The following is a 215973-nucleotide window of genomic DNA, read 5'->3' as shown; positions in this document are numbered from 1 at the left end:
GCGTTTGATCGTCTTGAGTGGCATTTTCTGTGGCAGGTTTTGTATCATATGGGCTTTGGACATAACTTTTTATCTATGATTCAAACTTTATATAATGATCCTACTGCAACGGTTTTGACAGGGATCACCTGTTCTAAGCAATTTCCCATATCTAGAGGATCTCGACAGGGTTGTCCTCTTTCGCCTCTGTTGTTTGTTTTATCTCTTGAGCCTCTTGCTCAGGCAGTTCGGCAGTCAGTTAGTCATAACCCTATTGTTATACATAATACCAAACATTTTATATCTTTGTATGCAGACGATATCCTTCTTTTCCTTCATAATGTTTCTCATAGTCTTCCTCACCTTTTAAATATTTTTAAGGACTTTGGTCAGGTTTCAGGATATAAAATCAATTGGGAAAAATTTGTATTATTACCTCTGAATTCTTCTATTGGACAGGCCCCTACCACCGTTGCCACAATGAACATACCAGTTGTTCAGACGTTTAAATATCTAGGAATCTCAATTTTCCCTACAGTGTCAGCCACAGTGACTAATAATTACAATAAAGTACTTGTCGAGGTGGAAAATAGTCTTCAAAAGTGGAGCTCCCCAACTTTGTCTTTTCATTCCCGCATTTCAGTGATTAAAATGAATACTCTCTCTCGAATAAATTTTGTTGGTTCTATGCTTCCTCTGGCACCTCCCAAAGGTTATTGGAAAAAAATTCATTCACTACTTTCTAAATTTATTTGGGCGGGTAAAAGACCCAGAATTAAAATCTCTGTCCTTCAAAGGCCAAAAAAGTCTGGGGGTTTAGGACTCCCAAACTTTCAATTATATCATTGGGCCTTTGTGTTACGCCCTCTTTCCACCTGGTTTGACACGGCATCTTGTGTATCTTGGCGTTCTATTGAGGAAAATATTGTAAAGCCCCACCGATTACAAGATCTTATTTACTCTAATATCTCTATTAAACAATCTAAGGTTAAATTTGGGCCTATTATCACTGAGCTAATTTCCACTTGGAACGCTGCTGAAAAATATTGTAAAATATCTCCAAATTGGTATCTCCAGTCACCCATTTTCTTTAACTCTCGTCTCCAGCTGGGAGGACGCCCTATATACTTTTCTAGTTGGGCAAATAATGGTGTATTTACACTATCTGACATTTTTGGGGCTGAAGGTCTCCGCTCATTCTTAGATGTTAAGAAAATTTTTAATTTACCCGGTTCCTCCTTTTTCTTTTATCTTCAGTTACATACAGCAATGCACACCTATGGGGTTCCTTGGAATGGCACACTAGGTTTACATCCTTTTCACAAGGTTTTGACCGGGGGTAAGGGGTTGGTCTCTATTATTTATGCTGTCTTGTTGCAGGCACCAAATAAACCACTCTCTCTTGATAGAGTTTGGAAGCAGGATTTGCCATCTGATAATAATAATCTGGACTGGCACTTGATCTGGCATAATCTGTCTTTCTCTTCCAGAAACCTTAACCACCGAATGATTCATTACAACTTCATACACAGGTCATATTTCACACCCCGCAGTTTGTTCAGATTTAAAGCTTTGCTCTCTCCTAATTGTACTCTGTGTTTGCAAAAGAGTTTGGGCACTTTTTTTCATATGGTTTGGGAGTGCCCAGGTGTTGTGGCTTTCTGGAAAAATGTTTGTAGTGTATTGTCCACATTATTGTCTCAGGAGATTCCTTACTCGCCTACCCTCTTATTATTGAATGACTCTTCTGGTTTGAACCTACCTGCTAAATCCAAACGCCTTTTTTTGGCTGGACTTACTGTGGCTAAAAGGCTGATAGCATGTAGATGGAAACCCCCTCATTTATTATCCTTAAATAAATGGCTGCTAGATTACATGGATATCGCCATTATGGAACGTTGGGCAGCAAACTTGCACTTGGCCAAACCTGAAAACATCTCATGTTGGGATGATGCCATCTCCACGCTAAAATCTTTATTGTAGTCATCTTTTCTTCTCTCCTGGGGTCCTGTTGGGTGGGGTGGGGGGTTTGGGGGCTGGGGGGGTGGGTGGACGTGGTATTCACTGCATATACTCTGTCTATTTGATTTCATTATGCTTGTTAGTTTTGCCATTGCTACATATTTATTATTTATTTGTTATGCTACACTACCATGTCAATTTCTCTGTTAATCTTGCTATTACTGTTAAATTGATGCTTGCCACATCTGTTTGTTCATTTGCTTGTTTTTTTTTTTAAATGGCTAAATGGAAAAACCAATAAAAAATTGATCACAAAAAAAAGGAAACGTTTGACCTCTGTAATTGCAAACAAAGGCTACTGTACCAAATGTTAACATTGATTTTCTCAGGTGTTCAAATACTTATTTGCAGCTGTATCATACAAATAAATAGTTAAAAAATCATACATTGTGATTTCTGGATTTTTTTTTTTTAAGATTACGTCTCTCACAGTGGACATGCACCTACGATGACAATTTCAGACCCCTCCATGATTTCTAAGTGGGAGAACTTGCAAAATAGCAGGGTGTTCAAATACTTATTTTCCTCACTGTATATATATATATATATATATATTACTGCTGTCAAATTGATTAATTGCATCTAACTTAAAAAAAATTGTTTATATAATGTGTATATATATATTATTGTCATGTCTGTATATATACACGCATACAGTCAGACCAAAATTTATTCAGACACCTTCAACATTTCTCACATTATAGTTTATTCACTATAGTTTAGAAAATGGTAATAAAATATGACAAAAACAATTATCAAATCAGTTGATATTTCACTGGTTTTGGCCATCCATCCTGGCTGTCTCACAAATTAATTGGTTGAATAGCTGTCAGCTGTTAAATTGAAGTACACAATTAGATAATACCAATTTAGGTCAACCAATTACCAAGCAATGCTTAATTTTGTTCAGTCTGTGGTGTAAAAAGTTCGCATTAGCAATTAAAGAAAAAACACTTAAGCAAAATACGGTCAGGTCAAAGTGGCTGAATAAATTTTGGTCCCAAATTTGTTATCAATTTTACTGGTAGTCCACTGTATGAAGAATTTTTGGGTATAATATATCACAGTTTACTTTTGCTATCCTCACTTTATTTACACAAATGAACTATAATGTCCTGCACCCACTAGTAAAAAAATATATCTGGCATCTGAATAATTTTTGACTGTATATATATACATATCCATACAGTATATGGATGTGTATACACACATATACATATATATAATATATACTGTATATAAATATAAGAATATGTATAATACACATATATAAACAAAAAACTTTTATGATAGATATGATTAATCGTGATTAATCGATTTGACAGCACTAATATACACACATATTAAACACTTGCCACAGAACACATTTGAGAGGCATGCAGTGCTGTAGGTGCCAGAATACTAAACTCTGGCTTTAAACGGCTTCACAGGAAATGCATTCCAGATGTTTGCAACTGCAGGAACACAAGTTCCTCCCAAAGGAACTTATTGAGGGTTGATATCACAATATATGGTATCAGTAGATTTAAAGAATACTTACCACATTCACTTTAAATTCTAATGTAATATAAATAATTGGGAAATATATTAAGGAATCATAATAATAGCCGTTCGCAAAGAAAAAAAAATAATTACGATTTTTATTCTGGAACCTCTGTGATCGGGGCAGTCATAAAACTCATGTGATGAGAGTGAGTTTTCGCCAGTTCATAACTAAATTGGAGTCCTGAGATCCTTTTACGTATAACTCAATTTCAGTTCCACCCTCTTGAGGAATGCCGCTGCTACGAGCCAGAAGGAAAACACATCTGAAAACAAAATTAAAATTCCTCCCTAATAATTGAAGAATGTTAAACTCAGTGCAGCTTGACATTATATCTCATAGCAGCTTATTGAGTAAGTCTAACTTGCAAATTGCTTTCTATAATGCTAATGCCAGACCTTATCAAATCCTGTTTGAGAAACACAAATGCAGTGAATATTTTGTCCTTGTTACATGGTTGATATGGTTATCATTTCACCTCAAGGACATGAATGTCTTGATAATGCCTAACTGCACTTATCAGTGTTATGGTCTTGTATATATAATTCGGAGTCCTGAGACTCCGTATTAAAGTATTAACGTATTAAACTCAATTTCAGATCCAACTTCTTGATGAGGAATATATTTACTGTAAAAGAATATACTCTTAGGGGAGATTAAAAAGGGTATCAATATATAAGCTGTATTATCATTACTCCAGTCTTCATCTTCAGTGTCTCATGATCCTTCAGAAATCATTCTAATATGCTGATTTAGTGCTCAAGATTTTATTAAGATATTATTATCAATGTTGAAAAAACATAATATTTTTATGGAATCTGTAATGCTTTTTTCAGGTTTCTTGGTAACACTTTACAATAATCCCTCATTTGTTTACATTAGTTAATGTATTAACTAACATGATCTAACAATGAGGAATACATTTATTACTGTATTTATTCATATTTGTTAATGTCGTTCATTGTTTGTTCATGGTAGCTCACAAAATGTTAACAAATATAACTTTTGATTATAATAATGTATTAGTAAATGCTGAAATAAACATTAAGATTAAAATATGCTGTAGTATTTTTCATTATTTGTTCTTGTTAACTATAAAGTAGTTAAAATGAAACTTTATTGTAAAGTGTTACTGGTTTCTGTGATGAATAGAAAGTACAAAAGCATTCATTAAAAGCACAGCATTTATTTGAAATAGAAATTCTTGCTGAATAAAAAAATATTTCTTTAAAATGAACATTCTTTTACATTTTGGTTGAGCATAATATGCAGTAATATAAAGTTTGGATTTGGATTTGGAAAAAAGAAGAAAAAGCTCAAGAAATAAATCCAAATTTATTGCATGTATGAAGCTAATCAAAATAACATGCTCATTTCACTGACAAAATGTGCTGATGATCTTAAATTATGCAGGAGTTGACTGACGTGCTGCTGTATTTATTGGTCAATTGCATGCTGTGCTACAGTTTCCCAGCATACCTGAGCAGTGCCAGGAACTTCTGTTTCCTATCACAGGACTTTGATGTGCACTTGACCTGCTAAGGGGAAGTGGACTGCACACCATTCTTATAGCCTACAGGTTGGACATTACTGGAAAACCCTAGAAAAGCACTTCCCACCTAAGAGCTGCATGACTGCACATTCCAGTGTTTGTAGTTCATATCCTTGGTTTTGACCATAGAAATTCCCAGAAAGCCAAACCACAGTCTGATGAGGTTATACTGTAAAATGAGCTGTTATACATCCTAAGACACACTAGTGGTCACAGGAAGTGTGGTGACATCCTCCCAGATAATTTACTTTCATTATATGGGTAAAGCACATTCCTCATTATATCTTCTTTTCTATTCCACAGAAGATAATACAGGTTTGAAGTACCGTAAGGGTACTTATGACATAATTTTCATTTTTGGGTGAACTAATCCTATAAGTGCAGGTGTTCTAGAGTTCACTTAAAATAGTTTAAGGTCACCATGAAATCAAAATGGACAATTCTTTTTTATTTTTTTCCAATTGAAAATGGCAGTATTTATTTGTGTTCATCATTATTTTTACCTTAATCTTTAATCAAAATAGCTTCCTCTCTCTCTCTTGAAAAGGCATCTCTTCTCTGATGACATTTAATGGCATGAGGGCGGTGGCAACTGTCACTCACATGACAACCATCCAGTTAATTCCCCATGGACAAAACAAATCCCGCCCTACATTTTGTCTTGTTCGAGAAGCCATTTCACTCGGATATACGTCACAATAAGGAAGAAAAGACTAGCTTCTGTTTCTTTCCCATCAATAAGGAATTTGTTACTTCTGCTATTACAAACTTCACTGTTGCCTGTGATTCATCCAAAAAAATATAAAGGTTGAAACAAGTCACAAGACCCTGACAGTGCTGCACCATGTCTCTGTGTTGTGAATCACACACACATCAAACACCTTTTGCCCACTTTCTTTGTGTTTTGGCAGCTTCATTCAGTTAATGTTGATCCCAGATGAATATCAATGTTCAGTTTCAAAACCAGACCTATAAAAAACATTAAAAATACAGACGATTCAAGCAAGCTCTTTGTTTATGTATCTTTGCAGCAAAAATGTAGTCAGAATTGACTTTTCAGTGACCAGCCCTTAAGCATAACAAGCTGTGATATCCCATGAGGTAATGCTGGCAGCGCACAGCGGACCATTAACTCGACCTGCCCACTCTCAAGTGAATTGGAAAAACACTATTATACTTAAACCAGGGTTTGTTTGTTTGTGTGTGTGTTTTTGTGTAACACACTTGGTGGTTCACTGAAAGGTTCAGAGAAAAACAGTCTAAAAGAATTCTGGAAAAAATGTTTTTTTATATATATTTTTTTAGACTATTGTTTCTGAACTAATAATAATTATTTATTTTTCATTGTTAGACTTTTTTTTTCTCTGAACATCAAAAATGTCCTTTTCTTTGAAAACCCCTAGACCACTGACAATTCCTCATACAATTCTTAAAAAATCCCCCAAAACACAATAAAAACAATTGCAGCTTGTTATCTGTATTTCAACAACAGTATTTAATCGCACTGGCCACTTTGATCAAAACTTTCAAACATGTTGCCCCTTTACTAATGAGATGTATCAGTATTTCAACATGAAATATACCCTGCTGCTTGTCAGTGGTCCGTTTAAGGTGAGGGGAGTTGTGCCGAGCCTGTGCGTGTGTACCTGGAAAGGTCTGGAATGTGGGAGCAGTGGGCATTTTTCACTGCCGTGTTGTTTTTATAGCCCCACACAGGAAGCTCTTTCCAGCAGGGCCTCATTCATGTCTGAAAAACGCTGACTGCTTCCTCCTCTCTCTGGCTGCTGGCCATGAGGCCTGATTACACACACACTCACACACACAGTTGTTAAAGAAGTATGCGAACCTATAAGAAAAGCATGACTTAGCTCTGATTCAATAAGCATCTTTTCACAAATTCAGAAGACAAATATGGCTGAGGTTGTCTTTCATTTTTTATTTTCACTGGACAAAACAGATATGATTTGAGGTCTAGGTTTAACTGCAGTTGACCGCCTCATCTTGTAGTTATCTCCTTCACTTGGGCGTTTTTAAAAATGGTGAAATGAGTTTAAATCAGCTGATACACCAACCATGAGCTACTGTTTAAAAATGTATGACATATTGGTGATCCAGCATTTAAAAAAATAGCAGCAGACAGAGGGAATTTGAGGAACTGTTACTCTGTATTCAGACAAAAAATAAATAAATTAAATTGTGCAGAAAAACACTCATCATATTGAATAACATGGTCATTGAAGATCTTTACTAAATCTATGAAGAAATTATTTTAATTTTTAATCACTTTTCTCAATTTTTGGACATAGTGTTTTATATATATATATATATATATATATATATATAACCCCTCCACCCGTGTCCTACAGGCTAAAGACTACAGCCTCTAGCGTCTGTGCTAGGGTGCCTATTGAGATCAGAGGAGTGAGGTTTACTTGGACAGCGACTACTAGCTGGCCTCCGTTACATATATATATATATATATATATATATATATATATATATATATATATATATATATGACATAGGGTTAGTTCAAGTGGGGAATTTGGTAAAGTAAACATTTGGTAATCTGATTCTCCAATGTGTACATTATTTGTTTAATCACAAGTCCAAGATAATATCACTGTTTTATTGGTGGGATGTCATGTCAAGTGTCATTTGTTTGTCTGAAGTGTTGTAGTGACACTTTGCCCAATCACAGTAAATCGCAGAAATATGAAGTGCAAAAATGTCCAAGGTTACCCTGATTAACCTTATCGATTCCCATCAACCTGAAATCTCTGGAATAAGAAATGAGGTATGGATTCAAGGAAGGTTCAAAATTGCAGTAAAACTTTAATGCTTGCTTAAAGGCTTGTTCATCTCTAGAATAAAGCATGTATTCTTCTTCTTTTTTTTTTTTTCAAAAGAAGAACAACTGCTTATTTCCCCCTAACCGTTAAAAATTGTGCAAACTCATTTACTGTAAGTGTATGTTAAGGGTGTTCTCAACAGTAATGATATCCTCACCCAGAACTGTGAAATTCTGTCTTCAAATGTAACATTTCACATCTATACTACATTTAGACTCAGTTTACTAAGGCCCTATTTGGGTGTATTTGAGAATTAGTTTAGATTGCCGAGAACTGAGTATAGAACATGCTCGAGTCAATCCAAAATTATTCAGGAGAATTGGTTTCCCCTTTGTATTTTTATAAATTAATGTTAATTTCACGTGCATGTGTTAACTGATTGGTCAAACACTGCAAACAGCTAGTACTTCTTACTTAACTGGATTGGTAACACATTTCAATAAGGTCTCATTATTCCCCCTAGTCAATAATTGTATCCCTTAAAACTCATATTCGATCACCAAAAAAAATTTTCTTCATGCCTTAAAATAGATTGAATGTACACCCTTGCCTCATTTAATACATGCGGTTCAATGAATATGCAAATTAGCCCCGCCTCCACTCACTCACACCAGCTCAGAGATCCACTCGTTGACGATCACATGTTGACGTGATTGGTTACATCAGACGTTGGTTAGTTTGTGATGTCAGAAACACCAGCGAACTGCAATTTTGACTCTGTCTTTGGTTCACTGCAGTTTTAAGGAGAAAATACTCAGCAATGGTGTTGACTTATGAATTTGCACATGGTTTGTCTTAAGGGGCATTAAAAACACCACATAGACATATAAACAACATTAAAAGCTTGATTTTCACCACAGGGGGACTTTAAAATTTAATGCATAACTAATATAAACTAACAATGATCAATATATCTCTACAGCATTTATTAACCTTTGTTAATGTTAGTTAATAAAAATGTTCATGTTCATGTTAGTTCACAGTGCACAGACTAATGTTTACAAATACAACTTTTAATGGATTTTAATAATGTATTAGTAAATGTAGAAATTAACAATAACTAAGATTGATAACTGCTGTAGAAGTATTGTTCATTGTTAGTTCATGTTAACTAATGTAGTTAACTAATGTTAACAAATGAAACCGGCTTAAAGTTACCACTGGATTCAGTTACCCTTTGAACTGGCAAGAGTCTTGTTTTGTTTTTTTGTTTTTTTTAAGTTATACTATAAAATATAAATATTAAAGGAAAACCATAAACTTAAAAAAATCTGAACAAAATATTTTTTAAAACAAAAACAGCAACAACATTACTAAAACTTAAACTAAAATTAAAATGAAAACTGATAATATAAAAATAAAAGCTAAATCAAAATATCAATAAATACTATTATAAATAATACTAAAATAGCACTGGTATTCATGTGAAGAGAAAAAAATAAACACAATAAACAAAAAACAGATGCAAACAGGTAATACCTATTTAAATTGTTTTACTTGTCCTCTTTGCGACACAAGGAAATTGGGAACAATAGGAAAACTGGAACAATAAAAAAATGATTTATAACTAAGGTTTAACATGGTTTAACGTGGTAACATGGAACATGGTAACATGTTTTTGAGTTGGTCAACTCAAGTCGACTAAATGTTGAAATGAAGTTTGGACAGAGCATATTGAATGGTCCTTCCCTTTTTTAAATAGCCAATAGGCTTTAGTTACATCACAGACATGATCATGATTTGCTGCTTGTCAGTTGGTTACAGGTGAGTGGGAGGGATATTCTTATTCGAGAGCATTTGATTGGACAAAAATCTGTGCAGTGCAGGATGAGTCATCAATATTTTCCACACATTTTCCTGGACTGTAAATTTCAAATCTGAATACTTGCTAGAATTGACAAATAAACATTTTAAAGTACACCAACAAAGATCAAATCAGATGCTGGTGCTCAGAAATATCTTACCTTAAACACTCATACATTATTGGTATGATTCATCACGGATGACATGAAATCTAAGACTTCAAAGAGTGGTTCCTCTGTTGCTGGGCAGCTCTTCATGATCTGGAGGGCTTAAACTCATTATGTTTCGATCTCTTGGGACCCTCTTTTACAAATAATTAGAGCCAAATGCGAACATGCTCAGCTCATTTTCTTATATAGTGATCTGGACTCATTTACAGCAATTAGCCCTTCCACTAAGAAAAAGTAGGAAAAAGCAATACAGATAATAGTTTCTACACAATGGGGTTCATTAAGAGGGCTAGCCTTTTGTTCTTTGATGTGAGCATATTCACTGAAATGCAATATATAAAAAGATAATTTTACATAATTATAAAGCTATTGTACTATCAAACCTTTTCAATGACTCAATGAAAAGTAGTTTTGAAGTTGATTTGTCATGCATTGACATCTTGTTTGGACTTAATTAAATCACAGAATAAGCAGATAAGCCACTGTCATTTTCTGATGCATATGGGTGTGAATCATCCTGACACTGATATTCTTAACTGAACCGGTTTCACAGTGTCACGTTTGTATAAGGTCAGCACATTGCAGGGTTCACGTTTGGCAGACTCAGTGGATTGTCACCAAGCTTGCATTGTTTGCAATGCAAACCAGTTGCAACAATAGGAACTAATATTCCATCACACTCATGCTGCTTGTGACAGAGAATATTTTACTCTTATTGCATTTATTATTAGGATATAATACTACAATAATAATATATTTTATTCATATTAATAATTGTGTATATATATATATATATATATATATATTATGTATAATGCTATTTTAACCACAAGCACACTCTGAGGTTTTAACCAAATGAGCTCTCAGCATGTATCTGGAAAGTGGTTGAAAAAGCCACTTTTAGCACCTATTAACTGAAATCACAGTAATTAAATACAAGGAATGACGTATCATAGCAATTACATCCCCAGAGGCACATCGCTGTTTTTAATCTTTGTGTGCCTTCTATTAACATCCAAAAGAAGAGTAGCTCTGGTGTACAAGGCAAAAAGTCACAATATCCATCTGAATAAAGAAACTGCACCTGAGTTTGAGGTCTATATTGATATATTGAATTTAAATGCTTTATGAAGTACTAGATCAAAACACTGATCCCATTTTGCCTCCCCAGGAAGAGCTGGATGATGGCTGGATTGTAAAACATGTTCCATTTATTGACAGAACAATTCAGTGTATCGGACAAATGACTCATAAATGAGGAAAAATATACAGTGACAAATTTGCTGAAGGACTGAACCTATTGTAAATAGAGTGGATTCAGTTTCAGCTTGCGGGTTGTTTGAAATCCAACAATACAGAGGGCATAAAAATGCTATAGCATATTTAAAAACTACAATTCATAAATGTAGTGATATGACCACACCACAGCTGCTAAAATTAATTGAATATATTAAATTGGATGCTATATGTAGTTCAAATGTAAGTAACGCAGAGTTTTATTTACCACAAATAAAGAAATCAGTGGCAAGAATCCAGTGGTTTCCTCACATTGCACCATTTAAAGGTGTATGGCATTACTTCTAAGAGGAAGATCCTGAGAGTACAAAAACATTTAGGCTACATAAACATTCAATTACGACACACACACAAATATATAACACGCATAAAGTAAAACATACCCAAAATATACATAATAGTGTCGTTGAAATGTGCACTCCACACCTATATTTTCTCAGTGCTGGAATATATGCCATTATAATATTTCAGAAATTCTAAAATCATTAATAAATATCCTTACGGCATTAAATAGTTTCAGTATACAAAACATAGTAACACGTAATATGTTATCCCATTGAAATGAATTCAGTGTAATAAATTTTTTTTTTTTTACTTTGTTATTTGAGGTAGACACACAAATTACTCTTAAAACACCCAGAATCACTTGTCTTCACAAATGACTGAATAAAATAAAATAAAAAACCTTCTAAAAAAAATGCAATAGAACTTTTTCAAATACTTAGTTTGTCAATGAGGATTAAAAATCATTTCACACAAATTCACACTATTTTCTAAATTCATGTTATCGATGTTGTTGTTAATGATTCATCCATGTATACATCACGAGTTCACACTTACATCAAATTAAACAGAGTAAAGATTATGCGTATTTGGCGTGCTGTCCGGGGGGAGGGCTCCGAGTTCGGAATTTTTTGCCTGAACCCAGAGTACTCCCCTCGGATGTTGTGAGAGTAGTTAGAACTAGAAGTGAGGAGATGGGGTGGTGGAGGGATGCTGTTAAACAGTCGACGAACGGAGGTAAGTCTGCTGTATATACCTCTTAATTTGTTGATTGGGTTGATTAACTGAATGTGCTCCACTCGTTTTTAATTAGCTTTGATTATCTGAATGCGCTCCACAGGTGTTTAATTAGGTTTAATTATCTGAATCTTAAACAAAATGTCATAAATCGACCTTCTGGTGAAAGGACACTTCTCTTTGGTGGCATATGTTGGACTTCTCCAATCATTTAAACCACGTCCCTTTCTTACAACTGACCACAAACTTGTGTTCAGATCTGCTTCCATTTAAGCAACAACAGATACATAATCTGACTGTTTCACACAGAAGCATCTCACAATACAGAAGAATATATCTGTCTCCCAAATTTTCATCTTGATGTTTTCCTCCCTAGTTTTTAGGTTCTTGGGAAAATGCTGTTCATGTACAATATTTGCAAACATCAAGGATGCAAAACCAAACAGTTAATTGAGACTTGTGGGGCCACATAACTAGAAGATGTAGTGTTTCAATCACATTTCAGTCAGTGATTCTCAGAGTACAGTGATGAGTCTTAAGGTCATACCCAGTACTGATTGTTTCGCAGGGTGGGGTTGGTGGTCCTGCAAAGCTGTGAAACTTCAGGCTCCAGGTCTTCAAAAGAGCACAGAGACACAGATTGGCCATAATGGGAGTTTTTACTTCCGGTTTGAAGTCTAGTTATGGCTGAACTTCCAGCGTTTCTTGGAGTGAGAGGAGTGACGGTTACGATGGGGACAGTTGCAGGCCACTGTAGCTGGTCTTGATGGGACGGGTTGTTCGGTTGAGCTGGAGGACCTGATGTACTCTTTAAAGGCTTTGGTTTCTTCCTCCAGTTCCTTCTTAAGAGCAGCACTGACACGACCACAATGATGACCAGAAGCAGAAGAGCAAGAAGGGGCAAAAGGATGATCATTGAATTTGAGGAGGAGCCCGTCTGGGAAACTGACTCTACTTTCACTGGGTTATTATTTATGGGATAAATCTCCTCCACCCCATGGGTTGGTTTCAGGTTAGTCGTACCCATGTCATTGCTGTTTGAAATACCCCAACGGTTGCGACCTTTGAATCTTGACTCGGATTTGGTCACCTGTTGCGTCGTATGCACCGGTGGAGGTGTTGAGGATGGAAACAAACTCATTTCAGCGGTTTGGTTGCGAAAAACAGGTCTGAGTGTGGACATTGGGATCATTGTTGACATCTCCAGAGTGGGAACATGAGGTACGATGCTGAAAGCGAAAATCCCACTGGCAGGTTGGACGTTTTTGGCTTTAAGCATAAATCCGAAAGAGTCATTTACTTCATGGACGCCCGTCAGGTTTGCCTTTAACTCGATGGCCAGTTTCTCCTGCTGTAGTTCACTAAAAGTGAAAAAGCTCACAGATTCGGCTTTCCTTCCCTTGCCGCTGGTCACCCTGACAATCCTGCCATTCTGCGGTAGTGAGGTAATTTCAAACAATGGGTCATTAGCACTCAGTTCAGCCAGTTCAGACACATTTAGCAAATGTGGCTTCAGTTTAATTCGAATTCCGTTTGGAAACGTTGCCCCTTCTGTGTACTTAATGAGAGGTTTCACAGTGATATTAACTACTTGGTTAGTTAGGTTTGCTTCTGTTGTGAAGGCCGTAAACTCAAAGTTATCATGGGACGACTCAAGGTTGACCATGTGATATCTTAGCTTTTCCGCCTGGAGATCATCTTGACTGAAAACAGTGATGTCCTCATTGTCCAGTAGGAGTTTACCGTACTGTGGCGGTACTGTGATTTTATAGTGCACTGTATTGTTTTTACCATTGGTCACTGCTGCGAGGTGTGACCGTGTGAGGGTTACAGAAGTGTGTCCCTGGTCCAGTAGCACCTCTGTGTTGTTAACAAGCGAAACAGTGATCTCTATGACTTCCAGATTGAACAGTTTATATAACGGACGATGATGACCGTCGGTGACGCTGAAGTAGAACGCTCCAGATGAAGGACTGCCATCGTGAACAAAGAACACCTCTCCATTATTGATCTGAGCCTGAGAGAAGGAGTCCACGGACTCATTCAAGTGATCTGCAATGGCTAGGAAACCATTGCTAGGTTTGCTAATCACACTGTATTGGATTTCAGTGGGTGGGTTATCCAGGTCAACCACACTTAAGTTGTTGGGTCCGATAGCCAAGGTGTCCCCCTGGACAACTCTGAGGCTGGGGGCTTTGGTCTTTAGAACAGGTGGTTGATCATTTATGGGGATTATAGTGATGTTGAATGTTTCTGACACGACCTCTGTATCTAGGGGGCGGGATGGTGGTTTGCTCTTTAGGTTGAGATACACATCAAAGTCAAAATGGTCACGGGTGGTCTCGGAGTTGTCGTGATGGTATGTGATTCCATACTTGTTTAGAATGAACTGAGAAAAATTGGGCTTTTCTTTTGTAAGATTTCGTTCCCCAACGACGATGACACCATGCTGTGGAAGAGATGTGACCTGGTACCAAACCTCATAAGAACTGCGCTTGGATTCAGGTTGTTTAGTCATAAGATTGGATGCGTCCAGCATTGATTTGTCAATTAGCACTTTATCTCCTTCAGTTACCTCCGCACCTGAAAAAAAAAAACATTTTCTTTGACAAAAGCCATGACATTTCAGTTTGAATGTCAGATTTAGAGTATACTTGACAATTTCTAGGATATTAATATTTCATTCATAATTTCTATTTAATAATAATAATAATAATAATGTTTCTTGAGCTCCAAATCAGCATATAAGAATGATTTCTAAAGGATCATGTGACACTGAAGACTGGAGTAATGATGCTGAAAAGTCAGTTTTGCTACCATAGGAATAAATTAGATTTTAAAATATATTAAAATAGAAATATAATAGAAAATAGAAAATTTTAACTTGTAATAATATTTCACAATATTGTTTTTTTTACTGTATTCTTGATCAAATAAATGCAGCCTTGGTGAGCTGAGGAGACTTCTTTCAAACACACACACACACACACACACACACACACACACACACACACACACACACACACATATATATATATATATATATATATATATATGTGTGTGTGTGTGTATGTGTATGTTTTTGAAAGAAGTCTATATATATATATATATATATATATATATATATTATAATTTTTTACTGACCCCAGACATTGGGACGGTGGTGTAAATAATTAAATATTCTTTATGCTTTGGGACTCAACTTTATCGACTGTAAACCATTTAATATTAAATGTTTTTGTCAGATTTTCACACTGTACCTTTATTTTTAAGGAGCACGGAACTTTGTTCAGGTCCAACATTTTCGTAAGAAATGTCAATGTCGAAAGTCTGGGTTTCAAGCGTAGCAGGAGGAGATGACACAGTAAAAGAGAACTTATCTAGTGCTGCCCATCCCAAAGAGGTCCCATGACTTTGCTGATATGCTACTTCACTCGCATCCACCTGTAATGATTACAGTTCCATGAGTAGCTAAAACATAAAACATGAAAAATGCCCCCAAAAAATCTTAGACATGACTGTAAAATATTATTTCCTGATATACAGTAACACATTTAATTTTTTTTTCAGCATCAACATTGTGTCTTTTGAAAGTATTAGCACCAAATCCTCTTGTGCCGGTTAACTAGGACATGTTACATTCAGCTTTCAAATATGACAGGCTCTCAGATTATGCTCATAGTTAAAGTAAATTTATAATTCATTGCCTTGCACTCTGATATGCATGGCACTGACATGGGAAAAGAGGTTGGAAACACTCACCATTTGTTGTGTGAACGATAAAATATCTGTTGTGGTCTTGTCTGCCTGCAATTTTACCAGTTTTCCAAATTTCGGGGGATTGATCACAGTAAAATAAATGGTCCGATTTGTGATGCCAGAATCATCATTCGTTATGGCCTGAAGTATGTCGTTTGAAATCAAGAAAAGGGAGCCTAGATGGAAAAAAAAGACAATAAGAATAGCCCCAGAAACTTCCAAAACAACACATTGGTCTGGTACATGCAATAAACAAAACCACGTTGTCTGGTGTATAGTATCTCATGGGCTTTTTAAGATTTATGTTAAACAGAAGTGCATCTGAACCAGGAACTACAACCAAAAACAAATTTGGAAGTTATATTTGCTTCAGAAGTGTAAACACAGTCAAAGATCGAGGGTAGGGAAGTATTTTGAGATCCCGTTTCAGAATACTTATGTTTAAGCACATTAGAGTGACTGAATTCGAACAACTTCGAGCTATATTACAGGAAGGATTTTGCTTAAATAATCTACAAACTCCTTTCATGACCTTAATGGAAGGTCATCCATTCTGTATTTATAGTTTTCTGTTGTGTCTAACCATTTGAAAGAAGCCCTGAACACAAAGGCCATGAGAATAGCTTGACAGGATGTGGCATTGAGAAGCATTTGTGAAGATTGGCTCTAATTTTAACAGAATAATGCATCTATTAGTCAAACTTACTGTTGATTCATTCATTTATAATCAATTATTACTAGTTTTACTAATAGTATTCCAAATTCCTGTCCATGTTAAGATACAAACATGGATTAGGAATAAAGTAATGAAACAAACTGGAAAGTAACATTAAAAGGAAAGGGGAACAAAAGATTAATGAACTTCATGAACAAATAAATTCAGTTCATTAGAAGTTAGGCACACCTCTGTGAAACATTATGTATGAAGCCATTTCAGATGCTACCATTTAGTTCAGTTTTGCTATAGCCATTTATAAAACTGGAAGAAAATGCAGAAGTTGAAAGTGCAGCAGCTGTTATTTTATTAGACAAGGCATTTTTTTTCTAGCTCTGGTATTAAATGTGGCATATGAGTAAGTGTTTCTAAAATGAAGCAAATGACTACAGTCTAATAACTTCAGGGACTTTTACACAGTTTCGTTCAGTGTTCAAAGGCTCTCCACTGAGCTATTTATAGCCCGGGAATTAAAGCCGTTTTGTTATTACATGGTTTGGTTGCACTAGGATTGAGAAACCATAAAACTAAGAAGTCTTAACTGTCTACGAGTGGGTGGAGACAGCGTTGTTGACTTTATACAGAGCGGAAAGGAGGCGTCAATCTGGTGCTCTGACTTGGCATGAGAGGCAGCCAGATGCTGACCTCACTGCTGTGAATAACATGACGTTATTTTACTCTTAACTCCATAAAAAGAGATGGAGAGCCCAATTTGTTCAGGTACTTATACGGTCTGAGATTCCATGCAAAATTAAGAAGTACTACAGAGATCTAAAATACTGTCTCTACAATGATTTTTATTTTTATCCTTAATAAAATCTAATATTTGATATCACAGAAACTATTTCATTATAGATAATCTGTGTGTGACAGAATATACCACATTACCGCTGAAGTTCACCTGATGTTAATCAGCATTACCTGGAAACACCTTAAGAGGTCCAGCCTTCTTTAGAGTAAGAACCAGGGCACGAGCTGTAATACTGAATATCTGTCTGGGAGCAAAGTTCACACCATCATTCACTTGGAAGTTAAAGCCTCCTGCCATTGGGCCTAAGAAGAAAAAAGAGCAAACAACATCATTTCCAGGGATTTAAAAATAGTTCACAATGCACTGCAGCATCAAAGAAACTTTTTAAACTTTTGATGCCATATTCAACAACTCCTTTTATGTGATCTCTTTTATCGTACTGCACAGCTTACTATACTAAGCATGGTGTCTCAAAAATAAAAAATTAACACACACACACACCATATATATATATATATATATATATATATATATATATATATATATATATATATATATATATATATATATATTTAGTATATAAACTCAGACACAATCTTTATTAAAGGTTCCTTCTCAATCTAATTTGATTTATTATCCATAACTGAATCTCTTGGATGAAGTACACCATATCCAAACTGCATGGCAATGTAATTATTCTGTAACAGTTTAACTCGAACCAATTTTCACCTAAAATGGACAAGAACGGGAGGAACAATGCTGTGCTATGATTCAAAGCACATCACTGACATCTAGTGGTTGAAACACAACGACACAGACCTTGTAAAAACAATCTGACAATGTGAAAAATGCTTTAGTTTAAAAATAAATTAAGATTGTTTAATGATATCTCACCACTATGTACAAAAAGCAGTTGTCTCTGGTCAATGTGAGCTTGAGTAAAGTTCATAATGGGCCTGTTAGGGGCAGTCTTCAGAGCCAGGTGACCATTGCTGGGTTGGGTAATGATGTACTCCATCTGCTCAGGGATTGTGTCCTCATCTTCTGCATTCAGATCCTCACTGGTGATTTCTGTGACAGAGTCAACCCACACCTGAGTAAGCAATCAAACAAATAATGAGGCACAGATTAGTGCTTGAAAGACTTGTAGATCATTCAAAAGCTTAGACTGAATGGTAACTGGCATATTGTTAGGGAAATCTAAAGTTAAATTTATTAAATAGAAATTCTGAAACCCCTGAATAACACGTTTCTGCTAAAACTCCTGAGTTTCACACCTTTATTCATATCAAGTCATGGTACACTGATTGAATCTTACTTCATCTAAACGCAGTTTAGGGAAAACAAACTTAACTCAACTAATCTGAATGCAAATCAGATACCAAAGAACAATACAAAACACAGAGATAAGGAGACATCCTGACTCCAGCAGAACAGTATTTTTTGGATTCCCCATTGTTGCCAGATTATCAAGAGTGTAGTGTATAAAGTAGATTAGGATGATCAAGAGAATCAGGATGAATCAATAGTGACACTCTTTCAGCAGATAAAAAAAATAAAAAAAATAGAGGATGCAAAAAAATAATCATTTATTTTTTAGAGCTGTCGGGACGGATTTCTCAGGAAATTGCATGCATACGGCATTCACCCGCATGTGTCACATCATATCTGTACATAGATAAAAGTAGCACTGGCTGTGGGACGCGCAAAGCGGAACGTTTGTTAAATTGATCATGGATCATTCAAAATGGCAAACCTCTGGGAAATCACCAGTTTTAAAAACAAGCAAACAAAAATGTTATTTAGTTGTCCATCTGCTCTGATAAGATATTCTGCATCTATGTGTACACTGATACCTCAAACCACATTCATCCGTGCAGAGGAGCAGCGCCAAAGCGTAACAAAAACCATGTTCTTCCTGTTTTTTTAACCTCTAGAGGGCTAAATGTTACATAGTGTAGCTTTAAAAAAGTTCAAATGAAAGAAAGAATATAAATAATGTACAAGACTAAACAGTTATGACACGTCTAATTTCTCTAAAACCCTGTTGAGAAATTGAATACAAAGCACTGAAATATATAAACCAGATTCTCATCATTTGTAATAAAAATGAGCAAACATGCAATATAAAAGTAGCAGTGGTGAGCCACCTTGTGGGTTTTGTAAATATTTAAATAGTAGTGTTTGAAATCAACAAGCAAAATAATTTAAAATCGTGTCATTTCAATAATTAAAGCTAGAGGAAAACCTCCTGTAAGTACTGTTGTGAGTTTTTCAGCTGACAAATCCCTGAAGTTTAAAAGCACGACACTGAAATGTCTTGAGGAATCTGAAGCATGTGGAGCAGCCCATTTGACTGTCCCTGGTCTGTGATCTGTGACTTAGACTTCTCTTGAAGTTAAAGCCAATGATTTTCATGTCTACAACTAGTAGTCTTATGGGTCTCAGAAACAACTCTGTACTTGTCTCTAATCTTCTTTGACTGATGGAAAACTGTTGGAAAACTGTTTTCCGATGGAAAAATGTATTATTGTTATTGGCAAATTGCTTTTCAGTTTGTATGTAAAATTGTGAAAATAAAATAAATCAAAAAATCAAATCAAATCAAAACAAAGGGAACATCAGAACACAGACAATACAAAATTAAAACAGTACACAAATTTCAACATCTTTTCTCCAGATCCCTGCAGAGTTCTCATATCCCATAAAACATTCTCGGGACTTGAACCTCAGCTAACCTCAGTCATAAAAAGAGTTTATAAATAGTAATCTCACCCTGAGAACCCTGTTGGCTGTAATGGCTGGAGGCTCGTCATTGACGGCTGTGATCTGGACATGCACAGTCCATGGTGCACTGTGTTTTCGCAGGTCTGTGTCATTTGCTGTGACAGTAAAGTGGTCCTCCGAGGTCTCGGTGTTGTCGTGGACATAATAAATAAACTCCTGCTCCACCTGCCATGTAAAAATAACAATATGTATATATACACATTACAAAGAGAAAAAGTGACTTAAATAAATAAATACATAATAATTTAGTAAAAACATTGTAAGTGATTATTTATGCCTTTTCATAATTTGTTTTCCCAATATAATGTTCAAAATTGGAAAAAAATTACCTGCTTCCTTGTAAAGTAAGTTGTGGGAATCCCTGGGAAACGTGAATTCTCAATGCGGCCATGCAGGGGACCCTCTGAGATGTAGTACACAAAATTGAGGCCAGAGAAATGTGGGTTTTTTACTCTGATGATGTCATCTGTGAGAGCTTTAGATGCCCCTTCCTTCAGAGTGATATTGGACACCTCAATGGGTATAAGGCATGGGATGATATCCACAGACATGATGATGTCACTGACCTCTGCGACCCCGTTGCTGGCCTCCATGGTGAATGAATCACTCTCTTGGCCAGGTGCCACCTGTACATACTGAATGTTGCCATCATTAACATCTCGCTGGGAAAAGGTCACTAATGGATCCTCTAGTGTTCCTTGGTACTGATATTTACTCTCAATAAAATGCCGCAAATAGCCATGAGATGGAGCAACTTTGATGGTGAAGGTTATTTCTGAAGGTGAACTAGCCTCATGAGTCACCTGAAGAAAAACAGACATAATATTTTATTTCTGCATGCAACATCCAGCATCGGGGAGCAACTAACTACAAGTAGCGACACTACTAACTTAAATGCATTTTTATTTTCAGCAGATTTTTAAGCTACTTTTTCCAACAATAAGTAGTGAAACAGTCCTGTCTCTGGCTGAATTCGGAATAGCATATTAGCATAGTATTCTAGTATGCTACTCCAAATTTAACCTCTCTCATAGTGTCAGAAATTCAGATTCATTAAAGCCAATCATTCATCCTAAATGGTCCCATAGGTATCAAATAAGTCTTATTCATTCTAGTGAATGAACATAAGAGCCTTCAAACAACTACACAAAAACCTGTTATTGGTAAAAGATATCAATCTATAACAGGATTCCCTTGAAGCAGCAATATATTGCTAAAAATTGCCCAATAAAAGCTCTAACTGATGTGGATATTTACCTTGAGTTTACTGCTCTCAATCTTGACTGGTTTCCCCTCCTCCACCAGCAAGGTTTTATTATGAACGATGATAGGTGGCCTTTGATGGATTTCCAGGTACACCTTTACATGGATTTTAACATCAAGCCGACGGTCCTTTGCTTCCACCAGGAGTGTAAAAACATCAACAAGATTCTTACTGTTGTCATGATGATAAGACAAGTAGTCATTTCTCAGGTCATTCTGGGTGAATGACTCTGTCTTGCTGTCTTTTAAATAAAGACTTCCATGTTTTGGAGCCTCTTGGACTTTGAATATTATTTCATTGTCATTTCGGATGTCAAGATTTGTATCCACACTAAAGTTTGCATTACTAAGTGTCTTGGCTTGCCCTTTCTGAACCAACAGGCCTGTGTTGTTGCCAGTTTTTAAATAAGCATCCTGTGTGCTAATATCCAACAGAGAGGACACATAGTGCTTGCCATCTGACACAAAGAGGGCAAAACGGCCCGAGTTCATCCCATGGTGAATAAACAGCACTCGTTTCTGTTCCAAGTCTTCTTGGCGAAACTGGTACAGCTTATGTGACGTGTCATTCACAAGAACCAAATCCCCCATTGGGATACCACGCCGGGTGTAGACAAGCTGCCCATCACTAAAGTCTGAATCTGCATCATGGTAGCTCAGGTCATCGAGTGTAAGTAATCTCTGTCCATTTCTGACAACATTAAATACTTTGTCTACAATGCGGATGGGTTTCTCATCATTAACCAGCTGTATCGAGATGTTAAAGATGCCTTCCTTGGAACCAATGTCATTATCTCTTATAGGAAGCTTTGTTACTGGGCCTGTGGAGGCTATGAAGGTAAAACTATCAAGAGTTGTTTCACTGTCATCATGAACGTACATAATACGCTCCTCAAGAACGTCCTGATTGGTAAAGGACATAATATTGTCAAAGTCTTTGGTAGAGTTGGACAAGTTGATTCGCATTAGCTTACCATGTTGCGACATCTTTGTGATCGTGTAGTAAATCTCTTTAGTGCTTAGAGTTTCAGCAAACAATTCATCCTTTGTTATGAGTTTACTTTCACCTTCAAGAAGTGACAGCCCATTGTTTGTCAAGAAAATGCTGTTGACATCTGCTTTAATATTGATTTTAAAAATGTGACTAGCAGAATGTGCATGCTTTGAGAATACATGGAAAACAAATTCATCACTGGTGTCCTCGTATGATCGTTCCACAAGTTGGTATTCGACTTTCAGATCTGTGATATCCCTTTGACAAAATGTGGAATTCACATCTAACTTGGCATTATTCACTTCAATTATTCCTCTTTTTGGTAAAGTCAACAATCTAAAACAAAGCTTATCCTCAGACAAGCTTACACCGTGTGCTGTTACATACAGATGCTCAGGGTCAATTACAGCTCTTGTAATTTTGTCCAGCTCTACAGGTTCATTGTTCTCTATTGTGTAGTCTATCCACTTTACCTTTATGGGAAACACCAGTTCTTCGGTAGCTCTGGAGGCCACAGTTACTTTACACTTGAAGTGGTCAGTGCTATTACTTGTTTGAATGGACTGGTGGGTGCTGAGGTACCTCAAACGCTCCTTTTCAAGAACTCTTTGGGAAAACGAACTGGTGATTTTCCACTCTCCACTTGAGTGCATCCTCTGGAGCTCACCAAATCTTGGTGGCTCAATTACATCATAACGAATGTCAACCACCTGCTTCAATGCATTGGTCCAGACGGCCAGTTGGTTGGTGCTTAACAGAAACATCTCTCCTTGAGTCACTTCCAGACCCGTGATATTGGAGATTTTATACTCAAGTCCCACAGCCATGATTCTAAGCACCACTGTGTTACTCAACTTCTCTCCATCACTGACTCTTAACACAATCCTAGAGTTCCTCACACCCGTGTGGATGTAATATATCTTACCATCTACAAGAGCTGAATGGGAGAAAGAAGTTACTGGTGTACCTGCATTGTCTTCATTTTCCAAATATCCTGCATCAGAATTAAGGTTCCCTAACACAGAATAAACAAGGTCTGTGTAATTGCTGTCAATGTCTATGGCCTTCAGAACATCAGTGGTCAGCCTCTTCTTGGAGTTCTCCAGAAGAATAAACAGATTCCCCTCAGGTAGACTCAACTCAGGAGCGTCGTTGGTTGGTGTGACGGTGACATTATACCGGTACAACTTGTGTCCTTTCAGATAACTTGGCACTTCCTTTCTGCTACTGGAGAATACAGAGAACATGAAGTAGTCCTGTGGGTCTTCAGATCCCCCATGAATGTACATCACCCTGCCGTGCCACAAATCCAGCATGCTGAATGTTTGCTCAGCCTGCTCCTGGTCTACATCAAGCCTAAGTTGACCATGCACCGGCTGCTCTTCAATCCTAAAGATGATCTGAGACTGACGAATGCCAAGCTTCTTGAAATCGAGGTTCACTTTAATATGCTTAGAATCCAAGGCTCCCCGACCCCCTTCCGGGACAACAAGGTTCCTAAGCCGTAGAAAATTATGTCCATAGTTTTTGACAAGACCTTTGGCTAGGGTGGACACATCTGTGGGTGGCAGCTGAGTGACAGAGTCAACGAGGGTCATGGGAAGGGTTGTTGGGCTCACTGTGGTGCTTATTTCCAGCTCCTTTTCAGGATCACAACCAACAGAGATGTCTTTGGTTACCACAGCATTGGGAAGACCCATTTTGGCATAATTCATTTTAATGTCTCTGAAGCATCCTTTGAAGGAGCCACCTTTAATACGCTTCCCTGCTACAGAGGAAAGACCGACCTTTCTGACCTCAGAACGTGTGCCGTCATCGATTCCACCAAGGAAAAGGAAACCTTTCAGATGAAAGGCTTTTGATCTGGAGCTAATGATGGACTTTACAGTCTCTCCATCCACTGTGAGTTGTAGGCTTTTTGGAGTGAAAAAGAGCTTAACGTCATGCCATTTGTTGTCATTGATGAAGGTGAGGGAACGTAGTTCTGTTTTACTTCCATCTTTACCGACCACGGCAACAAGGAGACCTTTCTGGATCTCCAGGGCGACAAAATCTCCTTGTCGAGCTGAGCTGTACATGACGATCCCTTCTTCAGCTGACGTGTGGATTGAGCATTCAAAAGCCCACTCATGTTGTGCTGTCCAAGGTGGAAGGGATATGTAAGCCTGTGAGCTAAAAAAACTGATCGGGTCATCCTCATTGGCAAAAAACTGAGGGCTGCATCCTAGGGAAACCTCATAGACATTCTTGAACCCAGAGTAGGGCCTCAGTGATGAAAGGAGATTGTGCTGATTAAATATTACTTCATCGAGGCAACCACGGAAGCCATTGAGATCTCTGGACAAATAAGCCTGATCCAAACCTCCAGTACCACCCACATATAGGCCGTCGTTGATGTGCAGCTCTCGCTCTGGGCCTGGCATTCGCAGACTGGTCTTGGAGTGGTTGTCCACAGTCAGTGTGACATTATAGAACTCATGGAGAAGCCCTGCAGTGTGCCAGGCCAGATCATTTAGCTGGGTTCCACTTTCTGAGAGAAGGACCTGCTCTCCAGAGCCCAGATCCATTCTTACCTGTGAATGAAAAAAAAAAACCCTGTCCTTACACAATCATACATAAAAACACTTTTATTTTTAATAAAATACACTATACACTATAAAATTCACTATACACTAAACCACAAGGTGGTGCTAGCTCTGTGGAAAATGTTAAAGATTTTTTTCTTTTAATTTAATAATAAAAAACTTCACGTTTTCAGCATACTGATTTGATGTTTATTGTTAAAAGTATTTACAAATTAATCTGAATTTCATTTCATTTCAATTTTTTTTATTTTTCATGCTAAGTTAATACATAAAAGTATTTAACAAAGTATTTAACATTAAAGTACACTTAAAATATTTAAAGTAAAAACATTTCCAGACAATATTATGCTAATAATTTCATTTGGTTTCAGTACAGTGACAATATAAATGCCAATTATTTAATTTTGTCAATAACATGTTGGTGTTGTTATAATATCTATAATATTTTTTACACAGTATAAATGGAGAAACAATATAAAGGAATCAAAAAGTTTAACTAAATGTTTACTATAACAGGAGTTATTATCTGAATTGCAAAGAAAATGTGTAAAACTATTTTAATCATTAGCATTTGTCTACAGCTCATTCATTTTACTCTTAACATGAAAAGTCACTGTCCTTACATGAGACAGCTAAGACAAACTTGTCAAGGCTTGCTGAATATTTCTAGCTTTTCCTCAACTGAAAGCAATTATAACCTGTGATGTATTCGAAGAGGGTCACAGTCAAAGGATAGCAAAAGCACAATTTAATGACCTATGATAAATGTGAGAGTTCAAAGATACTTTCAATTACAGGACAATCAGACCTCAAAAAGTTCAGCACAATCTGTTCTGTTGTAGCCCTAAGATATCCTCTACAAAAGGAAAAGGAATTTTACGTGAGTAACACTGAGAGAAATGTAAAAACCAAAATCCATTTCAGAAAATCATGCAAGGCTTTTGAACTGGATTGTGGGAGTTGATTTAATAAGATTCAACTCTAGCAGATCCTCCAGTCATGTATAGTACTTCTCTCACAATGTCAACTAAGCTCACATTCTTCAGCCCTTAAGTCATTGCAATCATCAGATTTGTATTGTATACCTTAAAAAAAGGTGGAAGAGTCTGTGGTGAAGCATATCATAACTAGGCCAGTATAAAATTCACTACTGCATTTCATCTGAAAAGGATGGTGCTGAGTTATTGTCTAATGCTGTCAGTCTTGATAAAAAGCTTTCAGAAATACAATTTTATTATATATATATTTTAAATGTTGCAGCAACTTAACATAATCCGTACAATAGCTCTAATTAGATTATTTTCAAGCCCAAACAGAATTGACATGTTTCCACATGTAGTTTTATTGTGGTAGATGATCTAAACATTGCTGGGGGTGAAATAGCAACATGTGACTCACCTGCAGTCTGCCAGCATTCATCTCCAGCAACAGGAAATCATTCTGCCCTGCAGCCAGGAAAAGCAGGCCACTCAGGCTGGAGGTGCGGAAACGAACGTGCAGTGTGTTACGGCTAGACGTCTCTGTCCCTTTTAACTGCACAAATCCATCACCATAGAATGAAGCTGCAGACAAGAGAACATCACCTATGATGTGCGTTTAGTTTTTTTTGTTGTTGCCCTGAATGCTCCATGATTTCATTCAAATTTTTCTTCAAAATACTGTATATTCGAAACGAAAGTGGAAAAAAGACAAATTACAATCAGTCAAAGCTGCAAATCTCAGTATTTTTTAACCTAAAATGCTTTTTACTGTTTTAAATTCAGTTGTGAGTCCTGTGAGTGCTGTCTGTTTTAATGCATCGACTGCAGTATTAGTCCAGTAATTTTAAGCCAAAATGGGGGTCAACTTTGAACAAATTGCAACAGAAGCAAACTCAACTGATTTTTTCTGAGGACAGTATGTCCTGAGTAAGGAAAAAAAGTCCCGAAGAATCCCATTAGGGGAAAGTTTCGAAAATATAGCCTATTCATACGCCTATTCATTCTTCTTCTTACGTGAACTGGGTAAACATTTTAACCTTTAGATATCACCATGAAAATGACTGAGTTGATTACTTATATCAAGACAAGCAAAAAATGTATTACAAGTTTTTTTTTAATTGTTTGTTAACATGGACAAACGGTGCATAATCTAATTACGTATGTGCTAATTTGCATAAATACCACAACAGATCTAAACATTGGGTATAGCCAGGTGAAAATGTTTTGTTGAATCTTGTTGACATATAACAGTAAAATACTTAATGTTAAGGTCTGAATGGGACCCATTTAGGCTACCCATGAGCATTAATACATAGAGGCAGGAAGAAGTACTTTAGAAACCAGCCTTTATTAATTTTTAAGAGATTGGGTTTGGGGCTGGGTCCGTGGGACTGTTTCTGGGGGACGAGTCTGAGGGAAGAACAGGAGACAATGGTAAGGAGAATGCAGAAGACAAAAGGTAAGTAAAATAAAAAGTGAATCCCCAGAAACAGTCCCACGGACCCAGCCCCAAACCCCATCTCTGCAATAATAACTTGTAATACAATTTTTGTTTGTCTTGATGTAAGTAATCAACTCAGTAATTTTTATGGTGATATCTAAAGGTTAAATTTTTTACCCTATTCACGTAAGAAAAAGAATGAATAGGCTATATTTGGGTCTTTTTCGAAACTTTCCCCTAATGGGATTCTTCTGGACTTTTTTTTTCCTTACTCAGGACATATTGAGGATACAAAATTTGTTCAGCCTTTTTTCATAAAATGACTGGACTATATGTGATAGCTTTTTAAAGTTTTTCACAGATAAAATTGTTGATATAAGGCAGAATATTGTATCTCTAAAATATGATCCATCTATTCTTTCTCTCTGTTTCATCCTTTAAGTATTTTTAGACAGTTTCTTTTAATTCACTTAAAGATATTATTAAGATTTGATTTGATAAGACATTTTTCCGACACATTTTTTTCTGCAGGTTTTTGATGTTGTTGGGCCTAGCATTTTAGCTATAATAAATAAGTCCCTCCTCACATGTATTGTTCCTAAATACCTAAAACATGCAACCGTTAAACCCCTGCTTAAAAACATAATCTTCACTTACTTTCCATTATAGACCTATATAAAATTAATCTTTTATTTCTAAAATCTTAGAGAAAGTTGTTTTGGAACAACTGCATAGTCATTTGGAGTTAAATAGAGTTTTTGAAGAATTCCAATCTGGGTTTAGAAAATATCACAGTACTGAGTCAGCTTTATTAAAAGTTTTTAATGATATTTTACTGTCTGTTGACTCAGGGGATTCTGTGATACTCTTACTCTTAGATTTAAGTGCTGCTTTTGATACTGTGCTGTGGACCACAAAAATTCTTATCTCATGACTTGAACAATGTGTGGGTATTGAAGGTTGCACTCTAAATTGGTTTAAGTCCTATCTGAATGCTAGAACATTTTCTGTTTGTCTTGACGGGTTCTCTTCTGATGTTTCTGTTTTGGATTATGGAGTCCCTCAGGGCTCCATTCTGGCCCCTGCGCTGTTCTCGTTCTATATGCTTCCTTTGGGGACTATTCTTTCTAAACATGGGGTGTCATTTCACTTTTACGCTGTCACTGATGACACCCAAATGTATCTGCCCCTAAAGAAAAATGACAAAAAAGGCCTAAGCCCATTATCAGCATGCTTGTCTAATATAAAGTCCTGGTTTTCCTTAAATCTAAACGAGAGCAAAACTAAGGTTATTGTTTCTGGACCCTCAGGTGTTTCTGTTGCTCCTGAGGGCAACCTGGGAGATTTGGTCCCCTATGTAAAACACTCTGTGAAAAACTTCTGTTACTTTTGATTCTGCTCTTAAATTCAATAAACAGATAGTTAAATCTAGGTTTTTCCAATTAAGATTATTATCTAAGGCTAAGAGTTTCTTAACATTTGCAGAGTTTGAGAGAGTGATCCATTCGTTCATTTCATCTAGACTTGACTGTTGTAATTATCGTTATATTGGAATGAGTCAGTACAATATTAGTAGTCTTCAGGTGGTTCAAAATGCAGACTTTTGACTGGCTACCGGTTTGCTATAGAATTGGTTATAAAATTCTGCTATTTGTTTTTAAAGCTCTGAATGGATTAGCTCCAAAATATCTCTCTGGATCTTTTGAAATGAAATAACTCTGCTAGATCATTAAGGTCATCTCAACAAAGATTGCTGATGGTTCCAAGATCTAGACTTAAGACAATGGGGTGACCGTGCTTTTTCTAATGTTGGTCCAAAATTGTGGAATAGTCTTCCTCTATCCCTAAGACTAGTATCCACTAGATTTTAAATCTCAGTTAAAAACCTCTTCTCACAGGCTTACAACTGCCTGATTTTTAATGTTGAATTTTCTGATTGATGTTTTTTATGTAAACTCCCTTTATCGTTTGTTTTGCAGTCTTTCTTGTTTTTTATTTTATTTTTATTTGTATATTTATTCTGTTGTACAGCACAATGGCTACTGTTGCTTATTTTGTGCTATATCAATCAAAGTTAAATTAATTTGATTTGATTATTCTTTTGTAGTCTTCAAAATCATACAGGTTTGGAACGACATGAGGATGAGCAAATGACAGAATTTTCATTTTTGGGTGAACTGTCCCTTTAAAGTTACTTTTAGATTTTCACATAGACAATAAATAAAAGTGACTGAATGAATAAAAACAGCAACACTTGTCTTTATAGGACAGGCCGGATGGCGCCAGGGAAGCACTGTGATACCCATGTGCATGTGCTGGCATGCTCTGCCCTGACAGCACCGTTCTCAACATAAAAGACTCTGACATGGCCACATTGTCTTAGCCCTGCTGTCCATTGACGGAGGCCTGGACGCAGCTGTTTTCTAACCCAGCCACTCCACATCACCCTTTAATCTACACTAATGTGTTCTACACTCTCATCAACCTCTCTTTGCAAGTGTTACTATAGTATTTACACCCCACAATTTGTATGGGTATGAACACTTCTACTTTGGGACTGAAATGCCATACTGATGTTTAGTGTAATTCTGTGAAACTATGCAAGTTTATTGTGGTGTCATTACTCATTTGTGACACTACAGTTGCAAAAATAAAAATTTCTGTTCCAATGAATATTTATTAGTTTTAAGTCCTTTGTTTACAATGCTCAAGGCACCATGCAAAGTTCAATGAAGCAATGTGATTCACTGAACTTTGCATGGCTGGCACAAGTAGCCGAATACAATTGTGGAAATAAAGATTATATTATGGAATATAAGATTACAATAACTTTTACAATGCAATGATGAATAAAATATGTCAAGCCATACTGAACCATATTGGACTAAAAATGCAAAGGAGCAATATTAAGACAACACATTTGATCAAAAGTACATCTACAATAATGATAAACATACAAAATTGAGGTCAGACTTTGTGGTTAGAGATATACCAACAAACCTGAACTGACAGTAAGAGAGGAGAAAACTAGAATGCCACTATCTTTAGTCTCTTTTTAACGCACAAAGAGGGCTTGAATCTGACATCTTGGAGATTTTATAAGTCTGGACACTGCACTCCAAAATAAGACCACAGAAGACATCAGACAATCTTGATAATTCAGTGCAATTGATATTGTGAAGCTCAACACTAAACAAATGCAACTGATGCAACAATTGGCAAATGACACTATATTCAAATGCACCACAGGAATCAGCACTTAAGTCATTTGCTCTTTGAATAATGCTGGATCGCTGAGTTTTCTTTTTTCTTTTTCTGTTGTCCAAAGCTGTTTTTTTTTTTAACAGTTAGGAAAAACATGACCACTTGAATAAACATCCAAGCTAATAATCTGCATTGCTTTCATAATGCAGAGATTCACTAGCATTAAAGCATGCATTTCATTGTTTTTAATAACAAAAAAAGGCTTTTTTCAGTACCTAGTACTGACATTTGGCAAACTGTGAATATGAAATCTCTTGAGAGCCACAAATCTGTGCAATCATGACTGCTATATTCTGTACACAACAAACTCAAACAGGCAAATCAAACATATGCTTTTAGAGCCACATGCAACTCTATGGAAGAGTCAACTGCTGCCTGCAATCATGCATATTTGAATATATTTCTTTGTATTAACGTCAGTTATTCCACAAAAAGAATATTACAAGACATTCTCATTACACAGAAAGCAGCCATAAGAAATAGTAAGTCTGGTTGTTCAAAAGTCATTGCCATACTGTGCTCTGATGCATATTTGGGGAAAATGAAGGATCGTCCGCTTGGTCTTGGTGAATCCTCCAACTCAAATGTTTTACTCAAAGGTAGGCTAAATGGTGAAATACCGTTCTTACTGGCTTTAAATTAGCCATACTTCAGCAATTTAAACAACTTACCCCCTTGTGCGATTCCGACAAAGATCAAGAGTAGTCCGTTTAAAAGGATCGTTCTCATTTTAACATCAATGCAGTGTTCATTCCGCTTGAAATGGAGAAAGTGTGTGTTTTAAAGTCATTTTGTGGACAAATTCATGGCAGCTCGATAACTCCTCACTTTAAAATCTTTTCCCAAAGTAAACTTGTCTTCTTCGAGCAGTAAGCAAGGAGCACTGGAGGAGAAACTCCGCCTCCGAGTCGTTCAGATATTTGCCCCTCACCCCGCCAGCAGCACCGATAGATTCGCGTACAGAGACCGTATGTTGTACTTGGAAAATTACAGTTATTAACTTATAGAATATAACCATATGCATATGCATATACAACGCGAGGGTTTCGGGGATACATGAGTGTTTCTTGAAATGTTTAAATAATATTAGGCTACAACACTGCTAACAAATTTATGCCCAACATTAGAATCATCATTTCATTTAGCATCATAATTTGACAAAACTACAGCTTAACTGGAAATTAAAAAATATGTATATATTTGTATAGACGCACACACGCACGCACACACACACACACACACACTCTCTCTCTCTCTCTCTCTCTCTCTCTCTCTCTCTCTCTCTCTCTCACACACACACACACACACACACACACAAATTCATATTTTTATAATAGATTTTTATAGGTTTAGATTAAAACCTGAGCTTGACTGAAAATAAAACAAACATTTTTTATAACACACACACACGCAAGCAAGCACGTACGCTATTTTTATACAAACTGCAATACTACTGTAATATCATTTTAATTTTATTAATTTTAAATTCATATATTTATTATGGATTTTCATAGTTTTAAATTAAAGTCTGGTTCTGGGACAAGGGTTAAACAAAATCTTTACATAATGTATTTGAAAAGTAGCAAACAAAGGCAAGGCAGGGGGAAAAGTTTTTAAACCTGTTTTAATGTGACCTTCATAGCCAAAAGAAAACAATATATATATAGTCCTAAAAATTCAGTCAACCATTCACGTTGGTTTATTATGACAGAATGATATTTTGAGATAATGTAATAATATTAAATGTAATTAAACAATAAAATGATAATATAAAAATACATGTTGTGAAGGATAAAACTGTTTGATATATGAATGATTATAATGTACGTGTGTTGATTGGACATCGGTAGGAACATCCTCTTAAATGACAAGCGCTTAAACCAATGAGAGAAACAGATGTTTGTGTTATTTTGATATATTCTATGATATGGGCGTGTAAGCTTTCATACTAATAAACGTTAAAATATATCAATACAATTATTTTCTTTTGATAATTTATAGATAAATGTGGACGTCTTTTTTTATCTAAACGGCAGTTGTGCGTTTGAGTTGACAAGCATATTTGTCCCGCCCACGTGAGCCAACGAGCCAATAAGAAACATTGTATGCTATCTGCGCATGCTAAAGAAAGAAGTAGTCAGGAATTCATGCAGTGAATGCATCCATCTGGGCTTACGGGACACTGTCATCTGCAGGTGATCTGCCTTGACACAATGTACTCTTTGCACCACTAATGTTCTGGTTTCAATACATGTTGAATTATCTTTTACTATGTAGCTAAATCCAAGATACAGTCATTATGTAACAAATGCAATGTCAACCTTGTTTATTTTGATCTGCTTGCGACTTTTCTAATGCATAATCAAGCCTTGCAAATCCTTCTTACGTTTTGAAGAACATTGTAATGGGAAAGTCTTGCTGTAGACAGCTAACACAAGAGATACGTTGTTAGATACTATACATTATGCACAGTGTTATTGTTCTCTTCAATATCAGTAACTCCTTACAAACCTTTACTTTTTTGTCTATTTTAAAAGTAATTGTATTCTGGTGCATTCGTTTGGATAAAGAGAGAAGAGAGCCCACAGACTGTATCTTCATGTAGGAGGCGCTGTTGACATAAAGAATACATACTATCGGGAAAAATACTATCTGGGTAGGTTGCTAATAGATTCTGAAATAGTATCTGATTCTATGCATCTATGTACTGTATATTTACTATAATCAGAGTCCTTTTGCTACTCCAGGCATTAGAACTAACAACCAGCAGCTGGCATAAAAATAATGTAAGTATCATGTTAAAATAATGTCATTCAACATACAAGAATCATACAGTTGTTTGAGGTGATTTAATACTTTTATTGAGCAAGGATACATTAAACGGATCAAAAGTGCCAGTAAAGACTATTACATTGTTAAAACGTTTTGAATGCTAAATGCTAAAAGAAAAATCTATTTCAAATAAACGCTTTGGGGGAAAAAACTGTTCTTTTGAACTTTGTTCATCAAAGAATTCTGAAAAAAATGCATCACCGTTTCCACATATAATTAAGCAGCACAACCGTTTTGAGTATTGATAAGAAATGTTTCTTGAGCAGTAAATGAGCATGAATGATTTCTGAAGTATCATGCGACACTAAAGACTGAAAATGCACTACCATTAAATTACATTTAAAAAAGATATTAAAATAGTTATTCAAAGTGTATAATATTTCACAATATTACTGTTGCTTTTTTGCTGCAATTTTACAGGTTTTTTTGTCAAATAAATGCAGCCTTGTTGAGCATAAGCATTAAAAACGTAACCAGCAGCTGGCATGAAAAAATAATATAATTATCATGTTAAAATAATGTCATACAACATAGAAGAGTCATAAATAGTTCAGGTCAGTAGTACATATTATTAATTTTCATCATTATACTGAATAATTATACCCTAATGTGATGTAATGATGTTGTTATTTCTGTTTCAGGATTGTATTGAAGTGCTATCTCTCTCTTCCATTGGTGGCAGGGGCATTATTAGTGGGCCTTCCTTACAGTATCTCTCTGGTTGCCCAGTGGCTCTATGGCTGGCCCAGTAAACCAGGGTACCAAAAATATTTAGAGGCTGTCAAACCAAGGTGACACAGCATTAACATTTTGATGCTACTCTACTTTAATTATAGGCTTTTTAAATAATGCTGATGTTTCTTGTACTCCACGCAGACGCATATACTGCCTGACAAGAGCCGTGCTTGAAATGCTGAAGTATCTGCAGTATGGCAAACTGTATTTTCAGTGGAAACTGTGGTACAGTAATGACAAAAATAACAAGCACTATGTGAAAGTTAGTTCTATTTTTATATATTCCTGTTAATGTTAAGAAAGGGTGTGGTTTATTTAGCCACAGGGCACACAGTGAGCTATACAGTACAAGTCAAGTCACATTTATTTCTATAGCGCTTTTTACAATACAGATTGTTTAAAAGCAGCTTAACAGAGATAACAGGAAAATAATGCAAAAAAGTTTGTTTCAGAGTGCAGAGGCACAGAGAGAGAACGTTTAAGAAACAAAGCTACTATTAGGTCTACATTTAAGACAGTGATCATTCTTTTAGAGTTTTGTGATGCAACATGAACCGCAATATTAAAATGTTTTGAAAATGTACTTTGTCATGAACTGCTCCGGAGACGCAAAGGCTGTGGATCCAAATGCAGTAGTTTCTTAAAGGAGTAGTTCACTTTAAAATGAAAATTAGCCCATGATTTACTCACCCTCAAGCCATCTTAGGTGTATATGATTTTCTTCTTTCAGACAGATACAATCGGAGTTATATTAATAAACACCCTGACGCTTCTGAGCTTTATAATGGCAGTGCATTGCAACCATCTGATTGAAGCTCAAAAAAGTGCATCCATCCATTATATAAGAAGTTAAGTCGAATCTTAAGTCGAATCCATATGTTCATTTGGCCGGAAGCTACTTATTTTACTTTATAAAGTTTTAAATATGAATATTTTTCTTACACAAACTCATCGTTTTGCTTCAGAAGGCCTTTATTAATTTCTTTTATAATGGATGCACTCTTTTGAGCTTCAATCTGATGGTTGCAATGCACTGCCAAAGCTCAGAGAAGCGTCAGGGTGTTTATTAATATAACTCTGATTGTACTCGTCTGAAAGAAGAAAGTCATATACACCTAGGATGGCTTGAGGGGGAGTAAATCATGGGCTATTTTTCATTTTAAAGCGAACTACTCCTTTAAGGTTAATCCAAAACCACAGGGCAAACAATCCAGATAGCAACAGGGTCCAAGACACAGGCAAACCGGCAGAGGATCGGGACCATAACACAGGAAACCAGAAAAGCACTCAGATATGCCGTGGTGATACAAACAAGACTTCAGAATGAGTGAGTGAAAACACAGAGCCTATAAAAGACAAACACAAACGAGTTAATCACACACAGGTGGAAGTAATGAGACCTAATGAGTCCAGGCAATGTTTTATGGGAAGTGTAGTTAATGATGGGAAAGCAAAGGAGAAGGGAGGATTGCCCTCTAGTGGAAATCAAGGGCACATTTGTTCATTTCTATTTTACTATTTCATTGTTGTTCTGTCCTTTTCTAGGGCATCACCTTTGGTCGTCGAGGGAATAAGTTAGATTTATATTATTCACCAAGCATGGGCCATTCTGATGCTGCTCCTGTACCGGTGGTTGTATTTGTGTATGGAGGAGCCTGGGGTTCAGGAGACCGCTCTATTTACTGCCTGTTAGCCCTACAAATGGCAAAAGAGCTTAATGCCTCTGTAATATGTCCTGATTATTCCATATTCCCAAAGGTAAACCACCTATAAATATTTTTTATTTACTTTTTTAGTGTGGATTTTTTTTTTTAATGTGTGCTGTGTTTTTAGGGAAATGTGTTAAATATGATTCAAGACATTAGTGACAGTTTGCTGTGGGTGAGAGAAAAGGGACATGCGTACAATCTTGATCAGGTAAGTTTCCTGTTCCATGAACTTAACAGAATGTTAAATGTTGTAAAAACTGTTAAAATTGCATCACAAATGCCAATTTAACAGTTCAGCATTACTCAATGCACTTTGTAATATTAACTTTTGAATGTTTAATATTAGCACTTTAATATTTCAAAGTGCTTTCATTGTACGCTACCATTCAAAACTTTGAGGCGTGTTCTTTTATTCAACAAATATGCATTAAATAAATAGAAAGTGGCAAAGACTTTTACATTGTTACAAATAATTCTATTTCGAATAAAAATACTGTTCTTTTGAAATGTCTATTTATCAAGGAATCCTAAAAAATGCATCACGTGTTCCACATTATTATCAAATGATGTTTCTTGAGCAGCAAATCAGCATATTAGAATGATTTTTATGTAATGGCTACTGCAAATTCCACTTTGGCATCACAGGAATAAAGTGTACTTTAAAATATATGAAAATAGAAAACAGTTATCTCAATAAATTGTAACAATATTTCACAATATTACTGTTTTTACTGTATGTTTGTGAGCGCAAGAGATTTCTTTCAAAACTTTTAAATGGTAGTGTATATTTTCTATGCTATTTTGTAATAAAACAGTTTCACCTAGGCTAAATTGATGTAGAAATCTTCATCTAATTCTGAACCTACACTTTTTTTAATGCAGGACAACATAATATTAATAGGTCATTCAGCAGGGGCTCATCTGTGTTCCATTACCACACTGTTTCTGGTGAACAATGTAGAAGAATTGTTCATTGAGACCAACAAACAGAGAGATCTTGTATCTGCCATTAAAGGAATCATAGGTAAATCAATGCTCCAGATTTATTATGTTTCTTATATTATGATTGTTGCTTATTTAGCATAGCGGTTGCCCTGTTAATTTTAGAAAAAAACATGATCAAGTAAAGCAATATTTTTCATTCATGTTGTGTTTTTTGTCTTTGTAATAGGTCTGAGTGGCGTTTACAGTATAATGGATCATTATAAGCATGAGAAAATGCGGGCTGTTGAATATGTGTCAACTATGCACAAAGCTATGGATGGTGTGGAGAACTTTGATTATTACTCACCAACATCATTACTCAAGAAATTGAATAAGGATCAGTTGAAACGGTATGACAGTTATTGCATATTTCTATTTACACATTAACAACTGCTGAAACAGCAATACGTTAATTTGTTTTCTTTCTATCACTATAGTAAATTGGCCAACTTGTTAGATTGCCAATGCAGTTTACCTTAAGTAAAGGTCACGAGTACAGTACAGAAAGATGCAGAATACAGTCAGGGTGTTGAATTAAGCTCTGAGTTATGTTAGCTACTGTGAGGGTCAGAGCAATTACCTGTAAACACTTTATTATTTGCTGTGATTTTCTTGCAGCGTTCCTCCAGTGGGTTTGCTCCATGGAACCAATGACATCATAGTTCCGGCGGAATCATCAGTGATGTTCTCTGAGCTCCTGACTTCTCTTTCTGTCAGTATGTCTCTTTATCTAATACCTAAAATGAACCACACCGAGATGGTCACTGACCTTATGGCTCCAGACAGGCACTTTTACCATTCTGTTTATGGCTGTATTAAACAAGAGTACAGTAAATTTCAGGGTTAGGTTGATTAATATTTTTCATTAGTCATAAAAGTCATAAAATTACTAATATACTTTTCTAATATGCCAAACAGTCATTATCCTTAAGTCATTATATGTTCTTTAGTGTTTAATTGTAAGTTTACATTCAAGTTCTGATGAAGTTTTCCTCTGAAATGTTTAATTTTCCATCAAAATGTGTTCAGTAAGATGAAAATGTTAGCTCTGTGCTTGTTCATTTAAATAAAAAAAATAATCTGTTTAAAAATCTACCTTTTAAGTGTAATTAAATGCAATGAAAAGAGATTGTTCCAGTTAAAACAGGAAGAATTAATGAATAAAGATACAATTATGTTTCGCATTCGAAAATGCAATATGCTTGAAGAAATACTGCATTCTTATACATATATTTTATGTTTACTTGTGTAAATTCTTCTATAATGTTTATTTGAATCATACATAAATGTTTCTCTTTGTGTTCTACTTAGAGAATTAGTCATTTGGTTATTGATCTTCTTTTGTTTGTTTGCCATTCACAGTTGATGCCACATGATCTTAGATTGAATAACGTATGTTTCAGCTGTGCATGCTGTAGAAATGTTATTGATTTATATTTGCTTTTGTCATGACTGATGAAATGTTGTTGCCAAGAACACAATTATGTTCCTAATCGGGTGTTTAGACCAGCATTGAATATTCACCTTATAAGTAAACTGCTCCTTATTGTGGGAGCATATGCTTATGATATCTTAGGAAAGTAAAATGGATGTAACATAAAGTTATAGCACAGTAATAGGATTTATTATTATTGAGAAACGTGTTTGATTAAATATACATGTATTACAAGTGAATATATTTACATATTGATTGCACTGAAACTGTAACATCCACATCAGCATCATGTAAAATTGACATTCCTTTCTTCTTTTACTGCTGTGGCAGTAAAGTGCATTAAACAAAGACTATAAATTCTGACAGATTGGCCTTCGATTATTACCTGACCAGAGTAAATTTAAACGCAGAGCTGCATCGGTGTGGCCAGCAGGAGTCGCCGTTTCCCGTGTAATTAAAGTACTACAGCGAGCACTGGGAGGCAGCGTCTCCCACACCGCTGAGATCTGAAGTAGTGCTGGAGCTGGGACGAGCTCAAGCCTGTGTTGTTTGGGATGTCGAGGATTAAATATGGCCACTAGCTAGCTGATCTAACAGAACCAGTAACCGCGTCAGAAAGCACTGGCATCACCCGTGAAATATGGATGGGAAGAGCGCAAGAGGATCTCTTTAAAGCGCTTCTCACTGACGCTTGAACACATCGGCTGGTCTGGTGAGTTCTCATGGATATGCGGATACACTGGAGACATGCGAAACACATACAGTGGCGCTAGCTTCCTTCCTCCAAAATACAGCTGCCTTTCTTTGCATCTTTCTAGAAATATAAATATGTTATTCGGTTTATATAAATTACATTCAATGCAATCCAGCAGTGTGAAAATGAAGCGCACAGCTCGGCATGTATTGGTTGTGTGTAGCCGGGGCTGGCTAGCTGTGGCTAGGAGAGGAGGACTCCGCTAGCCTGTTAGCTGCTGGCGAATAATCACTCATGTGGAGAAAATTCACAAATACGATCGTTTATTATTGTTTACCTAGAGTTAATCATATGCGTCATTTTTATGACTTATTTTGAGGTTATTTAGGTTATGTTTGGTGATCTGTAATTGTCGTACTGTCACTGAAGATATCGCCTCATCCCGACTGTATTGAATTTTATTTGTGGTTCATGTCAGTTTGTAATATAATAATAATAATAATAATAATATGTTGTTTTCTAGTCTCGTTCATGTGTGTTGCTACTCGCTCATGTAATTCCTATTTTCCTTTTCCTATTTTTACATGATGGCCGTTATTTATTTTTCTTTTCTTTTTCCCCCCCATTTAATTCTAATTAACGTTAGCCTATAGGGTGTCTTGTATATAAAGCGTGTATAACGTAAACATTACCTTTCTGTGTTTTTTATGGCATATGTGGTAAAGTCTGTGTAGTGTTGACTGTCTGAGTGATAACGTACCCCAATTTCCCACACTGGATCAGTTGTCTGTCCGTTTGTCTGTCTATCCATCTAACGTTACACATGGACACTCATGAAGGCTGAAACTAATCCCAGTAAATCATCTTTCAAGTTGTGATTTGGAGGCCATGGTGAATTATTGGGACACAGTGTAATGGTGAAGTGGTGGACAGCTGCATCAGGTAACGTTAGAGGTCATGGACTCATGTGTGGCCTTCATACCTCCAGGCTGCTCATGCCATTTAATTTGTGTTGTGTGTTTTGGTGAGGGTATACAGAACTGTGAATAAGATAAGAGACAGACTATCATTGTGGTTTTATTATATCAACACACACCATCCTTGTATTGTGCAAGTCATTCAACCTGTGATTTTATCCCAGGGCCATCATAATATTGGCTTGGGGCCAAATCAGTCAATCATGACATAATTGCCCCTATTTAGAGGCTATAAACCTAGTTTTCAGTTTTTCTTTACTTTTACTATTAAACCTTGTTTGATTTTGTCACTGTCTTGTAACAAACAATGTAAATTTAAATGTCATTACATGATGGTATTACAGTAGCTAGTGCATCACATTTAAAGGGTTAGTTCACCCAAAAATTAAAATTCTGTCATTAATTTCTCACCCTAATGTCGTTTTAAACCCGTAAGACTTTCGTTCATCTTCAAAACACAAATGAAGATATTTTTAATAAAATCTGTGCCAGATCTGTCCCTCCATTGAACTACCACTTTGATGCTTCAAAAAGTTCATAAAGAGATCGTAAAAACTAATCCATAAGAATTGAGTGATTTAGTCCAATTTTTCTGAAGAGACACAATCACTTTATATGATGTACAGATTTTAAATTTAGGCTTTTATTCACATATAAACATTGATCAGCGAACATAAACAGATGCTCAACCCAAACCTCTTGCAGAAGCTCAAACGTGCTGCGTAACACGAGAATGAACATCATTGGTTCTTGCAGAAGCTCAAACGTGCTGCGTAACACGAGAATGAACCTCATTGGTTCTTGCAGAAGCTCAAACATGCTGCGTAACACGAGAATGAACCTCATTGGTTCTTGCAGAAGCTCAAACATGCTGCGTAACACGAGAATGAACCTCATTGGTTCTTGTAGAAGCTCAAACGTGCTGCGTAACACAAGAATGAACCTCATTGGTTCTTGTAGAAGCTCAAACGTGCTGCGTAACACGAGAATGAACCTCATTGGTTCTTGTAGAAGCTCAAACGTGCTGCGTAACACAAGAATGAACCTCATTGGTTCTTGCACGTCAGACGAACATGCTTGAGCTTCCGTTTACCACAACTGATGTGTGAGTTGATTAATGTTTATATGTGAATAAAAGCCTAAATTCAATCTGTTCATCATATAAAGCGATCATGTCTCTTCAGAAAATTTGGACTAAATCGCTCAATTCATATGGATTAGTTTTGCAATCTCTTTATGAACTTTTTGAAGCTTCAAAGTGGCAATTGCGTAGCTTTCTCTGGATGGACTGAGAGCTCTCAGATTTCATCAAAAATATCTTCATTTTTCCGAAGATGAACTAAAGAATTACTGGTTTGAAACGACATGAGGGTGAGTAATAATTAATGACTGAATTTTCATTTTTGGGTGAACTATCCCTTTAAGATTTAGCCCGAGTCATTTAGTAAACCTAATGTAAAAAACGTGTCTGTGAGTTTACACAGGATGTATAACTAAAGGTATGTTGCTTTATAATGTCTCGTGCAGTGGACTTCCAGGGTATTTGACCATCTTAAGTGAGATTCGCACGCAGGGAGCATTAGTGTTCAGTCTAGCATAAGGAGCCAGTGCACATCAATATCTCTTTACAGGAAATGGAGATGGGAAATGTACCATAACACATACTCAATACTACAAAGTTTGGCTAAAATGAATTTAGTAAAAAGGAGTTAATGCTCTGGATTTCTTTTTTTATCAACCTAATTAACTTCAGGTTTGGTTTCTGTGCAGCTGTTTTCAAGTACAAAACACATTTAAAACAATGTTTAAATGCAATTATTATCATGGCTCACATAACAAAAAGAGCCATTTATTTTCATATTAAAACATTTATTACTAAATGTAGGGACTTTCAGTATTACTAAACATACCAGTAGGAATATTTCTATAGTAACACACACACGTGTGTATGTGAAACTATGATCATTTATTTTTATATTTATTTCCATATGTTATGTTGTTATACCTAAAACTATACCTATAGGTGTCATTCTAAATGAATGTTTTGTCAAGTGAAGTGAGTCGTGCTCGCTGCTCGGTGTGTATTATTGAGCAGTGAATCAGCTCTCAGCGTCACACATTACACATGTGATATTTTACACAATTCAAACTTCAAGCTGTTACTGTTGACCAAATGACATTGTTGGAAACATGACTCGTGTATATGCAAAGAACTTCAGCCGAAGCGTTTTGTGTCATGAATCGGTGCCAGTAAAACCCTTCTACAGATTAAGCGTCACCTCTGTGCTTTTTGAACAAAGCTTCTCTTCATTAATGTCGTTGTGAGCTGCTTTTGATCTTTATGTCCTCAGACTGTTCTTCAGTGCTTTGCTGCAATTATATTTTCTAAGTGCCGTTATTGTTTTCATATCTGCTTGAAAAAAGGCCCCTTACGTAATATTTGGATCTTCAGTGATATCTCATGTTTGCACTGGATCGTAGTTGTTGGATATTTTCGAGTGGTTCAGATTATTTAGGTAATGTTCCAGTGTTCAGCAGTGTGTAGCCTAATTCCTCAAAATCTGATGACTGACTTCCCCTTTTCGAAATATCCAGAGCTAGACTAGAGTCATTACCCTGATCTGTTGATCGATTTTAGTTTTTATTTTACAACGTGATCGTTTCATAACCGCCATCTGCTCTTTAAATGTTATCGATGAATCCCCCTGTACTGCCGATTTGGTATCTCCTGGTATGACACTGGTCACCCCCCCCCATGATGTAGCCACGTGGTAGAGCTGGTGACAGGGAGGATCAGCTGTGCCAGTCCCTGCAGGCTTGGCTCTCTGGTACACACACAGGTCTCCTGGCAGTGCCAGCAAAGAGCGTGAATCGGCACTTGCTCCCACGGCGTCCTCTGCCTTCTCTCGTTTTCCTAGTCGACACGGCACAAATTACAAAGGGTTGTTTTCTCAGCAATCTCTGGATCTAAATTACCTCTGTAACAAGGAGGGATGCTTGCAGAGCACCGGGAGAACAGTAGGTATGGAAAAAAACATGTTTGATCAGTGTGTCTCCATGGCGACAAGGCGTTTGTTTACAGTTTAGAGCCGTGTGTCATGGATTTATTTGCTGCGATGGTGGTCTTGAAATGGCTTCTTACTTTCTGCTGAGGTTTCTGGCAACGCTTCGGTTAGAGAATCACACATTTTTGAATGCCACGTGAAATTCTTGTATAATTAAAGGCTGTTGAAGGTATAACAGATGAGTAGGCAAATGACAGATGGCACAGCTAGTGAAGCGATGGTGGCGTTTCTCCCGAAGGAATGATGGTGTGGAGCAACAAGAGGTTGCTGAGTGTTTCAGATGTAAGAAAGGGTTAGATCTCATTTTTTGAAGAAATAAGCTGCTTGCATCATGCGTTGTTTCATCACTGCTTCATCCTGGCAGTCATTCCTTTCTGAGAATTGTGATTTTTTTTTTTTTTTTTAAGACTTCAAGCACCTGGTTTCTGGCTGCTCATTGCGAATCAGGTCAAGACATGTTTGAAACCAAGGGCTTCATTAGACTCTGACTCAGTCAACACTGTTTACACAGGAAGGGCTCTTGACTTCAAGAGATAGATGTTGATTTGGGTGTGAGGTAACCGGTGATGGTGGTAATATTAAGATCATTATTTTGGACCATGTCACTTCAGCTTGTTACTGTTCACAGTTATTACATCACCAGTTTATGCCATCCTCCCCAGATTTAAACAGTGATTTACTGACTTTTGAGAAGATTTCACCTAAATGGGGATTAAAGGAGGTTTTTGCAGGACAAAAAGTTGTATTATCTTTGTTCATGTGTAAAGATGACCTAAAGGTTTCCGTCTAGATAAGTAGTAGGTTGTCAATCATCAGGTTGGAGTTGGAATGCTAAATTACTGCTACCTAGCCTGCATGATGTCACCTGTGGTGAGATGAATTTCACAGGAGATTCTTACTATACTCCATTTAGAAACAATAACAACATTGCAACTTTATTTTCAGTAAACTTTTTTGCCTTTGTACTGGTTTTGTTGAGTGTTGCATCTCTTATTGTATTGATATTCTTCTTGTATTGAGCACTGCATGTACTTCTTGTTGACTCTTGAGGGTTAGAAGTGCTTGACTTGTATTGCTTAAGTATAATTAAACTAAATATTGGAGGTTGCTTTGGTTCAAAATGAATGTTCTTGCTTGGCATCTTCCAAGAACTTAAAAATGATAAATGTGGTAATTCGTTGCTATTGGTAAATCTGTCCAACAACCTTGTAATAGTACTCTAATGTTTGAAGGTTTGGTTAGTTAGATTTTTTTTGTGAAATAAATAAATACATTTATTTAGAAAGGATGCATTAAACTGATTTATAATGTTACAGATTATTTATTATTAGATTATTGAACTTTCTATTCATCAAAGAATCCTGAAAGAATGTATCACTATTTCCACAAAAATATGAACTTTCTGATAATAAGATAGTTGATAATTAATAATAATAAGAAATGTTACTTGAGCACCAAATCATCATATTAAAATTCATGTGGATCATGAAGATTGAAGTATGTCTGCTGAAAATTTAGCTTTGTCATCCCAGGAATAAATTAGATTTTAAAAAGAAACATTTATTTGAAATTGTAGCTACTAATATTTCACAATATTACTGTTTTCACTGTTTTTGGTGAGCGTAAAGCATTAATATAGTACCAACCCCAAACTTTTGAATCATAGAGTCTATAAATAAGACAGTCAGGCTAGCTTTTTTGTTATTTTGCTTCGTTTATGTTTTTTAATCAGTTAGGCTACTTCACAGAATGGCTGCGCAGAATTAAATCATCTGTTGTTGTATAGACTAGACATTAATTTGTTGATTTCTACATTTTAAGTTATAACTGCTGGCACATTGAAAGAAAAAAACTATAATAACAAATAGGGCTGTTTTCGACTAAGGATTTTCATAGTCGAATATGATTCGTTAGATTTTGCCGTAGTCGACTGATAGTCGAACTTTTTTTTTTTTTTTTTTTTTTTTTTTTAGATAGCAGCTAGATTTTTTCCATTTCAAACAAAAGAGCTAAAAAAAAACTAAAAGAAAAACATGGTGTGTAACAAATACCTTTTATTCATTTAAAGCCAGATGAACAAAACATATCACACATATATCATAACATTTCATAAACATGAGGAGCAATATGAGAGAGAAATTTGGTGATCGTTGTTTAGGTAGCATTAAACCACGTAAAGCTTTTTCACGCCCATGAGAACCGTGTGGAGTCAACTCACAGCCGCTCCGCTGCCCTGCTGAAAATGTGAAGCAGAAACGCTTAATATCAGATAACGTCCATAATAATTGGACTCTGGGTTCGATTTTTTGACCATTTTCAGTGGTTATGAGGAGCAATATGAGAGGGAAATTTGGTAATCATTGTTTAGGTACATTAAACCACGTAAAGCTTTTTTCACGTTAGGACTTAGCCTATATATAAAGCCCATGAGAACCGTGTGGAGTCAACCCACAGCCGCTCCGCAGCCCTGCTGAAAATGTGAAGCAGATTTTTGAATACATTTTTATTTATTTACATTAGTAAGCTACAGGACATCGTCTTTCAAAACATGACCTGCGCGAAAGCGGAAAATATTTTTTTGTACCCAGCCCTTCTGATAATGCGAATGCGTCTCTGTCCCCAGCACATTTCAAACCAAACTGACGCCCATGTATTCGACTATGAGGTTCATAGTCGAATCAGACCTCTCCGAATCGAATCGTCGAATCCTCGACTATTAGAAGTCAGCCCTAATAACAAATTAAGTGGTTGTTGACCAAATATTGTAGGAACTAGGGATGTCAACTTACTAGGGCTGTCAAGCGATTCAAATGTTTTATCTAATTAATTACATAATGTGGTGATTAATTAATCGAATTAATCACGTCAATTTTGGTTGAGAAATTATCCCCAAAAGATAATTTAAAGTCATTATTGTGTTAAATGAGAAAAACATCAAATAGACACACAAAAAAGTAGCTTTATAAAATGTTTTTGTTTTTTTGATTGACAATTATTTTTTTGGGGTTAACTATACTTTTAATGGATTTTTTTATTAATATGGATTTTTTTTTTTTTTTTGTGAAATTATACTCTAAATAAGAAACTAAAACTGCCAGTTACAGGTGGCGATAAATGTCATTGAGTCATTCATTCTTCCGATTTGTTCAAACGGCTGATTCATTCAGAAATTAAGTAAATGGCTCTCTATATGAATGGGTATTTATCTATGTTTCCATCCAAAGTTGTGAATTTAACTTATGTGCAAAATTGGAATAGCGCATAAAACATTTGCGAATAAAGCACTGTTTCCATCCAGTAAGCCAGAGAGAACAAAATCGTCACTTCCTGATCAACTGCCGCTAAATACTCGCGCCTCAGAGCGCGCAGACGAAATGCAATAAAGTTATCTTGCTTTTAGAGGTGGATTCCTGTTGTTTGGGAAAGCAGTTGTGTGTAAGACAGTTCTTCTGGCAGGTAATTATACCGAACCACTATGACGCATTGTAACAAAATTTGCATCATCATTTCAGATGAGCAAAATGTCAAAATAATATGATGCTGTGCAACAAGAACAGTCCAGTGGTTAGTCCAGTTATGCCGTCCCATGTCTTTTTTTGATGCGCATCGGGGAATTGATTCTGTAAATGTGTTTCCATCGTAGTTTATGTGCATGTTTTCTCATCGGATATAAAGTTTGTGCACATTTTTAGAATTTGTTCATCATCTGCTCAACTAGCAGAATACAACGAGCATATTTATTTCAGTTAGAGGCCAAACTATACCAAAGTATTTGTATAAAAAATAGCGACTGACATACATGTAAACCGTATACACATGATGCTTTTGCACCACGTTTTGGTTTGTAACCGTGAAACCTTAGTAAACCATAGTAGATCATATCTTTATTTAGAGCAAGTGGTCTCGAACGAGCCCAGAGCCAACATAAGACAAATGATGTTTCATTAACAAAGTTCGGGAGGAGCACGTTCAAATAATCAATCAATCAACTCGTCATCAAACAATTACCATGTCTACCCTATCAGCGTGAGAGGAAGCATATATTAACTAACTCACCTAACATTCCTTGACAGTTTTCAGCATCCCTCCACCACCCCGACTCCTCACTCTTGGCTTGTTCTTTCACAGCCAGGAATACGGGGGGGAGTACTCTGGGTTCGGGCCGAATACCGAGCCCGGAGCCCTCTCCTCGGACAGCACGCCAAATACGCATTTATTCTATCTGACTTTTTTGTAAGTGTGAACTCGTGAATGCGTAGATTGTGGAGTGACATGCCATGCTGCTTGGCTAAAGCTATAGAACTTCCGCGATCATGACGCCGTCATTTGAAAATTCAACCAATGAAAAAGGCTGAATCCGAAATCACCCTCATTTACTATTCCCTACGTTAGTCCACTGTGTGAATGAAAAGGAGAGAGCGAATTCAGACAGCCGTTGAGCATACATCGATTGTACACTCGTTATTGCAGTGCAATGTGGGATTGAAAAAGTGCACTCAATAACGTCCACTATTAGCCTAGAAATCTAGACGCACCCTAGCGGCAGTAAAATGTATTTTGCAGCCAATGTAGTAGGGCTGCACGATTATGACAAAAATCATAATTGCCGATTATTCCCTTGAAATTGTAATTGCGATTATTAATTACGATTATCACAATTTACATTGGATATATATATATATATATATATATATATATATATATATATATATATATATATATATATATATATATAGACGTATATAGACATATTATTATACATGTTTACTTAAAAATTGTGAACACACACACTGTCCCCCTTTACTTAACATACACATTAATTGTAAGAATATGACTAATAGTAAAGACTACTGAGAAATAAACATTAGGCATAGATGCTAAATCTATTAAATAGCAGTCCCAAACTAGCTTTTGTTAATACAATGTTGATATGAGCCACCAGTCATTTAAAAATATCAAAAATAACACAAAGTGAAAATAAAGTGGCATTTTGGGGTTAATATTGGAACGACAGTTACCATGGTGAATACACAATATTAACAAGAACTGTTAATGAAACATGGAAACTGCTCCTGGTGAACAGAATGAAAATCATACCTGCATGCAAATCCTTCTTAGCTAACACACGACATACCAGTAACATGATTTATTGGTATTTTACTTTTATTTCGTGACTTACTAATTTACAACGTAACAATGTTGCATGCTCGTAGTTTCCTTTGCATTTTATACACAGCGCGCGCCGCCGCATTTGCGCGTGCGATTTAAGAGTGTGCGCTACGAACACAGTAGCCTATAACGGCTGACATGACTGTCACAGGAACGTCCGTTTTTCTGAGGTGAAATTCTTTTTATTTTAATACTTACAAATATGTCACTGCCTGGTAGTTCCTATTGTGCTGGGTTTTCTGAAGTAGTTGTGATTCGCCTCTCATAACATGCTCTCTAAATGCACGCAGAGTGGATTTTTTTTTTTTTTTTGTAATCGCGGCTTTGAACGATTACGTAATCGTGGCATCCATAATCGTAATCGCGATTAGAAATTCGATTAATTGTGCAGCCCTACAATGTAGTCTAGCAACTCTCCGTTGACTTTCGAGCTGGAAAAACCAAACTCAGGTCAGGCCAATCACATCGTGTATAGAGTAGGCGGGGCGGGCTTAACATAATGACGACAGAGTTGCGATGATTCCCTGCTACTTGAAAACAAATAATGGCTGCTGCTGCTGGCGAACAGCGGTCTTTCGAATCGGCTTTGGCCGCGACTCTGGAAGACTTGGAGTTAAGCTTTTCTTTGAGAAAAGAACAAAGAACGGCACTTAAGTCATTCTTAAAAAAGGAAGATGTATTTGTAGTTTTGCCGACCAGATACGGCAAAAGTTTAATCTAGTATCAACTAACGTTAGCTCCGCTGGTTGGCAAACACTCTGGTTGGTTGTAGCGCTATCCTATTGCGTGCAGAGGGAATTTTAAAGACAACCGTTTATCCCGCCCCTCGGATTGAGCCGTGCCAATGGTGAGTTGCCAGACCTAACATCTTGATGTAGTTCTGGCTTGCCAGGCTAGTCCACTATGGTTCTGGACACCACTACAAATGCCCTATTTAAGGGTATAGGAGGCGATTTCGGATTCAGCCTAGATCTCGGGTGTTGTGAGTGAATATAGTGGTATTAGGGATGTGCAGAGACTAATCGGACACTGTTTTACAGCTGGAGCGCGCTTGGATTGGTTTGATCGCTCAGATTGACAGGTCTTGATTTACCATGCGCCATAGAATAGGAGCACACACTGGAAGATAAATTGTTTGGTTTTAATTAATAATTAAAACCAACCATAATGAACCACACTCCTTGGTTAATTTTGTTTAGAAATAAACGGCTAGCCTACCAATCCATTGCAAGGCTTGAAGACATTAATACACTTCAAGTACTGTAAGTACTGCACGCTCAGGTCATTTTTCCTTGTGTGTCTGCTGCACGTGTTTTGCGCATGAGCCGCACGTGCCTCAAAACTACGCACTTAACAATGACCTTGCTTAATCGACCACCGACAAGTTTATTGACATTTTTGACATGATTATTGACAATTAATCAATCGTCGATTAATCGTAGACATCCATAGTAGGAACTCAGAGGTGTATTTGTGTTCAGGAATCCAGTGGGCTGTTTCGAATCGAGACAGCTGACACTGTCGCCTTTTGTAGCCTCTATTCAGTGGGAAATGTTCCCCTCACTTCTGCATTTCCATCACCCATAACTGTGGCAGAGATGTGGGGTTTGTGTTTACGTCACTCAATATTCCCAAGAGTCTTTGAAAGGCTTTGAGGAGGCTGAAGCGGTGCCTTTTTTCTCTCTCCGAACAGTCCTTCGGAGCTTACTTTGCTTTCTCAGACAGTCATTGGAGCTGGCAGCCCTCTAAGAAATGCCATGAAAGACTTAAAGCGTAAAAGGCTTAGCCACATTTTACTGAAGATTTCATGTCCCAGCAACCTTACTCCCCACGGATTATTCATTGAGGAAGGACACATAGACTAAGGTGAATTCAATTTTTTTTTTCATTTTTGAAACACCTGTTAACAATTATAATTCAAGTTACACCTTGTTGCAACCACTGTCTAAGCAAAAAAGCATGTTTTATGTTCAAACACAAAAACAGCGTCTACATTTGTAGTGGCGGACAGTTTATTTCATGATAAATAAAATGAAAGACATGTCAATAAAATGAAGGGCAAAAGGATTGATTTCTTCTTCTTCTTCTTTTGTGAGTCTACTTCCGAAGTGCTGACTTATTTTTTGTTGTTTTTGTTGTAATACAAAAGGGTGAAACTCAAAAAAAAAAAATTACCTTCACAAATGTTCACTTAGCCTTTCAGGGCTTCTGTACTGATATCAGCCATTCAAGCACAACATTTCTGTTTCATCTCTTGATTTCAAAGTTCAAAAACAGTTTTCATATTTGCCATAATTTACCACACATACTGAGTCCCATGCAATTGGCGATTTCATGAATGAGAATGATTACTCAACTAATGCAAGCATTCAAGGCTCATCTATCTTAGTACAATAATTGTTGTTATTTATAATTTAAATTTCTTTTTCCCCATGGATTTATTGCTCTGTTTCGGATATAATGATTTGTACTTTGGGGACGATGTGCTCCCCCAATGTCCATAGACCCGGATAGGATGATGGGGGTGCTTTACAACTGCCATAGATAAGAAAGGTCTGGAATGGTAAAGAACATTTGGTCCTCATTAACACTTGCATGACCTGATGTTTATGTTGTCTTTACCAGTAGGAGGCCAAAGCATTTGTATGTCAATTTTAAGAGCGTTACTGTTATGTCTAGCTGATTTGTGTTTATTATGTCGGATTAAGAAATAATTAATGGTGTCTTGAGCTCAGCATTCTTGCTATTATAACAATCATAATGGTGACTGAAATCTGAGAAACTAGTAAATAAGCTTTGAATGTTTAATGACTAGGAAAAGGAACTGCTCTGTTGTACTTTCTTACTCAGCAGAAATCATAGTACTTGAGGTGTTTATCTTGCAATTGGTTCTGTACCTGAAATTAAGAATGATTGGGTTGCAAAACCACAATTGACTATTGGCCACATGAGAGAAATGCTAAGCAATTTTTGTTTTACACAGGGCACAGGGCTTTTTTAATTACATTTATCTCACCTAAATGTAAGCTCACTCTATGTAGGCTATTTGTGTTTTTACAATGGGTTAATTTTGTTGCGCCTGAGTTTACACACAGCACAATGAAGCTTGATTTCAACCTTGAATTGAATTTACAAAGTAAACAAGATCAAATAAACAAATTACAAGCTGAAGCACGAATAAATAAAATACAAATACAAATGAAATAAAGAGTGCTTTAAGGTTTTTCAGGTAGGCCTAACAGTATTCAGGTACAGGAACAGTACAGAAATTGAATAAATTGAATGTTTCATTAAATATAGATGAATTCTTCTCGCTATCTTTTGTTCTTATATTAACATTAATGACAGACTGCAGCAGGTTTATTACGCTGCTGTCACTTTAAGCGCTAATGCAGGGATTCAATGTACTGATACACGTGTTTTCTTTCTATTTCTTTCTACTATTTACGTTCACTTAAGACATCACCCACTGTGTCTGTGAATACTCGCCAAGATGGGCATTTTGACATAGTTTTGTGCGTTTGACCATTTAAGCACAATAAAAAAGCACTCAGTTTGGTACTCACGAGCTGTTTGAGAGGCGATTTTATGTAGAGCGCACAGAAAACCGCCTCTCAGAAAGCATGTGGGCACTACTAAATGCTTTTAAAATAAAAAAGGCCTTGTATCGCACCGTGAAGCTCGCTTGTACAGACAATGTGGTGATGTGAAGCCATTTTGAAAGTGAAAGAGAAGATGCAGTAGCGTTGAATCACTCTCGCTTTTTGTAAAATTATGTCTCTCAGAAAGTTTTCAAATTACTGATTTGATCTGATAATCTGTGTGGATTAATTTGCTCATTCAACCAGCTAATTGAATAAATGTTTGTGGGAATTTCCCGCCTTAAAAGCGTGAAATCTGCAGTGATTGTATAAATTGATGCACAATACCCGCAATCCTGGGCCATGTGTGGCATTTTAGCAACTTTATAATTGTTCAAGTTTGGTCTGCTTAGATGAATGGAGAGTTTTGGATTTTGAAAACAATTTTACTGAATCACAATGCCATAAAATTTCTTTCTTGTGGTCTGAGCAGACACATTAGAATAATAATAATAACCATTTGTTACATGGAATAATATCCAAAAATTCAGGAGCCTGGATACAGTGCAGGTATTTTTAGTTAGATGGATGCAGTCACTGTTGCTCTGGATCGTCTCATGTTTCCCGCCTTCAAGTGTTGCTGACTTTCTCAGTTGCTGTAGATGTCTGCGGTTGTTCCCGTCTAAGAATCTGCTTCAACTCACAGATGTTAAGCTTTTTGCTGAGGGCATTGCTGAAACATAAATGTTTTATAACAGCACCTAACTGGCTCAAGCAAATGTCTGTCAGATGCGTGTCCTATTTTCCATGTGCTCGCCAGCTTCAGCAGATGATGTGAAGTTATTGTGTGGCTTCTTTGTTTTCCCTAAATTCTGTAACCATTATCCATTTGGATCTGATTCATGACTCACTGTGTGGAGCACAACAAGACATAGGAAGATAACCGTTTGTCAACACTGTTTGTCCAGGAAGCAATGCTTGATCACAGAAAATAAAATACATAAATGATAATAATAATAACTGAAAGAAAACAATTGATACAATTTTTATGAAGTATACCAATAGCCCAGGGGCCTCCTGTCAAGACCTATTTGTGGCAAAAAAAGTGATAAAAATTATCTGTATGTACAGTAGAGGATGGATACCCGACCCGAGCCCGACGGAACCCCGTCGGTACCCGACAGGCCGGGCCGGGTTCAGACAGATATTTACAAATTATGTTCGGATTCGGGTCGGGCTCGGTCACATCAGCGCGATAAAGCATTGAACATTTTAAATTTAAAACAGCTTATTATGTTGGTAGCCAATGTGCCTGATGCTTTCACTTGATGCAAACGTTCGTTTTTGTGATTAAAATACATGTAACATATTACCATAACATCTGTCTTCCTGTGTGCGGAAATTTGTTTATGTAGCCGTGACAACGAAACACGTGCATGCACGCCTGCGTTAAGTGCGCTTGTTGCTCCGTGCGCGCTGATGCACTCATCCTGCTGACATTTCCGAATGCCTTCCTACAGTTGCTTAAAGGGACACTGTGGAGAAATTGTGTTTTTGTCAAACAGCGACCCCTAGAGTCGCTGTGGAATACTTGCACTGTCGTAAATACCCCTCTAACACGTAGGTCTTAGAGAACGAGTGTTTGTTGTCTGTTAACAGCTCTGATAATCGAAAGCTAGCTAGACGTGGAAATTATTGGACTGGTCTAATTATCAGCAATGGATGAATGAACAGCATGTAAAAAAAATTACATACTACAAGCAAGCGCAACAACATACAACATAGAATGCAAACAAGTTTACAAATAAGAGATTTATTTACTGGCCACTTCATGCGTTTTCTCAGATCGGATAGCTATCAGATTTATCAAAACGATTCCATTTACACCTGGTCACAAATGTGTTTTTGCGAAACGGATTTAAATCCGATCTTAAATTCTCGCGCTATATGCAGATTTAATGGAGTGCACGTCACCGAAAGCAACAGATATGAGCTGCATTTTATTGATCATCAGCTAAAATTTCAAAATCAAAGACCGCAATAAGAGAGAGCAGTAACAGCCCTGGTCAGATCATTTTGTTTCTTTTTGTTCAGTTTCGTCTGGAATGCGTCTCAGACCTCCTCCTGAAGTGGTTTGAGCGTCTTGAATGCGTTTCGGAGGGCATTTACACCTGTTTTTTTCACGATCGGATAGCTATCCGATCTGAGAAAACGCATGAAGTGGTCAGGTCTAAACACAACAGCCCCCATGACAAAAACATACGCACGAAAGCCGAAAACAAACGCTGGTTGGCATCTCACGTCCATAGACAGTATATAAACGCTCACGTCCGAATTTGAGGAAGTGGTGGGGGAAGTGACGTATGCCGTAAAGCAGTCGAATTTTGTAGTTCTTTTTGTGCTCTGGTTACTACCCGAACCCCGAAGTTACATAGTGCCAGTAAAAGCGATACAGACCCCGTCAGGCTCTGGCAGACGTGTCATTCAACCTATTGTAAGTCGATGTACCATCACAAGGGTCTTGGAAATATATTATGAAGGTTGAAAAGTTACACGGTGTGGCTTTAATAAAACGGGTTTTCCATACAAACAAACGTACATGTGTCATTAGTATGAGAAAAAAAATGGGATTTTAACTGTCGGACTCGGGTCGGGCTCGGACAAAAAAAATTGTCCCGATCCGCACTTGTACAGTTATATACGAGTCTTGTTGCTTTATACTTAGTTAAGTTTGCCTTTATCACCGTGTCCTTGAAATGAACCCGAATAATATCTTGGATCCAATTTTGTTTGCATGTCCTGCAGTATTTCTGTACCTGCAGCAGAATCTTCACTAGAGGAACTCCGACAGAAGCAGTTCACTGCAAAAAATAAACAGGCTGAATTTGATCTGCAATTTGAAGCTAGCATATCGCGTCACATTAGAAGTGGACTTTTACAGTCGACGATCAATTTCCCTGACATCTTGTTATTTTTCCTCCTCCTCACCCTCCCCTTTTCATTTCCTCCATTTCACTAAACCTCTCTTTTATCTGTGTGTCTGCTCTCTCAGGGCTGGCTTCGGCCTCAAGAAGCCTCTAAAGATGAATATGGTGAAGAGGATCATGGGGAGGCCGCGGCAGGAGGAGTGCAGCCCGCAGGACAACGCGCTGGGACTCATGCACCTGCGCCGCCTCTTCTCCGAGCTCTGCCACCCGCCGCGCCACATGACACAAAAGGAGCAGGAGGAGAAGCTCTACATGATGCTGCCTGTTTTCAACCGGGTGAGAGAGAGAGAGAGAGAGAGAGAGCTGTTTACTTAAAGAGACAGCATCATCACCTAATATGGATCAGGATAATGCGATTTATTCATAAGAGGCAGGCTGAATGTAGTGGGATTCACAAAGATTCAACCTCTCAAGTCAAAATGCATTAAAAGAAGTGACAAGTGTAATAGACATGATTGTATTGCACTGTTAATTCTAAATGTAATTGTATTTATTTATTGTTTTGTTACCATTAAACGTCAGTTTAGAGATTACTTGTCTTGCTAACATTTTCACAGGCCCCAACGTTAAATAAAACTATTATAAATTTAGTTTGTTTTGCGGCGTATCTTTATCAAAAAACAATTAAATTCTTATTTATATTCTAAGATTATTATATTATGTTTTTCATTAAAAATTCTTTCTGAAAAAGAGAATTACAACAAATCATTATTTATAATTGCACTGATAGCTGGAAACTGTAAAGCTATAATGTGACTGACAGCTGTAAATTTCATAATAATTTTTGCTGAAAATCTAAATTTTTACTGTTCGCAAGTTTGTGGTCAGTAAGAATTTTCTGGGGGAGAATTTAATACTTTTATTCAACAACAAGGATGCATCAAATTGATCAAAAGTGATAGTAAAGACTTTTATATTGTTGCAGAATCCTGAAAAAAAACAATCACTAAAATATTTTTTTAATAGTGTTTAAGTACTCTTTTTAACATTCATAATAAGAAGAAATATTTCTTGAGCACCAAATCATCATATTAGAATGATTTCTGAAGGATCGTGTGACACTGGAGTAATGATGCTGAAAATTCAGCTTTGATCACAGGAATAAATTACATTTTGAAATATATTCAAATAGAAAACAGTTATTTTAAATTGTAATATTTCACAATATTACTATTTTTACTGTACTTATGATGTATTTCTGATTGAAATGAATGCAGGATTGGTGAGCATAAGAGACTTAAAATCTTACCAACCTAGTGTACATGTATATGCCATAATCAGTCAACTGTATATTGTTTGAAAGCAAGAACATTAAAACATTTTCTTCTTTTATTTTTAAATCACTATAGAGATTTTGTCCAAAACCTGTCATTAAACCAAATGATCCACACTTTGCTTTTGATGTTAACCAGAAGTGAACCAGCAGTGACTACTTCATTTACAAAGGCTAAGTAGTCGTTATGACGTCAAGTGACTCTCACAGGCTGGAGAAGAGCATGATGGTGCTAATCATCCAGCATTGATTATGCAGAAACAATGTAGATGACCTCATCATTGTGCATGAAAGAGCGCTGAACTGCTGCAGCCTGTATGCATTTTAAGAGCTCTTGTAGAAGTGAGATGAAACATGCTCTCTATTTACAAAGCTGTCATACTTTAAGTGTTATAGACCCATCTGAAACAATGCACATCAGAATTAATACCGCAGTGTCTCTCTAGATTTTGATTTCTTCAAACAGTGAGAGGACTGACATGATAGATTTAAGCATGGCAGTCTTGCGCCTCTTATGAATGTTTGTGGTTTATACTAATTTGATTGGACACTCGGCCTGTGAGCCAAATGCTGAAGGGCAGTTTTCAGAGCTCCTGTGAATGTCTTATCTTTGCTGCAATGAAAGATGAATAACTCTACAAACCGAGCATACGGCTCTTTAGACATCAAGGGAGCAATTGCTGATTAAATCTCAGCTTTAACTCAACAGGTCCACATCTTTGTAGAGGGGAAAAAAAGGACTGCATGAAAAGAAGGTTGTTTGAGCTCTGTAAATGGTGTTTGTGTGTGTGTGTGACAGGTGTTTGGGAACGCTCCACCGAGCTCCATGAATGAGAAGTTTTCAGACCTGCTGCAGTTCACTACGCAAGTGTCCAGATTGATGGTGACTGAGATCAGACGGAGAGCATCTAATAAATCAACAGGTACTTCAACTATCTATTTCCTGATATGTTTTCCACCCGATCCAATCAATTTTCGATGGGTTAAAACAAGTCTCACCCTTTTTTTCTCTCGTTCATGTAATAATAAACACTCAAACTGAGTTATACAAACATTTAAATTGAATATAAAAACTGCCTTATGTGCACTTTTTAATAACAGAATTATGGGTAACACTTTACAATATGGTCTCATTTGTTAACATTAATTAATGCATTAACTAACACAATCTAACAATGAGCAATATATTTTTACAGCATTTATTATCCTTTGTTAACATTAGCTCATTTTAGTTCACTGTGCTTTAACCAATGTTAACAGACACAACTTTTGATCTTAAAAAATTATTAGTAAATGCTGAGATTACCATTAATTAATATTAGTAAATGCTGTTGAACTATTGTTCATTGTTAGTTCATGTTATCTAATGTAGTTAACTAATGAAACCTTATTGCAAAGTTTTGCTGAATTATGTTTCTACTACAATTTGTTGTTGAAATGTAATAACTTAATTTTGGTGCATCACTAGTTTATAACTGCTTTATACTGTACCTGTGCGTTCTTGCTTTAATAGCTGTGTTTATGACTGAGGAAGACTGGGCTTGGTCTCAGAGTCACTCTGCTGTCCACACACTGTGTTGGCAGCTTGTCTTGGCACACAATGTACAGTAATGTTTATTTTTGGTGATGTAATCTGCATATGCTGCATAGATTCACAAAACCCAGACCGAGCATGTCATGAAACGAGTAATTGCTTAAGCGTTTTAGTAGGTTTTATACCATCTATTAAACATCTTGTTTAATGCTTGCTTTTTTTTTTTCAAACTGTAGTCATAGTACTGATGCAACAAAAAGCATAACGTAATAATATTGTATTTATTCTGTATGCCAAATTTATTGTATTTTTAATGACTACGGATTTTACAAAATGATATAATTACGTTTTTGTTGGAGCAGAAAATAATATTCTTCTGAGTAAATCTTGTCCTTTGTGAATTCACTGGGGTGTCACAGTATTGCATCTCAAAATGAGGCTGCAATGGATGAATGAGAAACGAAACCGCCTGCATGTCATCACCTCTAATTGACTCGGCGTCCTTCCCCAGATGAGGCCAGTCACACGCAAGCTGACGTGTGAAAATGGATTTGATCCACTTGCACAGACTGTTAAACGCGTCAGTGATTCTGTTTGTGTGTGTGTGCTCCTCCCACAGAGGCGGCCAGCAGAGCCATTGTCCAGTTTCTGGAGGTAAATCAGAGCGAGGAGGCGAGCCGTGGCTGGATGCTTCTGAACACCATCAACCTTCTGGCCTCCTCAGGACAGGTCTGTATGTTTAATGTGCATCAGATGAAACAATCACAAGATGCATGAAACATGAAAACATATTTGATTAGCACTAGAAAAATATATACAGAGACAGTTTGTTTTTTAAAGAAGTCTGTAATGTTCACCATGGCTACATTTATTTGATCTAAATACAGTAAAAACTGTTATATTGTGAAATATTATTACAATTTAAAATAGCTTTTATTTCTAATTGAAAATATTTCTAAATGTGATTTATACCTGTAATGGCATCATTACTCCAGTCTTCACTGTCACATGATCCTTCAGAAATCATTCTAATATGCTTATTTAGTGCTCAAGAAACAATTCTTATTATCAGTGTTGAGAATTTTTTTTTGGTGGAAACTATGATAATTGTTTTCAGGATTTTTTGATGAATAGAGAGTTCAAAAGAACAGCATTTGTTTTGTTTTTATTCAGCCATTATTTTCCTTTATTCTGGCATTACATGGCTTACCCACCCACATCGCTTGGATTCCAGTGTTCATTTACCCAAATTTTATCTTTCTAGAAAACAAAACTAAATGTTTTCTTAGAACTTTATGTGAATTCTTTTGATAAAATACATCATGAAATATAATCTCACCTGGGTACAGGTGCATTGGAGCTACAATTATCATCAAGCCAATCTGTGCAGGTTAAGAGGTTAAAGGGATAGTTCACCCAGAAATATTTTTTTTTTTTCATCATTTACTCACCCTCATGTTGTTCCAAACCTGTATGAGTTTCTTTCCTCTATTGAACACACACAAAAAATGATATTTTAAAGAATGTTGGTAACCAGACAGTTGACGGTAGCTATTGACTTCCATAGTATTTTTTTCCTACTATGGAAGTCAATGGCTACTGTCAACTGTTTGATTACCAGCATTCTTTATAATATATTTTTTATGTTCAACAGAAGAAAGAAACTCATACAGGTTTGGAACAACAAAACAATGTTTAGTGTATGATACACTAGTATGATGCCAAGTGTTTTAAAATCATGTAGTGTATTCCAGTCTTAAGCAGAACAGTTCATCAGAGTGATCTCCGCCACCTCCTCCAATTCAGCATGATCAATGGGGGTCCAACTAGTGACAATGGAAAACTAGGCATCGGCTTGGTGTGCCACATCCTTCAAAGTTTTCAGCTACCAATTTATTGTTTTGAGGACCCGTCCTTGTCCCTTGGTGTATGAAAAAGATAAACGGCATTGTGTTTGGGAATCAGCCATCCTAGGTTGGGCTTTCAGCACCCAGCACTTGTCCATACTAGAAAAAGGTGTACTTTGTTGAATGTGTGCATGGTAGTTTCACAGCTGAACAAGACCCCTTATCTCAAGTTACACAAGTCTCTGTTCTCAGAGATGGACACTGTCTTTTCCTAGACTGAGAGACTGGAGAACCGTGTGGAGGCCGGAAGGACTAGTTGAAATTTCTTTAAGTATGTTTTTAGTCAATTTTGGACTTGACCAAGAGTAGGAGAGAAGAGGAATACTCACTCTATAGTGAAAGATGGCTTCTCCAACAATGCTTGCACAAGTCTTGCCTTCCAGCTTCCCCACTGCTGGTGTGGCGATGTAAGGATGGTGTCATGGAGGACCCATTTCTCAAGCTGTTGATTGCTCAAGCCTGCACAGCTTGAGGCCATGACTACCAAGTCATGGGTCACTTTATGAAGGCCTGTTTGAAGGGAACTTTGTGAAAAGGTGTGGGCAGTTGCACTCTACATAAATGATCTCCAATTACTAGTTGTTTTTCTCTCCCTGAAGCACTTCCTCTCTGTGCTGAGTGGCCAACGTGTTGCGATCAAACAGACAATATTCCTGTCATGCCATTCATTAGATGAGGAAGGACTGATCCTGCTCTCATCAAAAGCTCTTCAGAAGTATTTCTAGCTTTTGATGTCATTCACCAGATTTCCTGTCCAGGGGAGGTCATTGTGTCAGGGAGATTTGACTAAGTGCCCAAAGGGTGTCTCAGATTTTGGAGCACTTTGGAAATGTCAATGTAGACTTTTTGCATAACAAGGAGAATATATAATATCTGGTGAAGTCTATTCATTAGCAGCTAGTGCTTTTCTATATATTTTGCAGTGCATTGTGGGGGATACAGTATATCCATGTCATGTAGTAGGAAATGGTTTCCGACTATGTGTGCTTACTCTGTAACAAGGGGATGGTTACATCATTGGCAGAGTATCATTACATCAAGGGCTGTCAGTGGATGTCCCATAGTCATTTGTTGTATTGACTGAATGGGAATGTTGTTACTACTGTTCCCACAAGAATGGAAGCCCTTCTAGTTAGATCCTTTATGAAAAGCACTGTGGCAGTACCATGGTACAGCGATGGTCATGATATTCACATGGTACATTTCTATGAAAGACCATGAAATATTTATTTTTCAGGATTCTTTGAATAGAAAGTTCAAAACAACAGTGTTTATTTGAAAGCGAAATATTGCTGAATAAAAGTATAAACTTCAAGGGAAAAAAAAAGGTAGTGTACATGCTATTATAATTAGACATTTATGTTCATGTCTCCTTGTGATTTTAAGGTTATTTTTTTGCAGTGTAAGTTGTTTGTTTTTCTATTTTAATAAGGTAGGATCTCATTAATTGGCTTAAGTTTTGCCAACATTGAGTGTCCATAATCTTTCTCCAGTCTGTTGTTAGCCACAGTTCTAATATTTATTTTGGTTCATAGAATCCTTAAGGGTAATTTACCTCGATAACATTTCAAAAAGAACTTGTGCACAAAAATATGGACTGCAGTAATGTAGATTTCCTGTGGCCTTTCTCTTACTCGCACTGTCTATTTGTACCCTCTTTTTGCTTTACGTGGAATACATAATGAAAACACTTTCTTGTGTTAATGTTGATATCTCATAGCTGCTCTTTGAAGTACATAAAACACATTTCCACCATCTAAATACAGACCTCTCGAAATGCTTATCCAAGTGATTTGGCACAATTTAGGGCTTGTGATAAAACAGAGGATGAGCTTGAATTAATTGCACGATTTTCTTTCCAGGCAGTAGTCTGGTTTTGAGAGGTGAAACATGTTGAAACATGAGGGGTGAAATATGTTTGTATTCCAAGCTGTGAGTTGGAGACAAAAACTGGTGCTCTTGGCAACACCCCCCGCCCCTCGGAAACAACAAAGGTCTTTTCTTTTCTCTCTGTAAGGACGCCCTTCATGCTCTACATTCCCAATGCACCCTCATTTCACCCTCACGGATGCCGTCTCTTGTCTCATCTTTTCCCCCCTATTGCATGGATGCCTGTGAGAAATCCTCCTGCTCTTTCCCTCTTCTATTGGTGTTTTTCTGTCTGACATCATCGTCAATGTACACTGACTTGACTTCACACCGTCTGCTAGCTTAGCTTCAGTGCTGAGGTAAACTACCACAGAGCAAGCTATAGGAGGCATTATTAGTGTAACATCATTTTTCTTCAAAAACTCTTATTTGAATGTAAAAGGCCATTGATTTTACTAAAGAGAAGGTGATTTGTTTTGACTGAGAGAGTGGTTTGGGTTTTTATTTTGTTCACGTAGTATGTTTCCTGGAATGAAAATGCAGAAGTGATGAGTCTCTTCTGTTTTGCTGTCTCATTCTTATGAAAGCAGTGGATGTAATGGAACCTCCATTAAAGTTTGGCACTGCTGGGATTCTTTGGCCTTGTCTTAAGACCCATTCACACCAAGAAAGTTAACTATAATAACTACCCTATTGTTCAAAAGTTTGGCCTCAGTATGATTTTTTTATTCAACATTAAATTGATCCAAAGAGACATTAAAAAAAAAACAATATCTGTTTCAAATAAATGCTGTTCTTGTTAACTTTTTGTTCATTCTGAAAAATATGTATTATGATTTATTTCCATCAAATTATTGACCACAACTGTTTTCAGCATTGACAAAAATGAGAAGTGTTTCTTGAGAACTTTGGAGTGTTAATAATGGCCATTTCTGATCTATTGTGAGGAGACATGTTTTTGTGTGGTAGCCTGTGCACACACTGGTTCAGACTGGATCTGCAATGAAAACAAGTGTTTGGCCTGTACATGAGAGAGAGAATCATTGGCTAGATTGAGCTAAATCCTATAACTTCCTGACTTGCCTTAAAAGCGTCTGATGGGATTTGATCCTCTCACTTCAGTGTTTCATTGGCAATGGTAACAGGATCCTGCTCTGATTAGTGTCAGAGGCGACATGGCAGGGAAAAGTGAAGCTCTGACCCACCTGCAGCATTTCCTTTCAGTCACGTCCACCTGAGCCCCTTTAGAGCAGAGTGAGGATGATGATGTCACTGGCCTACCGTTATATGGTTATCAGGGTTTCACCTGAGACCCAAAACTGTGTAGTGAGATGCAAAACAACAAAAAACAAACAAGACTTATATCCTCTAGCTTTTCATCAATTCACCTAGTTTATAGTGGATTCTTTTTTTGTAATTTGAGTCAAGTTTGGGGTCAGTTAGATCTGTTACCAGAACTGTGAAATATTAAACAGTTTGCCAGTTATTTGCATTAGTCAGTGCTTGAATGGAGAAAAAAACATGATCTGCTCATCATCTGAATTTGAATCCCTCCCCTTCTCTGCTTCTGCAGAAAACTGTGGACTGTATGACCACCATGTCGGTGCCCTCGACGCTGGTCAAATGCCTGTATTTGTTTTTTGACCTGCCCCACATGCCCGAGGTTCCTGCCGCTACCCAGACCGAGCTTCCTCTGGGCGACCGCAGAGCTCTTCTACAGAAAGTCTTTGTCCAGGTCTGTCTGTCTTTAGGAACAGCATTTTCTCCACAAAATACACGCTTTGACACCAACCGTGACTTTCTCTTCTGGTTGTCTTCCTCAGATCTTAGTGAAGCTGTGCAGTTTTGTGTCTCCGGCAGAGGAGCTGGCCCAGAAGGATGATCTACAGCTGCTCTTCAGTGCCATCACCTCCTGGTGTCCCCCCCACAACCTACCCTGGAGGAAGAGCGCGGGAGAGGTGCTCACCACCATCTCCAGATACGGCCTCAGCGTCAATGTCGTCAAGTACATCCACGGTGATGATTTAACTGCCAACTTCTTTCACTGTGGTTCTCTGCCGTTGCTGTGCATGGATGCATAATACTGAGAATGTTTTACTGCTGACATCTTATGAACCCTAGTAACATTTTAACCTTACATAACCATTTAACTGTCACTATTGTGCATTTAGTGTTTTTAGAGGTCAATGTCTAGTGGTTGCATGCGCTCTTGTCAAAAATTGCTTTGCAATTAATTGAGGAGCATTCAAATTTCAGCCCTTAAGAGTCTAATATAAAAAACTTTCTTTCTAATGCCACATTTAAAATATGTGAACGTGGGCTGTTGTTTTTTGACAAAAAGTATTGGTTTACGAAATTCACAACCAACTTGACACTATTTGTTCTTGCAGAGAAAGAGTGCTTGTCGACGTGCATCCAGAACATGCAGCAGTCAGATGACCTCTCTCCTCTGGAGATTGTGGAGATGTTTGCTGGGCTCTCCTGTTTCTTGAAGGACTCCAGTGATGTCTCTCAGATACTGCTGGATGACTTCCGCATGTGTCAGGGCTACACCTTCCTCATAGATCTTATGATCAGGTAATTATTTATTGCACATTTAAATCTTCAGGGTTTAAATGTGAAGGGTAATGTGCGCCCATTGTCTAAAAATAAACCTAGACAGGAAGAACCCAGACCCAGACATTTTACAGTAATGATCAGATGACTGTACATTATCCCTCTTATTACATGGCTCCTTCCCAAATATATCTATATTCCATGTCCATGTACACTACAGTTCAAACTTTTGGGGTCGGTAAGATTTTTTTTATGTTTTTTAAATAAGTCTCTTATAATGAGAGATTCACTGAAGAAGGCTGATTGCCGAATCAATTTATTGATCTATATGTGCTTTGTTGCATAGAAAAAAAAGAAAAGAATAATTCATAAAGAAGACACAAGCGAGTGCGGATCTTTTGTTTTTCATTTGAAAATATGTCTCTTATGCTCACTTTATCTCGCCTTTTCGCCTTTTTTCACCTTTGTTGCCATTGGCTTTTGGCTTGCTTAGTTGGGGAAATAAAATTTTACATTTAATTTAATATTCAACAATAATATTGATCTGCCTGCATTGAAACCATTATATGAGAACTGAACTGAGCTGGACGATGACATCACGGTTTTCTCCAGAGCGGCTATATACTGTATATATAAATGAACTAAATGAATAACTTTTTTACAACAAAATGAAACATTACTGAGCTTACTTAAGCTGGACTGTGATGCTTTTTTCTTCTGAAAACAAACTTTGTTGCATTATTTTCCTGTTATCTCTGTAACGTTTTAAAGTTCTCTTTAAAGTTCCTAAGACCAGTATTTGTTTGAAATGGAAATATATTGTTAAATTATAATTGTCTTCAATGTCTCTTTTGATCAGTTTAATGGTTCCTTGATAAAGACAAGTATTCATAAAAAATAAAATACCATACATTTTTAAACTAGTGTTTTTGAGTTATTATCTTTCTTATAGGTTTACTTAAAGGGTTTGCTTAAAAAGGATAGTTTACCCAGAAAGATTAGTTATTTAAAGGCAATAAGAGGCAGTATAGTCATTTTAATTTCTGATATGTTTGAATAGTGATATTCTCTGATATAATTGCTGTACATCTTAGGTTGGAGCAGGCCAAAGAGGATGAAGCCAAAGATGCTCTAAAGGACCTGGTGAACCTGGTGACCGCTCTGACCACTTACGGTGTCAGTGAGCTGAAGCCAGCTGGTCTCACCACTGGGGCACCCTTCCTGCTTCCAGGTTTTGTGGTTCCACAGCCTTCTGGGAAAGGTTAGCCCTCTGTAAAATAACATCCACTTGACTCTTAACTTATGTCACAGCACAGCTGGGTGTGAAAGTTGGTGATGTGAAATTCCGGGGTATGTTGAACTTCGGCCAGGAAACATTGTGAAATTGAGGAATTTACAGGATTCAGATGGCAAGTGTGCAATGTTGAGGCTTAAGTGGCCTGCATTAGTAAAATACTTTAGAGATTTAGTGTGCTTCTATATTTGCAATCATTCACATTTATGCATCAGCTGGGATTTTTTTCTTGCTTCCAATTCAGGATTTTTATTGTAACCAACAAAGAAATTCAAATGACAATTTCATCTATAATGCACATTTTATTACTGTGATTCTCTAAAAATATATATTTTTTATTTTTATTTATTTTAGATTTTAAGATTTATGGGCATTACGGTCAAACCTTTTTTAAGAACTGGCAGGATGAATTAACCAAGCTGTAATCAATGACTGTCAGAACCAAGAGATTTAAGTGAGAAGATTAGTAGTATATCCTGAAGTGAGAGATTAGCGGTATTCTTCCTCTCTGCATTTTCATATTAACGTCCTCATCTATGTCTGCTTCTGCCTCCCTTCGTTAGCTAGATTGCTCTTTTAGTCACGCAGGGAGAAGAAGGGCCTGTGGTTTCTGAGGGAGAATTAAAACATTAGTGTTCACTGGCTGTAAATGGCATTAATTGGTCAGAAGGAGGCAAACGGCTGACACCTACTGTGTAATCTGGTTAGGTTATTTGTTTGGGTTGTCTTATGCCTCGCCAAGAGCCATTAAATGCTGTAATTAAAATAATGGCGCAAGATAATGTTGTTTATGCACCCAGTCACATCAAGACTTCCTCTTTTCCAACAAGCCAATCACAGAGATAGTTTCTTCCCTACTTTGTAGTTTGGCATTTTCATGCAGCCAGCGTTATCGCTTATTGCAATGAGAGTTCATAAAGGTTGAATGCACAAGAATTTGTTTTTAAGGGTTGGAGGACTGACTTGTGTTGCTCTGTAATCATATGATGGTTGGGTGTTCTTAGTTAATATTGCATACAGTATGTTTTTCTTGAAGCTTAGTTAAAGAGCATAATGATTTCAGAAAGAGCCAATGAAGCAATAAATATCAGTAATTAATTTAGTGCAAAGAGATATCCCAGAAAAATACAGCCAGGACATCCTTCAGCAGTGTTGTAGTTGAGACCAGCTCATTCGAGTCTGAGTCAAGACCGAGACCAGAAGCGGGTTGAGGCAAGTCAAGACTATGAATAAATGGGCTTTGAATCTGAGTACAAGAAAATATTTTTTTGGTCTTGGTCCTCGACTCAAGACCCTATTTTCATGGTCATGGTCTTGGTCTTGTTGTGGATTTGGTCTTGACTTGAACTTGACCCCCTTCTGGTCTCAGTCTCGGACTTGAATGAGCTGGTCTTGACTACAACACTGTTATGAGTGTTATGTGCTACTATATGTTACTGACATCTTGATTACAACATAATTATTTAAAAGTTGTCATGAGTATAGACTTCTGCGGAATCTGCGCACAGATGAAGAGGAAATGAAAATATGTGAGGTTGTCTGTTACTAGCTACGCAAGAGTCCACCAAAGGTCACGGGAGTTTCTACAGTTTCATACTGTCATTAGGATTACTGTATGTGGTGTTAAACTAACAATACAATACTTTTGTTATTTACTATTTACTCATGTTGTTCGAAACCTGTATGACTTTCTTTCTTCTATGAAACAAAACGGGAGTCATTTTGAATAATGTATTCCCATTGTCCATGAACCGTTTACTTAATAGCTTGATTTTTCTTTTCAGGCCACACGGTCAGGAACATCCATGCTTTTTCTGTGCTTCAGAATGCCTTCTTGAAGGCAAAGAGTGGTCGATTAGCACGTATGATCCTTGAAGCCATCGCCAATATCTATGCTGCCGACTACGCCAACTATTTCATCTTAGAGGCGCAGCATGCACTGTCACAGTTTGCAGAGCGAGTAACAAAGCTACCGGAGGTTCAGTCCAAGTACTTTGAGCTGCTGGAGTTTGTTGTCTTCGGGCTTAATTACGTACCATGCAAAGAGCTTTTTAGCGTTAGCGTGCTATTAAAGTCGAGCACTTCTTATGGATGCAGCATCACAGCCACTCGCACTCTTCTCAAGCTTGGGCGCCACCATCCCGTCTTCAGTGATGTCTTCCGTGAAGTTGGACTGCTAGAAGTGCTAGTTAACCTGCTCCACAAATATGCAGCGCTGTTGAAAGACCCAACGCAAGCCCATGTCGAGCAGGGTAACACTTTTGTAAACTACATTTAAATAATTACGAATAACACACACACACATATGCAGTATATGTATGTAGTATAGTATATTATACTATACTACAATACTGTGTGTCATTATATTGAATTACTTTTCATATTTATATTTTAGTTTTTTTCTTTGAGATTTTTAGTTTCAGTTTCAAGTTTTAGTAATTTTGTCATTTCTTTTATTAGTTTCTGTTTAATATTTATATTTTGTTTATTTTTTTAAGTTTTAGTCATTTTAGTACTTAAACTTTTATTTCAGCTAGTTGCCAGAACAACAATTCTGATTTTTATTGAAGTTTTAAGTTTTTCATCTAATATCTAATATTTTATTTTATTTCAGCTTTATTTCAGTTAACACTTTGTATAAGTTTCAGTTTTGTATTTAGTTAACAATTACAGTGCTGATAATGGTTTTAATTCCATTCTTTGTTTACTGCTCCCGCTCACTGTGGTCAGGTGATGCCAAGAACAATGTGGCTGAAGAGCAAAAGCAGCTTGCCTGGCTTGTCATGGAGACACTTACAGTACTCTTGCAAGGCTCGAACACCAATGCAGGTAAATGTGTTGCACAGCTGTTTCCTTGAACGGGATCTCAGTGAAGGATTTACTTTGACTCCTTTTTTCTTTTTTCAAAGTTACATTTTTGGCCTTTCTGAGATAGGAAGGTATAGAGAGAGGGGAATGGAATTGGGCTCCAACTTGCTGGGTTTTGAAAGAGGAAATGGTGAGCAGTAGGCATGGATTTAGAACGACTCAGTAGTTTTGGTGTCATGTCTCTTCCTCTTTAGCTACTTTTGTTCATAATCAGGGCCACACTGCATCTGTCTAGAAAACTCTGCAGATTTACGCAGAATTGCAAAGCCCATGATTTAAGGCCCCGATATAATTAGAGACATTCTTTTTCGTTCTTTAGGGGTAAAACGAAGTTCGAAATACGTGAGCACCGATATACTGTTATTGAACATCTGACGCCACCCACACTGCTGAGAGTGACGGTTAGATGAATATGTAAATATGTGCTGCGCACTTTCCTCTCAATAAAATACACAACAAAATTGAGAACTGCAAGCATTTTTTTTAAATAAAGCATAAAAAAAGCATCTGATCATAGCAATATGGATATGTTTGCACGAGCTCTGCAATTCAGCACTCTAGTAAAATCACGTCACTTTTATATATAGCACTTTATACAATAAATTGCATAAAATCAAGCAGCTTTGCCGTATTTAACATAAAAAACAGTGTCAGTGTCTCGTTTTGTCAGAAATACAACTTCATTTTCTACTATAAAGCAGCTCTCTAGTGTGTTTGTTTTCACTCGTGGGTCACGTCTGATCTCAACGGACTCGTGAGGAGAAATTAACTGGAAAAGATTTCCACTTGAAAGAAGGTGGAGCCTCAGCGCACACCTACCTATTACGTTATCGGAGCGGACTAATGGTAGAATAAAGGTGTTTAGCAGCCGAAGCGAACTTTCCTGAAAAGTTTGGCAAGCTTTTTCGAACTCCCAAAACAAACTCCAAATGAAGTTGTGAATTTTGTTCAAAATGACGTCACATCAGTTCGTTCTTCTATTTCGCTTGAAGTATATCGGGGCCTTTACAGCGTTCTACACAACCCCACACCTTGTGTTTTTGTTAACGTGAGGTTTTTTGTATTATTGTAGTAATGTGTAACTGAAAGTTCATCTCTCTAGAAAGGAAGTCCTCATAAAGAGATTTTTGTACTGTTTTATAATGTAAATACTTTGAAGACAATCACAGTTTTAAGAAAATAAGCTTCCATAAGTTTTGGCAGAAAATTGAGGAGATCGTCCCTTTTTCCTTTAAAATAGTCATTAGGCTTTAGCTGCATCACAGCTGTAAACCATCATTTGCTACTTCCTACTTAGTTGCTGGTGGTATTAGGGGGAGAGTCATTTTCATTCTCCAGAGCATTTGATTGGACAAAAATTTGTGTTGTGCAGGATCATTGGTATTTTTTTTTTTTTTACATTTTGTAAGAAGAAAATATCTACTTTTTTAAATGTGGAAGATCTGCTAGGTACATTTCATAAACGTTTAGCAGTACACTAGCATAGATGTGTCAAAGCTAATAGACATGGACACAAAGCCAAAAAAGAAATGTTTTGCTTTCATGGGGCCTAAAACAGAAATACGAGATTGACATTGCCTTTTTTTTTACTTTCCAGTGAACCTCTTAGGCTTTTATTATAATTGCATTATTGTGCTCCAGTTTTCCCCTTTTTTATGCACTCAGGGACGAGTCAAAATTAATTTTCTTGCTCTCAGGCCCTGCAGTAGTCTCACTCTCGGTGCTGAGTCAGGTCTCTGGTTAAGGAACACTCTTAACTTCAGCTCTGTAATCATTTCTCTTCTGTATCATGACTGCTGATAGTCTCAGAATGCTCTCTCTCTCACAGATGTTCTCATGTTTATTCATTGGTAGCCAATCAGAATGGTTTTGTTGCAGAAAATGACTAAAGTGAGTAATTCCAAACGTGGCACTGCCAGTGAGGTGATCAGTCATTCCTAAATCTCACTACAGCCCGGTCTTGATGTGTCTAATATTTACACAAACAATACATTAAAGATCTTGCCAAGCTATAAAGTTGAATCTGGAACACATTGCTTGTCTCCAAGCTTATATGATACTCAGATGAATTTTTAACAATAAAATCTCAATCTCTCAGGTTTGTTCCGTGAGTTTGGCGGAGCACGGTGCGTGCACAACATTGTGAAGTATCGTCAGTGTCGTGAGCACGCTCTGATGATCATTCAGCAGCTGGTGCTGTCGTCTTCTGGAGATGATGACATGGGCACTCTGCTCGGCCTTATGCACTCCGCACCGTCAACAGAACTACAGCTCAAAACTGACATTCTGCGGGTGAGGCACATTCATAGCTCTGAGAAGAAATAAGGGTGCACATGCAGCCCAAGTTGGTTACAGGTGCAGGTGACAATGGAACAAATGTGGGAAAAAATATCCGCGCATTGAAATTAATGTTGCAAAGTTTTATTGAACAACTGCAGTGTTTTGCCAAATGATCAAAATGTTTCAGTTTGGTAAATAAAATGTTGGTACATTGATATTCTATGTTATATAATATAATATATAAAAGGCATATAGTTTGCATATATTTACTTTTTCTCTACATTCTTAAATCTAACACATGGTATTCACTTAAATCACTTTCTTTAAAAAAAAAAAGAAACAGACTTTTTTTATGTTTTTTTTATTTGATGCACAATTTAGTGTTGAAAACAGTTGTGCTGCCCCTAATATCTTTGTGAAAACCATGGTACAGTATTTTCCGTTTTTAGAAGGTCAAAAAAGAACAGCATTTGCTCAAAATAGTAAAGCCATTACAAAAGATTTCTGTTACTTTCAATCAATTGAATGCATCCTTGCTGAATAAAATATAATTTCTTTGGGGAAAAAAAAGGAAAAGACATTTTTTTTTACTGAACCCAAAATTTTAAATACTTGTATAGTGAGGAGCATCCTTGTTGCACAATTAACTTCCATCCGTATGATTTAAATTTGAATTCACTTGACAAACTTTGTTTCTCATTAGGCTTTGCTGGCTGTGCTGCGCGAGAACCACCGTACACGCACCGTCTTCCGCAAGGTGGGCGGCTTTGTGTACGTGACCTCACTGCTGGTTGCCATGGAGCGTTCTCTCTGTTCTCCACCTGTCAGCGGCTGGGAGAAGGTCAACCAGAACAAAGTCTTCGAACTTCTACACACCGTATTCTGCACTCTAACAGCAGCCATGCGTTACGACCCTGCCAACTCACACTTCTTTCGCACTGAGATCCAGTACGAGAAGCTGGCCGATGCAGTGCGACTTTTGGGATGTTTTTCTGATGCTAAGAAAGCTGGTCCAGCAACTGTCTTTCCTTCAAATGCCCAGCCATTCCAGCGGTTACTGGAGGATGAGATCATACCTGCAGAAAACGTGTGTCCCACACTCAAGCACTGCAGCAAGCTGTTCATCTACCTGTACAAGATGGCCACCGACTCATTTGACAGGTGTGTATAAAAAGAAGTCTTTTCTTGATGGATAGAAAGGGTCAATGTTTTTTGGTGAGATATCAGTAACATGGCTGAACAAAGAAAATGAAATCCATCTTTTCATGGGAGCGGTTCACTTTTATTGAGACATTTTAATAGGACTTTACTTTAGTGAGGATGGGCATCTCGAGTGATTCAGTTGAGTACATTTTACACATAAAAATACTTTTAAAAATTAAGGGCCAGATTTACTAACAGCTTGCGCCAGTGCAAACCCTCTTTTGGCGTTGAAAAACAACTGTCAGGTTTTACTAAATACATGCAGTGAAATATTTGTGCTGAAAATATTCTCGGTTTTCTGAGGCGAGAGACTTTTTATTTCATAACAAGTTACAAAAATAACGTTAGAATAATGACACTGACATATAGCCTGACGACATCTCATCTGACCGCAGATACTGAATCGGGAGAACGTTTTCCTCGGGCACTCGGACAGAAATGTGAATAGCTTTCACGAACGTCTTTCAAAATTCAAAAGTCTCGCATCAGAAAAATGTAGGATTACATTTGTTGTCGTTTCTTTGACTATACATTGCGGCCCACCAGTTGAGAAATACTGCATTAAGTCTCGCTTTGTGAGATCTTTGTCGTTAGTCATGCTATCTGAGTGTAGCTGTGCTTTGGGCTTGTGTTTAGATTTGCATGATCTGTAGTTCTTCTAAGTTCTATGTGCTGTGCCCTGAGCTGTAATTCAACAGGAGCTAACTGCCTCCCTCTCTTGCTCTTTTCTCATTTCTTTGTCTCTCTTAACCTCTGACATTGCCTGGCTGCACACGCTGGGTGTGTGTGGTATGGACCTGCTGTTTGTGTTTGTATGGCTGTGTGAACGTCTGGTCTGTCTTTATGTTGATTGTTTGGTCGTGACTCCGCGTGTCCGTGTGTTTGAATCGTTGTAGTCGTGCCGAGCAGGTGCCCCCCTGCTTGACTCACGAGACCTCGCTGCCCTCTCCTTGGGGCACGCCAGCAATCGCCAGGAAGAGGTACTGCTTTCTGCCGCCTCTTCCTTTTCTCCCTCTCTTTTTCTGTTCTGTGCTTGTCGAGTGACCGGACACATTTTTCCCAGTCCGTTTCCCTCTCTCTTCCTTCCTTTGTTCACTTTCCTCTCACACCTTCCTTGGTTATTTTGTTTCTGTTTTTTTAAAGGGATTGTATTGCCCCAAAATGAAAGTCAGCATTTACTGTCATCATTTACTGTAGGGATGTACTATATATTGGGACCTTATCGGTAATCTGCCGATATAAGATATTTTTAAACCATTCAAACTAACATTCAAAAGTCTTGGATAAGATTAAAAATAGTTTTCTTAGTCTCTTCAGATCAACAAGGCTGCATTTATTTGATCAAAAATACAGTTAAACAGTCATATTGTGAAAGATTATTACAGTTCAAAATAACTCTTTTTCTATTTGAATATATTTTAAAATGTAATTTATTCCTGTGATGACAAAGCTGTATTTTCAGCATCATTACTCCAGTCTTCAGTGTCACATGATCCTTCAGAAATCAGTCTAATATGCTGATTTGGTGCTCAAGAAACAGTAATTATTATCAGTGTTGAATTACTTTTGTAATAATAGTACATTATGCACAATTACAAGTAACTAACCCTAAACATAATCCTATAGTAAGCACATGTAGGCTAGTTAATCAATATTACTTAGTAATATTTTATGTAATTACACTATAACAACGTCAACATTTGAATGGTAGTGTAAATCTGTTGATATAGTTTAATCAATCATGTTCACTATTTTTCATTTTGATTATCTTTAACAACTTCTAGCGCTCACTTAAAGTTAATCTTTAAAAACACTAATAATTTAAGAACGCTGTTCAGTGTAACCTTTAGCAGAGTTTAAAATGAATGTAATTTTTTGATGCCTAAATATAAGTGTTATTATTTTCAATTTATTTAGACAAAAGATTGTGTAGAATTTTAGTATGCATTAATCTGAACAGATATCACATGGAATTGTCAATAAAAAAGAATGACTTAAAGTGATAAAAAGGTATCTCTTCCATGTAATGTTCTCTCTAACAAGCCCCAACAAGCAACAGGAAATTAGCTGATCACATGTATACATGTAGCCCTGCCCACACAGAAATGTCATTGCTCGCTCCTTATAGTTGTCCATTAAACATGTTATAATTGACTGTCATTGTGCTGTGCCAGGCTACATTTTTGTTTTCAGTGTGAACAGGCAAATTGCTTGTCGTAGAAAACTTAGAGCATCACATTGGTTTAGGATACTGTTATTCATCTTCTCCCTCTGATCAGAGTGATTGCCTTCTGCAATTTTCCTCTTACTTTTCCTCTCCTTGATCATCTCCTTGACCATGCTTTCATCTTCCTCTGCACCATCTCATCTGCCGTGTTGAGCTACTTTGCTTACCCATAAAGCTTTGCAGTTTCAAAAATTTCCACTCCTCTGGTTGCACTGACAGCTTTTTTTCAGTCATTTCAGTAAGTTTTGATTCATAAGTAACATTATATCAAAGCTGATATTCTTTAAATGGAATTTCAGTGCTGTATTTAAGAGTAAGTTTAACTATGACCAAAACATCCTTCTTTCAAAAAGCTGTCTAAGCTTTTTCAGCGTTTTAACTTTTAACTGGAAAATGATTTGGCCAAGCCAAAATGTGTAAGTGAATTACTCTTTTCAGACACTGAGACTAAGTAATGAGACTAAGAAGAGACATTAAGTGATCTTTTTCTTTCCCAATAGACATGGCTACCACAACTCATCCAACTCTGCTTCTAGTAAAGCCATAACGGACCTGAAGCTGCACTTGGGGAATCAGTTCCAGCATTCTTCAGACCCTGTAGTCATCCACCCTGGAGCAGTGCTGGCAATGATCGACCTCCTACCCTCCGTTTCTTCTGACACACAGCCCGAGGTATGAGTTTCTTGTGGACATAGGCTCTATCTCAAAACCTAGTGAACTGACACATTGTTTGGTGTCTACATGGGAATGCCTAACGCAAAATCTTAATGTTGGCATGTAGCTAGGAGAGATAAGAATGTGTTGCTGAGCTTGTCAGCATCAAATATGGTCATATACTTTGGTGTATCTATGATGCTACCTCAAAAATGTTTGTATACACTACAGTTCAAAAGTTTACCGTCAGTAAAAAAAAAAAAAAAAAAAAAAAAAAAAAATGTATACTGTAAAAAAAATGTAAAAAAATCTGTTTTTTGAAGGCTGTCTCAATATGCAGCCATATTATAAACTTTAAATGACCAAGTAGTGCTTCCTTGGTTTTGAGATGGAGCCAAGACTTTGTTCACACTTAATCAGTTTAATGATTTGTTACCTAAGCATGATTTTGTTTTTTACCTACAGTAAGTTGTCAAAATCGAGGGATTTTATCAGAATGAAGCGTCTTTTGGGGATTTTGTGTAAAGGCGCATTCCCAGTTAAGCTCTATCGAGAGCATTTTTGTTATGTTTGCCACGATTACCACAGAAACGAATCTAAGCTGCTCCCTGGAGAGGTACAGAGAGTATCTAGAGAGTTACATGCTAACAACTGAAGAATGTGAGGCAACACATCGGCTCAAATTTAAATTATATTCTGTGGTAATCGATAGCAAATGTAGCATGCTAATGACATGAATGAATTTGTATGTAACCTGGAGCAATTCTTATAGGATATCAAATAAATTAAATATTAAGACCATATCGGATACTACTGCTGGGTTCACAATGAGAATCTGATACACTGATGTTTTTGTTGTCCCTGTGATGAGGATTGTCCACAGAACCTACTTGACTAGTGATAGCATTCTATGTTTGGCTTGTGCCACTGCAATGTGAATTAAGTGTACTACTAAGTGTCCTGCAGCTCACTTCACCCTTGCTCTGCTCCTTAGCATGCTCTGGACCTGCAGCTAGCTGTTGCTAACATTCTGCAGCTGTTGGTGCATTCGGAGAGGAACCAGCAGATCCTGTGTGAGGCAGGTCTGCACTCACGCTTGCTTCAGCGCTGTAGCTGCGCTTTGGGAGACGAAGATCACCCACTACACCCACCGCTGCAAAGGATGTTTGAGCGACTGGCCTCCCAGGCCCTACAGCCGATGGTGCTCAGGTGAGTCTAAGTTTGCTCAGAAGATTATTTTTTTTTATGGATTTTTATTGATAATAATAAAATATTATGACAAGTATATTAACATAACATACCGTAACGTAATATAACAGGTTTTTGAGGCCCTCCCTGCTGCTAGTACAGTACAATACAGCGTATACAGTACATTACACAACGGATACAGTGCAGATTAGAGGGCCAGCTCTTTGTCCAGTACATCTCAAGGCCTCAGCAATATTTATTTAAGTGATGAATTTTCATGAATAGGTTCTTAATGGAGCATGTTTCTGCCCCCAGCCTTTTATTGATTAGTCTCCCACATGTGAGCTCTTTTGAACTGATTTTTGTTTATACAAGTACGAATCAGTTAAAGTCTGGCTTGAAGATTCAGTCTGTTCTGATTCAATCTTATCACAGCTTTACGTTTGCATAAAAGGAAAATGATCAAATTTGACGCATCTTAATATTATTCAAAGCTCTCCATGGGTCTCCTCCAAGTCAAACGGATTAGCGATTTCAATTTTCCGCATGGCTGGTCAAATGTGATGAAGGATGCAGACTCGGTTCACTACAAAATAAAAAACAAAACAGCAGTTCACTCCAGCTCACTTGAGGAATCAAACCATGCCTTGTATCTTGGTTTAAATGTCATGCAACAGTCAGCTCTGGAAAAATCCTTCTGCAAATAGATGTAATAATGATAACAATAATAATAATAACAATATTTACTTAAAGCTGCAGCCCGTAACTTTTTTGGGTTAAAAATGATCCAAAATCATTTTTTGAGCAAGTACATAACCAGCCAGTGTTCAAAACTATCTGCTTGCCTTAGCTCGATTCAAAACGGTAAGCTTGTAATAATGTTTTTAATTCCAGTGATACTGGTGGATTTCCGCGGGACATTCGAGCATGTCTTTGCGTCATTACGTCACATCTGTACACATAAAGAAGATGTCCTGGCTAGTAGGCTATATTGCGTGCGAGGATGTTGGAAGTGGAGATTTATAGCCTGTTCTCACAGCACTTGATATAATTAAACTTATCAATTTGATGGCGGATCCAGGTTCAAATGACAATCACCAGTGACAACTGGAGATTTACCCGTTGTAAAATGCAAAAGACTTCGGACTGGCTACAGAAAAAAAGAGACTGCAGCCGGGCCCATGCGAAAACAAGGATAAATATCGGAAGGGCATTAAATGTAGTCACGCAATGCTGATGTTGTTAACATGAACAATTTGAGAACAAAGTTTAATTTGCACGGTTTGACGTGATCGTTAGATTTAATCAGCGCGATTTACTTCAATGCTTTTTTTCCCTTAGTTGGTCAGAACAAAAGTGGATGTTACTTATTTGTTCAGATGACATTTCAACATTGAAAATTCATATGTTGGTCATACTTCCAAAAAGTAGAATCTGTGATTCCGATTTACAGTATATCCACACCGGCGCGGCGACTGACAGCCGCACGTTCTCCTCAAAACATTGGATTTATCCGCGCTGTGCCATGCCGAGGCACAACCCACGTAAAGTTGATAATTCCGCAAAATAACTGCAATTGCAGATTTCGAACAGAGATGGCGACAAAGATGAAAAACTACGGACTATTAATGTATTGTGATTATGCTGGAAGATCAGGCAACTGTTCATTGTGTGGGTTATTGCTGTCGCTGTAAAATGTTTTTATATATTTTCCAGGGAATTTTTACGACTAGGGAATCCTCTGAATTGCGGTGCCTGGGACAAAAAGCTCCTGAAGCAGTACCGGGTCCACAAGCCGAGCTCCCTCAGCTATGAAGCTGAAATGCGAAGTAAGGAGAAAAAAAAGGAATGCATAAAGACTGTTAGAACTGTCAGTGTGCTTTTGTACCATCCCGTAAACAGTTTGTGTCAGTGTTACGTGGTCTTGTCTCTGTGGTTTCTCTGTGGGCCAGTGAAAGGAGGGACATTACTTCAGGCTTCACTGACTGTGGTCTTTGGTTAAATGCCATCAATCACCATCAGAATCAAACAAAACATTCTCCTCTCGGTCTCCTCGACTCTGCCTGCTGAGAGCCGTTCAATTGAACACGGTTTTGCCGGAGATGAGTTCCCAGCTTCCCTAATTACCAGTGAAATTACTTTTCTCCAAGCTCTCCATGTCCAGCGAGTCCTTTTTGAGCTTGCTAATTTAAAGGTTTCCTGCTTGCTTAGTTGATAGTCTCTGAGGAATACTGCTGTGTGTCCAGGGTCCAGTGAAAGCAGATATTTTTGTTGGTTATATCCACAACAGATTATGTCAGAATGAGGTTATTTAAGATAACTCTAATTTAAACAGAATGAAAAGATACCTTTAGCATTCATTTTTTTACCTTTCTGTTTCACTGCTTGAATCTTTAAACAGCAACATTGGGTGAAAGTGAAATGGCATTTATTATGTATGAGAATTCTTGATAAATTGACTGAATATTTTATATAAGGTAATTTCACAAATCGGGTACAAAATAGGGCCTGAAATGAAATAATGTTTTATTTTTCAACTAATGGCTCGTAAAATGAGATAGGTGCTAAACAATTTGAGAATATTGATCATGAACCTCAGGAGGGCAGACTAAAAATTATGAGTGGTTTTAATTTTTATTTTCAGTTTAATTTATGTGAGATTTTTATTTTTTCCCTGTTACCAAAATTTGAGACATTCAGTGTTGGGTAATAATAGCTTACAACCGTGATTTTCTTGTTTTCAATACATAAATACATTTAAATAATTAAGATATTATGTTACATATTATATTTATGTAATAAAAATATATAAAAATATATAAAAATTCAATCGACAAAATCTATTAATAAAAAAGAAACAAACATTTTCACTACAGACATTTAATGTGATGCTTTTCATGCGATGTTAATGTTATATAGTAGTTTATCAAACATATCTAACAAGAAACAGGATTTTTGCCTCCTAATGTTTCTTTAAAAAAATATAAACAGCACATATTGAAGTATAAAGTATAATAATAATAATAATAATAATAATAATAAACTTTATTACAGACTCACAGGTCCAAATAAAAGCAAGACAGTACACACAATACAATAAAAAACTTCAGAGGAGACAACTATACCAATGCTTCCATAACTTGGACTTATACCGTGTAGTGCTAAACTTGATGCTGGTCAATGCCATAATTATGTAATTCTCTGAGTTATTCAGCCGACATATAAATTTGTACATAACATTTCTCAATGTGGCTTGCAGTGTATTAACACCTGCAGCCACAAACATCTCACTGGCACTACACCAGCGTGGTCTTCTCAGCAGAATTCTCAGTGCATCATTGTAAGCTACCTGGAGTTTATGCAAGCTAGCTTTGCTGAAACTAGACCACAAGTATAAAGTCACTTATACTAACAGAAATACAATTGACCATTAACTCATTCTAATTAATAGTGTAAAACTAAGTGAGCAGGAGAGTTTACGGGACCAGCCTAAATGACCATTTGACCTTTTGCACCTCCAGACAGCATGACCCTGTCCATGGAGGGTTTTGGGCCGGATAGCGTGTTCACAATTAATGAGGACAATAGCCAGTACCGGATCAGTCGAAGTCTGGTGCGATCAGCTGAGGGCAGCACCGTGCCCCTCACCCGAGTCAAGTGCCTGGTCTCCATGACGACGCCCCATGACATCCGTCTCCATGGATCGTCCGTCACACCCGCCTTCGTGGAGTTCGACACGTCATTGGAGGGATTCGGGTAAGGCTGTCTGCACTAGTCTAGCCTAGCCTATCTTTTGAAGATAAAGATTGTTTGCACACAGTCACTGTTTGCAGGCATCAGAGATTTATTGGCTTCAGTTCAGAATGCGTTTATCAGATATATGCGTCAGTCAAACATTTATCTGGTGTTGTGCTTTTAAAAGCTTGACCTAGTTTAAAGCTCACAGAAAAACAGAGGCTTGAAATACGCTTACATCTCTGAACGCATCTCAGTTCAAAGCGCAACAAAGAATCCACACTGAGCCTCCATCTGTTTCTGTTTAACATAATCCCATCAGGGTACGTGCTAAAACTGAAAATAACACATCTTTAATATTTCATTTTTTTCATTAATTATGAAAGCGCAGTGATCATCATTTGTCTTATATCCAAATTATTAGCTGCTTAAATGGGAGATTTATGTGTATGAAATAGGTCAACAGTTCTGTTTTTGTACCCAGCAGACATAATAGAGAGACCCACGTGCTTCAAGTAATATTAGTTGTGCACAGATTGAATTTTGTTAGTCTCCCAATGGCCTTTCTATGGCTTGAACAATTGTGCAGCAGTTCTACTGACTTAAATATCACAAATTTCCATTAAACCTGCATTAAATGCACAGGCAAATCAAATGATGTGTCTTTTATGTGTCTTAGTCAGGATCCTCCTGTGTCTTTAAATACTTCCTCCTTCATCTGAATAGGACATGCAGTTTAGAATAATTGAAGATGTAAAAATCACTTGTACCTTGCCCACATTTCATCTTGCGGATGCTGAGAAAACTCTCGCGTACACACACGGTCCCCATCTGCCTTCATGAAAAATTCATGTAAACACGTTCTGTATTGGGCCATGCAGACCAGCCTAATGGTGCTGCCACAGCTGGGATAAGAGCTTTTTTGGTTATGAGGAGGAGGAGGACATTAACCCCCCCTGTGTACACGCATACATAGACTTCTATTGTTTGTATTTTTTTTAATCTTATTTAAATAAATTATTATTATTTAATATATTTTTAATATATATATATATATATATATATATATATGTATTTTTTATTATTATTATTATACATTTTTTGACTTTTTTATTAATATATATATATATATATATATATATATATATATATATATATATAGTTGTACTTTTTTTTACTTTTTTTTTATTACTAAATAATTTTTCCCCAAATAGGGACGTCTCCTAATGTTCTCAAAGGGAAGTTTTATCATATGAACTAAATTAAACCCTTCCTCACTTCCATGGGAGGTGTTCATGTTTCACTGTTTTTGGGTGGATGTTTGTGTTGTTAGTGTGAAATGGGATGTTTCTTTTTTTTTATGCCACCATTTTTTCAATATTAAAATGACATTCAAGGCTTCCTTTGTCAGGGTTAATTAGCCTCCAAAGAGACTCGTTTAGCTGTATTGAGTGACACTTGGTGGTTTTCTGTTTAATTTAATGAATGGCAGAATGTTTAATGAAGTAGGAGTCTTCCATTGGGTCGCACCTATTTTCATAATTTGCTTCTCTGACATTTAGTAATATCTGCTGGTGTTTGAGTCAGTTTTATTCGTGGATGTTTGTAATTTAGTGCTGTTATGATGAGCACACTCTGTCATTGTTACATAAGGCATGACACCCACAAATAAACATCCACATCTCCTCTTTATGCAGAATGTGAAATATTCCCACATTTTATGACTGTTACTGAGAGACGAGAGTGAAATGTGTGAAATGTCTGAGCTGCTGGGATTCCTGATAAATGAAAATTATTTTTTTATTTTCAATCTTCTCTCTCCAGCTGTTTGTTTTTGCCTAGTTTGGCCCCTCACAATGCACCGTCCAGCAATGCCAACACATCTGGAGTCAGTGACGGGGCGGTGGTCAGTGGCATGGGAAACGGTACGTGCTCATAAACACACTGTCCCCCAACCCCCATGATTTGCATAACAGCAGCCAGCAGTTTCCCACCCTTCGGAAATCTTTATTAAAGGGATAGTTCACCCAAAAATGAAAATGTTGACATCATTTACTCACCCTCATGTATGAGTTTCTTTCTTTCGTTGAACACAAAATATGATATTTAGAAGAAAGTTGGTAACCAGACAGTTGACGGTAGCCATTGACTTCCTTAATATTACCAGTATCTATCTATCTGTCTGTCTGTCTGTCTGTTTGTTTGTCTACTACTAAATATTTCTTGAGCACCAACTCAGTGTATTAAAATGATTTCTGAAGGATCATGTGACACTGAAGACTGGAGTAGTAACTGCTGAAATTTTAGCTTTGCCATCAAAGGATTGAATCAGAATAGATCTTATTATTTATTAGAATATATATTTTAAATTGTAATAATATTCCAGATAATATAATAATAAAAACACAATTTGACTTTTTTATTAAATAAATGAAGCCTTAGGTACAGTATTTTAAAATACTGTAAAATCCTCCATTTTAAATCCAACTGTGTTTTTGTTACCTGCTTTAACTGCTCAGCTTTAAATGCATACTAAAATCAGTACTGAAGTCTTAAATGTTTTGAATCACAAGATGTTGCCAATTAGCTATTCTAACTTTTGTTGATATAAAAAGGCCATGGGATGAAATGAAAGGGATAAAAATAGCACCGGTATGTTGCCAATGGACAACGGTGATATATAGTTTATCAGTTGTTATGTGATTGACCAATCAGAATCAAGTATTCCAAACAGCTGCGAATCTAACATTTTTGAGTAGGTTTTTGAGTTTACAGATTTGGGATGGCAAATGATGGCATTGCAAGCTTGACAGAATTTTTGAAGCGTCTTGGCTCATGACAGGCGGGAGGTAGAGGGAACAGGAGCACAGCACTGTGACGGAATTTTAGCAAAGATGGTGGAGTCTAGAGAAAAGAGGCAAACTTGACAGAGCTTGGCAGAAATTGTTTGTGTGCCTTTACTCCTGTTTGAGCACCACCGGCTCACAGCAGCCCTGAGTGGGTGTACAAGTGCCTATGTAGTATTAATGAAGGTGATTCAGGGCTCGCTGCCTCTCCATCTCTCTCACTTCCTCTTTCTTTATTTTACTGTCTCTCTCTTGCTCTCGTTCATCCTCCCAACTCTCTCTCTCTCTCTCTTGAATGTAAATGGATGATTTCAGTATTTATAGATAGACTCCTGCTTCATATCCTCTGACCTATTTTTGGCGATGACATCATCATTTCTTCCTCAGAGAGTTTCATTCAGATCCCCTGCAGTCTAGTTCATTGTTCCTGTCTCTCTTCCAGGGGTTTCCTGGGTTTAGGGTACAAGCCAAAGTGGATTTAGTGTACATTTTCAAGAACCTCTGCTTGATAGATCATTATGCAAAGTCCAGGGAGATTTATTCTGTGAAGATATTGGTCCCAAGACCATATAAAAAGAAAAAAATTTAACTTGAAAATAAATGATTAAAATAAATATGAAAATACAAAACATATATGAAATGGTTTTCAACATTGATCATAATAAGCAATGTTTCTTGAATGCCAAATCAGCATATTAGAATGATTTCTGAAGGATCATGTAATAATGAAGACTGGAGTAATGATGCTGAAAATACAGCTTTGTCATCACAGGAATAAATTGTATATTGAAATGGAAAACATTATTTTAAATTGTAATAATATTTCACAGTATTACTTGTTTTACTGTATTTTTGTCAAAAAATTGCAGCCTTGGTGAGCTTTCAAAACATTAAAAAAAACTACTGGCCCCAAACATTTGAACAGTAGTGCCATTTGTAATGAAAAACAAACAAAAATGTTTTTTTTCGAACGTGGTCTCAGACTTTTGGAAACCCACTGTATACTTTGTCTAATACACACTAATATTAAATATCCTCATTTTCATCTCTCCAGGTGAGCGTTTCTTTCCACCCCCGTCTGGCCTGAGCTACTCGACGTGGTTTTGCGTTGAGCGCTTCAGCACGCCACCCCAGAGTCACCCTGTGCGTCTGATCACGGTGGTGCGACGGGCCACCTCGTCTGAGCAGCACTACGTGTGCCTGGCCATTGTGCTGTCTGCTAAGGACCGATCTCTCATCGTGTCCACCAAGGAAGAGCTGCTTCAGACCTACGGCAAGTGTTTCTTACAACTTCCTCTTTTAGCTCTTTAGTCAGCAAAGTTTTAATGATGTGGAATGTTTGTGAATTAGATGACCATTTCAACCTCTGTTCCTCTACGCAGGTTAAATAAGCTTATTAAAGCATATGTTTAATGCTGTTGTTTGTGAACACATTAAACAAATTATTAAAACATTTAAAATAATCATTTAAAGTCCCCCTGTAGTCAATGATTTTATCCCTTAAAACTCATCTTTGATCACCAAAATGACATATTTAAGCGATTTCAAACCATGATTTTGAGACTGTCTATGGTTCACAAAGAGAAAATACTCAGCAATGGTGTTGACTTATGAATTTGTACATGGTTTGTCTTGGACCATATTAAAAACACATTTTACATAGACATATAAACAACATTAAAAACTTGATTTTCACCACAGGGGGACTTTAAATATTAATTTAGCTTTTGATGTCACCACGCTTTTGCTTTGTAGGCAAACTGTTATCAATTAAGCCATTGTTATGTAGCATTTAAGAGCCTGTTCCTTCTGAAATGCAGAGGAAAAGTTCCTTTGTCTGTGGTTAGTGACGTGACATCATTTCCTCTCTCCCCTCTCAGTGGATGACTTCAGTGAGGAGTCCTCCTTCTATGAGATCCTGCCCTGCTGTGCTCGCTTCCGCTGTGCTGACCTCATCACCGAGGGACAGTGGCACCACCTGGTGTTGGTTATGAGCAAAGGAATGCTGAAAAACAGCATGGCGACTCTCTACATCGATGGCCAGATGGTCAGCACGGTCAAGGTGTGGCCCAGCTCCTGATGTGGACACGTTTGTTTTGTTTTGACTTAAGTAATGGAAAACATTACTGTGGCGTTATTATCTTTTATGCACAAAGGTCATATTTGACATTGCTCAAAACTGGTGTTTTGGCAAACAGATTAACCTAAAAAAATGTTTTCGTTACCTGTTTGTCACACACAAATCATATGCTGGGTCCAAAATTAACACTAAGCAGCATATGGGGGTAAAACGTCAGCTGTTGGCTAGTTACATCAAGAGATTTAAGTCTTAAGGCTGGAATACACTTTTTTTTTTTTTCTGCCTAGATTTTTCCCCGTTTTAAGTCTGGACGAGATTACATCAAAGACAGTTTGCAAATTTGAGTTGACTGATTGTACAGAAATTTGCATAGTGTATGATGGGCACAGGCTTTGATGTTTTAGCTTCAGACTATGAATCCATCCAGTCAGAGTATATTAAACATGTTTGATTTTTTTTTTTTAGTTGATTTTAAAACGCATATTGTAGCAATGAGGCACATCATTCTGTGCTTTTGCTTTCCATCTTCAAACCATGAACCGTTCAAACCACATGAGTGTCTACACTAGGAAAGCAATCAGATCGAATGTGTTTTCGACTACCTCTGGAAGTGATCGAAAGTGGCCAAGCTCAAAACGTTTTAGACCCTGTTTACACCTGTATTTAGCATTATAATGTAAAATATGAAAAAAAAAGAAAGTAAAATAACATTTGAAAAAATAAATAAAATGCCCCGCCCTGCAAACTGATAAGGTCACACTCTCCTCTTTTGTGTCTCTTTGTAGCTGCACTACGTTCACAATGCTCCCGGTGGCTCTGCCTCCACAAACCCACCTGTGATGAGCACGGTGTACAGCTACATCGGCACGCCACCGGCCCAGCGCCAGCTCTCCACTCTGGTCTGGCGACTGGGGCCCACTCACTTTCTGGAGGAGGTGCTGCCTGCGGCCAGTGTGGCTGCCATCTATGAGCTGGGACCCAATTATGTTGGCAGTTTCCAAGCTGTTTACCTGCCATGTAAGTACCTGTTATATCACACTAGGAGGATAACTAGAGACTAAAAAGTAACTAATCTTAAAAGTAGATTTGTATTGTAAATTAATGGGTGTTGTACTGATTAAATATTTTATCTTGCATGTGTTGTTTAGCAAAATGCAGGTATTAGTTGCTTGTTGTGGCTTGATAATAGTGACAGGGTTTCCTCTCATATCTCCAGGTAAAGACTCAAAGACTGAGGCTGTGCCGCCCTGTCCTGTTGCGTTGGTCCCTGAAGAGAAGGTCTCCTTCAGTCTCTTTGCTCACTCTGTATCTAGTCTCACTGTGGCCAAGATACGAAAGGTCTACAACAAACTGGACAGCAAAGCCATCGCCAAACAGGTAAGCAGTCTCACCCTCTTCCTGCTTCTTAATGCTAAAATTATATATATTTTTAATGCAATCATTTTAATAAAAAAAAAAAGTTTTTGTTACGATATTTCTTTCATTTTTTAAACAATAAACAAGCCAATTTTAATTAAATATTAATTAAACATTGATGAATTAATGTAATAAATTAAAACAATTAAATTAATATTTTAAAAGTTCCCATTTTGCATTACATTTAATATTTTGACATTGTCATATGGATAACTTCCTGTTCAAATCAAACTGAACAACCACGAAGTAATCATGACTGTAAGCAATATTGTTTTTTAAAATGTAATTTATTTCTGCAATTTTCAGCATTATTACTCCAGTCTTCAGTGTCACATGATCCTTCAGAAGTCATTATAATATGCTGATTTGGTGCTCAAAAAAATATTTCTTATTATTATTATTATTATTAATGTTGGACACAGTTGTGCTGCTTAATATTTTTGTGGAAACCATTTTTTTTAGGTTTCTTTGATAAATAGAAAGCTAAAAAAAAAAAATTAAACAGAAAAATGTTTCATTTGTCTTCGTTGTCACCTATGGCAATTTAGCAATTTAATGCATCCTTGCTGAATAGAGGATTCATTTCTCCCCCAACTTTTAAAAGGTAGTGTATGGGATGTGTAGTGTATTTTATTTTATTTTTTACATTTGATGCAGAATTCTTCAGGGTAAATGTTTAATGCAGCTTGTACTGTACCTTACTGTTATTGCAAGCTGAAAGCCTAAATCAACAAAAATCTTTAACTCATATACATTATTTACCCCTTGTCCACCCCTTTATTAAAATTAAACTGCTTTTTGTGGAAAACGGCAGACTTAAAGTCATTTTATGGGATCATCTGCTGAGTTCTAGTATTGGCCACTTTTTGGTAGCTGAAAGTTAGCTAAAATATTTATTAAATAAACCTCCAAGGGGTTTCAGAATGTTCCAATTCTGCAGAACTGTAATTATTTGAATTATCACTTTTGGAAAGCTGCTCAGAGTGATATTTTCATCCCCTTTCAGCTTGGGGTTTCCTCTCATGAAAGTGCCACACCAGTCAAGCTCGTCCATAATGCAGTGGGCCATCTCAACGGACCAGCCAGGACCATTGGATCTGCAATCATCGGTTACCTGGGTGAGTGTGTGTGCTGTTTTCACCAGGACAGTGGAGATCTGCTAGGATTTTTTGCAGAATGGACAATGGAAAGGCACAGCACAGCTTCTCCAATAAACCGGCCCTTTCACTCAATGTTCATGTATTTATAGCTGCAATCTTGTTCCATGTAGGTGTTCGCGCCTTCGTAACCAAACCAGTGGCCACCAACCTCCAGTACATCGGTGGAGCAGCTGCCATTCTGGGCCTGGTTGCCATGGCATCAGACGTAGAGGGTCTCTATGCTGCAGTAAAAGCGTTAGTTTGTGTTGTCAAGAGCAACCCGCTAGCTAGCAAGGAGATGGAGCGTATCAAAGGCTACCAGGTGGGCTGCAATAACAATAACTCTGTGAACTTTGAACTGAGGGTGTCCTCTGTTCTCTGCAGCTGTAGCTGTAGGATGTTATGAGCCAATGAGGTGGCAAATTAAATGCTAACAGCGAGCCTGGGCTGTTGTGACTGGTGACAGCCAACTGATGTGATAAGTGGGGGTTCGTACGGGTGGGGCATGCTGGGATGTGCTGGTTTAAGCATAACAGATGGTGCATTGTTTTATTTCTCTGCTGCGTTAATGGGGTCTGTATAGAGAATGCAATGTTTCATAGAGCTGATGTTGATTGTGGTGTCACTGTGTAAGGAAAATGAATGGCTGAATGTTGGGTTGCAGCCTGTTTTAAACTGATCGGTTCACTGAATCCTGAAATGAGTAGACTAACAAAAATATAGCAGATAATTCTTTTGCATGACCTTCAGTTTTTGTTGTTTTTTTTCCTGTCAGCTTTAGATCATTGCCTGAAAGATCTTCTTTAACTGAGCGTCTTCTGTTTTAGCTGTTGGCTATGTTGCTGAAGAAGAAACGGCCTCTGTTGAACAGCCATATCCTGCACTTGACCTTCTCTCTGGTTGGAACTGTTGATAGTGGCCATGAGACCTCCATCATTCCGAACTCCACAGCCTTCCAGGACCTGCTGTGTGATTTTGAGGTGCGAAGCTCACACGAGAAGCCTTAGTGGTGCTGTGATTTTTCAGTTACTCTCATCCAGCGGATGTACAAAGAATAACTGACCTCTTTTAAACACCTTGTCAAGATCTATAAATATCTCAGACTGCTATGATCAGTGACCTTGTTGAAAACTGAACTACAGGCACTTGTTTCTGTTGTTTCTGGCATTAGAAATCCAACAGTTTTGCTGTTGCAACATAGTTTCAGTGGTCCTGTTTTACACTGGTCACTTCAAGCGTATTCTCTGTGATAGCTATCCGATTGTGAAAAGACCAGGTGTAAATGCCCTCCAAAACGCTTTTGAGACAGAGTTAAATCCGATCGCTCAAATCACTTCAGGAGGTGGTTTGAGAGGCATTCCAGATGAAACTGGACAAATGCATCTGGTTGTTAAAGCCACATATGTCAATTTTACACCTCCCAAAATGGCAAAAAATAAACGTGAGAGAGCGTGTTATACCGGCTCCCGGTAGCCACATATGACAGCGCTACTGCAACGCGCATCGCCACAGATATGGCCCCCCCGCAAAATCAAAAACCGTCACAAATAAACCTGAAAGTTCGCAGATTCATCCTGAAGCTCAAAACACAATTGATTTCATTAAAAGAGGTGTGAATAAACTTACCAGTGCTGATGCCGCTTTCTCTCCTTTTGCAGTCTTTGATCTTGCACTTAAGTGATGATAAATAAAATGCAGCTCATATCTGCTGTTTTCATTTACGAGAACTCTGTTAAATTTGCATCTAGCATGGGAATTTAATATATCATGGGATTTATATTCGTTTTGCGCAGACACATTTATGGGGCCAAGTGTAAATGGAATCGTTTTAACAAATCGGATAAATATCCGATCAGTAATAACACATGAAGTGACCATTTGTAAATAGGCTCATTAAGTGGTCTTCAGTTCTGAAACTGTTTTGTTTCAAAAGATCAAGAAAATTGTTTGTTTTTCATGATGTCCACTTTTTTTCTAAATAATTTGGTGTTCTTTCAGGTTTGGCTTCATGCTCCCTATGAACTGCACCTCTCTCTCTTCGAGCACTTCATTGAACTTCTGACTGAATCCAGGTAATCCATCTGTGCTTCAACATTCCTTACTGAATCTGGGCAATTTATTAAAAACCTTTCTGCAATGCAATGTAACTTTTATTAAGCCCTATCGAAGGTTGATAGTGCACATTAAGCATTAACATTATGATGAAGACCCAGAAGCATTTCTATCTTACTATATATTTACATTTATTATAATTTAATTTACTCCTGTGATGGCAAAGCTGAATTTTCAGCAGCCATTACTTCAGTGTCACATGATTCTTCAGAAATCATTTAAAATATGATCTGATTTGATGCTCAAGAATCATTTAATTGTTTTTCACATTATGAATGTCTTAATGTTACTTTTGATCAATTTAATGAATCCTTACTGAATACTGAGTACTAATTTCTTTCAAAATATAGAAAAAAATCTTACTGACCTGAACTTTTGAATGGTATTGAATGAATCACATGGTATATGAAATGTATCAAATGGATTTTTGAGGTCTTCTGCCATATGTACATCATAGACAAGGGGAGAGAGAGAGCATGAGAGGAAATCTGATTTTATTCGTGCCTTAGAGGGAGTGATGTTGCTAAATTCATAAACATTAATTAAACTATTATCACTAACACAGTGTTTAATTGTTTCTGTTCTCAGTGAAGCTGCTAAGAATGGCAAACTATTGCGGGAGTTCCAGCTGATCCCCAAACTGCTGCTGACCCTGAGGGATCAGTCTCTGTCTCAGCCCACCATCGCTGCCATCGGCAATGTCCTCAGTCTCCTGCTGCAGGGCTTCCCCAACTCGTATGACCTGCTCAGGTAGACACAGAGATGTAGACATTTTTAAATGTATGAAAAGAGAAGACTGAATCTGAATCAGAATTGACAATCAGATCCGTTGTCTAAGAATGATTTGGATAGATATTACAATAATAAATGCACTTAAAACATAATTATCTAAAAAAAAAAAAAAAAAAAAATTATTTGTTCATTTGTTTATGGCTAAGGTTTGGGCAGTTCATCTCTTCAACATTACCAACATTTGCAGTCTGTGAGAAGTTTGTCATTATGGAGAACACCAATGAGGAGAAGATCGATAGAGGTTGGTCATCTTTTTTTAAGTTTCAAATAAGCTTAGTATCTAAGAAACATTTCATCTTAACATCACTCTCTTAACAAATCAGACCATTTTCAGACCACCTTTCAATCCTAGCAGCAGCTTTATTTTGGTCAACATCAAATTTGTGTGAAAATGGAAAATCTGCATGGGAAAGTTTCACCCTTAAACAAAATTCCCAATCATGCAGATATCAATTGAAATGACCCACAAAATTTCACCAAGCAGCATTAAATGTGACCACACCTTTAATCTTCTTCTTGGGTGTTTGTCCAGGGGCTGATGATGAGTTTGGAGGCCTCCTATCGTCCAATCTGATTCTTCTGCGGAACAGACTGCTGGATATCCTGCTCAAACAGCTCTTCAGCTGCAAAGAGAAGAACACCGTTAATGCACAGTGAGTGATGCTCCTTATTAAATCATGGGGGGATTGTTAGACCTCAGAGAGCTGCACTGCATTTTACAGCATCTGTAACATTGTTACCTGAGCCTGCTGGATTGGGGATGATATCTTGGACTGGATACAGATGGAACTGGACACTTCGGATATGTGTCCAAAATTATTTAGCGTGGCCCAGGTGCTTTTATTGCTTAACAGTGCTCTTAGTGTATGAACAAATAGCAGAAAACACCATTTAAGCCTGTTGACTTAAAACATTATAACATACGTTTGTAAGTTTCGCCTTCATATTAATCACCCTACCCCTAAATTCTTTCTGCTCCCTCCCACAGAGCATGTGATGAGCTTGTGCGCACCTTGGGTTTTGATTGGTTGCTGATGTTTATGGAAGAACACATTCACTCTAGCACAGTGACGGCAGCTCTCTTGATCTTGGTGGTGTTGCTGAGTAACCAATCCATCCTGAGCCGGTTTAAAGAGGGCCTGTCTGGAGGAGGGTGGCTGGACCACACCGACTCTGTGCTCACTAATAAGATCGGCACTGTTCTGGGTGAGAAGAGACCTAGCCTATGTGATCATATTTAATGATTATATAGATGTTTAAAAAACAACTATCATTATACAGTAATGATATTTGATAACAATAATAATAAGAACAATAAAGTATTATAACATAATTTGTGGGCCATTTATTTTACTCTTATCTCCTTTCAGGTTTTAATGTGGGCCGCAATGCAGGGGGCAGGTCGACTCTTCGTGAGATCAACCGAGATGCCTGCCATTTCCCAGGATTCCCCGTGTTGCAAACTCTACTGCCCAAACACACCAACGTTCCAGAGATTTACTTCATGCTCATGGCCCTCTTCCTCCAGCAGCCAATCACAGAGCTGCCTGACAGCCTGCAGGTACATGTCAGTATGCAAACCTTTTTTTCCCTACTAATCAAATAATGTCTTCATACATATGTTACCATCATATTATAAGATTATGAAGTGTATTTAGAGTTTATTTACCACATAAACATTTATATATGTGCGAGTGTGAGTGTGGATCACAATCCATATTTCACACGTCTGAGACCACTACTAAAACGCTTCTATTTTTCAAATTTATAATTTCACTTCATACATTTTTTTCATTATTTGTATTATCTACATTTGAGTGTATTATTTGCAATTTGTGTTAAAACATTGAACTGAAAAATTAACAGTATTTTCCTTTTTTTAATCTTTTGTACACATGATCATGTCACCAATTTTCTCTGATCATTAATGACCCAGAAATATTGCAGAATCTGAAATAATTTCACATCAAATTCCTAAAACCGTTTATTTACAAATTTAACCTCAGATCTTTACTATATATAGTTTACTAATTGAAATTTTCACTTTATCATCCATTTAATCATGCATGCTTAATATAAATGTTAACCATCTGCACATGTTTTCTCTGTGATAGAGCACTGTAATGTCACCACTGTTCATGCTTTTACTTTTGAAATTAATAATTATTATTTAATTATATTTAATAATAATTTAATGCAATTGAATCATTTATATAATATATATTTAACAGTAATTATTGAATAATCCCATCTTCTCACACAGTTTGACCTGGACTCTATCTGGTCATTTATATTTGGCGTCCCGGCCTCCAGCGCTACAGTGGTGGGCTCCATTCACAACATGTGCACTGAAACAGCGTTCCTGCTCCTGGCCATGCTGCGCAGCATGCTCAATCTGGTGAGTCTCCAAGAAATATGTGTCCGAGGAGCAACTGTTGTTATTGTGATGATTGTTGTGGTTTTCAGTTGGTAGTTTATCAAAGGTTTTATACTACAACTGATGAAGAATTCTGGATGAATTGGGAAATTAATAACAAACATGCTCAAAGTAAAAAAATTAGGAAATGGTAAAATAGTTTATGTTAAAATAATTGATTCCCATGACCACGCCCTTAAAATAAGCTCATAGCGTAAGCTGACATAGTTTTGGATATTTCTCTTTATCTAACCCACAGCCTTGGCAGTCAGAGGAGGAGGGTTCCTGGCTGAGAGAATATCCCATCACTCTCATGCAGTTTTTCCGTTACCTCTATCACAACATCCCAGATCTGGCACCCATGTGGCACAGCCCAGACTTCCTGTGTACACTTGCTGCGACAGTTTTCCCCTTCAATATACGGCCCTACTCTGAGATGGTATGCTCTTGCGCTTTGTCATTGTAACTGGCTTTTGGGACCTTAAGGCCTTTGAGAATTTGTCCTTTTGATGTTCAAGGCACAATTGAAAGGTTATTGTGTAGCTGAAAAGTGCACTTTCCCTCAGGTGACTGATTTGGATGATGAAGCCAGCTCCCCAACTGAAGAGTTCAAAGCCTTTGTGACAGATACAGGCATGAACCGCAGCCAGTCAGAATACTGTAATGTAGGCAATAAAACCTACCTGACCAACCACCCAGCCAAGAAGTACGTCTTTGACTTCATGAGGGTCCTCATCATGGACAACCTGTGCATGACACCTGCCAGCAAACAAACCCCCATCATTGATCTTCTGCTAGAGGTAAGATCATCTCAGATATCTGCTCGATCACAAGTACACAGTTTATTTGTTGCCAGTTAAGCTACAGAATTTCAGTGCATGTCATTTTTGGCTTTATTTTGTATCGTGTTGTGGCACTTTGCATGCTGCTTATTAGAAGCTAACGTGGGAGTGTCCATCTGTTGGGCAGAAACGCTAACTTTGCTCTCTGTCCTCAGGCCTCACCAGAGCGCTCCACCAGAACCCAGCAGAAGGAGTTTCAGTCCTACATCCTGGACAGTGTGATGGAGCAGCTTCTTGCAGCAGATGTTCTGTTGGGTTAGTTGCCCCTTTTTTAATAACAGAGACTGGGAGTGTTATATTAAATTAATTAACCATGATTCATTTTGTGATTCCAGAAGTTTCTAGAATCTAGAATATTCCAGAATAATTTTATCTGACTTTTTAGCATTGAAATTTAGAGTTATGTTATTATAATTATTAACAATTATTTATTAATTTAAATACTTAAGTCATCTTGTGCCTGCTGGTTGAGAACCACTGCCCATATTTGAATGTACCTAGCACAAATTAGATTTTATAGCTATGACGGATGATATGATATTGATGTGATGATCTAAATTTAGTCTGTTTCTAATGTTTCTCATATGGCTTCAGAAGGATTGTAATTAGTGTTGTCACGGTACCAAAATTTCAGTATTCGGTACCGATACCAGTGAAAATCCACGGTTCTCTGTACCAATTTCGGTACCAAAGTGCTAGAAATCGATAAAATCATGGAGAGCGCAGTTCGCACCGTTTCAAAAATAGTCGATCTCCGAATGCGAACGAACTTACTCTAAATTTTAGTAGGCCTATTGTTTTTATATGAGGATTTTTTTTCAAATACAAGGTCAATATTGATTTTCACTAACGACAAAACAACAAATTATCCGTGAATTTATATGGAACTAATCTTTACAAGCTTTCCATCTTACTCTCCTCATGTACAGTAACATAACGTTGCATTCGGAGATCGTCAAGTTTCTCCTTTCCGCAAGCGCTTTCTCTCCCGTGGCGTCTGTCGTTGCTATGCAAACATGAACATAGGCGCTCCTGGAAAAACCATAGACAGTATATAAACGGGAAAAACGAGCGCGCCGCGTCGCTCCTAATATGAGAAATTTGGAATTACGAATCTGCAAAAAACGCACTATGTGAACGGCCACTTATGGCAACGTGACATTAGCCTAATCCAAAATATTTCCATAAGTGTCTCTTTCCTCCTTTCTTATCAACAAGTGGATTTACAGCCACCACATCAGCAGCACCGCCGGTCGCCATGTCTCAGCGCTTTAATAAAGAGGACGCGCAACTGCACGCGCTCAGTGAAAACTCTTAAGAAAACTTGGTACCGTGACGTTTACATTTTTTTAGTACCGACTTGGTACCGAAGTACCGGGTCTTTTGACAACACTAATTGTAATATAGCTCAAGTGTCATACAAACTACATTCATGGTACTTTATTAGTTCTTTGTCTCATTTTTGGTCGACAGCCTCATTCCCCCAAAAAGAAAAAAAGTCTAGTTTGTTTCATGTTAGAAAAACATTCAGGATTTGGAATGTAAGTGAAAATAGATATTTCATTTTATTCGTTTAGCTGCCAATGTGCCCCTGAAGCTGATGGTGACTTCTGTGACCCCTGACATCCACCACATTTCCCCTTGTTCTAATGTTCCCTAAGTAAAAATTATATTAACCATTTCTTTATTGCAAATCTTTCATGTTTGTGGGTCTTTCCTCCAACAGGTGAGGAGGCATCATTACCCATAACGACAGGAGGAAGTTACCAGATTCTGGTCAACAATGTCTTCTACTTCACCCAGCGTGTGGTGGATAAGCTGTGGCAAGGCATGTTCAATAAAGAGTCCAAGCTAGTGGTGGAATTCATAGTTCAGCTGGTCACCCAGGTGAGCGCAGTCCTGTGACCTCATACTAGGGTTTAACCTCCAATTATGCTTTCACACCACCTACATCATAATAAGCACGCTTGTTCCCATTGTCAAAATGTCTCTAAGGAATTATCAAAATTAGGTGATACAAAGGCACAGTCTTGCTGTAACATTTTTGGCTAAGGATAGTTCACCCAAAAATTTAAATTCTGTCATCATTTATTCACCCTTGTGTCGTTCCAAACCCGTAGGACTTTCATTCATCTTCAGAACGCAAATTAAGTTATTTTTAATAAAAATCTGTGCCAGTTCTATCCCTCCATTGACAGTTATGCAAAAAGATTTGACGCTTCAAAAAGATCATAAAGAGATCGTAAAACTAATCACATGAATTTAGCTGTTTGATCCAAATTGTACATTCCATACAAATTAGTACTTTAATGGACGTGTCTCATATATATACTATCAAAAGTTTGGGGTCAATAAGAATATTTTCTTGAAATAAATGAATACTTTTATGTAGCAGTGACTCAAAAACTCTTACCTTAATCATTTAAAAACAATCTAAAGGACCCACAATCGGCCGTTGGTAATCACAGCCGTGCTGATATAGAGCCATATTGCACGGCTACGAGTGTGATATTGCGTTTGCACAACATTTTGATGCCACGTGTTTAAAAAATAAGAACCAACAACAGTGTCTTTTAAAAACTGTTTTGTGTGGAACTACTTCCTTCTGCTACAGATTCAAATCTAAAGCTGACAGTGTAACAGTTGAGCCCGAGCCTCCGTTACTAATTATAAAATGTCACTTTGCTTCATTGAAGCTTATTGTATTATGTAGAGCAGAATATTAGACGAGAGATGGACTATAAACGAGTGTATTACCTGCATCTACTGTAGCTGATATTCTTCTGGTCAATCTTAATCAGTTTGAATGTCTGCTGAGGAAATCTTTGTCTTTGTCCTTGTCTATAAACATTACAGCTTTCTGTTATTTTGACAATGCTGTCTCTCTCTCTTCTCTCTCTCTTTTACACTTCTTATTTCCAAGACTTTTGTTGCATTCCTATGTGATTTACATTAGTGGTGGTTTCTCAACAGATCTCCTTTTCTCCTTTCTTCTGTTTTTTTTTCTCAACAGTCTAAACGCCGATCACAGGGTTTGTCTCTGGACTCAATCTACCATTGTCTGAACCGAACAATACTTTACCAGCTCTCACGACCACACAAGACTGTCCCGCAACAGGTCACCCTGCTGGATTCACTTCGTGTGCTGACGGTAAACCGAAACCTTGTGTTGGGACCCGGCAACCATGACCAGGAGTTTGTGGCCTGTCTGGCCCACTGCTTGATCAACCTGCACACGGGGAGGTGAGAGAGACACGGGGTCGTAAGATGTTTTTAGGCACTTTATGTGAAATCAAGGGTTTATGAATTTAGAGCGTATGGATGGACAATACTAGTCTCTCGTGCTATGGTTTCCGCTTGACATGCATGGAGTCTCTGGTTCAAATCCAGACTTTTGTAAGTTTCATTCAAAATTAATTTACATGAACAGATAAATGGTTAGATGTGTGCTGACAAAAATAAATGTAATAATAAAAACAAATAGTACTAGATTAATAGACAGTGTGTTTATATGCAAGCTGTGAAGCAAACACATACATTTAGATAGATGTATAAACTATATAGGAGCAGTAAAAATAAATACATTTTGATTGATGGACATTGGATATAAGATATGAAAAATAAGTAAATACATTTAGTTAATAATAAGTAAATTAATTTAAAAATGAATTAATTTTTTTAATAAATAATTAAAAATAATAAAATACATTAAGATGAATAATAATGAATAATTGCTCTTCTCAGTCTCAGGATTGTTTGTGATTGTGCAGCTCTCTGCTTTTCTGTTGTGAGTCACTGTGAGAGATTTGAGGGGGAGGTTCACGTTGTCATGGCTCTGCATCTAGGCTGACTCAGAAGTTTGGCTTCAGAGAGACTGAGAAATGAGAGCAGCTCAGAGACAATGAGCAGAATTACATTAGTGTGCAGTGCTGATACTCTGAGCCTCTGAGCTCTGCTGACGCAGGAAGATCAATAACTTCAACTGATTTGATTTTGAGTGTCTGATGTGCTGAAATGATAGTTCATTATTCGTACTGTTTGTGATTTGGCATTCAAACTCATATTATTGACTGACAGTATGAATGTGTCACATGATATAGCACTGATAAATCATTGGCCAAAAGACCCTGGTGTATTTAAATGTATGAAAATCGTATGCTGTATCGCCTAGTCACTGGTCAGATCTCTTTCATGTTCTTTTACAGTAGTGTGGAGGGCTTTGGTCTGGAGGCGGAGGCCCGAATGACCACCTGGCATGTTGCAGTTCCTTCCGAGAACGAGTCGGACAGCGTCCAGAGCCAGGATGTTAGCGAAGGTTGTTCTTTTTCTGACATTTCTGGGAGGGGGGGGGAATCTGTGCTGGATTAAAGTATAGAGTTTAATATCTTAAACAATTTTACAAACCCTCATGAAAGCCATTATTAATATCTAGCTTATTCTGTCCTTCTTGTTTTGTGTGTGTTAGGTCGTCAGTTGCTGCTCAAAGCAGTGAATCGTGTGTGGACGGAGCTCATGCACAGTAAGCGACAAATGCTGGAGGACATTTTTAAAGTGTCTCTACCTGTCAATGACAGAGGACATGTGGACATCGCCACCGCCCGACCTGCTCTAGAGGAACCTGCTGCTAAAAGCTGGCAGAGCCATCTGGGTGAGGAAAACGTCCTGTCAAACACGCTCAAATGTTCACTTTATAATTCCATCACATGTGCAGATTCGTTCAATTTTATCAGCGTGTTGCTTTCACACTCTTTCCTGTGTCTATCTTTGTCACTCTGCTTATTTTTTTTCTCGATCTGTTGTGTGTTTCTCTTACTGTGTTGAACAACTTCTGTTTTCCTTCTAGTCCATGAGAAGAAATGCATCAGCAGGGGTGAGACTGTCGCCCCAGCGAATCAGTCCAAACTGTCTCGAGTCAGCAGTGGCTTTGGTCTGTCCAAACTGACCGGCTCCCGTCGCAGCAAGAAGGAAAGTGGAATGAACAAGAACAACCTTTCTGCACAGGTAGCTGACTAAACAACTTTCACAAATGTGGAAATGAGCTGATCTTTCGGACTTGCACCGGCAGTTTGTACTCACATTTAGTTTTGACTGTCCGCAGGAAACCTTCCAGTGGATGTTCACGCACATTGCTGTCGTTCGGGACTTGGTAGCAATGCAGTACAAGGAGCATCAAGAGGTAACCTGCACAATTTCAAACACATATAGAAAGGTTGCATAGATTATTTTTAGAACAATAATAATTGGTTAAATGTTTTAAATGGGGTAGTCGTCAAATAAATGTTTTCCCAAGCCTGATTGAATGACTAATAAAAACAAAATTAAAAAAAGATGTTTGTTCCAAATATGCATTTGTTTCTTCACAGAGGCAGCAGAATGCCCTGAAGTATGTGATGGATGAGTGGGCAGGGATTGAATATGAGCTGCTTCGGGAAAGGGGTCTCTGGGGGCCTCCTATTGGCTCCCATCTGGATAAGTTTCAGTTGGACATGACCGAGGGACCCTGTAGAATGAGGAAGAAAATGGTTCGGAATGACATGTTCTACATTCATTATCCCTACGTGCCTGATCCTGAGCCCAGCGCAAGTACTCAGGTTAGTTTATGCCCTTCTTACCCCTTTTTTGTTGTAGTTTTTAATTAATGAGGTACCTGTAGTGTTTTTTTATCTCAGATAAGTTTTGGGACAATACTATATCGTCGCTGTCGGGTGTAAACCATGTATCTTTAAAAACGATACTTTTCAGGATTTTGTTTATTTTTTTAATAATTAATCACTGTGTTGTCAAAGTTGATATTGTGGCTTTATATATGGTTAGACATTTGCATAAGTCATTATATTATTATTATTATTATTATTATTATTATATATTATAAAATTATTAACATTTTACCAAAACTAAGCTCAAATGGTGTTACAAGGTTTTTGACCAGAGAAAATTTAGGACATGCGTGTTTTGTCCATCATTAGAATGGCCGCATCTGAGGTAGCAAGTGCATTGCTTTACGCTTTCATCAAATTACAGATTATAAAGTTTACAGTGGCTATGTGGGGAACCAGTTATTTGGACAAAATCTTATGTTATAAAAGAAGAGCTACACACAGGCTATTGAAGGCAGTATTGGCAATGACTTGATGACAAATGCCAGACTAAGACACTCTTCTCCACTCCTCAAATACATAAAACATTAGCCTTCTATACTAGATATATATACTTATACACTATGTGTATGTGTATACAGTACCAGTCAAAAGTTTGGAAACGTTACTATTTTTAATGTTTTTGAAAGAAGTCTCTTATGCTCATCAAGCCTGCAGTTAAAAAAAAAAGCAAACAAAAAAAAAACAGTAATATTATGATATATTATTACAATTTAAAATAATGGTTCTCTTTTTTAATATACTTTAAAATGTAATTTATTTTTGTGATGCAAAGCTGAATTTTCATCAGCAAGTACTCCAGTCTTTGGTGTCTTATGATCCTTCAGAAATCATTCTAATATGCTGATTTATGATCAATGTTGGAAACAGTTGTGCTGCTTAATATTTTTTTTTATAACCTGAGATACTTTTTTCAGGATTATTTGATGAATAAAAAGTTAAAAAGAACTGTATTTATTTAGAATAGAAATCTTTTGTAACAATATACACTACCGTTCAAAAGTTTGGGAACAATAACTATTTTTTTTAAAAGAAATTAGTACTTTAATTCAACAAGGATGCGTTAAATTGATAAAAGGTGATGGTAACGATTTATATTGTTAGAAATGTTTTTATTTTGAATAAATGCTGTTTTTATAAATAAATGCTGTTAACGTTTTACTCATCAATGAATCCTGAAAAAAGTATTCCAAAAAATATATATTAAACAGCACAACTGTTTCCATCACTGATAATAACTGAGTATCAAATCATCATATTAGAATGATTTCTGAAGGATCATAAGACACCAAAGACTGGAGTACTTGCTGATGAAAATTCAGCTTTGCATCACAAAAATAAATTACATTTTAAAATATATTAAAAAAGAGAACCATTATTTTAAATTGTAATAATATTTCATAATATTACTGTTTTTGTTTTTTGTTTTTTAACTGCAGGCTTGATGAGCATAAGAGACTTCTTTCAAAAACATTAAAAATAGTAACGTTTCCAAACTTTTGACTGGTACTGTATGTATATGTATAAATATAGTGTATATGTATAGTGTTTCTTGAGTAAAAAAAACCCCGCTGTACTTATTCAAAGAACCAGTTCTTTATTTACTCTAGCACAGCAAACAAGCAGAGACAGTCCAAACTGCTTTCTGCACTTCATTTATGATAGAGGCGAGGTGGAGTTATGAGGTTTGACCTACAGTTTGAGAATCCAATAGAGTTAGGTTTAGTCACAAGCTCTTTTTAATACTTTTCATTGGTTAAATATTTGCAAAACCCACAGACAGACGTAAAGGGTAACCAGTAGTAATGATTTATGAAACAATTTTAAAATGATGAAATACTGTCCACCAGGCAGTGACGATATGCTACATGTATTATTACATTTGGTTAAAATGCAGGTTGTAAATTACATCCATTAAAAATTATGTCCATTAAAAATCACATCCATTAGTTAATAATAATGTAATAATATTATTTAATTCTATTTTTTCTTATTTATTTTTTAGTCAGATTTGTGCTGAATTTAAGTAAAGTTAGATAGAGATAGTCATCTTCAAAGATTTCAAGATTTGCTTAAAAAGAAGGTAATTATGACTGCCCGAAATAGAAAATAATCTTATGCAGTTAGGTTTAATATTATTATACCCCATTAACTGGAACTATAGGCACATTCAACAGACTTGTTTCAGTGAAAGTCAGCGTGTGTATAGCACTAATGGCTGATAATATGCTCTGAATGGATCTTTTGTGAACTCTCAAACTTGAATTAGCAGCATTGGCCATATAATGGTAATGAATGCACATAAGGACCCTTAAATGCTTTCATATGCTCCTCTTGCCTTAACCCATTTTTCCCTTTTTAGAATCACTCTCAGGTGCCATTACTGGCCGCTGTGGTTAACTTAACAGTCCAGGTAGAAACTGAAGTGTGCCTAAACTACAGTCTTGCTGTATGCTCTCAAACAACTGCATTGAATGCTGCTGAATGCTTAAGTTGTAAAATAGGTCCCCCCAGACCTTCTACATGTGCCTGGCTCATGACAGGGAGGTGTATGTGGATTTACGCCTCTGCAGAGCTTTTAAAATGATGGTTGGAGATGTTTTCTCTGCTTTCATTCCTGTTGAATATATTTCATATACAGAGAAACCTCTAAGAAAATAGATTTAGGACAGCTCCTTCCCTCGTTTCCTAATCCTTTTTAATCCATATTATAGTATGTGTTGTGAAGTTGAACAATATTCAAAAAAGAATGTTGCATAGTGCTGTTACAACTTACTAATAATTGGTACTCATGTTGAATTATGTAATTACTGGCACCAAACAGAACTGCAGAAATAAAGACTTCCATTGTTCAGCAAACAGATACTGTAGCCCCGCCCTAAACTCTCTCCATTGGTTGAGCCAGTGTTGTTACGTGTGGCCCATTTGGACCGCTTAAACAAACAAATTGCAGTTCTGTTTGGTGCTGCTAGTTGTGCAGAAATTACATACTTCACCTTTAATTATAGTTCCTTGAATTGTATTTCTATGGAGGTTGATAAACAGCATGTCCATGCAGATTGTTTTTCTCCCCAAAATCAGTTGTTTTAGATTTGCATACAGATACTTGACTGAATTTGAATCTTGAAAACTTGCTGATCTAAAGATGTTTAAATGCTTGAATTATCCTTTGTGGGTGAATATATACAGTGCGCTATATGAATATGAACAGTGCGCTATATAAATTACACAATAAATGTGAATTGTCAGTGTGGGATTTTCTTAAGGAGTGATGCTCATTTGGCTGTGTCGAGCCCAAAGTGTGTTTGCATGCCTCTGACTGGATTCCTCTGGCTGTCACTGACTTGCAAGAGCGTATTTTTCATTATAAAGTTTTTCCATCAAGGTCCAAAAGAAGTGAATTAATCCTATTAAAGAGTTCTTGTTAAATTTCAATCCTCCCAGAAACCAGTGCGCTACCGCCGAGCGATCAGCTATGACAGCAAGGAGTATTACATGCGGCTGCTGTCAGGGAACCCGGGGATGTACCAGCACTCCATAGAGCAGAACACAGAGGGAGAGACCACACAGCAGGAGCCTGAGCATGGAGAGGACACCATCGCAAGGGTCAAAGGTCAATATATGTTACTGTGAAACTACTACAGAAGTTAAATGCTCACTGGTATACATTGAGTTTTACAGTTATTGATTATACATTTTGCTTGTCGATGATGTAGCATATAGAAAAGAAGTACCGTTTTCAATACAGTGAATTCTTCTCCTTTTTCAAAAGACTTGACATACTGTACAACTGCTACTGACTTGTTAGTAAAAGGTAATTCTGCCGACTCTTTAAATTGAATGGGAGAAACTGTCTGTCGGATGATATGATTGTCTATCTATTAAAACTGTGTGTTGTATGAATTGACTCAGTGTGCTGTGTTATGTTATAGGTTTGGTGAAGGCCCCTTTGAAACGGTCCCGCTCCACAGCAGATGGGGCTGATGAGGACAGTCAAGACCAGCTGCAGGAGTTGCTGGAGTCAGGAGCTATGGACGAGGAACAGAAAACCGACAACACCACGCTGCTCCGTCTGCTGGAGGAGGGAGAGAAGGTCTGCAGCACTACACGGCTCCACCTCTTCCTCCGCAACATCCTAGACACACTGCTAAACAACTGCGATTTGTTTTTACTGGCAGTCTCTGTTGCTTAGAAAATTTGAGTCTTTGGATAAAGCTTTATTTTGATCATTACAATTGCGGTAGCTGTCAGATTATCCCCCATTGGTATAAGGGAAGTAGTAATTCAAACTAGTCAGGTTGTTAGTTTACTTCATGTGTAATTTGGATTGATTGATATGAATGGTACTGAGAATGTGTTTCCTATGTTTGTTCTGATAGATCCAGCACATGTACCGCTGTGCTCGGGTTCAGGGTCTGGACACCAGTGAAGGACTGCTCTTATTTGGGAAAGAGCATTTTTATGTGATCGACGGCTTCACTATGACTGTCACCAGAGAGATTAGAGACATTGAGACACTCCCGGCAAAGTAAGAGTTTTTATGTTTGTTTTTCTGCTCTTAGATAATTACAAAAACTCACTTGTATCTGATAATCTGGTCAAATTCAATATTCTTTCCTACTGGCCCAAAATGCAGATTTTCTGTTTATTACTATTTTTTATATATATATATATATATATATACACAGTTATACATAATATATATATTTTAACATTATTGGAAAAAAAACAACCTTTTTTATTTTTTACACTTTTCTTGCTTTTCAGATATTTTCTGACATAGTCTCTAATAATCTAGTGCATTTTTTTCTCAACCTTTTTGACTGGCCCCCATTGTCCAACATAACATTCCCACATAGGATAATATATTTGAGTATCCCTGCTGTAATTATGACAAAGCAAAATAAAAAAAATTAACTACCCTGCGATTCATTCAATTCTGTTGTCATGTTTATATTAATTTTATTAATATTAGTCATTCTGTGGGCCCTTTGGAGCTTTGCTGAGGCACCCTGGTTGAGAACCACTGCTTTAGTGTTTGCACTTTGTTTTTGTGACATTTGCAGTATGCATGAGCCTATCATCCCCCGAGGGGCCCGGCAGAGCAAGAGTCAGCTGAAACGAAGCTGCAGCATCTTTGCTTACGAAGACATCAGAGAGGTGCACAAACGTCGCTACCTGCTTCAGGTATGCAGATGAACCTTTTGGCTTAATTCGTTGCTTGAACCCAGATAACATTGGGCAGCTTTCATGTTAAGGCTGATAATGAAGTTACATTATGCTGTCTTCCTCACAGCCCATGGCAGTAGAAGTGTTTTCCGGGGATGGAAGAAATTATTTGTTGGCTTTTCAAAAAGGAGTCCGGAACAAAGTGTATCAGAGGTATTGAAAACACTCATGCCTCTTAAGGCAGCAGCCCACTTGCCGACAGCTCTATTTTAGATGTGGATGTCACAGGTTTTGATCATATTAGATTAAATCTTATCTTGTCCTGTCAGATGTTGTCACACTCGGCTATTAAGAATAGAAAGGGGTGACAAACTAAATGTCTTCCACAGGCATTTCTCTCAAATTCCCTGTCACACACTGCAGCTCCCCATTTTGGCAGCAATTCATTGTGAAGTTTGACTTTATTAGAACAGGTGCACTGCACATTCATAAACAACTGTAATAGACTATATTAAGATGCTGTTCATGAAGTGATTTTACCCAGTAAATGTGTTTGTCTTTTTGTCCTTTCGAGACTTGATTTAAAAAAATGAGAGAAATGCATACTACCTTTCCAAACTTTGGGGTTGATAATGTATTTGACTTTTTTTTAAAACACATCTCTCATGCTCACAGAGGCATCATTTATTTGATCACAAATACAATACAATAATATACAAAACATTTTTTTTTTTTACAATTTAAAATAATTGTTTTCTATTTTAATAGATTTTAAAATATAATTTATCCATTGAATGATTTTTCAGCAACATTACTTTAGTCTTCAGTGTCACATGATCCTTCAAAAATTGTAAGTTGAAAACAGTTGTGCTGCTTAATATTTTTATGGAAACTTGTACAAAAAATTTAGATATTTTTTTCTATTGATAAATATACAATTCAAATGAACAGCGTTTATTTGAAACAGAAATCTTATATAACATTTCTTTATAAATGTCTGTCAATATTTTTCAATTTAATATATCCTTAAGGAATAAAAGTATTACTCTCTTTTTAAAAAACTTTGAAATGGTAGTGTATTTCAGTGGGAAATTCTATAAACTGACTGTTCTGCCTTCATTATCTTTTTTTATTGGTCGTTTAATTGTAGGAGAACCTCAGAAAAAAGCTTGGTTACACTGTCACCACTGATTTCAATCAGCAATTGCGCTTTGTGGCTTTGAGTTTTCTAAAGCATACAATTTAAAATCAGCTAGTGGAACGCAGGCATTATCATAACATATTTCCAAACTTTCAAGGCGGTTAAAGCCAAATCTTGTTTTCTAGGTTCCTGGCAGTTGTTCCCTCACTAGCCGACAGCTCAGAATCTGTCTCTGGGCAACGTCCCAACACTAGTGTGGAACAAGGGTAAGTTACCATCATATTATAAGATTATGAAGTGTATTTAGAGTTTATTTACCAAATAAACATTTATATATGTGTGTGTTTGTGTTGTTCATAGGTCTGGTCTTCTTAGTACGCTGGTCGGAGAGAAGTCAGTGACCCAAAGATGGGAGGTGCGGTATCTTCACATTAAAATGTTTTGTCTGTTTGTTTTGTTTTTGCAGTGTTGCTCATGAAAGACGCTCTTTATTTGCAGAGAGGAGAAATTAGTAATTTCCAATATCTTATGCATCTCAACACATTGGCCGGCAGGTCATACAATGACCTGATGCAGTATCCAGTCTTTCCATGGATCCTGGCAGACTTTGATTCTGAGGTATAAACATGTCCTTGATCATTCCTTGTAATAAATGCAGGGAGCCACACTGTTTGCAGTACATTTGCATTCTGTTGGGGCATTAGCACCAGTTTTGTGTTTTTTCTTCTGCAGTCTGAGCTTAAATCTTCCTCAGCTAGTTAAAGATGTTTAATTATTTCACAGGAACTGGACCTCAACAATCCAAAGACATTCCGAAACTTATCCAAACCAATGGGAGCACAGACAGATGACAGACTGATCCAGTACAAGAAAAGATTCAAAGACTGGGAGGATCCTAATGGTGAGTCAAAGACCCCTGCTAATGATCTGAGAGTTGTGTTGATTATGCAAACTTTTTTAAACATGTTTTTGTTTCTTCACAGGCGAGACTCCGGCGTATCATTACGGCACCCATTACTCCTCTGCAATGATCGTGGCCTCATATCTGGTCAGAATGGAGCCGTTCACACAGATCTTCCTCAGGCTTCAGGTTCGTCCTTGCATTCTTCTCTTTACTTTGTGTTTTAGTTATTCTTGTTGGGAGTCTTTTTCACCAACTGTGGGGCAAAGATGGAAAAAAAATGTAACCTACTAAAGAAACCTTTTTTTTTTTTTTTGAGGCTATATTGGGGACAGGACTTGAACAGGACAGTCTTGTTATTCTTCTACACCCATTGTTATGCAGGTGGAAATAGATTTTGTAATAAATGTTTCTAAATAAAGCCTCCACATAGCTGTCTCCACAATAAACATAGCATCCGCTGCACTTACAAATATTTACAGTGTTTTTTTCCCATCCAAAGTTTATAAGCATTACTAAAGATATTCTTTTGTTTCTGACAGGATGTTGTTATTAGACATATTAGCATCCACACTATAATGACAACTATATTAGCATCTGCACCAATGGATGAAAACATTCTGTTTATTATAAGTTATGTCGCCTGCTCCATTAATTGCTAAATCGCTTTAAAGTCAAGTGGATTATGATTGGCTGTCAATGTTTTTATTGTTCGTCAGCTGGAAAAAATCTTTCTGATAGTGATTCCAATGATATTGTTCCTCTGTGTCGTTATTGTTATAGTTGTGATGTGGACTTTTAGAGTTGATCCAGACTGAACATGAGAAGTTAAAGCTTTTGGCTACATGTTAGTTTCATTTGTGTTTTTAGGGAGGACATTTTGATCTGGCCGACCGAATGTTTCACAGTATACGAGAGGCTTGGCTCTCTGCTTCCAAACACAACATGGCTGATGTGAAGGAACTCATACCGGAATTCTTCTACCTTCCTGAGTTTCTGCTCAACTCCAACAACTTCGACCTTGGTGAGGACAAGCTGGACAACTAGCCTCATCTCTACCCTAAATACAGTCTCTCTCTTTTATTTTTCTACAAGTATGTTATTTAATTTGGTTAATCTTTCCTAAAGGGAGTAAACAGAATGGCATTAGGCTTGGAGACGTTCTTCTGCCTCCGTGGGCAAAAGGAGACCCGAGAGAGTTCATTAGGGTTCACAGAGAGGTAATACATTGACCCTGATGGAGCCTGTGGTCAGAAAGAGGCTCTGTGTGTCATTGTTTCATCCGCTCCTAATACAGATACATTTAATACTGTTCTCCTAATCCCACGTTTAACCTAAATGTCAGAGAATAACTGAAGGCCATCTCCAGAAACAGGTTCGTAACCTTTAGGGTTTGTGTGTGTTTTTTCAGGCTTTGGAGTGTGACTATGTCAGCTCCCATCTGCATGAATGGATCGACTTGATCTTTGGTTACAAGCAGCAGGGTCCTCCAGCGGTGGAGGCAGTGAATGTCTTCCACCATCTCTTCTATGAGGGCCAGGTGGACATCTACAACATTAATGACCCACTTAAAGAAACCGCTACCATTGGATTCATCAACAACTTCGGCCAGATCCCAAAACAGGTTTGCGATTTAATTTTTGAAAATGTCATGAACGACGTTGTTGGTTATTCTGCTAGGACACCTGTGCAAACTTGACTTCATAAATCTGGTAAAAATCACAGTGACACCATTTGGTTAAAAGTCATGGAAAGGAAAGTTTGTTTCCTCATTTGTTTGCCGATGCCATTTGGTTTGATATTCTATGTTAATGTAATTAAATTCATACATTATGTGTGACTTAGGTGTCCATGTTCCTTTTGGTACCACTGTACAGTACATCTTTGTTTTTGATTTATTCGGCATCAAGTTTAACCTCTGTTTTTCTATTAATGTAGCTGTTTAAGAAGCCTCATCCTCCAAAGCGGGTGCGCAGCAAGTCAAACGGAGAGGTGCCTGGTGTGCCTGTTACAATCAACTCCACCTTAGACAAGATCTTCTTCCATCATCTGGACAACTTGCGCCCCTCACTCACTCCTGTCAAAGGTGATGCAGACTGGATAGAGGTGTACAGTAGGGATGTAACGATACACTCATGTCACGATTCGATACAAATCGCGATACTGAACTCACAATATGATACTATTGCTTTGAATAATCATACTACTAAAAATAAATGTGATGTGATTTAAATGATGTTTGCGCTTTCACTTTGAGGAGTGCCGTTCTGGCAGCACATATTTACGCTTCAGATGATAAATGCAATCAATCACGGTTCTAATCGCAAGAAAGCATGTCAAAATGACTATTCCTAAACTGTAAATGATTAGTTCATCCAAAAATTTCAATTCTGCATTTACTCACTTTCATGTTGTTTTCGCGCGTCACACAAAAATTTGAATGTCGGTGTTTACTACAGTATGCACATCATTGTAAATCTATTCAGCATATAGCCATCGTGTCTCTTCCGAAGACTTGGATTTGGATTAGACTGCTCGATTGATTATTTTGACCATGCCTTTATGACATTTTAAGTTTTAGAGGAATGGACTTTAAATGGAGGGACAGAAATCAGGTTTTATAAAAATCTCTTCATTCGTTTGGAAGTCTTACAGGTTTTAAATGACATGAGGGTGAGTAAATGATGACAATTAAAATTTTTGGGTGAATAATACCTTATAAATACAGTAAGCTGAGTCTTGGATAAAACTAACTCTATATTGTGAATCTTATCGTTTACATCAACGATACATAGCGTCGCATTTTTATATAGCAGTACCTCGATATAACAATGTAATGTTGCACCTCTAGTGTATGTATGTATGTATATATGTATATATATATATATATATATATATATATATATATATATATACATATATATATACACACACACATACACACATACATACATACATACATACATACACTCACCTAAAGGATTATTAGGAACACCATACTAATACTGTGTTTGACCCCCTTTCGCCTTCAGAACTGCCTTAATTCTACGTGGCATTGATTCAACAAGGTGCTGAAAGCATTCTTTAGAAATGTTGGCCCATATTGATAGGATAGCATCTTGCAGTTGATGGAGATTTGTGGGATGCACATCCAGGGCACGAAGCTCCCGTTCCACCACATCCCAAAGATGCTCTATTGGGTTGAGATCTGGTGACTGTGGGGGCCATTTTAGTACAGTGAACTCATTGTCATGTTCAAGAAACCAATTTGAAATGATTCGAGCTTTGTGACATGGTGCATTATCCTGCTGGAAGTAGCCATCAGAGGATGGGTACATGGTGGTGGGGTGGACATGGTCAGAAACAATGCTCAGGTAGGCCGTGGCATTTAAACGATACCCAATTGGCACTAAGGGGCCTAAAGTGTGCCAAGAAAACATCCCCCACACCATTACACCACCACCACCACCACCAGCCTGCACAGTGGTAACAAGGCATGATGGATCCATGTTCTCATTCTGTTTACGCCAAATTCTGACTCTACCATCTGAATGTCTCAATAGAAATCGAGACTCATCAGACCAGGCAACATTTTTCCAGTCTTCAACTGTCCAATTTTGGTGAGCTTGTGCAAATTGTAGCCTCTTTTTCCTATTTGTAGTGGAGATGAGTGGTACCCGGTGGGGTCTTCTGCTGTTGTAGCCCATCCGCCTCAAGGTTGTGCGTGTTGTGGCTTCACAAATGCTTTGCTGCATACCTCGGTTGTAACGAGTGGTTATTTCAGTCAAAGTTGCTCTTCTATCAGCTTGAATCAGTCGGCCCATTCTCCTCTGACCTCTAGCATCAACAAGGCATTTTCGCCCACAGGACTGCCGCATACTGGATGTTTTTCCCTGTTCACACCATTCTTTGTAAACCCTAGAAATGGTTGTGCGTGAAAATCCCAGTAATATGTATGTATGTATGTATGTATGTATGTATGTATATATATATACACACAGTGAGGAAAATAAGTATTTGAACACCCTGCTATTTTGCAAGTTCTCCCACTTGGAAATCATGGAGGGGTCTGAAATTGTCATCGTAGATGCATGTCCACTGTGAGAGACATAATCTTAAAAAAAAATCCATAAATCACAATATATGATTTTTTAACTATTTATTTGTATGATACAGCTGCAAATAAGTATTTGAACACCTGTCTATCAGCTAGAATTCTGACCCTCAAAGACCTGTTAGTCTGCCTTTAAAATGTCCACCTCCACTCCATTTATTATCCTAAATTAGATGCACCTGTTTGAGGTCGTTAGCTGCATAAAGACACCTGTCCACCCCATACAATCAGTAAGAATCCAACTACTAACATGGCCAAGACCAAAGAGCTGTCCAAAGACACTAGAGACAAAATTGTACACCTCCACAAGGCTGGAAAGGGCTACGGGGAAATTGCCAAGCAGCTTGGTGAAAAAAGGTCCACTGTTGGAGCAATCATTAGAAAATGGAAGAAGCTAAACATGACTGTCAATCTCCCTCGGACTGGGGCTCCATGCAAGATCTCACCTCGTGGGGTCTCAATGATCCTAAGAAAGGTGAGAAATCAGCCCAGAACTACACGGGAGGAGCTGGTCAATGACCTGAAAAGAGCTGGGACCACCGTTTCCAAGGTTACTGTTGGTAATACACTAAGACGTCATGGTTTGAAATCATGCATGGCACGGAAGGTTCCCCTGCTTGAACCAGCACATGTCAAGGCCCGTCTTAAGTTTGCCAGTGACCATTTGGATGATCCAGAGGAGTCATGGGAGAAAAGTCATGTGGTCAGATGAGACCAAAATAGAACTTTTTGGTCATAATTCCACTAAACGTGTTTGGAGGAAGAAGAATGATGAGTACCATCCCAAGAACACCATCCCTACTGTGAAGCATGGGGGTGGTAGCATCATGCTTTGGGGGTGTTTTTTTGCACATGGGACAGGGCGACTGCACTGTATTAAGGAGAGGATGACCGGGGCCATGTATTGCGAGATTTTGGGGAACAACCTCCTTCCCTCAGTTAGAGCATTGAAGATGGGTCGAGGCTGGGTCTTCCAACATGAAAATGACCTGAAGCACACAGCCAGGATAACCAAGGAGTGGCTCTGTAAGAATCATATCAAGGTTCTGGCGTGGCCTAGCCAGTCTCCAGACCTAAACCCAATAGAGAATCTTTGGAGGGAGCTCAAACTCCGTGTTTCTCAGCGACAGCCCAGAAACCTGACTGATCTAGAGAAGATCTGTGTGGAGGAGTGGGCCAAAATCCCTCCTGCAGTGTGTGCAAACCTGGTGAAAAACTACAGGAAACGTTTGACCTCTGTAATTGCAAATAAAGGTTACTGTACCAAATATTAACATTGATTTTCTCAGGTGTTCAAATACTTATTTGCAGCTGTATCATACAAATAAATAGTTAAAAAATCATACATTGTGATTTCTGGATTTTTTTTTTTAGATTATGTCTCTCACAGTGGACATGCACCTACGATGACAATTTCAGACCCCTCCATGATTTCTAAGTGGGAGAACTTGCAAAATAGCAGGGTGTTCAAATACTTATTTTCCTCACTGTATATATATGTATATGTATATGTGTATATATATATATGTATATATGTATGTATGTATGTATGTATGTATGTATGTGTGTGTGTCAACTATTTAATTTAATAACTATTCATATATTAAATGTACTTTTTATTTGTTAAAACTTGTGTTTTCAGAAACAGTTCTGGCCATGCAGTGATGAGCATTTAAATGAGCTCTGTGTGTGTCATTTGTGTCGTACAGAGCTGAAAGAGCCAGTGGGTCAGATCGTGTGCACTGACAAGGGCATTCTGGCTGTTGAGCAGAACAAGGTGTTGGTTCCTCCTGCCTGGAATAAAACCTTCGCCTGGGGCTACGCGGACCTCAGCTGCCGCCTCTCCAACTATGAGTCTGACAAGGTCATTTGCTACATACAAGTTCTTCTGTTTACTTGCAGTGCTTTCAGCAGCTGTTGTGAATGGCTGTCAGATCCTAAAATGCATTTGGGGCCAAGAGCTTTGCATATTCATAAAATATGTCTTACAAAAATGTTAGGTTTACTTTTATAGTAACTACAGTTGAAAAGTTTGGGGTCGATTTTTTGAAAGAAGTGTCTTATGCTCACCAAGCCTACATTTATTTGATCGAAAATATAGTAAAAACTGTAAAATTGAAATATTCAGTGTCACATGATCCTTCAGAAATCATTCTAATATGCTTATTTGGTGCTAAGAAACATTTGTCATAAATTATCAATGTTGAAAACAGTTGTGCTGCTTAATAGTTTTTGTAGAAACTGTTCGTTCTTTTTTTTTCAGGATTCTTTGATTGATGGATAGTTTAAAAAACAGCATTTATTTGAAAAAAAAAAAAAAATATATATATATATATATATATATATATATATATCACATATTTTGTATATTTTGTAACATTCTTTGTCACTTACTGACCCCAGACTTGGTAGAGTGCATATTTTCTGTATTTTGCTGAGTAGCAGCATTTATAAACAGAGTTTCTTTGAGCTATAAGAAGCATTTGACATTTTTTGCAGTATTTTCTTTCTATCTTTATCTTCTCAAATAATTTCTGTAGAGATATACAATGTTGCTGTGGGAAACATTCTTCTCAATGTTGTTCAGATGATTTGCATTTCACTAGCTGTGTAGTAGTGCCCACTAGTTGTAGTTTTTATTTACACTTGCTTGTGGTGTTGGTTTATTCTATATACGGTAGTGTATATAGTTTTCAGGCTTAGTTGTCTAATGTTCGTGTGTTGCGTTCGTCTCATAGGCAGGGATAGTATATGAGTGTCTGTCTGAGTGGGGGCAGATCTTGTGTTCTATCTGCCCCAATCCCAAACTGGTCATTACTGGAGGATTCAGCACAGCCATCTGTGTTTGGGAGACCGGGACCTCCAAAGAGAAAGCCAAGACCCTCACACTCAAACAGGTAACTGTTATTAGCACATGATAGCTTTTGTTTTGTATTTGATTTAAAGTTGCTTGCTTGTTTGATTCATTTTACTCTAAATAATATATTTAAGTTTTCTTTTAGACTCATTTGCTAAACCTACTTATGTTTTGTATGATGATTTAATATATGCATGTATGTTTCCAGGCTCTTCTGGGCCACACAGATGCAGTTACATGTCTCACAGCGTCATCAGCTTACCACATTGTCGTGAGTGGCTCTCGGGACCGTACATGCATCATTTGGGACCTGAATAAGCTGTCTTTCGTCACCCAGCTAAGGGGCCATCGGGCTCCGGTCTCGGCACTCTGCATCAACGAGCTTACTGTGAGCCCACAATAATGCTTTCTGAAAAGTCACAAATATTGTTTAAACTACATTTAAAATCCTTTTAGTTTAAACATTTAATAAGCACATACAGAAAACTATGGAAAAATATATATATTTTTATGGGTTATTGGGACATTTATTACTAAATCATATTTTTAATAATCACAATCATAATCATAATAAAACAATTCATATAAAATATAATAATGTATTATCAGTATTGCTATTTTTTGTATTATTGGCTGATACAGAATAAAAAATTATTACCAACTTATTTTACGGTATGAAGTTCATTTGATGTAGTCATCAAAGTCTCAGAAGCTGTAATGCATTAAAAATGTGCTTCCCTTTGAAAAATTCCTGAAAATTAATCTATTTGTGAGATTAACTAATATATATGAATATAACTATTAACTAGAAAAGTATAAGTTTTTTTTTTGTGTGTGCATTTTTATAGTTTATTGCCTGAATATGAATTTATTTCTAATTAATAAGTGAAATGCTGTTTACGTTATTTAAAAATAGAGAGAGAGAGAGATTCCTGATTTAGTTTCTTGTTTTTTATGATGCCTCACAACTAACTGAAGTATTCTGTGATTTGGTTATGACTCTGGGGGTGTAGGGTGATATAGTGTCCTGTGCTGGCACCTACATCCATGTGTGGAGCATTAATGGAAGCCCCATCGCCAGCACCAACACCTTTACCGGCCGCAGCCAACAAATCCTCTGCTGCTGCGTCTCAGAGATGAACGAGTGGGACACGCAGAATGTTATCGTTACAGGACACTCAGATGGTGTTGTCAGGGTAACAGCCTTCACCTTAATTTTCTTTCCATTCTGTCTGTTTAAAAGTGTTCAACAGATAACAGCTCTTGACAAGTGACTTTATGTTGTAGTTCTGGAGAACCGAATTTCTGCAAGTCCCAGAAACCCCTGCTCCAGACCCTGTAGAGCCCCCCGAGGTGCCAGACTGCTGTGGAGAGATTGGTAAAACATCCCCCACATGACATCTTTTAATTGTCATTTGTGCTGTAATAACGCAAAGTATTAGATCAAATAAATAATAAATAAAATTGATTAACTTTGCTATAAACAGTTTTAGCCTGCCTTATGCATTATAGGCTTTTATTCAATCTTTTCATATTAAATCTTGTTCTTCCAGAGGGTCGTGACGCTCCAGACGATGACACCAGTGAGTCTGAGGGAGAGGAAGCCAGCCTCAGTCAGGACCCCAAGCCTCGAACCTCAAACAGCCAGCCCAGCAGTACCGTCCACAGACCCAAGCCTCGCAACGGAGCCTCCTGGTCGGTGGACAGTGGCTCTGACGACTCCCGCCGCTGGTCGGACACGCTCAGCATTGACGAGAAAGACGGCTTCGTTTTTGTAAACTACTCAGAGGGCCAGATTAGACCAGGAATTCCCTCGCAGCCACATTCCCAACCGCACTCAGCACCCTCACATGGGCCCGTGCCACAGCCTCTTCAGCCCAGTAATATGGAGGCTCGGTCCTACAACAAACTCAAACCAGGTGCAGTAGATTAAAACCAGCCGTTTCATGTGATGACTTATAAAATAAATACTTTTATAATTATATTACAAATTCTAATTAAAAATGTAATTTATTTCTAATTAAAAACTAATTTAATATATTTAATTCTAATTTAATACTGTTTTACTACAAATTATGTTATTGACATAACAATTTACATGAAAAGACCAAAGCGAGATCAGTAGATCATTGAATGAAATGGATTTTAATTTATGTAATCAAAATGCATTTAAATTAATAGATTTCAGAAGTGTGGCTATTTACTCAGTTAAGCATTAGCATCGTCATACAAGTGCTGTTCTCTTGTGTTGGAGGATTTTTATGATAGTGTTTTTTTTGTTTTGTTTTTATATGACCAAATGGCATGTTCTTTACTGTTCACTTTGTCTCCTGAACAGGCTACAGATGGGAGAGACAGCTGGAGTTCCGGAGCAAACTCACCATGCACACAGCGTTTGACCGCAAGGACAACACTCATCCTGCGGAAATCACCTCGCTTGCCATTTCAAAGTAGGTGGTCTGTGTTTGTGCTGGAATGCGGATAAAAGAAAAACTGGTTTCTAATGTGATTTAACATTGGCATTCCAGTGTTTGCTCAGAGGGCATCAAATGAATTGTTTCTTGACAAGGTTGATAACAAGCTGTTCTTGTGTACTCAGAGACCACAGTAAGATCCTGGTAGGCGACGGCCGTGGCCGTGTGTTCAGCTGGTCTGTCAGTGATCAACCAGGACGCTCCACTGCAGATCACTGGGTGAAGGACGAACAGGTGGACAGCTGCTCCGGATGCACAGTGCGTTTCTCCCTCACTGAAAGACGCCACCACTGCAGAAACTGTGGCCAGGTGTTCTGCCAGAAGTAAGAGATTACTTCTATCATATATATGTTTTTGTTAAATCTTTAAAATGTCTTTTCATTTCAGTGACTAAATCATTTTCAGTGTTTCACAATTTGTTGCTCGTTCCCTCAGGTGCAGTCGCTTTCAGTCAGAGATCAAGCGGCTGAAAATCTCCTCTCCTGTGCGTGTGTGTCAGAACTGTTACTACAACCTGCAGCATGAGCGGTGCTCTGAAGAAAGCCCGAGAAACTAGATCACCCTCACCCCGCGTCACATGCCCAAAACACACAACCACCCTCAAAAAACCCACAACACCGCTCCCTGTGCAAAATCCCATTGGTAAATCACTGACGTAGACCAAAATGGGATCACTAATGCTCATAATTTCATATATTGCAGAAGTGTCAACATTAAAGAGACGATTGTTAGTTTACTTTTCCATTCATGCATTTTCTTTGCAGTTTGCTCCATCATCTCATTGGCATCATCCACGAAGTCAGCAATGTTTAGATTTTAGAAAAAGCAATGCGTATAAAAAGCTTCCTGATGAAACGAGATGACATTTGTTTATATTGTAAATACTTATAATGGCATTTTTAACTTTAAACAGTGAAACAAAAGTCATTATTAAGAGATAAAAGAAGAAATGAAAACAACACATTGCTTGTAATATAGTATTACAGTATGTTAAAAATCACTCTTGGCTTTAAAGGAACAAAAATGTGAGTGAGTGTGTGTGTGTGTGTGTGTGTGTAGTCAATGTCACAAGTCACAGCATCCCAGCGGGAATAAAATTGGGGACTATGAATGTTGATAAATGTTTGTGGGTTGACATTACTAGCGTGTCTAGTTATGCAAATGCTTAATTATTATGTTTGTTTTATATGTTCTGTTGAAGTGTTGCCCACAGTATCAGCCAGTTGCCATAGACAGAGTTTATTCGGTTTGAATTTTGTTGCCAAACTGCCTTGATTTGTAATTACTATTATATATTTTAACAGTAGGTCAGTCAAAGTATGTAAATGTTGAATTTAGATCAAAGACTGATGATTTTGACCACTGTAAATCATTTTTAATGACAGGATTCATTCAACCTTTAAATGATTCCACTACCTTTTTATATACGTTTTAAAGACAGAAAGTCAGTTGATAGACTATAATATGAAACATGTTTCTGAAGTGTCAAGAGTTAATACTCATGTCATATTGGATGTTTTACTGTGGGACTTTTCTGACAGTCCTTAATGCAATCTGTTATTCCTAACTAATATGAATTAGATGACTTAAATGTTCATTTAACTCTTGCTTTGTTTTTTTACTTTTTCACTATTTCACTATTCTTATTCTTAAAATCAAAATTTTAACCGTTTGCGATGTTGCACCAGTTTAAACGTCTGTAGATTATGAAAGCAATAGTTACTGATGATTTCACTCCACATACATTTGAGGAAAGACTGTAGCTTGAAAGTTATCATGTGTAAAGAAAAAGGGACTGGAAGCCTACTTTCTCTGTACCTTAGGCAAGACTATGAAATGGAAAGTTTATTTCATCTTTTCTTTGTTTTTTTGTTTTGTTTTTTTTTGCTTTTCTTTTGATACTGTGGGCAATACCTATCAAAAGTGCTGCTTTGATTAATAGAGAGAATATCTTTCTCTTTCTTCCTTTAAACTGTCCGTCACTTACAACGTTAAAAGATGACAAATTTGTTACATTTGCAGTTGTATGTATGATTTCTGTATAACCTAATATGCACTCATTATAGTTGAATTATTCTGTATTAATGTACTGTAATTCAGTGTGCAATCATAACATCACAAAGCTGTTGGGATTTTGCTGTCGACAAGCAGCTCAAAGATCAAACGGCTATATCAGTCTGAAATTATTTTTGCACCTTGACGTGTAGAGACATGGAGTAATTGTTTTATCAGATGCATTTTTATGTTGTGGGCTATTATTTTGAAAGAGTGCATTTCTTTACAGTGAGATTAACTGTACAAAGTATTTATGCAATTATAAGGTTTTCTTATGAATTTTTGTTTTGTTTGTAATTTTTCAGCAAGTTTGGTTACTTGTTGCATGTCTAACACAGCTGACTTTCTGTGTCAGTGTATTGTACATGTTTTGGCATTTTTCTTAATTTGGCTCATTTTTATGGCATTATCTAACGAGTCAATCCTGAAGGTTTTGTGTACAGTTTTAGGCGGATATACAGAGAACATGTCCCATGACTCTGGAATGACTTTTATATTCTATGTGTATGGATGTTGAAGACTGATCTCAGAACTGATGAAATACACACGGATTGTCCCTGTTTGGTGGTCTTGTGATAGACTGCATTACTACAGTATCTAGTGTGCAAAACTGTGGTAGCTGAATGTTCATTGTATATTTGTGTTGAAAAACAATTATATGAAACCCCCGCCCCCCATAAAAAACCCTTATACCTGTTATTATGACGCAATACATATGGTACTCATACTTTTTAATTTAATTTCAATTAAATACTTGCTGTTTATCACCACCAATGTCCTCAAATGAGTTTTTCCATATTAACTTTCAGTGTAGTGAATGAATATAAAATCTAGGAGGCCAAAAACTTCATTATGAATGGGAAGACTTTAGAAAATGTATAAAAAATATAGGACAAATGTGATTTCACACTTTTTAAATTGAACAAATTTGATAAAAGCGGTTTAATCGAGACCGCATTCATTGCGCTCATGTTTGCCTTGATCGCTAACAGCTGCAACAAAGCCTGGTATCAAGTCTCTGGTGAAAACACTGAGGTGTTTGATCACTGCTTTCCAGGAACACTGCTGAATGCTCATTTGTCTGAGAAACGATCCATTCCATGGAACATGAATGTTTAAATTTGGGTGTCCAATAAATCACTTTACTGAGAAAGCAAGGAAGTGAGACAGTATTGCAATCTGAGTGATGGGCCAATACCACTCATCTGTTTGTTCGCTATGGCACTTTATAATATCCTTTATTACTACAGAGATAAAAATACAAAATAATTCATTTATATATGTTCTAAAATATAAAACAGCATCGTGCCATTTCTATTTGAACACAAATTAATGAAAGTAACCCGTAAATTGCTGTGCCTTGTGTATTACACCATTGATCTATGGAGATAAGCATACATCTCTTTTATAGATCAGTGGTGTGGTATACTGTTATGATTCACTGCTCTGAGACTTTGAGCGATCCAAGTGCAGCATTTATTAGGACAATCCATAATAGTAGTCAAAAACAGGCAATAATCCAAACTAGACGGGATCCAAGGAAACAGGCAGAGAACATGAAACACTGGAAATGCAGTTATAACGCTAACAAGGCTATGCATCGAAAGCAAACGAGAAAACAGATTAAATACGCAAACACAAACAAGCTAATGAGCCACAGGTGGGACAAATCAAATCTTAATGAGTCTGGGCAATGGTTTATGGGTAATGTAGTTCATAACGGGAGCTCAAAAGAGACGAGAGGAGTGACCTCTGGTGGAGATCATAGGCACTCCAGCTGGCGGATGTAACATACACAAGCTCATGATGGTTGACATTGTAACAACTATAGTAAAGTTTTGATGACTTGGCAGTAAACAAGAAACATGAATGCCACAAATTTAACCTGATTGCTGTTCACTTTAAAAAATTAAATAAAATAATAAAAATAATAGCCAGAGACACATTATCTTCTGGCACTGCATAAGCCTATATTCAGGTTCTGTACACACTAGAAAGATTTAATGAGAATTCGGTTGTCACTGTTGATTGAAGTCAGTTGTAGGAAGTGAACTCTATACAGTAAAAGGGGTGAAGTTCAGAAGAAAACAAAACTTATATAAGTTATATACGTCATAAGTGTGAGTAGGCTACTGTAAATGATGATAATTTTATGGTGAAATTTGGGAATTTGATCATAAGGGGTCAGAAATTCACTTTTAATCTGCCACCAAATGTAGTCTACCTATTAAGGGTTAAAATGATAGTAAATTATCAAACATAAAATTGTTGTCATCATTACCCTCATGTTGTTTCAAACCTGTATGACTCACTTTCTTTCGACAGTCATATAGTCGCCACCATTCACTTTCACTATATAGGAAAAGGGTTATACAAGTTTGGAACAACATGAGGGGTGAGTCAATAGAGAACTTTTGCATGTGGACACATGTAACAGATCTTTCTATTTCTGCATACGCGTTATCAGAAGACATTTCTTTATCTTGATCAATTTACACATTTTCTTGTAGCATATCTAAAACATTAAGTTCTACAGACTTTTCTCAGAATAAGAGATTTTTTCTTATTTCTAGTAATTGCATTCAAAGAATATTTTTAGATCTGTAGCCTACAGAAAAATCTAAAGGAGGGCTTAATAGATATCACCTTAGCTTTATGTAAATTAAACTTCCATAGGATAATAATTAACTTTTATGTGTTAACAATTATAGGAGAGCTAGTATTACAGTCCAAGAAAAGAGTTTTAGGTTCAAGGTTACAAAAAGAACGTCATGTGCAGATGTCTTGGCTTCACAATATAGCCTGGGCTAGCCTACTAATAAACTCACAAGTTCATCATCATGATGATTTCACATCATGGACAACATTCACAGAAACAATAACATATGGACTGTCGTAAGAGTCTGAGAACTCCAGCCGCAGAGTGGAGCAGTGTTCCTCTTTATGTTGAGTCACTGAGTGAGAGAGAGAGAGAGAGAGAGAGAGAGAGAGAGAGAGAGAGAGAGAGAGAGAGAGAGAGAGAGAGAGAGAGGGGGTTGGTCTCTCACTTAACTAACAAAACAGCAGCAGATCTGTGGGCATAAACAAATGCACGCAGGCTGTCTGTCCCTCCACCTGCCGCGGGAGACACTTTGATGGTCGCAGTCGGTTAAATTAACCGGATTATTGAGACTGACACGAACCCCGCTCTGCTTCATTTTAACGCGGACCTCCTACGATATCTATGTATCATTTAGACTGAAATAAGCAAAAATGACGGAGCTGAGACGGCGAGGAGGAGGAGGAGACCCTGACAGCACGGAAAACATCAGTGACAAGGTAATTTATGGAGAACATGTTCATTCAGGAGGCTTTATTTCTCACAGTCGATTGCGAATGACCTTCTAGCTAATCAGCTAACGAGCAACCAGTCAGACCGCTTCAACCTGAGCAGATATTACACAAAAACAACTCGCTTAAGGTAATATTAGGATTATATGTAGTGACATTTGTGTTATGGGACTGTCCCTTTAATTCATTTTATCTTTAAACTGGCGGTTGCCTCATATGAAGTTGCTGAGCCAAACACGCCGCAAAGCCAGCCAGAGAGTCAGTGGCTGTGTCGCAAAACCTAGTGAGCTGCCTAACTAGACAGCATTTTGGGTTTCATACGTGTCTGGAACGTTCTGAACACTTTGACCCTCAACTAAGTTTGTCATGCTCAAAAATACTGTCTGTAGGCATCTCACTAGGGTTTGAGACACGGTCAGCTGTCAGAATCAGCTGTCATACAGAGCTGTTTAATGTAATTTAAATTAGAGTTCAGAAACCATGTATTTAAAGAAACAGTTCACCCAAAAATGAAAATTTACCCTTTAATCACCCTCGTGTTGTTACAAACAAGCACGACTTTCTTTCATGGAAAACAAAAGGAGATGTTGGCAGAATGACAGTCTCTGTCTCCATTAATTTTCGTTGCTTCTTTCCATACAATGAAAGTGAATGGTGACTATTATCATCTTTTTTTGGAGAACGAAATCATGCAGTTTTGAAAGGAGGTGAGTTAATGAGGACAGTTTTTATTTTGGGGGTGAAGTATTCCGCTAGGTCAGCCAGTGCCTTTGTTGCTGTTTTGGTCTTTTAAACATCATTTTCTGTAGGCCTAGGCTATTCCTTTGTATATGAGAGAAATGGCAACTGTTTTAAATAGACTAACATTCATTTATTGTGAAACATATTGCATTTGAATGTGTTATAACAGGACTAAAACTGTGTTTTTGCAGGATAGTTTGATTTAGAACTAAAAAAAATCGATTTAGTTTTAGAGGTATTTGGTATATTGGGAAATATTTATTTAAGAGCTGAAATATGTTTTGAGTTAGGTGTGGGTGAAGTGTAATTTAGTTTTTCTCAGTTAAGAAATGTCAGAAGTTCAAAGTCAGTGTTCAGTGTTTTGTTATCAGTTCCTTTGTTTTTATGAATACTAGACAAATTAAATGCTCAGCTTTTACGATATCAAACAGAATCTATTTACAATCGGTTTGCTCTTTGTGTGTATGTGATTGGGCTAGAGCCGTTTCCTCTTCCCTGGAAATGATGTAGTGATGATGATAGCTGAGCGTTGGGGTAGATCACACATGACAACAAATCACTTGGCCACAGTGTGAAAAAGTTGAGAAGGGAGTAACTCAGCAGCCATCTTGGTAATGGATGAATTGGTCTCATGACTCAGTAGTTACAGTTACAAATGTTTTTAGTCACAGACAAGGCTTTTGAAGGAGATCTGTGTGTGAAGGCTTCCTGTCATGTCTATGTATTCTTGAACTGTCTTATAAGACCATACACTGGACCATTATACTGTTTCCCCTGGAGAAGTTTCCTACAAGTGGGTGTGGAAAAATGAGTGGACCAGCTGCATTTGTCTTATGAATGCGATAGTGATAGTATGGGGCCGAGAGCATCATGGGTCTTCAACCCAAAACTTTACATAAGAAAACCAAATTTGATGAGTATAGGCTATATATTTAATATAATTATACTTGTTTATTTAAATAATACTAAAATAAAAATATGAAATTATTTAAATTAGGTCAGTAATATTATAGTTATTATTTTACTTTGTCTGAAAACAAGAGTATTATTTTTTTTAAACTCTTTTTCAGGTAGAAAAAAAAAAAAAAAAGTTGCCAGCCACCAGCTTTTTTGGTAATTTTCACAAAAATGTCATGGCCCCCAGAATATTTTGTTGTATGAATATCTGAACATGCAACATATCAAAAGAAAGAACAGACCCTCTGCTTTTATAAAAAAAGAACTGTTTTATTCTAGCTTCATGCATTCCTTTTTATCAACACTTGAATGTGGGTACATTTTGTTTTTTAAAAGCTGAGAAAATCACTTTTTTGTCAAAGACTACATCCAGATTGGATTCAGAACGATGATCAAAACACAGATGGAGTAGATCGAGTCCATCAACACCCATAATGCTTGCACAGTCCTATGGTGCGTTCAAGTCATCTCGTATAGATCGTATTTAGGAGTTGAACGCACATGAACGCCACCACAATGTCGTAAATGCGCGTGGGAAGCTCGGGATTTTCTTTAAGCCCCGATCTTTACGAGTTGGGGGGGGGGGGGGGGGGGGGGGGCGCGTGTCTGTGAGAAACATGGTGGAATACCACAATACTTAAAGGTATTTGGCAATGATATTGTACGGCTTTTCTAAGTAATCTAATTGCCTGCACAGAATATGATGGCATTAAAAACATAAAAAAGCAAAGCACACCTGATGCACATTTCTTTGTTCTTCATTTTCTAGATCTAGAGTTTAAGAACCTACTGTATTTTGTGTAATTTATTGAGAGAAAGTACACCACAACCAAATTGACTTGAACGCACCTGCCGTCGTAAACACGACTTCCCACCTCGTAAATACGAACTTCCCAGGAGGACTTGAACGCACCACTACAGCTCGTCCTGAGTCGACATTTCATTCAGTAACATTAGGCGATTTTGATTTATATGCTGTTTAATGTTGATGATCGCATTATTTTACTTAAGCATATGATTACATATTATATCGCTTGTTTCTGCATCATCTTCGCATGTGTTTTGATCAGGAGATTCAATACTCTTTCAGAAGATGTGTAATAGCGCCGTCTACCGTAAAACAGTGAAACACTGAAAGCCGGAAAATTCCATCAATGGCAGGGAAAGAGTTAAAATGTAACCGTTGATTATGCATAAAATATTCTGAGCTTTTGTTTATTCACAAATACTTCTGCAAGGGCAACTGGTTTATCCTTTATATGGAAATAAATGCCACAGATTTAGTCAAAGAAATAAAGGCTCTGAAAGAACATTGTGTTCTTGTCCTGGAGACCACTGACCTGATAAGACTAAAGCCTGTCCATCTAGAGCCCCTCAGCCAGTTCTCTCAAGGTCAATCTCTTTCCATCACTCATAGTAACTAGCAGTATTTACAGCCCTTCACTTTCACTGAGAGCTGAGTGTTATGGTTTTCAGTTAATATCTTGTTTTCTTTTCCCTTTACTAAGAGTCTCTCTGGGCTTTAGCATGGTTCTGTGCTCAATGTACCACCTCAGCTGTGTTTGGAGTTCAGTGGACCATCATAACCTCTGTGCAGCACAATGGCTCTCTGCTCATGATCCTGTCCTGCTTCTGCAATTTACCACAGAAAACTGGTTTCTCGGCACCTTTTATAATCACACAATTCGGTTTAGGCCTGGTAGTGTATATTATTATTATTATTATTATTATTATTATTATTATTAAACATTATTATTATGATACAATACAACAAATACGTTATTTTACAGTACAGCAGTAAAATTACAAACATTATGTTTCTTTAAGTTAAACCTTCAAGCTTTTATTTGGAAAACTGCAAGGAAACCTTTAAGTTTATGTGACAACAAGTTTACAAACGCTTCTCATTACAAATTCTCACTGGTTTGCTGCATTTGTCGCTGTGAGCTGCATGCATGAAAACAAATGACACGCTTCGCTCTGAAACACACTATATACTTTTTTAATTAAAATACGGTACACGCTGCCGTGTTTGTCAACTTGATGTAGGAGAAAAGAGAGGGTGAGAAAGCACAGCTGGTACCAGTGTATCAATTAGAGCTGTGTATCTGCAACAAAGTCACATTACAATATGTGTCATGATACAGAGGCCACGAATCTACAATACATATCCTGATACGTGTGAGTACTGAACTAAAATTCTCAGCAGAATTTAGTATAACAGCTCTTTATTGAACACTGCATACAGGGCTGCTGCTAACTATAGGCAGAGTAGGCAGGTGCCTGGGACCTCTGCAGAATGCACAGCAGAAGTTAAACAATAGGCCAGATACAATAGAAAGATACGAATTAAATAAACAATGCTTTAAGTTTTTTATGTAAGCAGGGACGTCGTTAGGCCTATTTTAGGGGGGCTGAAGCTACCCCAAAATGTTCCTAAGCCCCCCAAATGATAATAAGAACAACAATAACAATTCGATTTATCAATAACCGTATCCATATTCATATTTAGACGCAACAAATGATATATATCCAGCTACAAAAAATAGCCGAAAAGTCGGAATTTGGACAAAAGTACAAATCACTTACTGTTGATGTTGATCAAGATGATGCACCGCACCGTCTCGTTGCATTGGTGTGAACTGTGGCAGCTTTCAGAGCGTTGCAGACCGGAGCGCTGCAAGTAACTGGAGGATTCATCTCGTCTCGTCGTTACTCTAGTTTAGTCTGAAGTTGAACTCGCTATGCACCCTCCCGCCCACACACACCGATACACAAGTGTGTGTATATTAATGGTCCAGTCGTAGAACTTTCGCCAAGCGTGTCAGAGGTTCTGGGTTCTAATCCGCACTCGTGTAGTTTTTTTTTCTTGTAAAGTTTTTTTTTTATCATCAAAACCGATTATGTTCATCAGTGGTTGTATATCAAGCAGGGACACGTTTGTGTGCAATTAAGCGCTAGATCGTCTCTTATTTAAAAAACGAACGAAATGAATGCTCTGCCAGTTACCTGGAGATGTTTTATTTATTTGGAGAATTGGTACATTAGTACATTTTAAAAAGTGGTGGGGACAAAAAAAACAAAAAACAAAACAAAAAACAGCAGGATTGTGAGGCCCCCTAGTGGCGCGAGGCCCTGTGCGGTTGCACAGTTCGCACAGTCTATGCGACGGCTCTGAGTGTAGCTGTAGATGTGAGTGCAAAGATTTTGCAAACGCAAGTTACAAATACCCTGGGGGCTAAGCCCCCCCCCTGTCTTCCAATCCTAGTGACATCCCTGTATGTAAGTCTAAAACGGTATAGTATTTAGCCAATAGCCTACTACAGAAATTGAATAACGTAATCAAATGTAAATCCTCGCCAAGACGGGCATTTTGACATGCTTTTGTGTGTAATTGACCGTTTAGCGCACCCATAGCTCTTGAGTATACTTTTCTTATATGTGTGTTGATAAATTGTGCACAGAAACAGCACAGGTAGCTTAACTCAGCTTAACTCACTTTTAATTACTTTTTTTGTCAAGTATGTCCCGTGCAGACTTCATATTACAACAGTCACATTACAAGATTTTACTGGTCTGGGCTTAAGTTTGGGCTTTTAATGAGAGGTGAAAGCACACCACTTTAAAGGTGGGGTAAGCGATATTTCGAAAACGCTGTTGGACATTGTTGATATTTTTTTAAATAAAAAAATTTATTTAAATTTTCTCCACCCCTTCCCACTTAGCTCTCTCCAGCGATGGAAAGCTTTTCTAATATTAACGCTGGTCCTAAAGCTCTTGTCCAGTCATAACCCATTCATTTTCCAGTGATTTCTTCTGAGCTTTTCTCTTTTGCGTCTCATCTCTATTTCTGCAGTCTTTCTTCAAATCTCCCTCTTGCTTCTTCTCTCTCCTCCACTGTCATACACTCCCTAATGCTGATTGGCTACACACATTTGTTGTTGTTTGTTCGTGTGTCCGTCCAACTAACTTCCAAACAGTGTTGTTCAAATACTGCTTACCCCACCTTTAAAGGAAAGGAAAGGAAAGGAAAGGAAAGAAATGTGGCACAATGATAGCTTTATCTCGACTTCATCGTTTCAAAACTGCTGAAAGTAATTTCATATGACTTTTCCAAACATATTTCCAGAACACTCCCCCGTCTTCCATTGTTAGACCAAACAGGTAGTCCCACCTCAAACTCATGGCTTTGACAGAGAGTGTTTTGATTGGCTAACACATGTGGGCCATAGTCATTTCTCAGGACACATAATTTAGAGTAATATGTCTGGTAATAAGGGCATGTGTTGTATTCTGCAGAACTCATGCTGGTGAGCAACTGTGCTGGTATTTTTAGCAGTGTTTTTCTCTCTTAATGCAACAGCGGACTAATTAGCACAGAATACAGTACACAATGCTGCGTTAGGAATTATGCTGCATCCCCTCGCCTGCGTCCGCTTTTGACATCAGCAGTGAGCGTATCCATTTTGGTATTTGCTGCAACAGTATGAATTCCTGATCAGCCCTTTTTTTTTTCTTTTTTTTTGCCACTGCTGTAAAGTATTTAAAGGGACAGTGAAAACTGGGCCAAGCTGTCAATCATCCCTGGGGAAAAGTCTGCAGTCAAGATATCGTCCTGTACTGACACTTTATTTTCACCCTTGAAGCACTTCAGAGAGGATTTAATAGGCAGCTAAAGTGATGATTTGGCAGGTTATTTGGCAATTCCTCTGTTCATTGGTTATATGATCTCTGTCTGTTCAGCACGTTCTGTTACAGATACCGGCTCTGCAGGTAGAAACCGAATGAGAGATGTGAGCACTGATGGCTGCATTTGTGTTTGTTTTGGTGTGTGCCTTCTGGGGTTGAGCTGGACTGGGACTTTTCCCTCTTTCTCTCTCTGGGATTAGTGTAGTCTCATATGGAGCAGCTAATCAGCAGGATAGTCTTCTTATCCCCTCACTTTCTGGACTCTTATAGGCTGGAGGATACATGTGTGGAGCACACAGCTCTTAAGGACACATACACAGAAATTTCTCCCGCTTCTAAATGCCACATATCATGGATTTTCCTTGCTTGCTTGAAATAAAAGAGTTCATTGTTGTGTAGAGACATACTCTAATGTTCAAATGGCAAAGCTGCCCCCAAGCCGGCAACAAATTCTAAAATTTTAGAATTTGTTGCCGGCGTACAATAATAGCATATTAACATATGACCGTCCACATTTGCATATCAATGTCTGTTAAGGAACGTAATAATAATAATAATAATAATAATAATAATAATAGTTATTATTAATATAACCATATTGTGTTTTTAAATTGTAGTCTAATATAGTTATTATTGTGTCAAACAGAGGACATTTGAACAAAAATAATCTATAATCTGTATTGGTAACAACAAAATCGTTTGATCTTGAAACAGTAAGTGATCTGATGCAAGACACTTTGGACATTAAGTGGACATTAGGGAACAAAATAAAACATTGACAATGTAAAATAGCCCATTTGAAAGTACACTGGTTAATTAGTTTTAGGAGCTGTTGGTATAGTCAAAGTCCCTTTCAAGGAAATTTTGTTCATTCGGCAGCCATATTTGCAACAATTCTGTGCAGCTACTTCAGGCATCCAAGAGTAAGTCCTATCTATCTGAATGGGGGAATCCTGAATCTGCTTGCCGAACTCACAATTAAATAACATATTTCAAATCAGCACAAAATCTTACATGAACTGTCCCATAAATATATATATATATTTTTTTTTTATGGAAGCCGGAGCTTCTAACGGCAGCTGCAGTGATGCGATGACTTTACCAATCAGTGATTGGCTCTTTTATTTAGAAGGCAGGACGTATTCCCCCATATTGCAGTTTCTTTGTATTTCCATAGTCTTTGGTATGACTATTGACCTGTTGAGTGCCATTTAAATAGTGGAAATATCAGTGCACATTCATAAACACTGATTATTTTTCTTGAATGGACTGCAGTACGCTACTAGGCTGCGATTTAGTGTAACCCTCAGGATAATAATAGGTCCACTCATCCTGAGCATTAGAAAAACTCTCTCTTCTCGTCTGTCTATTGTCCTGGCAGAGTATGAATGGGATAATGTTTCAGTTTGTTTGTTGCCTTCAGGTTTCTTTTTTCAGAAATAACCATTTCATTTTCAAATTGCACAAAATGAGCTTGACTCCACTGATGTAGCTGATAGCTGGAATGAGTGTTGCTCAGGTCTGTACATTTCCATGAATGTTTTCTGGGGGCTTGAGTGTGCCCTCATTAAAAAGTTAGCAGAGGGTTTCTTTTACCACCCTTAATCTGAGCCTTGTTTCAGACATGAGTGACCTCTCTACTCTACCTCTCAGCGCAACTTGCTCCCAATTACCTCCTCAGCACAGTTTCTTAGTCTTGGTCTAAAGACTTTGGCTAATTTTGGAAATTATACTGTTCGTCTTGTTCTTACATGGCCAAATTAGGATGCCAGTAAGGGGTTTGACAGAAACGCCACCAAACATAAAATACACAAAAGCTATGAATAACAGAGCCAACATAGACTCACAGGAGCCTGACTTTTGACTGGCGTAATGTTTGGAGCACAGTGTATCTTATTCAGGCCATGAACTACTTATGACAACAGTGTATCTTTTATGTGACCTTTAGGGTTCGTATCTGAAATTAATATTGATGCATTTGACAGACACTTCTATCCATAGCCTGTCCTTACAGTGCATTTAATACAGTTCAGTCAGAATTTCTGTCCATTCGAAAATAAATAGCATATAGATGTATGCCTATGTGGATTAACCTTTATGTTAGAAGAGTAACATACCAGTAATGCTATTTTTAGAGCATTTATGTAGGCCGTAGAGGAACATTATTGCTGTAGTATTAAATATTAACTTATGTGTAGCTTGTTTTCTATGGCCCGTTTTAAATTTAGGTGCTGTAAACAAGCTGCTGTTGGGGTCTTTTTTTTCAGTCTGAAAGGCAGATCAGCTACTTTGTAAACGACTCAGTGATCGCAGTGGTAGACTAGACTGTCGGCACAGCATTTAAATTCAGATTACAGATTTATTGAAGATTATGATACAATTAATCATCAGGCTTGCCCGGATGAGGCCTGCTGCAGTTGGCGCCACATGAAGAGGCTTACAAATTGGCAATGACCGAACCTGGTTAGGCAGCAACATTCCCCTGTGATGATGTTATCTGTGAACATTAGGGATGGGTATTGACATAGATTTAACAAATAGATTTGATTCTTATTCACAAGCTCTTGATTTGATTTCAATTCGATTTATATTGATTCATTTGGATCAGATACAATACATGTAAAATACACATAAAAGAAAAAAATCTCTCTCAACTGATGCTGTAAACCAGGGTTCACCAATCTCGGTCCTGGAGGGCCGCTGTCCTGCAGAGTTTAGCTCCAACCCCAATTAAACACACCTGAACCAGCTAATCAAGGTCTCACTAGGCATACTAGAAACTTTCAAACAGGTGTGTTGGAGCTGGTTGGAGCTAAACTCTGCAGGACAGCGGCCCTCCAGGACCGAGATTGGTGAACCCTGCTGTAAACTATAAAAAGAACCCTGTCAGTTCATGTATTACTATAAGATTAAAAGTTAAAATTAACAACAGAGTCCACATTATTACATCTAAGTGCTGTTTATTTTTAGTTCAACTAAAAACGTAAAACTTTTTATGTGTTTTGGCTGTTCATTTACACGACAGCAGCGTTTTGGGAGCTCAGACTTTTGAAAAAATGGTTTCAAAGTGCAAGTTTTTGAAAACGGTCTCCGTGTAAACAACAAAAACGCGAAACTCTGAAAATGATGATGTCATGCACATGCGTATTACATGTTCAGTCTATAGTGTTTAATTGCCATCTAATGGTCTGTCAGCAGAATACAGCGTTCTTTTGTCGTTTTTGCCGATCCGTGTGAATTGGGATCGTTCATGTGTGCTCAATGCTGCTGCTTCACTTGAACTGAGGCGCTTCATTGATCTGTCTGGCACATTAAAGATCGCAGAGATAAAATTGACAGATTTTGAAAGCTGAGACGTTGTTTCATATCAAAAGTAAAGTAACAAAACAACAAGGTTTATGTGATTATTTGGATGAGCTACACATTTTTCCTGGGTCAGAAATTGCCTTCGGTGGTGGCGGACCACGGACCACGGCCGTCCACACACACAGTACAAAGTACCCTACCCATGTGAACAGCGAGCCCAGTACTGAAAATCTAAAATAAATGCAAAGAAACAGTTTGTAATATTAACTCATCCTATGTATTCATGAAATAAAAAATAACCAATGTCAGGTTAGATCATAAAACAAAGTGCTTAGAACTTTTTTATATTTAAAAATGCCTATATAATCACTGAAACTGTCAATTACTTCAACTCCTGTTATCGTTATAATCAATAACGATAATATAATATTATGTCTACGCTGTACAGTGAGTCCCTTATTGACATTGTTTATTCTTTGTTGGTTATAATAAAAGGATTCGCGAACTGTGCAAAACATGCACTGAACAAAAACTCAGCCGTTTTACCAGATATGTGTGTGATTGGCTAAAGCTCAACACTGCAAAAACATATTGTAAATAGAAACCTTTGAAGCTCTTCACAGATCACTTTAAAGCAGCCGGCTATCACTGGGTACCAGTACTGCAGAGTGATGGGTACCGCCACATTAAATAATTCTTTGGCAGCCGCCAAAATATTTTCAATAGTTTAGTAAAGTTTTGTTCACACATCTACAAAAAAACATCATAGACTAAAAGATTGATCTTGGGATTTAAGAAACCCAAGAGAATTTAAAATAATGATTCATCAGTGATCCCTTGTGATCATGATGATTTATTCATCACTTCATAACCACAATCTGTGTTGAATGATGACACCTTGGTTCAACTTTTCCTCTTTTAGTACTTTCCCCTCCACTTGATTCATTAGCTTCCTTTGCTACTGTTACTGTGGGAGATTTTTCACAGAGGCGACAGGAGTCACGACATTACCAGCCATATTTTATTCTGTTCTTTAGCTCGTAGTTGTGGTGTGTTGGCCAAGACAACAGTGAAAGATGAGAAAGCAGCCGGGTATCTTCAGTCTACTGTACTGCACCTACTCAAATGCCATGTCCTCAAGCCCGATTGATTTTCCTCAGAGGCATTTGTCTAGCATTTGCATAAATTGTGCTGGCTAATATCCTTTCTTCCATCGTTCTCCATTACTTTGACTAGTAAATCTGTGATTTCCATGAAGAGCTGCATTTCAATGTGATTGCAAAAGAGTACTGGCTTATTGACATTGTGACTTGTGTGTTTTGTTTCGTTTTAGTGTCTCTCACCTGTTTGTCTGTCACCTGAGTGTTTGGGGTGTGCAGCACTACATATTTTCAATACCACAGTTGGGTTACCTGAACAACTAGTCAACTAATCAGTCTTTCAGTGTTTTCGAACATGTTTCTTAGTGACCATTTACGTAAGACTAGGGCTGCATCTAATGTTTATCAAATTATTATTTTGATAAACCATTAATCTGAATGAATCGAATGAAAAGTTAAAAACATTTTTTTTTTACATTAATTTTAATCTCTTTTTTTTTCTCATTTTGCCCAACGTTGTCCTCCAAACTATGTGCAATATAAAGGTTATGAAAACAAATATAGCCTACTGTAGTGAATGTATCTATGTAGGCTATGCTATAAATTATTTGCAAAAAAGGGTTAAAATATAAACATTACTTTCTAAACCAAAATACAACCGATTGCTTACAATTTTAAAAATGATAATAAACAAAAACAACTTGTATGAGGGATGAGGAACGCACACATTCCCTCATTTGAACAAATTGTTTTATTCTACTCCAACAAAAGTCCCTTTACTATAAGTACTCAAATAAAAATATTATTAACTAATTTTAAACCTACATTAATTTCTAACAAGAAATATTTTAGCAAAATGTATGTTTTAGTCAGAATTACTGGGATAATTTTACTGTGCGCTGTTTGTTTGGTGTGCATCAGTGCTCGTTTATTGAAGACTGGAGTGTAATGGAGACTTGCTGCTTGTCAGGTTATGCAAAATGGAAATACTTGCGGGACTCTCTAACATTTATAACCATAAAATGGAAGTTATGTACTGAGGAAAACATGTCTCAAAAGCATTAAACAGATGCATCTGTCAAAGCATGACAGGGCAAGCCACGGTAAAATGTTTGAAGCTTATAGAATGAAGAATATAATACAGGTGAAACTCGAAAAACTAATATATTATATAGACTCATTACATGCAAAGTGAGATATTTCAAGCCTTTATTTGTTATAATTTTGATGATTATGGCTTACAGCTTATGAAAACCCCAAATTCATTGTTCTGTCTCATGTCTCTCATTTTTCTCTTGGCAATGCCCCATAGATTCTCTATGGGGTTATGGTCAGGCGAGTTTGCTGGCCAATCAAGCACAGTAATCCCATGGTAATTGAACCAGGTTTTGGTTCTTTTGGCAGTGTGGGCAGACACCAAGTCAGCATCTCCATAAAGCTTGTCTGCTGAAGGAAGCATGAAGTGCTCTAAAATGTTCTGGTAGACGGCTGTGTTGACTCTGGACTTAATAAAGCACGATGGGCCAAAGTCCTCTTTTCTGATGAGAGAGCAAATTTTCATTCTCATTTTGAAACCAAGGTCCCAGAGTCTGGAGGAAGAATGGAGAGGCACACAATCCAAGATGCTTTAAGTCCAGTGTGAAGTTTCCACAATCTGTGTTGGTTTGGGGAGCCATGTCATCTGCTGATGTTGGTCCACTGTGCTTTATTAAGTCCAGCACTTAGCACTTGCGCTTCCGTCGTCTTGAAATCAATGGGTTTTTGGTTAAATGCCTGTAATAAGGTCTGTGGTTAAACTCTCGCCAAAATGCAAACTAGGCTCTTTTTGTTAATCTACCCGAGGCAAACTTTCGTTTAAAAGCATAATTAGAATGGAAACGCCACTTTTAAGTTTGACCGTATTTTCGTTCCATTCACTCCCATTCACAAGGCATTTTAACCTAAAACGAAAATACGGTCAAACTTAAAAGTGGCATTTCCATTCTAATTATGCTTTTAAACGAAAGTTTGCCTCGAGTAGATTAACAAAAAGACCCTAGGTTACATTTTGCCGAGAGTTACCCTTTAACACAAGCTCAGGATATTGTCACGTTTTTTAAAAAGTTTTTACTTGTCTTGAAAATGAATTGCTAACAAGTGGCTAAATGGGACTACAGAGGTTATCGGGACTTTAAACGTCATATGGTTTAAAAATAAAGACTGAAAGTGTTGTCGGAAGCTTAGCGAATTTGAAGTAATTCAACCGTGTTGTAGTTTGTTTATAGCCTACGTTGAGCTTTTTACTTCTGGCGATTTGTATTTACGCTTCAAAATGATAATTTAGCAAAATATAATTATCTGCTCTGGAGTAAGTGCATGAAATATCTAGTTTATATACATTTTTTCTCACTGTGTGTGTTTGCACTCTGCAGGAGGCAGATGGAGACGACAGGCTTGCTTTTCCCGGTGAAGGGGAAGGAGAAATGGAGGGCGACTCCAAAGCGGACACACCAGACATGCCACCTCCCACAGATAACACTCCACAGTGTCTCAACAAAGCCCTGGAGGGCTTGTCATCTAGGTACCCAATGACACTGAGCACATGAGCAACTCCCCAAACAGTCTATGTCAGCATTATGTACGTTTAGGCCCCAATACAATACGCACGGGCAACTATGAGTCTCTAAGGTCTCACAAACTAGTTGAACCTGTTTTTGCTGGGAAAAAGGAAACCAGTGCACTAATATTCTCTTAAAACAATCCTATCCACATATGATGGATTTTTTAGTAAAATAAGAACCTTGTAAAAATGTGTCCAGTTAATCTTTAAAAGCAGACACATAACCTTACAGAACGTCGTATTGCTCAGCTATTCACTTTGATTCTGATCAATAAGACAGACTCTAGTGATATTTGATACGCAGATGAGGTTAGGGGGTAGGTCAGTGGGTAAAACGCTCCTAATCCTCGTCAGTTTTGCTGCTCTGTTGGTGGGATTTGCTGCAGTCTCTTTAAAAGACCGCAGAGGCGCTGATCCAATGCAGGGCGACATGCCTGAATGCCGGCGCCTGGCTACGCTTTGTGATGATGCTGCGCTTTTTTCCCTCTCCCTCCCCTTTCTCTTCCTCTCCATTGACAAATCTCCTCATTATTTTCAGCGGTATTCATGATTTGTGGCACCTGCAAACAGTTTATTACACTCTGGGCCAGAAAACGAAGAATTCACATCTCTCATGGAGCCACATTTATTACATTTATGGCGCCATCAGCATAAATCGATCTCATCCGTTTTGTTCTCAGAAATCTCAGAACATCAAAAATACAACTTCAGTGATCAACAGTGGAAGCTTAAATCAAACTGAAATCATTGTTTTGTTAAACAATACATCATTCTGTTCGTGCATTCATTTCATGCAGTTTAACACACCTACATTTCAGGAAAACCACTGGGTCATCAGTTTAACATTTTACTCAGCTTAATTTCCACCTCTTTCACTGGATTTTAGTGTCTTGATTCTGCAGTTTTGGTTTAACTGTTGATTCTGTAGTTGTGATTCAACTGTTGATTCCTCATGCAAATATGTTTTTATGAATTAAAAAAACATATCTCGATCTCTTCAGGTGGAAGAACTGGTGGATAAGAGGCATATTATCAATGACAATGATCATTGGCTTCTTTCTCATCATCTATTTGGGACCCATTATGCTTATATTTGTGGTAAGTATGAGTACAAACCATATGTGTACCACATAAAATTAAATTAACAGGACTAACACACTGACCACTGGCTAGCCAGCGTTTGTGGTTCCTAGACCAAGCATTTACACAACATCCTAGCTGCCATCCCACAAACCCTTTGGGCCATTTAGCTAATTTATAACCTCACTTAAACTGACATATGTAGATATTTTAAATTAAAAGTCAAAATGAATCAATCAATGCAGTGATTTTAAAAAGATGTTTGACTCAAAATACAAAATTTGTATAATTCTTTTTTATAGGTTATGGGTGTTCAAATCAAGTGTTTTCATGAAATTATAACCATTGGCTACAGAGTTTACCATTCCTATGATCTGCCGTGGTTCAGGACTCTAAGCTGGTAAGTAAAATGCAGACAAGGCACCGTTTAAAGCTTCTCTTCTCACTACCTCTCCACCCTTTCCCCCTTCTCACTGTTTTATGTACTTTACATTCATGTACAAACACTCAACTACAAACAAACATACACCCACTCTCTCACGTTTTACCAGTCACCTTTTGTCATAGATAAAGTAGTGATTAACTGGAATTGAGCAAAGTGCACTTCCATGTTGGAACCTAGCATAAAGTACGCCCCACCTGCAGGCTTTGTCCAAACAAATCAAGATGACAGCCAAGCAGAAGAAAGGGGCCATTTATTGTTAAAACTCAACACAGTTTCTGTCAAATATGTGTCTTTCACTCAAATAGTCAGATCTTGACACAAATGCACCTTGTATTTCAGGTACTTCTTGATTTGTGTGAACTACTTCTTTTATGGAGAGACAGTGGCTGATTATTTTGGCGCACTCGTCCAAAGGGAGGAACCTTTGCAGTTCCTTGTGCGTTATCATCGGTTTATTTCTTTTGCAGTGTATTTGGCAGGTGAGTGTAACTTTTTTATGACTCTAGGTCAAAAGCCCATAGTCCACAATTAGCTTTTTTCCATAATTTATTATATTCTGAATGATATTCAAAGCATTGTTTTTATGAAATGACTTCATGAGAGATACATGCTTGGTCACATTTACAAATGCTTCAACATGTGAATATGCTGTTCTTCTTTGCCAACAAGCTATTGAGCTGCTGCTACACTATTGTTTAAAGGTTTGGGGTCAGTAATTATTGTTTTTTAAATAAATTAATACTTTAATCCAGCAAGGATACATTAAATTGGTCAAGCACATTTATAATGTAACAAAAGATTCCTATTTTAAATGAAAGTTCTTTTGAAAATATTCACAAAAATACATTTCCACAAAAATATTAAGCAGAACAACATCCATTTCAACATTGATAATAATAAGAAATGTTACTTGAGCAACCAAGTCAGCATATTAGAATGATTTCTGTAGGATCTTTGCCATCACAGGAATGAATTACATTTTAAAATATGTTAAAATAGTCATTTTAAATTGTAATAATAAGATTTCACAATATCACTGATTTTGTAGTATTTTGATCAAATAAATGCAGCCTTGGTGAGAACAAAAATCTTACCGACCCCAAACCTTTGATAGGTAGTGTACAGTATATTCACAATTCGCCGCAACTATTTAAGTAAAAAATTTAATAAAGACAATTGAACACTGCCAGGCCAAAAAACAAGTCGCTGTTTGGATTTAAATGGGCAAATGCTTAAGAGTCTATGATTGGATCATTATTGCAGTGATTGTTATGTTTCTAGCATGTTATATGTTTGGCAACAGTTTTTCTAACCCTAATTGATGGAGTGTGTAGCTTTTCATTTCTTAAACAACCATGTTTAACATCATGGCCATATTTCAGAATGACAATGACAAGATTCAGTGTCAAATGTCAAATTGTGAAAGAATGGTTGGGAGGGAGCATGGTAATCATTTTCGCACATGAATTTGCACCTTAAATTCATTGAAAGTCTTTGGGATGTGCTGGAGTTGACTTTATAGAGGACTTGACTCTTGCATTGTCAATACAAGATATTGACCAAGTATTATTCATACTCCCTATCAACCATTCTTTCACAGTTTGAGCCTGATGAATCTTGTCGTTGTCATCTGGAATATGACCATGATGTGTCTTCCAACATGGTTGTGAAATTAAATGAAAAGCTTCACACTCCATCAATTAGGGTTAGAAGAACTGTTGCCAAACATATAACATGCTAGGAACATAATAATCACTGCAACAATGATCCAAACATTGACTCTTAAGCATTTGCCTATTTCAATCTGAACAGTGACTTTTTTTGGCTGGGAAGTGTATTTGGTGTGTCACCCTTTTGCTTTAATGACAGCATCACTCTGCATGAACTCCACAAATTTCATGAGTTTGGACCAGCTTAGGGCTACGACAAAGTCACTGCTGCAAAAGTAGATGTAAATGTGTGTTCATACCCAGGACCAAAGGCGCATTTACCTCTGCCTCTGTTATGGCCATAAATCTGCACAGCATGTTGGAAGCTGTAGCACTGCAGTCATTTTTATTTTCACTAAACCTTGCTTTCTCTCCAACACCTCTTAATGGTTGTCATCAAGACCCCTGTATATTAGTGAGAGCCTTGAGTATAATTATAGAAATCACATTATACAGAATAAAGAATAACTCCGTGTGTTTGTTCCAGTATTTTGTAGATGTATGAAAACAAAATATGCCATAATGTTGTGTACTGCTTCTGTCATAACAGTGATATGGAATGTTTCCAAAACAAAATTAAACTTATAATAACTCTATACTGATGAAAAAACTGTTAATGCTGAAAACAGAATGATACAGTAAACCGTGATCAGATTTATAATTTCTCCTGTATTTTAGGAAATTAACTGCATGTTTTTTGCTTTTTACAGGTTTCTGCATGTTTGTACTGAGTTTAGTGAAGAAGCATTACCGCCTGCAGTTTTATATGGTGTGTATCAGTCTTTTCTGTGGCAGCCAGAACTAAACTGTCCATTCCATTCACAGTCATGTGCATCTCATACGCTGGACAATTAGATACTCACTAGTCACATGTCGTCATATCACATTTAAAAATATTTCTGTATAGTTAGTTAATATTCAGATATCTTGGGTGTTGTGAAAGTATTTCAAAATATGTTAAAATGCACCTAATTTATATTAGGTGCTGATTTAAAAAAAAAAACTACATTAGTCAGCATTTGAAGTGGATCAAAAAGGTTAATCAAAGACAAGAATTATTGTTCAAAATTATTGTATAACTTTGCTGAAAAGTTTTGATCCACTTTAAATGTTGACTACTATATTTTTTTAAAAATGTTTTTAAAAGAAGTCTCTTATGCTCACAAAGACTGCATTTATTTGATAAAAATACAATAAAAAAACAGTAATGTTGTGAAATATTATTACAGTTCAAAATAGCTGTTTTCTTTTTAAAATGTATTCCTGTGATGACACGGCTGAATTTTCAGCAGCCATTACTGATTTTTTCAGAGTTCTTTGATTGTTCAAAAGAACAGCACTTGTTTGAAATAGAAATATTTTTAACATTATAAATATCTCTACAGTTTGTTCAGTTTAATGTCTCTTTGCTGAATGATTTTTATTTATTTAATTTAATTTATTTTAGAATTTTAAAAAAAGCAACAGCAGTGATGATGCCATTGCGATATTTGCATACTGAATTTGTCTTCTTTCTTGCATTTATTTGCATAATTAATTGTGATTGATGTTTTCATTGCACTCTAAAGATGGTGTCTCATAAAGCCAACTGAAAACAAGACGCACACTTAGCATCGTGACAATGGCAATGGTGGCTCTGATGCTGCTTTTTATTGACACACACAACCCCCAAGCCTGAATTCAAGCCTGCCAAAAACATTAACACTAGTCATCTTCAGGACATGCAAACAGTGTTGGGCTTCTGGGTTGAGTCCAGCCACAGCAGTTCAGGAACTCTAATAATAGGCATAAACTGTGCTTACTTCACTTAAACTACTGATGTCAGCAAAATGTAATTTTCTTTGTGAGTGTGAGTAACACCCATAACACATCATCAACTGCCACAAGAAACACTCGGCAACAAAATACTTTTTGTTCGAGCCAAGTTTGCTTTAACAATTAGTAGTCAAGTATTTAGACCAGTTTGTTTTATTTTGTAGTCTTAGCACAGTCTTCTTAACATTTAAGATTTAAAATTGTTTATCAACACATAATAAATCATGCTGTGATTGTGTTGAGACATGTGTTGCATTATATATCATCATTGTTTTAGTGACTAGACAACATTTCAACTGTTCACTCTGAGTTTGTGTGTGTGTCTGTATGTATATGGGTGGTCATTGTGTGTGTGTGTTTGTGCTTGCCATTCCAGTTTGCTTGGACCCATGTGACCTTGTTGATTGTGGTGACTCAGTCACATCTGGTTATTCAGAACCTGTTTGAGGGAATGATCTGGTAAGCCCACCTGACCTGACAGACCTGTCTGAGGGTTCACCTCATTCCTACTTAAGTTTCTCAAGCTACATTCCTTTGTTTCCTGATGTTTTGCATGACAACATATCTGGCCGCTCAAGGGAGAGCAGTGTACAGTACTCATTTCTGTTCATAATTGTTCATGTTTTAGTTAACAAGTTAACATGTTTTAGTTATTGATAATTCTCTAAAAAAAAAAAAGTCAATTAAATGAATGTGAACTTTCTTCTCTCCCTTGTTTTTTTTATACTTTGTTCACTGCATAGTTTCTTCTCTCCTACAGTATGTGTTTGTAAAATAAAACTATAATTTGTTCTTTAGGTTTATTGTTCCCATCTCTATTGTGATCTGTAATGACATCATGGCCTACCTGTTTGGCTTCTTTTTTGGAAGAACACCACTGATTAAGGTAAACCTGTGATATTTATATGGTAGATGTTTCATGTCTTAAAGGGGTCATATAATGGTACATGCACTTTTACAAGTTGATTGTACTGAAGTGTGTGTTGGCAGTGCCTGTACACAACCATCATATAATGATAAAAATCCATCCAGTGGTTTTTTTTTTTATCTCCTTATATATTTTCCCCTATCTCAAATCGAGCCACACGGTCAGACGCCCCTCCCACGATTGTTAATTGACAGCAGCGTTTCAACACAAACCCACCCTGAGCGAGCTGTCATCATGGTCCGCGCAGACATTGTTGATACGCTGGAGCAGAATGGCATCTAAGCGATTGTGGTGTTCTGTTCTTGGGTGCAATAACGAACACAGCAGTCATTTTGATGTTCCTAAATCTGAACCGCTGAAGACGCAGTGGCTGAGTTTTGTTTTCGAAGGGAATATTCCCCACGATCAATGTCAATGCTTTCATGTTTGCGCAAATCATTTCACACACCAGACTGCTTTATAAACGAGGGTCAGTATAAAGCTGGTTTTGCTAAGAAACATTCCTGCCGTGACCTCATGTCAGTGCTTCAGCCCTGACAGTTGTACCTAACACTGCATAGATAACGTTACGCATCACTGACAAGCCTACATTTACCGAAAAAAAGTTTTTCATGACCATTAGCTGTAACCTCAATCTGTCAATGAACTAACGTATACATCAGTAAACAAATAGCGTTCGTACCTCACTACTCTACCCTGCCAGTACATACAAAGATAGATCAAAGTGACATTACGTTAACCAACCATTCAGAAACGTCCTGTTCGAGCCTTAATTGTCAAACTTTTTCGGGGCCGTCATCTTGTTCCGGGTCCGACTCCGGTTCAAATTGATATGGTTGCGCATATGTTTCCTCAGAGACTCTCGCTGCCATTCTTTCTCCAAAATATACCCTCAACTGTTGTCAAGGCAACACTCCACGTGTGTTGTGTCAAAACGCCCCACAGAACAGAGGGGCGGGGTGAGCAAAGCTCATTATCATTTAAAGACACATGCACTTAAATGGCGTGCTGAAACAGAGCTGTTTTTGACCAGGTAAAATGAGCGTTTTCTTACAATACTAATGAGAATTTTTAATTAAAGTATATTACAAACTTTTCATTTAGACCCTAAAGAATCATATTAACTTGTACAAAAATGGCATTATATGACCCCTTTAATTTTCTGAAATGATGAGTACATTTTCCATAAATTCATGCATTGTGGATAAAAATTATCTTATTTCAACCCTCTTTGCTCTCTATCAGCTTTCCCCGAAGAAGACCTGGGAAGGCTTTATTGGGGGATTCTTTGCAACAGTGGTCTTAAGTTTCTTTGTAAGTAACCATTAGACCTGTAAGCAACACCAACAACTGTCATATACACACATAACCCTCAAGATATGACTACTAAATCCTTGATGTCTTCCCCTTTTTCCAGTTTGCCTACCTGCTATCCCAGTACCAGTACTTTGTTTGTCCAGTGGAATACAACAGCGAGACAAACCGCTTTGCAGTAGAGTGTGAGCCCTCAAATCTGTTCATGATGCAGGAATACACACTTCCTGCAGTGGTGCAGAATGCAGTTAGATGGGTGAGCACTGGACAGGGCAAAACTTCATACTGTAACAGTTAATAAAGCTCTGCTTTGCTTAATGCACAATATTTGGGAGGGGTTGTTTTATTCCTGAGTCCTTTGAAGTGATAAATGAACATGAATGTTACAAAATGATTTTTGTATTGGCTGATGATCTACATCTTTCTTGTGTCTGCAGAAAACGGTGAACCTTTACCCATTTCAGATCCACAGTATTGCACTCTCTTCATTCGCCTCTCTGATCGGACCATTTGGTGGATTCTTTGCCAGTGGCTTCAAAAGAGCTTTCAAGATCAAAGTTAGTTCACGTTCAGCCAAAGTCACACATAAACCCTTGAATTTGTGTCTTTACACAGTCTTTACCTACTTGGAGTGACTGCTACAATGTGAGCTTGTGGTTTTTCATTTTGTAGGACTTTGCGGACACCATTCCTGGTCATGGTGGAATAATGGATCGTTTTGACTGTCAGTATCTGATGGCAACGTTCGTTCATGTTTACATAGCAAGTTTTATCAGGTGAGGAAGTCAGGTGACCTCTTAACTAATTTGGTTATAATTTATTATTTCGAAACAATATTACCTATACAAATCCATAAAATAATTGAAACTGGAAGTTTGACAATAAAAATAATTTAATTAAACAAAGGGTCCAAAATCAACAGACCAAGTGCCAAATGTGTGTAAACTTTGGCTTTATCCAATAAATAAAATAGATTTACTCATCAGTTTATAATTACCTTCATCATAATACAATGGTTGAATCAAGCTATACAAGATAGTCTGATCCCTCCTGATTTAAGTGACACAAGCAATTCAAATCAAAGAAATACAAAACGTCCATCGAACCATCTGTCGAGACTCTTCAGTTAAATAATCCCATTGTCAATAAGACAAATATATGTGACCTGCTCCATCAATTTGAGCACATTGTGAGTTTTATGCACTAATTTTATAGTCTAATCCAACATTTACATTATGTTGTCTTGGCATTGGTTTCTGGTAGAAATTATGTATAAACAAACAAAAAAGAATATTATTAAATATTTATATTATTTTATTACACTGTACAGCTTCTTAGTTTGTATATTTTGCAAAAATATTTTCTATTTTATTATATTATCTCCTTTATTACATATTTATTGCTTTTTTTAAAATGTATTATTAAGTTCTGTTTTTTATCACACCATTAATTCACACTGTGGGACGGGGAAATCTTGGAGCAGGTCACATAAATACCAAGTTCTGTCATGGAACTCTAGATGGGTCCAGGCTGATGGGTCCTTAATGCAAACTGATGACATTTACGTCATTTACTAATTGGCACAAGCTGATTGGTTCCTGTCGCATCTGCAGCTTGACTTGCTGCTCAACATTTAAAGGGGTCCTATTATGCCCTTTTACGAAGTCTTGATTTTGTTTTTGGGTTGTACTAGAATGTTTTCATGCTCGATTGTACAAAAAAACGCATTATTTTAAACATTTTACATTATTAGAGCACCTCTCTCCCTAGTCTGTCTCATATGTGCCGTCTAAGTCCTGTTTCAATGAAGACCCTCCTTCTGAAATATGAAATGTGCTGTGATTGGTTAGCTGGTCCAGTGTGTTGTGATTGACAGTGCTTAGCGTTTGTTCTGGAAATCTCCCGCCCCTCCATAACTGCGAGTTCTGCTCTAGTGTAAATATTAAGAAAAATTAGAAATTGAGAAATTAGCATATTACACCGATTTTAAAGTCTTTGCACTGGCTCCCCGTCAGGTTCCGAGATGATTTTAAAATCCTTATGCTCACATATAAGGCACTGCATGGTCTGGCACCTCAGTATCTGTCTGCGCTTTTAACTTTATACACACCCAAGCGTCATTTACGCTCCTCACAAGCTGGTCTATTGGCAGTCCCACAGACTCGGTTGCATACTGTAGGGGACAGGGCTTTCTCATCCTACGCTCCTAGGCTTTGGAATGCACTCCCTCCAAATATCAGAGATGCACAGACTAATTTCAGTAATTAGTAACAAGTAATTTCAAATCTCATTTAAAAAAACGCATTTTTTTAGGTTTGCTTTTACTTGACTTTATTTTATTTCATTTTATTTTTTTATTTATTATTATTATTATTATTTTTTGTGTGTGTTGTATTTTAATTTGTTTGTTCTATTATGTAAAGCACCTTGAGAAGCTGCTTTAAAGGCGCTATATAAAAATAAAGTTATTATTATTAAGGATGGCGTCACTCAATTTCAAACCAATTCGAGCTCGATTCAGACCCTGACAATGTTAACGAACAAAAGGATAATGCAGAACGGATTTCATGTACAGACTTTGCAAGCACGGATTTCACAGGGCATTTCAGAGTAGTTTTTAGTCATTTTTATACATTATAGATACGATGTTATCCACCATTTAATTGTGATATTTGTCGGAAAACTAAGGTAATACAAACACTAATCGGTAACAAAATCATGGTTCATTTTCCTGAGGAGCGGTGAACCGTTATAAGCTGTTTTCCATAAAATGAGCAGCGCACAGATAAATGTTGGGGTTACATTACAATCTTCAGGAACAGCGTTTAAAATACATTTTAATTTTAAAGTTGTCATGATAAAGATATCTGTAATTTTTTTTAAAGAAGCCAAAATGTAGATGTTTTCACTTCTGATATTTTGCAAATGTAACTGTATTGTTGTTTAGCATTTTGATTTAGATATCAGCACTGAAATGTAATGAAGCATGTTTGACACTATTTTGATGGTCGTTGTTCTCTTCCCCAGGGGGCCGAATCCCAGTAAGGTCTTACAGCAGTTGCTCGTCCTGCAACCAGAACAGCAACTCAGCATCTTCAACACGCTGCGCAATCACCTGCGAGAAAGGGGCATGCTGCCCCCTGCTGTGGAGGAAGCCCAATGACGGACAACTCCTCCACAGCAGACAAAAACAGTTCATGTCCTGTTGAACTCTGCAAACATTCACTCATGACTGTGATCACAAGAGCACACTCCCAACCAACCGCAGGAGCTCCCGTACAATAAGAGAGTGTGACGTCTGCTGCAAACTAAACTCTCACTATTAACCCATTACAGACTTAACCACAAGAGGGCGACACGGTTCTCTTGACCTGAGTCACTGTTTGGGAAATCAACATCAGAGGTCTTCCAATCAACAACAAACAAAAGATCCAAGCACATGGTAAGTGCATGTATAGCACTACAAGAAAGGCGCTTCACCGGAGTGACATCATTGTTCTGATTTTGATAGTGGCTGTGGCCTGATATATGAGTGTATGATTTGCTTTGCGAATGCAATAACTCATGGTGGTGACTTTAGGCGAGATGCCATTATTCTCATAGTTAACATTTAAATGAGCTTGATTTATAACAGGGGTCCTAAACTTAAAGCATTGGAAAACAGTGAGTCTAAAACCGAAGCATGTCCGTAAGTCCTACTGTTACTGCTTTTTCCATTCCACATTACTGGGGGTGTTTGTGTGAGTGCTAGAGTAACTCACTTGTGTGTGTACATATCATCATATGTATTATTGTACATGTATATGATATACTAGATCAAATATAGTGAGAGATTATACATTTATTACAATAATATAAGGCTTAACATGTTCTATATTATAGTAAGTTATGAAAATGATATGCAAGAAGACCTCGACTTGTCTTCCAATCCAGCATGGCTAAACTTCTCTATGGGTGGAGAATAACTTGAACGGGTTGTTTTTGGGGGAGAAACTGCCTTTTTGAGAAGGTGATCTACTGTTCCCCTAAGTGACCATTCGTTTTAGTTGCACTGTATCTACATGAGTCGAAAGATTCACTTTGAACTGTTTTCAATTAGCTTTTCAGGTTTTAATATCAAAAAGCACTGGTGCTTTTTTGAGCAGATATCCAATATCTGAAAAAAAAAAAAAAATTAAATGTGCTTAAATTTACAGAAAATGGTAAGTTGTTTATATGCGTTTTGTTTTTAATTTGTTTTTACAATATCTTCCCTGCAATATTGTTTTTAGCTGCTCTTGTTTTTAAAAACCTGAATTTTCATGTTAATTTAATTAAGTGAAATCTTTCAGAATTCTTTACCAAACAAATGTGTACCAAAGCACTGTCAATTATGCTGTGAAAAACAAACAAACTTAACTATAACACAATGATTAACATTTGTCAAATACTACAACCTAACAAAAAAAAAAAAAAAAAAATTCCTGTAGCAATTAATAAACCAACTGAATAAATTGGCTATTTATAGTAGTTAAAGGCACTTAAAAGAACAATTAACATTACTCTTGGTTATTGTAACTTTTTTTGGGCTTTAAGTTAAAAATTCAGATCCAACAATAGGATTTGTAAAAAAAAACAAAAAAACTTTGCCCTAATTGCACATTCAGTAGTGTTGTTTTGGACCAGTTGTGTGTATTGCAAAGCCCCCCAAATATATATATATATATATATATATATATATATAAATTATTATTATGTTTATGACCCCTTACCTTATTCATTCCTGTCTGTAATAGGTTTACATGTTTCTTTCGTTCACATCTGCTGTCCTGTAGACATTTTGCAGTCATGTGAGAATGTTGTGTTTTATAGAAATATGAATCCTATCAGACCAAACAGAGAAAGGTGGCTATAGCTTATTTTGTGGATGTCACAATTGTATTAGAATTTTAGTTTTTGAGAGCTGCTGTACAATTTATCATGTTACCAATATATAATATTGTGCAAGCTTATCCTGTTCAGAAGCTTAGCAGAAAATGGGTTTCAAATTACTTATCACGGTTTGTGTTATTCATTGTTTTAAAAAATGGGAACCTTTATTTATGTCTGTTTGATTTCCAGATTCTTTTTTTTAAATATAAATCTAAGTTTTCAGTAATAGATATTTACCAGAAGACAAAGTAACAAATAATGGGCAATACTGGGAAAAAGTAAGAATTATTATTATATTACTGTTACTATTATTATTGCAATGCTACACTTGGTGAATAAACTTAACTTTTGACCTACTCTCACTGTGGTCACATTTATTACATGATATCAGTTTTCCACCACAAGTACAGTATTTCTGCAAGCAGCAATTGAGTGTTTATTCTCAAAATTGTATCTTTGTTTGTTGATATTCCCAAAACTAAAGCAGACTGTTAATGTGAAGAAAAGTCGAATAATCAACAACAACCACTTGAAATAGCAATTGAAATGTTGGACAAGTGCATTTTACATTTAACATCTTGCAGTCAGTATGTTAACATTTAGATTAAATACAAACCAAAAGTAATCTCAAACACCACAAACAAACAAACAAAAAAACATCTTATAATGGCTTATACATCTTGATTTTCATGATCTCTACCTGTTCCATCCAGATCAGACTGTAAAGTGCAACGGCGACTTCATTATTTAATCTAAGGTGCATCACTGGTTTCATTGCCACACAAAATGAACAGAAGATTTTTTTAGAGCATTGCAAAACATTGACAGTGCATTCACCTCAACCTAATGCATGATGTTTTGGATGTTTATGCAGCTGTATGAACGATTTCTGCCACCAGAACCAGCCGAGACCTGAATCATAGCTCCATTAGAATAGGCCTAAAAAAAACTATGCAAATCTACTCTTCTCCCAACTCCAGCTCTTTATATTTGATCATATTAACATTGCAAGAAGTTAAGTACAAAAGTCAAAATAATTAACAAATAAAAAATAAAATAGGAATTCTAAAACCAACCTTACTTATCCTGGTCTTTAAAACTCAGTAGTTCTTTTTGTAGATCTTACTGTTTGAATTAAGTGAAAACCTTTAGGTAACTTAATTCACATTCAAATATGAACAAAAAACAAAGACAATGTTTTAGCATGCTAATAAAAACTGTAAGATGCTAAAAAACTTTAGTGCATTTCTGTAAGGTGAAATCAAATCTCTTCCACCCTCCGCAGACCACCGTTACGACATTGAAGACTCATCGTGATGAAGACCAAGCGCTTATCACACTACATCAATCACTTCCACTGTCTATTACACTAAATAACTGGAGAGATCTGACCCATACGGATGCCTTGTACAGCACAAAGCTGTCAGTTGCAGCATTAATTATAAACAATGGCGCTGGAAAGCTAGCCTAACCTTGATCATAGGTCAAACATTGAGATGTTTTCTTCTTCTTCTCCGTTCACTAAGTCAGTACATCAGTAATAGGCAACCGTAAGTCCTCTTCCTCTACTGGAACGCTGTCCAAATCATTCCTTGCAGAACAGAAGAGCCATCTGAGTAGCGCCAGCGCCACACGGACCAGAAGCCTCAGTAACAGAAAAGCGAACGGTACACCTATCTCCATCATGTGAAAGATGGGCGCGCTGAAGCGGCTCAGGATGCAGGTGAGGAAGAATGTCCCGAGGGCCACGCAGGGGTAGAGCGAGAGCTTGGCCAGCATAAAGGTGTGGTCTCGACCGCCGTAGCGCACGTACGGGTGCAACGTCTCGCGCTCCGTGAAAAGCGCCACCACCCACATCGCTAGCTGGAACAGACCTGCGAAGAAGATGATGACGCAGCTGATCTGCACGGCCTCCAGCTCATTGCGGGAGCCTCTGGGAAACTCGTGCGTGAGCTGGTAGGCGAGGGGCAGGCCACCCACAAAGGCCAGGGAGAACGTGTTGAAGAGGCCCATGAGGCGCGTGGCCTTGGTCACGTGCAGGAAGAGAGAGTGATGAACGAACCAAAGCAGCCCGATGGTGGCGTAGGAACCGAAGTAGGCCAGGTACTCGGGGCCGTACTCCTGAAGCGCAGCAGTGAGGCTGTTGTTAAACTGCTTCTTCACCACAGACGGATCAGGCACGTTGCCTTCACTGTGTAAACAGACAGTTTATTAAGCTCTCAAATCTACTTGGACATTAAAGGGATAGTTCACCCAATAATGACAATTCTGTCATTAATTCCTCACCCTCCAAACCCGTAAGACTTTCGTTCATCTTCGGAACACAAATGAAGATATTTTTTTTTATGAAATCTGAGAGTTTTTTGTCCTTCATAAAGAAATCGAAAACTAATCCATATGAATTGAGTGGTTTAGTCCAAATTTTCTGAAGAGACACGATCTCTTTATATGATGAACAGATTGAATTTAGGCTTTTATTCACAACCGAACCTGCTTGATGTGCGAGAGCAAATCTCTTGCAGAAGCTCAAACGTGTTGCGTAACACGTGAATGAACCAGATTGGTTTACATGATGAACAGGTTGAATTTAGGCTTTTATTCACATATAAAAATTTATAAAACTCAAACATCAGTTGTAGTAAACGAAAGCTCAAGCATGTTTACTTGATGTGTGAGAACCAATGAGGTTCATTCTCGTGTTACGCAACACGTTTGAGCTTCTGCAAGAGATTTGCTCTCGCACATCAAGCAGGTTCGGTTGTGAATAAAAGCCTAAATTCAATCTGTTCATCATATAAAGAGATCGTGTCTCTTCAGAAAATTTGGACTAAACCACTCAATTCATATGGATTAGTTTCATGATCTCTTTATGAACTTTTTGAAGCGTCTAATTGTCAATTGCGTAGCCGCCAATGGAAGGACATAAATCTCTCAGATTTCATTAAAAAATCTTAATTTGTGTTCCAAAGATAAACGAATGTCTTGCGGGTTTGGAACGACATGAGGGAGAGTAATTAATGACAGAATATTTTTTTTTAGTGAACTATCCCTTTAACAAAGCTTTGTGTCAACTTTGACAACTAGTAGCCAGTCCAATAGAGCAATGACAAAGCCATTGCTGCTGACTACATCGTAAACTGTCATATTACCTTAGGAGGATAGTAAAATACAAACCAAATGTCTAAGATGAGCAGTGTGGCTACGATTGCATACACCCCATCGCTGAACGCCTCCACTCGCTCTTTACTCAAAGGTTCACTGGGCTGATACGTGTAGAAGAGCATTGAATCTGGACTGTCTTCCACCTGACCTGAGTTTATAGAAAACATGATAAAATGCAGATTACAATTACATAACCTTTCAAAAGTTTGGGATCAGTAAGATTTTTTAAAAAGAAATTATATTGGGATATTATAAAAGGGATATTTCACCGCTGGAAAGATGAATGTGTATTTAAATTGGGTAATTTATGTAGTAGAAATGTGAAATTATTTTAGAAGTTGGTGCCTTCTAGACTGAGAAAAGCCAGAAAATGTATTTTTGGCTCATGTGGATTAAAGACAACAACTCCCAGAATGCACTTCGCTGCCCTACGAGGCCACGCCTACCGGTTACAGAGGGCAGTATCGGAAGAAATTATACAACTAGGCTACTAGTTGACTCGAAACTGAAAAGACGCCGTTTTATCGTGAGATCCCACCCCCTACGGACAGGTTGAAAACATGTGGAACTAGCTCCTACTACTGGCTGTAGTCTCTCGCCTCTGGACTAAAAAGCTTCCGATGACGCAAAATGACGATTTTTGCGTCAGAGTTTTTTTTTTTTTCAGACACACAATACAAAAATCTCTCGTCTCAGGGGAACATGAGGGAGGGAAGCACGGTCATTCGAAAATACTACCGGGTTTCTACTGATACAAAGCTTAATGCTAATCGGTGAAGTATCCCTTTAATCATTTTATTTAGGATGCATTATATATTGACCAAAAGTGACAGTAGACATTTATAATGTTACAAAAGATTCTATTTAAAAGAAATGCTATTCTTTTGAACTTTATCAAAGTATCCTGAAAAAATGCATCATGGTTTCCACATAAATATTAAGCAGCACAACTGTTTTTAACATTAAAAAAATGCTTTTAGAGCAGCAAATCTGCATATTAGACTGATTTCTGAAGGATCATGTGACACTGAAGACTGAAGTAATGATGCTGAAAATTCAGCTTTACCATCACAAGAATAAATTACATTTTAAAATATATTAACATAGAAAAACATTGCTTTAAATTGCAATAATATTTCACAATAATACTGTTTTTATTGTCTTTTTTTTAAAATGAATAAAGCCTTGGTGAGAATTAGAGACTTATAGTAAAGGAACTTAAATGAACAAAATTAACATTACTCTTGGTTAACGTAACTTTTTTCAGGCTATATTCTTTCAGAAAACATTGAACCAACCCCAAACATTTGAACAGTAGTGTATATAGTAAAACAATGACAACAAAACACCTATCCAATGTAAGAATAAGAGAGTGAAGTGTTGTGACATTTTGCTCTCACCACCAATGGTTTTATTCCGGATCCATTTTAAACACTCAGAGATGTAGGGCAGGAATATGACAATAGCCAAAATGACGTAGGACTACCAAGGGAAAAATATATAAATAAAAATAATTAATTCTACTGTTTATATATAAATTGTTTTAAGGTAAAAAAGGTAACTTATAAAAATTATATATATTACATATTATTATATAAAAGTAAATGTTATATATAGATAAATTTACATACCAATTGGAAGAAGATAACTGAAAAAATGCTGGCGAACATGCACATGATCGGAACCTTCATGATGACTTTGAGGATGTGCTGCTTGTAATAAGCCTGATTTTCAGACATTTGGATCTGGTCATTGAGGAGGAAAGGATGGCTGAATCCATACAAGACAATCAAGCACTATGGACGGAGACACACACAAAAACATATGACAGTAAAAACCAAACAGTGTTCAAAATAATGGAGATGGCGTCATCTCAAAGAATCTTATGCTGGTAATGTTGTTCAGCACATGCACACGTTCTCACCTGAATTAAACCGATCACCATGACACAACCACAGAAGAGGAGGATGCCAAGAATATAATTAGGGAACATTGCCATGAGAGAGAACTATGAGAAGATAGTGAATAAAGTAAACATTAAAAAGGGAAAAGGGAAGTACAATGTCATCAAATTGTGCTGAGCTAAGAAATCTTTCAAACATGAGTGGTATGACTCACTGTGTATGGTAGAAAGGTTATAAGCATCATACATGCCTGAAACAGAACAGAAATGAGATGTTGAAAAGTTATTCAACTCTTTCAAAATGAATATGCAGCTACTTTACATTTATTATTCTTGTAAAGTTTAGGCAGTACTTTTTTTGTGTGTTCTCACCAGGTTCAGCAGTGCAAGTGTGTCATCAATGCGTTCAATGACTTGAAACAACCTGAAGACAAATACTTCAATGAAATCTCTATGCAAATGAATAAAACGAGCAGTTACATGATGTTATTACTTGATAAGACTGTAGAGCTTGAATGCTCTCACCGGATATGTGCAGCCCAAGCAACAGAGACAATCAAAAAAGTCATCAAGTAGACAGCAACCTTGGTGGTGAGCAAAGACTGAATACTCTGTTTCAGTTCCTGAGTATAGAGCGATCATATCAGTTAAGAGATAAACATACAACAAATTGTTTTACATTTGCATTTTGTCTTAAAGGAACAGCTCACCCTAAAATGATTTATACACCCTCATGTAGATCTAAACCCATTTGACTTCCTTTCTTCTCTTGAACATACATATACAAGACAATATACTTTGTTCCACAAAAGAAATAAAGTCATAAGTATTAGATCAACATGAGGGTTTGTAAATGATAACTGAATTTTCATTTTTTGGGTGGGTGGGGGTGGGGGTTAACTGTCACTTGAAGGCAATATTATTATAACATGTTGTTTTACCTCATTATCCTGAAATTTAGTATGTGAAACAGGCAGTATCTGTGAATACAAAAATTCATGACACGTTTAGGGCGTTTTTTCCATGCATATGTTTTATAAACCAATGATTTTAAGGGATCCAAGAGAACAGGCGAGTTACAGAAAATGTCAGCGGTTTGTCATATACGATCTAAATGTGCATTGAAGACATTCAATTCAAGTCCCATGTTTTTCGTCTGCAGCTGCAGCAGGCTCTCTGTGAGTTCCCCTCACCATGACAGTGGCGATGATGGAGATGAGCGCATCACTGTAGGCGAGCAGGCGGTGTGAGGACTGCGTGCTGCTGTGTCCCTCCTTCTCCGACGACGACAAGCTCTCCAGGAAGGAATTCGAGTGATTCCTCGGTTTCCGTCTCTTCTCCATTTCCTCGTCATCGTGGTGCTCGATTATTTCGCTTTCATCATTTTCTCCCATGACCGCGGCGATGTGTGGTGGTGTCACTGCCTGGACGGTGCAGGCATGAAGCCACAGTACATTTGTTTGCAAACACCGACGATTCGATATCAGCTGACCGGAAGTTAGCGATGTCTGTTTCGTGAACGAGTCGTTTATTTGAGTCGGATCTTTTTAATGAATCTATTGAACTGGTTCACAAATCCGGACTGAACATTTTGTTGATGTATTGTAACGTTATAGGACGGTCTGAGAGTGGTATTTTTCGTGATATTCAGAGAACCGATGTATTTGGAGTGAACCTAGGATTTGACTGACCGGAAAAATATGTTCGGTTGGGTTACTTCATTAGCCAGTTAATATAACTTCTAGTATTTGTTTTATGTAAATATTATATAATTATATTTATTTTCTAAATATATGTATGCTTTTATTAGCTAAATATGGGGGTGAAACAAACTGAACTTGAAATGTATGTAAAAGCGCCAATGAATCGTTTTTGAACCAATTCTTTGAGTCGGACCTCAACTCACATCACTAAAATGAATGGCGAATGAATCAAATAAAGAGCAGCTACCCGGGAGAGTGTCGACTTCAATCCAGGGGCCTATACCATGAAGCCGGTTTAGGTGTAAGGTAAGGTAGTGACGCAATATTATGGAAGCTTTCCCCCACAGAATAAAACATTTTTAAAAAGATAATTTTATCTCACAACATCTCGCAATTCTGACTCTTTTTTCCCCCTCAGAAGTCCGAAATTCGGAAGAAAAAAAGACTGACTTTTTTCTCAGCTTTGAGTTTATATCTTGCAATTTTGACTTTATATCTCACAATTCTGAGATAAAAAGTAAGAATTACGAGATTTAAACTCGCAATTGCAAGAAAAAAGTCAGAATTGTGAGATTAAAAAGGCGCAATTACCGTTTTTAATTTTTATTCTAAGGCGGAAACAAGCTTCTATAGACGCACCCTGCTGTGCGCATTTCTTTACATTAAAGGCGGTATTTTTGTTCACCAAAATACCATTTTTCCACAATTTTCTTCTTTCATTTTCTCACAAAAGGGCTTACCATTCAATATGAATAAACATGTTAAACATAATGTTACTATGTCAGATATAGTCAAACAGCATGTAATTTGAGGAAAGGCTATTGAATGGTTTCAAATTGAATTCATCTACAGTAGATGAAACTTACAAATGAAACAGAATGGCAAAGTACCACTAGAGGGAGACGAAACTTTGTTTACTTTGATGGCAAAAATGACTAAGAAAACCGTCCAAGCCAGACCTTATGCTGCCCTCACGTGTTATCGGAAATTTCCTAGTAAGTTACTTCCCACTTCCGAGTCGTGATTACTAGCTCATCGCATTCAATTTTTGACTTGAGAGGGCGTTCATATCCCTTTTTTTTTAACTAGACACATTTACGATAATTCCGATAAGACGTGAAGGTATGAGACACCAGACCACAGCAGCTAAATCACTGCCAGTTTAAATAATTTCGTCATTACTATAGAGGCAGCACAATTTGCCTGCACTTCAAACATGAATTTGACAATGTATATTTTTGCATTGCCACAGATGACAGTAGTGCAAAAATAGAGTGAAATCTTTGAGAGATGAAACAGAAGAGAGGAGAGAAACGGTCTGTTTTTATGAGCCGTTTTAGTCCCCGCAAATCAACGCAATCCCAAACAAAACATTGGGAGGCAGCAACAGAGAAGGGCTTCTTTTGTTTTTAATGGAATTTCAATCAAAGTGGCCAATTACAGAATGGAACAGTAACCTAGCAACTAACAGTCAGTCATTCTCATTATCAAATAATTGTAAAACCAAATATCACATTATACATGCTCATGCACACATGCACAAATCATTTGTGTGAGAGAAGACAATTTTTTTATTTTTTTATTTCAAAATAAATCATTACAAAGGAGGAGAGTCTGAATAAATTATAAATTATCCATTCAGTTTAAATTATCCATCAATAATAGATTTGTTCCATTGAAAACCAATCAATTCCTGAACATATTCCAAAATTATAAGCGTGACCACAGCAATATTTCCACAAAGACATACATCCATCTGTCTGACTGTTGTGATGTGAAGCTTCATCTCTTTTTAAAATAAAGCTAATCAATTTACTCTGCATTGTAATTCTCCAATGGCAGCTTATCCATCTGTTCCTCTGAGAATAATTTGCCACCACTCAACAACAAGCTTAATTTTACAAACGTTATATATTTTTTGAAATTATTATTCATATTTCTGTCCCCAAATGTCTCCCTTAATTAAATGTAAAGCCTTTTCTGAGACATCTGTTTTCATTCAAGTGTAATGTTTATTCAGTGCAAATTTGTGGCGTATCCAAAATCAGATGTTTCGATGCCTTTCTGTTGTTCTGCTTTGTTTTGCTGATGTTTAAATAACTTGACAGAGAATGAGGCATTATTGCCTTCTTAAAGCTGTCGCACACAATGTGCTTTTACATAAAATTCCAGTGGGCTTTTTTTTCAGAGCTAAACATTGGGTTCATGTAACTCTATTAAACTGTTGTTTACATAACACATTAATACCTTTACTGCCATATTTAGCAGCCCATTACGTTGCTTTCTGCTGGCATGTAGTTTTTGTGCTAACTCAACAGAACTGTGCAGAACGCTATAATATCACTGAACACATGCAGTTACAAAACTGCTTTTGCTAATCAGTCAGCAAAAGTAGACAAACTTTGAAGCACAATGTAACATTGGAAACCTTTCTTTATAGTGCCTGTGTAAGACCTCAGCAATTCTTTACAACAGTGCAGGTGATGCATGGCATGGATTGTGAAGTGGAGATGAGTTCTGTTCCATTTGAGAAAATGATCAAGTGCAGATTAAAAACAACCTGACAGATGATAGGAAAAATCTATGACAGCTCAGAATTACATAAGCGCAACTTTATAAATGACAACCTTGTATGGAATTGACAGATTTATTATTTACTTTTTCTTTTTAATGATTTACTATTAGGATGACTCTTGTATCCTTCTTGTGGACACTTTATTATTTTTAACTTTTCAGTGTGAGTTAAATCTTTTTGACCCATTTTACCTGCAACAGAAAACCTGCTTATAATTATGCACATCTGAATATGTGGCCTTTTTTTTAACTTCCAGTCCTCGCTAACAATTATATCACTTATAAATTATACAAAATGAACAGTGGTTATTAAGATTGATGTGATTTGGAATTGGTAAAATGTGCTTGGAAAAAAATATGATCAGAATATCGTCTGGCCTAATAATTATGCGCACATTGTAAAGTATTAAGTGCTGCTTTTGGTATGGTTTGTGTGAACACAGCTTACAGTATGCCTTGGTTTCTAAGTCAACAGCAGCTGAAGAACAGAGTTGAGACCAAATAATCCCTCAGTCTGGAAGTATGGATCAGCATTTTTTTTTTTTTTTTTTTTACTTGATGTGGTGTCATACATCCGTGCATGGGGACTGGAACACAGGGACCGGGCGCAAGGAAGATGCTGACTGTAGTAGGTCTGTACTTATTGGTGAATTTTCACTGCATTTGCTATTTAAGTCTGATCTTCTCAATGTCTCATCCAGTGTTGTTATTAACTGAAAAGGTTTTCGTTAATTGAAATAATGCTGAAATAAAAATAAAATAAAAAGATCAGATAGAAAGGCTACAATGCTGAAGTGCTAAAATACTTAAACTGAAGTAAAAAGAAATCAAAGCTAAACAGAAATAAAAGTATCATTAACTAATACAAATGGCATAAACACATAACAAAATTACTAAAATTTAAATGAAAACTAAAAATATAAAAATGAAAGCAATTCAGAATATTATGTAACCAGTTTGCCTATAAGTTTGCATATGACACTTACCAAAAAAATTCAGCTGAACAATAGGTCATTAAAAAAAGAGAGTTGTCAATGACAGCCTATTATTCTATTGATTTGGCATATCTTATTCATAACCATAAGCAGGAAGCCTGACAAACAAATCAACACAAAGTAACAGCCGGTGTACTGAATACAGGAACTGTCTCTCGTGTTATAACTAATGCCAGCCCAACCTGTCTACCTGTCAAAACAGCAGTTAAAAACTATTTTTGTACAGTCAACTAGAACCCGCAGGCGTGCGTTCATGTCACCAGCATATCAAACATACAAACAAGCCCACGTGTTTTGTTCTAATAATAATAATCCCTGTTACATAATATGAAAGAGCATCCAGTGACTGTTTTTGATTTCCTGAGAGATTAATCCTTCATGAAAGTTAAAATGAAAATCATTGTAATAACTTTGAGTCATCTTCAATGAGAGTTGAACTTCAACGAGGTCAGGCCTGCGCTTCAACACACCCCATACAAACACAAGTTCAGGTTAGTTCATTTCACTATCACGGCACTAATTGTGGAGGTTTACAGGATCAACATTGCATCCAGGCCACAAGATGTAGGAATTGGACCGTCGCTTTAAAAAGTCAAAGTTTCCTAATTTGTTTTCTAATCCATCTCACCCAAGGTCTGAGGAAAGTAAATAGTCCTTTTATCCTTATGATGTGTTTGGATGTGTCACTGGATCATTTGATCTCATGGCAGCAGACAGCCCTGTACAGCATCTTTCCCTCTGGTTTTTGAGAAAAGGAAATGTGCAGTAATCACTTGACCACATCAGATTGACCATCAAATGGAAGAAAACTTCTCGCTGTCCCCCATCAAATCTCATCCTGCTTTTCTGAGCCAGAGATGGGACAGAAGTAGGTCAGCATCACATCTACTTCCCCTCCTGTTAATCTGTAATTCGTAGAGTGGCTCATGGCTCTTCAATTTTTAGACGTCACGCAGGAGCAGCTGCAGAGGGAGGGGTTGCGGCGCGCCCATGGTCTTTAAGGAGCACAGGCTGCATTAGCACGCTAGGCAAATCCCTTTCTGTCTAAGTGAGCAGCGGAGATGGATTAGATCTGATCAGAGTGAGGCCAGCAGTGCAGAAACACAGAGTTAGAACTTAAAATATTAACTGTTAACCAAGGATTCTTATTGACAGTTATGAAGAATAAACTGAAACTGTTTAAGAGGTTATTTATAGCTGAATGTCTAAGTTACTGTTTCCATAATATGAAAGATGTCAAGCAATATTTTCACCAAATTTATAAATTTCAGTTTATTCCACACACAAGCCATATAGTGTATAAATTGTGTATTCCATCCCCTAACCCTAAACAGACCCCTCACAGAAATTCTTTACAGTTAGTATGATTTATAAGCTGTTTTCCTCATGGGGACCAATACATTTCCCCACAAAATAAAAAATGTCTGGTATTACTATTCTTGTGGGGACATTTGGGCTCCACAAATGTAGGGTTTACCAGGACCACGCACACACACACACACACATGTTTGTTTTGGTCTTTCTTCTAGACTTGCTGTGGTATTTTGATCCATACTTCCAATGTATGGAACTTTCCAATGGTATTTTCTATCCCCTAACCATTCCCCGAAACCTATTCTTCACAGAAACCTTTTTGCAGCTTTACATTTTCATAAAAGCATAATTTAGTATTTGCATTAATCCATTTCCCTCAGGGGGATCGCTGCCTGGTCCCCAGAATGTAGATGATCTCAGGTTTTATTTTCCTTGTGGGGCCAGTTGTTCCCCACAATGGAGCTACATCTGTACACACGCACACGGTCAGGATTATTGGCACCCTTAGTAAATATGATCAAATTTTCAAAAATTGGCAAAAATCTAACCTTTCATTGAAGTAAAACAATTGAAAATGGCCACAATAATTGGCACCCCCAGAAATTTTGAATGAGCAAAATATCTGAATATGAATTCCCATTCATATTTACGTTTTTAAGCACACCATGAAATGAGGAAACACAAAGGCCAAATTCCCTTAATCATCCATCACAATGAGTAAAACCAAATAATATAGTTCTGATGTGCAGCAAAATATTGCTGAGCTTCACAAAATAGAAAGTGGCTGTAAGAAAAGAGCTAAAGCATTGAAAATTCTCATTTCCACCATCAGAGCAATATTTAAGAAGTTCCAATCAACAGGAAAAGTTACGAATCTGCCTGGAAGAAGATGTGTGTCTATATTGTCTTAATTCACTATGAGGAGGAACGTTTGAGTGGCCAAAGACGCAGAGATTGCAGAGATTAGTTGAGTCTTGGGGTCAGAAATCACAAACAATATCAAACAACCCCTACATCACCACATGTTGGTTGGGAGGGTTTCAGGAAAAATCCTCCTCGCTCATCCAAAAACAAACTCTAGCAAATTCAGTTGTCAGACAAGACTGGAACTTTAAATGGCACAGGGTTCTGTGGTCAGTTGAAACTAAAAAAAATAACTTTTTGGCAGCAAACACACCAGATGGGTTATACACTGAACAAAATTATAAACGCCACACTTTTGTTTTTGCCCCCATTTGCTCATTTTAGAGTGGCCTTTTATTGTGGCCAGCCTAAGGCACACCTGTGCAATAATCATGCTGTCTAATCAGCATCTTGATATGCCACACCTGTGAGGTGGATGGATTATCTCGACAAAGGAGAAGTGCTCACTAACACAGATTTAGACAGATTTGTGAACAATATTTGAGAGAAATAGGCCTTTTGTGTACATCGAAAAAGTCTTAGATCTTTGAGTTCAGCTCATGAAAAATGGGGGCAAAAACAAAAGTGTTGCGTTTATCATTTTGTTCAGTGTATATATATATATATATAAATACAGTAGCAGAATCAGTATGTAATAATTGCTGAACTGGGATACCACTGTCTCCAGAGGGTCCCACAGAGTCCTCAAAGCTCTGCTCAGAACGGTTCCAAATAACAGCCATGTAATCACCTGCGACCTGACAGGTCTAGCAGAGCTCTTTCTATTTCCCCAGTTGTTTGAAGCTGTCAAGACCTGGAGCTTTTAGATCAAGCCAACAAAGAGGTAGTGAGTATGAGAAAAGAAAAGAAGGGATAATCATTCTCTCCAGGGCTAGTGTACTTGAAATTCTGACTGTTGAGGAGCTGGTGGCAAATAGGAACGCTGTCTGGAATGGGTCAGTAATTCATCATTAATCTGACTCCATCAAAAATGAAATGATGTCTGTAATTTCCGACTGTCTGTTTCACCAATATCCATGTCTTTAAAACTTTTAAATACTTTGTCAATTTATTGGCAATATCTATTCTCAAGCGATTCAATACTTACTTACTTAATACAATAATATAGAAAGGGGGTGTATTCTTCTAGGGAGTTTCTCCATGTCATTGCTCTCTGGTTGTGTAAAGGCACAATTCTGTAAATCTTAATACAATATTTTCTATATTTTAATAATATTTTATTTGTTCAGTGACAATATATAGGCCAATTATTTCATTTACCTAACACCAAATGTATTTAAAATATATTGCGTGCTACAATATATTGCGTATACCGTGTGCAAGGGTATTATTTGGGGGTCCCTGCATTAAAACTTTGAAAATCCCTTGGTATAAAGTGTCCACAGTTTGGAGAAGTGTTTTCCTCTATTATGACCAGTTGTCTGCACTATATCCATGATTTCCTCCGTGGCATGCCTTTGACATTATTCATTAATGCAGTGGTAACCTTGCAGATGATGTGGGCTGCGAGTCTCTGAATTATTGAAATAAATTAAAATGCAGCACAGATGTGAAGTGTGCCGTATGCATGTTTATCTAGTGTGTGGACCGGGATGTGGGTATTTGGCTACATTAATATTAATAATGTTTTCCCCCTTCTTTCTCACACACAAACACACACCCTGCATCTCAGCTCACTAATGGCTTAAGTGAAGATAAAAAAGCGTAGCTGCCAAAATTCATAGATAGAAAAGATCAAAGCCAAAAAATACACATGACAGCTGACAGTGAACACTAAGCCTCAGAAAAGCTCAAAGACGTTCTGCCCAGCGGCTTCATTTGCCCCTTACATTCAGTAATATTTGTGTGAAAGCTACAATCTTATCTTTACTCATTGTCAGAGTATGTGTCATCAGCATCTCTATAGTAGTTGTGAATAGAGAACGAGAGCAGCAGAGTTTGAGCAGGGATGAACTGCCAATGTGAATTAAAGCTCATTTGTTAATGGGCCTGTCCTCACCCTGAAAGAAGCTAGAGACGATAAATCAGGTTCTGCTGCACTGCAGCGTCATTGCTGCAGTCACCACTGCTTTATGGGCCTATCCGAATGCCAGTTTGGCACACGGCATATCCGCAATTGTAAGATAGAAAGAGAAAAAGAACTGCCGTTGTAAGTGTCGGGCACTTTGCAGCATCATTAAGCATCTCAGCAGGACATGAGAGAGAGAAAGCCGGAGAGAGAAGTATGCCTGAGTTTATCTCTATAATCTCCCACATGATGAGTTTTTACAGTCACATGCAGATGCGAAGGCCTTCAATATTTCCTTTCATCTTTTTAACCCTCTTGAACTCGTCACTGAAGAGATTTTACAGCAGGGGGGTCAGTCTGTGTGCCGTGAGACATGATATCCTGCACCCTACAGCTGTGAGACCATATGGAGCATCTTCAGGGCACAACATGGAATCTGTCTAAAACTCATTTATTAAAATCTCTGCACGCTTTGGAGCTTTCGTCTTATCAACTGCCGTCTTATCAACTCTGTGTAAAGAGTACCTGAAAACCATACTTAACTTGAGTAAAAGTACAGATACCTTACAGCTAAAGTGACTCCATTAATTTACAAGTCACCAATTCCAATACGACTTGAGTCGTAGTATCTGGTTTTAACAGAACTTAAGTATTTTACTCTTACTGAATGTTGGCTCAAAGATGCTCTAGTCCTCAAACACCAATAAGAGACATGTCAGTGAAAACAAGAAACAGTTGATTTATGAGGAGAGCAATCACATGTTTATTTTCTAAAATGGAAATAAAACTGAACACCACAATATTGCATTAAGTCAAGGTGGACACAACAGCCTCTTAAACATCTACAAACACAAGTGCTCAAAAAGGGCATAAAATTGCATTACTTATCACAAATGTATTGGAGTAAAGAGTACATATACTTATTAAAAAATGTAGTCAAGTAGAGAGTAAAAGCTGCTATTATACTTGATAGCAACTCAGTAAAACTACAAAGTAGATACTTTTGTACAAAAAGATACTTATGTACAGTTACTAATTACATTTAATCAAATACTTTTCACCACAGTCAACTGCAGTGCTTGGAATTCTGGTTGATCATTTCAGTCAAGCAAGCGGTTTAATCAGTGTGTACATGTGTTTGTGTTTGTGTAATTAGTCAGCGGCAGCCGGTTGAAAAGCAGGCCAGAGGCCACCTGCACATGAAAAGCGGAGGCACCTGTCTCTACTGGGCCCGTTCCCTCCAATGAGACCCACTAGAGCAGAGTCAGAACCATGACACTGGAGACCCCGCGGACAGGACACACACTGATGAAAATGAAAGAGAAAGTATTTTGTTGTTTTCTTTATCTGGTTCTTTTAGTTTAGCATGTATTTAGGGATTCTCAAATGGGGTTCACAAACCATTAGGGGTGCTTCTTATTTCTTATTTGTGCATCCCCGTTTCCTTTCCTCACATCCTTTAGTCGCATCTTAGCTCCACCCCCTTAGGATCAATTTGAGTATTGAGAAGCACCCTATAGGGTTCGTGAGGAGGGACTGTGATTGAAATGCCAATGTTTAAATGTTTAAATGTAAATAATAAAAAAATATATATATAATAATAATAATTATTAATACATTTGAAAATGTGTAAAAATTTGATGAAAATGTCACAAAAAATGTGAAATTCATATTTTGAAAGGTTAACTGACTCTACATTATCCCACCCACTACTTACCAAATACATAAATCCACAAATATAAAATATTATTTTTAAAAGGTTATATTATTTTAATATTTGTTAAGACAACAGTCACTTGATGTATATTATACAAAACCATCTGACCACAGGACAGTGCTGTTGACCAATGAGAATTCCAGCAGTATTCCAGAGAGTCATGTAATGAAGTACTATAACATAATACAAATACAACACACAAATTCAAAATCACTTTGTAATTGATGTTCTGAGGAACTGTGTGTTTCTAAGGAACAGTACGATCTTGGTATTATCACAGTCAATGTCACAAGAAAGCAAATGCAATATTACCATGGAGACCGCTTTCAGCTGCTTGGATACCAGAGAATTTAAAGCTGAGTACATGACACACCACACACTAAAAAAATATTCACACATCCACCGAAGTAGGACAGGTTCATAAATACACACATCTGTCAAATCCAACAGTCATAAAAGTTTTTAGCTTTAGTGTTTATAGTTTTATTATCTGAACATATGATTGATAGCTGTTCAAGACTGACAGGACGTCCTCAAAATGCAGTGCTAATCCCTAAAATACACATAGAAGAGAATATAAACCCCTCTTTTGTCATCAGGCCATATATGCCTATCCAAACAACAAAACTGTGCTCATGAAAGTTCACTGTAAACAGATGGGACCCTGTTCATAGGGTGTAAAAGTGAATGAAGGATTAGACGGCATTAGATACCTGCTGCTGCCAATAAAACAGAAGGGAACAAACTAACTGTACTAGAAATTGTCCTCATGCTAGATGTTAAGTCAAGGTTTTTTCAGAGGTGCAGCAGCTTGTGCTTTAGGACACGTGAATCTGGATTTTTAACAGCGATGGCAAAACACAATTTGCATCAAATGTGCCTAATCACAGACTGCCAGCTCTGTCACTGCCACAGACATTCTTATGATCACTGGGCAACCATTTGATTTGTGATTCTCAATCACATTTGATAAACATTAAAGTGTGAATTATGATTTCATGCCAGGGACAGACTGAGTGCGAGTCTCTTTATGTATGAGCGAGCGAGTCTCTGTTCTGCTTGCATTATGTATGTTCACCAGTCCATCAGCCTATGTTAAAATGCTCTGAACACATTTGGGAGCACATTTGAACTCGGGGTTTTTACACATTTAGGTCATCTCCAGGACATGAGGAAAGAAGGTCTCCAGAGACCCCAGCCACTCATGAACTGCTCTCGCTGCTTCCATCAGGCATCATGTCCCGCATCAGCAGGCTGTTGAATTACAACTTCAAATGGCATTATGACTGAACACCAACCAACCTCTCAGCATTACACTCGAATAGTCACACTCCACTGTATAAATAATGCTATTCATTATCACCTCATCACAAACATTATTAAGCTAATTACTGAATCTCTTACTCACATCATGCTCCATCTGTATACAATATTTATTCAGTCATTGCATTCTACATTGTATTCTCTTAAAGAGAAAGTTCACCTAAAAATAAACCTTCTGCCACCATTTACTCACCCTCATGTCATTCTCTATGACTTTTTCTCTTCTGATTAACACAAAAGGAGACTATAAATAATGCCATTTCCCATGCATTCACAATGATTGGGGATTGGAGTATTTAGGCTTCAAAACTGTCATAAAAGAATTGTGATAAAAAAGTTTTTTATATTTTCAATTATGTTTTACATGTTTTTTTATACTACAAGGCTGTTGAATGCCTGATTCTGATTGGTTGACGAATGCTCTAAGGTGTGCATTTATTTTCAGGGAAATGGCTAAAGTAGTTCCAGGCATGTCTTGACCGCATCACAGTTCCAAATCACTTCGCCAAATAATTTGTACAGCCTACAGAACCAAGGATAAAAACGATTATTTTTTTTATTTTTTAAATAGCCACAAAATGTTATTATGTATTATGCATTTGTATTATGAAAAGGACATATCTCTCTCACGCCTACTCACGCATTTTCAGCACTGCTCTGATGATTTTATCAGTAAAATAGTTTAGCAACTTAACATGGCGTTTCTCAGCTTTGCACTGTACGCTAGATGCACAGACTCAGGTAATTCACACGTTAATCTCTCGCTCTCTCCCTCTCTCTAATAACTTTATTAAGTCTACTCTCAGTGGCAGGTTTTAAGGACAAAAACCTGACAAACGTCTTGAAATACATCATCTGAACAATTTTTGAGGTGTGGTAACCGTAGCGGAATAATTGACTCCGGGCCATTGAATTATTAGAAAAAGAATGTACACCCAAGGTAACAGCCACAGCGTTACCACCTCAGGTGTGCGTTTTTTTCCCCTAATAATTCAACAGCCCGGAATCAATTATTCTGTACCTATTCCATGGCAGAAACAAGCTTGTGAGTGACAGGTTGTCCCGCCCTCGCGCCAGTAAACACGTCATCCGAGATGAGATATTGCAATTGGGAGGTTATTTTGATTAAAGAATAGGCCTATGACATGCACATAAATCTATAAAGATAATGCTGTGCACGAATAAATAATCATTTATAATAAATATAGCCTACTGCAATATTAGCCTACATAAAAAAAATTGAATTGTCCATTTTAATTTAATGATGATTTTAAGTCATTAATCACTAATAAATTTCCCATCCAGTAGGCCTAAGTCTGACAAGAGTTGAACCGAATTTTGAACGAATTTCTCAAAAACATCGTAAGCCTAAATTGATCGTGGAGAAACGCAGCCCAGATAAATTTAACTTAAGTTTCAACAGGTTTATATTAGGCCTATTTGTGCGCTATTCTCCCAAGGTGAGTTAGTGAGTGCACTTTTGAAGGCTTCGAGTTCGACGTGAAAGTGTGGTCTCGGTAAAACAGACAGTCAGAAAACTTCCTTTAGATTCCAGAAAGAATCAGGCAACCTGTCGGAGCTTTACATGTGTGTGTATCTGGCTGGCGTCCCCTCACCGATCCTCCCTCCCCTACACGAGGATTACAAGTGGCGTTCAATGAGCTCGACTGCACCGCGCTGGCAAGCAGACACGCGCTCTTCACTAGACAAAGACAATGAGCTGTCACACCTTTAAAATGACTCCTGTGTGTTCAGATTGAAAGAAATGCTGAAAGGAAAATCCAGGGAGCGAAAAATCGGTCTGTTGTGCAGTAGGAAACCGCTGCTGGAACAAGACTACCTGTGGGCACTGTAGTGAGACAACAGCAGCCAGCGGCGATTTCAATCTTCCGGCGGAACACACAACATATTTATATGGCAAAGTTCCTCGCCGAGCTGCTGGGATGTACACTGCCCGAAAAAGGAGCATCTCCCATCTTCGAGGTGAGATCAAAATGAGTCTTGTAGTAATCTGGTTGTTGAAGCTATTAAAGTGATGCTCAGGTTAGTGGAGGCAGACTGGTACCTTCACAGCAGTTTGTTAACGCTGCTGCCACACAATGGGGGGGCTCACCTGAGCAGTGAAATAATGGTTCAAGCTTAGACTATATCCTATTTACCTAAACAAACACATAAAAAGCTTTTCATGTATAAAACAGTGTGTTCGGGTGGATATGAAACCTAAATCGTTAAATGGCAATGGAAAGGAGACAGCCTTGATGTCCTTAAGAAGCTCCAGATTGTATTTGGGTCAGTGTGTCAGGGGAAATTGCACCTGTACACAAAACAGCATATCTGGAACCTCAAACACAACTTATGAGGAGATGGATATCATGAAATGTAAGATTAGTTATTGACGTCTGTGTCCAAAAGATCCATTTCATACATTTTGTCAAAACAAAGCCTTCCAACCAATATAACTAAATTTACTGCAAATCATGTATGATTCTATTTGGACTATCTTTGTAATATGAAAACTGCATGAATCAGTCCGATTCTTTTCATTTACAGATGTGATTTGCATTGTGCTTGCTGCTTCAACTGTGCAGTCAATGGATTATGAATAAGCACACATATACTTTGTATCATGGTAAACCCCCACATGTGCACCTTGTGAGGGCAACACATTCCATGTCCATGTCCAAATATGTTTGTTTGGATGGTTTGTTTATCATGTCAGCTGCTGCTTGATTTACGTTATAATCCCCCAGATCAAGCCATTTCAAATCAGTGTGTGTGAGCACTGAGCATCAAATTAATCTATGCTTTTCAATTATCTCTTGAAATGTGTTGGTGATGGTCATAATCGGCCCGTAATGGCAGTTTCATTGAGTAAAGAACAACTGCAGTACGGTGGTGTTGAGGGATTAGCGCCCGGGCCGTTATATAAGAGAATATTCTGTTTGTTCTGCACAAAGCCATCAGATCAGCCTTTGCCTCTAATCTCATCATGCCTTTCTTCCCCTTGTGTTGCTGTTTAAATTTTAAACTCTCTGTGTGTCTTGTGTCCTGCTGTTTTGCACTTATCTTAATTGATCTTTTTCTTTGATTAGGGAATGTTGTAAGAAAGAATAACAGGCCTATAGAGTCGTTTAGGTTGTTGGGTTTTGTTTGACTTTAGTTTAAAATGGATCACCACTTTCTTTTCATAAGCAAGTAGTGTTGTCATAATTTCAGCAGAAATACTTGAGGAAATATCTTAGCCAATATTGGGGGGATATATTGGCCTTTAGGTCAAAAGAGTTGAGAGCCATTGGGTTAGAGATTAGTGGCTAGATTAGATTTGGGTTTGTTGTATTGGTTGTTTTAAATTTGACATGGTGTGAGTTTTTGTAGCTTACTTGGGCTCAGGAATTAGCTTTCTAAAAATTTCCATTAAAAGAGTTGCAATGATTGGAGAATGTGGCTGGTCAGATTACTGTGGTGTGGAGGGCGTAGGTGTTAACATTTACATTTATGAATTTAGCAGATGCTTTTATCCAAAGCGACTTACAAAAGAAGAACAAAGCATTCGTCAAAGAGCCAACAATCGTTGTTGTACACAATGCCAGGTTTATTAGACAACTAGATAAAAAAAAATAAAAAAAACAGAATTTTTTTTTTTAGTGTGTGTAAGTGCATTAGAGTGTGAGGTCATTGAATGTTGAGTTGGCTCAGATCTGGTCCTCATTAGTGTCCTGTGGTCACTTGTTTGACACTCAGTATGAGATTGAGTCAGGCAAGGTGAGCACACATGCACACACACAAACATCACACACACCCACGCTTTGCCCCCCACATACACGCATGGCTGCTTGAAATTTGGCTGCTTGAATTATTATTATTATTTTAATTTTTTACCTAAAATCAAATAGTTTCAGTTTAATTTGTACTTGAAAGCATCCTAATGCAATTTTGAAACATTTTATAGCAAAGTTTTATCATTTAAAACAAATTGATTAAACCTAACAAAATTATGAATTCATTAATTTATACATTTTTACAGCATTTAAGCCTTTTTAGTCCTTTTAGAGTGTATTTTCAAATAGATATGTCATTTTTAACAGCAATAATACAGTTGGTGTACAATACCATAAAAGGATTTCAAAAGGTAATTGTCCTATGTCTGATCTCACCAAGGGCACCATGTACAGTAAGTCAGGACCGCCACTACATCATTCAGTTGTTTGAAAGATGTGTAGAGTATAACACCCAAACAAATGTCATCTTGGATGTCATAAATGGATTTTGAGATATGGAGGGATGAGAGAGCAAAAGTCCCATCCTGAGAGGAGTTTTCATTTAGAGGGCATATGCTCTCAGCTTCACTCCTAATCAGACCCACGTCAGGATGTTCTCGACAGGTTATTTCATAGTGGACACTAAAATGCTGCCAGCCAACACTGAACCCATTTCTTCCCTTAAACTAAAAACTGCTGGGTAATTGACTCGATTGGTGTGAGCTTAGAAATGACTGGACCTTATAAGAAGAATTTATGCTGCAATCTATGTCTTTTTATCTGGAATGTTGCAGCTTTCTCTAAAGCTAAAGCTGTTATCAATTAGGTTTAAACACACTTTATGATCGCTACTCTAGTTTGATATGTAAAATTGCAAATGCAACTAGTTCTCTCAAAATGCTTTTTTCCAATTTCATTCATTCAAAAAACACAACTTTACTATTAGTATAGGTTTTGGTATGGTTTGTTTGAGTGCATAAGCATTGAGCATCCATAGTGTTTATTTAAAGTGTAGTGCAGAGATAAACTCATGTAGAAACTATGTATATTTTTAATGTTAACTCTTTCTCCTATTGCTTCCACTGTGAGGCAGTATTTAGAGAGGCCATCTCAAAAGTGAGAACCACTGTTTACCATTCAGTTTCGATGTGTGTGGGTCTTGTGTTGTTTTGACACTGAAATCTGCTTAATATGTTGGTTTCATGCAGAAGTGTCTAGAAGAAAACGTGCTGCTTTATCCTAACTTGTTAAAGGGATAGTTAACCCAAAAATGAAAATTGTAATTAATTACTCACCCTCATGTCGTTCCAAACCCGTAAGGCGTTCGTTATGAATTGAGTGCTTTAGTCCAAATTTTCGGAAGAGACATAATCGCTGATGAACAGATTGAATTTAGGCTTTTATTCACATATAAACATTAATCAACTCACACATCAGTTGTGGTAAACGGAAGCTCAAGCATGTTCGTCTGACGTGCGAGAACCAATGAGGTTCATTCTCGTGTTACGCAGCACGTTTGAGCTTCTGCAAGAACCAATGAGGTTCATTCTCGTGTTACGCAGCACGTTTGAGCTTTTGCAAGAACCAATGAGGTTCATTCTCGTGTTACGCAGCACGTTTGAGCTTCTGCAAGAACCAATGAGGTTCATTCTCGTGTTACGCAGCACGTTTGAGCTTCTGCAAGAACCAATGAGGTTCATTCTCGTGTTACGCAGCGCGTTTGAGCTTCTGCAAGAACCAATGAGGTTCATTCTCGTGTTACCCAGCACGTTTGAGCTTCTGCAAGAACCAATGATGTTCATTCTCGTGTTACGCAGCGCGTTTGAGCTTCTGCAAGAACCAATGATGTTCATTCTCGTGTTACGCAGCGCGTTTGAGCTTCTGCAAAAACCAATGATGTTCATTCTCGTGTTACGCAGCACGTTTGAGCTTCTGCAAGAACCAATGATGTTCATTCTCGTGTTACACAGCACGTTTGAGCTTCTGCAAGAACCAATGATGTTCATTCTCGTGTTACGCAGCGCGTTTGAGCTTCTGCAAGAACCAATGAGGTTCATTCTCGTGTTACGCAGCACGTTTGAGCTTATGCAAGAACCAATGAGGTTCATTCTCGTGTTACGCAGCACGTTTGAGCTTCTGCAAGAACCAATGATGTTCATTCTCGTGTTACGCAGCACGTTTGAGCTTCTGCAAGAACCAATGAGGTTCATTCTCGTGTTACGCAGCACGTTTGAGCTTCTGCAAGAACCAATGATGTTCATTCTTGTTACGCAACACGTTTGAGCTTCTGCAAGAACCAATGAGGTTCATTCTCGTGTTACGCAGCACGTTTGAGCTTCTGCAAGAACCAATGATGTTCATTCTTGTTACGCAGCACGTTTGAGCTTCTGCAAGAACCAATGAGGTTCATTCTCGTGTTACGCAGCGCGTTTGAGCTTCTGCAAGAACCAATGAGGTTCATTCTCGTGTTACGCAGCACGTTTGAGCTTCTGCAAGAACCAATGAGGTTCATTCTCGTGTTACGCAGCGCGTTTGAGCTTCTGCAAGAACCAATGAGGTTCATTCTCGTGTTACGCAGCACGTTTGAGCTTCTGCAAGAACCAATGATGTTCATTCTTGTTACGCAACACGTTTGAGCTTCTGCAAGAACCAATGAGGTTCATTCTCGTGTTACGCAGCGCGTTTGAGCTTCTGCAAGAACCAATGAGGTTCATTCTCGTGTTACGCAGCACGTTTGAGCTTCTGCAAGAACCAATGAGGTTCATTCTCGTGTTACGCAGCGCGTTTGAGCTTCTGCAAGAACCAATGAGGTTCATTCTCGTGTTACGCAGCGCGTTTGAGCTTCTGCAAGAACCAATGACGTTCATTCTCGTGTTACGCAGCACGTTTGAGCTTCTGCAAGAACCAATGAGGTTCATTCTCGTGTTACGCAGCACGTTTGAGTTCTGCAAGATCCAATGAGGTTCATTCTCGTGTTACGCAGCGCGTTTGAGCTTCTGCAAGAACCAATGAGGTTCATTCTCGTGTTACGCAGCGCGTTTGAGCTTCTGCAAGAACCAATGAGGTTCATTCTCCTGTTACGCAGCACATTTGAGCTTCTACAAGAACCAATGAGGTTCATTCTCGTGTTACACAGCACGTTTGAGCTTCTGCAAGAGATTTGTTCTCGTACGTCAAGCAGGTGCGGTTGAGCTTCTGTTTATGTTCGCTCATCAATGTTTATATGTGAATAATAGCCTTCAATCTGTTCATCATATAAATTGATCGTTTCTCTTCAGAAAATTTTGGACTAAACTGCTCAATTCATATGGATTAGTTTTATGATCTATTTCTGAACTTTTTGAAGCGTCAAAGTTTCAGTTGCGTAGCTGTCAATAAAGTAACAGAAAGCTCTCATATTTCATCAAATGGATCTTCATTTGTGTTCCAAAGATGAACGAAAGGCTTAGGGGTTTAGAACGACATGAAGGTGAGTAATTAATGACAGAATTAAAATTTTTGGGTGAACTATCACTTTAATTTAATGAAAAAGGAGAACAACTGGTTATTACTTCCTTCACAAAACTTCCATATATACAGATGAGTGTGATCAGTGCGGATATTAGATGCGAGTTCTCAAGGATATGGAGGTTACAGACAGCTCAGCATATTTTAATATTTAGGAATAACATGAGACATTCACTGGAAGATAATGATTTCCAGACAGTGGAAGCAAGTGACCTTTAAGATGTCAAACTGTTTACAAAACATCAGTAAGAAATGTCACAGATTCAACAGAATATGCTGCATATTATTTTTACAATATCTGTTGAACAAATAACTTAAAGGTTGTGAAAGATTATACACTCACGAATGCTTCGATGAAACACTTCTGTGTGTCTGATGTTAGTTTTATCATCTGTTTGGACAATGGACTGACATTTAAGCTTGTTCCTCAGTTTTACACATGTCATCTTTAGAATGAAATATAAGTTATAGGACAGAAAGAGACATAAATGACATTATGCCAGCAGCCATATCACCATGTAGCCCAAGACTGGTTGCCCACTGAAGCTAAGCAGGGTTGAGCCTGGTCAGTACCTGGTTGGGAGACCTCCTGGGAAAACCAGGTTGCTGCTGGAAGAGGTGTTAGTTAGGCCAGTAGGGGGTGCTCACCCTGTGGTCTGTGTGGGTCCTAACACCCGATATACAGTGCAATGCATAAGTGAATACACCCATGCTAAAGTTGACTAAAAAGAGGAATAAAAAATCATATTTTGGAAATTGAACTTAATGCCTTAATTTAAAAAATTAGGAAAAATCCAACCTTTAAGGACACCAATTTTCTTTGTGAATGAATAATGTATCGTAAATAAATAAATGTTCTTCCTTAAAATACATGGTGCATAAGTGAGTACACCCCTATGTTAAATTCCCATAGAGGCAGGCAGATTTTTATTTTTAAGTATTTAAAAAAAATTTTTTTTAGGATACTATGTATCCTGATAAAGTTCCCTTGGCCTTTGGAATTAAAATAGCCCCACATCATCACATAGCCTTCACCATACCTAGAGATTGGCATGGGGTACTTTCCATAAGATCATCTCTCAATGCAAATCAAACTAGCTTTTAGGCTAACTGAAATAAAATCATGCCAATCTCTAGGTATGGTGAAGGCTATGTGATGATGTGGGGCTATTTTAATTCCAAAGGCCAAGGTAACTTTATCAGGATGCATAGTATCCTAAATTTTTTTTTTTTTAAATACTTAAAAATAAAAATCTGCCTGCCTCTATGGAAATTTAACATAGGGGTGTACTCACTTATGCACCATGTATTTTAAGGAAGAACATTTATTTATTTACGATACATTATTCATTCACAAAGAAAATTGGTGTCCTTAAAGGTTGGATTTTTCCTAATTTTTTAAATTAAGGCATTAAGTTCAATTTCCAAAATATGATTTTTTATTCCTCTTTTTAGTCAACTTTAGCATGGGTGTATTCACTTATGCATTGCACTGTATATATATATATATATATATATATATATATATACTGATTGGCTTCATCACGTCTCTCCTCCACCAATAAGCTGGTGTGTGGTGGGCGTTTTTGCACAGTATGGCTGCCGTCGCATCATCCAGGTGGATGCTGCGCATTGGTGGTGGTTGAAGAGATTCTCCCTTCTATGTAAAGCGCTTTGAGTGCAGAGAAAAGCTCTATATAAATGTAATTAATTATTTTTTTAAATGATTATTATAAAGCACCTTGTTTTTAATGGATTTTCAGTGCAGCACAACAGGAAAGTGAAGGCCGGACCTTTGAGTGTACCTATTGTATGTCAGAAACATGTGACCTACCCCCTCTTTCACTCAAAAGTCTTTTGGTGGAAGTTAAGTTCATAGATGATTCAATGTCCTTCAGCATTGAATGTGCTTTGTTCTACAGCTGAATAGCTGAAACTAGCATGTTTGAGTTTAAACATGGTTGACTCAAGAAAAGAAAATGCTGTGCAAAGTAATGGCTTTCGCCACAATCAGTCATGAGGTAACCACAAAACCAATTTCTTTTTTTTTTTGTAGCGGAAGGGAATATAGTTTATGCTGAGTAGTACAGAGTCGTGTGTGTTTTTGTTTTTTTCGTCTTCGTTCTGTGTTGGCGGTCTAGTTAAGCATTTTGTCTGTGTTGCTTTACAGCTGTCTGTATCACTGTTGTTCTTTTTTCTATGACTGCGTGAGTGTTGGAGATTAATTTGACCCTATTTGCTTTTTTCATGCCTTGTTTTTTTGGGTCAAAAGCTCAGTGTTGATAGTGCTACTTCTATACTATTGGTATATCTAAAAATGACATTTCTGCCTTCATTTAGCCTCATTCATTTAATTCTAGTAAGTATGACTTTCTTGCATGGTGCACAAGAGGAGTTATCTAGCAGAAAGTTGTTTTGTTTTTTCAATCGGATGAAAGTGAACTAACCACCCTTTTATGTAAGCCATTATACAGCCATTATCAAAGTGTTTCCAGAGGCAATGGTTAAATCAACACAAGATCCAAGTAAAATGTTGAAGTATCACCAATCATGAATTTCTCAGACCATGTAAACATACTTTATGTATTGTTAACAATTTGTGGCTTTAAATTTACATGATTATTAAGTAACTGTTATTTGTTAGAAGTCATGTTTTAATGTAAATTATTCCTAGCTGCTTTAAACCATTAACGTTTATAATACCATCATAATTGCAATTTTGAAAAATATGGAAATCTGTTCAGACAGTATACTGGCTTATAATAATTATAATCTTGATAATTGCTAATATAATGGTTTAAATTACGTTTTAACATAATTATGTGCTTCTCATGTAGGAATGATTTCATTTTCATAAATGTATTCTCTAAGGTCTGCGTTTGTCATACAGTATGTGCAGCTATTTTCTGCTGAAAGGGCTTTGAAGGCTTTATCTCTTTTTGTGCCTATTAAGAGTTTTTAATTGACCTTCATTGACTCTTATCTGAAGCAATTTCCATTTTAATGAAAGAGTTTTGACTGGGGTAACGGATCCCTCTTTCTTGGGCGTAATTCTGGCTTTTCACTTGAAGACATAAGCATACTGAGAAGAGAGTATATACTTCTTTATACCCAGACCATTATTGTTTATTGATTGTTTTCTGTTAAAATAGTTTTTTTGTTGTTGTTGTTTTAGCCGGGCCTTGTATGGTGATCAAACATCAACATCACAATTATGTCCAAAGATACACCAAAATGGTTGTCTTGAGATGCTCTAACACGCATTCAATGCTCTATTTTTTCCTTTATAAATTTCCTCTTTCCTCTCACAGTGAATTAATTTGAAGGATTTTTTTTCCCTGGGAAAACAGGGAAAGCCTCGGTTTTGTTTCTACAGCATAATCTCATCAAACAACGCCTCTCTTGGAGACCTTCTCCTCCCGATGCCGTGTGTGTCAATCTTCTTTGTGTCTCGTTAGTCATGAACAAAGGCCCCGCTCAATCCACCTGCTGTTTGGAACTGGGAATCATCAGGCTCAAGGTCTCAAAAGAGAGACATGTCACTCACACATAACAAGCTAATCAGCAAAGATCTTGGCGGTGAATTACGCGAAGGGACTTACAATGGAAAAGGTGCTTGCCAAAAAGATTTTTAATGAACACTTGGTTGCCTGCATATTGTAACTAATGCCTCTTGTGCTTTCATAAGCAGCTGTGTTTCTAAATCGTAGGAAGCTCTCTCTCAACCTAAATAATAAGAGCTAATTTGCACAAACCTTGGTTAATTTGTATAAACAGTCCTTTTTTGTATTTGAGAAATACGCCACAAGGGGGCTCCTTACATTTCTAAACTCTGTCCAAAGACCCACTTTGAAAAGTGGAGATAAAACCATCAAGTGATAAATTAAGTATTGCATTACAACACTGACTTAGTGTTTTCGAAATGTTTTGCCTTTCATGGAAAGGTGAAGTGGGGTCCAAATGTCTGAGACCACTATATATATGGCAAAACATATAGATATGGCAAAACATATATATCTCGTACAATACAATTTCAGTTTGAAAATGTAAAAGAACAGCTGATCTTTTGTACAAATGGCTTTACATGTTTAATTAACATATTTGGTTAGTGACCAAGACATTAAATCCTAAAACTAAATCCAAAAACTTTTTTTTTTTATGTCCAGGTTTTATATAGATTCTGAATGCCAGATTTTCAATGTTATTCTGACCTCTACCATCTTCAGTCATTCAGATCTCCATCTGTTGAATATGCCTTTTAACAGGGCTTTTGTAATTATATGAAAGCTCCAATACTTCAGTAAGCCTTCAAGAGCAAGACTGGGGTAATAAAATATCACATTGGCTTTCTCTCAAGACCTTTCTCAAGATGTCAAGGTAATTCATCCTGAACTGTAAAAAAAAAAAAAAAAAAAGACCATCTACGTTATTTAGTCCTTTTGTTTTATGAGGCATGTTCTGTGCATTTGCTGCCTGTCACACACTGTGAGAGAGGACTCACAGCTGGGCAGGCCAGAGGTGAGCAGAGACTGTCAGGACATCAGATGTTAGTGCACTGATGGGACCTCAGCCTGCCGTATCTCATCCCCATGACAGCCATGCACTCCGTCACCCTGACGCTGATAAAATGGATGCCCGCTGGATGGAGCGGCTGCCTCTGTGCTTTCCACACTTTCACCAGGCTTGACCGGCTGCGTCAGCCAAGGTCAGCTTAATGTAAGTGCTGGTGCTCGTCTGCTTGAAAAGAAGGGAACGAAAAGGGATGGTGTGTGATAATGTGGTAATAAACCTCCTGTTTAAATAGTTGAACTGCTTTAAAGAAAATATTTATATTAATTCTGTCAGCGAATTCCGAAAGTCCTCTGAAATACTCTGCATAGCTTTGTTTGACCCTGATGAAGAAACACTTTGGTATTTGATTGTCTACAAGTGTCTCCAAAGCAGCTGTTGCTATGAAAGCGTTATTATCAACAGTTTTACTCCTCCATTAAACCCTGAAAATCCCTTAAGGTATATATACATATACATTATCATTTAAAGTATTTTTTTTTGGTATCTGTATATATTTTTTTAAATGAAAGACATTAATCGTTTTAAATTGATCAGATGTGACAGTAAAGAAATTTAAAGTGTTACAAAAAAAAATCAATTTTAAATAAATGCTTTTTATTTTTTTTATTTTTTTTACGTTTCTAATAATCAAAGAATCCTGAACAAAACAGTTTCCAAAAAAATATTTCTGTCATGACAACTGTGTTTGGCATGGTAATGGGTAGGGAGAGGTGTGCGATACTGACAAAAAATTATATCTCTGTTTTTTCTGTGATTTTTCTCGATGATAATTAGACGACATTTTGCTGAGTGTGTTAATTGTTGGTACCTTGGCAGGTTTAGGGCTGCCGTGGACAGCTGACTTCTAAAGTTTTAAAAATTCTCCATATTCTGTATGGTGGTTAGTTTGCAGCAGTGACAGACATTTTTTATAGGCATTTTTACCTTTATAATGCAATTTTTTTAACCTAATTAAAAGTATGCATCATCTTTTGTGTCAAATTCTTACATTTAATCAATAAATTCAATTAGAATAATAAGACACAATAGGGCCGTTACCAATCAAATGAAATCAATATAAACAAAATGAATCTTTTCAATGCAGAGGAAACACAGAAGCTACAAATGAAGTGGCATTTAGATGTATTTACACAGACCGTTTAATGCAACTCAGAGGGGCATGAATGCATTTAACCTGCAGTTACAAATGCATAAATAATGTGTTGATGTTTTAAACATAAAACGTTGAAAATTGATATATTGAGATTATTTAAAAAAAAATAAAAGATACTTAGAAAACTTTTTTTCAATAAACTTTTTTTTATTGAACTGTTGTATAAAATCAGTATTACATTTGTAATCATTCTGATATTTGGAGAAAAAACAGCACTCCTCATGAGATATTGATTAACTATATTAAATGATATAAATATAAAAGACATACAGAGGTATTTTTGCCCCCTTATCTTGAATACTGGGTGCATTCTAAATACTTTTTAGTAGACTATAACATGCTGTGGGACTCGTGGGACTTGCTACTGCCAGTACATACATGACACGCTGCTGTGAGCAAGTAAGACATGCTGCTGCTGTACAATATAGCATACATGAAAGATCTAAAGGTGGATCTGGGGAAGGTGGAGGTTTTCAGAAAGGGCACTACACTGCTAAGGCAAATATTAACCAAGTATTTGAAGGTCGAGCACGCAAGCTCTTTGGCTACTGATACAGCAGGACCCAATCAGCTGTGCTCTGTAGAGAATGATGTGATTGCAGCCAGTTTGAGTTAAGGACCTATAAGCCTGCGCCATCTAGAGTTTCATGACAGAACTTTGTATTAAGCAGCACTGTTATCAACATCGATAATTAAAAGAAATATTTCTTGAGCATCAAATCAGCATATTAAAATGATTTCTGAAGGATCATGTGACACTGAAGGCTGTATTAATGGCTGCTGAAAACTTAACTTAAAATGTAATAATAGGCTATTTAAAAATATTATTGTGTTTACTGTATTAAAATAAAGGATCAATGTTAAGCAGGTTAGCATGACCCAGTTAGCCTATTGCAACACAAATTGGATTTAAAGATGACAAATTGCCTATTTCTTGCTGCAAGCTGACATTGAGATGATTGGAAATGGTAATGGATAACCCTCTCTACTCATTATGGACCTTGTGGCCCTATGTATTAAAATAATGCAGTGATGTTGTATTATTATCACTGTGCTGCAGGATTTAATGTGTTTACATTTTAAAGGAGCTGCATTTGTTGATCATTTCTGCGCTATAAAAGCAACAGCTATTTGAGATATTTATTGTCTATTGTACTTAAACATTCATTGCCTTGAGTAACAGCCACTGAACTGAACTATTATCCATGCTGCATTTGAATTTGCTTTTGAGAGAACTTGATTGTATTAATTACAGCACTTTATTGGGTTTCTTTGCCATTTACTGTAATGGTATTCTGCTCATATACGCCCATTTGATCCTTGCCGTCCTTGACATTTGTGTCTTGCATATAGATGCTTTTACTTCATTATCTCAGTCTGGGGTTTGGTTTGATTGGCACTTGGCATTAAATGTGTTAACGATGTCAGCACCCCCTCCCAACCACACCTATTTAACAAAAATGTTAAAAACATAAGCTGAAGACTCCTTTCATACAGCCTTATTTGTATTCAAGAGGTGCATCTAATGTGCCGTGTTTTCTATCCATGAAGCATTGGGTAAAAAACAGAGAAAAATGTTTGTCTTAGTCAAATTTTGCATTTGAATGCAAATGCTCCACCACCATTATATATATCACACTGATCTAACTGTAAAAAAATACATAGTGCATACAAATTTTAAATGTGAAATTGTCATTAGATTGAATTGGAACAATTTAACCTGCTTTTCAAAGTTTTTATATAACTGACATAAAGAAAGTTATGTCCATTTTTAAAGAAAAAAATGCGATGGATAATGCCGGGGACACACTTAACGACTAGCTGAAACATTCTAAGACTGAACCGAACACACATACCGTTTCCAACAACTGGAGCAGATTTTAAACACCGACTGTGAACGCAAGTGTCTCTGACGTGCGTTTGGTCATGATCAGTCGTAAGTATCAAATTACATTCATAATCGGCCTTACAGTCGTTAAGTTTGTCCCCGGCTTAACTTGACTAGTAAGACTATCTAAGCATTTTGTGCAACTGGCACCTCTGGGCAACTGTAGACCTGGAGAACGCTCTGTGTCTTATGTCATAAACTTACCTCCCACACACACACACACAAGCACTCAGATGCATTATTTAGACTGGAGGAGGCGTTTAGCCTCTCAGGCAGCAGAGTCACAATGGAGTGTGACAGAGATTCTGTAGTCCAGCCCAAAAACATGCACATAGCAGGCTGCTGTGGTAACTAGGCAACCGGGCTCCCTCATAATGAAGAACTCTTATGTGACGTGGTTTCTGTTTGCAATTGTCTGTCCTCTCTCATGATTTGTGCATGTTTCGCTCTCAGAATTTGAGATTACTGATGAATTTACATGGGTAGCAGTTTTCTATGCTATTGATTTGATTCAAAATGGTTTCTTTTTCATTTTATATTTGCCTATTAGGTAAAATACATTTTAGCTCTTGTGGAAAGGTCCATCATCTTTAATGGGTTGGAGCAGGTGTTGTTACCCCAGGCCCCATGTTTTGTCTACATCAGCTGAATAAATTTACTCTAGAGTCGCAAAATCAACAGTTAATTGCTTTGTCCCATGGAGAGCGGTGGTCTCTGGTTCAGGTCAGTGTTCAAATCTTAGGCTTAGACGCTCATTGAGTGAGGTTGTTAGAGTGGCTTGTGTGCGTGTGGGTGTAAGAGAGAGTATATGAGGTTCATTTTGTGAGGAAGCATCATGATTTGAGTCGGTTAAGGTATTTTTGTGTGTGTTGATGCAGCTGGTGAAGTACAGGCTCTGAGCAGTAAAGGACTGCAGACTGTTTATGAGCCTTGTCTTTGGAAAGAAAACCCAAGCTTGTTTGCCTTTACACGTCATGTTTGAAATGCGACATACAGGTTTCACCACATACTTACAAAAAAACTTCCACACACTCCTAAGGCTGGAATACTCTGCTACAGTATATGAATTTTGCCCTGATTTACATTCTGGGCGAGTCTACCAATGTTGCTGAAATTCAGAACCTGTCTGATTATTTTAGGCAGTTGGAGATTTTCACAGAAAATCATGTAGTGAGATTCAGACTCTCCGTTCGGAGGATATCAAACACGTTTGAACTCCTCAGTGCCGATTTTAGAACACACATTGTTTTTATTTGTCATGCACCTCATAGCAATGAGGCAAAAGTTTCTGTGTGAGTTTGTGGTGTTCGGAACGACTTGAGACTGGTATTGTGTGATCCTCAGTCGTTTAGTTTATGATGCTCAGATTTTCTCTGTAATTATTTACAAAGTTGACAAGTGCCAAGTGTTTGTTCAGATTTGGCATGGCCCTTGGATGCCCCCCGAATGCCCCCCATTAGCGCCGGCCCTGTTTGTCGTGTAGTGTAGTCTATCCTCTAGGAACATAAAAACACATCATAAAACATAAAAAATATGTTTTTTTACATTAGGTCTCAAATAATAGTCTTCAAAAATATGGCATTTAATTTTTCTCTTGTATTTTTAGATGAAAATGATGAAATGGTGTTTTTTATACTCACTTTAGCCCACTCACTGTCCCTCCCCTTATCCTCTCAAATTTCTGGATCCTTATGATACAGAAACCATTTAGTTCAGGAGTTTAAAAAGCTGCTGACACAAATCATTATTTCCGTGATCCGTATCCTGTTGAATCACATGTCCACTGCACAGAATATTGGAATATTTTAGTTGAATTCTCCTGGAATAAACTGTGATGTCAAGTTCTAGAATGTTTTCTGATCAGATGACCTTTGTGTGGTTGCCATGTTTGATTTGTCTTCACAACTGTCATGCAGTTTATAATACTGCCTTCTACAAATATCAGTTCAGATTATATTCACTGAAGTTCTCTGAAACTTTTAGAGAGTGCGAAAGCAAAAATCAGAGTATTTTTAAGCTGTAGAAAAATGTGTCTGTGTTTGTAAATTCGTTCTTTTTTCCCCTCAACAGTGCAGGAGTCAGCCACACATCGGACTGAGGCATGTCACCAAACAACGGGTATGTTCTCCATCTGTTTGCCTGTGTTATGTCTTGTATGGAACAGGAAGTATTGATTTTGGAGCTTAAGCTGCTGTTACCCTGAGGCAGGAAACATCAATGATATTTTCCCATCACTGCTTTTTGACAGCAAGACCATTAATATACCAAACATACGGTTATATACACTGTAACGCACATCTGATTACTTGAATAGTATTGTGAACTTATATAGTGTTTAATTTTAGGTGTAATATGTTAATATGGCAATACATCATTTTCATAATAAATAATTTCCAGACAGTTTTCTCTAACACATATTATTAAAATAAAGAGGTAGTTCTGCCCTCCTGAACAGAGCGATACTGTCATCAACATTAAAATGAGGGTAAGAACAAATTTATGTGTACATATCTTTTGTAAATCTAAATTAAATTTTGTAGTGCTTTTTTGTGTACAATTATTAACGATGCGCAATCTTCTGAGAAATCAAGCTATGAATGATTGATTTCTAGTCTTTGCATATTAAAAAATGTAACTTCTGGCATCATTTACTCATGTAGTTCCAAACCCAAAATGATGAGCAGATATAAAAAAAAAAGATGAACAAAAGATTTTGAAGATGAACAAAAGTGTTATGGGTTTGGAATGACATGAAGGTATGTAAATATGACATATTTTCCATTTTTGGGTGAAACAAACTTCAGGCTGAAATAAGAGTATTTTAATATAGAGAAAATGAATTGGTTTTGTATGAAAGGAACATCTAATCTCTTCTCACATCTGTCAGTCTCATGAAATCACCTGTCTAATGAAGAAGGCCTTTTTTTACACCTGTATGAACAGCATGACACCAAAGCACTCCATATAGTGAGACTGTAGCCTGATCCACTGTCCCTGCCCTTCAGACAATGCAGCAGTGATGGGGATCAGGCACAAGCTCTCCATCAAAGCCCAGAGCTCTTCCCTGTCCCCATTAACACAGGGACCTCAGTGGCCCCCACACACTCCGCCATCAGCCCGGCACTGGAGGCGAGGCTTTGATCCTCGCGCGCATAGACAGTCACGGTCCTTCTGAAGAGTGCGTCTAAGAATGCTTAAACATGACTTTCATCTTCCCAAATTCATATTCTCTTTTTGTCAGCATGTGCTCCACTTGTTCTCAAGGCAGTCGTGCCCAGGCTCAGCCGCACCCAAGGTCGACTGGGTTTATCTGACTCTTTGATACTATGCATTTGATGCCAATTTTTTTTTTTTTTTTTGAGACAAGCAGCTGAGTTCAGAAAGACAGCTTTGATGGGAATGTGGAGTATGGATCATGTTGCAAAAGCTTTTGATGAGACTCACCTGACTTTTAGACTTGGTTCACAGAGCCAAATTGTAATAAAAGCACTTCATTAAAAAGTGACATGAAGGGGAATTTATGCAGTGAGAACTACAGTTGGAACCAGTGAAATCTGACATTTGAAGAAAAAAAATATATATTTTGTTTTCACTGAAGGTAAGACTGTGGCCCTGAGATGGGTGTATGAGACCAGCATTACGGGGGTCTCGTGTTTCATTGTGTGGTTTTCTTTGATATCAAAAGGCTCCTTGGACTGTGCTTGTGTTTTTGGTTGCACCCTTTCCTTTATGAGCTCACTCCTTTTTTTTTTTTTTTACCAGTGGAGGGTTAGCATGCTTTATACCTGTATGATCAAAACATATTTTTCACTCATCAAGGAAAAAAGGAGCTTTATTTTAATACCTGCATATTTTATACTTTGACAGGACCATGAAGTTAGATTACTAAAAAAAAAAGTAAGATGAAAAAAAAAGTTTGGAATCTCCCTAGACAAAATGGACAAAATCAGCATAAATCTTTACTTTGTGATGACTTCACGTTGGTTACGGGAGAACACAGATGATGAAAACATATTAAATATATAGGGACATACCACTTGGGCATGTCTGACTCACATGTACACTACTATAAGTTTGGGGTCAGTATTGTTTTGTAATGTTTTTGAAAGAAGTCTCTTATGCTCACCACTGCTGCATTTATTTGATCCAAAATAAAGTAAAATAGTAATATTGTGAAATATTATTACAGATTAAAAATAACTGTTTTCTATTTGAACATATTTTAAAACATCATTTATTCCAGTGATGGTAAAGCAGATTTTCAGCATCATTACTCCAGTCTTCAGTGTCACATGATCCTTCAGAAATCATTTTAATATGCTGATTTGGTGCTTAAGAAACATTATCTTTGTTGAAAACAGTTGTGTTGCTTAATCTGTTTGTGGAAACCATGAATCTTTAATGGGGAAAAATGGGAAAAGATTCATGATTTGCAGTTGAGAGGATGAAAGGATAAAGCAAGCGCTTCAACCTCTGGGATTTGATTGATCAAATCTCTTTTCTTTATATTAATATACAGTAAGTGGATTATCTATAGGTCACGCCAGATGCGTTCCGCTCACATCTAAATGATTATACATTGCACTCAACTAATAAAGAGGTCAGAGGGCACATGAGGGGTTGTTTATAGCAGGGTTGTTTCCTCTGCGGAGGCAAGAGAAGAAGTGCCTCTTCAAAAAACTGGGTGAGAAAATAATCCAGTTCAAAAATAAAACATCACAAATATTATGAAACATGACATCAAAAAGTGTATAAATCACTTGTTTTTCTAGCGACACTAGTTGTTTCCATCTACCTATTTTTATGTGCATTTTTGGATATCGCATAAAAATAAATACAATTCTAATATAAATATATATCTAATAAAAAATAAATACATTCTAAAAATGCACATAAAAAACGTATGTGCTCAGTTGAGGAAGATAAATGTTTTATCTGATTAGAAAACATGTGAATAAAATATGACGGAAACACTGAATAAATTCCTCTATGCACATTAAAAAAATCACGTGACTTTGCGCAATGGGATGAACTGTGATTCAGTATAATTTCCCACCAGAATTTTCATACACGACTGCGTTCCCAAACTGCAGGCATCCGTGCCGTGGGAGAATGAATTGGGAAAAGTCAAGTGATAGGAGGCAATGAGACTTTTGTGCTGTTCACGTGCTAAAATAAATAACGGTGATAAACTATGGCTGCATCCGAAATCGAATACTTCCCTACTATATAGCATGTGAAAAACAGGACACCAGTACTTAGTATGTAGTAGGCGAAAATGATAACCTACTACTTCCGGCGAGATTCTGAAGTGCCCATTCGATGGACACTTTACTATCCCATGAGGCCTCGGGAGAGGATTTAAGAACGGAGGTGAAGTGACGTAACTGACGCTGGTTGGTCACATGATAATGACAACATGGCGGATGTATGTCCGGATTTCATTAATACTACACACATTCATACTATATATATAGAACATACTTTATTTAACGGTTGCGAAGTTCAAATTCAAATGTAGTACCTACTCACAGTACGCGATTTGAGATGCACTGAATGTCATGTTGCATTCAAACTTGAAATGACTTGAAAATGTGATCTGTGAGGGGTTTTATCACGTGAAATTAAAGGCACATCTCCGTATCCGGAGTGTAACACCTGCAGTGTTTACCCAGCTTTGATGACTGATGATCCGAAAATATGTTGACTATACAGCTGAATATCAGTTGAAATTTGTTACCATGTTTTTCTAGTTATTATCTTGGAATAAATGTAAAAATGATGAGAAATATACATTGTTTTAACAATAAGACAAAAATACAAAGTATAAACGTGTAACTGGAAACATGATTTTACATAAAAAACAGTGAGTTTGCCTCCTCATTTCAGATCCCCACTGCACGCCATTGCATTCTACTAGCTATATTAACATCCTTTATACATTAAAATGACAGCACGCACAAAAAGCTATTCATCACTGCCAAAGGTTGCTGAACAATGATAACTGCATTGACCCGTTACTGGAACATTGATTAACCTTAAAACAAAAGCATGTTTGCTTGGCCACATAAATCAGGACTGCGCTCAACACAAACGTGCTATGCTGAGATGCTAAAAACAAGAAAGCTATTGATTTTCTCCTTTTTCATGTCACAAGGGCAGGAGGATTTAACAGACCCTCATTATGCCACCACATGCAGTTGTGGTGTTTCTACTCCAGCTGATTAAGAATGGGATGGCCAGCTTGATTAGCTTGCACAGAGCTCCTGCTGCCTTCATCTGATGTCTGCTGCTGTGGCCAGAGCTAAGATTAGCTACAGCAACCTGTGGTAACTGACCCATGTGAGATTCCCTGTCTGACCAATACACCTTACTGTACAGTATTTGTGTTTGACTGGAACTAATTATGATCTTAAAATGTGCTTGCAGGATGTCGAGTGGCATATAAGACTCGACATGTAATCACACAAAATGACCTCTTTTTTTGGGTTTGTAATTGTGATTACAAGACCACATAAAATGTGTTATTAGTCCATATTGTATTGAACATAACAAATGTTGATTCCAGTCAGTCTTAGTTGTATGTCTTCAACAGTCTAATGACTGAAACATTTTCACTGCAATAAAGTATAATCTACTTTACTAAATGAATCATTAAATCATCAATCATTATTATTATGTGCTGTGTAATTATCTACACACATATACACTATAACACCTTACTGACCCCAAACTTTTGAATGGTAATGTTTTTGAAAGAAATCTCTTATGCTCACCCTGGCTGGATTTTTTTATTTTAAAAAAATATAGTGTAAGAATGACTTTTATATTTGAACTTTTAAAATGTAATGTATTAGTAATACATGTCTATTATTCCATTATTGTTATGCTTTCTTCTATATATTGTTATGCTTTCTTTAATATATTGTTTCCTGTCTAACACTGTAATTGTCTGTATGTAATGTCTGTTTACTGTAATACTTGGGAAATATTTGTCATATGTCTGCACAGCAATTTCTTGAAGGAACCACATTTCTTTTTCCTCCATTGCTCTGCATTATGTTAAACATGACAGTAAAGCTGACTTTGACTTTGAACATGCGTATGTTAATGAGTTATGTTCTGTGTCTCAGATGCAGCTGAAATTTAATGCTCATAAGATATAACTGAGGAGGGATTCCAGAACTACGCTTTATATTTGTGCCTCTATTTCTTTTATTTGTTTATCTTGGATGAGGGCACAAGAGGTTTACATTAAGAAAATATAGACAATCTAATTTGCTGCTGAAGCACACACACACACACACACACACACACACACACACACACACACACACACACCTTTTGTGTTTTCAGTAACAGCTGTTTTAAAGTGGGAGTTTGAGTTCACCTGCTTTCACCCAACATAAACACAACTGACCTCACCCTACACTATGTCATACCGAGTTACAGTAAGCAGCTGAACTTTTACTTCAAAAACACAGCTCTCTAGAAGAGAGAGAGAGCCGTCATTTTTAGCATGTATGGCAGAATCCAGCTATTTATTAGGTGTTATGAATCGGGGCAGGGTCCTGAAGGCTATAAGGGAACTTTAAACTACTCAAGCTACTCGAGTTTCATAGCCCATATGATGACAAGGCAAAATTGTGGTTTGAATTCCAGAAGAGAGACAACACTTCAGGTTGACCTGCCAGACATCCTTCAGCTGTCTGCACTCAGACAGAGATTTATAAGTCAATGCTGAGCATTGATTCAGAACTGTCTGTCTAAAGTCTAAACAACTGGAGATCCATTCAGTTGAGAAATCTCTCTTCGACCCTTTACCCTTTTTACTATTAATTCCATTCACATTGTATACAGTCAATTCCACTTTAGCTCACCAAGTTTGCTCAAGGTTCACATTGTTAAAAGCAATCACATCAATCATTTATTTAAAACACACACAAGGGGCCAACAGCTGTTTCATGCATTGGCTCATAGCTGTGCCTTATAAACTCATAATCAACCTGATGAGTTGAATTTATGTTTTGACAGTTTAATTGGCAGTTGAAGGGGGATGATTTCATGATCATGGTCTTGTTTGTCACTATATTTTCAGAGTTAAAAGTCGAATTATAGGGAATGCAATTTCCTGAGATAACATGTAGGTGAGCATCTGTTTTTCACACACAAGCACTGTGACAGAAAAGGCAATCATCTGTGTGATTAGAGCGGTCTGGTGCACCTGTGGCAGCAGCATGGATTCCCCCAGTGTTTCCATTAAAGCAGAAACCTCAGTAGACACGGTTTGGCCCCTTCAGTGCCAGGGACTGATGTTCCAATGAGCAAACTGAGTGTATAATGTCTGGTTTCTGGCACATGAGGATGCCAGGTTCCCGTTCTGCCCTTCAGACTGTGTTGTTTGCATGGTTGAAGATTATGAAGATTACCGGAAAACTTGAATCTTGCCTTAGAGCAGCCCCGGACATGCTTGGCAGTTGTTGAAGCAAACACAATGTGTCAAAGCCAAGTCCTCTAAGCATTAAGAACCATGTTGGCCTGAAGTTAGTCCCTACATATATTTGTTAACACTTTGCAATAGGACTCTTTTTTTTAACATTCATACACTAGATATCATGAACTAATGAACCACACATCTTTACAGCATTTATTAATTTAGATTAATGATCATTTATAAATGTATTATTGTAACTGTAATATATTGGTAAAATCAAATCAAAAGCACGCACATCCAAAGCAATATGTTGCTCAAATTGGGTGCTCGACAAGAAAATGAATAAAAAAGGGAAAAAAGTCGGCACACCATGGCTCCAAAAATGTGAAAATGTAATAACAGACTCACACACAGGTGGTAATTATTTATTACCATTGGTAATACCATTATTTATTTCAGGTGGTACCACCTATGTGTGAGTCTATTATTAAATGTTCACATTTTTGGAGCCATGGTGTGCCAACTGTAATATATTGGTACCATATAACTTATCAGTCAATACTAGAGATTATTTAATAATATATTGGTATTGGTTGATATTTAATTGTTCATGCTCTTTTCCTCCTATTTTTGCAGTTGAATTACCTTTGCTGGTATCTAACTCCAATTCAGATTTAATCTTTAAAAACACAATAGTAAGATCTGTAAATGTATTGATTATTGTTATTTCATGTTAGATATTGCATTAACCTGGTTTTAAAGTGTTACCATTAATTCCGAGCTCGAAAATGTAGCAATAAAAACAGGATGTGGAACAGAAGACGGATTATAATTAATAGGCCGATGAATGATTCAGCCCTCAGATTATACATGAGATCACATTCTTTCCAGCTGTGCCAAACTCCAAACATCCTTCTGATTAAGTCAACATGGATTACCTTTTTGACCCAGCCAACTACAAAAAATGCAAGACAGGACTTGCAACTCAAGTAGTTTGCTGGGGAAGAAGGATTGTTAGTGTAGCCCATTATGATTCCAGCCATTGTATTAGTGGAATGGTTTTAATTACATGCATGACTTGCTTTGCTGCCTATTCTGTCATTTTCTCGTTCTCTGCCGGAGCCAGCGGGTGCTGTAACTCAGCACTGTTGTTTTGTTAATTGCTTTGGATCACTGACCGATGGACTTGCAGGGCGAGATGCATTCTGCCATGTTGTCTCATTTGTTATTTGAAGGTCTAGACTTTAATTAGCCAAACAAGCTTCTTTTTTCATCTGTCTATATTACAGTCACACAATTTCCATTTATCTTGACATAGACACCTGCTCACACAAGTAATGAATTCCACTCTTGTATTAGAGTCATTATTCCCCACAGTCATTAAATATCACTAGGGTTGTTAGATTTGAAGCGTCCTGCGTTCTGGACAACAGCCTCAGGAAACCCTGTACTGTGGAATATTACTCCACTGCAGTAACACCAGGATCAGTCTGATTTATTAATTATTCTCTCAAAGGTTGATGTTGGGCCATAATGGTTGCTTAATTATGAAACGGTTCAATAAAGCTCATAAAACAGTTTTATTATTATCTTATCCACTTAGTATCACGACACAATACTAGAAGATACTAGAATAGGGTCCATGATATTGTTTGGATGCCAGAATTGGCTGTGAAGTAAAAAATACTTTTGTGGTGAAATCTGATTAATAAATCATTTTTCACAGCTCAGTTAAAGGCTAACAATAATGCAATGTACTTTTAAGCTTTAATAGAAATTTAGTATAAAAACAGGGAACTGTGTATTTGAGACACTATTTTCTCTCAGATCAGTCAAATCGGTCTTGTTCTAGTTTCAAAGCTTTCCAGCGCTATGGCTAAAAGTGCTGGATGAGCCCTTATATTTTCAGTAACTAACTTTGTCTAATGACTTTGTGTCAGCTTCTAATCTGGCTTTGCTTGTCTGTGAACCATCTGAATCATGTGGTGTTTACATCCTCATTTAATGTAAAAGGAAACTTAAACTTGTACTTTGCTCATGACCTGTGTGTCAACTTTTGTGTTCCTATATTGATTGATTGATTTTTCTACTTTCTTTTGCAGCCTACCATATTTGGGACACTGATTGAAAAACCACTGGGGGATCACAATGCAGTAAGCAAATCAAAATTTCTTTGTCCTGTGTGTATTAATGTTTGAAGAAAAAATGAGCAACAAATGATGTAATGGATAAAACATGGTTTTGACACATTTAGCCTTCAATCAGTTTCCTCAGTGTGTGTTAATCTTATGTTTTCAGTTCACCAAGCATCTGGGCATTGCAACAAAACTTTTTATTTATTTATTTATTTATTTATTTATTTATACAGTCACTGATAATGTAGCTTTTCATTAACAAAGATACTTGTTTCTGTAAATCAAAACAAAAGTTTCCCATTTTGCTTTATTGTTGGTCGGTATTCAATCTTGACTAATTAACCACATCAGACAGAGTTGGTATAGAATCAGGAGGAGGAATGCAAAGCTTGCCAAGTAGCAAATGTACAGTTACTTATGGAGCCAACAAGTGCATGAGGTCACAGACAGCTAAATTTTTTTCTTTATCATAAATAATCAGTTTGTCATTACGGTTTGTCATGTTGCCCCTTGATGGGTTGTGATGTTCTTTACTAATCTGTCATTTGTGTGTAACAATGATGGCCAGGAGTAGTGCAGGATGTAAATCAAGACCCAGGTGAACATTTGCACCACTTTTGTGTGTGGTGTTTACAATTTTTTTTTATTTTTTTATTAATTTATTACATTTTTGTCTGCATTTTCATATGATTTATGATTTCATACTTAATTTAATTTATTACGTTTTGTGCAAACCAGTATTCAATATACAAGTGGTTCATGTTCATTTAGGCTTATGTTCAGGGCTACACTGAAAAAAACAATAAGTAAAATTTACTTAATTTTTCTTTGGCAAGTTTTTGCACAAATATTTTTTAAATAAATTTCACACGCATATTTTTAAAGTAAATTTTACATGTGGAACTAAGTAAACTCTACTTAACTAAGTTAAGTGAAAGTAACAAAGAAAATAAGTAATTTTAACTTTGCTAGTAAAGGTTGAGTAATATTTATATAGTTGTAGTTTCCTTTGCAATACATTTCACTCAAACAATATAATATTGAATTAAGCCACACTTTTAAAGTATATGCTTTACTTAAAAATACCTAAGTAATTAATACAATAAATATTGTGTAAGACAGCATATCTACATATCAGATGTTAAGTAGCATGTGAACGCAGAGACCTCAATACTTGGTAGACAATACACAATGACGGTAACATTTGATGGATCGTTTTTATGTTTGAATGTGTCATTTTGAGTAGCAAATGTACTCCAAATGTCACAAAATGGCACGTTACTAATCCTAACAACAAAAGCAATGATGAAACAGTGTAAATACAGCTGGAAAACAGTGAAAAATCAACCTCATTAATTATTCAAGGCCCAGTGCATGATGGGAACACCAGTATCAGAAAAGTTGAGTAATTTTACTTAATTTTATAACCTTGATATTTACGCTTTCATTTCTACACGCTTGAATTGAGTACTAATATAGAATTTACTTAATTTTTTTTAACTCTTGCCTGAACTAACTTTTTCATGTAAATTACATTGTTTTTTCTGTAGTATTTACTTTACCACAAAATCATTTTTATCAGTGTATGCAGCAGACAAACAGTTGCTCTTTGAGGCAACTCTCTTTGAGTCCTGAGGATACTCACAGTTGGAGATCATATTGTATTCAGTAAAGTTTTAGGCACCAGGCATGCTTTCTCTGCCTAATGAAACCTGGGAGAATCCAACTTGCCCACAGACACACAGGAGGATCAAGGCCTAATATTATGCTAACGTATGCATGTCGAACAATGGCTTTCTCCATGGGACTGTGCACCAGAGTCAGTCCACACATGAGATCAGTGCAGAAGGCTTAACTCCAATGAGATGAGCTTTAAGGATTAATGCAATTACAATGTGCCAAAACCAAATTGATTTTTTTGCAGTGCTTTTGTTCTCTGCAAACTTACGTTTTAAGATCTCTCATCCACCTTCTCTGCTGTAACGCATGGTCTGTTTGCTATAGGGATGAAGGCAGATCATGGGCGATTTGTTTAAAAAAAGAATGTCTTAAGAATGATTGTCTTTGGCCTTGTAGTTCACAGTGACCATATATTCACCTTATGTGAGTGCAGGAATCAAACATTTTGACGTGATATTATAGACAACATGGATTTTAAATGATTTTAGCTGTGACCTTTTACAACAGTTAGTTCTGGTCCTTGAATTTCATTGGCTGTGTGATGCTTTAAGCGTTTAAACAATTTAATAATCAATTAAAAAGGAATTTATACCTGTATGTATGATATTACGCTGTAGTCACTGCGGGTACCATCTTCTGGTCAGATGCGGGAATTCATTCGGCACGTGACTCTCACAGTGCATTATGGGTATTCTGTAGCCGTTGAGCGTACATCGGTTGTACTCTCGTTATTGCAGTGCACTGTGGGATTGAATGAGTGCACTTGATAATGTCCATTATGGTTTCGGACACAACCACAAATGGCTTAAATAGTACTCAATTTAAGGGTATAGGGGGCGATTTCGGACACAACCAGTGGGTAATTGCCCTAAATTATTCATTCAAAAACACAGATTCATTCAGGAACTTTTTTTATGTGCATTGCTCGCTCAGTGGTTAATTTGGCTAATCAAATTTTCCATTGCCCTTCTTCAGAGCTATTTTCATTGGAGGAGCACAAATAGACAAAGTAACAGGCAATTTTGTGTCTAAAATGTAAGTTATTAAATATTAGCTTTGTGTTTATTGTACTATTGTATAAAAGTAATGTCAATATTGCAGTATGCTGGTGGTCTGTTTTATTAGCACATCTGTGATTATGTGCGATCTCTGGTGACATCATAACAGCAGGATTGCAAGTGTGAAATTGCCTAAATATATTTAGTGGTTTAGAATTGGTAGAGTATGAAAAAATAGCTATGGAACTGGAATATTTTCAGCAGTTAATGCATAACAGACCGGACAATGTCTGTTGCTGGTGCAAATGTTGTTTTTAAAGTATTTAAATTTAAAAAAAAGAAAAAAAGAATCAGGTTGCACTTTTTTTTTTACTCTAAGTGCACTTTTAATGTACTTACAGTGTACTTACCTACAAAAGTACTGAGTAGTGTAAGATAACTACATAAGGTTTAGGGGTAGGTTCAGGGTTAGTAGATTACTAATAAGTGGCCTACATAGTATGTTCATGTAAAATAAAGTGCTACCAAGAATCACATGCACAATGGTCATAGCAAGTGCATCAGAAGCGATGGGCAATTTGCGTTGCATTAGTGTATCATGAGTATTTGACTGATGATTGACTAGCTGCCAGAGGTTGTTAATTTTGGTTGGTGTCCCATGACAGTGGCAGGGCAGCACGGCTGGAGCTCTGGAATTTTAATCAGTGTTTAGGAGTTTTGAGGGGGAGGTGTCTGATTCACTGGACCAGTTAAGGACAAGTTTTATATTTTGAACACATCCGTACACAGTCTGAATAATACAGTAGTGACCACCAGCATAATGAGCTGAGCAAACTCAGCAACAGACTGTTCAGTGTATGACAGGGAAGTTGGAGAGGGTCTCACAAGAAGCACCTTTTCATTTTATTACAAGACGTTAACTTCATAATGTGTTTTAAAGAGGAATATATACAATATTTGGTCTGTTGGACGTTCATCTGTCTATGATAGAAAGTTTAATATACTCTTTGACAAATCTCAAACTGTTTCTTAAAAATAGAATATTCATGTTTGTTTGTTTTTTTGTTCCCCTCGGTTGTGTTTGTTTGAGTGTTTTTTTTCTTCCGTGAGTTATTGGTTTTGATGCCCTGTGGGTCCTCGTATTCAGGTTTTTCTAGGTCACCAGTAGCTAATGTCAAAAGCGTTTATTTGATGTCATGCGGCTGACTGCATTGCTATGGCAACAGGAAAAGCTTTTATGCCCACATGCATCCTTTGAAACAGCGTGTCTTCAAAAGAGGAGAAATAATTTTCAGGCAACGTTGCATATGTTGCATTACAGCCATATGTTAGTTTAACTAGTGATGTTTTACTCATTACCTCTCATGTTGAACAGTTCTGTATTTCACATGAATCATGATTGTGCATGTTTGTGAGAATGTGTTTCATTTTGGTCAGGAGTCAGGACTTCATATCTATTTTGACGCAAATATGGAAGCTAATTTTTGCCACATAAGAACAAAATAATTATTTTATTACATAAAAACTCATGAAAGTAGAAATTTAGATACTAATTAGAGATAAAAAGTTGAAATTATGATACAACATACAAAACATATAACAAAACCTAATAGCAGATTTTATCACGTTACCAATGAGCATCAGCAATTTTATAAATGGCAGAATACATATAATGAAAAATACTCAGAAAGCTTTATTTAATGAAGTATATGTCCATTTCATTTTTGTAGAAGGCAGACATATATGTCATGCATGCTTCAGCTGGTTGAGAGAAATCCAGGAGGATTATCATGGAGTCTGCCAGGCTTTGGTGCGCTGCCAACTGATGCAATGCCGCTCAGTCAATCTAACGATGATGCATTATGTAACGAGTCAGAACTTGTTATTAAGCCCTTCATTTGGTCTACGTATATAGCAGTGCTTCTCTCAAATCATGACCTAAAAAGTAGCTCTGTTCCAAAAACAACAACAACAAAAACAATGCTGAATGCAAATAATAAGATGCAACTTACCATACAGTAGTACATCATTTGGATAACTTTATCATGTTGTTGTTTTATTGCAAATTCTGTCACTTGAAGTTAGACAAATAACATGACATACTAACATCCTTTATGATAAATAATGTTTTCTTTGGGGTCAATTATATAAATAAACAATTTAAACTGTTCAACTTTGGGGTTGGTAAGATTTATGATTTTATTTGATCAAAAATAAAGTAAACACTAATATTGTGAAATATTACTATTTAAAAAATTATATTTAAATACATTTTAAATGTATTCCTGTGATGGCATAACTGAGTTTTCAGCAGACATAACTCCACTCCATTACTCAACGTGATCCTTCAGAAATCATTCTAATATGATCTGATTTGATGCTCAAGAAACATTTATTATTATTATAAATTTTGAAAACAGTTTTTGTGGAAATCGTTATGCAATTTTTTTCATGATTCTTAGATGAATAGAAAGTTCAAAAGAACAGCATTTATTTTAAAAAGAATTTGTAACAAATTATACAAATGATATATATATGATATATATATATATATATATATATATATATATATGTGTGTGTGTGTGTGTGTGTGTGTGTATATATAGGCTATATATATATATATATATATATATTAATAAATAAGGGGTGGGCGGTATGACCAAAATTCGGTTTCACGGTATGACTAATTTTATTTCACGGTAACTATATATTTCACAATATAGTTATTTATAGTTGTAGTTGTTCTCGAAAAATCGACAAAAAGGGCTTTGTATAATAAATAAACCCAAATACTTTAGAAATGAAAAGTACTTCACTTTGTTTGAATTTTTTTTTTCTTTTATTTGGTAAATTATTTCTTTGGTAAACTATTTTTAATAGCTAAATATAGTAAACAAAACACTCTCATCAACTTAGATGAACTGCCCCCAACTTATTGATATTAAATACAACTCATATGTGCAATTCAACTTTAAATAAAGTGTTGCTGAATAATTTTTCAATCTCATGTTATTGCTTTACTTCATCAATCAGTTTATAATATCTGAATATTTTATATTGAACTATTCTATTCATAATAAATGAGTTCCTTCCTTTTAATTTGGTAGGATATTAGTAAATACTAGTTATGTTTAAATGTTTTCCTAGTACATTTTTGCCATGTCTGCTTTTAAAGGGCTTGTTTTGTTCTTTTTGTGATATCTGGCAACCCGTCACCTAAAGCTTTAACCAAGAGATGTTCAGAAGCGTCAAGTTCATAAGTGACTAGGAGAACAGCAGTATGAAAACCGAACAGCAGCTACTGTTAGTGTTGACTAAGTTAGTGTAAATTAAACACACCTTGTAACTGCGTCATTATTTTACATAGCTCGGTGAACACCGACACACCGCGCTCCCTCTCAGTGCGTGTGCACGCGCGCGTCTTTTGCATCAGTAAAATGCGATCGGTTAATTTGAGTGACAAGTTGTAATCACGCATTGAATCGAAGCAAGATTTTATCAGCTGTTTCAGTGGCCAATTGTTTGGAGTTAGAAATATATAACTCGCGCTGCATATTTAGTAATTTTGCCTCAGATACAGTATTAACATGTTATATATTTGCTTTAACAAGCACGTTGTTCATTACCATGGTTCATTACCACGGCAACCGCTCTCGTGTCATACTGAATGCGAGTTTCATGTTTAACCCTCTGGGCTTCTTCGTAAAATAGTCACACTTAGCTTCCTCCCGCCCGAAAACGGGCGAAGCCTTAAAATTTTACTTTACTTTTTCCCAGGATAACCAATCAAATATATTTTTGTTCTATAATGTTTTCTGATTATTATTTAGAATTTTTTGAATTTTTTATGATACTTTGCATTAATTATATAATTTTTATGAGCTATTTTTTCCATTAGAATTAATATATATATTTTTATTTTATTTATTTTATTTTATTTTTCAATAAATGCAACATTTCACATCAAAATAGAGTGCAGGCCTAAAAAAAAAAAAAAATTCAAGTGAGAAGAGCGCCATCTAGTGGCTTCAAAATGTATTAATTTGTGTCATGTCCTATAACCGCCTATAGGCGGCCTATAGCTTTTTTATTTATTTATTTGATTTATTCCCATTCGGAAAGATTTTTTTTTATTACTAAGCAACCACTGAATGGAACAACACAAATTATATATCATTTTAAAGCTTAGGATCTCAGCTTTTTAATGCATCTAATTACATTTATTAACTCCTAACGAGTGCTGAGTAATCCCTCTAAAACCGAGTGTACCGCCAGCAGGCGCCACCTAGCTGCGAAAATATTCTTTACCATATTTTAAAAAAATCTTGCCTTGATTAACACAAAGTTGATGTCATTTGAAAGCTTAGAGTCTGAACTTTACAGTGAATGTATCCACTTTGAAAAACTCTTAAGTATTGCTGAGTTATTTGCTGATAAATAGAATTTCTTTTTTTTCATAATCTATAAAATAATGTACTGCAATGTGTCAAAAACATCATACAGCTCATGAAACATTCTCAGATCATTGAAAATGGCACTTCACTTTTTACAGCATATTATTACAATTAAAATGAGCCCAAAATTAACATAATCTATTGCTTTTATGACAAGATATTCTTCATGGAGAAAAAATTGCCCATGAGGGGGTGTCAAAGACTGTACAAAAAGGCTGTCTCTTTTCCAAATGCTGTAACTTTTGTTTCCTTTATCCAAAAATTATAATTTATTTATCCAGATGCAGCTAACATGTAGGGGAACTTCACTAAAAAAGAATTTTCCTCCTACCTTATTTCCTTCCTGAGTTATTCCATGACAAATAAGAAAGATATGCAAAATCATAATAAAAATTATATATATATATTGTCTTTTATCCGCTGTTTCTTGGCAGGACAATGTCCAAATGTAATGTAATTTATATTTTCAAAAAATTTAAAAAGAGTTCTTTCAAACGATAACTACCTTTTGACTCTCCTTGTTATAGTTTTGGAGTTATTATGATTATATAATTTTTATATAGTTTGGGGCAAAATTTGCTGTTTCAGTCTTACCAGTTCATTTCTCTCTCTGTGTGTGTGTGTGTTTGTGTGGGTGGGTGTGTGTGTGTGGGGGGGAGGGTGTCTTATTTGCACTCTTGATGTTTTAGAGTGTCACCCCTTCATTGCTGTACACTTTTTTCAGCACAGTGGCTGATCTGTAGCTTGTACCACCAAAAGTTTCTCTGAGTTTTCCTATTTTTTCGTATTTCCCATTCATTTCCTATGTCGCCCGTTTTCGGGCGGGAGGAAGCTAAGTGTGACTTTTTTTTTTACGAGCCTTTAACATATCAGAATCATCTCCTTGATTTTTTTGTGTGTTCATATAGGTAATAAAACAAAAGTCACCAAGTTTCACCCCCATCCGATGAAGCAAAAAAATTAAACAATTCGAAACGTTCAAGTTCAACGTTCAAGAAGCCCAGAGGGTTAAAAAGTAACTATAAATAAGAGACAGAAAGATGATAACTATACATTATTTAAGGTTATTTCTATTCGTTACGATATTGATATATGAACTGTTGTTGTCAAGTAGCTTCATGCTTACCCCGTTGCGATCGTGCACTCCTCTAAACTGTAGCCTACGGGTGCCGCACTGCTCTAGTTGACTGCTGCGCCTTTCCCCCAAAAAAATATCACGTTAACAACAACCCTTTAGAAAACGTAATTCCTTTGTGGATCCTCTTGATCTGCTTTCTCCATGTTTCTTTGACAAATCTCAGTGTCTCAGTCTCTCGCACGCTGCATGTGAGTTAACCACGCCCACTTATTTACATGTCGCGGTATCACGGAATGAAAAAATCTGTTACGGTTGACTTTTTCTACCACGGTAACGATATATACCGTCATACCGCCCAGCCCTAAATATAAAATGTATATGTATATGAATAAATATATACATACAATAAAGAAAGAATAATTTTTTTGTTACTTATGTATGATAAACACATTTGGTGTTGGATTGCCACTTGATTGCCATTGGTTCCTAAAGCAAAACCAGTGAGAAGCACTCATCTCTAGAGCAACTCTCTCACCTTTACCCTCTTCTTCCTTCAGTTCTGAAGTTCAGTTCAGATTCAGAACATGTTCCTGTTGCTCTCAGAGTGAACATTCCTGTGGTAAGCTTCATGGAAGTTAAAGAGAGATGATATATTTGTATGAATAACCAATGAGTGTGCTTCAGATTTAATGCAAGCAGAATGAGGTACTTGAATGTCTTGAATGTCAAATGACCATCTGGTGCTTCAGCGCAATGTGATACACTGTGATCAAGGAAAGCAAACCAGTCTTTCTCTTGCTTATAAGGTGTTTGTCTTTTTAGAAGGGAGGTGGAATGTATTCTTAGATTTTACTCCCAAGGCCTGTAGTTGAAGTTACCTGAAGTAACATTTTAGTGTTTTTCTATGTTTCCTTAATTCTTCTGCTGAAAGCATGTGCCCTTTTATCACTAACAACAGTGTTTTTACAGACAAAATGCAGTGCTCATTTTGGTCCACAGCCTTTATACAATAAAGTCAATTTATCTTCTCGTGAAAAAGATTTACGCGTCCGTCTCTGACAGCAAAGCTTTTGTATTAGTAGTGTTGGCACAAACACACTCTGCAGCAGATCACATCAGCACAAAGATGCATAAAAAGAGTGGAGTGTCTACACAGTGATTTGACCAACCCTGTGTCAAAGGAAAATAAATAGGAAGGCTTTAAATTTACACTGCATTGACACTGTGAAACAAAGTGTTTGGTTTTGTGTGTGTGTGTGTGTGTGTGTGGGTGGGGGGGAAGCGCCTACATGCAAGCTGCTCTGCTCGTAAAGATGGGGCCAAGTGACCTTCCTCTGAGGATGTTTGTTTTCCAAGGAAAGGCTGCTTTGACGACTAACTGACTCAGCGCTTTTGTACAGGCTGCGTTATGCCCGTGTTATGGATGGGCTACCACAGCCCCCAGCTCCCCCTGCGATGAATTTCTCCTGTTTGAACTGTAATAACAAACAACCTTTTGTATATAATGACCTAGAACACTGTGATGCAGTGCATCTTTAATAATTGACATCTTTGTTCAAAATGCGTAAGTGTTTTGAAAACAGAATTGAGGTCAGGGGATGAATACAGTGTTCATGTGTGTTTAATACATGTATTGCCAATGACACGTTCCAATGGAAAACTAGATGTGATCTGTGAAGTCATTTTGAAGACAAAACACTTATGTTTATACATTTGACTGATGTTTTTATCCAAGCTGTACATATTTATCAATGTGTGTTATCTCGGAATTGAACCCATTACCCAAGCGCCACATTAGATGAAGTCTGGAAATTTCCTAACACAGCTTTAGCAGTCCTGAAGCTCAGCAACACTATTGATCTCATGTGAAATGCCCTTCATGCAAGGAATATCTAGGAGTATATATCAGACAGCTCACTGAATCTGTGAAGTGTGATTCTGTATGACACATTATCTTTCAATCTTTAATGGCTGCTCAGATCGCTCTTTGTTATATTATTTGTATGCCTCCAACCTCTTCCCACTTGCACGCAGCAATCCAGAAGGAAATGACTTTGGCTTAGAAATTTATGGTCCTGGCTTAGAAATAACGCCGGCCAAGATAGCATTGAACAGTTTAAGAGGATTAACTAAAATCTAAAGGGTTATCTAATTACATTGAACTATGTCATGAACCTGAGGCCCAGACTTTCTAATTACAGTGGCCTCAAAAAGTTGGACACTTAAACCACACTTAAAAATACATGAATTTCATTGCATTAGGCAACACAACTTGGAATCGTCTTAAACCAGGTGGCAAACAATTAATGCTAGAGCTTTTTTTTCAGAACTAGTGTAACTTTTGTCAGTGTTTAGGGCTTAAAAACGGAAAAATAAATCAGTCGGTTCACTCTGAACAGAATTAGTATTTTAGCGTTTCTGTTCATGTGTTCCTCTGTAACATTACAGTTCTGAAACCGGTTTAATTAGAAAAAAACACCTGTGAGTAAAGTTTTTTTTTTTTTTGCCAATACATTATACCAGAGCTTGAATAGAGCTTTATACTAAATAGCTTTGTACTAGAGCTTGTGATAAACCTCGTAACTCCAGCAGATCCTCAAACATTTGGCAAGACCTCATTCAGTAGCTCCACATGCCTCAATTGAGAATGAAGTGCTGGAAACATTTTGGAGGCCGTCTCTCTGCTTTTTTGCAGTGCAAATGTAAATAAATAACTGGTTATTTGAAGTAAAGTGTTTTCCTTATTCAAAAAAACAACAACAAAAAAACACAATGATTGTAAAGGCTAATGTTTTATGTATTTGAGGAGCAGAGAAGAGTCTTAGTCTGGTATTTGCCCTCTAATCATAGCCAATATCGTCTGTGAATAGCACTTCATCTTTTATAATACAAGATTTTGTCCAAATGTATTAAACTACAGGACAAACAGAGCACCCACATAGCAACAATTAACGTTGTAACTTGTAAGTTGATGAAAAGTGATTCTGAACTTACTGCCTCAGATGCAACTGTTAATGACTAACAAAACACAAATCTCTGACATTCGCTGGTGAAAAAACTCCATTTGGGCTTGATTTAGCAAAAATTTTATATATAATGACAGGCAAGTGTCAGATCATACATAAAGCCACAATATTAACTAGTGTTTAATTATAAAAAAATTAATAAAAAAAACCTGCATAGTAGCGGTTCTGCACTTTTCGCTGGTTTCAAAACAAACACCACACTGGATATTACCTGCATCTCATTTTCATACTTTAACAGCTGGTGACAAATCCTCAGAAAAACTCCTGAGATCCAAAATCTAATGCCAGTGACTTGACAGCTGAATGCTGGCATTTCACTGACGTTGGATGTGTCACATTTGCATAGGCCATTCTATTTGAATTCATTATTGGTTGACTGTCTGACAGATTGAACTGAGAAAGAAATTATACAAGTTTTAAAAGTTAAATGATGTGGAATTCACTGCCTTTCTTTCTACATCAACTGGTTTCACCTGATGACTGTCACATGTCCATCAGATTCACTTGTAGCACATTATCATTTTACAAGCTCATAGGAAAACCCCTCACTCCCACTAGTTTTCAGGCTCCTAGAACCTGCATTCATTTAATAGCCGTCATGTTTCCGATTACATTGTTTCACAGAGAGAAATAGTAAATTTACCCTTGTGAAATCCCCATGGTCTCTGTTCATTTCCTCTTTCTTTGAATTCTTAGAGAATTAAAGTTGTAGGCAATGAAGTCAACCAAATTTAGCTGTTAACCAGCAGATTGGAAACCTTGGGACATGGCATTATTGCATACATTTCTCTGTTGAGGGGAGAAAATAACTTTCCATGACTCAAAATGTATACTCAATCTGGATGAACTTCTGGGTGAACTTCTTGTATTGAGGAAAGCACTTTTAACAAGAGAAAATGCAATCTCATGAATTCATGAATAATTTGCCTTAGAATTTGCAATATTGTGTATTAGAGTAGATAAACTGAGGTATGGCTTTACCTAACTAAGCAGTGTACGCTTTAGCCGAGACACTAATGGTATGTTTAGCCTGAAGGATTTATTAAAGGTTTCTTTTTTTAGATTTTTTGCCCTTTTCTTTTCAGTAAAAAGAGAAAGATAATGTTTTATTCATGCTGTACTGTAGCCTGTGGCAAGCTATGAATTTTTCGGTGAGATTAGATATGTTAAGTCATTTGTTAAATTGTTCAACAGGATAATAGGCTTCAAATTTGCATGCGAGCATTGCCTTTGATTGCTTCATGTTTACAAATCTTTCAAAGACAAACTGTAAGTCTGCAGCAGCAGATAATCACTTTCTTCTCCTAAGGGTATGAAAAGCTGACCTGTATGGAAATGTGCACTTTGCATCCATTATTATTTTGGGAATTTTCTCCTTCTTTAATTTGAAAGGCTTTTTAGGTCCTGTGTGGTGAAAAATGGAACAAATTAATTCTTTATTGTAAACAATTTGCCTCAACTATGTACACCGATGAGCCAAAACTTTATGACCACCAGCCTAATATGCTTTTGGTCTTTCAAAACAGTCCCGAGATGTCCTGTGGTATCTGGCACCATGAATTTAGCAGCAGATCCTTCAAGTCCTGTAGGTTGTGAGGTGGAGCTGCAGTGGATTGGACTTGTTGGTCCAGCACATCCCACAGATGCTCAATCAGATTGAGATCTGGGGTATTTGGAGGCCAGGGCAACACCTTGAACTCTTCATCATGTTCCTCAAATCATTCTTGAACAATGTGTCATGTGCAGTGTGGCAGGTGCATAATCCTGCTGAAAGAGGCCACTTCCACCAGGGAATATTGGGGTGTACCTGGCCTGCAACAATGTTTAGGTAGGCGGCACATGTCAAATTTACGTCCACATGAAAGGCCACTTTTGGTAAATTCTCACGACTGCTGACTTCTTTCAGTCTTTCATCTCTGGTGTAGTTTGAGTGTCATGCTGAGATCGTGAATGTGATAAACTCCGCACCCACACAATAAAATTTCCCTTTATCTCCTGCTAAAATATTACGTTTGCATGGTAGTACTGGGAGATGAAGAGAAGGCCCATGCATGTGAGATAAAATATGAATTTGAGTGTTTTTAATGTTAATTTTGAAATGCACAAATGAGGCTCTTAACTGTTAATTGGTGACTTGAATGTGTTGCATGGGGAAACTTTAAAATGATAAACATAAAAAGGTAATTAGAAACTAATCTTATGTTAAGAAGATCAAGCTCTAAATATGGCATGTGAGATTTATGCTATATTTTTATATTTTATGCATGTGTTGGAAGATCAGCTTTTATGTTTTTTACTGAACCAGAGCTGGAGGATTCACAGTTCAGTCAATCTTTAAAACTTCAAAAAAGGTTTGCTCTCATAAATAGATAATTGTATGCCTCATTTGTTGACTCTAAGCAAAATAAATGTGAACCATGACAATTGAATTCAACTCGGAGTCAGACAAAGCATGCTCTCTGATACATCAAAGAAGAGGGTTAGAAGATATTGTCCCATCATCATCATCATCATCTACTATTGAGTGACAAATCAGATTTGTAGTTATTTTGCAACAAAACACTGTTTTTTTTTACTGGGCTTAGCCAGTACAGTTTATTTTTGACCTTGTGAGAGACTCAACTGTATGTTCACTTTATATAATGAAGAGGAAAAAACAAAACACCCCATTTGAATGAAAGGCACACATTGTGACAAAACATTATGGGTAGTCATAAAAGGTATCAGTTTCAATTACATTAAACTGACTGTGACTTCAGATAAATTGATGTTTGAAGGAGATAGGATGTTGAGAAGGTAATGGAGCACCTGGGTCTCGTGAGGTTGTCATTTTATACATGCTTCAAATCAGAGGACAAAGACCTTTATTCGGTCCATATGTGAATGTCTGATGTCTGAAAAAAAATTTTTTTTTCATTGCTCTCGATCCCGCCCACCCCAAAATAAAAATGGTACTGATTTTGCATGAGATAGGCGTAGGACAGGCGTAGCAGACCTGACTTTCTCTGTACACGCGTGAGTGTGTCAGTGTGTGATGGAAAGACGAAGAAAGAGCAGTCAAGCAGACGACTCTTCCCAAGGCAATAACAGTTCCCTCGGGTGTGTGAGTGAGAACAGTGAGGACAGGTGCAGGGGCCGACTGCGCTCTCAGCACTGTGACTAATGGAGCTGAGAGGCAGAGAACGACAGAGACAAGAAGGGAATGATGAGAGGAGGATGACTGTGTGGTTGAAGGGGAGTTGAGTGACTTTGACTCGTGGGAGTGTGTCTTTCACTCTACACCATGCATGAAGTGACTCTCACTGTCAAGTGATGGGCAAATTACATTGTTACTGTAAATTAAATCTAGGACAGCATCTGTGGGTATTTCAACATGAAGTATACAGAGAACTGATTTTTAGGGATGTTTTAGTGGTGATTCCCAACAGGGGTACCTAGGGTTCCACGAAACTTTAAGATTACAACTTTGCTTTAACTGTAAAAATATACTAAAATACATTCAATAGAAGGAAATTAGAAAATAATACATTAATATCACGATTGCTTTTAGTTTGTTTTTAAGAAAAGAAAACTAAATATATTTATGCATTAATGTGAAACATTTTTAGCAGAATATATGTGCTGCTCTGAGTCACAGTTATTGATACATTTTCTGACTTAATTATATTAATAATATTACATAATCATAATACATATTTAATAGAGTTAAGAATGTCGGCCATATATGTGAATATATCTGTAAAAATATATTCTGTCTTCTTTTCTATATGTGTGTGTATGTATATGTATATGTATATGTATATGTGTATATATATATATATATATATATATATATATATATATATATATATATATATATATATATATATATACATATACATATACATATATATATATATATATACATATATATATATATATATATATATATATATATATATATATATATATATATATAATATATATATATATATATATATATATACACACACATTATATAACAGTATATTTACACAAACACAAACACAAACACACACACACACACACACACACACACACACGTATGTATAAAATATAACATTATTGTTGTTGTCAGATGTCTTAGGAAGGAAGTTTGGAGGAAGTTCTAATGACCAAATCAAATCCACAAACATTTAAAAACCAAATGTTCTCTGCAGAAGACACAAGTAAATTGGTGGTTCTCAGGAGAATATAACAAATAGGGTTGGAATAGTCTGATTTACAGCCAAGCGATAGAGAACATTCTGGAAGTTTACATATTGCACAATTTGTGTGGCATATTATAATATCCCAAACACTGATCAGACAGGGACAAATGAACCATTCATCAAACATTCACTCTTATTGTAGGGAGAGAATGCTGTGAATCTCCAGTGTTTTTTTCCCGCTTAGACTTCAGAGAGTATTTCTGGAGGTCTCACTGGGGACACTGGCACAGCTTTTACTGCTGTCTGAATGGCAACAGATGAGAGAAGGGGGAAACTCAAAAACGATTACTGTCAAATGTGTGTGTGTGTATGTGTGCAAGCACTTTGTCTTCAAGCCTACTGAAGCATATACACGCTTCTTCTCAATCCTCTCTGTCTGCCTGACTCATAATGAGCTCATATCCAGTTACATCATAGCGAATCGGCCCTTTGAATCCAATAGGTAGCCGCTGGCTGAGAAACTCATTCACCCACCAACTGCTAAATTTGTGAGAGATTTATTGGCTTTTTGATATGTGGAAATAATTCTCACGGGTTCCATGCCACAAAATCGAGCTGGTTACGGTGTGGATGAGAAAACATCCTATCTTTTTTCTCCTCCTCTCTGTTGAGTCTGATTGATGTGCTCGAAACTCTGAACCAAGTGGCTATTGTCCAACTTTGCTTATATGTCTGTCTCTACAGGTTTTGTGTTAGGGTTTAGTGTGCTGATTCAATTTGGGAAAGTTCAGCAGAAGGCCTCAGTTATGGGTTATTGTAGCCGTCAGACAGTTTCAATGAAAAAGTAGCTTCTCTTTGTTACTCTGATTTGCTGAAGACTTGCTCTTTAGTTTTGTTGATGTTCTTCTACATTTTGTTTTGTTTCCATGCTACAATGCTACAAATAAACACTCATGTAAAAATTAAATAATGACTGAACTCATAAAACAAGATGCTCTAAAAAATAAATAGGTATTGTATATTATACAAGACTACGAGACTTCTTATCGGCACAAAAAAGTGAGATCACATTTCTTCCATTTGGCTTCCTGTAAAGTTCAGAATTGATTTTAAAATGGCTACTTTTGTGTACAAGGCTTTATCTGGCATTGCACCAAAATACATTTGTGATCTTCTGATTCCTTACTCTCCCCAAAGAACACTTAGGTCTGGTTATCAGCTTCTCTTAACTGTCCCACGTTTTCGCTGTAAAATGTGAGGTCGGCTCCTTCATTAGCCAGTTTTAAATCGGGTCTTAAATCTTATTTGTTCTCTCTGTCTTTTGATTAGATTAGGTTAGTTATAGGTTTTTATTTGTACTTTTTATTGTATTTTGTTTAATGTGTTTATATTTTGTGTGCTGCATGGTTTCTCTTTATGTTTTCTTTTTTAAATGCTCAGTGTTTTAAACTATGTTGCTTTGAAATGTGATTATATATATATTTTTTTTTTTACTTGACTTGACTATATCAAATCTAGATATGCGAAAATCATGTTATGGATTTACACCGTGTCGAACGTTGCCACAACATGAAGCTTAAACATTCTCAAGGAAGTGAAAGTACAGTGTCAGTTTTGTGGACAAACATTTCTGTGTTGTGTTCTCAGAACTGCTGAATATTGACAATTATAAAATACATGTTCATCATATCTGACTCACTGAGCTATAGTCAGAGAGGCAGATTTACTCAGACTGCTTATTTGTAGATTCACTTTTTTTTCCCACGTTTTACGTTTCAAACTAGATTTTAAAGATTTTTTCCCTTTTTTTTATGGATACTTGTGATCTGTCAAAGTCTAATTTGAACCTTCAACTTTTGCCAATTCATATTGTTTCATGTTGCATTGTGGATGAGCATATAAAACAGTGTCTGAGCATTGCTCTGTAAACAACTGTCAGAGAAACGTTACCCAACAGGAAGTGTGGTCACCATTGAAACCGTTAATACAACCACAGTTAGTTCCAAAACACAGCCAAATAGACAAAAGGACAGGTCAGTGTAGTCACCAGACAAATATTTCAATTGCCTGGCATTGGAAAAAGTTCTGACCCCATCTTGGAACAAAAAGCTCCTCAGAAGGTCATGATGTCCTAGACAATGATTTTGCGTCATCCATAATGCCGGGGACACACTTAATGACTTGCTGAAACATTCTAAGACTAAACTGAACACACTTACTGACCGGCAACGACTGGAGCAGATTTTAAACACCGACTGAACTGCTCGCTGTGTGATCAGTCGTGATCATAATCTGCCTTACAGTCGTTAAGTGTGTCCCCGGCTTTAGCCTTGTTAGCTATTCTTAGCCTCCTTATAACTATACTTAAGTTCTTGCAGAGTCACGTCTGTAAAAAAGCTTTAACTTCATAATTAATTATTCATTAATTATTGATTGAGAAGCTCTAGAGTTGCAAAAGCACCATCGTGACTGATCATGTGCAACCCTGCATGAGTCACTTCCATGACAAGTTTCCTTCGAATGCAATAACTAGGAAGTTGATTAGGCCCAGGTATACTTCATTCTCTACGTTCGCTCTGTCTTGCACACAGTTTAGTGCACTAGCCTTTCAAAGTATACTCCTTTTGCCGTGAGCGCCGAGAAACGCACGGCACAGAATTTGTTTTCTAGTGCTCAAGTCAATCACACATGCGCTGTTGGAATGGATTAAAACATTATCATCAGCATTAACATGAAATTTCCATAATAATACCATACATACTGTTACATTTAATGCTTTTAAAGGAATCCATCCCTGGGTGGCGAATGAAGTAGCATTACTGTAAAATAAACTTCTTTACTATCACTGCAACCTAATACAGTGTGATCAATTACTGGACACTGGACAGGAACACTTGTCAGCTTAAAGATATTTAACATTTAAATCATGAATTTGATCCCTGAACAAGTACATTCTAAATATTTTACATAGAAAGAGTGAACAGTTTATAAAAGATATCACCATCAGTCAGAACAGCTGCATGCGATCTCCTGATGCTCATAAACGTGTCGGTTCATTTGAACCCTCCTCAAGCTGCTGTCAACACCGTCACTCGTCGTTACATTTTACTCCGCATCTGCGTGGCCAATATGCACTAATGGTAAAAAAGTATAATATTTACGCAGAAAGAGCAGATGAGCATTATACAGCACTGACTGATGTTTTAGTGCATCATGTAATGATCACGACAGCTGTGAAAAACATGCTCTACTCCTTTCTTACAATTTATATTACAGCTAGACATATCAGCAAGCTATCTCTCTTGGTTGTTAAAGTGATGTTGTACAGACATGCATGCTGAGAAGAAAGTGAACATGCAGGTGCACTGGTGGAAGTTACTTGACTGACAGCACAAAAGCAGGGGATTGAGTCCCGGCAGAGGTGGGCTTTGAAAGATTTCGGTCAACATTGTGCTCCTCAGCAAGGAGCCCAGTTTTCAGGGGTACAATCCTGAAAGCAGTTTAGTTCTCTATGCACCTGCTAACTGACAGACAAACAAACTGATAAACAGCTGTCATGTTATTGTCGTTATATTATTATGTGTAAAATTGTATGTATCGTGAGCATAGGGTCACTCACTGGCCTAAAAATAACTTATACCTTCCAAAGGATCTTAATGCTAGGAATGTGGATATTTATTTTCAACAATGTGAATGTCTCAGTTTAACATTATTATTATTCGTATTCGGTACATTTCACTGGATTCTTTGGTAAATCAGTCAGCAAACTCGGCACAGGCTTTTACGATATGAACTTGACAGTATTGCCACAACCGTGTTAATTCTAATGCCTGATCTGTGACCTGTCATTTCTGATGTAATGATTCATGTAGCCACAGTCAGATGTTCTTTGTCCTGTCAGTAAATCAAACCAGTGACTAAATGGTCAACTTCACATTGTTTCTTTTAGGGTGTTAATTATCTGTTATTTAAACTGATTGACTGTATATATAGAAAGCGATGAAAGAATGCTCCATTTGCAATAGTTGTAGTAGCTGTCAATCAAACAGCGCAAGCTGGAGCTGTCAATCAGACATCACGTGTTTATCACTGACTGAGTTCTGGATGGTGCCAAAACTCCCTAATCAACAAATCTCTTATTTATATTGTGTTTGCACTGTTAGTTATGATGAAAGCATTCGTTAGTGTGCAGAAATCGAGTTGCAATGACGAGATCGCTGCACATGTCTGTGATCGTCTACAATGCTCATCACTGCAACCTTTCATGCCACGATATAAATAAAATGCCATAGATCTAATTGCATTGCTATAATTATCACTTTTCATGAGTAGTAAACATTCAGAGCTGTAATAGTAAAAACGTGCTAAAAGTTAAAGATGAGTTAAACATGTAATACTAGCTATTTCATATGCAAAGCTTTTAGCCAATCACAGCAGTGGGCGTTTAAACAGAAGTCTCACTGCAGACACGCCCCTTCAAACAGAGCGTTCAAATCAGAGGCTAAAATCAGGCTAGGAAAAATGTCTTTTATTATCATACTCATCAAAATCATACTAACATTAAGTGCACCCCAGGTGTCACGTATCAGTGTTTGTTTGTATTTTCAGTAGTCACATGTCTTCCTTTGTTCTTTTCTCGCCACTCCTTCATATCCATGGTTACTGTCATTTAGTTCATTTGTATCACCTGTGTTTAGTTAATCATCATCATCATCATCTGTGTCACCTGTGTTCTGTTCATCAGTGTTCATCAGTTTTGTATTTAGTTCCTTTCTGTTCAGTCAGTCTTTGTCCGATCTCCGTCCTACTAAGTGCGTGCGTGCGTGCGTGTCTGTGTCTGTCTGTGTCTGTGTCTGTATGTGTCTGTGTCTGTGTGTGTCTGTCTGTGTCTGTCTGTCTGTGTCTGTGTCTGTATGTGTCTGTGTCTGTGTGTGTCTGTCTGTGTCTGTCTGTCTGTGTCTGTGTCTGTGTCTGTGTCTGTGTCTGTGTCTGTGTCTGTGTCTGTCTGTGTGTGTCGTCTCCCTGTCTGCACCTGTTTGTATTATATTGTTAGTAAAAGTTTGCATTGGAACTTTTGATTCTCCCTCGTCTTCTTCTGCCTGCACCACACCTTGACACCAGGAAACAATAAAACAATGCAGTTCATGACCCCTTTAACTTTTAAATGCATAATTTTGCAAACACATGAGGAGAGTTCTCTGCATGAAAGACCCACGAATGGCAGACCAACGTTAGGAAATTAAATTGATTATGATTTTAACTGTGACAAGATGATTGACAGGGCAGTTTAAATGGATTGACGCACGTAACTAAGCGACAGAGCTGTCTGTTAAAGACGCAATTATGACGAAGTAGTATGTCCCAAAGCTTGCCTATATACTCTTCTGCTACACACTCAAAAGAATGTACTTTTTCTTCACAAAAACAGTATATACTTTTAGGGCATATAGTATATGTATATACTCAATATAGTCAATTCAGGGCACAGCATGAGACAACAAATGCAAACATACTTAGAATCCATGACAACGAAGGAAACAGAAAAAGAAGAACAGAAAACAACAAGAAATAAACGAGAGGTCCATGAAACACAAAACAGAAACTACACTCTAAAAATACTGGGTTGTTTCAACCCATGTTTGGGTCAAATATGGACAAACCTAACAGTTGGGTTTAAAAAAATAAAATAAAATTTAAGCCAATGGTTGGGTTTGTATTTGACCCAAACATTGGTTGAAACAACCCAGCATTTTTTAGAGTATGGACTACACGTTACAGTTGTTTCCTAAAGGAACGGTGTCGTTTTTTGTGTGTGTATTACATCATGATATCACTGTGAATCGCTCGATTATGGTTCTGCGTGTGAAGATTATCATGATGAAACAGTCATGGTGTGACTGTTTTAAAAAGCAGCCTGAGTGCACAGTTGCATCAGAACTTTATTGAAATAGATACAATGCCACATTCATAAATAATGAACAATTCATGTCAGTGTCATACGGTGATTACCTATTTCAAATAAATATTTTATGCGACCTCCTCTACATGATGGTGAAGGCTTTGAATTTATTTTAAACAGACAACTGTTTCAAACATGCTCTATTATTGTTGCTTCTAGGCGTTTCACTGAAGCATACAGTAAATATCAATATGCTTTGAGATAGGCTACTAGTTTTTTGCATGATCTAAACCTGTCTCTGTAAACGCTTTAACTGAAAGATGAGTTGTCATTCTCACTGGTGCCTGCTCTTCCTCTTTTAGACTCTTGTTCAACAAAAGAAAATTATTTTTCATAATTGATAAAGATTAGCCAAGATTTTTAAACAGATCTATCCCCTAGTGTTTTTATCTAAAAATATAACCATACTACTAGCTTTAAAAAGATATGTCGTTTTACTGTAAAACATTTTTCGGCAAATAAAGTTTGATATCTCATATTTGAGTAATGATGCTCCCAGAATGCATCACAATTATTTATATTTTGATCTTGAAATATAAGGGGTACTTTTTCTAGTTAATATCTAGCAACCACAGGTGACTTTTTTTAACGGAACCTTTGCATACGTGTGTGCTATGTGGTTGTTATGAATATGTGTTGTTAAAAGAAATGCTCTCTCTCTCTCTCTCTCTCTCTCTCTCTCTCTCTCTCTCTCACACACACACACACAAAGCAGAGGGATTATGATAGGAGGGTGTGTGTTGATAGCTCTCTGTGGTTGGGATGGGCTGTGGAGCTTCCGTTTCACTCGTCACCTCACCAGGAAGACGGCATGAGCACACACAGGCATTTGAACGTGACTGGAATCACCAAATCATCGCTTTTCCCACACAAAAACCACAGGGGAATAATCAGGGCATTTCTGTTCTGAAAGGATTCGTTATATTCATACGGTTTTTTTTTTATCATACTGTAACAATCAATTTTAAACCGCAACATCCACATCAATTCAAACTAAGAAGTGTTTGATTTATAGCAATGTTTAGGTCATACGGTCAACATACAGCTGAACCGTGCTCAATATTTTCTTAAGAGTTGGATTTCAGGAAGAATTTTCATCACTTTACCTCTCTTGAATATACTTTGTATTTTAACTGTAGCATTTTTTTTGTTTAATTTGTGATTTCACAGTGTCATGTTTTGTAATTATAATCATTTACAGATGTCAGAGAAGTCTCTCCCAAGATTTGTATGAGGAACAGTAATCTTTTGTTTTTCTGTTACCCCCATCTTGTTAGGAAAACTTTTTCAGATTGTGTATAAAGACCTTATGATTACTTAAATTTCATTCCGAATGTGGGATGCCAACCAGCTGTGTTTACTGATCACTTTGTCTCAGTGTCTATTTTAAGAAAGCTACTGTATGTTTACAGTGGCTGTGAAAGCTAAATAGGAAGGAAAAAATGGGCTCATACTCAATATCTGAGAACCCAAAACAGTACCAAAGTGCATAATAGTGGCATTGTCCATCCAGACTAACTTCCCATCCTTTTCAGGAGATTTGAACATTAGCAGATCAAAAAGAGAATTTGTCTGGACGAAAGAAGTGAGACGCTATCGGAAGGTCATATGTTCTTACACAGATATTTGGCTATTTTTTGAATCCCCAAAATGTGCAATCTCTCCATACTCTTTTATCAGGCAGATAAATCCTAGGCCGGCTCCATCTGGGACTGCTTTGTGTGGCATTTGGCGTGGCATGCCTGCCATCTGCGCTTGCATTGTTTCAGGCACTGGTGGCATGATGGAAAAGGCTGTGAGCAGGGTCAGAGCAGACAGTCTAGCGGCCCGTTTGAATAGGCAAACACAACTGAGAAACTTTTGTGGAGACCAGTTCTAATGAATGACTACATGCTGTTACATAAATGGTCTGAATTATGCCATCTTCACTTTTCAGCTGCCTCAGATCGGCCAGTTGAGCCCCAGGCTGAGAGTAGGGGCAGTGGGGCTCATCTGTTGACTTGGACGGCCATGAAAAGGGACATATCTTATGCAATCTGAACAGATTAGCTTTTATGTGGTGGACTATTTTGTCTTATCTCATTCTGTGCCAATGACATCATATCTATAATGTGAGATTATTCAGTGGGCAGCTTTGAAAAACAGAAACAGTTGACTGAGCAAGTGTCCTCTGCACTGGTGGAATTAATGAAAGAGTACAAACACACAAGTGGGCCTGTTCAGCTGTTCAGCAGGGATTGTGGAAAGAGGCGGGCCACCCCCAGCCTTTACTGGGAGCATCCATTATGACCGGCGTCTGCTGGCAACATCATCTAGCCACCTCGCATTCTCTGAAACCTGTGGCTGGAATCTCATGGTGAAGTTCTGCGGAATGTGCGCGCTGATAAGTGTTGCCTCATTATAATGTGACCATGTTCACATGCACATTTTCTGATTAAAGGAATAGTTCTCCAGAAAAATAAAATTATATTCTTTTATGGTCCATATTCTGGTTAAAAGTTTATATGCAAGAGCAGCACACAAAAGCATGAATTACAACGTTACAAAAGTAAATTATGATGTTTCTTTTAATGTTGTTGAAATGTTATTATTATTATTTTGTTTTTGTGTATCTAATGCCGTTCAAAAGTTTTGGGTCAGTAAGATTTTTAAAAAAAAGTCTATTATCCGCACAAAGGCTGCATTTATTTGATCAAAAATACAGTAAAAACAGTAATATTGTAAAATAATGTAATTTATTCCTTTGATGGCAAAGCTAAATTTTCAGCATCATTACTCCAGGCAGTCATCAGTGTCACATGATCCTTCAGAAATCATTCTAAAATATTGATTTGCTGCTCAAGAAACATTTATTACTATAACCAATGTTGAAAAGAGTTGTGCGGCTTAGTGTGTTTTTGTGGAAACCTTGATACATTTCACTTCTTTGATGAATAAAACAACAGCATTTATCTGAAATAGAAAACGTTTGTATCATTACAATGTTTTAAGTGTCACTTTTGATCGATTCAATGCATTCTAGATTAATAAAATTATTAATTTCTTTAAAAAAAAAATCATACTGACCTTAAACTTTTGAATGGTTGTGTATAACCCACATTTTACCTTTATTTAGACATGCTGATATAATGAATGTTTTGTAATGGTCAATATTCTAATGGTCAATATTATGATAAATACTGGTATATTATTGTGTGCCAGCTGTCTTATTCATATTTCTAGAAACCAGAATATTGGCTTAATCTTTATTAAGCCAATCTTTTATGTTATTGTCCATATTGGTTGATGTGTTTGCATGACACTTACCAAATTCTGAACGTTGTTGTTGCATATAAATGTGGTTATTGACGTGATTCAACTTACTACAATGTTTGTGCCATTTGTTCCATGCATTACGTGACACTGAGGAATCCTTTTCTGAAGTGCAGTCTTCGTAACCCTTGTTGATGATAGACAACACCCATAAGACAAAAGCAGAACAAAACAACTATGCGTATGCCTCCGTTCAGTGCAATGTGTCGTCATACATAGCTATTAATAGAATATCAAGCTTTGATTTCTCAAAAATGTCCTGTGAAGGTCTGACGTGTAATATGAAGGCATGTAAACAAAGTGGGCCACTGACTAGTTAAGATTAGACCCTTGAAAATGTGACAAAACAATTCCTTTTCCTCAGGTGGTCTTCTTGTTTGTTTTGACAGAGGGGGGGTGGGGGGTGGGGATGGAATGTCAGCTTTCAAGCCTTCTCTACTCAGAAGGTATGGGAAGACGGGGGAGGAAAAGGGAGGGTATGTGGGTCACAGGGAGGTTGTCTGGGTGTTGTCTTCTAGTTTCCTCCATTTCCTAGCCTTCCCCCCGCCCCATACATTAATGCCACTCCACATGCACACATGCAATGTCTTCCAGCTGCTCTCTCATATGCTTTAGGACCCCTCCCAAAGCACATAACTCTTTTCTCAGAGCTCTTTTCCAGGATATTTATTATGTGACTTTTTGTTGACTTGATTTGAGTCTATTGAGTAATTTGTTGAATTATATTTGAGATAACAAAGTATTTCATTATATATAATTATATAATTTCAATTATGTATTTTATATATAATTAGATTTTTACATTTTCAGAGTTAAATATTCAATAAGTCATCACTTTTTTTTAAAAGGTTTTTTATTTATTTATTTAGTTTAGTTTTTTGTTTTGTTTTGTCAGTGTCCATTTTCCTCCCTGCCAAAAGCTTTTCTTTTCTTTATTTTGGTCAAACTTTTTATTGGACATCATGCTTAAACCTACATAGCCTATGTCATTTCATACGCCTCTCATTTAGACAGTTTTATAACCCATTCTCTTTTGTAGGCAGTTTTTTCCCAGACTGAGGCCTTCCGTCTCTTGCCTCAGTCAAAGATAATTAAAATGTCAGCGCTCCTTCAGACACAGATGGACACAAGACAGTCCTTTGCCCCCCGACTGACTTAACAAACCAGCAGCCCGTCCTACTCACCGTAGCATCCAGATGGTAACAGGAGATATATTATGTGTCTTTATATGTAGTTCAGGGCTTACATGTCTAAAGGTGGTCAGTGTGGTGATGGTTGAGAGCTAATGATATGTGTCGGAACTGACAAGAAAATGTTGCATAATTCATGGCATGCATCCCAGTAGTGTGAACATTCATACTGCATAAACAATATAGTGTGTGCTGTACATTGTAATCCGGACGTGTTTGCATAATTATTTATATGCAACTTACAGTAAATTCTGCCCCTACATCATGTGATTCTGTTTACCCCCGAGATACATGGGTGGGAGATCATGTTCTTTGGCCTTCAGTGTGTGTGGGAGCCGTTTCCTGTTCATTTCGCTGGCAGCCAGTCTCCCACACGCCTGCTGGGCGGAGAGTGTTGTGTTTATGCTTGTGTATGCATATATATGCATTCAAATATATGTTATGAAGGCATTCATATTAAATTATATTTTCTTAATAATGTCTAATATTATTATTACTATATATCATTTTTAGAACTATGAATTCATTTTATGACAGTTTCAACATCAGTAATAAAATTGTTTGGCCTTC

The 215973-nt window shown here is 37.1% G+C and overlaps 5 protein-coding genes and 1 long non-coding RNA gene across 7 annotated transcripts; 4 read left to right on the top strand and 2 right to left on the bottom strand.

Moving 5' to 3' along the window:
- Positions 1-11023: 11023 nt before the first annotated feature.
- cspg4ba (chondroitin sulfate proteoglycan 4ba) lies at positions 11024-31645 on the bottom strand. The gene is made up of 10 exons (XM_084113245.1): positions 31448-31645; positions 26490-26653; positions 21507-25079; positions 20579-21052; positions 20238-20414; positions 18357-18555; positions 17633-17764; positions 16000-16172; positions 15498-15681; positions 11024-14820 (listed from the first exon to the last, which is right to left on the bottom strand). Exons 1-10 carry the CDS (start codon positions 31503-31505, stop codon positions 12779-12781), a joined length of 7176 nt encoding a protein of 2391 aa, XP_083969371.1. The 5' UTR covers positions 31506-31645; the 3' UTR covers positions 11024-12778.
- Positions 31646-32878: 1233 nt separating this feature from the next.
- LOC311082816 (uncharacterized protein) lies at positions 32879-38831 on the top strand. The gene is made up of 10 exons (XM_084113928.1): positions 32879-32971; positions 33314-33432; positions 33524-33562; positions 34250-34399; positions 34485-34605; positions 35889-36101; positions 36177-36260; positions 36935-37076; positions 37224-37386; positions 37655-38831. Coding segments are annotated over exons 3-10 (1104 nt in total). The 5' UTR covers positions 32879-32971; positions 33314-33432; positions 33524-33560; the 3' UTR covers positions 37884-38831.
- A 4261-nt stretch (positions 38832-43092) lies between these two features.
- Positions 43093-118313, top strand: wdfy3 (WD repeat and FYVE domain containing 3). 2 transcript variants are annotated; one of them, XM_084113693.1, is made up of 65 exons: positions 43093-43164; positions 55010-55220; positions 57017-57140; positions 58371-58480; positions 63101-63262; positions 63351-63543; positions 63918-64104; positions 65178-65344; positions 67162-67629; positions 68108-68206; positions 70344-70537; positions 71229-71686; positions 72625-72708; positions 74456-74627; positions 75604-75818; positions 77514-77626; positions 79319-79553; positions 81357-81457; positions 83433-83651; positions 84259-84440; positions 85244-85475; positions 85675-85835; positions 86881-86992; positions 87145-87335; positions 87841-87993; positions 89012-89085; positions 89714-89875; positions 90064-90158; positions 90450-90570; positions 90906-91123; positions 91288-91484; positions 92181-92315; positions 92593-92772; positions 92900-93133; positions 93331-93430; positions 94902-95062; positions 96189-96418; positions 97381-97490; positions 97641-97823; positions 98019-98176; positions 98274-98351; positions 98539-98766; positions 102277-102445; positions 102765-102925; positions 103212-103360; positions 103899-104019; positions 104129-104214; positions 105328-105408; positions 105503-105557; positions 105641-105760; positions 105926-106043; positions 106126-106232; positions 106914-107067; positions 107172-107263; positions 107455-107667; positions 107982-108129; positions 111867-112021; positions 112896-113054; positions 113223-113402; positions 114028-114210; positions 114302-114392; positions 114568-114933; positions 115353-115464; positions 115614-115811; positions 115924-118313. In XM_084113693.1, exons 1-65 carry the CDS (start codon positions 43136-43138, stop codon positions 116042-116044), a joined length of 10575 nt encoding a protein of 3524 aa, XP_083969819.1. In that variant the 5' UTR covers positions 43093-43135; the 3' UTR covers positions 116045-118313. The 2 variants fall into 2 exon arrangements, with proteins under 2 accessions (XP_083969819.1, XP_083969818.1); XM_084113692.1 differs by lacking the exon at positions 43093-43164 and having other exon boundaries at positions 91288-91478.
- Positions 118314-120537: 2224 nt separating this feature from the next.
- Positions 120538-146019, top strand: cds1 (CDP-diacylglycerol synthase (phosphatidate cytidylyltransferase) 1). Its single transcript, XM_084113843.1, has 13 exons — positions 120538-120861; positions 134078-134226; positions 135267-135363; positions 135648-135745; positions 136130-136269; positions 138210-138268; positions 139691-139773; positions 140113-140200; positions 141488-141556; positions 141660-141812; positions 141994-142113; positions 142229-142332; positions 144584-146019. Exons 1-13 carry the CDS (start codon positions 120796-120798, stop codon positions 144717-144719), a joined length of 1362 nt encoding a protein of 453 aa, XP_083969969.1. The 5' UTR covers positions 120538-120795; the 3' UTR covers positions 144720-146019.
- An 803-nt stretch (positions 146020-146822) lies between these two features.
- On the bottom strand, positions 146823-153039 carry tmem175 (transmembrane protein 175). Its single transcript, XM_084113844.1, has 10 exons — positions 152726-153039; positions 152474-152512; positions 152058-152155; positions 151905-151956; positions 151748-151783; positions 151554-151637; positions 151261-151425; positions 151030-151111; positions 149642-149777; positions 146823-148658 (listed from the first exon to the last, which is right to left on the bottom strand). Exons 1-10 carry the CDS (start codon positions 152924-152926, stop codon positions 147989-147991), a joined length of 1563 nt encoding a protein of 520 aa, XP_083969970.1. The 5' UTR covers positions 152927-153039; the 3' UTR covers positions 146823-147988.
- Positions 153040-165749: 12710 nt separating this feature from the next.
- Positions 165750-189555, top strand: LOC311084031. The gene is made up of 3 exons (XR_014606411.1): positions 165750-166073; positions 181039-181086; positions 189505-189555. It is a non-coding gene; the product is annotated as an uncharacterized lncRNA (long non-coding RNA).
- Positions 189556-215973: the final 26418 nt, after the last annotated feature.

The sequence above is a fragment of the Abramis brama genome, assembly GCF_963993115.1.
Source record: "Abramis brama genome assembly, chromosome: 5".
NCBI lineage: Eukaryota > Metazoa > Chordata > Actinopteri > Cypriniformes > Leuciscidae > Abramis > Abramis brama.
Note: the sequence above shows the minus strand (reverse complement) of the source record. Positions and strands in the feature narration are given on the sequence as shown.

Bases quoted from the DNA above. Each gene is read 5' to 3' on its own strand.
- wdfy3 (XM_084113693.1), top strand. From the start codon at position 43,136: ATGCTTGCAGAGCACCGGGAGAACAGTAG. The intron at 89,086-89,713 runs GTAATCCATCTG...TTCTGTTCTCAG, and splicing joins GAACTTCTGACTGAATCCAG to TGAAGCTGCTAAGAATGGCA. The intron at 98,767-102,276 runs GTTAGTTTATGC...CAATCCTCCCAG, and splicing joins AGCCCAGCGCAAGTACTCAG to AAACCAGTGCGCTACCGCCG.
- LOC311082816 (XM_084113928.1), top strand. The intron at 34,400-34,484 runs GTGACACAGCAT...TACTCCACGCAG, and splicing joins TTAGAGGCTGTCAAACCAAG to ACGCATATACTGCCTGACAA. The intron at 36,261-36,934 runs GTAAGTTTCCTG...TTTTTAATGCAG, and splicing joins ATGCGTACAATCTTGATCAG to GACAACATAATATTAATAGG.
- tmem175 (XM_084113844.1), bottom strand. From the start codon at position 152,926: ATGGGAGAAAATGATGAAAGCGAAATAATCGAGCACCACGATGACGAG. The intron at 152,513-152,725 runs GTGAGGGGAACT...TTGTATTCACAG, and splicing joins CCATCATCGCCACTGTCATG to ATACTGCCTGTTTCACATAC. The intron at 148,659-149,641 runs GTTTGTATTTTA...CTGTTTACACAG, and splicing joins CTGCTCATCTTAGACATTTG to TGAAGGCAACGTGCCTGATC.
- cds1 (XM_084113843.1), top strand. From the start codon at position 120,796: ATGACGGAGCTGAGACGGCGAGGAGGAGGAGGAGACCCTGACAGCACG. The intron at 135,364-135,647 runs GTAAGTATGAGT...TCTTTTTTATAG, and splicing joins CCATTATGCTTATATTTGTG to GTTATGGGTGTTCAAATCAA. The intron at 138,269-139,690 runs GTGTGTATCAGT...TTGCCATTCCAG, and splicing joins ACCGCCTGCAGTTTTATATG to TTTGCTTGGACCCATGTGAC.
- cspg4ba (XM_084113245.1), bottom strand. From the start codon at position 31,505: ATGAGAACGATCCTTTTAAACGGACTACTCTTGATCTTTGTCGGAATC. The intron at 20,415-20,578 runs GTAATTTTTTTC...TTTACATGGCAG, and splicing joins CTTACTTTACAAGGAAGCAG to GTGGAGCAGGAGTTTATTTA. The intron at 14,821-15,497 runs GTACAGTGTGAA...TTTTTTTTTCAG, and splicing joins CGTGCTCCTTAAAAATAAAG to GTGCGGAGGTAACTGAAGGA.